This window comes from Sander lucioperca, chromosome 19 (assembly GCF_008315115.2).
Source record: "Sander lucioperca isolate FBNREF2018 chromosome 19, SLUC_FBN_1.2, whole genome shotgun sequence".
In the NCBI taxonomy this organism is placed as follows: Eukaryota; Metazoa; Chordata; class Actinopteri; order Perciformes; family Percidae; genus Sander; species Sander lucioperca.
In genome coordinates, this window is record NC_050191.1 from 17,342,671 (window position 1) to 17,558,857 (window position 216,187).

The window sequence follows — 216,187 nt, forward strand, 5'->3', positions numbered from 1 at the left end:
AACTTCAGTTTATATCATATATATCCCACAAAAGCAACCCATGTATTTATCATATTGTGTCCTGTGTGCATTCACTGTGTTAAGCATTTGTTCACTTTTGGGGGTTTAAGCTTTAGTAATATTTTGGTTAAGCTTGGGTAAGTAATTTAGTTAAATTAAGGTTAAGTTAAGGTAAGTTTTATCAGGGGATTTCTGGTTGTGTCTATACAGTCCACATTTTGTTGTGAGTGTGTGGATTTGTGTGGTATTCTAAGGTATCTGTATGTTATGCTTGATTAAGTGTTTGACCAGGTAAGGTCAGGGAGTCACACTGGGGGAGACACAAGTCTGCCGAGCAAGACACCTGGGCTTCAGCAACACAAATCATCTCTCACACACACACACACACACACACACACACACACACACACACACACACACACACACACACACACACACACACCTTTAATCAGGACTGTTTTTTAGTTTTTCAATAAATTATTAACTCCTCAGTTGCAGGTTCTCGTAAGTGACAGGCTCAAGTGCTGAATTGGTCTCTTGGTTCACACTGTTTGACGAGCAGCGCAAACACATCACACAACATTCAATTACAGATGATAAGAATTCAATTATCAAAACCTCTTTTGTTCTGATAGTCTCCGCTGTTTGTAAAGTTACGTAACCAACTCACTCGCACAAACGTTTGAATATTTCTTTGACTCTTGTAAAGCTAATATTTAAAATTCCACTCCAGGGTGTTGCTTGCCCAAATGCCAGCTATTAATTTGAGCGAAATCCTAAGGGAGTTCTGTGAGTGACTCGTTATAATGACGTTAGTGTTGCGAAGATGGCCCAATGTGCAAAATCCAAAACTGACCAATCATATTGGCCAGATATCTGACTCACAGCCTCATAGAGGATGACCCATGATATACCCACAGTGTGTGTGCAATGCATGTTGTGTGTTTTTGTGAGCTAAGTGTATTTTTAGCAGTGGAGACTCAGGGATCCCAGGACCTCTCCCTGTGATAAGCATTGGCCAAAGTCCGCAGGCTAGCAAAGGCCTGAAGAGAAAAAAGGGAACACACACGCGCATCAATGCAAAGACAGTGTTTAATATGCTAATATGGGGCTTAGTTGCAGAGAGAAAGCTGTTTGTTTGTATGTGGAGGGGCAAGTTAGGGGTAAGATTCAGGTTAGGTAAAGGTGAGGTGACATCATCAAAACAATGGATTCTGGTGTCTTTGAAGAGTTCGTGTAGAGTTCACGCAGAGAGGGTTAAAGAGGTGTCAGTCTGGCTAAAATGGGGTAAGAAGATGCAGAGTGGGATGGAAAAAGAATGAGAGAAGGATGGAGGATTGAAACGTGTGTGAACTTTTCATCAATGTCAAAAACTTTCTTCTGCTGTCAGTCAAAAGCAGGCTCCTCCTAATCTCAAAACACTTTGAGAGAAAACAAGAACACAACGAGGAAGCCAGAGGAGAAAAGGTGCCTCAATCCAGGGATGGTCGTTGCGCACATGATCGATAGCAGCAGGAATATTTTTGTTTAGACAAGGAGAGGAGGGGTGTTGGAGGAGAAAATTTTAACAAACTGGTTCCATCTGAAAAAAAGAAATTAAAAGTGGAGCGAAAAGGAGGGAATGTCAGACAGGAGGAGAACGGAGAAGCCACCAGACAGGAGGAGCAGTGGAAAACAAAAGAGGCTCCACACTCTGCTCCGTCTTATCTGTCTGAGGGTCTTATCCACCACTGGCTCTGTTAGTGTAACCCCATTTGTTCCCTCCCTCCCTTTCTCCGGCAGTTCTTCTTCCACCTCATCCCTCCATCTGCCCCCCTCCCCCTCCTGCCCCTACTGCTTTCTGTGGACCCCGTTATCAGGCCAGGGCTGACGTCAGGGGGCCCGCTGGTGCTGGGGGGCCGGAGACGGAGGTTGATAGCGCGGCAGAGGCTGCCTCCACACAGGCTGTGGGAACTATTACGGACCCTGCCCACCTTGACCCAGTGGCCCCGCACGTCCACCACGAAAACACACACAGAGGTGAGGATATATAGTTAAGTCATACAAAAGCACATACTTTTTGTGAATCTTGGGAGGGGGAGTTTATACAATTAAAAGCTTACACACTGTGGGTATTTTGTAAGCTGAGACCCTAAAAAGTGTTACATTTGACTATTTTTAGGCCAATAATATTACAATGAATGTTAAATAAATCAAGGCTTCAGTATTTCTCCTTTAGAATTTAATTTCCGCCGCTGTGAAGATTGCTATAAAACATTAACCTTCATGTTTTGATTTTTTTTTACAAAAATCATAAATGAACAGTTCATCGAATAATTCAAAGATGTATAGGGTCACTCATGACCTGAGCATAACTAAAATCCTGGCTACGGCCCTGACACTGATCTATGTGCACCTCACCAGCCAGGCGTTGCACCAGCACAGCTGGTAAAGCTTGCTCATTTATAAAAAGGGGAACAAATGCCCATCTAAATGCATACAGAACCATCTGCATGTGTGCATATTATGTTCACATCTTGCTATTAGAAGCATCTTTCATATGCATAGACTCTGCGGTCTCTTTGCGCCTAAAATAAACACAAGTATCTAATCCACAGCAGATACAAATTGTGCAGTTACAGTAATGAGCATTTTCCGATTAAAATTAAATTTTAAAAATTAAAATTCCCAACTGCTGAACATCTCAATAGAAGGATCTTCTCATCCACTTCCATAAAAATAGCATGTCTTTTCGCATCAAATATGTCCCAAGGTAGCAATGTAACTTTGTTATCTCCCATCATGTTTGTTGCAATATCGCAGCAGTGACTGACTTCCAGTGAACAAAAATAAAGTGCAAAAAGTTCAGGGAATCCCTTTATGCGTTATAAATTACACGTTTTCAACCTCACTCCTAAGAAATCAATTCCCCAAGCACCCTGATAAAACTGTATATGACAGATATTATTAGTCATGTCGTATAAAGATAAAGCTGACATTTGTCAGCCCATGTATCTCCATAAAAGACAGTGCAGCTGAAGTGCAGTTGACAGATTATGATGTCAGGGTTGGTATTAGTCCATGAGACATGAATTCACTGGAGGACAAATCAGGGAATTAATTGCCTATGACTAGGTTAAGGAGGCACTTAGCCCTGAGTGGTGGAATGGCTATTGTCATGCCAAAAAAATATCATCTGTAAAAGGTGTGTGTGTGTGTGTGTGTGTGTGTGTGTGTGTGTGTGTGTGTGTGTGTGTGTGTTGGTACGGGTCAACAGGTGCAAGTTGATCTGAGGGTAGTGAGTGGAGCGTGGAGGCCTGCAGCAGATGAGTTTGGCAAGTTTCACATCATTAGTTGCAGGTGCAGCACTCCCAATATGTGTAAACACACTCTCACACAGACACACACAGAACTCATGTCATCTAAACCTCGTTAATTATCATCCCTTAACATCAGTATACCCACTGAAACCACCCAACTCAACCCTATTCTGCCATCATCTGTGGTTTCACTCATTTACCAGAATGGGAGTGAATTGAACCATCAATCTGCCAGTTACACAGAAATATATTTCCACATTCTGTACGTGTGTCTCAGATGTTTTCGGAGATGGATCTGTCGGATGGGGAGTGGAGACACACTTATCAGTGTGTTGTCCTCGATAAGGCGGAGAAGATTTGTAACGGTTGCAGTGTGTGTCTATTGCTTTCTAACTTACTCTGACCTCTTCTCGGCCGAGCAAGTAGGAGGAAGAAAAGAGTGGCCTTGACAGAGCGAGAGGAGGGGTGAGATGTAAAATAAGAATCAGAGAAAGAAGGAGGCCGTTGTTTCTGAGTTGCTTATTTCTTCTCCTCTACCTTTCGCTGTCATTTTCTCTTACTCTCTTTGTCAGACACACACTCCCTAAATTTCACCAGTGGCTGAGGTGTCCTTGGGTGTAAATAACTATAAAAATTTAAGAGGGGAAAAAAACGAAAGGTGAACTTAAGGTGCACTCTAAAAATAGTTTTGTGCATGGGAACAAGAATAAAATGCAACTTGCTAAAGATGACACTGGCAACAGCTTGTGCTGTGGATGCTCTATGAATTCAAAATAAAGAAATTATTCGTAATATAGTGGCATTGTCAACAAGTGCACGGAAAAATATGTAGAGGACATTTTTATGAAATTGTTTTGGTTGGATCAGAACACTGAAGTCAATACACAAGTGACTAAAGATGCAGTTATTGTAGTGGTCGGTGTAAGCCATGGCACCAACAGGGCCAGTACAAGTTTGTGGCAAGTTCATTCTCAAGTTTGCTGTAGAAAGCTAAAATCAGAACCAATTGCATTATAATTGACTACTATGTCCTGAAACAACAACAAAGATGAGTGTAATGGGGTGAATAAATTGAACTACTTTACATGATATTGAATGATAACACCTTTCACTTCTTCTAATGTGTTCTTGGTGGCAATTTCCATATTAAAGCTTAAAGAGGGGCTTGATGCCAGATCTCTGTCATTCAGCACTCAGCCACGGTGTTTTTTGTTTTGCGTATCCCAGGTCAGATTCACCTAGATGCCACTTCGTATCCCAAATTTGCATTTTTCGTCTAAAGTGGCAAGGTAGCAGAGAACAGGAAACCACGTTACAGATTCTACGTCTTTGTTCTTTGCACAATAGTCAAGATGTGTATGTACGTAGCCTGCATACTATATGTGAATGTGCTTATTGGGAAGGGTGTGTTTGAACAGATTGATTAATTAACAGAGATTGTAAATGGATCATAAAGAGAAATGAAGTGGGGTTTTTTTACTTTGCATTTGATTATCAAGTCATCAATCAGACAGTAAGCATCATAAGATCAGTTTCCAGCCAACAGTGTATCGTCTCCTCACACTCTCTTTGTGGTCGGCCATGTTGCCTGTCTCGGTTGCCCGCCTCTCTGCCCTCTGGGTGACATGATAAGCACGGGCCTCATTAGTCTTTTTAATTGGTCCAGAACAGTTGTAGTGAGCCAGTCAGTGGCCTGGCCACATGCCAGGCTAAAGTAAACCAACCCAATGGAAACACTGTACAGGCCAACCAGCAGATCACAGAGTGCAACATGGAGCCTGCAAAAGGCAGCTTTTGATTTAGACTAAAACAAATGGAAAATTCATAGTATATAGCGAGGTGTTTTGCTGAAAGAATAGAAACATTTGAGCTTGTAAAATACTTCTCATGGACCTGCTTTGTTAGATTTGCAAAAATTACAGGGTGACCTCTATCTCACCCAGTAAGAGCATGCACCCCATGTAGGCTGAGGCCTTGCAGCGGCCTGGGTTCGAATCTGACCTGCAGCCCTTTGTTGCGTGTCATCCCCCATCTCTCTCTCTCCCACCTTTCCTGTCTATCCACTGTATCTCACTCTGAAATAAAGGTAATGAAATAATCTTAAAAAAAAGATGTTTTGATTTGTAAAAATCACACAAGGTGTCAATTTCTAAACACGTCTACTACTTCTCTTGTGCCCACACAACTTTGACCGATCTCAATAGTGGCAAATTATTTTTCATCAGTTTTTTTTTCTTTCCAAGATGAGTGCAAAACAGAACAACCTCTGAGTGTGACATTTAGCCTTCTGAGGCCTTTGCTTTGTTTTTGTTCTTTGTTAAAGATAAATACTACAATTTATTTTAATGGTATTTTATTGCTAATATTTTGAACTTGTTTTTACTACTTTTTACTCTTTTTTTGTTGCTTTTCTGGTACTGTGTATGTGTGAATCGTTGAGCATGTGTGTGTGTGCACTGTGGCGTCTATAGCTTGCAGGGAATCCATCAAAGCTTATCATTATAAGTAAACATGACAGAGTGGACAAAATGTCTTGTGCGCCGCCAGACCTGCTATCTAACCACAAGCCATATCTGTGATGATGGACTGATGTGGCGCTGGCTTGGACTAACCAGAGTCTGAGTGTGAGAGTGGGAGTGTATGTATGAGCGCATGCACACACACACACACACACACACACACACACACACACACACACATGCTCACACACACAAGAACACACACATCAAAAGGCGTACACATGTAAACACTCAGTAAGCACACACTCAAGTTACCTTCAACATGGCCCTTATATCTTTTGCCTCTCACTGGAATACTACCTATGCAGTACATGAAAAGTTGACTTATCACACAATCATAAATGAGCAGGCACAGTCACAATTCATATAGGAATTTATAGCTGTTATTTATTGGCCAGTGTTTGCTGGGGCTCATAGTTTCACCTATGAGACTTTTTTTTTCTTCTGAAAAGAGATGGTTACTGTACAGGACAAGCCTCTTTTTATGGCAGATGAGATCAGACGAGAGTTAAGGAGTGCTAAGGGAGATTTATTAGTGATGTTAGCTAATAGTTCATGATCTGTACTCATTATCATGGCTTCCCTAAGTGTGAGAATATAGACCTTTGTTATCACGAATTGTAGTATGTCATGGAAGGTTATAAAATTCAGAAAATGAACATATGTCTTTACACTGTTATATTTTAAGACCTTTTTTGCCCGTGATGTTTCTTGCATGTGTGCGTTGAGGTCAGCCTGTGTTCCTCTGCTTGTTACAACACCACTGATAAGCAGGGTAAACAACCATGCACTGTTTGCTCCCCTACCATGGTGTGTGTGTGTGTGTGTGTGTGTGTGTGTGTGTGTGTGTGTGTGTGTGTGTGTGTGTGTGTGTGTGCATTTGAGAGGGTGATATTGTGCTTACAGTAATGTCCATCCCACCTTCAGGTTTCCTACACCGTCTGCTCCTTCTTCAAGGTGTGGCTCCTGCACTGTCTGGACGTTTAGCTTTATAACAACGAAAGCCTGACATTGATAACCTTTCCCCTGCCATTCAGTTCCTGGGTCAAAGGTCATGGCTGCAGTGCCTCAGCTGACTTGGCAGATTGACAGTGGGTGTAGTGGCACTGGATGGTATAGGGTATGGAGCCGCTTCAAGCCATGTCTCCATCACTTTCATTCTCTCTCTGTCTTTGCTAACTTACTGGTGCAAGTGGCCAGTGTGTGTGTGTGTGTGTGTGTGTGTGTGTGTGTGTGTGTGTGTGTGTGTGTGTGTGTGTGTGTGTGTGTGTGTGTGTGTGTGTGTGCGTGTGTGTGTGTGTGTGTGTAGGGGGTCATTAACCTATAGAAGGTGGTCTTTCACTCACTCTGGACTCTCCTAGACCACCAAAGGAGTGATACATTTGTCTGCATTACATTTAAACTACTGCAGATTGCTGCGCCATACACGTTTAAAGTTCTTAGTAACATGCTGCCTGGTGTCTGTCACTTTCTTGCCAAGAGTTAGATGAAAATACCATTATCATGTCTGTATTATAGATATGAAGTTACAATCAGCAGTCAGTTACAGTAGCTTAGCTTAGCACAAAGACTGGAAAAAGGGGGAAACAGCTCTAAAGCTCACTTATGCTTTTGCTCATTTATAAAAACATGTAATAACGACAATTGTGGTTGGTTGGTGTTTTATTTTACACTTTAGCTAGCTGTTTCCACCAATCTCTATGATGAGCTAAGCTAACTAGCTTCATAGTTCCCGTATTTACAGACATGAGAGTGGTATTGTTCTTTTCATCTCAGCAAGGAAGCAAATAAGCGTATTTCCCAAAATAGCAGACCATTCCTTTAAAACATGGGGAATGTTTTAGCTAGTAAAGACCTGTAACCTAAAATCAGTTGCTAGGAAACATCTGTTAGCAACTCTGTTTTGTTGTCGTTCAGTTATTAGCATAAAGTTTAGTAATTTGATGTACGATGTGTAGTTTTTGTGAAATGTTATTCAAAAATAGTTGTTATTAAACAGCCTTTTAATCAAGTGTCATGTCAGCTGTGTCAACCATATCCCAATACCTCTTATACTCTTCACCCTAAACGCGTAATATATGAGCAAGCTGACATAATAGTACACTTCTTCTTAAGGTTCTTAAGTGGGACTCTCAATACTGATGGGAAATAACAACTCTCTCTCAAAGATTTCTTGTGCTGGTTTATTGCACAACAATCTGTCAGTATTTACGTCTTCCAATAAACACGCAGATAAAAACATTGTCAGATGGAAGATTTTCTTAAATATATCTGCATTTTCCTCACAGCTTTGGTTCATTATAATGAATTACGACTCTCATAATTCCTATCAATTATCATTTGTGTGACATATGCTTTTTCAGTGTTTAGGTTTTGCAGCTTCCTGCTGCCACGGTGTACTTGAAGTTATCAGTGCTTGTAGTCTAAGCTAGAAGGGTATGACGTCTGAGTAAAATGATTTTAAATCTCTCCAAGGCCTGTGCTGGGTCAGACCTTTGTGACCACAACAGTTTAAAAAGATACAAGCAAGATACTATTTTTACTAAGCAAAACAAGACGAACAAGAAAGAATTTTAGTTGCTGCTAATACCACTCTGTTTAAATATCTTATTTCAACACCAGACACAATTAAAATGTGATTATAACAAGTTGTGAATATAGACTAAATATGGTGTTATTAGTTGGTACATACAAAAACACATGCATCATCAGTGACACAAACACAAACATGCAGCGTGCTAAAAATGTGCTTCATCTTTTATTTTGTTCCTTTCCTCTTTCTCACTTTCTGTTCATCCTCTGCAACATAAATTTCCATGTGTGCTTTGTGTGTGTGTGTGTGTGTGCTTTGTGTGTGTGTGTGTGTGTGTGTGTGTGTGTGTGTGTGTGTGTGTGTGTGTGGCAGTAATATTAACAACAAAAAAACAGACACTGTAATGCTACCAAGCTGTTTGTGTGCCCTGATGGGACAGTACCGTAAAAATTCTAATATCAGCTGAAATGAGACTACCTTTGTACTGTTCAGATCTTATATGACAGAGAGATCAGGGATGCTATAGCTTTGATGGACTTCAACTAAGATTATATAGCCCTGTCTGAGAGCCACATCTTGAAAACATTACACAGTAAAGAGTCAAAAGTTTACTCAAGCTCATCCTTGGCTTTTTTTTTGTGCTTAAAATTCTCGGTCTGCCAAAACGTGATTTCCTTTTTTATCTTTGTGCTTTTGTGTCAGAAAATCAAGGGTAACTTTGCAACATAAAACTGGAAGAAAACATTAGAAATGAGGAAAGGGAACAAAGAGCAAGAGAGAACATTTTAAAGAAGGTGGACGGCGACATTTGGGAGGTAATCATGGCTGTCTCGTTGTTTAGTCACATGAAGGTTTTGATGGTCTTGAAGGGGGACGATGATACCCAGAACCCTGGGGTCCCTGCCAACACAAACCCTGCTTCCAACCAAACAGTCCCCCACAATCCTTTGCTCCAAGCAGGGTAGGGAGAGAAGGGGGTGGAGAGGAACATTACAGGATGGAGGAGGGACACACCGGCGCCAATGGCGATCCCTAAGACAACTTATCTCCTCTCTCACAATGATAGCGCCTGTCAAAATAGCTGCCAAGATACATAGCCAGCCAGGAACTGGTTAACTCCTGCCACGTCCAATCAGAACGCCTGCAGCCAGGGTCTCTGTCTTTCCCCACACTAGAGGGCTCTCGGGAACCAAGCTCCACAAACACACATTATCTCGGTCTCATTGCTCTCTATCTCAAGCAGCTTCAGTTCAACTAAGCTTTATTGGATAGAGTGACAGGAAATCGTCACTATATTACATCTAAATTATATTCAAATTAATGTTATACATTTGTAATGAATATTGGACTTGAAGTGGGTACGTAACTGAAGAAATTATACAAAACGTTAAAGACATTTAATTTCAACTTGAATGTTGTTATTTTGTTCTTTTAAAATAGTAAAGACAAACAAACTAGAAGTGGCCTACCATCTCAAGGTTGTATGCCTCCGTCAACCAGTCAAGTTGCAGTTTATATCCATGTCTGTCCAGACTCATAGTGAAGGCTTTAGAATTTAATAAAAAAAAATATTAAGTGTCTTTTTTGGCTAAATGGAAGTAATCACTATATTGACATGTATGATTCCAGATGATCTAGATGATCACCTGAAGCTCAATATCAATAAGCTTGTGGTGGACTATAGAGACAGGAGGCCCTCTGTCCTGGTTGTCATCCCAGGAGCAGTAGTAGTGAAGAGGGTGGACTTGGGGTCCAAATCAATAAAAAACAGGACTGGACTCACAACACTGACGCCCTCTTCAGGAAAGGACAGAGCAGACTGTTCTGCCTGAGGAGATTCAGACCCTTTAGTATGCAGCAGGCTCCTGCAGATCTTATATCAGTCTGTAGCCAGTGCTCTGTTCTTTGCAGTGGTGTGCTGGGGGGGGGGGGGGGGCAAGGCTTGGAGGTCAGCAGTCTCAACAAGCTGTTAAGGAAGGACAGTGTGGAGGAGGTGGCGGAGAGGATGACGAGAACTTTGTTTTTGCACCTTTTGGATATAAAATGTCATCACTTCATCATTTTACCCTATTACACACAGGTTTGGCATTTTGAATAATTAGCATGAGTTATGGCCAAAAACGTGTTTTGTGAGGTCACAGTACCCTTGACCTTTGACCTTTTGAAAACATCTTCTTCAACATTATGATAGATGCTTTTAATATGCAATATAGTGTATGGATAGTTCTAGTACAGGCTAGTACAAAATGCCCTCTTTCACATTTTGCAGACGTCTGTTTCTTGTACCATTTGTTGTGAACTGTCGCCTCCAAGCGGTTTAAATGATAAATAGGTCCTGTGGCAACGTCAAGTGAACGTGCATGTATCTAATACATAACTCATCCCTATCTACGCTTGGGTTCCCAACGTGCATGGGAGTCGGTACTGTCCAAGAGGTCACGAGATAATACTGAGGCGTCTCGAGATGGTGAAAAAAAAAAATAAAAAAAAAAAAAAAAATAAACACGTATTATTATTTTTCAGGCATTAGGCTAATTCATTTATTCAGGTTAAACTGTTAATAAAATCACTCAAAAATCATATCTACACTAATAGAGCATAGGCTATACACATTGTTGATAAAGCCAAAAAGGTTGAGAACCCTGCACTCGCCTGTTACAGTTTGTAACAGTGTTTGTACAGTCATCTCAACGCTTCACTAAACAATTAGCAGAGGCGTTAAAAAAACCCAAAGGTAGAATATCAAGAGACAAACATTAAAGACAATATCATCACATTTTAGGCTGTTATTTTGCAAAAAAAAAAAAAAATTAACTACAAACGTTGGTACCCCAATTGTATTAAAAAAAACTTCAACGCGGATATTTCTGGCCATTAGCCATTACAGTAAAATGGCATGCGTGCACCGTGTCGGTCAATTGGTGTATTAACAGGCTATATCACTTCTGCTGTTCGGCCAGGTAAATCACTCCATGGAGGCGTGAAGAGTATAAAGGGATTTTAGTCAGAGTGAAAAAAAAAAGCGAGTTCCCTGACCGGGAATCGAACCCGGGCCGCGGCGGTGAGAGCGCCGAATCCTAACCACTAGACCACCAGGGACTGATATAAATTCGACGACTCAGATTCTTCTTTACTATATAACATATCAATTTTACTTTACAATGTCAAAAAATATATATTCTACGGCACATGTGCTGTTGTTGTATTTTCCAATATTGTTTATGTTCGGTTATCTACACCGTGCAGTGTAATATCGACTGACAATTAAATCTTCAACCTACCTAAGCAAACTTAAGATGGCGTTAACGTTAGCTAACGGTAAAGACAAGCTACGGGTGAGCTCATGTTTTTACAGTGCACATGACACCAGAGGGCGTAGTGAAGGGGGCTTCATTTTGATATTAGCTGTTGGAGAATGCACGCAAGGTAAATTTAGCTGCCTATTTTTCTGTCAGATTTGGCGTTTAAATGCGCCGTTGTGTTTGGCGTCAGCGTTAGATCAGCTTGCATGAACTGGAATAACCTATTTTAAGAGAAGGGTCTAGTGGCTGCCTGAACCGAATAGATTATCCTTACCATATCCACCAGGTTGCTATTGTCTTGTAAACAAAGTGGCTAGCTAGCACAGTTAGCATCAGCTGTTGAATCGGTTTGAAATCTGGACCATGTTCACTGTGTCTGCTTAACATTATACCTGGCGATCGCACACATTGCTTTAACATTAGCACAACTGGATATCTGTCTTTTGTTTACTGCTGCACCTTAAGAAGAGGCTGTTCAATGGTCCGAGTCAAAAGAGGAATTCCAATTGAGCAAGCTGCTATACAAACTGAGGAATGTAGCTAGGTGCGGTAACGTTGCTTCAAATTTAGCCTTTCCTTTGTGGTAAGCTATTTAGCGTTACCTGTTATAAAGCTTTCAGGCAACAACACATGAATGAACCGCAGTTGCCTGATTTCTGTTCTTTAGGGTGTGTGACTTGCGTGTAACCGATAGTTTCATTTTCGCTCAATCCTGTAGTTACAGCTAGCTGTGAGTGTAGCCAGTCTGCATGTTTACATCAACTGGATTCCCAAGATGATGTCGCTGATAATAGACACACTGTTGTGATGAAGCATAATTACATAATAAAACGCATGTTTGCTGTGGCGACATTAACTAGTAGCAGATGTGTCTTTCCTCTGCAGCAGAGTGATGCATTTTCCTCCTGTTGGTCAGCCATTGTCAGCTGAGTGGCCTGACATGCTTATTATCAGGGTGCTTCGCCCTCTACTTAGGCTGCCGAGGCTTTTGCATTGTAGAGAGTGTTGTTGAGTGAGGCACCCGGTGAGCCTGCTAATTCCCTCGTTTATTTTCTTTGCAGGACAAGAAAGAAGTGTGAGAGGTAATCTTCCCAAGTCCCCTGGCTTGGACACACTGACTAGGCGTAGGTGTGTAAGGTGAATGTTTTAATGGATGCGCTTGACTGCATGCAGATTTAGGACCCTGGCCCGATGGAAAAGAGAGACAGGAAGCCGGGATATTTTGCCAGGTAAGGGACTCTGTGTGTTTGTTTGTTTTGAATGTGTGTCATTTGCATGTAATTCAGGTATTTTTCCTCCCACAGACACACACACAGCACTTCCAAGTACCCTCACTCTAGCATATGCTGACACACACACTAATAAATACAAAAATACATCAGCATTATAATCCACTAATTAATAAATATATATATATATATATATATATATATATATATATATATATATATATATATATATATTGCACCATACAAATATTTCATACAGATTACCATTCCTTATAGCCATGAGCAAAACACCATGTTTTTGTTTGTCTCTCTCATTAATCATTCTAATTGCTGAAGGAACAAATACTTGCTGAACATGGCTGTTCTTACACGATGCTCTGTAGTACAGCCTTGTAAAACAGTTGCAAAACAAAACGATCCACATTAAATTTGGACAGTTTCCATAAGAAAAAAACATTCCCAGTTGCTGTTTTTTTACCTTTGCAATGGCACATACGTCAAACTTTAGCTAGACATCAATCTCTATCCCTTAACTATCTGTAAGTGTTAACTCTTTTGAATGGGTTCATAGTAAACCTTGGTGAGTGGGATTTCTCAACTCTACTACGTCCAAAATTGATGACCATTTATTTAGTTTTAGTCACAGTGAGCTCAAGGAAATTGTCTAAACACCGTTTAGTGAAGTCCCCTACCTCTTCCTCAAAACCACCCAAGAATGAGTTATCAGGCTTTAGGAGCCCCACCAAGGCTGTATCATCTGCATACTTAAAAAAGGTGTAAGTGTAGACTGAAGCTCAACACTGAAGCTCAACACTTACTGTATATACAGTAGGGGTGGTGAAATTAATCATTGTATTATAATATAATATATATATAATATATAATAAATTTGAGGAGGTGGCGCGTCGTGATGCATCAGGATATCGAATCGTATCAAATCGTTGACAGGACAATCAAATTGAATAGTGAGACCAGTGAAGACACCCCTAGTATACAGTATAGGAGACAAAACGCAGCCCTGTGGGGCCCTGTATTGATAGACTTTAGGGGAGGAAATAGCTGTGTTCAATCTAACCTGCAGGGTACGATTCAGGAGAACATCATTACTTAAATTAATAATTAGAGTCTAGATATTAAGTATTTAAGTTCAATGAATGATGAGCATCGATTTGCGAGTTCTTTTATCCAAACAAACAGATATTATAATATAAATCTGTTGAAAGGAAGTGTTTTGGCTCCTGTGATATTTATATCTACAGTATGTCTCTCAGCCCAAGTATCACATGCTGGAGTCCAAAAATGTTTTCATGCATGTTGGAAATGACATTGTGGCTTTTATTGAATCATAGATCCATACTGTTAAGTGACCTGTCTGTCAGCAGATACAGCCTCCTGTCCGAATCATGCGTCAGAGTTTCTTGGCCCACGCCGATGATGTGGACTGTAAAATTGGATTTTGGCAGCATTGTGTAACCTGATAGCAGGAAGTGCGTGGAAAGAGGCTTATCACAGCTAAGGTGCATAGACTGACAAGAAATCTGCGGGTTATGAACAAAGATCAGCCCTTTCTTTCTGACGTCGAGATGAGACGTCAGAAAGAAAAGGCTCATCTTTGCCTGGCCGGTTTTAACATAAACAGTATATCATAGCGCCAAAAACATAAACATAACTTGTTAGTCTTGTTTAATGCCTAAATGTGAATTAAGGCTGAAGCGTACCCGAAACCGGAAAACAAGTTGATTTATGGATAAGCAGAAGTCGTCTGCTGAGTGTGCTGTTAATATCAGAGTTGTTGAGTGTGGGTTTGTGATAAATGATGTGAGGTAATGCAGTGTAGCCTAATGGGTATTATTCTTGATTATTATGCCTTAGGTTACTTGTTCAGGCTTTGCTGACAGCCTAGTACAAACCTGCCATTTGTCTTGGGTTTTATTGATTTGATTGGCTTATGTTGGAAATATTAATATATTATTTTGTAATGGTATCACATTTCAGTCACTCCCTAGTTATAAGGGAAGCAGTGCATTAGATTGCAATAGGATTGCAGGCTGTGAGCTGAGTCAGAGGTGGTGTTTTCCTGCAAAGGTGGCAGCTAGTGTGAGGGAGTAGCAACAGTGGAAAGGTGCAATATGAATACATCATGCAGACCTATATTTGCTGTAAAGACCTATAGCTATATTGTGCGGACAGCAAGTGAACGTGTCAGGAAGGAAAACCATCCTTATATCCCAACATAGCTACTGCTATAACATGTAGCTCTCATGCTAGTTGCGCCATATGCTGCCTCGCTTCCTGACGAATGGAGGAAAGGTCATTGTGCAACATACACATGCCAATAACAAGTACTAGCCCGTTTTTCATGTTTGATTGTTTTACAAAAGTGAAAGCCTTTACATGTAATCAGAATTGTTTGACACTAAATGAAAACAATACTCTCTAATGTTAATAAGTGAAAAATATATCAACAAACTGATCTAAATCAAGCAGTAACAAAACATAAAATAAATGCATGCACATACATCTGCAGCAAGTTTACTAAAGATTCAAAGGCACTGAACATACAGTAAGTACAATAAGACCAGGCATTAACAATAGCTGTACATTTTCTCAGAGCAGGCTGTGCACAAACACTTGTGCTTGATGCCACAAAAAGGCTCATGGCAACTCTAAAGGAGCTACAGAGATCCATGGCTGAGATAGAGAGACACTGCACATGAAGTTACGGTTGTCTTGGTGATTTCACTGGTCACAGCTTAATGGCTGTTGAGAAAACTTGCACGACATCCTGGCCGGTGTTTGCCAGAAGATATGTGGGACACTGTGTGAACTAAAGTGGGAAAATGTTCTATTTTCTGATGACACCAAAATTACTTTGTGGCTGTCGTATTAAATTATATTGTTGATGTAAGCCTACATGCACATAATGCACAATTTTCATCATGAAGCCTCGTGGTGCTAGCATCACACTTTGGGCATGCCTCTTTGCCGCAAGAACGTTTGGGGTAGATTGAGTATTGCAATACAGAAATTTCCTGAAGGAAAAGCTACTAGTCCACTAGAGAACTTATTTTCCAGCAAATCAACAGCAAACACAAACAGGAATTTGCCTAAAAACAACTAGGCTATATTAATGTTTTGGAGTCCAAGTTTATTGTTTATCGATTTTTCGGAATCTACACTAGTTGTTCCCATGGCAACATCTACTCTTCCTGGGATCCATTTTTAAATAAAATACATACAGTCAACAATGTTTGCACTTACATTTAATACAGTAAACAATAAAGTAACAACATCAACATTGCATCCGATAATAAGACTATATCAAAACTACACATATACCAAACATGAAAACAATTCGATTGACAGGTAAAACAAGAAATAAAAATAATCTCAGATCATGTAAACATCCATATTGCAAAAAAGAATCCAATGATTATTGCTACTATATGTGCCTATTGTCTTGAGGGCTGTGATTATTTATGTTATTAGTTATTTGGTGTGTGTTTTTTGTATTTTCATTTTTCACTTGATACTTACCATATTGGGCTTTCTCTGTCATTATGCCGGGAATGGATACACAGACTGAAGGTTAGAGGAGAGACAAGAAGGGCGCCAATCTTAAACTGATGGCTCGAGAGATACTCTGCCAAATGCCCCAGAGTGAAACAGACGGTTCTGTTGAGACTGTGCTGTAGACTCTTGAGTTCACTACAAGATGTGTGCTGCATCCGTTAATATGGGAGAGAGAGACCTCAGACTATGGGAGAGTCCTGAACTGTGTCTGTCTGCAGCCTTATCGACCCACTCTTGCCTTTCCATAAAGGCATTTTAACACTTAAAACGCTTCTCTTTTCGCTTTTTTTTTTATTCTTCCTTTGCCCGGGGCTTTGCAGGGCAACACTGCCCCTATCACTCAAAGCTTATGATAAATCAATTTGGTCTTTCTTAGCATACTCATATCCACACTTTAAGGTTTCAGCGGGGCTCATCTGGCTCGCACTATCCTTAAGTGCACCACTAACCCGTGGTTACACTGCACTGCAGTTTCCCCCCTTAATAAACCCCAACAGGGTCTCGAGATGCCATTACATAATTGCCCCCCTATCAATGATTAAACAGGGGGAAAGCAAAGTCTGTGAGGAAAATACAGCTGACGCAGCAAAGTAAAGAGAGAGAAAAGTTAAAGCTCAATGCAATACCTTTGAGCACAAAAGCAGAATCTGGACGACACGTCTGAATTTACAACAGAAGTTTTGATGACATTACAAACAAGCATGTGCTGCCGCTTGGAGTCAACTGCAACACTGATAAAAAAATAACAAGTTGATATTTTATTATGGAAAGGTCATCACCTTAGCATTAAAATGGGTCAACTATATGCCTGCTACATGTTCATACAAACTGTACATTGATCCCAACCAAGAAAGATTTGTCATGGTGTAAGTTTAACAAATGTGGTCAAATGGCCATTTACACTCCTGTGCTTTCTGGATTTTACTTCTATTAAATATATATGTCCATCTCCTCTGGTGTCCCATCAGGCTGAAGAGGCGGAGACAGCTCAAGCAGAGCCAGTCCGAGAAGAATGTGGCTGAGCAGAACCCGGGGATCATTTCCTGTCCAGACATCCCAAATGACAGCGACCCCAACAGGAAGAAAGACCTCCAGAGAATAACAGAAAAGCCAACTGCAGGCTCGGGTAAGACCTGTATCAAAAACTCCCAGAAGATTTGCAGTGTGTAAATACACAGACACCTCGAGAACTGGAGCTGCTCTGCTGAGACAACGTGGCGCAGAAAGACTTATCTTGTCCTACTTAGTATGATCAGACAGATTAGCTCCTCGTCATCTAGCTCAGCCTTTTACAGAGCAAACCCTCTGTTTCCTGAATGCAGGACTCTCCCATCTACAGAAGCTTTGTGACACTGCTGCGGAATTATAATTAAGTCAGAAATATTGTAGTCATAGTCCACTATTATGGCAATTAAAATCAACTTTGGTGTAATTTCTCCATTCAAAGCGGGTTTGAATGAAATTTTTTTTTTTGTTGCCCTCTGTAAATTTCCATTTTCAGATAAGCAATATGTCAACGAGTGGTATTAGTATTACTGTCAATGTTAATTATATTCTTCTGCTCTGTTATTTATTTGACTGATATGCAATACAAGGGCCCTCTGTGATGGAAACGGCCTCAGCAGTTTTAAACAGGAAGTTACATAACCTTTCATCCTGTACTGTTTTACAGTTGGCGTTTACATTTAAGGCGCTTTCCTCACAAAGTTTGAGAGTTGTTGCGAGGGTTAAATCCCAATAGAAATGCTATGATGCCTTTAAGTTCTGCTTAAAAATGACATAAAAACCTATTTATGACGGAAGCATCTTTGCCATTAATATGACTCTTCAATGTGAAAGAAAAAACTTTTTTCAGGGTTTTTGAGGATTTATTTCAAACATAGGAGAAAAATGCTGAAATACGCCAGGCATAATAATCAACTACATTGTATCGTTGGGCTATTGAACTCAGTGTGTACATTGACAATGACAAAAGTAAATGATTTTTGATGGTCAGTTTAGGCGAATTGTCTGAACAAATCTATAGCTTCATATTTGACTTAACAATAAACATAATCTAACTTGCATTTTGTCTTCAGTGTATACTACATTATGAGCATCATGCTATCATTAAAGCATAAATCATCACCAACTCCATATTGACAGTGGTAATGGACTTCAGTCATGCGTGCAGTGGGTCAGCCAGCTGTGTAAACTCTGCAGTATGTGTTTTAATAAGACCTCAACATTGTTACCTGACTGCAGCCCATCAACTCAAAATACGATGCTCTGCAGTGTAACAGACAAACATAACTCTTTAGGTTATATGCACTTTCAGCTAAAAGTCCATAGCCTGCAAGACTTCGTAGCACATCCACAGCCCAGTATAAATGCAATGAATAAGCGACAGTGTTCCCAGAAGTGACAGCACTTTTGTTTTTGATGCTCGGTACAGTCAAGAGTCTGGCTGTGTAATGCTTAGTCATGCTCTCTGTTTCCATGGAGGAGGCAGCAGTGTAATTTAGCATTCAGGGAGTGGTACGCTAATAGCTTCTGTGTTCTTGGCAAGAAGAAAATGTTGACTGTGGACCTTGTCTACTACAAGGGTCAGATTGTGCGTGAGTGTGTTTATGATAACTGCTTCAGCATGTGGGGGGGCAGTGTTTTAAGGCTGGATAATGATAGGGGACAAACAAGCACTGGTACTGACTCAAAAGGCAGTTAAGCACAGGATACTTAGAAGTCTTTGGTGGGGTATTTCTTTGCACCGCCCTCATCCAATGGGGTTTTCATTTTTACTGTTTATGGTAGAAACATACATACACATACATACATGATATATCTGTAGACCATGTATTCATTTCTTACAAGAATAATTGTTTTTTTTTATCAGTATGAGATTATTGTCCGTTTTTAATTGTCCTCAGTCTGCAAAAAAATGTTAAGTTAATTTTTTGAGCTTTTCACTTTATTAGATAGTGACAGTGGATAGACAGGAAAGGAGGGAGAGAGAGGGGATGACACGCAGCAGAGGGCCGCAGGTCGGATTTGAACCCGGGCCACTAGCCAAGGACTCAGCCTACATGGGGCGCACACTAGAGGTGTCTGCAAAAACCTTTTCTCATTTTCTGTTTCCCTTCTAGACGATGGCAGTGAAAGTAAGAATCAGTCAAAGAGGGAGAAGAAGAGGCCACCAGGGACAGTGGATTTCATCGTGAGTCAAACTAAGTGAAAACAAATCAAAATAACATTCTGACTTATTAACAGAAAAGTTATAGATTGTATTAGTTATAGATAGTATTTTCACCTGTGTGCTTTTATAAAAAATAAAAAAATGAGTTCATGTTCTTGTTACAGGTAGGACCTGATGACTCCCTCATCAGCATCGCACTCAAGTTCAACATCACCCCAAACAAACTGGTCCAGCTGAACAAGCTCTTCTCTCGCAGTGTCTACCCCGGTCAGGTGAGAACCTCGGCAGTAACACGAACCACTGCCTCACTTCCCTCATTATTCCTCCGACCGGCTAACCATCTGCTGTCCATCTTAATAAATACAGAAGCTGTTTGTCCCCGATGTGAGCCAGTCAGAAACTGACCTAAGGTCTCTGAGTTCCTCTGATCCCTCCTTTACAAATGGCGTATCAGAGAAAGCATCACATGTAAGTAGGAAGGAATTCATTATGTTGCTTAGATATACTTTATGTATATATTTTTTTCTCCTATGTCTACTAAATGTGTATTTGTGTTATTCTGATGTGTGTACATTTGTTTTCTTTGAGCTGCTGTAGCACAGGAATTTCCCCAGTGTGGGATTAATAAAGTCTATCTTATCTTAGAGTACATTGTGCAGTAGTTTACAGTAGCCATTTAGGAAACAAATGTGTTTAAAAAGGTTTTCTGTCTTCCACCAATTATGGTAGGAGTTAAGTTGTTGTTAATTAGATAATATAACAGCTTCTTTTGTGTGTTTTCAAGCTTTGTCCAAAATTGTCCATCTACACTGGCTCTCTAACTGTGAGGCAATTATGTTTAACCCTCTGAGGTCTAAGGGCATTTTCACATGTCTTCTTAAATTTACGTTTTAAGGGTATTTGCATTAAACTTATCCCCATGTGTTACATATCAAAATGTTCAGCTTTGCGTATAGGGACGCCCAATTTCTTTTCTAGAGCAACGTGTAGAGAGATAATTTGGCGCTAAAGCTGAAACGGTGATGTTAGCTTTTTGAAATTCCTCAAATCTTCTTTGAAAACAAACCTTAGCTTATGATGTGTTGTATGTTTAATTGTTTCGGTGAAATGAGTTTACCAAAGTCTTAGGTTATGTATATGATTAATCTTCCAGCATTTGACAGTCAAATGAAAAAGCTACTTTTGGACACTTTGAAAAGTGGGTAACAAATGTAAATGCTCTAGTGGCCTAAAATCTCTGAATCAGTAAAGGTGAAAGGATGAGAGCTGAAACCACACGGTGATTATACACTTCAAAACTAGCTGCACTAAACACATAACATTCAGGTCTCTGATCAGGTCCTCTTAACTTCCTTCAGGGCGGCATTTCAAACTGCATGTCAGCAAAGTCCCTCCGGCGTGAGCTCTCCCCAAACTCCGAGGACGAGAGCCCGGCAACGGTTAAATTCATCAAGATGAGCTGCAAATATTTCACCGATGGCATGGTAAGAAACCTTGAAAATGGATGCAGAAACACTTAGTTTCCTTAATTACTCTGGTAATATGAGATTAGATTTTTCCGACATTTTATATACTCAACAAAACAGTATCTATTAGCGGCTACCACTCTGGTATTTTGTATTTTGGTGTTTTCGATCCAGCTGTGGCGTTGTTGCCCCCCCCCTCCCGCTCACTGCCTGTGTTTTTTCATTGTTGCAGGGAGTGGTGGGAGGCGTGCTGATTGTCACCCCCAACAACATCATGTTTGACCCCCACAAGTCAGACCCCCTGGTGATCGAGCTCGGTTGCGAGGAGTACGGCCTGATCTGCCCCATGGAGGAGGTGGTCTCTGTGGCGCTGTATAACGACGTGTCGCGCATGAAGCTCAAAGATGCTCTGCCATCGTAAGAGCTCTGAACCGTCTCACTTTCCTAAATTTCCCTCTTTTGTAAAGGTTCTTCTTTCAGCCCTCAGCTCCGATTCCTCCTTTCTTCTTCCTCTTTCCAGTTTCCAGTTTTTCTTGTTCTTCTCAAGACTTAACCTGTACAAAAAGTCCTTTCGATTCACAGGACTTTTCACGTTTGCCTCTTTAACACATCCTTTTTTTATCAAGTACCTTTTGTTTCCACTGGATCTTGTCTAGCAGTGGGTTTATAAGACTCTCAGATTCCAGTTTTTGATTTGTTCTTCATTGATCTTTTTTTAAATTTTTGATTAATTTGCTGTTTCACATCACATGAGTTATTTTGTTTTGTCATTTTGGTCATTTATAATTTCTGTTTGGACCTTTTTTTTCTTTTTTCTCTTTTCATTTTCATCCTGGTTTGCGGTGCGGTATGTGTGATGCCCCGTGACCCCACAGAGACCTACCCCAGGATTTGTGTCCTGTGTACAGGCCTGGCGAGTGGGAGCAACTGCCGTCAGAGCGAGATCTAAACCCTTTCAGCCGCTATGAAGCTCTTGATCCAAAGCGACCAATCGTCTTGGACGACATGGAATCAACCCTCTCAGAAACCGGTAACCTCATCATGTCATCCAATGTCGACTGTAAATGGTCCTTTTTCTTAATCTTAGCAGTGAATGAAATCACTCCTAAATGGTGGTAACTCTGGGTTATGACTTTTTAGTCTTATCTGTTTTACTCTCTACAACCAGCAACTATTTGGGGGTGTTTTTTGATGGGTTTTTTTATGAATTAAAGTATCTAGTGAATTTTCAAATTCAGCTCACTGACCAAATTTGTAGTTATTTATTTCTCTTTAGACTCTTGAGCATCCACATTTGCCTTTTGCATAAGTTAAAATGTATTTTTCATATCAATTTACTGACAATTGAGGCTTAATCTTCAACAAGCTAAAACTTATTGATGCTGAGTCCAGCTTCTCAGATGTGAATATTTTTTTTTTTGTCTTCTGTGATAGATAGGAAACTGAGTGAACTCTGGGTTTCGACTGTCGGTAGAGTAATTGTGATGGCCGTTGATTGTACAAACCAAATAATTAATCCATAAACGTGATTTGAAATGAAAATGTATTAGTAGTCTTTTAAAAAAAACTGTCTTATCTTAATACCAGCGAGCACAGAGGGCGAGCAGACAGAGAAATCTCCGTCAGACGAAGGCTTCACAGAGTTGGAGCCAACTGTCAACGGGAGCATTGAAGAGGCAGAGGAGATGTCCAAAACACTCAGCACTGTCAGCAGGGACCAACAGGAACTCGGACCCAGCCGCCCAGGCCGGGCAGACTTTCAGGACAAGTCGATTCTTGGTCAAACTAAAGTAAAGCTGGATGATGAAGAGGATGAGGGCGTAGCTCAGAACAACTCTATTGAGGATAGAGAGTCAATACAATTCTCTTCAGAGACTAAAAAACAGGGTGACTCGTGTCGTAAACCAACAAACCAAGAGGAAACCAAAGATATCACACCTAAAGGGACCGGAGAGCTGCTAAATGGTGCACACGCACATTATAAAATAATCGGCGCACCAGTGGACCAAAACAGGGAATTGAGTCTGAAGGAGGCATCCGAGGTTCGTGGGGACTCGAGTCCTAAGAGACAAAGCCCAGACAGACCAGCAGGTGGGGCTGAACTCAGTGAGGAGGAGACGCGGAAGAAAAACTATGAGGCAGAAGTGAAGTCATGGCTGCTGGAGAGGGTGCAGGCTCCAATAGAAGGTAGGAATTATAAACTAGATATTAAACCCATAGGTAGATTGTCACAATTATTGTAGCTATTGGTCATTTTACATTTTAAATATTGAAAAATGTACTCTCCCTGAAGTGTCCCCAGATGTTCTCTTTGGATTTCTTAAAGCTCCTTTGTGTAGAATATCAACATTTCAGACTTTGGCGACTCCAGGTGTGGCGCTGATGGAGGCTACAATAAAATGAAACTAATCAAAATCTCTTTCTCTGTTTTTAAAAATGTTCCCATTCTCTATAGACATGCTTTCTTCATCCGAGGAGAAGAGTAAAATCCCTCCCATGTTCCTGTGCTTCAAAGTGGGAAAGCCAATGAGGAAGTCCTTTGCCACCGGGATGACCTCTAGTCCCGCCTACTCATTTGGGGGCCGGGGCAAACAGCCAGAGTACTGGTTTGCTGTGCCACAAGAAAGGTGAGACACCGATAGATGATCCATGACCCTTGTCTTGAACTACAATATGTGTAAGCTAGCAGTGTGCTTTTAATCAATTCAATATACTGTGTGTGTGTGTGTGTGTGTGTGTGTGTGTGTGTGTGTGTGTGTGTGTGTGTTCCAGGGTGGACCATCTGTACGCATTTTTCGTCCAGTGGTCTCCGCATGTGTACGGGAAGGAGGCTCGGGAGCAGGGCTTTGTTGTGGTGGAGAAAGATGAGCTGGACATGATAGACAACTTCTTCAGTGACCCTGCATCTTGCAGCTGGGAGGTAAGCTCAGTGGAAAAGCAGACAACACACTCACTTCCTTCTATTTACATCACAGAATGAACACTATAATAGTGTGTTCGCTTACAATTCTAATACAGTCATAAACAATAATGCCATGTTTTTTTTGCACTTGGCACTTTGACGTTTTGAAATGAACTTCATTTATGACTGACTGATTTCTCTTTATTGTTGACTTGCTCATTACGCTTGTTTCGTTATAAGATCATCACCATTGACGAGGCGAAGCGTAGGCAGAGTTTCAGCAGCTGTGACGGAGAATTGCCAGTGGATGCACTGCCCATGCTCAGTGATGCTAGTGATGTGCTGCAGGACACACACATTGAGAAGGTCATTTTTCATTTTAACCTGTTTCTTGCCTCTGGGCTGCGAACCGCATAAAATAATCCAGTTGCAGACAAGAAAACTTTGAGAAAGAAATATGCAGCAGACTAATCAGTACGCACCACAATCTGACAATGTGTTCGCCCTCCAGCTTGCCTGTCGCTTGCCAGCGCGTGTGCAGATTTACCCCTGGAGACTGGCCTACAGCACTGTGAAACATGGGACCAGCCTGAAGACTCTGTACAGGAGCCTGGCAGACGTGGACAGTCCTGTGTTGCTGGTCATTAAAGATATGGATAACCAGGTAGATAACTGTCTAAAGGAATGTACTGTATGTAAATGAATGGGGTTAAACCTATTTATTACCTCTACCAAGGAGGTTGTGTTGTCAGCTCGGTTTGTTGGTTTGTTTGTTTGTTTGTTTGTTTGACTGTCGGCAGAATTAGGGAAAATCTTCCGCCCGACTTTCATGACACTTAATGGAAGGGTGAAGCATTGGCCATGAAAGAACCCATTACATTTTGGAGCGGATCCAAATCACGGGGCGGATACACCAGGGTGGATTTTTACTTTCGTTAACATTGCGAGATAAGGCATTTGTGCTGCATTCATGCGGTGTCGGAATAATCGGACACATTTGTTTCAGATGATATTTCATGGCTCATCTGATCCATTTCCTTTGCTTGCTTGCTTTGCAGCGTCCATGTTGTTTCCAAATTGTGTAGTTGGAGTCTTTCTTATATTACACAGGATTAAAATTTACATGAAAATTAAAATGTCTGTGGGTGTTTCCCACTTCAGGGGTTGAATCCTTACTTTATTAGCACATTTTCTTTTGAATGCTGTCAAGGCAGCATTATTTATCCATGCACATCCTCAACCCAGTCATGAGGAGCAACATAATTGTTTTTTTTGTTTTTGTTTTTTTACATTTGGAGTTTTTAGCAGTTAGTTTATGGCCCCTGTGTGTATGATTTAAAAAAAAAAAAAAAAAAAGAAAACACTTATGTTTCAGGCTAATTTAAATGTCCCTACAGCCATACAACTTCACATGAGGGTTTTAACTACTAGTTCAAACAGTTCAAGCCTGTTTATCATTATTATTTGTTCCAAGTTTTTTCATCCTCCAACTGATTCTGACTCTCATCACAGATATTTGGGGCTTTCTCGACTCATCCCTTCAAAGTGAGCGAACACTGCTACGGCACAGGAGAGACATTCCTCTACAGCTTCTGTCCTGAGATCAAGGTTTGTATAAAGTTCATTTAAGAACTCAGTTTGGGTATTTAGTTTTATTCCACGAATGGCAATTTCAGACATTGTTTGCTGTCGATTTTTTCAGGTGTACCGCTGGACGGGGGAGAATTCTTACTTTGTGAAGGGCAATACTGATTCTCTGCAGATGGGAGGAGGAGGGTAAGTAGCAACTGACTAGCTAGTTTAATGTGTTTTTCTGTGACCAAGCACAAATGTATATCAACAGTCTAAACCCATTGTTTGCCATGATGTGGTTTTGATTTGGTTTGGTTTATTGGTTTGCACACATTCATACAAACAGTATACAGCATAAATCACAACATATGTCTTTCACATGGAAAGACAAAGAGTGTGTGCTGGAGAGGTCAGAAACCCATGGGAGGCTTAAAGTGAAACCTCACCAGGTCACTAAAACTTAATTTACAATACAAACAAAAAGTAGGACATAAAATAACTACAACTAAAATCAATATGGCGAAAATGGAATGACAAAAATAATTACAGGCTTAAACTCAATTTGGTGTAGATTAAAAAAAAACAAGGACAATAAAAGAATTAAAATATCAAAAAGGTAGGAGATTTAGATAATAAAAGACAAGTAAAGCCAAGTAAATAATTTCAATACTTGCCAGTCAGGAGGCTAGATAGCCACTGAGCACAATTTCTCTTAAGTTTTCTTCTGTAGGGCGCCCGGGTAGCTCACCTGGTAGAGTAGGGGCCCACATATAGAGGTTTACTCCTTGACGCAGGTGCCGTGGGTTCGACTAAAACCTGTGGCCCTTTGCTGCATGTAATTCCCCCTCTCTCTCCCCTTTCATGTCTTCAGCTGTCCTATAGATAAATGCCTAAAAAAAATATAGTTTACTTTTGTATACAGGTAAGTAGGATGAGCTGCATAACATCATAATGTCCACCTTTTTTTCTAACTCTCTGCCCTCTCTTCTCTTCAGTGGTCAGCTGGGTCTGTGGCTGGACGCTGAGCTGTACCGAGGCACCACCACCAAATGTGCCACCTTCAACAACCAGCCGCTCTCCGCCCAGCAGGACTTCAACATCCACAGTGTGGAGGTCTGGACCTTCGAGTAGCCCCACCTGTTTCGAGCTACAACTACATTCACTCTCCGCTCCAAACCTTCATACACCCCCAAGTCTATTACGCACTTGTATACTTGGAGGCAAACCTAGCTATCCCACAATGACACTAAATGTTCTGTGAGAGAAGCCTGTGCAGTTGTGACTGGAAACAGTCTTCTGTAGCCTTGTTTTTGAGGTGGGTTTGACCTGCAGGTAGGTTGGCCAGTTCATGTCTGGATCCTCTGCACTTCAAAGGTGGAAGTGTGAAAAAATTGCTCTCAATTCATTGGCTGCCTTAGACATCTGTCAACGCCTCCAGCTTTCCCAGCATGCAGACTGCCTTACCACCATAAGCATATGAGGAGAGAGAGAATAGGAAGGCTGCTGATGTTACTGTTGGGGTTATTCTATAATATATACATATACATATTTCAAGTGTGTATGGAAGAACAAGGTATCCCATAATGCTGTTGGTTAATTTGTGCAAAGATAATGATGAATTAGTTGATTTGGGAATGTACAGGATAATGTGCTGATGACTTTTGGAATCTTTCTTTTTTTTTTAACGATTCAATGAATTTCAAACTGAAAGGAAGATTATTTTTTTTGATCCTCCACCATTAAATGAATTTTCACAGCAGAAAATGTTGTAATTGTTTACAATGGAAGAGTTGCACTTCCTCTGAAGGCCATCTTGTTCTTATTTTTTTAGTTTTAGATGAACTGAATGAGATCGTTCCATTGCATTTCCTCACAACTACGTATGTTTTAATTCCCCCGTACAATCCAAAACAAGTGGTAAAGCCAGGTTTGCAATGACCAAATATGTTTTATTTTAATTTCACATTTGTTGTGAGCTCATCATATTTTATTTTATGTTTTAGATGTTTTATTTTTACATTCTGTTTTTCACAAAGAATGCTCAGTTGTATTATTTTTTTTTTTTAAATGGTTGTACTTAAATGTTTCTGATTGGACCCAACAAGCACTAGAACTGACTGGCTGTCAGTATTGAATTCATATCTCACATCGATCGATTTGATCTCTTTGATTATCATTTGTCGTTCTTGTTTAGAGAGCCAGTAGAAGTTTAACATGATGTCACTTTGCACTACAGGAGAGTCAGTGCTGTGTTTTGTAATTACGCATTTCTTCAATGTAAAATTGTTACTGGATGCTAGTTGATCACCACTACAAGAGGGAGGCTTCCTGTCCAACCACAGGTCAGCATCTGCTTTACTTAAAAATGGAAAAGGGACAGTCTGGGGTTTTTTTTGCAGTCTGGTATGCCACTAACTAAAAAATTCAGATCTACTAACACGGAAAAGAAACAATCATTTATATCCTGTGTATCCAACACAGGCTTATAGTGCATGAATATGCGATACTGCAAATGTCTGACATCACTGTTCTGATACCTGCCATACTATTCACTAATGTCAGTTATCGCTTCATGTGAAAATGAGCTTTGTTGTCATGTGTTGTAACTGTGAATGCTCCCTGAGTATTATTTCTCGTGAATCCAAAACTGCTGTGATATCACTGAGGATCTATTTATTGTGTTGTTATTGCAACCACATTTAAACCTAAATAAATATTAAATATATCTGGGTATGTTTTTTTGTGCATTTTTTTAAATTTCCACATTCATTTTTCAGTTTAAGCCCTTCGGTGGGATTTCATGTCCAGATTATATTTATATAATTGCTTTTATTGAACATTAGCGCTGGCCTAATTGTGTCTTGTTATTATTGTAGGACTCGTAAAAGAAGGCTGTAATTTACAAATTACGGTAAGACACCTTGACGTAATAGAAGGAACAAGAACTAGAGAAAGAAAAAAAAAAACAGGTGGAGTGACACCTCTTTGTTCATTTTCGGTGCAGCTAGTCTTCACTAAAGATGAACAAAGAGGTGTCACTCCACCTCTGTTTTTAGGCACCACAGTTTAATTTGTTAGACCTTAAATGTCTGTCCATATCTCATATTGAACTTAATCGTAGGGAAATTTGTGTGGGCCGACCCTTTAAACCATTTTTGCCTTACATGTCAATATATCCTGACTGTTACATTTCATTATTTTATATTTATTTCATTACATTTCTTCCTCTATAATAGAATTTAAACATTGTATATTTATGTTTGAAAGGCCTGTTAAAGATGCCAATTGTGTGCCTACAGTGTTTGTTGTGAGGATTTAGGAAAAAAAAGATTGAGTAATAATCTCTCTTCGCAAACATAGACGATCTTCGACACGCGTACAGCCTATCAGAGACGTTTACCAGCAGCGAGTTGAGGAGGAAACAGCTGAGACATTTCAAGACATTAAAGGAAATGTTATGGGAAATATGGCGAGAAACAAATCAGAAACTTGTATTTTCTGCTTGATAGCCAACGACCAAGACAAAGAAACTGAAGTCATTAAAAAGGTAAGATCCTTTTAAACAACGTTGTCCAACTAAATTGCTAGCATACATTATAATGTTATTACATCTTCATGTGGGTTACATAAGGAGGTCGTATTTTACCTCTTATTGAATACAATCAAACAATAAAATAGTAACGTTTTCACAAAAGGTTTAATATCTTGATTTTACTGTAGCTTTTAGCCACATTTCGTGTCTTTTATTATAGTCGATGCAGTGTTTATTTAGGTTTTATAGGCCACAGAGTTATGTAGCCTACAAAATGATAAAGATGTGATAATCAATTATGGACTTTTACAGTAGACTACAAATCAAGGTGTGATCTATGTGGCAGCTAGATAAACTTGTCAAAGTTCCTTAAAAATCCTAAAATGTAAATGATGAGACTAGGTGTGCTACACTCTTCCTCCTAGGGGCAATTGTATTCCCACACAGTAAGAGGAAATGCCTTTATGCACAAAACATGGGAAGCAGACCCACTATTTCCTACTACACACAACTGTTACAGATTGAATAGCCGTATACACATGAGTTATAATAATACTGCCTTCACTGGCCTAAAGGTCAAGTGTTTGATCTCTATATTTCCATCCCCTCCAACAGAACAAGGAGCTGGTGTGTTTTAGAGACATTGACCCTGCTGCTCCTCACCATTACCTGGTTGTACCCATACAGCACATACAGAGCTGCCTCTCACTGCACAGCGGACACATCGGCCTCGGTCAGTTACAGTGGAGAACTACAAACTAGTATAAGTGTTATGGTTTCGGTATTTTGCTTTGTTTTCCGTTCTAATTTGGATCTGGTATTTTGGTTCTATGTCTTGTCTCCTTGTGATTGTGTAATTTATGGTCTTGTTTTGTATTATGTTCTGTTTCCTGTTTTATTGTGATAGTCTGGTTTTCTGTGCTGTCTTGTCTAGTTTTACTTCCTGTGTTTTCCCACCCTTGTGATTGCCTGATGTTTCTCACCTGTTTCCCAGCCCTTGTGTCACCTGCCTCTTGTTACCTTGTTACCCTGTTTATTTAGTCTTTGTCTTCCCCCTGTCCTGTGTCAGATCATTTTGTGTTTGTTCCTGCCAGTTTGTTCGTTCCCGTTAGTATTCCCTGTGGTCTCTGTGTTCGGGTTTTGGATATCCTGTTCTCTGGTCCTCCACTTTTGTCTTTGACTCTTTTGTATGAACTTTGTTTTCTGTTAAATAAACCTTAAAGCAACAAAACGTCAGCCTGCTCTCTGCATTTAGGTCCTCTAATTCCCTGCACTACAACAATAAGTACTACAAATACCACGGAACCACTTATTGAGCTGCTACGGCTGCTGTTGCTACTTACAATACTAACTGCTTACAGTTCCTACAACTACTGTTGCTAATACTCTTACTACTACTACTACTACTACTACACCTTTATAACTACCTACAGTAGGATACCTTATATTACTAGAGATAGCACTGCTGCTGAATCTACTACAACACTGCTACTGCTACAAACTAATACACATCTACATAAACAATAACACTCATTAGTTTTCCTTCTTCAAATGCTTCAGTTTAATAAGGTGATGTTTAAGCTACCTCATGCTGTCAGTAAGTTTTATTAAGCCGGATCTTTACAAAGAAATAACTTAATCTTCTTGTATCCAACAGTTAAAAGGATGGCTGAAATGGGGAAAACTGTACTCCACGACCAAGGGGTCACTGATATGAAGGACATAAGGTAGATTAGGGCAGGTTTTGTGTGTGTGTGTGTGTGTGTGTGTGTGTGTGTGTGTGTGTGTGTGTGTGTGTGTGTGTGTGTGTGTGTGTTTGTTTGTGTGGTGTTTGTGTTTTTCTTGATCTTTAAAGCTACATTGTGTAAGAATTTCTCCCATCTAGCAGTGAAATTGTATATGACAGCCAACTGAATATTACTTTCTAGCCCCCCCCATTCCGAGCGCATTTTAACTAGGGTGACCAGACGTCCCCGGTTTCGGTGACCTGTCCCCGGCTGGAGCTGTCCCCGGAAATGTCCCCAGTTTTCACTGTGACTGACAGACCCAAAATTGGAATGAAATAGTCGTGCACCCTACACGCACAGGCTCAAGACAGCCAGAGCAAGCCTCAGAGCTCAGAGATGTTCTAGAATGCCCATTTTACAATGCTAAAATTACTGTTTATTTACATGGAGTCTGGTGGGTTTAGCGAACGCAAAAGGATCTTACTCTTTAACAGAAAGGTCGACCTCCTTAGAAATACTTTCCATAATGTTGTCAGACACTTAGAATATTAATCTGAGCCTGTCAGTGGCAAAACAGGCACTTTTATGAACGTAAAGCTGTACAATTGACGTCCTATTAACTTACATTGTAGCTTGTTTCGCCGTTGCCGACTGCAGTGATCTCGTTTAATACTGGACCAATGTCAAAGGAAAATATTTCCTCTGATACTCAGTGAGCTGTTGCAGAAACAAGCCCAGTGTGAAGCAATAAAGCAAAAGCTGTCAGATAAATGTAGTGCAGTACACATTACAACATTTCCCTCTGAGGTGTGGTGGAGTACAAGTATGAAATAGCAGCAAGGGCGATTCTAGGATCAGACCTTTAGGGGGGCTCAGACCCTAATGAGAATGTGACACGGATATAGCGCATGCAAAAGTGTTAACCCCATTGCTGTGACAAATTGCAAGAAAATTAACATTGAACTTACATGAAATGTTATCATATTTGCATTCTGCATAAATCTCTGCACACCCATTACTCTGTGAAATATCTCACAAACTCTTCACTCAACACATGTATCAGTACAACAAGTGGTCCCTGAGTAATCCGGTTTTGAAATTGCAACAAAATTTCTACATGGTCTACAACTTTATAATGTATTCTCATGTAAACTATTTATGTCAGCACAGATATTTTTTATAAATTGCTTAGCCAGTGTATTCCACCATAATGGTTATTATATTGCCAGATTCCAGACAATCCCACTTACTTATATGTATCCCACTTACAAATATGAATATATATTTCTACTGGTTTGCTTCCTAGTGACATTAATGCAAAAATATGAAGAAAAAAACTATTCCACCTGTGTGTACATGGTTAAAATTCTGAGGTGCAAAATAGCTCAGGCTACAGCACAAATATTCCCATCCATAGATATATGAATAATCTAGTCTAACCTCTGAATTTCTTTTCAAAGTGCACCAGATTGATGCATTTAAACGTTAAAATACACAAAATTTTCTTACAGGGGAGCATGCCCATGGACCCCCCCTAGGGGAGCTTGTGCCCCAGTGCAGCTCTAGGTCTAGTGACGCCCCTGGGGCAGTGTCCCGTTTTAAGTTTACAAAGATAAAAAAATTACCTGTTTTGGAGGTATTTACGCTTCTGAGCTGAAAATGTTCCCGGATTTTGTCTCAGAAATCTGGTCACCTTAATTTTAACTCCTACGGTGGCCGTATTATTCCAAGAAGTATGACTTCGTCTGTGAGTGTTCCTTCCAGTGTAATAATAGTTTTACGTTATTTTGGTACCATTTCATTGCTAATATCAGCTATCAGGTTCCCAAACATATGCAAGCTAATGTTAGTAAAGTTCAGTGCTTTCGTTATTCTGTATATTGTTCGAGATTAATAGTGTAAGGCAATGTTTACAGCGTAGGAGAGAAGCAACGGAGGTTTGTGTTTTTAATATATTTCTCTGAGCAGTATGAACAATGTCAATGAAACCGAAATTAGCTCTTAGTATCTCCATCGTTTACACGCAGCTGTTCTAGCTGTAGCTAGTCTGTGTTACAACTGCACATGACGTGAGTTGTCTGCCAGGGAAATCACGACACATATGATTACGTTTATGTTACGAGGTAGTGAAGGATTTAATTTGACCAGTTCTGGTCTGGCCCCAAAGGCCAGAGCCTCTCTGACTCCAATTTGGTCACCTCAAAGACTGCTCCTTTAAGTTCTGTGTTCGTTGAATGGTAGACCAGAAAATCAATACACAGGATTCGTTCAGTTAGTCTATAACAAATTTTAGTAAATGATATTGCAAGCAAAATACAACTTATGCATAAGGATCAGAATTCCTTCAAGACTAGCTCACCCTATCACCAACACAGTCTCTCCAGAGTCTGACCCGGGACCTCTCTCTGCCCTACTCTCTTATCCTCTTCAGGTTCCTCCTCCATGAAACTGGTCCTGGCATCCTGTTCCCGTCCGTGATATCGCGCAAGGCCATCGCAAGGCCTTCACAACTTCTACTTTCTACTTCGTTGCTAGGCAACTGAACCACATTGGACATCTTGACCCTGTGTGTCATACATCATAACTTCCTCTTGCTCCAACATGTTTTCATCAGACAAAGACTCTCCTGTGAAACAGTACACCTTACACAATAGCCTACTTCAGTTTTATGACACACAGGGTCAAGAGACCACTAACTATGACACTTCTGAGTAAAAGACACATCTAAATGGTATAATATTCCTTCAGCAGACAATCCTTTTTCATCATCGACGTGAGGAGAATGTCGTTTTAGCGTTATGCACAACCATGCTATAGTTAGCCAAGCAACTATAAAACTTAGAATTTACACAAATAGGCAGAATTACCTTTTGAGAAGAAAACAGGCAACTTGGCGTCCCTTTTTACTATCCTTGCTCCTTATGAGTTCTTTCCATCTTGGAGAAGCCACTCCAATATTAACTTTGGTCTTGTTGCTTTGCCTGTCGCGTTGTTGTTTTAATTCTCTTTTTAACTCCCTTGGTGACTCCGTTACACGTCCTAGAGAATAGGCGTGATACTCCATCTTCAACAGGCTTTCAAATCTGTCGGGAGTCGCGAGTAATCTTCTCCCCCTCCCTCCCTGGCATTCGTCACAGTGCCACTGAGTGTAAAAGCGCGAAAGGCGGAGGTCCCTCTTTGGCTAATGTATTTTAAAGATGGAGGCGCAACATGGCGGCCGTCATTCGAGCGACTCGCTCGTATGTATTCTGAATGATTCTAAATGGCAGATTCAACGCGTACGAGAATACTTTGATTAGTTGGTGGAAGTAATTACACATGAATGAACATATTTGTGAAAGAACAAAGGGGTTTTTGCTAAGAATCAACTCAAAAAATTACACAATGGAGCTTTAATGAACGAATGAAAAGTTTAAAGGAATAGTTCAACATTTTGGGAAATGATTCGGTGGAGAGTTAGATGAGAAGATCAATGTAGTGATTTCAGTCTTCTTATCTCCACCAGAAAGCGAATAAGCGTACTTCCTAAATTGTCAAACTTTTGCGTTAAAGTAATGGAAAAAGTATAATTGTTTGGAATGTGTATGATGCACCTTTAAGCTAAAAACTAACAGAAAGTGAGAATACACACTCAAAGGTTGTTATTTGCTGAAGTGTTTCATTCCCTATGGAATTTTCTAAAACTGTACTTTGACTTGTTTGTCAGTGTGCTGCTGATCATTTCATTGATGTGTTTTTCTCCGCAGGCTTGGGTTCCACCAACCTCCCTTCACTTCAGTGGATCACCTCCACCTGCATGTGCTCGCCCCCTCCAACCAAATCTCTGAGTACATGCAGTATAAGTTCATTCCAAGGACCAACAGATTTGTTACTGTGAGTGTCGAGGACTAGAAATCCCCCCTTCCACTTTCCTTACTCCTTTTCTGATTTATTCTCTTCTACTAAGAAAATTACAGTCATCCAATGGCCGTGAAATGACTGTTTTCTATAGTGATCTATAAATGTGCACTTACTGGTTATTTTGTTGCTTTCAAGTTACTGTGAATCAGACAAATGGCTCAACATCAGATGTAAATGTAGATACTGAAACACAGCATATAGTGACTTTCTCCTTTTATCGGGACAATGTGTTTGCCCTTTCTCTTTACAGGAAGAATGTCTCCAGAAGTGTCTAAAGGATAATGCTCCACCAGTCATCTCAGAGGAGTCTTTGAACCAGAATGAGCCACGTGGAAAGGATGCTTTGTGTTTCCCATGTTGGAACACTACAGCAATGGCAGCATTATAAACTGTCAAGAACCTTATCTGGAAACTGAGACAGGACAGTACATGAGATAACGAAGCAGTACTGAACTACACTAAGTGTCTCTGAAAAATGCTTCCCGGGGACAAATGAAGTGTTTTGAACTGCATTGATAAATCAATTAATTTTGAAAGGAAAGCCATAGCATTGAGATGTCACTGTAGACTGTCTGAATGTGCAGCAAACAGTTCACACTTATAAACAGGTGCATGTACTGTTTGTTGTAGGCTTTGTGTGTATGAATGTATACTCATTGACAAAGTGTGAAATGAATTCTACTTTTATGGTTAGTGATATAAGAAAACAATGGATGGACTCAATCGAACACCATGGATCCGTGTATAAGAGTTTCTGGTTGTTACAAAAGACATCCTGGAAGGTGTTCAAACACACGTTTCTCTAGGCTACTTAAATCCAAATTTACTTAAGTATTTCATTTGACGTTACTTTTTACCTCTACTCCAGATTTGGTTAATAAATTGAGTTACTAGTTACTTTGTAAATTCTGATTCTTTATACAAACTATCAATAAATAAAATATGATAAAGTATATTAGTATAGTACAGCTGTAAATGTACTTCATCTCAATTTCTGATAAAAATGTCCTAACTGTATTGTTTGCTATCACTGATATCCCTTTCCCATGTATTTAACTCTTCTCTATGAATATTATGCAAGAGTTAAACTCCCATTATGCACGTGTGTGTGTGTGTGTGTGTGTGTGTGTGTGTGTGTGTGTGTGTGTGTGTGCTTGAATGTTATTTGTCTTTGTTTTGTGTTTCTTTGTTTTGTATTATTTAGTTTTTCTATGTTAGGAAATATGTTCTAAATATATTTGTGTTGTACTTATATGTTGTTGAGGCTCCCCTTGAAAACGAGATAGTTTCATCTCAAGGGGTTAGAATTTCAAGTATCAACGCTACCTTGAAAAGGTCAATTTTCCAAGTTCTTTTTATTTCATGACAACATTTTCCCCAATGGCCCTTTTATTGCGTAATACCCATTTTCACCACAAAGTCATTATATGTCAATCAATTATGCTGCCTGCAAAGCAACAACCAAGTTGAAAAAAAATTATTGGATTATTCAGCACATGGTTAATGGTTAAAGGATAAATGATGCAATTCACAGTCCTCCAAATTACACAGTCCGTGTCGTTGAACACAATTACAGATTTCTGTTGGTTTGAATATTGTTGGAAACATTTGGGATAATGCAAGTACACAACTCACCAAAATATACAATAAAAGGTATAGTTGTTTTTAGACAATTTATTGCGGATAAGCTACATAGCCTATTAGGCCTATAGCTTTACAGTTTTTTTTTCAATTGCTTATAAGCACTATTTTGAAAACAGGGACTGGTTTTTCAAAACACTACACACAATTAGCAGAACACCTCAGACCCTTTGCAAAATTAAACACTCATGCAAAAACTATACACTAATTTAAAAAACATTTTGTTACCGTATGAAACACACGTTTCATATGACTCAATTCAGTTCGAACCAGTTACACACTGCTGTTGCTAACCTAAAACACTTTTAGCAATTCTACTTCTCAGTGATTAGAGAAAGTGCAAGTATACATTACGTTCACCAAACACTACACGAGACCAATGCTGCAGACTGAGGAAAATATAATTTATTTCTCTCCATATACCCAAATCTGTCAACATGGAGAATCCCAACAACAACATGTCCCAGTTTTCATGCTACTACAGTAGTGTGCGTAACACTGTTAGCTCAGTAAACAACAGACAAACATTAAATACTGTATCCAGTACAGGTTACAATTACAGTAAAAAAAAACAACCAACAACAAACAAGAAATAAGATCTGAAAAAAAACTGAAAATACAGTACAGAAAACACTAGACCTACCTGCTGCATTTTTATAGTGTTCTAAACCTGATTGGTGTGTCTACAATTAAGCAATCGTGTTTGCGCACCTGATGACTGTGTTTCACAGATTGGCTTATAGGTGTGGTCATTTGACAGTCAGTGCTTTAGAATTGCAAGGAAGTGACATCATGATATACTTCTGTGTCTAATGTATACAAGTGTGTTTAGTGTTTTGCAAATCACTGTGTGTATTGTTTTTGCAAAAGGTGTGAGGCTGACATTGTGCTTATAGTGGTGCTAATTGTGTAATACTTTTGATTTCAGTGTGTAAGCAATCGGAAAAAACTGTAAGTAGTTTGACGTAAGAATTTACGCGGTTCCCGTGAACGCAGCAGTGGACCGACTCGATCAGCGGCTAATTGTCCTGGCTCCTGATCGCACTACACGCCCACACGTTATCGGTATTCTGACTCTATACAAGACTTCTACACTACACAAATGGGGACTCAGGGCGCTTCTGGGAGCGAAGACTGTCCTTTTTGCCAAATAGCGAACAACCAGACTGACGCAGAAATCCTGCTAAGTGTAAGTACCGACTGTTCATTAATTAATTCACGTTTAAGTTCTGTAGAACTTATAAATCATTACACAGGAGTGCATTCTGTGTCTCTCTCTCTCTCTGTACAGGACGATGAGCTGCTTTGTTTTCGTGACATAAAACCTAGCGCCACACATCATTACCTTGTTGTTTCCAGGACGCATATCAACAACTGCAAAACTCTCCAGGGGGACGACATACCTCTAGGTGAGCGAAGGCATGACCCGCCCTACTCTGCCTCCGATTGGCTACCCTGATACCCTAACTAACCAATCTCACCGCTAGTAGCCAGTAGCTCATAACGCTATAGCGACTGCTTTAGCAAGCAATGGGCTATTGGTAGAAGTTCAATAGAGACTGATAATTTAGCAGTCTTTGATTTGATTGATTATTATGCTACAGTAAAAATCCAAGTGAGCTTTAATTACTGGTTAATATCTGTCAATGAAGCCAGAATGTGTCCTTATTTTTGGTGTGATAATGGAAACATAAAGGCAAAATCATTGTTTCTGAAGAGGTCATGGCTGCACTATAATCATATATACCAGTGACATCAGAAAGCATCCTCTCTGATTATGTACTGGGGAACAGGAATGACATGAACTCTTACCGTATGCACTCTTGTTCTCTTTAAACACAGATATAAACTTTGAAAACACACTAAAAATGTGAATATAGGACTATCCACTTATTATTTTACTCCATGTCATTTAATGCTTGGTGAAAACCAAAAGGTGTACCTGAGTCACTGCCTTTTATTGATATACATGAGTGAGATGAGTAATAATTTTACACAGCAAATATACCCCTATGTACTCTTGTTTTTTAGGCTGTATGACGGCACCATATTGATGTGATTTGTTTGTTGATAGTGGAACGGATGGAAAAAATGGGAAGGAGTATACTAGAGAAGAATAAAGTCAGCAACCTGAATGACGTCAGGTAAATCAATCTCCTGATATTACCAGAGTTGTGACTTGTGATCAACTTTTAAATTATTTTTTGTGTTGCTTTGCTTCACAGAAATAATTTAGCTTTTAATCATTTCTATGGAAACCTTTGCCGATGTGTCTGTTTTCAAACCCACATTGACTCTGTGCAGGATGGGGTTCCATGTGCCTCCATTCTCATCTGTTCCACACCTCCACCTCCACGCTCTGGCTCCAGCCAGTACGATGAACTTCAAGTCGCAGCTTCGCTACGGGCCGCAGTCGCACTGGTTCATCCCAGTGAGTGATGTCTTGGCTGCATTTATTTTGAGACTGGAGTGTGCACCCAGAATAATTGTAGACTCTGTTTTGTGTGACTTTTTTAATAATATTAATAAACTTTATTTACAGTATATAAACAAGGTTACAAAGCCCTTTACAGGAAAAAAACAGCAGATGAAAACTAAAAAACTAAACAAAAACAACACAGGGACCATGAAACACCAATGATAAAATAAAGTTGACAAAATGTAGAATGGCAAAAGTGGAATGACAAAACCAAACTAAATCTTAAATATTCATAAACGCTTTCATGAAAGAAAGCTTTAGCAGTATACCATGATTGTCTTATTTTTTAAAACAACATATAGTGGCCGGGTTGGAACAGTGGGTAGAGCAGGCGCACATATACTGAGACGTTTATGCCTCAACGCAGAGGTCCAGTGTTCGAATCTGACCTATGACGATTTCCTGCATGTCTTCTCCCTTTCTCACCTAGCTGTCCTGTGAAATTAAAGGTGGAAAAGCCCCAAAAAATAATCTTAACAACATATAATTCATAAAATGAACATTTTGGTGAATTTTGAAATTGTAAAAAGGTATAGTAAAAATACTAAAATGTCATTGTTGTCTTAAGATAATGAATATATTTAAACTTTAATTGTTAAATGGACGTTTCTTGTTTTGCTCTGTTGCAGGTCAACAAAGTTCTTTCTCAGTTGAAGACTCGCGGCGAGGTCAAATGAAGAGATACAAGAGTCTGAAGGTGCAACGGTCTTCTTTTATGTTGACAGGTTATTTATTTTCATCCCGCTTCACTGAGTGCAATTTTAAATCAGTTCTCTATCTGACTTGACATTTTTTGTGTCAATGAGTTATGATGTATATTCCTCCATGCTGTTTGGTAGTTCAGTTGTGGAGAAAAGTGGAATAAAAAGGCTCTTTTGCTTTGAGGTGGAAGCTGTAAAAGTTCAACATTTTCACAAATATGTTTTTAATAATTCATCCTAGTCCTATCAAATGTCATGTTGTGCAATGAGGAGAGAATTATTGCTTTTTGGATATATTTAAAAAAAAAAAAAAAAAAATTAAATTCAAACCTTAAAGACTCCCTCAGCTTATCCCCTGATTTGGAGGACTGAGCTCTTTCTGGACTGCTGCAGTCGACACCAGCTGCCCCCTCTCTATCTCTTTTATTTTGTCTATCTTTTTTACTTTTGTCTTTTGGATGTTGTGTGTCCTTACTGGTGTGTGTTTGTCAGTGTGCATTGGGTGTGTGTTGTTTGTCCCCATTTGGGACCTGTGCTGGGTTGGATTGCGGGTGGGTGGGGATTTTGAGGGGAAGTGACGTATCGGTTCCTCTGTGCTGTGTTTAACTTAACTTAACTTAACTGTTATGTTGTGTCACTTATTAATGTTAAAACTAAAATAAAAAAAATCAAATCATTCAAACCTTAAAGACTAACTTAAAAACTGAAAACATAGATCTTGATACAGTATGAAAATATAATATATAATCATTTAATTGTACCTTTTTACCATATTAAGTCAGTATTTTTTGGGAAATACAATCGTTTTTGTTTGTATTGTACTTGTCTGTGTATATTAGGATCTGTATTAGGATTAGGATTTGTATTAATTAAAGATTTTGAGAAGCTCCAAATAATGGGACCATCTTTGACAAAGTCTTAAAGGTTGCATTAATATTAATAACTTTAATAATCACAGGGGACAATGGCTTCTAATGTACGTCTTTATTATTCTGCCAGCACCTAATGTCTGAACAACACTGTTTGGAGGAAAAACACAGAATTTGTTATGAGAACACACACAAAATTAAATTTCAATTTGTACTCTTCCAAAACAAAGTAATCAATTAACAGTGACTCGAGATGCATTACTGGTTTTCGTAACAATGTCAGTTCTTTCTGTGAGCCACTTGATGTCACTATAGTCAATGTTTTTTTGTTTTATGGCGGTGCATCATGGGCAACATGTCATGTACCAATTGGCTTCATAAGCTGACTCTCAACCCTTTTTTATTACTTATTTAAAAATAATAAAGCAGGAAACATAAAAACATATTCTCTCTGTCATGTCAACCTGACATTATCCTGCTGCACTCGTGTTCAGTATCTTCATACAGATATATACATGTGTATTGTCCCTAAAAGGTTCTGTAAAGAATCATTGTATTATTCAGTTGTCATTATGTTTCGGTAGTGAGACTGAAAGAGGAAAACTATTCAAAGCATTGTGTCATCATGAATTTGCTAAAATGATGAAGGTGTCCAAAACTATAACATCTGTCATCAATAGCACACGTCAGTCTGGCAGAAGCTATCACACAGCATTCAGAGCAAATTACATCATTCTCTGAGACCAAGTGCCTTTTTTAAATCTCACTTACTCTAAATCTACGACAACAGCACAACCTGTTGGCATGTTATCACCCTAACATCCTGAAAGCTCTGCAATTACTTCTCCTGTATTAACAGGTGGTCTGACTGGAAAGAGACAAAAGAGGCATATATTTCTTTCTTTTTTTCTTCTGCAAAATTAAGCTCATATATAATATTAGGTAGAACAGCCTTCCATTGATCCAAGAAGGTTTGTCACAAGACGTCTGAGAAACAATATTGAAATGACAGGTTGTTCTTTAAATGTCCCACTAACCGCTGCTGACAAAAGGAAAATGAAAATAGGAATATGCAACCTATAAGCACAAAATAAAAACTAACTTGAATGACATGTTGTTAACACGGGGCCCTCAGGTAGGCTACAATAAAACATGGACCATTACATTAAGGCCCTTATGTCTTAGTGCTATTGTGCTTTGGTGGTGCATATTCATAAACAAAATTCACAAACCAAACAGTCAGTCCTCCTGCCTATAGTTTTTCTAGTGAAGCCTACACATTTGTTTCTGCTTATGTCATTAACTAGTGCCGAAGAGTTATTATGGAACCCACGCAAATTATATTTAGTTAGTTATTTTTTCTCGTAAATGTTCTGCCACCCTCCACCTGTTAAGTGAAATACAAAAAAGAAGTGATTGCATTAACGTTCTCATAAGAATCGAGACGTTTGCTACGTATCCGATAATGGATCCAGAGCATATCTCTAGGCATCAACATCGTCTATCACACAACGCCGTTCATGGTCGCTATACAAAATACATAGATACATGATAAATTACTTTTAATACAATAAGTCGTCCGTTTAAATTTTTGAGCACGTCGTGTCAGTCGGAGAAAACTGACAAAACTATCCCGGCTGGTGACGTTAAATTCTTGACATTCTACGTTGATGTGACGCCCTCGCTGCTGCGGTGTAGCCCCGCCCCTCCCACCGTCAACAACTGGATTCCAGCTATTTGTAATTTCTTCAACTAGCATTGCTAGCCTGCTAATGATTCATTGCGTTCGTAAAAAAACGAGTTAGCCAATCTGGATGTACATGTATTCGTTTTTGTTTTCTTGAAACACACTACATCGACAGCTCGTGCCGATGTGCAGTCAATGTAAGCTAAAGGACCGACGAGAGCGGAGAGATCGCCTTGCACACCGTCCTTTAGCCGCCTCTGAAACCAGCTAACAGCTAACGTTAACACCGTAGTACAGATCTCGTTAGCTGGCTGGCTGACAGCTGGTTCGGTTAGCTACGTGCCTTCAACAGTATCGTAGCTAATGTTTAGTCCCTGAAACAATGAATTGCCTCTGACATTGGTGAGTGTATTTAATGTGTTACGACTTAGCTAGTAATGTCAAGTTATTGCATGCCATTTGTTTTGAGTCGCTTCAGCGTTGCTTTGCGAGCTAACTTAACTGCCTGGCTAACCATCGGCTTGTTTGTAGCAGCAGCTGCATAGAGCCACGCCTGGTCCATTTAAATGAACGCTTGGGGCTGATAACAGATGTTATTTTACCTTACAATGTTCAGTTTTATGGCACTGAAAATAATTCCCCTGTTTTGGTTTACAGAGAGGACTGAGGCCCATTTGGTTGTCACATTGGAGTAACAAGAGACCAGAACTAGCAACGGTGGGTCTTGGTTGACTCTACGGTGGTGCCATTCAACATAAGTGGGTGAGCCGTTAGTCCACCTGCCGATGCACCCCTGGTTTTGACCTGCCAGAGCTGCCAATATGATGCCGGTAAGTGCACACAAGCCCTGCTCTCCTGGCATGAAACAATTATTTTACTCTCCCGTTTTCACCTAGCTTTTAATATTGCTCTGTGGTATTTGGGGGTCACTCGGTCATTCACAATGTGATGGCCATTTTGGGGTCACTCGGTCATTCACAATGTGATGGCCATGTGGTTCCTCAGGCTAAACAAATATAAAGGTAACAGATTAAGATAAGGAGCACAGTTTGACTCTCTGACCAACGATACACAAGTTCAAGCAAGATTAATATCTGTCCATTTGCCTTTCCCTCCATCACTCAGCTAGCCTAGAAATGAGAATCACTTCCTAGAAAGGAAAAGCTTAACTTAATCTACTACGACTTTATCTGTTGTACAGTATCTCTGCAGCCTGATTCTATAGCTGCAGAACTTACATTTTTCATGTTGATGGTTACAATGACAGTAGGAAGGGGAGATGTAAGTATGTCATAACTTGATGTGCAGGGATTGTGGTGTATATGAAGTCTATTTGCTTTTAGCACAAGTAGAATATGTTTTACAGCAAATATGTGCAGTGTTGAAGTAGAATTACACTCCTGTATATCAGAATAGGATAGGTTAACTTCACACCCTCTACTCTCTCTATGATAATAATGTGTTTGTGTTGAATAATGTTGAAACAAAACTATGGCTATATTTAAAGCAGCAGGTACAGTAGGTTATTGTTTAAGGCGCTCTGTGTTGCAAAGAATAGAATCCCTGAATGGCAACACTATAGGAGTCATGCTTTGTTGGGACCTCTTTTGTTATCTGTTGTACTGAGAATGCAGTGATGGATTGTGGGAAATGTAATTACAGCCATTTTGGCCTCCAGGGAGGGGAACGTGAACTTAGATGCAGGATAAGTTTACAGTAGGTAGGTTCAGTAAGGTGCCGTAATAAATGGAGGGGATTTTTGGCCAGGTATCTTTCTGAACGAATGTTTGTGGGTTGGAAATAAAGTATCACAGTAACCTTTTGCTTTATCGTCAACACAACTTTCAGAGAGGCTTGTGAGTTTTCAGGAGTACAAGGTAACAGAGAAGTTACTCCATATTCGCTGCTGCCATCGAGTTCTCAGGATTGACTGCGATGGTAGCCTCTGTAGACATTTGTAGCCTGTGGCACCAACAGGCTATCAGAGTCAAAGAGCCAGTAGAGCAGAGAGGCAGCCCTGCACTCGGGTCTCGCGTGACTCCGGCAGCCAATGAGACCTTGGCAGATCTAGGTCTGTGTGGCTGCGTCGACTAATGCTCTGTTGTTAAGGGGAACTTTTGAGCTGAGTAGATTGTCAAGTGGCATTAATCTCACATGGTGGAGCTGGCCAGAGCGTGACTTACAGGAAATGTAAACATTGCATCTTATTGTCGCTTTTACCAATTTTTGGAGGTATGCTGGTTTAGAATGACATCAGCCAAGCCTTCACAGCTATATCATAGAACACTCGTTATTAAGCAGTAAAATGAGTTTAATGTATGACTATTACTGTTGACCTTTTTCCTCAAACTCACTGTGTGAACGGATGGAAATGGTGACTTAATGGTTTATTTAACAACTCCCACCTGTTTAAAACAGCTAGATCTCTTTTCTTATTGGTTGAAGAAGTGTACATTATTAATTAGACGTTCCTCCTCTCATGCACATTAGTCAGCTCTCAGTCAAAGGGACACATCCTTTTTTAAACAGCACCTTAAATCTCGTAGGGACCTGATATGTTCCCATGCCTCTGTCTAGATTTATATTTTCTCGTAGTCTTTGAAAAGCAATTACATTTCCTGATACAAATATGAAATATCAAAGGAGTTTGTGCTTGATAGCTACTAAATGTACAAGCTCTACTAGATTACTCTGTAATAGCAAAGCCATTGTAGTTCTAACTTGGATTATCTAGCTTAGCTTTATTTAAATATCAATTTGGATCTAGAACATCTTGTGTGCACCAGTGTTCAAGTGCCCAGCTAAAAGAAAGATGTTTACATTTTCACATCTTATACATGTATTATACATAACAACATTATTTTTCAGTTTTCTGTCACACTAGTTTCAGTGTATTACACATCATTTCCTCATGTTTCCTTGTAGTTCCGTACCATTTTAGCCAGATGGGCAGGGTTTCGGCTGCATGAAATGTCTACATTTGTGTCTGACCAGATGGTGATTCAAAATGATGCCTTATACTGATCATAGTGTCACATTTGTTTACCTAGTTGTTCCACACATTTGGGCATTGGGTTAGAATTATTTTAATGTTCAATTAATTTTTTTGTCACAATGTGAATAGATATGTATGGAAGGTTAATACATCCTTGTATAATTGCAATGTCTTAAATTGGTGAGATTTGTGGAAGTTTTTTTCAGTTAAAGTTTAAGCTCTCAGGAAGCAATGTTCTGCTCGATCTTTCTTCTTCACTGTGGCTACTTCTTTGGGAGTAAATGAGTGATAGGATTTGTAAAAGGAAATGACAGTTTGAATAATCCTGCTGGAGATCAGGCCAGCCAAGCATCCCTCTCTCCCTCTTAGGAGTTAAATGATAAATGCCCCAATCTCCAGCTGATGCCCACTGTAGCATTATGCATCAGGCAAGAGGGATACTGTTTCTAGTCATGTACAGCTAGGCCTGTCTCAATTACTACATCATCGCCTGAATGCGATTATTTGAGCTGACCGCGATCATTTAGCATAACCGCTGGATTGGATTTCACAATCAATGGAATTTAAAGCCAATGTTACAAATGTGGCAACAAATAAAAAGTAAATTAGTTGTGTTTCCATCAGCTGGGTAAATGAAGTGTCTACCTCAGCACCAGGTACCAATGTCAGGAAAAAAACAGTCTGATGTCTGGCTGTCTGTCTTACTGCTGTTGGGCAGGCTCTTCCGTTTCAGCTCATATCAAACCACATTGGTTGCTTTCCGAAGCAAGATGATGACAGAGAGAGGTACTGATAACGTCTCTCTTGATTTCTAGCTGAGAGTCTTCCCTACAGGTGCAGCAGTGTGTTTGCCTGCTCTGGGGAAAGTTAGGCTGGAGTTGTCGCTCCCATCCAGCTTTCCTAGTTAGATCATTCAAAAAGGTTTAGATGAAAACATAAGAGCAGTAGCGTGGGGTCCTTTCAGGAATAGCTCAGTGCGTAGCGAGTGTGTGGTCGAGCGAGAGAGAGTTACGGTGGATGCCTCAGAGCAGACAGGTGTTGGTGATTGGAGGGAGGAACAGTAAAGTTGTCATGTGGTGGTAAATGTACAGTGTAGGTTTCAGTTTGCCTTTGAATAAATGCTGCAGTCTTGAACCGCTTTTTAGTTGCATTAGGTCGGCCTATACAACGGTTTTAATCCAAGCTATTTAAAATATATCTGTGCAGCAGAGCGAGAGGTGGAACATTGTTTCAGAAAACTATTTGACGCTCCTTTGCCAACGATCGCATCATTTCGATGAGCAGCCGTTGACATTAACAACATGGATTCAGGTCTAGTTGCAAAGCCAAACCCAACAGCATTGTGTGTGGCATACAATGAACAGAAAAAGATGACTAAATCGTTAATTATTTGTATGACAATTAATTGTCATCTCAGATTTCATAATCGCGACAACCCTATGTACATCCAACATAAAGTGTAAGGATGATCCTCTTCTTGCCCCTACATGATGCCCTGACCTGCTTGCGAGCCACAGTTGTAGCCAAAATATTCTCATTAGCAGGGAGTTGTTGGTGTTGCAGCCCAGGGACACTTTTCCAATAGAAGGACTTGTCGGCACCCTCCTCCACCACCCTGTGACTCCTCTCTCTCTCTCTCTCTCTCTTACTGTTTGTTTCTCTCTAGCTCTCTCTCCCCCCCTCCCTCCCTGAATTACACATACAGCAAGTGTTTTTTCCTCCCAAGTCTCCTCTGCAGCACTCTTCAAATGCACGCACTGCTGTCGGTTTCAGTGGTCCCCTCGGGATGGCGTAACAATTAAGTCTCAAGTCCTGCAAGAGCGACAGTGCTATATGATGAAGAGGTTTGTGACTATAGTGTTACGCGGCCTTGTTAGCCTCTCCAAGGAAAACCCCATTTGGGCAAAGGAGCACCACCGGCCACCAAAGAAGGAGATCAGGAGGAAACGGCGGGCGGCCAGAAGAGCCAAGACCATGGGCAGACGCAACTTAGTGAGGGCGGTTGGTATTTCTCGAGTGGTCAGTCAGCTGGATCATTGGAGTTTCTGTTTTCCATGCCGTCACTCTCTGAATGTATATTCACATGATGTGGTTGTTTCTATATATGGGAAGGTATATTTTGGAATATTTGGGGTTGGCTTTTTGTGACCAATTTAAATTAGACCCAAATTTGTGCCTTAGTTATGTTGTCTGATTGGTTAATTGTGTGTCCTGATTAATTGAAGGATTGTTTTGAGATGCTCTGAAGGATATAGGTCTGTGTCGTCATGTTCACTATTTTTCTTTCCGTACTATGTTGTGTCTTATTATGCAGCTGGTTACACTCCAATATCCTTGGGGGATTAGCAAAGTAATTATTTATCAGTAAAATGTAGACATACACAACTAGTCTCCAGCTTACATGCAACACTTTTTTTACAGTTTCTCCCCCATTTTTTTTTTTCTGTCCTTGCAATGCTCTTACAGATCAGGTCCCACAATGACATCCATTACTAGTCTGTCTGGACATTGGGTCCTAATAACACTGTAAGGAGCAACATGAAATCATAGATGGATGGATGGTCTGGATGGACAGCGTTGCCTAAGAACAAGTGCCACGGCTCCAGTACCGTTACATTATACATAGTTTCTGAATTTGCATAAATCTGAGTTCTTATGCTCATAATCATTGGAGTGAAGTCACAGAGGCTCTCAAGCGCAAGTGATTATATTGTTTCAGTTAGGCTGCTGCAGAAAATGTCAATGAATCACACAGCTGCATTATTACAAAGGGTGAGCCACTTTGTCTCTGAGAAACTCCCGGAGTAATAATCTATAGCTAGCTCGGTGACTAAACTTAGATGTTTTATGACATACACTGGCAATTATTGTACCCTGAGGCCACACGTACAGTCATTCTTAAATCAAACTTCATCGCACATTGCATTGGAGCACCTGCAAATTATTCATTTGTTAAATACCTGAATTGCAGCTGATACATTAAATATATTTTACTCCCAAAGTAAAGTGTATAGTGGGTCTGTTGTAGTCCTCGTTGGAGGTTTTGGCTCATTGATTTGGTTTCACATTGTAGACTGTGGTTTGACATTGTGAACCATAATGTATGTCGGTCTAGACAGAAAGAATAGGATAACCCTTTGGTTTCATTTTAAGTCTTGATTACGTGGCTTTCCTAGCATTATACTTGAAGTGTTTCTTGAATATCCTCCCTGTGATGTTAAACCAGCAGTGACGCATGTGTAAAAACCTTGAGAGGTTAAAAGCAAACCACTGAAATGTAGAAAATCCAGATTACCCTTTTCTACTCTGTTTACTGACAACTAGCTGAACTGGCATCTGACGTGCACAAAAGCCATGATAGGACTTTCTTTTCAAACACAGTCAACATTTTTATTTGATTTTGAAAATCTTTCCAAAGTCTTGGATTTGTTACAGATCTAGTCTCCCTTTTGGCTCTCTGCACTTTGTTTAGTGATCGCTTCACAGTCCTGTTTATCTGTAGTCCCACAAAAAGTGAGGCCTGTCACATGAAACAGGAAGGCACACCTTAACCCCCTATAGTGCTTCTGTGTCATAGCAACCACTGCAAAGCTGACAGAAGGAAAACACACAACTGTAACAGTGAATATAGAGGAGTTCATACATAGTTCAAAGAAGTCAAAGTTAATGTGGGCTGATCTAAACAAGCCAGATGGGAAACATTATCACATTAATAAAACTGAAGATCCTTCAACATAACAGTTATGGCAAAACTTCAGGGTGCATAGAGCACTTAAAAGGACATTATCCACCGCTCCACTCATCCTGTATTATGGCTTTATTCAACTGTCAAGATGTCGATTAATCTCATCACAGGATCCACATAGTTGTTTACCCAGAAAATGAGTTGTCAAATTGTGAAAATAACCCCCCCTCCCCCCCCACATTTTACATTCTAAAATCAAAGTAGATCAGTGTCTTGTATGCCCTACAGCAGTATTTAAGCCAGTGAGTCAATACTTTGCAATCACTGAATCTTCTTAGATATGTTTTTATCAGCTTGGACCATCTGGATTTGGGCATTTCTTTTTATTTATTTCTTCCAGCTCTCCTCCTTTTAGGGGTAACATTGGACATGCATTGGAAAGGAAAATCTAATTACATCCCATACACAATGTTGTAAAACAGTGAAACATGAAAAAGTCAAAGGAGGTCTTTCATATTCCACATTCCAGATAGATAATATGATGGAGAAAAAAATTACATGATATAAATGACATTCATTCTATTATTAAGTCTATAAAATGAAAAAAGAATGCCCATTACAAGTTACCGGAGCCAAATTGATCTAGTGAAATAGCTTATTTTGACAAAATATTTCTGTTTACAATGACATCCCCTTTGATTGATTAATAACCACAAGTATATGTGGCCACCATGACCATTGTGGCAACTGACATTACGACTTAAATTCCCTAAGTTGGTCAAACTACTTTAAGAGACAGAGTCAGATTTTTGCTGAGTTTGTTTATGTTAGGCAAAGATATTCTAGAAAGAAACGCCACCCCTCTGTATCAATTCAATGGTTGTGATTATTTGTACTAAAAAGCATGTTCTATTACTGTGTGGACCTCTTAACAAGGCCTGGAGTTTAATTACAGAACAATATTAATATTGGTTAAAAAAAAGAAATGTATATATACTGCTATATTATAGATTGATATATAATAGATATTTCCCCAAATGGTTCAGCCCTAGCTGTTACACAATCATTTCAGCCCTTATATTTCAGCTGAAAACACACACTATTTAGGCAGTGCCATATGAATTAGACCAAAGGTCATTTATACATTCCAGCCAGGTTTGGACGGGTAGTGTTGCACAGTCTGACAGCTGCAGGAACAAAGGAGCTCTTGCAACCCTCTGAATATCTCACATTTAAGGGGATATATTTAGGAAAGAACTGCAGTTTCCTCAGACATCCATTGACTTGACATGTCCTGAAAGTTATTTGTTGAGAACTTATAAAGATGTGTGGGATCTCTGCTTTTACTGTAACGTGAGTACAGACGGAAGCATGTGGGGGCTTGTATTGCTATGTCTTACCTCCCAGGCTGTACAGTGTATCTTCAAGGCAATGGCAGGCCCTAATCATAGTAATCAGAAAGGTGGCAGGCACAGGCATGAGTCCACCAGCAGCTCAAACTAACAGTTGGTGCTGGTGGACGGAAAAATGTAGCATCAGCAGACTGGGCTTTGTCCAACGAAAGAGTGGGTTAAGCTTCGTCCTTAAACCACAACGTTAGACAATTACATATCTTCTCACTTCTCATACATTATATCTCAAATGTCCTCATACTTTCATACAGAACACATTTTCATGTAATGCCATCTTTAAGTTGTATCTGCCAGTATGATCTGCCACTGTGTTTTTACTTTCATGATTTTTATGGTTTGTGTTTTATTCCTCTTTCAGATGATATTAACGGTGTACCTCAGCGATGGGGAACAGGCTGTGACTGAGGTGCCCATCACCCCTGAGACGACGTGCCGCGATGTTGTCGAGTTCTGCAAGGAGCCCGGCGAGAGCGGCTGCCACCTGGCTGAGGTCTGGAGAGGCAACGGTAAGAACTGGTTGAAATAGCGCTGCCTGCTACAGAGTGTAAGAGTTCAGAACGGTGAGAGCTTCTTTTCTTGTGGGAAGCAGCACTCCGTGCTCTCCCATGTTAAAGTGGGTGTCACCAGCATGAATCTGAAACTCCATTATCACTGAGCTTGACACTTGACTCACATGCACAGCGATTTAATTGTATCAAGCCGGACCTTTTAGCCTTCCTCGTTAATGTAAAAACAAGCACTTCATTAAAAGTGCAGCTGCTGAGCAGGTTCATGTATGACTACCGGAGTGGAGGAAAATCATGAAGAAGGTTTCACACAATCAAAGCGAAGGAAGGCATGTATTAACAAAATACATCAGCTATTATCAGACTACAATAATATACTTAAAGTTCAAATGTGTAGGTCAGAAAAGAGTTACGTGCTGGTACAGTCCACAACACTGTCACAACAGATTCCACTCGGTCCAAACGACCACAGTCGTGCTGACACACCCGGTGTTATCAGCATTTTTAGCTGAGGGGCCACTCCCCTGTTGAAAACAACATCCCAGCCAAGGGCTTTATTAACCCACGTTATGCAATCATGTTCGGCTGGTGCCTGACAATGCTGCTGTCTGCCCTCGAAACCTCCTAAAACCTCTCTGTCTTTGTCTCTGTCTCTTTGTCTCTCTTTGCCCACAGAGTGCCGTCCTCTTGAAATGGGAAAAAGTTTTAGCACACGTAGTTATCCATCAATCTCAGCTGTCCCAGTTTTAATGTTCTTTGATGTTCTTTGATGTTCTTTACTTGATTAGTTAATTTTGGTCATTTTAGCTGTCAGGACATGAACACCAAACACACACTTCCTCCTCCACTCCCAAGTAGGGCTGGGCGATATGGAGAAAATCAAATATCACGACCATATACCAAATACCTCGATATCGACACCGCAACGATATTGTACTGTTGACTATTGGTGCTTTCACAAAATATTTAAACAATGACATTTTTGATAAATAATCATCAATAATGTGGATATAATGACTAAGTGGGAAAAGGCAAATAATAGAACAGTTACAACAGTCTGGTAAGTTCAAAAAATGACATCACTTTACTGTAATGCAGCCTTTAAAACCAGGAAAAGACAACACTTATGCCATATTACGATATCTAAAATCTCAGACGATATCTAGTCTCATATCACGATGTCGATATAATATCGATATATTACCCAGCTCTACTCCCATGCCAGGTTTGCATCGGCCTGCAGTGCAGCAGCTGTATTGTGGGTTAGTTATTAGATATTGCAATACTACAATACATGATCAGTAGCAGCAGGAATAAAGTGGATTTGACCTTTGGACAGAGCTAGGCTGGCTGTTGGCTGTAGCTTCATATTTAACAGATAGATATGTGGTTTTGATTTAACTGTCGGCAACCAAGCGTATTTCCCAAAATATCAAACCTTTTTATTTAAACTGTGCTACTAACACCGAATTTTGCATTGAAAATACGTTTAACTAATCGTAACTTTTCTGTCTCTGTAGAGCGAGCGATTCCCTTCGAGCACATGATGTATGAACATCTGCAGAAATGGGGGCCTCGGAAACAAGAAGTCAAGTTCTTCCTCCGGCATGAAGATTCGCCAACGGAGAGCAGTGATCAAGGTGAGCACTGTCGCCGTCTCCTCTGTCTGGAGGTTTTTCTGCTCTGTGTAGTCTCTACCTGAAGGGTGGAGGGTGGAGTCGAGGGTTGTCAGGGAATTCCCGACACCGGTTCTGGCTGGCTGCTCAGCTTTGTGTGCTGCTGTCAGTCAATAGTTCTCTTTTGCAAGGTTTAATTGATGCTTGATGGGCCATGTCAAAGTAATAAATCATTGTCCCATTTACATGCACACGCACACACACTGCATTGATATTATTTTTTTGAATTTGTGTTTGGGTGGAGTATATAACCACGTATAAAACAAGGTGCAAAATGCACCTAAGCTTAAAACGTATCACTGAAAACAGCTCTGCACATGATGAGGGACTCACTGAGACAAAATAATTCCAATGTTGGAATTGAATTGAAGTCAGTGAACATGTGTAGACAAATAAAGGAAGTACACACAACGTTAACAGGCGGCAGAGAATAAATGTATTCTGACGTGATCCAGATCTGATTCATATTTGATACAAATTTGAAACTTAACTAAGAAAGTGTATTTTTGCAGCAAAGGTACCATCAAGATATCCTTTTTATTTTTACAAGTATAGCAGAAGTGGCCAGTTTTCTATCCTTGTGTGAAGTGAAGTGTTAAATCATTTACTCTCATCTTTCCATCAAGCCTTTCTTATAAAAAAAAAAAGTTTGAGTTAGGTGGCTTTAGTCAGCCGTGCTTGTCCCAGTTCTTAAATGCATCTGTCATGAGCAGTCATGTCAGTGACTTTTCAAACTACTCCTGACAATGGTTGTTGCTTTTGAATCTGCACTTGTGTGCACGCTGGTGGGTCTCTGCCCTGCCTGTGTTTGTGATGCCGACTGTTTCTTTTTGCAGGGAGTCAGCAGTCTCAGGATCAGACGAGTCGCAGAAGTGGAAACACTGGAGAGAAGCACAATGAGAACGGGGTAAGACTTAATTATTATTATCTAAATGATGTTAAATAGAAATGTACAAAACAAAGCATGTAGGCCATTATGGAACCCCTCAATTATATGTAGAATTATTATATATTATATGTTATATTAAGAGAGACAGAAAAGAAGACACAATATAAGTAATAGATTATTATCATAAAATTGACTGGGAAAATGGACACTGAACACTGTCAAGTAAGTTGTATGTTTACTGTGTGGCAGCTTTTCTGGGTTTTCATAATATGGCACAATAATGGCATGACTCCAGCCTCTAGTATTAGGTAAAAGTATAATTATCAGTGGATACATGATATTGATATTAAGCCTGTGTTTAAGAGCAACATCACAGACACAGGTTTTACAGAACTGCTCCATTTTTTACATACTGCCAGTATTTTCCTGTCAGGTGGTTCCATTATTGTGCATGTTGAGCTCTAGCTTTAGGATGAGTGTACTAGGAGATGTGAATGACTCTGATAATAGCAGCCTCTGGCGCAACCTTTCTCATAACCGACCATCTGTCCCAGATTTTTATAAAAATGTAAAGTGTTGTGGTCAAGGAATTGTAGCTAATTCAACCTTAAGGGTGGAGGGCAGTGCAGCCAAGGATAAAAGGGTTGTTGCCCTTGTTTTTGTTTAAGAAAAGAAGATTGTAGCACAAGAGCACCCAGAAGCCATTCCTGTTATTATCTTGAAAACCCACAACTTGTGACTTCTTTGCGTTGAGAAAGTATCATAAGGTAAAATATATTTTTATGGATCTAGAAATTGATAATTTTTTTTTAAGCGACTGCACTGCCATTATCGTGCTACTAACCTATAAAACCCACAGCGCCTAGCATGACAAGTGAAAACCTCTATTTTATCGTCACTATTCGTTCACCCAAAGAAGAAAACGTTATCAGTTGCATGGCCGGCTCCGCTTAACCTTCCAAGTGCCGAGGCTCAGTTGTGTCCGAGTTTCTTCCTAATATCTGATTTAGAGGATTATATCAGTCAGCCGTCTGGATGATATAACAGGCCCTAAGAGGATCATTGCTTTGGCTTTTCCACGGGCTGCTGCCCAAAGCCCAGGGGCTTTCTCTCCACCATGCAGAGCTGATCATCCTCTGAGAGGGCCGCTGCCTCGTAAAGAGCAGAGGTGCCTCAAGGGAACGCTACAACCATCACACGCATTTTCACTATTTTTTAATATCACAAGTTTAGCTTCCATAATTGATGATGACAGCTTATTGGCAGTACTGATGCATCTCTTTTCATTTGCCAAGAGCTGAAATGATTAGACAACAACAAAATGAATCTGCAACTATTTTGATAATCAATCACGCATCATTTCAGTGATTTTCTTTTTTTTTTTCTAAGCAGAGATATCAAAGAGACTCTGGTTCCAGAGGATTTGCTGCTTTTCTTTACCATCTGTGATAGCTGAATGTCTTTTGGCTTTCAGACTTCTGATGGAACAAAACAAGCAATTGGAAGACATTGCCATGGGCCCGAACTTTTTTTTTTCTTTCATTTTGGCCTACATCAATCGAGAAAATAATCAACATCAATTGAGAAAATAATCAATATCTTGAACCATAATGAAAATAATTGTTAGTTGCAGCCCTATACTTGCCCATGTCAATAAGATCTTGGGCTGCAACTAACGATTATTTGAATTATCTGTTAATCTACAGTTTATTTTCTTGATTAATTGATTGATCTTTTGGTCTGTAAAATGTTTGTCTGTGATAATAGTAAAAAATGCTGATCACAATTTCCTTAAACCCAAGATGACATCCAACCAACAGACCAAGAGCGAAAGACACTCAGTTTACTATTTGAGAAATTGACAAGATTAATTTAATATCAAAGTGGTTATCAATTAATCAAATTGAAAAATTGTTTCAGTTCTCACAAAATCTTCCCAACATTATTACATGAGTAATAATCATGAATACCTGGGTTCTTTTATTCTATAACATTATCCTCATGATCATTTTAACATGAGCCATAATCATGGATCGCTCTCCATTTCATTTACGTACAAAGCTGTTCAGTTGTTAGAGGGAGTAACGTAGTCTCCCATCAGTGGGGCCGTTTCGGGTGTTTCTCCAACTCCCTCTTCATCACTGTCTGAGGGTGTGTGTGTGTCTGTTTCTCCCTCGGGTGAATTGTCATTGATGCAGTGTTGCCTGAGTGCATTTGAGCGTGTGTGTGTGTGTGTGTGCGTGTGCGTGCGTGTGCCAGTGGCTTCCCCCGCTATCCCCATCTCATTGAGTCACCTCCCCCTTCTGAGTCTTCCCAGACACTCTTATATCTGAATGCCTTAACAAATGTCAGGTTGGAAAACACTGTGTAACAGCAACATGGGCAAATGCTGTGTCCGTCCAGAGTGTATTGAGATAATGCATGACATGTTCATTCCCAATTTGTTTCTAAAAAAACAAGCATGTTTTAATCAGACAAGATGACTCACAAAAATGCTCTTCTAATTGAGCAAGTGCATACAATATTTTTTCTTTTGCGTGTCCTTTTTATTTCATATGGACTTTTTTATATTATCTATTTATCATGTCGTAATCCATTCAATGCCTTTTACTAATCTCTTCAAAAACAAAAAAGCACTCTCACATTTCTCGCCTGTTATTGAGAAGAAAACAAACGAACACCATGACATTTCCTGCATCCGCTCCTCCTCTTTGAACTCAATTCCGGAAGGCAAAGTCTTGGAGCACTTCAGCATTTCAGTGCCGCTTGTACTGTAGTTTAGAGGACTGTATTTGCTGCTCACTCACTATGCTGTTTTATTGAAGAGTAGTCCACCAGTGTGTTGACAGTACCAACTGTTTTAGTATATTCAGACGTCAGTAGAATGCTAGTTTTGGGGACAACAGAATCAAATGTGATCGCCAGTCTTTCTTTATTCCGTGAGCTCTTGACCAACAACATGGGTGCTGATTTCTGACTGTTTATGGAGGTGAACCATTTTTTTTTTTTAACATTTCTAGCAAAGCCACTTTTACTATTACTTCTACTAGCTTGGTCTACATTATATGAACCCTATAACTGTATAGTGTTGTCTTGCTACACTTACAGGTGAAATGATTAGTTGATCAACAGAAAAGAAGAAAACGGCAACTTTTTTCATGACATGCAAGTCATTTTGCCAAGTCAAATGCTAAACATTCCCTTTTGTACAATTGTTCGGATTTGCAGCTTTTCTTTCTGTGTTAGTAAACTGAAAATCTTTTAAAGGGCGATTGTACACATCAAATTTTGTTTAGAGGTGTCGAGTACTAGTACATATGTGAAAAACGTTGTATAAATCCTTATGTTGCTCCAGGGGGTACCCAGTCGTACTCATAGCAGCTCCCACAGGGCAAAAAATAAATAAATGTTGGGTCATGCTCAGCTTTGAATCAAACAACGTTTAGTAGATGGAAGATAGAGCCTAACAATTTTTGACAGAATGTATTTATTTAAATTAGTTGTTCTTGTCACGAATCAAAACGTTCAGTGGTGTTTGAAAGAAGAGAAGCAACAACAAGCACACCCTTACTGTTTGAAGTGTTTATAAAACCTTATGTATCATCAGTCTACACATCAGTGGCTCTTGCAACATTTCAAAGGGTGTCAACATCAGGACCACAGATATCTGTGTGTTGTTGACCAATTCTCGTGTGTGTGTGTGTGTGTGTGTGTGTGTGTGTGTGTGTAAAGGTGGGGAATCAGCGTGTGGAGCTCACGCTGTCAGAGCTGCAGGAGATGGCCACGCGGCAGCAGCAGCAAATCGAGGCTCAGCAGCAGATGCTCGTCGCAAAGGTAGCGTCTTGTCTTCATTCTTTTATCTTACTATAAATCGTTACCCCTGAATATTATAATGGCCCTTTTTTTCAAACTATGCTTCTTACTACGCCTGCTGGGGAATATGAGAGGGCTCACTTTTATCTCACTATAAATCGTTACCCTGGATATTATAATGGGCCTTCATTCAAACTATGCTTCTTACTACTCCTGCTGGGGAATATTAGAGGGCTCACAGGTCCTCTACACAGTAGGCTCCCCACAAGCTGCGATATCTTCCTGCTTTTCCAGTTTAAATGTTAAATCCGAAGCACTGCCCCAGAATTATGTGGAAATTATGTCAGACAATTTGTCATTCCTTAAACCTAAATGTTGCGTTCTAATACTGGGATTACACCACAAAATATTTTTGCCTTTTGAGATGGTTACCGTGTCAGACGAGGCAGTCATTCTTGCAGTAACTTGGCTGAGAGACATGGCTGACTATCCGTTAAAGCCTGACTAATCATAGCTTGCCATCTTTCACGTGTTGCGTAATGTACAGAGGTGACCGGAAAGGTGCGGGTCAGTCTGATGTCTGTTATATCATGTAGTCTGCGCCACAGACACAGACTGGGCATTAGTTCAAGGCCAAGTAAGTTCAGTACACAGCCTCGAACCTTTCTGTTAGAGAGAAAATGGACTCCTGTTGCAGTACTCTCATCCAAAGAGTCCCATCATGACCTGAAACTGGGGCAAACAGTTATGTAACAAATGAGATGAGAAGGAAGTATGAGTCAATGTGTTAGGATTGTCCAGTTTGTCAGCAATCATAGTTCAGGTCAGTCTTGATAGGAACTCGTGCACAGACATTTAGCAGTGTTTACTCAAGCATGTAAATTATGCATGGTTTTGAACATACTACTTTTCTCAGACAAGTCATATAGGGGACCGCCCATTTCTCCGACGCTCCATTGTTCCGACCTCACAATAACCCGAAAAATTCCCTTTGGTCCAACAGCCCACTAGTCCGACGTCCCGCTGGTGGCGAAATTATGAATCCCACTATGGCCACGCCAAGACCCGCCCTACGAAGCAGCTCGATTGGTTGGGGTTAGGCATTTGACTTCGAGTGATTAAGGTTAGGATAGCCGATTGGTCAGGGGATAGGACCTGAACAAATGGAGTTATGTTACCTTGCGTAAGCATGGACGCCTGACCAATAAATGCTATTGAAGGGCGGGTCTTGGCGTGGCCATACGTCGGACTAGTGGGCTGTAGGATCAAAGGGACTTTTTCGGGTTACTGAGAGGTCAAAACAATGGAGTGTCGGAGAAATGACATGGCACCGTCATAAAAAGGAGAATTCATCTTGTAATGGAAGGAATAACAACCTCCACACAACCTAACAAGGCGTTTCGGTGCGTCTAACCACCGGGCTTGTGGTGTGCTGATCAGTCAAGATCAGTCATGCAAGATGAAGCCCATTGTAGACGCGCAGATAGAAAGACTTATTTATCGCCTTTGTTGTGGTGTCTGAAAAGTAGGCCCCCATGAAGCCCCGCAGTCATTTGGAAACCTGGGCCTGTCGTTTCCTATTTTAGGACCATAACTGGAGCAGTTCTCAGTTGGGTAGAGAGATGAAGTCATCTGACCCGTTCTTCAGCCTTCAGACAGTCTTGACACAACACAGCATTTCATTTAGTGCATACAGTAGAAAGATTTAGCCTAATTTCAGGGTATGTCTGCCACAGAGATATCTTGTAAGCTTTGGGGTGGTGCCTTGCTGGTTGTAGTATTGAGACACTGTTGGATGCAGTTTGACATCATTTTTGTACCTTCTGTCGCCTATAAAACGTTGATCTCTGTCTCGTCCTCTGAAGGAGCAACGTTTGCGTTACCTGAAGCAGCAGGAGCGGCGTCAGCAGCAAAACGTTTCAGAGAGCGAGAAGCTGCAGAGGCTGAAAGACCGCGTGGAGAGCCAGGAGGCAAAGCTCAAGAAGATCCGGGCAATGAGAGGCCAGGTGGACTACAGCAAGGTCATCAATGGTAACCTGTGTATGTATACTTTCAATGTGTACCTCATTTAGTAACTCTGTTTTTAAACACTCATGCAGTTGTATATGTTTCTGACCAGGCCACTACAAATAACTACAATTTTGGGTGTGAGGTGATGTTATTCTCTTGCTGTCAGGTACTTAAATATATTTACATCAAGAGTTGGGAAGGAAGCCTAAACCCCACAACTGGAGCTGAGAAGAAAGATTGAAGAAGAAGTCACCAAACATGTAGGTTACAAATGAGCTAATGTGGTTTCTTGATTTCTCACATCCAGCGGCAGAGATTGAGCAAGTCAGCAGCCTGTTCCAAGAGAAGCAAGCCGAGTTACAGTCTGCAGTGCTGAGGGTGGAGCAGCTCAGCCTGCAGCTGGAGGACCTGCGCAGGGGAAAGCTCAACGGCATACAGACCGCCCTGGGGGGGCAAGTAACCGGCGCTGCAGCCCTAGAACTCCGGAAACTCTACCAGGAGCTTCAGGTACTGAGTAGTAGAAACGAGTAGGGATGTCCCTATCCGCTTTTTTGGCCCCCGATCCCAACTTTTAAAATATTGAATATCTGCCGATACAGAGTCCCGATCCGATACTTGTATTTGCCTAGATAATAGAGCTGCACACCGTTTTTTTGTTTACAAAAATAACTAAGTAAACAAAGTAACTAAAAGATGCCTTCAGCTTAATACATTTAACTTAGCATTTTTGTAAAATTCACATGTAAAATCAACTTCTACTTAGAATGGTGTAGAACTTACTGACGTAAATGATCGGAGTACTGCCGATCCCCGATCAGTTAAAAAAAATCCCATATTGGCTCCGATCTGATACTTCCCGATCCGATCACAACATCCCTAGAAACAAGTGCATTATCTAGTGACCACATTTATAGCTTCCACTATGTTTACTTTAAACCTGACTACAGTTATTGCAGGATCTATTGTCTAAGAGAATCTGTATGTGTGTTTGTGCCCCGCATTTATCACCCTCAGATCCGGAACAAGTTGAACCAGGAGCAAAACAGCAAGCTGAAGCAACAAAAGGACCTTCTCAACAAACGCAACATGGAAGTGACGCTCATGGACAAGCGCATCAGTGAGCTGCGGGAACGCCTCTACAAGAAAAGAGCTGAGGCACGTCAAAAAGAAAACCTTCCCGTAAGACTAAGAGCGCTCAACACATCTCCCCATTTAGACTCTTTTTGTGAAAATGCTTTTGGCAAAAGTTGTTGCTTATGTCCCTTTGCTCCGTAAACCATCTGCAATGTGGAAATTATTTCGCCTAAGGAAATAATTTCTTGTACTTTCTCGTGAAATACTATTGAATATATTATTATTATGTACATGTCATCTACATGTTGATTATTTCGCATTCAACATTTTTAAATTGTTTCTGACTTTCCCCTCTTATAGCTGAACAGAGCCAACGGGCCTCCCTCTCCCCAGCCTGCTCCTGGTACTCTGGGCCGTGTTGCTGCTGTCGGGCCGTACATCCAGGTGCCTGTACCGGGCCGGCAGGAAGGAGGCTACACCATACCACCAGATCCACTGAAGCCTCAGGCCCTGGGCGTTAATAACACAGCCAACCAAGGCCGCACCAAGTCAGGTTGGTTGAAACCCATACAATTACAATTGCAGTGCAGATCCCCCCCCCACTGTAAAACATAACTGTAGTACTGGATACAAAGTGAAACAATATCTTTAAGTTTTGTAAAGTGAATTTCTTGTTTGTTTTTTTCTGAAGAAAGCAGGAACATGGTCATGGTCAGTTAGATACTGGATTCATTTACAGAGTAGCTTGGATACATGTAAGATGAGATAAGATTAGATAAACTTTATTGTCCCAAAGGAAATTTGCCTTGGGCAAAAAGTGCTGACAACAGCTGCATACAAACACATACATTCAATTTCAATTATTCAGTTTGCAACAGACAGTACAGTACAATACATGACAGTACATAAGCAAACAATATACTTTGGGACAAGAAAAATAAAATAGAGATTGTCCGCTTGGTTGATATAGATTGCACAGGCCCTGATATACAGTAGTAGAGTATTGCATGTGTAGTCCCAGAGGCAGAAGTCTTACACGTTTTTACAAATCTTGCATGAAAACCTTGTGACTGAAATTCCCTCCTGGGCCCCAACTGTTAGTTTCCTTCCTACCTGACTTCTCAGTTAATTCTTTGCCTGGGCTTGATTTCTGTGATTTTCCTTTCCCTTCCTCTCTAACCCCCTTCTCTTCGTGTGCTGTGTATACTGTGATTCCCTTCCTTTTCTCTCCTCCTCTCTCATGTGTCTGTGCTGTCCTGTCTTTGTCATGTCTCTGTTTCACTGGGTGCGGGGTGGGGGAAACTCTTCCTGGGGCAGACGGTGTGCGAAAGCCTCCCGGCCCTTGGAAAGTGTCTGATTTAGACATCGTTGTGGACCCAGTACCCCCGTCCCTTCCAGAATTACAACCGGGCACCGGAGCCTCCACTGGCTCTGACGGCACGTCCCGTGAGTGCACAGTGCTGCATAAGCAGAGGGATGGCACTTCCTGAACCTTCTCTCTCAATTGTCACACGGGATCCTCAGCATGCACTAAGTTTTTACTCCATACAACAGCCATATCTTTTAAATATCAAAGTCAGTTTGATTGGCAAAGAATGTAAGATGATCAAAATTGTATTCTGCTCCGATCACTCCTTGAGCCCCCTACGCTCTAGTCACCAACTGATGTTTTTATACTCCACAAAACAGATTCACTTTAAAAGTAATGGAACCAATTTTGTCCACCAGACAAATCAAAGCTTCCATGCACAGCTGGGGAATCGGAGGAGGAGATGAGCATCTGTGCCTAGTTAATGTGAAAAATGGCTGACTGATGGAAGCATCCTCGTTTGGCATTATTAATCTCTCCTGTCAGTGCAGCATTTGAGCCAGTTTTTTTTCTGAACTTGAGAGAGCACATGTTGACATTTAATTTGGAGTGTTTCCTCTGTGGATCGACGAATGACGTCAAAGTAGTGGGGTGCCATCTTGAAACACTTAGCTGCCACCTGCAGAAATTTGATGCTCTTAATCGTAGTTGACATCATATGAAGAAAGTGTCACTGCTGACCCCTGTGTGTGTTTGTACACTTCTGAGAAGGTTCAATAAGTCGAGTGCCTCTTCAATTTACACATGCAAAGCAGTCCAAGATATTTTGGGTTTTGTTCTAATTTGATAACATCCCCGGCCTGCCTAACCTTAACCTTCACACCACATTGTCACAACCAAGCTGTGAGAATCACTTTTAGTTGTCAAACACTTAACGTGCACAAGGAAATTAACTTGTACGTGTTAAAACATCATCTGATTCACTTAGCAGCTGTGTCACTCCTGATAACCTGTGAAGACCCAGATCAAGCTGTTTCCTTTTTAGTGTTAGTAGAACTGCTGCATTATTACTGTATTCACCTCTAGCAATGCTACATTGAAAGAAAATATTGGAAGCTGCTTTTTAAACAGATTTCCCAATCAACCACACTTGTATAGCTCTACTGTATTGTTTGTTTGTTTCAAAGTTACCATTGGTACTAAATAGCATATTGGACATCTGAATAGCCATAATTGGCGTTTGATACTTTTTGGGTCTACTCAGTTATTGTAATATTATACAACAACATTCCTTTACCACAACTATGTTGTTTTGTTTGTTTTCTTTTTTCCATCCTCTTTCTTTTCAACCTATCCTTGCATCCTTTTTTTCCCTCCAAGTATTCAGTTTAGTCTTGGAGACAAATGGTACTGACATTACTGGCAGTCCCTGAATTTCCTACTAAATTGCAATTTAGTTACCATTTACCAAATGTAACTAAATTAAAACACTAAATACAAGAACACAGTAGCAAAGATACTAATGCAGATACATTCATTGTCGTCATTGCAGTGAAGTGAAGGCTCAGGATTTTTATCCTATTGATCAGTGGCCCCTCTTAAAACATTTAATGTGTAATTGTTTTCTTTAAGAAGAACAGTAGGATCCTTTGTGCAAGAAATAAAACATTTAGTGATGTGCCAGACGTGTAACATTTTGAGAAAGACAGACAAACAACTGACCATAAATAGTTGAAGTGCCTTCCTGAAAAGTCAGCTGATAGAAATGTTCTATGGGAAGTGTCTTATCCTTCGGTCAATGTGTATGTATTATCAGTGTTGTAAGTAAATGGTACATTAAGCCATTTCTCTGCAGTCGTGGCAGTATATGGAATCAAGCTTTTAGCAGGAGTTTGTGATTTGATTCTCCCATTATCTTTGCTTATACATGTAAAATATGCTGAATTCAGGTCAACAAAAAGGCAACAAGGAGTGTGTTTGAATGTCTCTTTTAATGGTGTCTGGTTAATAGGATAAACTTCTCAAAATCCTGAACCCTCCATTTAACACCAATCCTAGGTCAAAATGGTACAGATATGTGTTCTATGTGTATACAATGTTACACATACTTATGTTCTTGAAATACCATCACTAATATTCCACTTTATAATTATCACACAAAGTCACACATCTCCTAATGTGAAAATGAGAAACCGTTACCGTTTAGACCTAGCTCTGGTGGACATGCTTTGTCACTACCCTGAGTTGTTAAAGAGGCCTATGCTTTTCATACCACCTCAATCATCGGGTATGGTCTTTTTTTCTCTCTTTTGCAAACCACTTACGGTGTCCTGTTTGTGCCCTAGCTAATGATACTGGTTGGCCTACTTTAGGCAAGACCACCACATCTCTAAAGCCTCCTGAGAGACGAGACTCAGGGACTGATACCCAGGGCAAGAGCCCTCCCTCAGGCTCCCCCGTCACTCCAAGTGCAGAAAAGGTTTGTCCTCTTTCTTCTAACCCGTGCATTTTGTAGTTGTTAACCTCCTGGTATAATGCAACAAACATGTTTTATGTTTGAGATTGTGCTAGAGATAAACATTACATACTGTCTTGATTAAATGTAATTCAATTTCTCTGTGCAAAATTAAAAAGAAAACTTGTATTGATGGGTGTTTGCGTGTGATTTTATGTTACTTCACAGGTGCTAGACCCCAAAATGACTGTGTCCTCTCCTGCCATATCCAAGCCACAGCCGCCTCCCTATGGCTCCCACCTCACCTCTGCAAACTCGGCCAGCTCCTTGGATCGGCGCAAGGATGTACCTCCTCCTCGCCCGCTCCCGAACCCACCAGCACCTGCTTGGCCCCGCGTCCCTGCATCCACAGGCTCATCCTCGCAGCAGATCCAGCAGCGAATCTCAGTGCCGCCAAGTCCCACCTTTCAGCCTAATGCACCGCTTTTCCCTCCTGGGCTGAGTGAGCGGCTGGATCCCCCACCAGCTGTGGCAGTGCGCCCCTTCATCCCAGACCGAGGATCACGGCCTCAGTCGCCCCGAAAGGGCCCACCTACCATGAACTCCAGCTCCATCTATCACATGTACCTCCAGCAGGCAGCGCCAAAGAGCCAGCCACTCAAGCCTGCTCTCAAAGCAGGTAAGAGCTGGGTTTGAAGAGACGGTCCAGTTTGTGAGGCCTCATATGTATGATAAAGAGAAAATGTTTTTTTTGTTTTTTTTATTGGTATTTTAATCATGCATTACGTTCTGAATTGTGATATAGTGTCTCTTTCAGCATTGTTAGATCCAATGTTGTCTTCTTAGATAATAAATAAAAATGGTAATTTGGCCCTTGAGACTTTTATAAAAAGTACAGCAGATAGTAATTTCAACATTTACCAAAAGTAAATTGTGTCAGTTAGTGCTGACGGAATTAGTCAATTCATCTTATAGACTTTTAGCCTTTTCTTTTATTCCACAGAGACCCTTCAAGGAGGGATATAGACAATTGGGCTGGGAAATATGTATATCGTATTATCGATCGTAATATAAGACTAGATATCTTCTTAAATTTTGAGTATCGTCATAGTAATCGTTTTAAAGTCTGTATTACAGTAAAGTGATGTAATTTTCTGAACTTACCAGACTGTTCTAGCTGTTCTATTATTCGCCTTTACCCACCTAATCATTATATCCACATTAGTGATGATTATTTATCTAAAATCTCCTTGTGAAAATATTTTGTGAAAGCACCAATTGTCAACCCTACAATATCGTTGAAATATCGGCATGAAGGCATTTGGTCAAGAATATCGTGATATTTGATATTCTCCATATCGCCCAGACCTAATAGCTATAGTTGCAAATAAAAATCAAAAGAGACAAGGTGGTCTGTGGCTCACAATACAGTAAAGAAGAAAACAATAAGTAAATAAACAATGTGCAAATGAATACACTGTGGTAAACATACAGAAGTTACGTCAACTCAGATCGGTAGTCCTAAATGTAAATAAACTGAAATTGTTTTAACAAAAAGGAATTGACAACAGTTTTGACTTTTAATTAATCTTGTTTATGTGTCAAGAGAAACATGCTAAACATTAGGTTGTTGCAACCTCAAATATATATATATATATATATATATATATTTTTTTTTTTTTTCCTGTTGTAAATTGAATACCTTTAGTTTTTGGACTGTGAGAAAATTTTAAGAGGTCACCTGCTGACTGTCTGACTAATCGAATAATTGAAAAAATTGACAGGTAAATGAATAATGAAATTAATGATGATGTCAATGCCCTCCCATATGTAATACCACACTCTCTGTTTGTCTCCAGTATATGGGAAGCCTGTTCTCCCCCCCAGCTCGACCCCCCCCTCGCCTCTGCCTTTCGCCCCGGCAGGAGGGGCCTTCCCATTGCTCCAAGGCCACCTCAGTGGTGAGGACACTTTGGACGGAGAATTTGATGATCACGAGTACTTCCAGCACCCAGAGCCGTTAGCGCCTCCTCCCAGTGTGGAGAACATCCCACGACCACTCAGCCCTACTAAGCTAACACCCATGGTACACTCCCCGCTGCGCTACCAAAGTGACATTGATCTTGAGGTGCTCCGCAAAAAACTGGCCAACGCTCCGAGACCGCTCAAGAAGCGCAGCTCCATCACAGAACCGGAGGGCCCCAGCGGACCCAACATCCAGAAACTGCTCTACCAGAGGTTCAACACTCTAGCAGGAGGCATAGAGGGAAATGGAGTCAGTGGATCAGGAAGTGGCAACGGTGCAGGTAATGGAACGCCATTTTATCAGCCAGCTAATCCTCCCGCATATCTGGGAGGCGACTCTGTGGCCGACACCGACAATGGCAACCTCCCCTCTGAGACGCCACTACCACCACCACCAGGGGGACAGGAGCTGGGCTCTGAGGCTCCGCCTCCATCTACTGACGCTAATGACAATGAGCCGCTGCCCTCGCCACCAGAGCTGGATCCTGCTGAAGCAGAGGAAGCAGAGGAGGACGACAACAACAACAACGTGGGAAGCTCTGAGGCGTCGTTGCCCAGCCCCGTGCTGGAGGTGACCACTCCAGAAGAGAGCGGCAAAGTGGTCTCACAGGCCCTGGTGAGACACGCATCAGCAGACTTATTATTGCAATGAAAGAGTTACATTTTCAATAAATAAAGTTGTAACGGATTTCTCTGCATCGTCACAGGAGAAGCGCACAAACCTGAAGAAGCCAAACTCTGAGCGCACTGGCCACGGCTTCAGGGTGAAGTTCAACCCTCTGGCCCTGCTGCTGGATGCCTCATTGGAGGGAGAGTTTGACCTTGTCCAGAGGATCATCTATGAGGTATGTCACGACTGTGTGAGTATACTTTTGATTTATTAGTATTTGCACACAATTCCGTACAAGCACTCATCTTTTCATCTGGGTCTTTCTTTTCTTCCAGGTGGAGAATCCTAGCACTGCCAATGACGAGGGCATCACACCCCTGCACAATGCAGTGTGCGCGGGACATCACCACATTGTCAAGTTCCTGCTGGATTTTGGTGTGAACGTCAATGCTGCAGACAGTGATGGATGGTGAGTGATGATGTCACACATTTTTAAGAAATTTCATTAAGTTTGATTTTGCTGTTGTATCCTTCCATTTATATATTATGTTTGTTTTTCCTTGTTTGCTTGAACAGGACTCCGCTTCACTGCGCCGCGTCCTGCAACAGTGTTCATCTCTGCAAGTTGTTGGTCGAGTCAGGGGCCGCCATCTTTGCCAGCACCATTAGTGATGTGGAGACTGCTGCAGATAAATGCGAGGAAATGGAAGAGGGCTACATCCAGTGCTCCCAGTTTCTATATGGTGAGAAACAACCTAGTCCAGGGTGCACAGATGTTATTCCAAAAGGACTAGTTCACTTCAAAATTTCAAAATCTCTGTCCGTCCAAGATTTATTACAGGTTGTACAAACCGAACCAAACACCTTAGCTCTGGTACTGTACAGCAACGTGGTTTAAGTTGGAAAAAGTCTTTGTGAGATGACTTTGTTTCTAAAGATATTGGTGTGATGTTGATAGTCTGTTTTTGGCCTCTTATGCAGGTGTTCAGGAGAAGTTGGGTGTAATGAACAAGGGGACCGTGTATGCTCTGTGGGATTACAAAACTCAGAACCAGGACGAGCTGGCGTTCAGCGAGGGGGACGCCATCACTATTCTGCGACGACAGGACGACAGTGAAACAGAGTGGTGGTGGGCGCGACTCGAGGACAACGAGGGCTACGTGCCCCGCAACCTGCTGGGGGTAACAACAAAATACATTATTTGTCACATGATTCCATCAGCTCCTCAGTAGGGTAGGGAAGAGCTAGACAAGTTATCATGGCTGATGCATGGCATTTCTTTTCCCATTTTCTGATTTGTTTATGCTTATTAATGAATGTAGAGCTGAAATCATGAGTAGATTAGTCGAAGGACAGAAAAGGAATTGCCAACTATTTTGATATTTTTGATAATTGGTTATAATTTTTCAAGCAAGAATACCAAACATAGACTAATAATAAGTTAAGAGCAGGCTGAAAAGCAGTGTTTTATTATTTGGTTGAAGGTTTCAAGCCTGTTTCCCCTCTGTGACCTCTGAGGAACAAAATCTGCAGATTAATCGATATTAAAAATAATCGTTGCATCCCTAAATGACCTGTTCGTTGCTATTCTCTGTTAAATGTGTTTAAGATTCTGACAAATTATCAATTACTAATATGAATACATTTTGAGTCATGGGTACACAGGGAGGTCAGTGACCAATGCACTAATGTTCATAATAACACATTAGTCATGTTAAACATTCCTCCTGTTTGTGGTTGTTTTCTTTGCAGCTCTATCCTAGGATCAAGCCTCGTCAGCGCTCCCTGGCATAGTGTCTCACTCCGCTGACCTCTGGCTAACAGCTGGACTAGTGACAAAAACCAAGAGCAGAGAACAAAGGAGCCTGGTGCTCTGTCTTCTCCCCGTGGCCATAACCTCCCCCGGCCTTGTGCTTCTCACAAAATCCTTATTCTCTGACGCAGTGGGCACCGAAATCTGATACCCATATTTACATCTACACACACATAGAAACACTCAATGAAACACAAGCACTCCAAATGCGAAAAATCTCTTAAACCACTCCATCCTGATTTGCACCCCCAACCACCACCACCTTTCAACCTATTGCTCTGTCATTGTCCCAACTTGATCTTACTCCGATTCAGTGTCAGCTCTGTATCAGACATCAACTTGAAGAATAAAACACTAACCCATGTCTCAGTATTTCTTGCAGTGGACTCTTCAGCCATGAGTTCTGTGGTGGCACTGGTTTACATGACACTGTACTGTATGTTGACTGGAAGTCATCTCTGCTGGTGAGGCGTTGCTGATTTTTGTTAGTGGAATGTACTTTGAGTTATAGGACATTAAGTATTTTTTTTAATGCCAGTTTGATCCCCTTGCACGACAGATGTGCTCTGTGTTTGATTTTGCTGTAGTCTAACCACCAAAGATGAATATAGGTTTACCCATTTTAATTCTATTACTCCCTAAGACCTTGAAGAAAGGTTGAGGAACAACAATTGATTTGCTGCTATCAGTATTGATTAATGATCTAAAGTCCTTTTTAGATATGCTCAAGGAGCAGGAAATGGATTCAGGACGGGAAAATAGAAAATGTTGTAAACCCTCAGTATTAACTACACAGGCCAGTCAAAACAAATCCAGCGTATTAAAGAAAAGGATGGATCGCATTTCATGAACATCATTGCAAGACTTGTTTTTTTTCATTCAGTGTCACCTGTTCAGAATCTAGGAGTATTGTGGATGATTCAGTTTTTTTCTGTAATGGGAGATTTCGAGATGCATCAAGCTGTGTGAAAACACTGATTGAATGAACAATCAAAATATTCACACAGAATTTGTATTTTTGTTAGCCTGATGATCACTGAAATGAACGGCTCATGCTGCAGTTTCGAAAAGATATTGGGATGGAAGTAGAATACAAACAGTATTTTTGCTTTAAACCAACCAAGGTTGCCAGATGAGAAGTTGTGTCTGCACAACATCTGTAGAGTATGTATAAAGGTTACAAATTTAAAAGATCTAAAGGTATTGCAGCAATTAGGAATTGGAAAAAAGTTTTTTTTAATAGTTCTAAATTCCACAGTGGTGAGACAGGTAAGAATCAGATCCACGGAGATCTTAATGGTGTTATTAGGTCATTTTTGCTATTTTCAAGTCATTTGCAGTATGTATAATGTTTTTAGGCATTTATAAGTTGGTTCTCACTACAGAGATTCATAGTTTTTTCTGGCAACTGACAACATGACAAGAAGACCTGCAAGCAGTGTCTCTACATGAAAAGAAGAACTTGCAAATATTTAACAAAATCCTGCACTGCACCTCAAAAAACACTGAAATCATCACTCAAACCACAATAAAAAACTTTGTTCCCCCACTAGACAAAGTTAACACTCAATATTAATAACTTATTTTTGTTCTACTAGCTGCTAAGTAGATCTCTGGGCACTTACAACGTTGCAGTTATTTTTCTGTGGCTGTGACAAACTCCACTTGAAACACTTAATCTCAGGACCAACATGGTGCTGCTGACACTGTTCCACCACTAAACTAGTGATCATATTTCTATTTTCTATATCAACAAACATCACGTTCAATTGAGCAGCAAACCAAAAAAAAAAAAAACAGGATCAGCAGTGGGCATAAATGATTGATCGATGAAGAGACGGTTATTGTGTCTGAAATGTAACATGAACACACAAATGTTCAGATTCAGTCTTTAAATTTGCTTTGGACAATCCTGAATTTGCCCAGTTCTCTTCCTCCAGCTGCCCCCCTTTCAGGTATACACCATTCCAGTAACACTAATACATGCGTTATATGTCACATTATTGAACATCTAGAGTCCAACAACTTGTTCTGACCCCTGAGTGACTGAGTGGTATGCCAGGTGTACTAATGGCCCAGGCTTTATGATAGCTTAATCTGTACATAGTGTGAGGAGATGTGTTCTATGTCTGTTTGCTGTATGGACAAGTGGGCTTTCTGTATAAACGCTGTACTCACACATTGAATTCTGTAAATGTGAACAATAAAACAGAAGCTCTGGCATGACTAATGTATTTCAGTGTCGTATCAGCAAAATAATGCAGTTTTTCATTTTATAAAATGTGTAAATATTGTTAATGTGTGAATTGTTCTCTTTTTCTAAGGTCATGAATGAAATCAAGATTTACTGAGAAGCGGCTCTATCTTAAGAAATTTGACATGAATATGGAGAAACTAAACTTAGCACAAAAAGTAATAAAAGGAAATTTGTGTTTGGTAGATTATTTCTCTGTGGTAACAATGCTTTTTGGCAATAAATATTCTACCGTTGGAAAGCCTGTTTAGTTCCCTTTCAAATGGTGCCCCATTTGTAAGGAACATGCATTTGTGGGATGAGCAGCAGTGCTGAGTATGTGGGTTGCACCCATGAAAAATTTGCTAAATCTTCTCTGCCATTGCCCTTCACCGTCAGGTCCGTTTGCGCTGGTGTCCGCAACACGTGCACTGGAACCTGAACATGTGGAGGAACATTATGTTCAGTGATGAGTCCAGATTCTGCCTACAGCAGTTGGATCGTAGGGTCAAAGTGTGGAGAAGACGCAGAGAACGCTATGCTGATTGCTGCACCGATAGAGTAACACCTTTTGGTTGAGGCAGTGTGATGGTGTGGGGCGGCATCTCCCTCACTGGAAAAACGAGGCTTGTCATCATTGGAGACGATCTCAATGCAGAGAGATGAGATTCTGCAACCAGTGGCAATCCCATATCTCCACAGTCTGAGACCGAACTCTATCCTCCAAGATGACAACACTCGCCCCCACAGGGCGGGGTTTATCAGAGACTACCTCCAGAATGTGGGAGTGGAGAGGATGGAATGGCCTGCCAGCAGTCCTGACCTCAACCTCATTGAACACTTGTGGGATCAGCTTGGGCGTGCTGTTCGTGCCAGAGTGACCAACACAACCACGTTGGCTGACTTGCAACAAATGCTGGTTGAAGAATGGGCTGCCATCCCACAGCAGTGCGTGATCAGGCTGGTGATCAGCATGAGGAGGAGGTGCCAGGCTGTTGTAGCCATGTATGGTTCTTCCACACGCTACAGGCTCCTGTTTGTGAAATGAATAAATTGTTACATTGCCAATATGTCTTGTTTCTTCAAACTTCAATCATCCAATCCACCAAACAAGTCAATGGCAGAATAAGCTGTTTGGCATTGGCAGAGAAGATTTGGCAAATTTTTCATGGACGCAACCCACATACTCAGTGCTGCTGCTCATCCCACAAATGCATGCTCCTTACAAATGGGGCACCATTTGAAAGGGAACTAAACAGGCTTTCCAACGGTATAAGATTTATTGCCAAAAAGCATTGTTAACACAGAGAAATAATCTACCAAACACAAATTTCCTTACTTTTTGTGCTAAGTTTAGTATATAGAGCTGCTGTAGGAGGTCTATTAGTCTAATTTGACTGATCTAAAGAGACAAACCTTTAAAATTCCCACATAAAGTAAAATAAGAAAATTGAAGAATTCAAAGGGGGCAGAAATTAATTTATAAGACTTTTACATATTCAAAAGTCAACATTATTTGTTAAAAGATGTGTGAATGCTATTGCTACAGAGCTCTAAATCCAGTGAATAGTGTGTAATCTGTGGGGTTTATATCAAGTCAAATTTTCACTAACCTCACTGTGGTCAGACTCATGTTCACCCAGGACGAAAATCGAATCAAATAAAAACAGGATGTGTCTTTTACGTTTTAACCCTGGGTTTTCCTGATTTTTCTGCGTGTCCAAATCAAATGTCTGATTTTCAAATAAAAAGTAACATTTAAGTTATGGTTTAAATATGAGCTGTAGTTGACAGCTCATTTATGGAGGTGAATATCCCAGAAAGAAAGATGGGTTTATTCTCCACTACATACACACTTTTGCTTCCAAGTTGCTGTATGGCCCTGTAGTAATAGAATTGGTAAATTCAGTATTTACAAAGCAAACTGTGCTCAGACAGAATGCTGTCCAGGGGGATTTACAGTGCAATTACATGTTACAGCAGACAAGTCACAAATACATAAAAATATAACTAGAAACTAAACTAAATAAAAAAAAAAAATTAAATGAGGGTGCCTGGGGATATGTGCAAATGTGTAAATGGTGCAAGACTAGCACATACTTGTATAGTGTAGTATATCTTGTAATTCTATGGAAATGTGCTTTGCTGGAATTGCACATAGATGAGCATATAGACACACAGGTACTGATACAGAGAAGTACACTACATAGATGCATAGTAAAAATGAATTAAAAAGCAAAACCACAGTTGTGATTTGAAGGTGAATAAATTCAATATTATAATGTTAAGAATCCCCAAACAGATGTATAGCAGGTTTTTACCATTCCTTAAACTCCTGTTTTTGCTCCAGCATTATGCAACTACTGTAGGAAGTGAAAGACAAATAGTTTAGGTCTATACTACTGTTTTCTCAATAAATGGGGACCTCTGGTGGCCTAATACTGAACTGTACACCAGGAAGAAGATGTGATGCAAGGTAAAACCACCAGGTGCCAAAGTAATTTCTTGGATGTCAAATGTAATGAACTACTAATATTGGCGAACACAAATCAATGTTTTTTCTCTTCCAGTTAAAAGAAATATGTCAATACAAGATTTTATAAGAAACAACATTGTTAAAATAAGAATATGGCCTCTGTCATTCCCTTAATGCTCCACCTCAACCAGATGCATCAGTATTAACATTTAAATAATATAATTGGTTGGAGTTGTTACACTGGGGGATATATCTCGGTGGCATATTAGCCATATTGGACTCCCTCCTTTAGAATTGGTTTGAAAGACACACTAAATTGTTGGAAATGTAAGACAGGGGACGGCCAATTACTTTATATCTTATGGTCCTGTGATAAGGTCCAGGAATTTAGGACCGTGATACATGATAACCTATGTCGGATTGCAGGGACCCAGGTTGCATTCCGCCCAAGATTATTTGTTCTGGGAGATGGGTCAATCCTAAACGGGATGGATAAGCACATAAGAAGCTGGGTCCAGACGATAGCCAGACAGATTATTTTAAGAGGATGGAGGAATGAATGGCTGTCGTCAACCCAAGAGTGGCTTTATGAAATGGCTAGGGTGGCAGCGTTTGAAAAAAAGTCTTATAAACAGTTTGCCAGATTAAATGTCTACACTAGAAAATGGGGAAAGCACCTGAGCTTTCTGGAGCTTTCTAAGAAGCAATGTACTGTGGAGAGACGTAGGCCTATACAATAATGCTTATTGTTTTATCACATAGGCCTATATATATATATATATATATATATATATATATATTTATTTGGTTTACAGCTGTTTATTTTGTCATTATTTTATTGTATTATTGAATAATTATGGTCGATAATTGTCTTAAGTTTTCTTTGAGTAAGTGGTGATGATGAATGAGGGTGTTCGGGAGGAGGGGGTGTGTTAATGTTGTAAATTGTGTGTTTTGTATGCTTTAAAAAAAAAATTAAATTGTTAATCATCAAAAATGTTCAGTTTAGATACTTTAAAGCTGTGGTATGCACTTTATTTTTGGCGTTGTTGGGCAACAATTCCATAACAATCTTCCACTATATTGTAATTCAAGTGGTCTGAGAGAAAACTAGATTTCCGCACCTCCTCTTGGCTCTGTATTCAGGCTCCAGAAAATCTATCCGTCATGGAGGACTTTGGTCAATCACGTCATTTCAGAGAGAGAGGGCGTTACTGTTGGCTGGTCTGTGCATGCGTTGTCCATGAGAAAGAGGAGAGAGCTGCAGGAAGAGCTCTCACTCTACTTCAAATTCAGGCGTTTTTTGCAAACCCACTGCAGCTTTATATACATTTAGCTGATAATGCTTTTAAGCAGAATATTGAATGCATAACTTTTAGTTGTAAGTATTTTTACATTGTTGTATTGATATTTTTAAAGGATTTGAGTATCAGTGGTGGAAGAATTCAGATATTTTGCTTTATATTGTCTATCTGTTTGACTGTAACTTTTGTAGCTATGGCGTTATTATGGATCCCGCATAACTTCTAGGCAAGTCCCCCCCTACGAAGCAGGCCGATTGGTTGGGGTTAGGATAGCCGATTGGTCAGGGGATAGGACCTGAACAAAGTGTGTGAATGCTATTGAAGGGTGGGTCTTGCCTAGAAGTTGCGTGGGTTCCATAATAACACATAGCTACGTCATACCCCACCAGATTCCCAGTGATTTTGTTTTTATAATCTCTGATATTTACAGAAAACTAGACTATAATATAAACCTATTGCTGCACAATCCCATAACTATCATAACCTGAATGTTTATACCTGTTTAGTCACCAGATGGAGACATTCTATACCTTTTTGGTTATAGTCATGGTTCCCTTTGATGACCAATAGCTCTCATGACAAGAGTAATACCTGCCTCATACATTTTTTTGGAAGAAAGATGATCTTGTCAATAAAATGCTTCTGGGTATCCCTGACTAAATTGGCCTAACTATAAAGAAAACTTTGCTTCCCAAATATCTTTTCAGGGCCTATGGTTTAGCAGTTGCAATGATATGACAGCCACCCTGTTTCAGGTCAGCTATGAATGTGGACTGCAACTAATTGTCTTTACTGATTCATCTTTTGCTTTTTTTTAATTTGATTTGCTTTATTATAAAGTCTCCACTTCAGTTGATTAGAACAACAAATCATGTTGGGAAAACTACAAGAAAATAATAGATAAATAAGATACCTAACTACCTCCACTCAAAGATACAACTGTAAAGCATTTCAGCTTTTGTCACATGCATTTTAAATATGACTGGTATTTCTAAGGTTTCTGTGAAGAGCGTTGTTGACATCCTACACTACAATATCCATGAAGCACCGGACTCACAGAGGATCTCGCATGCGCATTAACTGCTCTAGTGAACCGATGACATCACGAGCAGCCCGGACCAACCAGTCTGCTGAATTATCTCCGTGCCGTCTGGACTCTGTGTTTTTCTGTTGCTTCACTTTTCTGGTTACCTGATGAATTTGTGGACACGGTTACTAAGAAAAATGTTCAACGTGACGAGGTAAGGGCGATGTCGTTAGGACACTTTCGACAATAACGGAAACAAATACCAGCGTGAATTAGCCACACCGGGCCGTTTGGTTGCTTTGTTGGTGCTGACCTCCGTACCGGTGTGGTCATTCAATACAACAGTCATCATTGACGTTAGTGGCGAGTTTACGGAAGCTCTTTTGTTGAAGCTTCCACTTCTGGGACCTAAACCCAGTGACCAGACACGAGTCAATAGACAGGAGTCGGGTGACATTTGCATCTCTTTTGCAATTTGTTTTTGTTTTGTCTGTGGGGGAAGCTGACCTGTCCACACAGGAACCTAACGTACTTCCAACGGCTGCCACTTTAGCCAAAAACCCCAATTAAGCTATCTAGAACCGACAGTCCATACTGGGTCCGGGGACCTCCAGGGTCCCTGAGGATCATCCGGGGTCCCCCAGAGTGAGGGAAAGTTGAAAAGTCAGTACATTCACTAGCCTAGATGTGAAAGGTGTGTATGGATCACTGGGATCAATGTCTCAGAGATTTATGTAGGGGGTCAGGTAATAGCCTCACTATTTTTTTGTATCTTTTGGGGATCTTCTTTACACTGATTACACAATGGTGGTTAATGTTGGGATGGTAACGTTATTAATTGTTAGACCCAGTATCTGTAAAAAAAAAAATTAGGTCCATCAATGTCAATATTTGAAAGTTTAAAAAAATCATCCAATAATGATATAGGTTGATAATAGTGTATGTGTGTGTAATATATATATATATACTTTTTAAAAAAAATTTTTTTAACAAAAACAAGTGACCAAGGTGTGGGACATTGTATAGTTGAAAAATAAACTTGTCAGTGGTTTTGAGTTGATAAAGGTAATATTGTCCAGTATATCTGCTGCCAGGGCTGATTTATTAGTGAGTCTGTAATCTGTGGGCACACAGGACCACAAATGCTTCATAACCTCTAATTTGGCTTTACAGATTTTTTTAGTTTTGATTTGAGCTGTCAAATATGCTAAGATAGAAACAAATCTGCACTTAACCTAAAACAAAGTGTGATTATATCGATATTCAGGGTTGATCATCTCTTGACATCGCTTCCAACTACCATTGTCAATCGTGATTGATACATTGAGTTCACATACAGTTGGTGGTACAACTCAGAACAGGTGAAGTGTCATTTTTCTTGATAAAAAAGACCGGTCTGTGGAGCTTTCAGACAAATGATACTTCACCTGTTCTGAGTTAATATTCGTATTTATCGTTTTGCTGAGAAGTGAAATGACTCACTAAACCATGACGTTACAGGTAAGTCAAAGAGCACAACATAGATATTATAACACTGCATAATCATTCTAGTGGTAGGCTTATTCCCAGTTAGGCACTTATCAGAAAAGGCTTGCATTCCTGAGAATTAAAATGCTCTAAATCATTTGAGGGGCCTGTACGTGCTCGTAATGGGCCGCTGCCTTGTGAAAGGGCTTACTGCTGTGGTGTGATGTTTTCACTGTAAACATGGGAGAAGCCTTACGTGATGTACCATGCTGTTATTTTGTCCACAGTGTTAATGCTCAGACAGGGAGTTGGCTGGTTACAGATCAGCATCGACAGACACTGACAGATGAACCGTCTTGTTTTTCTGAATAGGTTCACATTGCAGATGGTTAGTTTTGATAATACATTTACCTCATTTTTTAAGCTTTGTTTATGTTTAATATGAACATCCGATATTTTAACATTATAGACATGAAATATGAAAATATGGGAAATATGGGAAAGCATAATAGGCCCCCTTTAAAGTATAAACCCATTTGATGCTGTTCATAATAACAAAGCCTGTCCTGACATGTATCAGTATTCAAGTGAATTTGATTTATATAGCCCAATATATCAAAGCACAACTTTGTCTCCGAGGGCTTTACATTAATATTACTTATTTATTGTGCATTCGATTTTTATTGGTGAACTCCCACATCAGCCCATTTTGGCAGTCAGTGTGTTCATCTGACTGTTAACCTAAAGTCCTTATTATGTCTTCTTGCCTGACAGATCTGCAAACACAATAGGCATTGCATGTTCCTTGACAAGCTTGTTTGTTGCTCTGTGTTAGGTCAGCGTATTAGTTGCTGCTATGCCAGTCACCTTTTAACAATCATACGCCCATTAAGTCATGCATTATGGCGTTGACGCTACACCAGCACGGCCTTCGGCCGCCTTGTTTTGTTGGCACTGGTCGTTTGTTGATGTTTCATGTCATCCTCCAGTTGTCACAGACACCAACACTCTCTGTGCTGCTGTCGAAAACTGACTGCAGCATTGTGACTCAGTTTCAGTTGGCACTGGTGGAGAACCGGAAGACACATTGGTCAGTTGTACTGTATCTGTTGTGGTATAAGATGCTCTGTCCTTACATTTCCTCAGTGGTGACCATTGTGAGCTTTAATGATGTTGAAGAAAGTGAATACATTATTATTAAATGAATGACATCCCATCAGGATTTGTCGGTTAATGGCAATCGAAAACAGATGCAGCTAGCTTTAAGAGCCTTAGCAGGTATTCGAACTGAAAATTGGCAAAGTCTTCCATTAAGTTCTTGCTCTACACAGCAAAGCACCAGCACCAAAGTTGCCAGTCCATAAACAGTGGCAGTGTATTGTACCTGCTCTCCTGTCACAAACAGTGCTGAAGCTCTCTCGGGGAACTGGGTTAATGAACTGAGTGTTATATTTCACAGGACTGGCAGTGCGGCGGCGGGGCTCCCTGGTTGGCTCATATTAAGCACTACAGATTGAAAGAGTAAATCACCATCACCATTTTTTCAATGGTGGATGTCATTAAGGAGGGGCTGCCTGTAACACAGCTGAGCCCCTAAGACCACCATATGTCAGCATGGTTTCTGGATGTTGTGGTGGCATTAATGTACAGAGGCAGGTGTTGAACCACAGCCGTGATGACTGTTTTCCCCATGAGAATAATGAAAATGTACATCCTTATTTAAGATGTCAGTTGTTATATCGGCTTTCTTTTTAGCATCCTGGGCCATATTAGGGATATAAAAATGTTGTTACTGTAAATCATCCACTGTGGAAAGCTGTTTAACTATTTCACATGCATTAGATGTTTGTTAATGCCCATTATTACTGAGGTGAAGCATTTAGTAGACATTAAGTAAAAGAATAGTTATAATATTGACTCATGCTGCATGTGTCACATCTTATTTTACTTTCTGTACTCGCTCCAGGGCTTGGACGATATGACAATGTACTGTATACTGTGAGACGGTATACATTTGTCTACTGTCATTGATTTTGCCATACTATTTATACGTTGGTATCTATACCTTTGAATATCGTTTTGGGTGTGAACAAGTGCTTAATGGTTTACATTTTAGATAATTTTTCCCTAATTGTGATGATATAGCCTACCTTATTTGCCAGGTATTGAACTCCAATCCAATCCAATCCAACTTTATTTATAAAGCACCTTAAAAACAACACTGTTGACCAAAGTGCTGAACACAGTCTATAAATAAACAATAACATACAACAGAGGCACAACACAAAATAATAAAACAATAAAAGAAATGCAATAATACAAAACTCAAAGTCAACCCTCAAACTGAGTTAAAAGCCAAAGAAAATAAAAGAGTTTTAAGACGAGATTTAAAAACAGGAAGTGGACTGCAATATAATTACATGTACCGTGGCAGAGGATTTTATCACCACACCACATTAGGGCCCCATCTAACAATAGTTTTTAATTTAGATTAATCTGCTGATTCTTCTTTCAATCAATTATTTGGTTTACGTTTACAGAATGTCCAAAAAGAATGACATTTTCCAAATCCTTACAATTCAGAATCTGAAACCACTGAATGTTTGGGGTTGTAAAAAATGACCTAAATGATTGATTGTCAAAAAAAGTTGCTGATTATCTTTCCGTGGATTGACCACTTGTTTCACTTTACACAATACACAGTAATGGAGTTCAAGAGGAGAGTAGTCTGTCTAGCAATTATTTTATTTTTTGTTATAGATTAAATGTTGCTTTAGATATCAGAATAAGTCAGTTTCAGCAGCCAATGCATCAGAGCTAGAGCAGCCATTTTCAGTTGGACTCGTTCAGTGATGTTTATTGATGAATTGATCTAAAAAAAAGTCCTTGAATTGTTTGGGAGAAAGGTTCCTCCAGATCAGTATCGTTTCCTGCTGGTGTCAGAGCGTCATGTTCTCCGATCCAGCTCTCTCTGTATGATGTGTAGTGGATCCTGTGGGATAAACTGTGGACCTGCAGCACTCTGCTGGCCCGCTGCAACAATAGGCCTGTATGACTGTTTGAATGTGCCATTCTTTTGTGCAGTGTGCTTCACTTGGGCCAGACAATAGATTCATTTAGCATCCCTTCTCTATCGCGGCCTGCTCTGTCACCATGGCACCCCTGCCACAGCCACACCCTGCCCCCAGTCTGGCCGGCTTTGCACTTGTCCTCGCTGTTGGGACAGCTGGGCTTAGACAGCCGTTGTTGGCCACACCCAAGACCCAACCTCACATTTTAAGGATTGTTGCTTTGTGGCCGAGCTGGACCACCTCTCAGCTTCACAATTTTCATTCTAAAAAGTTGAGTATATATTACAAACCAAAGGCTCCTCTAACCCCTAACCTTGAGCTTGATGGAGACCAGAAGAGAATCTGGGGTTTCCTGCAGTGTTTTAAAGCAGGAAAAAAATCTCTAACATAAAAATGAATACAGTTTTTGTAATATAAAAAATAAACCTTTAGGGAGAAAGAACATATTTGCTTTTTCTCAAAGGGAAAGCATCATATGTTTCAGTGTAGCTATTGTTGTCATCCACGAACTAATTTGATTATGAGAAGAGAATGAGATACGTTAGAATGTGGGTGACCCCCCTTGGCTGAACAGTTTTTCTGAGAGAAACCATCAGTCAAAGCTCTTCATGTGAAAATGTTTCTATTAGAACTCTACATCTTGGAAGAATGTGAAAAACTGACATCATTTTGGATTAAAGCACAACCCTAACCGCTAACCCTATGTTACAGCTTTTAAAATAAGTTAGTGCTAAATGCTTGACATTGAGTGCATCTTTTACAGTCTGCCATATGATACAATTTTTGAAGCAAACATAACATAGTCATTCTTTTATGTCATAACACAACAAAACATTTAAGCTGGCCGATGAGTTTAGATACCCACCCAATGAATGCACACTTGTCCCCTCCCAAGACCACTGACTCTTGACCTTCCTGATTGTTCGGAGGTGAAAGGGTAGTGCACCCTGTTTCCAGCTCAGCCACTCAGGGGTGGCAGATTTTTAATTAATGGGCTTAAGGTTGACAGCTTTCAGACCCGTTGGTTAGTAATTGATCCTTTACTGCAAGTCATTCACTCTTTCCCCAATTGTTATTAGCAATAAAACTGCATCACAGCTACTAGATGATGTGAACTGGGTCTATAATGGAAACCGATGGGAAAAACACTCACAATCACTGCAGATGCTTTGCCCATTCTAATAAATACGATTATAACATCTGAAGAGCCTATTGTCACTGTTAAGAGTCCAGCCCACTCACTGTTGTTGCAGCACAGACTGATCTTCACAGCGCAGGCTCCCTCCAGAGAAACAAGCCTTGATCTGCAGTCTTATGGTTCTATAACTAGAACTGGGTGACCTACGAAATTATATTTTGGGCCAATCTGAACTTGTTGCAGTTTTACCCTCGACAGCACAGTACAAGCTGTGCTACTTCTGATGCCTGCAGAGATACTGGTTTTTGTAGACTATTTAAAAAGGTAAAGAGTTTTAATGTGTAAAATACAACACCTAGTCTTACAACAAATTGTAATTATAGTATGATATCTGTAATGGATAGGTAACCTAATCCCAGAATGATTTGAATATTACTTTTAAATGTGAGGTTGCATTACATTTAACGTATATTAGATTCTATATGTTTACCCTTAGTCTTCAGAAGTCACGTCTCATCCACACATCCAGGTGTTATTTATTAGCTGTGATATAAGCAAGAAACCACCAGCGCTTTCTTTATTATTACTTATCCTGTAGACAGTACAACAGTAAATCTATTCTATGAAAAATGGTTTACTTTAGGAGATACATAAGACCACATTACAGAATAGGCCTAAGTGAGATCTCCTCTAAATATATGTTAACATAAGACAGTGTTTATGCGCATACTGAGCTGTAATTTTCACCCAAAGATAAAAAGATGAAGTCCTCTAACTGCTCCCAGCTCAACACAGTTATGATGAGCTCTAATAATTCAGTTTTGGGAAATAGTCTTCCCTTGTTGTTGTTATTTGGAGTGATAATTGTCTCAGGCTGTTACAGTATGACACATGACAGAGGCTATATTTATACATGCTTGCTTGGATTTGTTGCTGACTGAAGTCTTTTAATCGCTTAATGTTTTTCAGCTTGTGTAGTTTTTTAATTAATAGCCCTGCTTTGCTTTTCCTGCTCAAGAGTGGCGTTCAGTTTTAGTTAACAAAGTTAGATAGTGACTGTTCTCTTGCCAGACAGAGAATTGAAGCAAACCTCAGATTATCATGACAATGAGCTTTAAAACTAATCACTTGTGTGCCTTAGCCGCAAGATGTGGAAAGAGTGTAGCCCTGCTGTGGTTCAAACAAAGGGAGCATGTGGGTCCTGTACGTGTGTGGGGGAGTCCCATAACCGAGATGTTGGTTTGGGAGGATGGGAGGGGGTTTTATGGGCCAAGTGGGATTCATGTTTCAATCCTTGCTGGCCTCCATCCCCTTTGTCTAGGTCACATTATTCATGTTAATTCCCAAAGCAGAGATGCTGGAAATAAGATTTTTTTTTTTATGAGTTTGCAGTTTGGGTGGGCCTATGAGCTCTCTATCTTGTTTTTGTTGTTGTTGCAGGAGAGGTTCCAGCTGGTTGGATGCCAGAATTTTGTCTAACAGCAAATTCTGTGCAGTCATCAATTCAGGCTGCTGCTTGTAGTTATGGTAATAACAGCTCAACCACTGAAAGCGTGTTCAACATATCAAAGAAAACCTTATCACGCTCACGCACCAATACTGCTTTGTTACGTAACAGCATTTCAACCGTTAAATACTAGAGGTCAGAAGATTTCCTGTATGTTGTCTCTCATCAGGGCATGTTTATCAACAGGATTCATCACAGAAGATGACTGTGACAATAAAGCTTGCTCAATGCCAGACAAAGCTCAACTCCAACGTGATGACCTTACTAATCCCACTTTTTGAATTTCAAGCTTTAAGGGTACATATTAATGCTTTAAAAATACTCAGTGGACAATTTAAGAAATTACATGTGTATTGGCAGAATATGCAGTGCATCCTCTTAAAATCCTTTCTTCGATGCCAACATGTTTCTCCCTCACACACAAACCAAACCAAAACATGTCTAACAGGCCTTGAAACAGCAGACAGATATCAGATTCAGCAGCAGACTGTGCCAGAGCACGGCATGCTTTATCCTGCTCTTAACATGCCGCCCCTACCTTCCAGAAAGCACGCTCAAGTTCTGACAAGTTGTAGCAGCAAAAGAGCAAAGCCAGAAAAAAATATGTTTAGGCTATTATCTTTTATCTTTCTTTCATTAATGAATTGATGCAACTTTATCAATTCAAAAGTTCATAAGTTGGCAAAAGTTTAATCCTTTTGGACCTGATCATCAATGGATTTACCTTGCTTTGCCTTGATTTATTGTATTTTATTTCAGGTTTATTTATCAGGAATAATGCACACTAATAATACATAAAAGTCAAATGTGTCAGAATTAGCCTGGAGGCTATTTTACGTCCGCTGTCCCTGGACAGGTGGTAAGAGGTCGCCCTAAAATGAGATAAAACGATTAAGCTATCAATAATACATACAGATTTGGCCCTATACAATAAAAGTTGATTATACTAACTAATGCTAAAAGACAACAACATTAAAAACAAGAACAGTTGGGTAAGATCAACACAAATACACACACAGCTGAACTGTCACACACAGGGCAGATAGCATGGACATACATTGCTGGGACATTAACAAGCAACATATTTGCCTCTCTATAGTCAATAGTGAAGCAGACACACAGGCAGAGCACAAAAAACACAGACAGAGCAGGAGAGACACGATGGCAGGAAGTTTTAGTGCATAAACTAATGTTGACAGTGCTGACTACTTGTTAGCCACTTCTTTAAGTTAAGTTTAAAAGAGGCATACGTTTTAAAATTTCCAATGTGACTTGGGATAGAGTTCCACCCACGAGTAGCCCTAACTGAGATAATCCTCTGCATAATATATGGAAATAAATGCACTATTACATGCATTATTAGTTTGTCTCTCTTTCTCTTTGTTGTTTGTATGTCTCCTACACTGAGCTGCTGTTGGTGTCTTCACCATGGTAATGTAATTTCCTGTTAACTTAGTTGGCGTCTCTGGAACCGGTAATGTTAGTCATGCACATTGTTATTGAATTTGTAGAAATTGTGATTGTTTAAAATAGCACCCTTGTTTCTTTTGTCCTTTTTGTTGTGAAACACATTGTGACTTCTTACAAATAACATTCATGAAAGTAATGCATGCATCCCAGCCTGGTTATAAACTGAAACTGCTATCGTCATTCTTTCCTGATGCAGTATATCCACAGGTAGAAAAGGTTTTCCACAGTAGCCACCTTCTTTCCTCCTGTTTTCCTGGGCAGAGTTTTAGGCTGCTGCTACGACGAGCAGGTTCCCACAGTATAACGTATCTGTGTGATAACATTACTGTAGAAAAGCCGTCAAAACAGCCATGCAGTCAGACGAAACCAGCTGCGTCAACAGCTAAATGTTCCTCAGGAGTGATTGTATTACAGCTTTTAGTAGCGACCATTGTTCACGTCCATATTTCTTTCTTTTCTCACAGTAATGTAACTTGTTATACTTTTTTTTTTTACCAGTTTTATGATTTTGAGGTGACAACTGGTCCACCTTTCAGTGCTCCCTTAAAGTGTCATTTGGGGGGTTGTTTTACAATTGTATCTATCAGTCTGTTTTTAGGGGAATTACAGAGATATCAGCAGTGTACTGCTATCCTGAACACAGTGTTGTTTGTGTCCCAGCAGTTTGCCTTGCACAGTTGCTAGCTAAAAAGGCCACAGGGCAGAGGCTGTCAGGTCAATCCTGTTAAACAGCAGGTGTCCTTGTTAACGTCCCCAAACATCCTTTTTCTGCTGTTTAGTTTAGTTTTTCATTGCACCGCCCAGCTCTTGGTTTTATGGTTCCCAGCTGATTTTCCTAGCTTTAATATTTTTGGCTCGTCTGGTCTCAGGTTATTTTTCTCTGCTGAGATTAAGACACACTCTGAGATAAGCAGCTTGTAGCTCAGCCATGCAAGATGGCCGCGTACTGTATGCTATCATACTTTTCCTCTACATCAGACAGTCAGTCAGTCATGCGTCCGGCTGGACAAAAGCCAGTCTCACTTCCGTGTTGGCGGTCACAGATAAGGGCCGAGACCTCAGACCTTTTCATGTGGATTTAGTCTGGTGAGCTAATTCTCAGAGCATCCACGTGTGGCATTAGCTAATAGCCATGTTTTGAAGCTGTCTTCACCCTTGGAGCAGATTGGATACTGATTGGATTATGTTGGATTAACATTACTCTATTTGATTTGTTTGTTTGTTTTTATGTTACCTCCACTGTAATACTGAGTGCATTATGCTCCCTCCTCTTCCTTATCTCTCTGCTGAAAGCATTAACCACTGATTTCTCTGTGCAGTGAGCTTGGCCTACATCTGGAGGGATCAACAAGTTAAGCCACAGCCTTTTAACCCTCAAATTCTGTCACTCCGTTACGAGCACGTTCACTTCAGCTGCAGCAATTCCCTTCATAATGCTTTTGCAGCAGTGCCTTCCACTTCTTCTGAGTAGGTCTTGTATCTTTGCATCCCTAAACTCTCCAGGTTTTACTTTGTATAACAAAGATACTTTAAAAGTTGAGCATCATACATTTGTTTCAGTACATATCTACTTTAAATGTGAGATTAGTGGCTGTTTGAGGGGTGACCAACAGTCCTTGTTCATATCCTCGTTCTTATTAGACAACGGAACAAAGAAACTACGAACGTTAATAAGTTTGATAAAGCTTAGATTTCAAAGGATAATCAGGCTATGAAAAAATATCTTACTAGCTTTTTCTAGTGCTTACATTCCATTTTCAACTTCATCCACTGAGGAAGAACATGAGATGGGTTGAACGCTTCGGAAAAGCTAGTTGGTGGACCTTGAGTTAAGAATTGTTTGTTGGAGACAAGATAATCAGACTTATTATGGTTTATAAATAGATATGGACTGAAATGTGAAAGGAGGCCATACAAATGTTAAACTTTGAAAAAAACCCATATGCTTCATTATGTTTTTATTGCTATATGTTTTTATTGGACTACAGGAAACAGAGTCTCACTCTTTCTGATTATGTGAGATAAGAGAAAACATCATGTGGGTACTCCAGCCATGACGTATGAATTGAGAAAGCCCATTACTACCCTTAGGTTAATGTTATTTTCTCCACCACAAGCTGGAGTTTGCCACATCTATCCTCTTTGAAAAACACTTTCTTCTTTTGCAGTTTTCTTTCAGAAATGCGGCTCCTTTTATCTCAGCGTCTAAACTGTAACGTGTTGTATCTGTGTTTGGAGTTGCTTGGCTGCGTTCTAGAGATTAGTGGATGCAGAAAGTTGTGCAGCTCCTTCTGGAATGGACCTTTCTATTCCAGGGGGTAATGACAAGCTTTCCAGAGGGTGGGTAGACACTAGTAGGACCTTATTCAATCCTGCCATTTAATTTGTAAATGTTAGGGTCTTCTGCAAGGGAAGGGCTGCATGGGTGGAATTTATGGATATGGCCCCACCCTGAATGAAACATATGTACGGTGTAGCCCTGTTCCCCTCCACCACATGATACAAGCCATAATATAACGTTCCCACTTCACACATTCCTTGGCAGCATTCTGAGAAGTCAGTCATGATTCTGCTGAGAATATACTTATCATTAGCATGTAGCAGAAATGTATGTCTTCACCCCATGTTTCACACTGTAAGCAGAATGGGTAACATTTCAACAAAGTCCTTTTATGTCCTATATTACCAGAGAAACTCGTCAACAGGCTCGTAATCACAGCTGAACTTTTCAGGGTCATCTACAATCTGCAGCCAATCAGATTTCCATGCTTCTTTCTTTTTAACCCTTTCATTACAAATTGATTTCCAAGCTTCAGCAGCTTTCAACTTTCAACTTTTTCTTGTCTGTCAAACATGGTGTCCCAAAAGCAATATTTGGAGAGTAGGTGCATCAATCATTGGATTTGATGGCAAGTGATTTTGATTCTGTTTATGTTTATGCCTTATTGCATTGTGCCATATATGTTATGTTTTGTTTATCTTGATTGCCTACTAGGTCAAAAAATAGACTATTGGCTGTTGAAAATTTAGAAAAAAAGGGTAAAGTTGAGTTTTGTCTGCCCTTACATGCTTAATAATTAACAGAAAGTGCAGTAAAAAGAGGAGGTTCACACAAACACCATTTTTTTAGGCTTGAGTTTCTGTTGTTCTGAGTTGTAATAGAGTCTGTTTTGTAGCTTCTTCTTACCTTCAAATATGAAGATGCCAAAGGCTCACGTAGTGCCTTACACATGCATCTTAAATTGGCGGAAACAAGGAGGTTAAACATCACAGTGAGTGGACACATATGAGACACAGTAAACTCTCTCTTCTTAACTTGGAGGAGAGACTTTGGTCATTGTCAGTTCCTGGAGACTTGGCACAGATACAACTCGGAGTGATGCAAACAAAGAGGCACAAAACATCTTACTTTAAATCCTCCAACACAACACAGATAGGCACGACAATGCCATTGTCTATGAAACTGTCATCATCCACAGTGTCCCATTTCCTGTTGTATGTACCTGGTGCCCTTGAGGGCACCAAAACATCAGTCCTGGCTTGTATTGACACGGATGGTCCATCCCACCAGAACAGAAGCCCTCCATGAGAACAGGACCTGTCTGTTATTCCAGCTGCATGCCATTCTTTATAGAGGCAGCTACCCAGGACTGTACAGCTTCCACTGTTATCCACTCATGACTGCACCGGCGCGGCTCGCCACTGATGTCTGCAACACCAGTCCTGTAGAGATAAACCGTTTCTCAAAAGCCCAGTTTTTTTGGGTCAAACTACAGTGCAGTCTCAGATATGGCAATTAAAATCAAAGCAGAATGTTGCAATGCTTTAAAAGATTGCATTATATCAGCTAGCATGACATATGACTTGGAAGTGGTCCAGAAATCTTAAAGCTGCAGGCAACTTTACACGTTGGCAGCGAGAGGCAGCTGTTTGAAAACTTTGACGTTTTAGTAACCCCAAAATCATGTAAAGTGACCATAATTGTCCATAATCCTTAATGGAAAGTGGTTGGTTTGTGCTGTTTTATGTTTAACAGATGAAGACGAAGCAGCATTTCTAATGCTGAGGAGTGCTCACTCACAGCTGTTAAGAAAAGAGTCTGAATTTTGCTTTACGGTTTGATGTGTGATTTCCTTTTGGCAGAGAGTCGTCCAAGTCCAGAATGTTCTTGGCTAGTAGTGTAAATCCATAGTCTCAGTGACAGTCTCAGTTACACAGCATTTGATTTTCTACTGTGTTTCTGCCACATTTTGTGATTATGCTGATTGGACAAAGCTGTGTTATATAACAAAATATTCAACAAAAGCACTATGACGTCTTGTTACCGTGATACCCATCACTAACGCTTGACTCACTTCTAAAGAACAGGAAGTTAGTGCCGGATAGGTAACACTTATTCTGTCAACACCTGCACAGAAACCTGTGGGGCCTGAATCAGGTAGATGACTTCTGTTCTCTTATGAGAACATGTCTGATGTTCTCACCTCCTGTAACAAGGACAAAGTAGTAGGTGGTTTGGATGTTATAGCCTCAAGAATGATCTTAGAGTTGAATGAACACCCCTCTCATGTAGTTACAATACTCTAACAGTATGGGTAGGGATGTTCCGATCCTGATCCGAGTCCTTTAAAGTGCTCATATTATGATTTTTGGCTTTTCCCCTTTCCTTTATTGTGTTATATATCTTTTTGTGCACATTATAGGTTTACAAAGTGAAAAAGCCCAAAGTCCACCCCAAAGGGACTTACCATCTCCAACAGAAAACACTGTTCACAAACTGCTCCAAACAGCTCTATTGTAGTCCAGCCTTTACTTCCGCGACGAACGTGCGTCACTTTGTAACCCATGTTATAATGCTCGCCTAGCTGCTAGCGTGGCAAGCCCTCATACTCTGCAACTGACAAGCTAGCAGTGCTTACTGCACATGTGCGACTCCTAACAAAGATGGAACAGAAGTGGGATGCCTCACTCTGTAGCTAAAACAGAGAGCTAAACACACAGGGTGAAAAGAGGAGCTGCAGCAATGTGCAGTACAACAAAAATATGGTGTTTTCTGAAAATTAAACCACATAAACCTATTCTGGTACAACCTCTAAATACAATTATGAACCTGAAAATGAGCATAATATGAGCACTTTAATACTGGGTATTTGCTGGTACCAACAACATTTACCTAAAAATAATGAGAAATAACAACTGTAGCCTTCTAACTTTTACCTAATTTTTCACAAGCGACTGGATCCAAATACTAATTCAAAACTATTAAGTTGATAAGCTTAAATTATTGATATGATACGATTGAAAGTTTAACTGGAAGAATGCGACTCCTGAAACTGATGTGATATGATTAGCTTGAGAGACGTTGTATCCCACTATTAGAGCTGTGGGGACAATAAAAACACTTAGTCCACCTGCAGTTGTACAGTGGTGTTACAGAGTGATGCTTCTTTATACCTCATAAACAATCTTTGGTTGAGTATAGAAGCCGGCTTGCAGAGAGCACACAAACCCGTCAACAACAAGTTTAATTTTGTCCTGCCATCAACTCACTCACAAAAGGAACGTTAAAGTAGACGGTTCATATGACCCACTGCCGCTGACATTTGTTGTTTTTGAGTTTTCACAAAAAACTTTAAGAGAAAAGAAAGAATAGAAAGTCTGTTGATGTCAAAATTAACCACAGCATTTTAGCAGTTGCTGTATTAATGGGGGTTTTCTGTCGGGACAATCATTTTTGGTGACTTCACTTAATTTACTTTGAAAACTCGCATGTAATAAAGGACCAGACTGAAATAGGTCTTATTATATTGGTGGTTCTTGTAAAAAAAAAAAAAAAAATCTTGCCGCAAAAGGCCAATTTACCCTCATTCTGTACATTTTTGATGAGCATCCTCCACAGAAACTTCCTTAAACATTTTCATTTCCAAAATAATATCACTATGTTGCAATGTAGGGATGTTTATGGATGCCGGATGTTGTGAGTCAGTAATTAGCTGAGGTGCAGGAGTGGTGCTTGTGCTGTAAATCATGTGGGAGTGTCTGGAATTGTTTAGATTAAAATCCTCTGGATATTTTGTCAGTTGTGTCATCATTGCCAGACTGTTTAGATGGAATACGGTATGTGCAGTGCTTTAAGTTGCTTGGGCTAGATGTGTTTTTATTATACACAGGTGTTTCTGGGAAGTAGCTAAACTCCTGTTTTCTTTCTTAATTTATGTTTTTGACATTTCTTCAGTAGCCTTGTCACACTTTCACTGGCTTGTATCTCTCTCCCTCCCACACCCACATTTACGCCACACACGCTTTGCACCTTAGCTTTATTTCCCTCCTGCAGCTCTCCAAACAAGCCCTTTCCAAACAAATCCTAAACAAGTTGTCCAAAGCCGGTGTAGGGGGGAGGGGGGGAGCTGGGCGGTGGCCACGGCTCGGCTGCATCCTATTAGGACTGGGAGTGTTGAAAAGGGGTGTGGCCTGGAGCCAGTAACATCTGTGCCTGTCCCCTCTGCCCCCACAGCCTTCTGCAGAGAAAGGCAGAGTGAAGAAGGTTAGGGAGGGAGTGGATACGCCGAGGAGAAGTTCTTGCCGGCCAGCTGGCTGTTTGCAAGATCTCCCAACAGCAGCTCATGCTATACGGCGAGTTTATCCCTTGTTTGCCCCCCATCAGAGAAAAACTGCCTCCCTCTAACTGGGATTTTCCTCTGTGCTGATTTTGACAGCCTCTGGGATTCATTGCTTATTAACGACGGCTTTGAAAACCTGCGTGGATTACATACCTTGCGCAGGCAATGCTCTGCTGCATGTTGTGTTTTTCTGTCGACAGTGCAGAAAGCTGGATGCTGCAGTGAGTTGAGGATATAAAGGGAATGCAACAGAGGCAAGCTCACTCCTGGACAGGGTAAGACCAGCTCAATGAATCTGCCCATTCCACCCTGTAATCAAATGAGTGCAGGGAAAATGGGTGCAGGAGCCGAAGCCGGCTGCTAATTGGAATGTGTGTGTGGACTGCATGTGACCAGTAGATTGTCTGAGGCTATCAGTGTCTCTGCATGTTTATCTGTGTGTGTGTGTGTGTGTGTGTGTGTGTGTGTGTGGACTGCATGTGACCGATAGTCTGAGGCTATCAGTGTCTGTGGATGAGGGGAGTTAGGGCTGCTGGTTTGCTTTATCGCTCCCCATGATACAGGCTGGATTCCTCTCCCCAAGACGTAGGTGATTGTGTCATGTCTTATTAAGAGGTGTTGGTGCGGAAAAATGGTGTTGTCCTAGTAACCGGGGGGGAGGGGAGGATGACGGGGTGCTCGGACCAGGCCCCGGGGCTGATTTCGTGGTGAGAGAGTTGTCCTGTATATGTGGGGAATGCCCCCTAATGACAAGGCTGGTCTGGAGATAGGGTGAGGTGGTGGTAGAAATATGTGTTCATGCACAGAGGCTACAGGCTGCTACCTCCCACCAGCTTCCCTCTGTGGTTTGGCGAATGGAGCCTGTTATCAGTGTTGAGTTTGTGAGACAGAGAGAGAGAGAGCGAGAGGATGGCATACTTTTTTCCATGGGGGGCGGAGTGCAGATAATCAGGTCAATGAAAAGGAAAGTCACCTTGAGCAGAGAGTGGTCTTCTCATTCACCACGCTCATTTCCTGTTGCTGCTCATCCTTCTCAGGTTCCACTTCCTCAGCTTCTCTCGAGAGGCTATGAATACTCTACATCGTATGTAAATACTATACAGACTGATGTATTACAAAGGATTGACAGCTCGTCTTTGTAGCTCTGCAGGATTTCAGTGCCTCTGAGTGACTGCAAGCTAGATTTTGCCCTGTAATCCTTAATGGTTTTGTTATTTGTTTTTGTCCGCTGAATTAGAGAGACAATCCTATTTCTCCCCTATAAACATCCTGAGCAGATTAAAAAGGAGGGTAATGTGCGATGGAAAGGGCTTACATTAAATCACCCACCCACCCAGCTTGCAACGGTCACCCACCGCTCCAGTTACCATAGCAACTGAGGAAGAGGTATGGCTTTTTACAGGCTGCAGCTCAGGGTATCCTAGAAGAGGTTATAACGTTCTCCACGCCCCATTATTGATGATCTGAGAGGTTATCGGTTTTACTGCTCAGAAATAGATTTGTGACTTATATTGGACTGTGCCCAGCTGTGGTGCACATGATAATGTTTACTGTTCCTTCTGCCACATGGATGGAGATCATGGTGACCGCTGTTGGTGCTTTATGATGTTTTCAGTCGCTTAAAGTCCACATACGCATCCATGTCGCATATTTATCCACTAGTCCATTACTTTGAATTCTTTCAACTTCTCTGCTTGCTTGCTAACTAGTTTTCACACACTCTCTATTGCAGCATATGGTGTTCATGTGTTACTGCTGACTCAAAATGTGGATACATTGTTTTAAATGAAATTATAATTTAATTTTTCCACTTGAGCTGTTTTTCCATGCAACACCTGGCAAGTGCAGAAGTACTTCCTGGGTTATAAGTAACACTGGTTGAGAATTGCTGCTCTCGTTGAATTTGCATTTAACTGCAAATACAAAAAAAAAATATGATTACTAAAGTATGCTGTGTATGGTTATAATGTGATGGATGTAAAGGTCCAGACTCCAGACACACCAAACCAACATCAAAGAACTAGCGGCAATGAAGGAAGACTGTTAGGCCTGACGTCGCCCGTGTCTTTGGCCAAAAAAAATGGACGGACGGATGCTCACCCAGGAGTCCCTACAGGGAGCGGTGCAACAGTTACTGTATTAGGGGTCCACTCTCAATACACTACACAGTGTGTACATAACACACTACTAATAAATATGTCCTGCAGATCTCAAGAGCTCACATTTAACACTACACTTCCTTGGGTCCTCAGCAAAACACCCGCCAAGTGTGAAGTCGATAGGATGAACGGTTGCCGAGAAATACATACATGACATTTATGTCAGTATGACAGTTAGAAGACATTGCAGTACACTTGTTGTTGGAGCTGCACATGCGGAACATTCCAAACATAGTGGATAGAAATCCGAATGGCAATGCAAATGATTATAGCTGAGAAAAACAACCTTGTAATTTATAACCCAAACTTGAACCTGCATTACAAACACAGATCATAAAAGTTAAGCTGCTGTTGTGAAATAGGCAAGTTATTTTTTTTTCAAATGTCAACAACTATGCTTTTTGTTAAACTTTGCCTTTTTTCAAATTTTTACAATAATGAAACGGCATGATACGGGCTACTCATGTGCTATTTTTAAACCACACTGTTCTTTTTCAGTGTTTTGGATCATGGCTAACAAACTAAACCCAGATGACTAAGCTAAAACCCTGGCAATGATATTGTCGCAAGTTTGAGTAGTTTCCTTCTTTGCCCCGAGTCTAACCTCCACTTGAAGGGTTGACCCGAGGAAGAATGCTAACATGTTAAGAGTGGGGGGTTGGAGAGTCTTGTCTGCAGAACGAGTTTGACAACCTTGCCTGCGGAAAGAGCAGCAGCCTTTAACCTGCTTTTTAGTCTCTGTCCTCCCTACATTTCAGCTGCACACTCCCCAATCCTAAATGTACATTTTTTGTTTTGTGCTATTAATCATGCATGTAAGGGGAGGTAGCACTGAATTACATTTTAAGGCGTGGGACAGAAAATTGAAAAAAAAAGAGTTATTTTTCCATCTAATCTGTCACCATAGGCAATGAAGATGAATAATCCTCACAAATTAATTTGGGAGACTATACAGATTAGTTTAAAGCATCCAGTATCTCTACAGATCAGACATATGGTTTCTAATTCTGTGCAAAACGTGCTACTGTAACACACTGCTCATGAAAGTGTTAAAGTTAAAACAAACACACACTGGGTCTGCCAGTAAATTGACTTGTAAAAAGCTAAAGGGTACCACACATTAGATTCACCAGTGATTGAATCCCTCCCTGGCAACAAAACCACTTAGCTGACAAACATTTGCTCATCAGCACTGGGTTTGCACAACCCTTGCTTTGGTCATGAATTAATGTTGAGGAATGACCACAGTAAGTTAGTCAGCTTGCACTGATCACAGCCTTTCTCTTCCATTTCTGTTTGGTGATCATTTTTGACCAGATTAACCTTCACTGTTGAGAACAGGCGTGGCTAGAGATACAAAGACTGTTCTTGAACTAATCTGAGTCATCATCACAGACTGCCTGAAACTTGTGAAAACCACAAGTGCTTAATGAGGAAGGATGTGGAAAACAATTAGATTACCTCTATGCCGCATGTCTAATAGAGTTCCCTGCTTTCATTTCTAACAGGTACTGCAGTGTTAGTTTGTTGGTAACAATACACAATAGTACTAGCTTTATGGTGTACCAATAAATGTATTGTTGAATATAACCGTTGAGATACTGGCCTACAACAGTACACAGAGAGAGTTTAGATGTTTGTTTTGTGGCACCAACACGTATGAAACCCAAAGGCATTCAATGTAAAATTATACAAAACAGACAAAATCAGCAAATCTTTGAGAAGCTGGAACCAGAAAGTTTGACTTTTTTCTTAATAAATTACTTAAATGACTAATCAGCTTTTAGTTGGTTCTTTACTAGAAAATACTATAAAGTAACTTCAGATTTGATTAAGTTTAGGTAGTTCTCATTTCAGGTTTTTAGCTTATTGTTTATTTGTTTAATTCCACAGACAATAATAATATTGTTTTAGCAAACATGCAGTAGAAACACTGCAGCAGTGCCCTGTTCCAAATCAAGACATATCGATTTGCCCATTGACGTACTGTATGTATACTGTATATCATAAAAACTGGAAAAACTATCACACCAAAAAACTCGCATTACATTCCAGCATATAAATGTTTTGCACAACAGTCACAGCTCACAGCAACTTTGTCACAATCTACTGTCGGTACTTCAAAGTCCAACAAGATGTGAACCTTTTGAACCCGCAGCCATAGACAAGAGACGTTTAGTGTAAAAAAATGTATCAGCTGTCTCTGTGCTGTTCTCCCTTCCCTGTGCTCTCTTTGTTTGTTAATCCTGTAATATGAGAGCCACTTCAGCACTACTCCCTCAGCCATGTGACATTAATGCTCCAGAGGTAATGCCGTTGTCATATCTAGCCAAACAATCCTGTAACATAAATGCACATGAGCACACAGGCATCGGAGCTGAACAGCTCTGCTGCTGTAACACTGCTGCTTTCACACTTAGGACAGTTTTGGCGGTTCTCTGTTGTCTCACTGATTGTTTTTAATCTCCTCTTAACCTGCCAGTCAGCATTTCTATCATGGCCCATTTATTTTCTGATGTGTGTCCAAGTCTGCGTGTGTTTACTCATTATGCACTTGGGGCACCATTAAGTAATTGGCAGGGCGAGGGTTATGTACGCTATCCAGCTGTGCAAGACAGTTGGGCTCCACTGTGCCATTTGTACCATAGCTAAACCAGAGAAAATGTTAAACATGCATCATATTCAACCTAAAAAATAATTGCCAAATAGCTGCTGGTTTTCAGAAATAACATTAGTCAGTTTACTATTAGTTAGCAGTAACTAATGTTGGCTTTAAGCAAAAACAAGAGGGAGATATGAGTTTTTCTTTATTGGGAAAAAGCTTAGCAGTTCATGTTCTGTAGCTGCACTGAGAGATGGAGATACTTGTGAGACTGTTGTTACTATTGAGCATTTTGTGGATAAGTCAACACCGTTTTCAGTTTCACAGGTTAAGCAATCGCTTTGTGTTCAAACACTGTGTTGCTGATTGATTTTCAGCAGGGCAGCTCCAGGCTGAATGGACTACCACCAGCCTTCACTGTGTGACTCCTGAGCCTTTTGTTTGCAGCTGTCCAAATTGATCCAAAATAAATGACCAAATGTAGTGCACAACAGTCATGGGGGTTTCCAAAAGTCCATAAACCTCCTTGAAGCTCACTGCAATCCTCAAACCATGAACTGTCTCTCCAGTGGCTCTTTTTAATAAAAGTACGCTTTTATTTTGCCATTGTGAGAAACACTGTATTTCAATGTAGTAGAATAGTATTGAGATGGCACTCCCTACCATGTCGAGCTGCTTTGCATTGAAAATCCTGCGGTGAGATGATTATCAAATTGCAAGTCTGATCCATCCCAAATCCTAAATCAGAAAAGAAGATTAAACTTCTGTGCACCAAATGCCTTTGTGGTCCGTCTATAACACAGCTGCAGCTATACTCTGTATAACACAAGCAGTCAGTTAACAGCGTTTACATTTTTTTGTCATTACAGCTAATCCTGGAACAACACATGGCATTTATTTTTTAAAGATTCTTTTTTGGGGCTTTTCCGCCTTTAATTTGACAGGACAGCTATGTGAGAAAGGGGGGAGAGAGAGGGGGAAGACATGCAGGAAATCGTCACAAGTCGGATTCGAACCCTGGACCTCTGCGTTGAGGCATAAACGTCTCAGTATATGTGCGCCTGCTCTATCCACTGAGGCAACCTAGCCACAACACATGGCATTTTGGGGGGTTTTGTGTAGCTGTTATGTCGAACGAATGATTAAAAGCATAAATGAATGTGTGCTGTCTTGCGTTAGAGAAATGGCATATTGTAAGGATGATATTAACAGTAACGTGACACTTAGTGATTCCATTATCCGTCACAAATGTATTTTTCATTCCCTGGCTGCACAGAAAGGTCAGAGGTCAGGGTCAGAACAATGTCCCTGGAGCAGGGAGGGAGTCTTAGTCTCACTCAAGGACTTTTTAAAAAGGTAGATTTTTTCTAATTAGCGCTTGAGCCAAAGAGAGATGTACTGTATCTCTTTTCAAATCACCCCAAGGTGAAGCAACCCTGCTGCCTAGTATTGATTTTCATTACAGCTTTTAATACTCACATTCTCATTCAAGGTTTCCTTCGTTACCTTTAGCTGTAGAGCTACTTTGCTCGATTAGAAACTAGTAGATTTGTTCTGGTGTGACCTGTCCCAACCAACATTGGTGCTGCTGATGATTCAGGCAGCCATAGCAGCTGTAGCATCAAAAATTAAAAGTACATCTCATTGCCAGAAACTGCTGATAGATGCCAGCTGGTGCCGAAGAAGGTATTTCACACATCTGCTTTCAATACACAACTGTCCACTGTGTTCTCTCTCCAAGGTTGGATTCCTGCTCCAAGTGAGACACATTTTGGCTTATTAGCATCAGCTTTAAGTTAACCTGTCGGTATTTTTGGATTATACACAAAGCCACCTATTTATGACAGCAGTTGTTTTATGACTACATAATTAATATTAGATTGCATGTTTTTATTCGGATTTGGTTTGGTTAAGAAACAGATTTCTTGTTTTAATTTTAATTTCCTTCATGTTTGGCAGTAATCAGTACTTAGTTTTTAATATAACTAAGTACTGATTAAGTGATGATTATTTGTTTCTAAGTCTTTGGATACCAACACAGGAGGGCCACTGTGACGGTACATTTTTGGGCAGCTAAGATTATGTACTCTATAGGAGTGCTGTGGCACTGTTAGATTGGCTTTTGTACGAGCGATCCAAGCAGGACTAGAGAAATCAAACATACATTATTTTCACTACACAGTTAACCATCAATGTTGATGCCGTTGAGCAAATAATATAAATCTTGAAGTAAGCTTGAACAGTGGAGGAGGCTGAAATAAGGAATAAAATTGATGGAACAGAGAAAAGAAGAAAAATGAAGACAGCTGTATTTAGTGTCAGATCATCTTAGAATGTTCTTCATTCCTCTTCGCACATGTTTAGTAACGTGAGCGTTTCTCTGTGTTTAGCTTAAGATGCTCTTCTCTGCTTCTGCCTTTTCTCTGGCGGACCTGACACTTCTGCAGGTTTAGCGGAGAGGTCTTTTGCGGGCACAATGCACGGGCTCACACTCACTTTACAAACACTGGGATTCTTTTTACAGTCTGAACTCACGCCAGGTCAGCCGCCAAACCACATGGTCACGAAAACAACAAGGCTATCCAAGGATAGAAATGTCCTACAGATAAAGAAAGAAAGTGTTTGTGTGGATTTGGGTGGGCAGGTTTAATTATTGGATGTGTATGAATGAAGGAGTACAAAGGAATCTTCCTCGTGCTGTAAGCAGCAGCCTACAAAAGTCATGTTTGTCCAGTACAGTTCAAGAGTTGATTTATGTCAGTATAAACAGCATTCTTCTTGATTATATGGAAAGTGCAGCTGTTACATGGCATTATCATCCTCTTGCAGACTGTTAACATTTCAAACATGCCTACTATAAGGATAATTCCTGGAAATAAATTCTGCTAACTTTTACTGCTTGGACAGCTAAGGGTCAGTTTGACTGGGTGAGTTACATGCTTGTTGGGGTTTTGAAGTAAAGTTTCTTCTTACTTAGTGCAGGTGACAGTTGAAGGTGTTGTTGTATGGCTGTTGTTCAGGGTCACAAAGCTCACCTGGCTATGACAGGAATGTCCGCTTGTTCTAACAGGCCTCTGTTATGTTGGGAACCTTGACCGTCTGACTGACAACATCAGGGGGCTAATGTCAGAGCACTCAGGTCTCACAGGTTAACAATTACAGCACTAACTCTCACAAACTTGTACCAGTGTCACAGTCTGCATGTTTAAACCTTAAACACTGCCCCTCTTTGTGTTCTGCCACTTTGTACCCTCCCCACATGGCCGAGCCGTGGCACATCCGCAGGTTCCTGCAGCTGGATGGGGACCAGCGCTGTCCCACTCTGGCACACAAGTTTATACAAAGTTTACGGTTCGCTTTAGCTAATGGAAAATAATGGCAGTTTTGTGGACTAATATGGTCAAAGAGGGCTTTGAGTTGCTTCTTCCCTTCATGCTAGAATAGATGGTGACCGTGAAGCCAAGCAGCTGCTGCTGAGGCCTCTGGTAGTCTATTTGGAAAAGTCAAGGATGTGTCAAAATAAATACACTATTCAGTGTGTTAGTAAGGGTGAGCCACTGTGTATTTTATCCCACATGTGATGGCCTCAGGCACCTTGTCTGTGTAGTACACTATAAGCTTATATACAGGTGTATATATATATATATATATATATATATATATATATATATATATATATATATATATATATATATATATTTGGAGTATTATCAGAAAAGAGTGGATTTTCTAGTTATGAAATACAGTTGGCTGTTGTTAGCTTTGTTTGACAGTTTGCCCAATTATAACTAGTTTGTTGGCCACCAAGAGACACAAGTGGTAATTTGGACTAATGTCCTGTGTGTCTGATGAAGTGGTCATTGCAACAAATCAATATCAGTACAGTTTTCCTTGAAACAAAATATGATATTGTTACATGGTATCTTATCATTGAGTTTTGCTTGTTTTGTTTTTGTTGTCATCAGCGTATTAATGAGACATATATAAAAACCGTTAAAACACATTTAAGGGTGAAATATAAACCATAATACGACAGATTTTCTGGTGGTTGGAAAAAGTCTCTGACAGCTTAAGCTGCTGTTCCAAATTTGAAAAACACAGCTGCTGGATAGCAGATGAACCAAAAAAGTGACTAAAATGGGACAGTGATGGCCTCAGGCTTTATTTATGTTGACCAAAATATGGACTTCTTATTGACTCTACTTACACAAAGTTGCCACAGGAAATGTCCTCACTTTCCCTTTTGGAAGAGATAACTTTAGCTGTCCTCTGTCGCCTCAGCCCACTGGGCATAGTGATCTTAATCTTCGTTTACAGTGAAGTACGTGACCCGACCAGGTTAAATTTGGACTGCATCACACTGCATACGATGCATTCTGTCTGGGCGAAACCTCTGACTTATAGGAAAATACAGGGAAAGGTCAAGTAAAGTTGGTTATGTTCAGCGGGCTGCCGGTCACCAAGAAAAGATGTCCAGAAATTCCTGCAGGTCAGCACAGCCTCTGTGGTTATGATACTTGGCATCACACCGCTTGGCACAGCAGGGAGGAAGACTGTGGAGCTGTTTTTGTGACATGCTGACGGTGGTGTCCTCATGGATATCTGGTCAACACGTCTTTATTTGCCAGACAGCGGAGAGGTCTTGTGCACTTTATTCCATTATTCCTGCTTGGAGTTGAGCCAGCAGGTCTATGAGCACACACTGCAGCTGTTTCCATTCTTACTCTGTGTTTGTGTGAATTAGTGGTTTGTTACAAATCAAACTTGTTTATATTTTCAGTAGTGAGACTCGAGGTCTGTCTTGTCTCAAGATTCCGTTTTTAGCTTTAGCAACAGAGTAAACTGTCACTCTCAATAGCTGTAACCAGAGAACCAAAGGCTCCACGTACAGTTAATCTGATCCCAGGTCAGAATACCCTCCGAAGAGAAGACATAAGGGCTGTAACATTAAACAAGACTAATAGTCTAGCACTGTCAGGCTGTACTTTAGCACAGAGGTAATTTGAGCTAAATCCTAAAGCTAGCATGACAACATGCTCTTGGTGACAATGCTGACATGCAGATGTTTAGTAGGTATAATTTTTCCAATGCTCACCATCTTAGTTCAAGACGTGTTAGCATGAAAACATTTGCTAATTAGCGCCAAACCGCTATTCCCATAAGATGTTTTTGGGCACATTAAATCTTCATCTGGCACAGAACTTTCTGTAATGTGCTCAACCCTCCTCACCAATGCTGTTCATTTATGGCAGCTGATCTCTATGTAGCCTATTTTTATCTGCAATATAGAGGCAGGGCAGATGGGGCAGTAGTCCAACGGGATTGCAGATGTTTTCTACGTTACTGGTGAAAATGCAGCTGCCGGAGACCAAACCAAGTGTTAATCATGCCTACAAAGTCGGAGAGCCTTGAAGGAATAGTCTATTGTTGACGGTTATCAGGATGATTGAGGCAGTGTATGTTTGATTTTGACGTGGACTCCACATGTTGTAAATCTCACCTGTCATTTGAACAACATGCTGTCCGACATAACACCTTATGACTCGTCTCAGGGTCGATAAGAAAGCCTGTTTTTGCTCTTTACCCACGATGACCAAGTCTTTTAAACCACAAAAGGCCTCACACACCTCTCACCATGGTCATTGTAAACACTCCCCCTCTAATCATTCGTCTTTCGAGGAAAGCCGATGCTGAATAGGAAGGAAGGGGAGATGAAAAGAGCTGAATACACTAATCCTGGCAAATTATGGTCTCCATTTCAAACATCACACTCTCACGGGACCCTTTGTTTAAAGGATATAATGAAATCTTTCAGTGTTTGCCCTCATTGATACGGTGCATATTTAACCATTACCAGGGACAGAGGGTAATTTAGTTACTGTGGAAAACTCATAGCCTTCATAGATTTTGTGTCGTCCAGCTGCTAATAAGAAACAGTTCAACTAATGTCAACATGTCCAAGCCAGTTTGTCCTTAGAGTGTTGTTGTGGGGCTTCGTATTTCATCCAAGGGAGCAGAAAGTATTAATCTTTGTATATTAAAATATGCATTTCTTAGTTCTTGTGGACCGTATTATCTTCTATTGTCCATCTGACTCTGAGAAAACCAGTTGAAAAGGCACAAACTTAAGTTCTCCTTCTCCCCGTCCACAGTACTCTCTGACAGGCCGGACTCTGAGGTAGAGGAGGCTGTAAAGAGGCCCTGAAGGAGCCTCCCACCCTCCCTGCCTGACCAGCCGGACGTATCGGACAGCCATGGCTCCTCGGAAACGTGGCGGCGGCGGCCGTGGTGGCCTCTCCTTCATCTTCTGCTGTTTTAACAGCAGCGATCACCCAGAGATCACCTACAGGCTCAGGGAGGACTTTGCCCTGCAGGCCATGGAGCCGGCTCTGCCGATGCCAGGATATGATGAGCTGGATGGCATGTTCTCCGAGTTGGTGGTAAGGCTTTATTCTGCTTTTTTTGTTGTTGAGAAAATTTAAACCAGAGTAATTGTAAGACTTCAAAAGAAGCATTTAATTCATGTTTTAGGAAATACATTTAGATTTTTGATTCAAAGGATAAAACTGTTGTTATTTTATATTTTACTTGTATTATTACATTATACTTAATGTCAGCAAATCCCTTTTGCATGAAGACTGCATATTCCCCAGTGCCTTAGACCTTCATTATTGTCCTAAACACATAAATGAGCACCATCATTGTACTGGGTGACTTGTTTTTATTACCATAATTATGACCACTGTACTTTATTTTTAATAATCCCACATATACCATTGTGCTGCTGTGAATACTCACTAGAGTACCAAATGTTTAATCCGCAGCTGAAAATAGTCCCCAACAAATGCACTACTACTTTTTGGGTAGTATTTGCCAAAAACTACAGTGCCCAGCTGGAAAATTATTTAGCCCTAAGATTTGTGGGTCTTTTTTTAAAGGTTTAGATTACGATTTAAATAGAGACAAGCAAGAGACATGAGAATTCAAATATTTGTGTTTGTACAATGCATGTTTAACATCTAGCATAACAGACACTTCAAAAAAATTTAAACAGATGAAGATGTCTTTAAAATATAATCTTACCTCATTGTTTACTGTCTGTTACATTTTGAGACATTCCCAAACAAACTGTCACTTCCTCCCAGTTTACACTATCTTGTGAGTAATGGGGCCAGGCTGCTCTGTCTTATTGTCACTTCTAATTTGTCGTGCTCCCCTCTCTCTCCTGTCCCATTTTCCTCTCCTGTGGTTGCCACAGTAATCTAAGCATGACATTTTTGCACATCAATAGACATCATTCAGGAACTCCTAATGTCTCAGCCTCCTCCATCTGCTAATTGCTTGTTTTTATCTCCCACCCTTTATGAAGACATAATTGAGTAAGCTGAGTGTGACGACAAGGAGGCTTTCAGTTGCTCTGTTTACCAAAAGAAATCAGCCACGTGCTTTTCTTTTCGCCCAGTATTAGCCACCATGTGTGTGTATAATCTGAACGGGCTTGCTGGAAATAAGACACGTTGTGAAATAGGTCGGGGCCATCTGCTCTATTACGATCATTTAAACCTGACCTTTGAACTTGAGATTAATTGCGAAAAGTTTTCCAAAAACATGTAAGTCAAGAGAGATAAAGCCACTCTCACTCAAACAAAACATTAACAGCTAATATGTTCCAGCATAAAACGCATAGCCACTATAAAACATACATTTAAATGAGTTGCCTTTTTACCCTATTTAAAATGTAATAGTAGTGTAACTATTTCAATTACTTTATCAAAGTAATGTAACTTATTACATTTACTTACTTTTTTGATTACTTTTGAAATTTCTGATGAATGTTTTTTCAACTGATAATAACAATTTTCAGATGTTTAAACCTGGCAGTGTTAACCTTACAGCAGTAATGTTATTCAACATATAGCTTTGCTTTTTACAGAAAATATTCAGACGTAAACCCCAATGTAATCATGAACATTTTCATAGGTAACTGTAATTTAATATTTTCCCAGTTACTGTAACGGATTACAGTTACCTTTTATTTTGTAATAAAATTACGTAACGCTGTTACATTTAACTAGTTACATGTAACTAGTTACGCTTCAACACTGTGTTCATTAGATCAATCAATAGTCCACACAACCATTTTAGGACATTTGATCACTGCACATATTGATTCCCAGGGTTTGATGGCTTTAGCAGAGAACATCCCGAAGACCATTCCCATGAAGAGTAGTCGCCATACAACATTTAGCAATCAATCTGTTGGGTAAATCCTATTGGTAAGCCACATTAACTTAATCTCCATTTGTTGCTTAAATTGCAACTAAAAAAGAATAAACCTGGGTGGTGCACACTACTTACTATATTGTCTCCTGGTACTAAATTGCTTAAAAGCCCTCTCATGACTTTTATCCCTTTTTTCACATGAAGCTCATTAAAGCAGAATTGCCTTAAGACTTGACTAATGTGGATTATCACATGAAACAGCACTGAAAACCGATAACTTTCAGCACAATTTACCATTAACTGTGTCTCTATGCTGTGATGTAAAATGCTGATATATAAACCCCAAGTAAAATTTCTATTTTATGCTCAAATTAAAACTTGCTGATTTGTTTTAATTGCGTTTTAGACGATCTCAGTGTGTTGAAATGCTCTCTAGTATTTAGTCTTCCCAGCAGCACCCTTTGTGTGCCTCTGTGAAATATCTTACATTATACACTATGACGCATGTTGTCTGCAGATGTTTGTTACCACATGTCCAGCAGTCAGACCACGCCTTATTTCCCCCCCATTACTCACACATCTAAAGCTTGCAAGACGTGATTTGATTAAGAGTCATATTGATTTTGATGGTGAGAGCACCCAGTGATACAGTATCTAACTGTTCATGAAGAGATTTAGCACAAACTGATCTTTATCTGAGAGCAACTACTTCTGGCACATGTTTTTGTTTTGGGGGAAAACAGAATTGATTGATTTATGTGGGGGCGGCCTCTAGCTCACCCAGTAAGAGCGTTCGCCCCACGTTGGCCGAGTCCTGCAGCGGCGCAGGGTTCGAATCTGACCTGCTGCCCTTTGCTGCGTGTCATCCCCCATCTCTCTCCCCCTTTCATGTTTATCCACTTTCAAAAATAAAGGGAAAAGCCCCAAAAAATAATCTAAAAAAAGAATTGATTTATGTGGATATTTCAAAGTTTGCAGCATGCTGTTTTGATAGCTTGTCTGTCCTCTGCTCCATGGTACTCTGGGAGCTGTGTGTTTGATGCTCTCTTTCTAGACATTGAATATTATCTTCTCCATTTAAAATTTCTTCCTCTCCCTATGAACCTTCCTCAGCAACTTTTCTTAACCTTTTCTGCTTTTTTTGTCCCCACTTTGCAGGACGAGCTCGACCTTTCAGAGAAACACAGGGAAGCCATGTTCGCTCTGCCTGCAGAGAAGAAATGGCAAATCTACTGCAGCAAAAAGAAGGTAAAAGACTCTCACTGTGCATCATGTCAAATATCAGCCTCCACAAGCTTGCTGCCGACTGGCTGCCTCTGCTGAATAATATCTGCAGATATCCTGCCAAGTTTGTGTAATCGCCTCCCTCGTTGATTTGTTGATGACTGAAGCTGTGAGTTGTCTAAAAACACAGACCGCAAAACCTTGTATCACTGTATTCCTCTGCACACACCAGCCATGAGCGTGTTGTCTGCATAGTGTATCTGCGGATCGCAGGTTTTCATCTTTAATGTCAGGTGTATACAATTGCCTATAAAATGAAAATGCACACATTTAGTAGCAAACTGTCAAACTAAACTGCCTATAATGTACTGTAATGGAGGACATGCTATTATTAAACATATAATACGCAGAGAAATACCCAAACATTTCAAACACACCACTCCAGTACCACCAAGAGTACTTTCTAATGAATTTATTCCCCAGTCTGTTATGTATATCTTCAATTACAGTCACTTTCCTCTATAATATATATATATATATATATATAAGTTGTATATAAAAATAGTGATGTGTAGAGGGAGTAAAACAAATCCAGCTTGTTCTGCTAGATTATCTACTAACAGAGAAAGCAGTGTCAGGAATTATAAAGTACTGAAACATATTGCAAGACTGAATGCAAAATAAGTTTCTAGTGACTCCAAAGAGTGTAGTTTCTCCCAGACTATAAGCTCCTTGTCTCATTGTTCGATTGTCACCCCTGATTTAAAGGGAGGATTTTTTAATCATGCCGTTTCTCCTTTTAAATAATACACCTGTCCCATCAAAGCATTTGTGTAGCCACAACATACTCTACCACTCTGTGACAGTGTCATATTCCATTATGTCTTTTCTTCTTGATAAAAGGACTGTCAGCTGTTCCTCCTTTGCCTGTATATTAATTCCTCTCCTGCATGCAGGACAACACAGACTTCCGGACTAGTTTAAATCAACTCGAGCTGAGCTTTCCAGCCACCACTGCCCTCGCATTTTTACAGCAGTGTTTCTCAAGGCCATAGCATGTAGGTATGAGTGTGTAGGATATCCTGTCCTGACTAATATGCAGACAGGGCATACTTTTCCTACATCCGGTTACAAACTGGAGGTGAGGAGTGTTAGGATTTAGTATGATGGATGGATAGTTATCTAACTCTCAGGATGAAAGCAAATAAGCATATTTCCCAAAATGTTAAACTGTACCCTTAAAGATCCATGTGCCGACAACTCATTATAATGCCGAATGTTTGATTCAATAAATATGATAAGAGGCCGAAGAGGCTACATCACGATAAATGATTCCTTTCTGACGGTAAAGTATTGATGCACTCATGACTTTGGCTGTACACAGTGTTCACTGGCCAGCAGCAACAAGGCGAGAGAGGGTAATGGAAATGGAAACAGCACGGTGTATGCTCCCGTTTCTACTGTGTCCCAATTAGTGGCCTCATTAGGAGTTGTCTCGGGGCCCAAAGTAGCCTCATAAGGCATTTTGAAAATAACCCCCACATGTTGGTGCTCTGCCTTTTGTTCAGCTTTCTAGAGCTCATGCAGGGTTGTTTCAGTGTTTGTGTGAAGGTGGAAACACATATTTATGTGCAGCATCGACCTGCAGAATGGGGGGAGGAAGGAGTGACAGAAAGGCATCAATATTGCTGACTCGGCAGCAGGCTCTGGCCCTGACCCAGACAGATACAAACTCATCTGAGCTCAGAGAGGAAGTGAGTGTGTGTGTGTGTGTGTGTGTGTGTGTGTGTGTGTGTGTGTGTGTGTGTGTGTGTGTGTGTGTGCACAAGAGGCAAAGGAAGCGGTCGGTTGTCCAAGGCAAACAGGAAGGCTTCACTTCCATAGGTGCAGCTTTTGTGGGTCTGGCAGGAGGGATGATAAAGAGGAAGGTGGGGTCATTACCAGGGCGCTCTGAGCCTGTGAGCGATGAGGGCACTCTTTTTCGGCAGTGGTTTTTTGGCTTCAGAAGTCGGACCGGGCCAGGAGGAGATAAGTCAGTCACAGCAGCAAAGCTGTAGCTGTTTGATTTGGCCAGGCACCTGAGCCGATGAAATCATGCTGCACAGAATCAATCTTCTTCCTCCTTCTTGACAGCTCTCTTCCAGGCTACATCATCTGCCAACACACAGATTTACTGATCTGGTTGTTAGCAGAGATTTTGCGGTTAGGACTCAAATTTCCACCCCCCCCCCCCCCCCCCTTTCATTTGTGAGAGAGCTGTAACTTAACTTCTCTTTAAAGCAGACTCTAAATAACTGAGATTGATTCCTGTTTCTTAATGTGCCTTTGATCTTTACTTTCTCAAATGTGAAAAAAATAAACTTTTAAACCCCACTTTTCTCTCTCATCATGACCCTAAATAAACTGGAGACATGTCATGGTTTGAAGAGTGCTGACTTCCGAAGTGAAAGATGAACTCTTTAAGATGCAAAAGGAAGTGGTCCCACCTCTGCGTCTGATCCACTCATGGACTGAACTTCTTCCAGCCCCCAACTGGTCAAGCTGGCACCGGACCTGAGTGGAACAGCAGGATCAGACCTTCCCCGTCTCTGCACGATCCCTGCAGACCAGCCAAGGCTTGCAGTTTCTGTCAGAACAGCCAAGTCTCTGCAGGCCGCTTTATTAACTGACGCCCAATTAGTTTCTCATGGTCACAGCCCGCTTGCGCTTAATGGAGCAAGAGTTAAAATGAAAGCCGGGGGCCCTTTTATGTACAAGCCAAGTTCATGGTCAACTCATTTTCTCCTCAGTGTTTTTCCCTTGAGTTAAAAATTAAATCATCTAAGAAATGTCTCGCAGTTATTTAATTTTTTCCACTTGTAATACAAACGTGCCTGTCAGGAGATTAATCCCAGCATAAATCAAGCCATGTCCTTAATCCACAGTTTTAACATTCATTTGCTAATCTCAAGATTTTCTCAAGCAGCTGTGCTCTCTTTTCTGCACTTCTCACCAGCTCCTGAAACTCAGTGAAGCTCTTGATGATAAAATGGGCTGGATATTTGTGTCGCCCTACTTTAAGTTCCGGCTCTATTCTTTGGCTTTTGGCTATTTTTCCCCAGACCTTCTGTTCCCCATGTGCTTGTTGTTGTTTGTATGTTTCATGTCTTTCAAAGCCGATTGATCTGAAAAATAATTAAATTGGAGTTCTCTAAATGGTTTACAGTTGGACTTTGATGTATTCAAACATGTCACATAAACCAAATAACAACTTGTCCTGTCAAATATTTTCCTTTAAGACCACGTTCTTATGTAACAACTTTAAATACCAATCGCTCCAAGTTACTATTCATAAACCAATCTTTTTTTGATTAACTTATCTCATGTTCTTTTTTTCCCTTATTATTAAAGCATAACTCTCGCCAAAATGCAACCTAGGGTCTTTTTGTGAATGTACCCGAATAAAACGTTCGTTTAAAAGCATATTTAGGACGGAAGCGTCACTTTTAAGATTTACCGTATTTTCGTTTTTCGGTCAAATGGCCTTTTAAATGGGAGTAATAGGGGCACTTTTATGCTAGCCTCAAAATAGCTGTTTTTAAAACACTAAGAAGGCTCGATGCAACATGAAACTTTGCTCGAAGTATGACCAGGGTCTCTACACATGAACTTGAGCATTGAGAACATTGTTTGTGTACCCAGAGTTTACTGAAAAGAGAGGTTTTGAACAACTTACCATAGCTCTTGTTGTTTCTGGCTGCTGCCACCTCGGCAGTCAAAACGAGTATATCAATATAAACGAGTATATCAATATCAAAACAAGTAACCACGGATTTAGTATATCCCTTGTGCACCGGTGTAGTTAAGGTGTAGAGCCTCTGGTGATACTTCGAGCAAAGTTTCATGTTGTGTTGAGCCTTCTTAGTGTTTTAAAAATAGCTATTTTGAGACTAGCATAAAAGTGCCCCTATTACTCCCATTCAAAAGCCCATTTGACCGAAAAACTAAAATACGGTACATCTTAATGGCGCTTCCGTCCTAAATATGCTTTTAAACGAAAGTTTGACTTGGGTACATTCATAAAAAGACCTTAGGTTGCATTTTGGCGAGAGTTATGCTTTAAAATCAATTCCTACGTGGATCACTGCACATCATCATTCATTCTCTATGATTCTCTTTTTTTCAGGAACAAGAAGAAAATAAAAGTGCAACTAGTTGGCCAGAATACTACATTGATCAGCTCAATTCAATGGCAGCTGTAAGTAATAACATGAACTGCATTTATTCTTTAGCATATGAAAATAGTCCTGGAAGAAGGACCCGTCCTCTGTTGCTTTTCCTGAGGTTTCCTGATCTGATTTAAGGGTCCAAGACTTTAAACCCCACAGACAGATCTGTAATTCTGGGCTCTATAAATAAAACTTTCAACTAGTAGTAGTAGTAGTAGTAGTTGTAGTAGTAGTAGTAGTAGTAGTAGTAGTAGTAGTAGTAAGCCAACAAATAGCATCCTTTTTAAATATTAAAGGATTTTCTTTTAAATTCTCTGGGAATACATTTTCTGTGTGGCCTGTATATCTCTGGAAATCCAGGTTAGCTTTACTATGGCAGTGAATTATCCTTCAGACTCAGATCTTCATGTTGTTTAATATTTTGTCCAACAGAGAACGACGCTCCTCGCTCTGGAGAAAGAAGATGAGGAAGAGAGGAACAAAACCATTGAAAGCTTGAAGACGGCTTTAAGGACACAACCTATGAGGTGGATGGATACTTTCCTCTTCTCACTCTTTCCCGTCGTTTTTTTTTTTTTTTTTTTATCTCCTCCTTGTCCTTTACATAAAATGTCATCCATCATCACATCTCCTTTCTTTTAACCTCCTCTCACCTTGTCTGTCAATCTTTTCAGTTCCTCACAGCAGTATGTAAATGACTCCTTTAAGAAGCAAACACCCATAAAGGTCACTGCAGTGTTGGATTTTTTTCATTGATGTGAATGTGCATTAAAGCCTTTCCATTTCGGGAACCTGAGCTTTTCACTGTACTTTAAAACCAGATGCTATGAGTTATTTATTACATTTACTAAAAGTAATTTAGGTATAGCATGAGGTAATGGAGAGTCGACACACATTTAGGTATTTGGTATGTGATACTACAGCTTTACTCCGGTACATATAAAAGTGGTCTTCCCAGAGGCACTGCAATCAAGTACTCACTGACCTAAGATGATATCTCTGTTCCTGCTCTCCTCTCAGGTTTGTGACCCGTTTTATCGACCTGGACGGCCTGACGTGTATCCTAAACTTCCTGAAGACCATGGACTATGAGACCACAGAGTCGCAAATCCACACGTCTCTGATTGGCTGCATCAAAGCTCTAATGAACAACTCGCAGGGCCGCGCCCACGTCCTCTCTCACTCCGAGAGCATCAACATCATCGCTCAGAGCCTGGCCACGGAGAACATTAAGACTAAGGTGGCGGTGTTAGAGATTATGGGCGCCGTGTGTCTGGTGCCCGGTGGACACAAAAAAATCCTGGAGGCCATGCTGCACTACCAACGGTTTGCTTGTGAGAGAACGCGATTTCAGGTGGGTGGGAGCAAGTCGAGTGCACAGTTCTGTTGTAGATAGATAAAGTCATTTAAAAGCAACGTTGTGTGAAGATACTAACACCTGTGATTACCTGTCATCCCGCAGACGCTTATAAACGATCTGGACCGGAGTACAGGGCGATACAGAGATGAGGTCAACCTGAAAACAGCCATCATGTCCTTTATAAACGCTGTGCTGAGTCAAGGCGCTGGAGAGGTGAATTATATACATCAGACAGCTTTTATGTTTCCTTTGCCACTATGTCATCATGTCCCTCGACCACTCACTCTAGAGACTCTTTAAAACATTGTTTGCATCCTTTTTTCTGCTAATTTATGATTTTTTTTCCAAATACAGACAAGTTTGGAATTCCGTATCCACCTACGATATGAGTTCCTCATGTTGGGGATCCAACCTGTGATCGATAAGCTACGCTCTCATGAAAACTCTACATTAGACAGGTGAGTTGGAACAGAAAATAAATGTACTGTCTCTAGATTTGAAGGAATGCGCCAGCTCCACAGTGGTGCTAATCAGTGTTTATTGATCAGAAGCTGAACAACATGAAATCAAAGAAAAAAAGCATTCATTTGGAAGAGTTAGATTAAGAAAACATTTTTCTGAATTTACACATCCATAAAACATTTTAGTCATGCTTAAAAAATAGCTGATTCTTACACAGAAAACAGTAAAAACAGTATTTTATCACTACTTTCCAGAGAGATCTTGCTAAGTAAAACTTGAAGTATATAAGTGCATCACGTTTGCAGGCTGCCTCTCTAATCCTGTCTTTTTCCTCTCACACTCTCAGGCATTTAGACTACTTTGAGATGCTGCGGAATGAGGATGAGCTGGCTTTGTCAAAACGGTTTGAGTCGGTACGGAGAAGAAAAAGACTAACTTCCTGACATTATTCTTACATTATTTGTGAATGTAAAATATTTAGCAGGAGATATTCACAGGGCTGTTTCACTTCTTCTCCTCCAGGTACATATAGACACTAAAAGTGCCACCCAAGTTTTTGATCTCATCCGCAAGAAGATGAACCACACTGATGCACACCCGCACTTTATGTCTGTCCTGCATCACTGTCTCCTCATGCCACGTGAGTTTCTTTCATAATTTATTACGGGGCTGCAAACTATAAAATGTTTGGACAAATACTGTCACACAAGTTACAGTCCAAAATCTTTTGTGCTGTAAAATGTGGTTAAAAGCTGGTGAGTTCCTGGAGAAAAAAATATATATATTATGGCATGCTGTTTAGGAAATTATTATACATTAATGTAAAGTTTGAATATATTGAATGAAAGTCTGAATATATTGAATGAATGTCTGAATATATTGAATGAACCTTGAATATATTGAATGAAAGTCTGGATATATTGAATGAAAGTCTGAATATATTGAATGAATGTCTGAATATATGCATATGCATGTACAGGCCAAAACACTGGTAACGGTAACCGTATCCAGTACCGTTCTCCCAATGAAGAAGTTAATTCACTTTTTCATCATGGAAGATCGAATGAAAGGAACCTCTCTGGTCAGGCAGGTCCCTTTCATCAGGCTAACGTCAACACACCTTTCATCAAATATATTCAGACTTTCATTCAATATATTCAGATTTCCATTCAATATATTCAAACTTCACATATGTATAATCATTTCCTAAATGGCATGCCATATATAATATATATATATATATATATAGCAGGGGCAGCAGGGTCTCCAGGAGAGTCTGGTACAGCCTGACTCTGGACAGTAAAACTGAGTTCCCATTAGCACTAGCTTCATATCGAAACGTTCACGTGCACTCAAAACAGTGCAGTTTAGCTGGCTTATTAGCACCAGCCGCATGTGTAAATAGTAGCCGCTGTGGATGAGAGCGCAGTTGACTGCTGGAAGTCAAAGACATTTTGGCGCTGGTGATTTTCCTTTAGCGCTGTCTAAAACCTCTTGGTAGGCACCAAAAATCCTCTATGCAAGAAAAAACCCTGAAAAATAATGAGGCTCCAAACAAAGTAGTAGTATTACTCCCACAAAATACACAGTGCATCGGTACCTTCTGGTTTCTGACCAGAAAGATAAGGATGTTGACTTTGTCAAGATTAATCAGTCCAGAAATTGGATAAGCACATTCCAAGCCAAACTGAATGCTCTACTTACTCAAAGGAGACTGTTGTTGTCTTGAAAACAAAGAGCCACCAAACGGCCGCAGTATCCTTTTTCTTTGATGCTTCCCTTCCCTTCTAAGTGGCTTTTTAATGACACCCCCCCTCCCCCAGTCACTTTCCTAAAGCATTTACAGTATAATTAACACTTCAGCTGCAAAAACGAGTGTTGCGATCATACACAAGAGTTAATAAAGTGCAAGCCTGTGATGGTACTCAAATAGAAAGGGGAATTAAGATAATATCACTGAATATGATGCGATGCATTGAGCATTTTTATCCTGGTAAAGAGCAATAACAGGATGCCTTCCCATAGTAATGCATCTATGTGTGTTTAAAAGGTTTTCAAGCTAAATAACAACACAACAGCAAACTTGTTGTGCTCTCTTTGGTTTCTCAGTTATGAGCAGTAACAAGCTCATTTTGGAAATCAGTCCTTTGTTTCATCATAATCAAACAGCCACTGTGGATCCAACTTCAGCCTGTAATTTCTGAGACACTAATGGAGATACAAATCCTAATGGCTGAGGCCAGCAGGCTAATGGGAAACTATTCCTTCCTCTCTCCTCAGACAAGAGAAGTGGTAACACGGTGCAGTACTGGCTGCTGCTGGATCGGATCGTCCAGCAGATTGTCTTGCAGAACGACAAAGGTCACGACCCCGACGTCACACCACTGGAGAACTTTAACGTGAAGAACGTTGTCCGGATGTGAGTACTCTGATTTCCTCTGAAACAGACTGAATGAGTACATGGAACAGATGACTCGGCTGCCAGACTGAAGAATGTAGAACAATGTTGTGTTTGATGAGAAATGAGAAAAGGCGCATGCTCAACAGTGTTGGCTCAAAAATAGCTTCCCTTTGTAAGATTAGAGAAAACAATGAATGGAGTTGTTCACTGTATTTAATTATTATTCATTACGTGTCAACCTCTCTGCAGGCTGGTCAATGAAAATGAGGTCAAACAGTGGAAAGAGCAGGCAGAGAAAATGAGAAAAGGTTTGTAAGACCATGCATTACTTACCTGAAATAGAATACGTTTGTTAATTAAAATCATGTTTTTAGTAAACTCCGTATGATGAACATATGGCTGCGACTTCCCATCACAGAGCACCACGAGCTGCAGCAGCGGTTTGACAAGAAGGAGCGTGAATGCGATGCAAAGACTCAGGAGAAAGAGGACATGATGCAGACGCTCAACAAGATGAAAGAGAAGCTGGAAAAGGAGAGCACAGAGCACAAGAATGTCAAACAGCAAGTGGCCGAACTCACCGTCCGACTGCATGAACTTAGCACCGTACGTTGTCCTATATGTTCCCTGGGTCACTTTATAATAAAACCAGATTGAATATTATGTTGGATATTGACATCCAGGGATGGTTCAGGGCAAGTTCACATAAGAGGCAAAACAAACTGTGTATAATCATCCCACACAGTGCCCTAGATTAAAAAGCAGAATGCAAAAATAGAAACCATTTAACACTTTTATCTCATTGAATATTGGTTTGTTCCTTTAGGTTGTTGCTTGCCTGAAATTGCAACACTTTTGACTTACCCTTTATTATTATTGGTATGTCACCAGAGTAGTAGTTAACCAGTCCCGTCAATGTAATGATGATGAAATATGTATGAAGACATTTTTATATATAAGGAGTTCAAGAAAGGAACTAATAAGCAACTACCTAACAAAAAGTAATGCATTAAAAAACATGCTGCACAAAAATGTATTGTTATAAGTACTCGACCCACAAGCACTGGTATTCTAGGACAATGGTTCCTACCTTTTTTGGTTAATGACCCCTTGAAATGACCCGTAGTCACAGGTTAGGCCTTTCACTTGAAGGATTTTTAGAAGCTTTTAGAATGGAATGTATGCAGTATTTTTACCCAATCCCCCTTCTAGGACACAAATGAAGTTAAAGTTTTTATAAGAAACAATAATTAGAAATGTTATTTTTTTTCCACATCCCTTTAATCATCTTCTGACCCTTTTGGTTTATGTCCCAGGACATAAAGAAGGGATTTGTACAGAAGCAAACAATATTTCATTATTTTATATTATTATTCTACATGACAAGTACTCTCCTGTCCAGTGTTATCTGTAATATTATTTAAAATCTCCCTGTTGTTTTACTGTCCTTGAAGAGACAGGCAGCTGTCGTTCCTGGAGGTCCTCCCCTCCCCCCCGGTCCCCCTGGTGGTCCTCTGCCTCCCCCACCCCTGCCAGCTTTTGGTGGTATGTGCCCACCTCCCCCACCGCCTCCTGGGGGCATGATGCCTCCTCCACCTCCCCCACCGCCTCCTCCAGGTGGACCCCAACCTCCTCCCGGACGACCACCCGTCGGAGGCATCCCTCCCCCCCCAGGAGCACCCCTAGGACCATCTCTGAAGAGGAAGAACATTCCCCAGCCAGCCAATGCGCTCAAGTCCTTCAACTGGGCGAAGTTAGCTGAGGTGAGAATAGTGGAGACACAGAAAGACCTGACAATATAATAATATATTGATGTTTATTTTTAGAAAATTAGATATAAATATGTGATTGTCCTCTGCTCAGAATAAACTGGAGGGCACTGTGTGGATGGAGGTGGACGATGCCAAGGTTTTCAAAATCCTGGATCTGGAGGACATTGAAAAGACCTTCTCAGCCTATCAGAGACAGCAGGTACTGAGGACGATGCAACCCATCTCTCCCTTTCTGAATTTAGACTTGGCTTGTGTTGAGATTTTTTACATTTCTCCTGTTTTGCAACTTTTGATTTCTCAAGCAAAGTTGGAGAAGGGCAGAGGTCAGATAATTTACAACAAGAACAAGTCAGCCTGAAGTAAAAAAAAAAAAAAAAAGTAAAAGGGAGAAATTGCCAGATTAATTTGGGGGTTTTATTAGATGCAAAACTTTCTTTCTTGAATCATCTACATCTTTTGCTATATTTGGTTGTGGTTTTGATCATTTTGCCATATGTGATTGACAATGCATGAGTGAGCTGCTGACAATCGGCTATTTTTTTCTTCTTGTGACTGCAGTTAATTTAGTTATAAGATATTTATTATCGGTAGTGCTTTATTAGTTGAACAGAAGAGAATGAGCATGTCTTTCTACAGTTCAATAAGCATGTCCAACACACATAATGAGATTTTTTTTTTTTAATTGAAAATGAATTGACTGGAAGGATCTCTCCACACAAACACAGAGACGCCATGTTCAGTAAATTCAGATCCGCAGTGTCGGCCTTATTAGTTTAAACAGAAACATGACAGGTTGATTTTCTTATGTGCACAGCATGTGAACTATAAGCACGTATTGATCAACTGAACACCCCACTCATGTCTCTCTGCTGCTCACTTCATTACTGACGGCTCTATCATCCAAGTGCTGAATGAGCCTTGATTCATTTGCCGTTTGTTTTTTATGGGCTGCAATCACGTAACTGCTGCTTTACTTATTCTAATGAGTGCTGACATCTTTCCTGCTTCTTGCCTGCATTTTAGGACTTCTTTATGATCAATAACAGCAAACAGGTGAGTGCATTTACAGTACAGTAGATTTACAGTCTGGAATTTGTGTCGCTCCTCATGAATTCAATCAGACTTTATTTATGTTATACGTCATGTCCTATGAAACTTCTTACTTAATGTGTGTCCAACAGAATATATACGACCTGTCAGACTGTTGACTCTTTATTTGTGTGTCATGTTTGCATGTACTCATGTATGCGTAGACCTCCGTGTGACTGGATTATCAGCTCTTGTTTGGGATTGTAGGGCATGTGTCGTCTCCGTTGTTGTGTGTCTGTGAGTGACTGTAACTAAGGTTGATTCGTGCATGTTAAAACAGCCTGTTGCACTCTAACCTCTTTATCACTTTGCTCACAGAAAGAGGCAGAAGACGACACGCTGAGCTCTAAAAAAGTCAAGGAGCTGTCAGTAATTGATGGCCGTCGAGCTCAAAACTGCAACATCCTGCTCTCGCGGTACGTTTGTGTCAGCATCATAACACTTTATAAAACATTACTGACACACATTTTTTTTTTTAATTTAAATTTGAGGATACACCACCTCAAGGAGGACTTAAAAACTTAGACATTAAGAGACTAGGAAAAACTAAACAGAACCATAATGTATAATCATATACTGTATAATACTATAATAGCAAAAAAAGCCACGGATAATCAAACAGGGCTCTCCCACAAACCACATCCACTACAGTCCATCTTTATTACACGCATCATCTACAAAAAGAATTAACAACTGCCAGACCAGAAAAAATTATGTCAATATTACTAAACTACACAAGGTAGAGAAAGAAATACAGATGACAAAAAAAATCAAAAACGAGCAAAGATGTCTTGAAGTGGATCTGACGGGGCTTTTTATTTAACAGCTCATCTCTCATTTTCTTTAGAAATGATAGGCACAAAAAAGGTGTTAAGCATGTCTAAGTGAGTATCGTGATTTAAATGTAACTAAAAGCTGTCTCAAATATGAAGGATAGCTAAAGTAATGCATTTACAAATCTGCTTTGTGCTGCAGGCTGAAGCTTTCAAATGAGGAGATGAAGAGAGCCATTCTAACCATGGACGAACAGGAGGACCTTCCCAAAGACATGCTGGAGCAGGTACGCCATCAGCAGCAAGTACTGACGGATCAATCCAATGTGCTCTCATTTAGTGATTGCACTTTGACTGCTTACTAAAAACAGCAGCAGAGTAAGTCCATGCCTGTCAGCAGCACCTTCAGCATTTAGCTATGTTTTCATAGCTATTGCTAAACGTGTGCAAGGTAACAAACATCGGCATGTGCTACAACTCTGATAACGCTATATTTTGATGAGGAAAGATTTTCTTGAGTTTGCAGTGGAAAGAGACAGTGAGATGCAAAAGTATGACAGCAGAGATTTAGCCCTATTTAGTTACCAGTGTATGACAAATACACTTTAATAGACAAACCCTTCCTCTGTATTTAACAGAAACGAATACAGGTGAAAGTTTGAAATGTAAATGAAAGAGTTTTTTATGTTTTGTTCCATCAGCTGCTGAAGTTTGTCCCAGAGAAGAGTGATGTGGATCTTCTGGAGGAGCACAAACATGAGCTCGACCGAATGGCAAAACCGGACCGCTTCCTCTATGAGATGAGCAGGTACTTTACAGTTTTTCTTTCTCATCTGATACCTTTTTTAATTCTGTATTTAACATATATACTGATATAATACTGACCTCTGTCCTGACAGCTTCAGCTCTGTGCAGCACTCTGCAGATCAGATCTGCCGACAAACAATAGCCATTGTTTCCTCTGAGTCAGGGTAGATAAGCGAAATGACACATGGGTTTCTACTTCGTTGGAAACAATAGCTGAATGTGTGAATCACTATTTCTTCATTGTGTTGGTGAATAAATGGAGTCTGTAATGTAATAACAGTAATGTCATAAGTCCTGTTGGATAGAAGGAACAAACTCAGTCACTAACTGCAGAAATACATGAAGACCTGCTAAAGAACAGAAACTAAAGCAACTGACGCTCCTACAGTTTAGAAACAATAGAAACGTATTTGTGTTAGTTAAATGCAGAATTATACAGTCAGTTTTTTTGTTTTGTTTTGAATAATTTACTGCAGTTTGACGGTTTTTGTCATTGGAGTTTTCTCAGAGTACAGAATGGTTTGGAGGGCAGATGTCACTGTGGTATTCATTAGCTGCAGAGTCAGTGGTTTATAAGCTGAAATGAAAAACTTCCAAAAATAAGCTTCATTACCACAACTTTATATGTGCCATTTAGTGAGCACACAGCCGGTTTGCTTTATTTTGCTTAAGCACAATGTCCATGTTTGTGGCTTTTGTCTCAATTGTTGGATTTCCCTGTTTATAATTTATTGTTTTAGTCTATTTTTGTTCTCCTCTTACATGCATTTTCCATCCTGTCCAGAATAAACCACTACCAGCAGAGGCTGCAGTCTTTATACTTCAAAAAGAAGTTTGCAGAGAGGATAGCTGAGCTCAAACCCAAAGTTGAAGGTGGGAAAAGTTTCATACTTTCATACACCAGTGACATTAACTCAAACATTTTTATTTAACATTTATTTTTTTATAAAGAACTGAAAATTTCTACCATGGAAAGCCATCTAGGTTAAGTAAGAAAAGTATTCTTCATTGAAGCATCTCTGTAGTCATCTCTGATGCATCTCAAAATTCCAATGTTTTGTATTTCTACCTTTTTATATTTGTCAAGCTACCTAGGTTTAAAAATCAGACCGATACCTCTAATGACCTAAAAACGTGTATTTTCTTTTGTTTTCCTGTCTCAGCTCTGACCCGGGCATCTAAGGAGGTTTTACACAGCAGGAACCTGAAGCAGCTGCTGGAGGTGGTGCTGGCTTTTGGAAACTACATGAACAAGGGTCAGAGGGGGAACGCTTACGGCTTCAAGGTGTCTTCCCTTAACAAGATTGCTGATACCAAATCCAGTATCGACAAGTAAGAACTTTTTTCAATTGTAATTTCAAAACCTGAAGGCGGTAAAAAAAAAAAAAAGGAGAACGGCATGAAATATATAGAAATCACAGCTGGAACAGGGAATGTGATATAGTTGAAAGTCCGTATGGTCATTTATATCTGAATGCACTTAATAAAAGCAATATATTGCACATTTGACACGTTCACTCTCCTTGAAGGTTGGTCCGCCTCAGTGTGCCTGTATGTCTCTGTTTGCAGAAACATCACTCTCCTGCACTACCTGATCACCATCCTGGAGAAGAAATACCCCAAAGTCCTGATGTTCCAGGAGGACCTGCAGAGTCTCTCAGAGGCGGCCAAAGTCAAGTAGGTGGAGCTGTGGAGAACCTGCTGCATGACTTACGGGGCATTCAGACCAAAAAAAAACCATCCCATTTGTTTGGCGTCCTGTTGTGTTCTTAAACGCCCCTACAAGGCACAAGTACACTTTATATTTTACAATTTTTGTAAACTGTTTTCCGTCAGATAATTTATAGATCTCAATGTTTCCGACCGCACTTGAAGGCAGCTTTATTTCACAGCGTTTTGTTGTGTCTTCCCCCTGCGGCACCCCCCGCCGCAGCCTAAACGCAATACCCCCGTTCAAAATGAATGGAAAGACCTGTGTTTTTGCCTGACCGTCTGACGGACAACGCAGGCTGTCTGAACACGGCCTTACTCTCTTGTTTGCTTTCCATTTTGTATGAAACCATCCCTTTTCTTCCTTTTTTTGCAGCATGACTGAGCTGGAAAAAGATATAGGCAACCTGCGCAGCGGCTTGAAAAGTGTGGAGAGTGTGAGTCACAAAGATCTATGACATAATGCATGCTTATGTATTGGTCCTGCTGTTACACAATGTTTAGTGCAGGTCTAGTGTCCTTTCATTTTTACTTCAATTTCCTCTCCTGGATAACATTCACTCGTAGGAGCTGGAATACCAGAAGAAGCGACCGCAGGAGTTGGGCGACAAGTTTGTGTCGGTGGTGAGTCAGTTCATCACTGTGGCCAGCTTCAGCTTCTCTGACGTGGAGGACTCTCTCACCGAGGCCAAGGAACTGGTACGTCATGGCGGCTGAAAACTTGTGCGTTTAAGCAGACCGCGCAGCACCACTGTCACTTGTAGACACCGAAAGCTTACATTCCATTTCCTCTGGGCGCAGCTGTTTCTACGTGCCTCACTGACATCATCAGTCACCTTTGTAGGAAAGCTAACAGCAGGAGTGAAGTGTTTCAGCTTCCTGGCGCAGCACCTCTGACACTTTATTGGTCCGCTTGCTCGTTGCCATGTGTGCAGGTCAAGAGAGAAAACCAGGAACAGGCGGAGGGTATTATTTTACACAATTATGTTGGACCTATTTTAATTCATGAATGTTTTTATCAAAAGAAACTTACTGTTACATTTTAGTGCGGGTGGCCCTTATGGAAATTAGAAGCCAACCGAATGAGCCCTTCCTTATCGCTAGTGTGTAGTACAAAAGCAAGAGGAAACAAACCTGGATGTTGCAGCCATTTCAAAAATGGGCTTTTTACTACCAGAAACCTGAGCATATTCACCTTTCTAGGGAGTGCTTGACACCCTGAAATTAAATTTATGAGTCTGTCCACATTTAGTGCAGAGTTTTTTATCTCAAGCATGGTTTTTCACCCATAGTGCTGTGCTACATTGACCCACTGGTCACATGGCAACCATTAGTTTCTGTAAATCATTTATGGTGTCCCACACTGGTCCTCTGTGTTCATGATTGGGAACCAGAGAACATGCTGACCCTTTAAACAGCTCCGTGCATCTGCTTTGTGTGTCTCAGTGCATATAATAAAACCATTGCAGAAAACCAAGATGTAAAGAAAAAGTGACATTTTAGGCATTTTTTATAACAGAAATCATGTCCCATTGTGAGGAAGGAAAAAAACGTATCACATCTGAATGCACTGCAGATTAATAAACTATTAATTTGACTGATTACAAATAATTTAAGTAGGTTAAATGCATCTTTGCCCCGCCTGATAGAGTTTGCGTGTCATGGACAGATCTCTACACATCTTACATGTTCTCAGCATGATCGCACATCTGGATGTTCTCTTTTTTAACTTACTGTGAAAAACACTAAACTAACACGTTGCCTTAATTTGGGCTCTGGCTCCAGTCTCTGGCCTGAGCTGTAATCAGTAGCCGGTCAGATCTGGGTTAACACGGGCTTCAAAGCCCAAATACTGGTACCCTGCTCTTATTTCAAAGAGCTCCTGTAAAACCGTCAAAGACGGAGTAAAACATGGTTCTACTGTGTCCTGCTGTAAATCTAATCCCTGTGTGCCCCCTTCTCTTTGGTCCCACAGTTCCTGAGGGCAGTAAAGCACTTCGGTGAGGACGCCGGTAAGATGCAGCCAGATGAGTTCTTTGGCATCTTTGACCAGTTCCTGCAGTCGTTCGCTGAGGCTCAGCAGGAGAACGAGAACATTCGGAAACGCAAAGAGGAGGAGGAGCGCAGGTCCAAAATGGAAGCTCAGGTGTGTGATCGTTCCCTGTTTCCATATGATTCTTGACAAAAACAACCACAGTTATGAAACACCTATAGTATTTAACTATGACATATAATCTAAAGTATTATAGGAAAAAAAATCAATCTTCCTTTCACAAATGAAAAGTAGTTTTGCTGCACTAGTCTTTACATGTACAAAGTCTTGCTTTAAAGAAATAGTTTGACATTTTGGGATATATATATATATATATATATATATATATATATATATATATATATATGCGCGCAATAGTTAATGAATTCAGAGGGAATAATTTTTTTAATACAATAACTTTTTGTTTCTGTGTCACCAGCTGAAAGAGCAGAGGGAGAAGGAGCGAAAGGCCCGGAAAGCGAAGGCCAACGGGGAGGACGACGGCGGCGAGTTTGACGACTTGGTGTCAGCGCTGCGATCAGGCGAGGTCTTCGACAAGGACTTGTCCAAGATGAAACGCAACCGCAAGCGCATCAACAGCCAGACCACCGACGCAAGCAGAGAGCGACCGGTCACAAAGCTCAACTTCTAAGCGGGGTTGAGGTCACTCGTCTGGCTCGCCCACCTCCTGCTCATCATTAGTTTCCCTCTGGGTCGAACTGACATGAACATTCCTCTGCACCCTCCTCCGTTCCCACCCAGCTCGGCCTTGCATCATCGCTGCAATGCACATCCACACAACACGTTCAGACCTTTCATCCTGATATTTTGATGTTAAACGGAGCAGATGCCAAAGGTTGTTCCTAACGACTAAATCAGATAATTCCCGCTGGAGGATCAGTTTGGTCAAATGAAATGTTAAAAAAAAAAAGTTGTGCAAGAGCAGGATGTTTTCTTCGCTGGAGGAAAGTTTCCAGGTCTAAGAGATGCTCATGCTTGTTTGATAGGAAGCGTTCTGTGCTGTTTTTGTACGTAAGAATCTATGCACAGAGTGAAACGTGCAGCCAGCAGGCTGCTTTAGGGCTTGATGCTCGATCCAAACAGGAAGACGATTCCATTAAAAACACAAGGGGCCATTTTGTACGGACTGATTTCATAGATTGAGAGGGGCTGCTTTCAGTTGTCGAGAGAGAGATCATTTTTTGGAGAAAGACTGAATCTGAACTTCCTCTTAACGCTGCTGTTTTCCTGCAGCCAGAACCATCACAGGACTGAGACACTGCGTTGTTAGACAGACGTGGTTTTGACGGCAAGTGACGCAGCTGAGAAGTTTCTTTTCTATTCATCATTATTGACGTGCAGCATTTATATATCTGATCACTGTATGTTTTATTTGAACTTTTTCCTGTTAAGAGCTGGCCTTAACTCTGTTGTTTTAATTGTTGAGTGGGTACTCTCTAAGGCCTGGGCCTAGTCTGCAATTTCTCAACAAGTGTGGACACTCGTGTCATAGATTACATATATCTATATATACGGTTGCGTGCTTGTTACACATGCACATATAAAGTCATAATTACTATGCTAAATGCCATTAAAACAATACCCAGTGGATGCAATAAACGTGCTTTTCCTGTCTGAAGGGAGTGCCCTCCTTTACATTTCTATTGAATAGATAAAATATGTTTTCTGTACACTAGCTGGATTTACACTGCAAAAACAAAAGAAAAAAAACCCTGATTTTAAACTCTGATCCACATGTGATGTTTTCATTGTTGTAGAAAACATCACATGTGGACGTGATCCCTTTGATTGTAATTTGTCCTCAGCTGTGTGAATCCATCCAGTGTCAAACACCTCCATTGGACTTTTTATAATTTAAATATTGCCTTCCATTGTACAATGACCTGATGATAATAAATGGGAGAAAACAGTTATGAGTTTTTGTATTCGGCTAATTAGCACATGCACTTGAATTAATTCTTATTCAGCCTTTACCTTGGGTCAAATAGGAATAAGTGGACATAGAAAAAAGGATGGAAGATTTTTTTTTTTCTTAACCCTCCTGTTGTCCTCGGGTCGAATTTGACCCATTTTCAAAAAGTTTATCAGAAATTTGGGTTTCTTTAAATCAAATTGTCGACAGAAATAACGTGGATGGTTCCATACAATTCTCTTCACAAGTAAAACAAATGATCAGTTCAATACTTTCATTAAATAGTTATTGTTTTTTTTCTTTTCAATTTTATAGCATTTTAAGAAAAAGAAAAAAAAAAACAATAAAAGAACATTGAAAAAAGTGACAAAAATGTCAGGAAAAGCTTCAAAAACATTGGGGAAAGCAAGAAAAAAAAAATTGACCCAGAAAAACAAAATGTTGCATTGTCGACAGGAAGACAACACAAGGGTTAAATGTTTAACTTCAAAAGGCTCCGATGGCTCCATCTAGTGGTCGGTAGCTGCTACTGAGCACACTGCCTGACCTACACCACCCTCCTAAGTTTAATACAAATCCAAATTACTTTTTAAACCATTTAAGTCCTCATGAATGGTGGATAATTTCACCCACCATGAAATCTAAACAAAATAGTACATTTATTAATTTAATACTACACTGCGTTGCAAAGGAAAAGTCACAGGCAGTGAACAGCAGCGTACATTTGTCTGTTTCTAACCTTATGAGTCAGTGGTTGGGCACAGGCCATAATTACACAGGAAAACCAACAGAAAATGTTGATACAATCTCTTTAACACAGTTTGTTACATATCCAATACTCTTCTTGGAGAGCTTAGGGATTTTCTATAGTTTTTTAAGCTACAAACGCACTTTATAACTAATGTTTAAAGTACTTTTTATGTACAACCATATTTAATACCACAACCTGTAATTGAGGCTCACTTCAGGAGAAAACCATGTGTCAGCTTGTCATCTGGCTCCTGCACAAAGCGTGAAACTCCGGTGTAAAAAGCTCTGCCGGCAACTTCCACCACGACAGCCTTGAAGTCTCCACACTTGGTCTCCTGAACAGAAACACAAAAAAGAATCACAAACATGTCTCTGTGAACAGAAGTTTGTAAGTAGTCTTTTTTTGAAACAGATAAACTGTTGTTTTGCCACAGTAGCAGAATCCCAATAACAAAAGTAAAAAAAAGGATCATGTTACCAGAGTGACTTAGGGCAGAGGGGCGCACAAGGGCACTGAAGAAAACTGGTACCTCAACAGCTTTCCCTGTGAACTGGGACTCAGTGGCTCCACTCTGAAATGTCCTGGTCTGGTTCAGCTGGATGAGACCTTTGTGATACTGGAGAGCCACTCGGGCTGTAACACCAGAACCAGTGGGGCTCCGGTCCACCTGAGAACACGTTTAAACCATGTCAAGCCAGGTTTCAGATAGCTCTCCTCCTCAAAGTGTCAAATGACAAGGTGTCCGTAAAGTACCTGTGCTTCGGCAAACACACAGATATTGGCGGTGGGATCGGAGGAGTAATTATCTTTGCCGTCTGTGAGGATGGTGCCATAGAGGAAGGCCAGATCATCACTGGTTGGGTGGTGCAACTTCACCTAGGAGAGAATAACCTAAAAAATGTGAAATCAACATAGGTATGTGGACAGCCCCTTTTACATATATAGATTTCTGTCTTGGGCTATTTCAGATGTTTTCTCCCAGTTTGGTTATGGAAGAACTAAACTGCACAAAGCCCCAACCTCAATCCCACTGAAAGAACTAACACTGACTGCAATCCAAGCCTCATCACCCAAAATAATTTCTTACAAAAACAATTTAAAAACAACATATACAAGCCTTTTAACAGAAATGTAAGACGAATGCAAATTTGAAAAATGGGAAAAAGCTTCACCAGACAAACTGCCTATATTGTAAAGACAGGGGTGTCCAATCCTAAATAATGCTCTTTATTCCACTTTCTTCATACTGTGTGCCTTCCACAATACCATAATGATAGATGTTATTGTATTCATCAGTGGCACATTGTGTATTAGAAAAAAAAAATCTGCATCTGCACTGAGAATACTATGTGTAGTAATTTAACACAATAAACTTCTTACCTGACATTTGACAGCATTGGTCACTGCTGTGGCTGCATCTACCAGATCTCGAGTCCTGGACTTGGTCACATCGAGGCCAAACCTCTGGGCGTCTACAAAAGCGTAGAAGGCTCCTCCATAGCTGATGTCAACCGTCACTTCACCAAACCTTTCCACCGACACCGTCACATCTGGTGAAAAGGAATTTAGTAAATCCTGCAGAATCGAAAAACACCTGAAAACAGTCTGGTTTCTTCAGGGTGAGTGTCCTACCTGTAGCAAATGCAAACGCTGGCACACTGAGAAACCTCACTCCTCCTGTTTTACCATCAGAGTACTCGACAAACGCCTTCACCAGACCACAGGGACAGTGGATGTTCACTTGAGTCTCTGGTGACTGTGGTTCTTTCACCAGTTTGTAGTCCACAGCGAAGCGCCCCAGTGCGATGACTGCGTGTCCACACATGGTGCTGTACCCCTCGTTGTGCATGAACAGCACCCCCAGATCCGCCTCAGGTACCTCGCTGTCCACAACCAGGGCTCCGTACATGTCGTAGTGTCCCCGCGGCTCGTACATCAGCACCCTCCTGAGGTGATCCAGATGTTCCCGGACATAACGACGTTTGGACAGCACACTGTCACCTTTGACCTCTGGGTAGCCGCTGTGGATGATCCGTAAAGGCTCTCCACCTGTGTGCATGTCAACCACTGAGAGCTCCTCTCCCTCATGAGGTGGAAGCTGCAGTTCCATCTCGGTGCTGATTTAAAAAAAATAATAATAAACAGTTCTTTTACATCATTTTTGTATTGACAAGGCTCATTAGTGTAGATTATTTGCAAACTATGTCTTCTCACAGCTTTCCAGATTTAGGGACATACATTCAGTTGCCAGTTTATTAGGTACACCTAGCTCAAACTAATGCAGCCAAATACAACAGTCCTGCAATGAATCCTACTTTCATGAAGGTTATAAAGAGCGGTGTGATAATGTACAAAAAAAAGACATTTCCGAACAATGTGCAGCTTTTGGCCGGCCCAGCTAGGATTTGTCCATTGTAAGATCTTAATTGAGGGTTTTTTTATAACTTTATTTAAAGGAACAAGTCATGACATAAACTATGGTGATGTCTTCTAAAAAAACAACAGCGTTTTAACAGCTTTCTTATTCTTTTAAGAGGAAACTATATAATGGTTCGAGGTGATGGGTCAATCCGATTTAAGGTGGTGCAGTGGATTTCAAGGGGGGGGGAAGAGATAAATGGCTATAACTGCTAGCTTAGCTCGTCTGAGAAGACGCCCTTTTTGCTTCTCGTGTGGACGGGTTACCTGGTCAAAAACAGGCTTTCATGATCTCAAGCATCTTTTTGAGAGGATTACCAAACATGAAAGCAGTAGGACAACGCGGTATAATTGGAGCAAATAGCTACTGACAGCAAATGGAGGAAAACAGGTAAGTGCTCAGTCGGATGATCACCGGTGTTAAAACCGGTGTGTGAAATGTGAAATAGCGCTATATGTCAAATTGTTAAATGGTGTAATTGTCTTGTTTTGCATATGTGCAAAGTAGTTGTTATCCCATCAGTTTTTTCCCACTGGTGTTTGATTTCATCAATAACACAAAAAAGAACTCACAAAAAATAAAGTTTGTATTGTTGCCTATTAGATTTGTAGATGGTGTTTTGCCAGTATTGTAATCAAATTGTACATCTCACGTTGATGGTTTTTAATCACCATAATTGATGAAACATAATATCAGTTACGAATTGGACGAGGGAAACATGATTTTGAAGAGAACTTCATCTCCACACACGTTCAATCGGTTTAACCTGGATTATTACGAAACCAATTATCATAAAGATTGTTTTTTAAAAGTTGGGCTTTAATAGAAGTGAATGGGAAACGACGCGAATATTTGTAAGCCGGAATATGTGACCATGCTCTCCAGTAAAATGCTGCAAAAGGCCAGCGCTCATTGAATTAGTACAACTTTTATATTGTACAGCAATTATATTTACCTGGTTTAGATATTCTCTGTACTATGGGCCAAACTTCTGCAGAACCATAGACAGTATGTTAAGAACAAGTCTTTTTGGTTTTTGTTCTGCGCATGCGTGTTTCAGTTTGAAAAGACACTAAATTAAGTCATTAGTGCCACCTGGTGTTCTGGAGGGCTGCATACTGTATATGCATTAATTCGAATGCCAGGCTTTGTTTGCAGACATTGAAAAATATTGATAAGCTACTATTAACATATCAGCACTGATGATGAGGAAAACACTCAATGGATAGGAAGAACTTTCTTAATTTTGAAAATGTGAAGACATCCGCTATGCATAATGTTGTTCCCTGTGCCCTCTCCCCATGTTTCCTTTCTGTCTTTACTGTTAAACAAAAATAATCTATGAAGAAAAGAAGTAACTTAATAATGAAACTGATTGCAACCACTTTTCACGTTCACAAATACTGCTTTGACTCACTGGATCAACAAAAACACAGTTTGCAATGCTTTAGATTCACATTAAAGCCTCTGAACACCCATAAAGGTGTTTTCAGTTATTCTGGCTGATTAGACTCTTTTCAGGTTGAAGGTGGGCTGGAGCTTTGATGGGAACTTATTAGGTCACAAATTCTTTCTACCAATAAGGATGACAAAGGTGTCATTTGTCCCGCCCTAACAGGTGCAACAACATTAACAGTGGTTCAGGAAGATGTCAATCACTCAGTCTAACCACACCCACACAGTCCTGGAAAAGGTCCAATCAGCCACATTAACTATAAACACCTGTGTGGGTGTTCTGGGCCTAATTCTACGTTCCAGACACAATTTTTAGCCCGTAAGTTACGACTTCAAGTCACGACTCACGACTTGGTAGCGTTCCAGGCAAAGTCACGACAAACCCTTCTTAGCTAGCGGCTACCTTACGTTGACGTTAGCTAGCGCTAGCTGATACTAGCGATTTCTAGTCTGCGACATATTTTGGGCTTCATTTAATAAACATAACCTGTAGTAGTACACAATTGTATGTGTATTGTTTTGATTACAATGTGCGGAATTACTTTACGTTGCCTATTTATGTCTATTCATTTCTCACTGTTAATCACCGGCGTCTGTACAACATCAACAGGGGTCGACATTGTTGTTTATGTGTGTGTGACGTCAGAAACTGTAACTGGGAGTACAACGATCTGGTACGAGTTCACGGGTAGTAGCTAAGTTACGGGTTTGACTGCCGTTCCAGGGCACTTTCATGGGTAGAAGGTTGTAAAAACATGGGTTACGGGTTGCCTGGAACGCAGCATAAGACTTACTTTTGTTGCATAACAGAGGAGACTAAACACCAGATGGCGAGCAGGAATCAGTTTTCATTATTCATTTCACTGTTGACAGGTTCCCTGTATGCATGCAATGTCATTTATGCATCTTATTTAAAATAGATGCACTGAATCAACTAATAGCTACATGCTTACATCCTCACAGTTCATACTGACATGATTCGCAGTCCCACAGAATATTAGAAAACATCATGAACTAAAACTGTAACCATGCTGTTTGTTAATGTACATTATGCTTATCCAAACAGAATGAAGAAATGCAAATATTTGCAACACCATGTACCGTTCTGGTTCTTTTAGAGTTACATAGCGATGTGTACAATAACCCATCATTTAAAATCTTCTGTGATCCAAAAACATGATTTGCATAACTATATAATCTTACAAGTAGACAAAGATAAAAATTCATTCATACTGAAATAAATACTGAAATTCAACATTAGAGCAAATACACCTGAGCAAGATGTATAGTTACAGGAGGGAATGTACAGTAAGTAATTTCATGTCGAAATATTCCCATCTTGTTTTAGGAAAATAAATATTTTAAAAGAAAATTGAGATAATGATAATTAACAACAAAAAATATATTATTAAACCACCATTATTGCATTCCTATTTCACATACAAGGGAATAAAGCTAAAACACAATTTAAATAGTTTCTAAACAGTTCATAAAAAGAATGCATAGTGCAGTGACAGATTCAAATGAGAAAATCCACCCATTATCCTCCAAAAAGGGGTATAACATAAACAGGGTTATCATTTCTATTATAAAACATGTGCGCAAAAACAGTAAAGATTTTTGATTATGTCTCATCAAAACAATCCTGAATGAGGCTTTATTATTGTAAGGCACATATTATTACCTGACAATAACTAAAGGGAGACATGTATTTAACATACATGGTGCATGTGGAAATGTTGCTCCAGTCTGTTCAGATGAGAAAAGTCTGAGATGAGTCTGCTCTCTAACATACTGTATGAGCAAGTCAAAGTTGTTTAAATTATTATGAAAGTTATGGCAGGTGAACCCTCTCACTTTTATCCCTTTGGTCAAGTGTTCTGCCAAAAACTGTAAATTAATATTCAGAAAAAAAGATAATGAAAATGACAGCTCTACAAAAAGGCCTAAACTCAAAATATGTTACGTAAAAAAACAAAAAAAAAATCTTTTATCAGGCTCAGATGTTTCAACAAAAGCCTTCATCAGAGTATCCGATACGTAGCTCTACACTGTTTATAATGCTTCTAAAATGTACTAATTTCCTAGCAGTAACAGCACAAAAGGTGTTTTTTAATTGTTTGTTCAATAATTGTTTGTGTTTGGCATTCTCAAATATAGTATACAAAGGATCTTCAAAGTGCCTCATAAGTCAAAGACTATTAGAAAAATCCCTGGGTTTTGTAGTGCTTAGATAACAATAAGTAGGGGTTTCTGCATGCAACCAGGTTGTGGGTTTTAAAATCAGTAAATTCAAAAAGGCCCATCGTCTGGTTTCGGTGTGACCAGCTTGGAGGCAGCGACTGAGTCTTGATTTCTCACTCTGGCCTTCGGGGAAGAAGTCGGTGGCAGAGAGAGTCTTCTTTTTATCGACAGGAGCCTGAGGATCTCGTTTACCTGAGACTCAAGGACCGACAGGCGGCCGCTCAGATTCTGAATGTCTCCCTTCAGCTCCAGCTTGGCCTCAAGCAGAGTGGCTTGAAGGAGCGTTTGTTCAGACAACGGCTGAACAAACGACTGTTTGAGGGAGTCCACCCCGAGACTTTGCTCAAATGGGTTTCTCTCCATCGGGCTCTTCTCCATCGGGCTTCTTTCAAAGGAGCTTCTTGAATCTCCGGCTCGGTCGATGCGTAGATCGCTCTTTGTGATACCACTGTCACAGGAGTCAGTTTTGTGCATGGCGCTTTCGTCACCTGCCTCTCCAGCACCGTTGCCCCCCTCTGTGCTCCCCGTCTCTCCACTTTCCTCCGAATCCTGGTTCTTATTAGCGGCTGCCAACTGTTCTGAGGACTGGGATTCTTTCGGCCACTCTTCTGCTGTCTGTGGCTCCTTTTCTGGCTCGACAGCAGGAGGCGGCGGTGAAGCAGAAGCGGCGCTTCTAAACTTTGCCCAGCCTCGAGCACCTCTGCTGCTGGTAACGCCACCTACAGCTCCCACTCCACCCGCACCACTGCTCTGTACAGGGCTGTTGACCCTCTGACAAAGCTGGCTCTCTGCACAAGGCCTTGCTATAGACTCCCCAGGCTCTTGTGTGCAGCTTTGCTCTGACGTCTCAGTGTGGACAAATGCTTGTGGAGGTGCAGCCATGCTGCAGCCGCTGCCTGCATTCCCTCCTCCTGTGCACGGTGCATTATTCTGCACCGTGGAGCTGTACTCCTGCTGCTGAGAAGATACAGACTGACACTGCGTGTACGAGTTTGAGTCTGAGTGATGGTGGCGCTGCGGCTCCACCTGCACACAGTTATGATCAAAGTAAGTGTGAGACTCTCCCTGTGTTTGAGCGTCTCTCTGCTGTCTGAACCTCTGGAACAGCTTGCGGACTGGGTGGTCTTCAGGAATGGAGAGAGTCACCTCGTTCCTCTGGCGTTCCTGCTCCTTCTTCACATCTGCAATCTTTCTGAAGATTACCTGCAAGAGGGAGAATCTGTGCATGAGGAAAGTGCTGTGGGATATTTACACGAGGCCACATTTCTACTTGGATGAAACAGAATGTACAATGCATGCTTTAAAGCAACCATCCAGACCTACTATGTATGTTGAAATACAAGACTTGAAAGCAGCTATGCATGAGGGAAATTGTTAATGGAGCAGTAATGAAGTAATGGAGCGATATCTCGGCCCTGAGAGTTTCTCAATTCCTCCAAAGAAAGAAGGTTGATGTAACTTCTACTTCTACTACTTTAATCTATAATGTTGAATAAACCGTGATAGAACTATAAATTCAATACAACATATTTAAAAAATGATATCAACATTTAACTCATCTGTTGGTTCGTCTGACACTAACTATCTTAGAATTTAAGTTTAAAGCCACAGTGTGAGAGAAAACCTCTATTATTGAAGGTTTCTCAGTCTAATCTTGATTCAGTTGCCCATGGCCAATTATCCCAAAAAGCTCTAGGGCATTTTTATGGTAAAAAAGAAACCTATTTAAACAAATCAGCTTCCCAAAATGCAACAAAAAAAAATCTGAAAGGTTAAAAATGTAGCTGTATAACACATAAAAAAAAATAAAAAAGCAAATGCACTTGAGTAATTATTTTCAGACACTGCTTGTATGAATTTTAACAACTTTAGCTTGTGTCCGTGTGCGGTTTAGATGCACATGCATGCAGGTAGACCAAGCACATAGTGTAACAGTAAAAGGGGCAGAGAGTAAATCTTAAACCTATGCAGTATAAACAGTTTCTAAAGCTGCTCAAATGAATAATATATGGCTTTGTTTTCATTGAATGCATTTTAAGTACAAGCCATAAATCTTTTAACGTGTAGCCACAATTTGCTTTAAAATTGTTTAGATTTAGAGCTGCTTCACTAACTGTATGATTTCAGCATTATTACATACAGTAAAACCTCTTATAATTGGAGCTGCAACTAACTAGAAGAGTCAGAGAGGACATTTAAAGAACATTAGTTACTTAAAAACATTATATATTCATTATAAACCTGCATGTTTCTGTAAACACACTGTAAAGGTACTGTATGACTGTTTGCTTTGTTAACTTGAGGCACAGTTCTAATTCTGAACTTTTCTAGATACACAGATTATATAAGTAAATATAAGTCTGTTAAATTCCTTTTTATAAATTTTAATTGATAACTATCGACTGTACCTCAGAAGCATTTCTATTTCATACAAGGCAGTCCTGAACAAAGAGCACAACGCACCACGTGTACCAGTTTGACTTTAAAGACAATATTCATTAAGAATGTATGTGATGTTCATCCCATAGGGTAACATTACAGCGATATATGAGCAACTTACTATCAAGACTGGAAAGTAATGGCTCTCAATACCTTAATGATATGTGTATCCTGGAGAAGGTCTATCAAATATTAATTAGTCTTAGTTTGTACTCAGAGAATAACTATTTATGTGAAGCTTCTGAAATGTTATTGTTGCATGTGCAGAGTTATCTAAAGGTGTTGGGTTTGTAATTTTAGGAGTAAGGACAGAAGATGAAAAACTTTATTAAGATACAATTTCCCTTTGTTATACTTAAGTAGCTTAACATTTTGTCATTCCACACTGTATGACAGTATCCTATGTTCTGTATCAAGTTGTTGCAAGTCTTTATTGAAGCTTTATGATGTTTACACTGAGGGAAATATTAATGTTTTTTTTTATGGCTGCACGATTGATCTAATATATGTACCCAAATTTCAGCAGGACATATCTGGCATGTTAGTGAAAATAAAGTTCTGTGTTTGGCCGCACAGCATGAGTTAGTAATGACTGACCCAGTGGCAGGCCACCACATGTAAACAATATATAACTGCAGAGCACCTCTGTAGTCCAGGGGTTTAAGGTGCTGATCAGGTAATGCAGCGGGGACAATTTTTCATGTTACACCTTCTACTCTGTAACAAATGTATTAAAATGCCCTAACAAATATTTACAAAAGTCTTTCTTTGGTTTACTTGTTTTAACCTTAAAGGAGCAGTGTGGTGTGATTTAGGGGGATATGTTTTCAGAAATCGAATATAATATTCATAATTATGTTTGTATTGGTGTATAGTCATCTGAAACTTAGAATCATTGTTTTTCGGTAGCTTAGAATGAGCCCGTCATATCTACATAGGGAGCGGCTCCTCTTACACGGAGTCCGCCATGTTGCACCACCATGTTTGTACAGAAGTATAGAACGGACAAACCAAACACCGGATCTAGAGAGGGCCTTTTGCGTTTTTACGTTACCTGAAGGCCACCATAGGTTTTACCAAAGAATTTCTAATATGAGAAGAAGTTCCACTCTGTCGTTACTTCCGGCTTCTGAACTGGTTGCAGTTCCACCAGAGTTCCATATAGGGGGCGCTCACAGGCCAGTGCAGAATGAATGGGACTCTATGGAGCTATACCCCTCAAAATCCACTTTTCTCAGGATATAATTTTTTGTCTAGTAATTCGAATGTTGCATTTGAAAGGGGAGGCTAAGAAAATACACACTGCTGGGTGTTAGATTTTTTTAAAGTGGCTTTTTTGTTCTAAAAAGCCTTTTAAAATGTCAATGACGTCATACACATATACGGCCAGAGATTCTGCTTTACGGCAAGCTCTGAGTCGCTTCCTTTTTTCTCTCGAGGCATCGACAACACAGCTGACAGGTCAGGCTCTCCCTGTCAATACACGTGCTACAAAGAGGTTTGTTAATGTTTTAAAGACCACGCCGAAATATTCACTCTGACATTCTGGTTCTGCTTCGGATGTCGTCAAGCGGGATCTCGATCGTAATCAGTCCTTCACTGACCAATCAGCATTCATTAGCAGAATGCTAGCGTGTTATGGGCAACAACGACTCAACCTGTAACAAATTGAAAGGGCATAAGTACTCGTTCATTCAACTTTTGACCTATAATCCATGTTGAACTTGCAAAAACTACAATCAAATCTGAGATTTCTCAACGACAATCAGGCGAAAGAGACAAATTTAGCCGTCTAGCTCCATAGGGTCCCATTCATTTTGCACTGGACCGTGATCACCCCCAGTGGAACTCTGGTGGAACTGCAACCAAAGTAGGTACAATGGGGCTTAATAGGGAGTGGAACGGCTTTCCGTAGACGGGCTTTGGTTTTACTACACACTTGGCAGGTGAGGTGTGAGGGCAGGGGTATTCAGTTGGCTGCAGTCTGCAACCTCGTTGCTAGATGACACTAAATCCTACACACTGCTCCTTAAAGAAACCAATAGCCTATACTTGACACTGAAAACTCACTGGAAAGAAAGAACGACAGCTATATTTTCCATTAAGAGTCAATTTTACCCGTTTTCGTAGATTGCATGTGAGAATGAGGTTGCGGGAGAACGTGTTGGCGAACGCTGTGTAAAACTCCAGAACCCTCATCAGTGCGTCTCTCCTGATGACGTGCAGATCGCAGTAAGTCAAAGCTCGAACATTTGCACAAGACCGGGCCGGCGTGGTCTCTTTCCAGAACACGTCTCCAAACACATCACCTTTACCTGGATGGAGCCAGACATGATCACTGTGTTTATAAAACCAGCAGAAAGTGTGTTGAATTCTTCGACATTAACATCTCATGGCACATTTTCTCTTTAAGGGGACATAATAGTCAACAGGAATTGTGGAAATGGAGTGTACAAAGAGCTTTCAGTGAAAGAGAAAACTTATAACAGGAATAAATAGGCTGAGGAAAATGTTCACTGCTGGATCACTGTGACCTTGCTCTAGATTGATCTACACAGATAAAACGTGACCCGGTTTATTACATAGTATTGCGTTAGATTACCTAGTATTGCAATGACCTCGTCATCCTGGATAACTTCTAGTGAACCGGAGACGACAAAGCAGAGGGTGTCGACGCTCTCTCCGATATGGAAGATGAGGTCTCCAGGTGCACAGTGTGTCGTCTGAAACTCCACAGCTAGAGAGCGCAGACAGCCGTCGCTCGCCAGACGGAACGCCGGGTGGTCGTTAAACACCTGCCGGTTGAGGTGGACGCAGATGTCCGCTCGCATGTCTTTAGGACAAATTGATAGAACCTGAGAGAGATGGTGGTGAGAAATCGGAGCATTTAATATGTCATTAAGGAAACCTGCATTAGCTATATCATATATACTCATTTGTGGTAAACGTTTTCCAAAGCAGTCCAGCCAAAAGTAATAAGTAAGTCATTTTAAAAAGGTAAAAATATGCCCTTATCCATGGGTAGGATGTGGTATAAAAATTACTCAAGACTTGAGTCTTAAGTGGAGGGTTAAACACAGCAAACCTTTGATAAATATGGGCTTATACATTATAAAATATACACCGACACACACTTGCCTTCCTCGGGGTGTTTTTCCTTAATTCATTAATCTGCTGGTACTTAGCGCTCTCAGTGATCTGCTGTGACCTTTGAGGCTTATTATTGTCCACAGCGGGTCTACCTGTCAACCCTGCCCATACATTTTTTATGATACTGTTTAAAATGATAGCATTCTTTCTTTTTGACAGCCAGCAACAGAGCTTTGTATCAGTTTAACTTTGGACTTAAAAGCACATACGTGCACTACAAACTGTATCTAATCAGTACACTGTGATAACAATACACTATTCCCACTTAACATTTTAATTACAGTATATATTCGGTACATTATGAGTATAAGGTGTAAGAGCATTTCAGAGTTTACCAAGAGATAAGATGTCATGAACTCCTACTACTAGCAATTACAATAATACCTTATCTGTGTCAATGCCCTTAGACATGGCCCAGGTGGAGACGATGAAGTCCATGACCCTCTCACTCAGACCTTTGGGAATCTGATAAAGCTGCAGGAAGTCGCGCACGTTGTTGAGCATTTCATGGTAGCGGTTTGTGTTGGTGTACATCTGCTGGAAGATGGTGGTGACATTTCCAAAGATGGTTGCATACAACAGCGCTAAAAAAAAAGATTAAGAGTTGAGTCTTCAGGTACCTGGGCAAAAACTAAGCAGCCTTACAATGGACCGACATGCAGGGCAGATTCATTTAACAACATAAGAAGAAACAATATGTTTTATTTCAGGAGTTCGGTTCACATGGAGGTCTGAAATGTTTTCAGGTCAAAAAATGTATCCAATTTATTTGTATTCCATACAGTATTCAAGTATTTCACCTAAATCTGGGTTTAATTATTGTGCCAATTAATGGATTATTACACATAGTATTCTTAATGGATTAAATGCATGTTTTAAGGAGGTTTAAGGGGGTGAAAAAACCTTAACTTTTATCTTATTTATTTTTCAATTGTGGTGCAAATTATGTAGTTCACCCTGAACATGGAGATAATCAATTTAGGGATGTTAAGGGAAATTAAGGGATGGTTTTCCTGTTTTTAGGAACAGTTTTAAGAGGTTTTTACTCCTTAAACTATGTATATAACCAATAAAAAAATACCCTAATTACAAACTATTATCTATTCATTTTTCTCTCAAAATCCCATTACAGATAGCTCAGTTACATCATTATTAATGGGTAAATCAATTGATTTGTAATCCTGTAAAGCCCAACACATGAAATAATTATCAAAAAAATTACAACTTTTTAAAAGGCTGGTGTTTTTACCTTTTGACAGAAGAAGAAAAATAGTATGCACTTTCAATTTGCATATATGATTTCCTGTTAAGGTCATTGAGTGGTGGATTGAGCGTTTATAATTCATAATGCACATTTCCCGAGTAAGAGTTCTGTGCTGTAGTGACCTCAAAGAGTCAGTCAGCATCTCGAATCGTGAGGTTTTACCCACTCAAGAGGAAAGAGTCGTCTCCAGTCGCCACAGCATGATCAGAGAGGTTAGGATACATATCTAACGTGATGGCTCATTGTCCTTTTTACTACACTCAAGCCTGCAGGCAAACTCTCTCTTTCTTCATCTACTCTCACATAATTACTGTATCTGTAGCTGGAGATTTATCGGCTGTAATTGAAGCCGACACTTCAGTGTGACTGAGTGATCTTAGTGATCGAAACGCTACCAGAATACTGGGCGTTTAGTTTCGGAAGTACAGACCTTGAAGCGTGGCTGTCAGTTTGTGTTTCCCTCACTATTTTTATTGCATCACTTTACATGCTGTTTTAGAGGAGTGGGCCAAAGGTTAGTGAAGGAAGGCGAGTCGTGACAGAGGAACTGTAAGCAAAGGCTGACAGTGGAAGCAGTGACCCTGAAGGTGAAGCTATTACTGTAACTGCAGTGTGATGAAAATAATACAGACCCCTGCATAAAAATAGATTTCTATTTTTATAAAGAGGTTCAAAGATATTTAAATGAGGCATGGTTTATCTTTAGATATAATAATGTCACGTAATCAAATCACTTTTTAAAGTGAATAGACTCATTTTTGTGAATGAAACATTCGGGGTAGATGAGATTAGGTTTATTTAATGTTCACCACTCCCTAAATTACCGGTAGTTTTAATGTAAAGTTAGAAATATGACACTGAACGACAGCGTAGACGCCTATAGTGTTATACAACATGCTGAGGTCTATAGTACTGCATCACTTGTGAGTTCATGTCACGCAAGTCTTTACATAATAAGCTTGATCTTGATCCAATTTAAAGTTGTATCTCATCCAAAACTGCCAGTCCCCCAGATCTTAAATCAAAACCATAAAATGTACAGAATGTAAAAAATACTGCATCATGGTTGGTTGAGATAATGGCTTTCACTTGGACTCACCGTCACAGTTAGTTTACTGCATGAAAATAGTTATGTGTCCCTAGTATTTTTCATTAAGCTTCAGTAACAAAGACATGTATTCCTTGAGTTTAAACAAATTATTTAAATCCTAAAAGGGTTAACGATAATTTAAGTATGAGTGAATCAACACAAAGACGATGCTTTTTTGCTGATAGAGGTAAGTGATGGCCAATCTTCAGACAGACCCCCATTGAGCAGGCTGTGATGGGCGCTGAACATGTCACTTTTTATTATCGACAAAGCCGAGTCCTAAACGCTCCACAGTGGTTCAAACACCGAGGCTGTAGCTAAATGTGAATTACACAACCAGAGTCAAGAGGGAGCGTAAACTACTGAATACTGACGAGGGTGAAGAATTATTTATGTATATGAAATTCTTTGTTATAAGATTTAAAATGACACATATGTGCATATGTCAATATGTGATTTATATGCTGTTTTGTGTTGTTGCCTTTAGTTGATTCTGATAACAAAGCATGCAAACTACATCAAGTCAAGATCCAAATTATACAACATACATACAACATAGGGCTGCAACTAAAGATTATTTTATTTTCGATTCATCTGTCGAATATATTCTTGATTAATCGATTAGTTGTTTGGTCTATAAAATGTCAGAAACTGGTGAAAAATGTCCATGAGTGTTTCCAAAAGCCCAAGATGACGTCCTTAAATGTCTTGATTTGTCCATAACTCAAAGATATTTAGTTTACTGTCATAGAGTAAAGAAACTAGAAAATATTGTCATTTAGAGCTGTAATCAGACAATTTTTTCAAAAACCTTTCTTAAAGAAACTACTCATCACCGATTAATCGGTTATCAAAATAGTTGCAGATTAATTTATCAATCGATTAATCAATGCAGCTCTAATACAACAATGTTGATCTCCACTTTACGACAAATCAGCTATGTGTGATCAAACTGAGGCTTAAACTGTACTTAGCATTTATGCAGAAACCTGTACATCTACACCATATGTTACTTTACTGGCAGACAACCAGCCGGGCTGTGGAGCACATTAGTATCTAGCATGCAAGTAAATTCATCCAGATTGTTTCAACTCATGCAAGGTTGTACTGACATTATTATGAATGGATGAATGCATGAACAGAATGGAAACAGCATCAAAGGATGCATGTATTGTCTGCTGTAGAGTGATGGGGAACACAAGTGATATTACATTTAGACAAGTAAGTGGCTTGTGCCAATAGAAATTGGTCACCTTTTTCTAGTGAAGAGAAAGCGCACAATCATGAGTCTGATGCAACCTTTTTTAATTTTGTTTCAGCACACATTTCCTTCATACTGTACACCACTGAAACAAAAGTGGAGCTGCTGTGCGTTTGTCCCCTGCTCAGATTTATTTGGACTGTCATGGTCGTACTTTATGTCCATTGAAGAAAAAAAATAACAGTGGTCACTTTGATTTAAGCTGTTTTGAAAAGCTTTGTCTTAATTTCCCTGACAAATTGCCCACTTGCAATTTACAAATTCAGGGTTTGTGTTATTTGTCAGAGGCTTGGAAGATGATTGGAGAGGCCTTGTGTTAATCAGGAGCTGTTTAAATGTGTGTGTTCGTGTTATAGAAAGAGCTTGTGTGTATCTGTATTAGACGGCTGTGTGACTCCATTTACTGCTCCATTAACCACCACTCGTACCAAGAACAGTAATAATAGGATATTATTTATGTAATATTAGAATTGTTGTTTTCTAACGTGTGATTCAGAAAAGATCACAACTCTGAAATAAAATACTTCTTGAGATTTTATAAAATGTTTGGAACACAGTGCTTAATGTAGGAAAGGGAGTAAGTACTTACAGCCCACCATCATCATAGCCACGGAGAAAATCTTCTCTCCATCTGTGGCCGGAGCGATGTTGCCAAATCCGATGGTGGTGAGACTCGTCATGGTGAAGTAGAGGGAAGAAATGTACAGCGTGTCCTTGTTGGGCCCCCCCTCCCACTGTCCTGTACCACTGGCGTTGTAGCGGTAAGGAGTCCCGATGCTCAGAGCCAACTGGTAGAGCCAGCTGTCTGTCTTAATGGTGTTGGTTGTCTCATCGATGACCTCGTAGTCCCCGATGCTGTACCAGATGCAGGCCAGCCAGTGGGCCACCAGACCGAAGACGCACACCAGCAGAACCAGGACGGCTGCTCCGTACTCCAGGTAGTGGTCCAACTTCCGGGCCACCCGGCCCAACCTGAGCAGGCGGATCACCTTCAGGGAGCTGAACAGGCTGCTGAGACCCTACAATGAGAGACAGGAGGAAGATATGAGTCAAACTAAGCAGCAAGTACTTTGATGATCATTTAAGCCACAAAAATGTACTTGTTCCACATTTTTAAATGTGAATATTTTCGGAGTTCTTCTATAATTATGAACTTAATAGCTTTGGGGATTAGACTGTTGGCCGGACAAAACAAGCAATTTGAATAGGTCAACAAGTGCAAATGAGAATGTTGTACAAACTTGGTTGTACAAAGCCACCAATAAAAATGCAAGCCTTTATATCTACGTTCCGCTCCACTATGTTCACCAACTAGTGCCTAAGCGACTCTCTTAACATTACATGTAGTCATTTGATCCATTGTCAATATGAAAAACTGTTGATAGCAGCTTTAAAAGAAAATAACATGGATTTCCTTACTGGGAGTACATGATCTTCTGCTCGTGTGGTATTTCTGTGGAAAATTGAAGACTCACGGAGATGGCTTGATCGAGAAGCAGATGTGATGACATCCTTCATAGAAACAGTCAATCAGAAATGTTTTGATATTTATATGCAGTGTTAAGTACAAACCCATCTGCCATTTTAGCAATACAATTAATACAAATTCCCTCACCTCATCTACATGTTCAAAAGCGTTAATGATGTCGTAGGGCAGACAGGACAACAGGTCAATGACGAACCACGTCTTCAGGTAATTCATTCGTATGAGCTTTGCGTCTGAAATGACCTCCCCAGCGGGACCCACAAAGGTGGTGTGGAAGTTAAGCACAATGTCAATCAGGAAGACCACGTCCACGATGCTGTCCACCACCAGCCAAGCCAAATTGTTCTGCTTTGTCTTAAAGGAGACGTTATAGGGCACCATGATGGCGGTGTAGAATGTCAAGATGAGGATGATCCAGTCCCAGGTGGTCTTGAAGGTGCAGTAGTGGAGGATGATGTGTGGAGGGGTCTTGGGGGCTTCCTGTTTGTACTGAGGGAGGATGTCCGATCCCAGCTGGAGAGCCTTTCATTCAGAGGGAATATTTAACATCATGAGTACAGAGAGAGTCACATGTTAAGTGCCTCAAGGAACAGTTGTGGAACCTTATCTTTATAAATGTCTGTAAATTGCTGAACAATTTCAGGGTGAAATTTTCCTTTAATGGGAATTTAAAGACTAGATCTTTTATCTTTAAGGCACTTTCTTAATTTAACTTAAGCTATTTTTAAGTACATAGCATTGGAAAACAAACAAATCTTTTAGACCTGGACGCTGCTCACCTCAGCCAGTCTGGAGGGCCGTTGGCTGACCTCAGTCTTGCTCAGCGGTGCTAACTGCTGCACCACGTTGCGATTGTTGGTCAGTGCCCGCGTCAGTCTGGCCAACTTCGTCCATCCTGCTCCGAGACAAAGACAGACAATTTCATGCAGGCAGGCAACACAAATACGAATGTTCACACAAAATTTACCAGATTTTAATTTTACAAACAATGCAGAACTGTCACTTTTTAATATCGCCAATAGCAATATCCTATATAGTGGGAAATAATTTCTTTACTCCAGCATCAACAATCATACAGGCAGGTTTACAAGATACCTTTAGTTTAGAGAGAAGTAATTTTTCCAATCTCTAAAATTGTGCTTGAATGCATCATCTTGGAAGACTTTAACTGCATTTCTATGCAATAAGGAAGAAATGGCACCTGGGATGTATGCTGAGTAGGACTTGATGGTGTTTAAATCATCACTGTAAAAGCAGTCACATTTTGTCAACTGGCTGGGGACTGATTTATGCGTTTTATTCCCTCTGTGTCTAATCAGTATTTTCATACATTTACTATCCCCATGTGGTCTGAGTGTCCTCTGTTTCTGCTGTATGTAAAAGTCTTAGTGGCACACTTAATCCTCAGGGACATGGCACCCACAGAGACCAGTGTTCACTGACCCGCACACACAACACCTGGACAGTTGTATGTTACATACCATGAAACAAATGTCTGTTTAGTCACAGCCATGTGTGCTCAAGATTTTCGGCTGCGCTGCACCCACCATGGTCTCACTGGGTAAAATTGAGCTTTGATAATAATGGCTAGACCTTAATGAGACATTCACTTGACAATAATGTGATCTTAATTTGATGTAAATGTGCTAACCCTTTTCAGTGTGTGGAAAAAATCAAATCAAACAAAAAGCTCCTCCAACATCCCGACTCCACTGAAATACTGAATGCAGTCCAGTTGAAACTATTTGGTCTACATACAAGAACATGAACTGTCTAACCTTTAGTTGCTTCATCTTCAATCGGCTGTTTAAAGAGCGTAATGTCTCTGAAGGTACAGAGGAAAAGCACCACCTTGTTGTTCTCATTTCTGATTGGAGCTACCTGCATGTAGAGCCATATCGGTGTTCCTGTAGAAAACAATTCAAATGATAGTTTTAAGAGAGCACAAATGGAAATAAACAAATGGGACAAAGGGGAGTAAATGTCATCATGCATTATTAATATTAGTATTAATAAAAACATAGGGCTCAATAGGAATACTCACTATTCTTTGTATAGAGCAGCACCTCATAGAAATTGGACTCATAGTTATCAAAGGTCTGTCTGATTTTTTCTATAGTCTTCTTATCAGTCAGGTCACCATACATGAAACTGCAAGGTAAGGGAGAAAGAATACCAAGAAGCAAAAAGGAAGTGTGTTGTTAGCTGATCATGGGGAAAGAAGGGCAGAGGATTGGATACTTTTTCTTCGTTAAATCTATATTGTAGTTGCTGCAAATCATTGGTCACATTGACAACTGAAAGATCATTGTAGATCATAGTATTTTATTCATGGTTATCTGTTTGTCCAAATTTACCACTTCCATGATTAGTTGACCTTTCCAAGATATATATTTCTTATGTATATAATGATCAGGTCAGATTTTTGGGTACCTTTTCCACAACAAGTGGAAATTGGCTGTTGGGGCGAAATCTGGCTCATTTACAGTTTTTTAATCAATGAACACGGTCCCTGTCAAACAAACTAAAATGATATATCACTGCTCACCATATAAAGATATATTGGAGGTGCTGGAGCTGAGATTCAATATGAAAAAGAAAAGGCATCTACACACTCCGATCTGTGCAATATTCACTTATGGATGCAAGCCCTCGGACAGGCCATTATACAACAAAAGGCATCTTACTTGCACGTGCTACTCCTGTGCATGACTTCAGCTCTGTGGTATCCAGACAGCTTGCAGAATCCATCATTGCTGTAAACGACAGGCCACTCCAAGATCTGAGCATTTCCCAACAGGAAACTGGTTTCTGCAACAAAATACAGCAGTCTGATACAAAACTAGTCAATACTAACAACAGGCCTGCAGACTAAAGTGCACCTGTTGATCAACCTTTTGAGGGTTTTTATCAGTAAAAGCTGGGGCATCCTTACAATCATCACCACAACTGGAGTTATGCAACGTCTTTGAAACTCAACTGATTTTTCCAATAACAAAAACCCTGATATTTTGATGTTTTTTATTTTATTTACAGTGTCCTATAAATGCTGCTGACCAGTGTCATGAATTAGAGAAAACCTTAGTGTAAACAGTGTGTAAGTCTGTACCTGAAATATTGCAATTTTACCACTACTAACATTCTTTAAATAACCATAATGGAAACAGAATCAATAATACTGAAAGCTGAAGAAAACAGTGGTAATCAGACGAGTCACTGGGCAGAAATAGTTGTTGATAAAATGTTTATGTTCCACCCTTAATGTTAATTAAATATAGATGAGGAGCTGTAAAGTTCTCCAGCTTCACAGCAGTTTGGACAGAGCTGCCATCTCAAGAGAAAAGACTGAGCACATTTTGTCCAATCTACAGGCAGCATTGAAACTGACAAACTTAAAGCATTATGTTTATCTTGAACTTAACGCTTGGGTTTTTCTTATAATGAATGCATCTACTCTGCAGCCATTTGCAGTGTTTCAGGGTCTGAGAGAATCAGATCTGTCTAAAATATACTACAGATGTGAGACATTTAATTCATGTTGCATTTCATCTGTACTTGTAATAAACCCTCAGCCTCACTCTCATTGGGAAGCTATGTCAATCCAAAAAGGATTTTTCAATAACAGTATTACCTTTCTGAAATGTAAACAACAAAGATCACTGCAAAACGATACACTAATTAGGTGTAGGCAATAAAATACCATAAAGTGCAACTGAGTTACCATAAACAGAAATCACATTATACATCCCCTAAAAGAAAATCAAAAGGGCCTTTGTAAGAATGAGAATGCACGTTTGTTATCTTACTTTTGATGCTCATATGAGTGTTGAAATTTCAAAAAATCAATACGCCAAAAATTCACCATGCAGCACTTTTGGGTTTCAGGTAAAATAAATACACATTGTCTGGCTGGCCATCTGTATTGTATTGATCTGCTGTATTATTATTTATTTAGTCATGTATTGTGTCATGCACATACATACAAGTGCCCAGCCCACACAGGCTTATAAAACACCAAAAGAATCAGCCAGATAAAAAGATTCCCTTCCTAAAACACAGCTCAAGTTTTTTTATAATCATTGATCTAAAACAGAAGAATTTATCAGAAAAAATATAGTTTTTATTAGAAAGAGTAGCCCTTAAATTATCATATAATGAGCTATAAAAGCTTAAATGGCCTTGGACAGACCAGTAAACCTGCCTGTTTCTCTAGCTAATGATAGGAGTATGCATGTCTTCAGGGGTATCAGAATAGACTATTATACTGACTTTAGTTTATTAATCTAGGGAATTGGGATATGAGGCGTATTGCATAATTCATCAGTATGCATATTAATTGTAGTTGTAAAAAGTGAAAAATTACAAGAAAGTGTCAGTTGCTGCTGCTTCCCATTAAATAAAATAGAAATAACATTGCAGGTTTACTTCAGCGTCCCATGCAGCCCTGTGCGGTACCTTGATTGACATGCCAGATCAACATCTATTAATTCTGTTTTTTCCTTTCAGAACAAGACTCACCACTGGAGCGCCGGACAATATTTTCCAGAAAAGTGTTCTGCGGAGCCACCAGACCTCTCTTGCCCCCATGCATTATGAGGGTTCCGGACAGAGACCCAGAGCTGCTCGGTGGTCGTGCTGATGTCAAATACCCCCCTCAGCTTTCTGCCCGACTAGAGCGTGGACCACATCAGTCAAGTTAACTAGAAGGATAAGAGGCACTTCCGGACTGAGGTTTAAAAAAATAAATGCCTCATTGCCGAATGTGGCGTTTTTTTCAGTGTAATTGGCTACAAATTGAAGACTAACGTGGAATCTGAGGTAAATGGTAATTATTATCCACCAAACTGTCATTTTCATATCACATTCACAGCCACGGCGGTTAGGGTCGCAGGATAAACGTAGTCACAATAGCCTACATGTATGCTGTAGCAGATAACTTATTTACCCGCTAAATAAAGATCAGTCAGGTAGCCTATATCTTGTACAAATATTACGTAAGAGTCACGTCAGCCTTTATCATAAAAAAAAAAAACAACAAAAAAACGCATGAAAGTTTAAGCTTTGATTTTGAAAGGAAAGTCCGCCGTTTTCCGGTGTTATTCTGGTATCTTTGTGTTACGGTTTCTCAGACCTGCAGGCTACTCTGACCTGGAATTTTTATTATATTTTTGTATGAACTTACATTTTGTTTTTGATTTTGATATGGTTAATTATTTGGAGATGTATTTGTGTGTATTATGTTAATGAGATGGTGTAGGCCTACAATTTTTGTTTCTTTTCACTATCCATAACTAGGCTAATAATAATGTCACAAACACTTTTCAGGTAGGACTACATAAAAAAAAAAACATTTTATGTAGGCTACCTGAGAAATGTTTAGAATTATGTTTGAAAATATGTGTTAATATAGTTTTAATCTTTGGTATCTGTAATTTAAAAAATTAGAATTAATTAATTAATTAATTAGAGTATTGCAGCTTGATGCTGTCACACAATGTCAACAAGACATTTTCACCTGGCTATACCCAATGTTTAGATCTGTTGTGGTATTTATGCAAATTAGCACATACGTAATTAGATTATGCACCGTTTGCCCATGTTGTCAAACAATTTCAAAAAACTTGTAATACATTTTTTTGTTTTTCTTGATGTAAATAATCAACTCAGTAATTTTCATGGTGATAGCTAAAGGTTAGCATGTTTACCCTATTCACATGAGAAAAAGAATGAATAGGCGTATGAATAGGCTATATTTGGGTCTTTTTTTGAAACTTTCCCCTAATGGGATTCTTCTGGGCTTTTTTTCCTTACTCAGGACATATTGAGGATACAAAATCAGTTGAGTTTGCTTCTGTTGCAATTTGGCCTACCTTTTTTCATAAAATGACTGGACTATAAGGAGAATGGAGTAAATTACAAGTGAAATCGAACGTTACTAAAAACCACTACTCAAGTACGGTACTTAAGTACAATGTTGCGGTAGCTTGATTAGGCTTTTTTAATTGTATGCTACTTTAACTACTCCACTACATTTCAAAGATAAATATTGTACTTTTATATTTCAATACATTCATGTGACACCAACAGTTAGACTTTGTGGATGAAGGTGTTACGTACTAAACATTTTACAGTGCCTGAATTGGACCAATAGGTGCCAGTATCCTAATTCAGCAGTTGCATAACGTGATCATTGCATGTGTCTTGGATGTATTTATATTTATACGTAGGCTACATCTTTTAAGGGTGACCCCCAATAGGCGACTATTCAATCTAAGGAGCCTGATTCGACTACTAATCTCACAGTTGAATCATCCCATTATCTGAAAATGTGGTTATGAAACAAAGGATCATTCCATTCGGCCTACATGGGGATGCTGAATGTCTGATTTTACATACAGTTCCTTGTTTTTTTTTTTAATAAATCTTTTTTTTTTTTTTACTTTTAATACTACTACTTTAAGTAGGCTACATTTTCCTGATGATACTTACATACTTTTACTTGAATAACATTTTTAATGCAGGACTTTTACTTACAAATACTTGAGTATTTTTACAGTGTGGTAGGTCTATTAGTACTTTTACTTAAGTAAAGTCTCTGAATACTTCTTCCACCAATGCAATTACCTTTTTGCAACATTGGATTGTTTTTTTGTGTAATGTGTAATTGATCACAACTCCAGCAGGGGTGGTAGACTTGAACATTTTGGATATTGGTTGACTAACCAAACATTAAGTCAAACGAAGAAGAAAACGAACAGAAGAAGAGTGGGAATAATAACAACGACGTAGTTAGGAGTTATCACTGACCAGTAGTCCAAATCATATGGTCCAAATGGTCGGTGGCCGTAAGAAATAACGTTATACCGTGAAGTAATGGTTATCTGTTACGGACTTTGGATGCTTCCGTCCACGACGGTGTACAAGGTCTGTGTTCTGTCTGCAGATACCAGGTAGGCTAATAGACAAGGGTAACGTTAGCTGCTTCGTGCTGTTAGCTAAGTCGCTGTTATTTCATTTCGTTAAGAGGAATGCAACGGCCACCGAGCTTCACTCTTTAGGCTCACTCAATGAACATGAACTCTATTTTTACGGCGGAAAAGTGTTGTGCATTTTAAACGAACAGTTATTTTAAGTCATGGCAAACGACTATGTAAGGAAGTTTATACAGATGTGTAATTATCTCCAAGACCCCCGCCATGTAGCGAGGTTTCAAAATGTTTGCGGCGTTAAAGGGACATTTCCGGGTAAACTGGTCAAGCCGGACAGTGGAGATTCGGAGCCGGACTGCCCCGGACTGAAGAAGAGGGTGCAACAAAGGCGACCAAGCGCGGACGTTTGTGTTGGGAATGGAGCAGCCGGGGATGCGACCGCGCCACTTTTTAACAGGATGCAGGGTGACGTTTCCGTCAGGCCTGATGGTCCATCAGCAGCTGCTAATGTCGACCCAGACGCCGCCAGAGCAAAACCCCTCCGGAAAAACTCCCTGACCGGAGATGTGGGTCAAGAGTTCCTGATCCACAACAAGTTTCTGTTCTACCTGTTCACGTTTGGGACTGAGCTTGGCAACGAGATGTTCTTCATCGTATTCTTCCCCTTCCTCTTCTGGAACGTCGACGCCCTGGTCAGCCGGAGACTCATCATAGTCTGGGCCTGGAACCTGTTCGTGGGGCAGTCCACCAAAGATATGGTCCGCTGGTCCCGGCCGGCCTCCCCTCCTGTGGTGAAGGTGGAGGTCTTCTACAACTCCGAGTACAGCATGCCGTCCACGCACGCTATGACAGGGACAGCCATACCCTTCTGTGTCTTCATGCTGACCTACGGACGATGGCAGGTGAGCATCCTTTTAAACACACCCAACGTCTCAAATACAGATGAAAACAAAGTATTTAAATGCAGTTGCCGCAGACAAAAGATGTGCAGTTTATGTAGAAATGTACAGCTTGAGTGCAGAAGGCTGAATTACCAACAGGGCAAAGAAGTCAACTGCCACAGGATATGAACGTGTTTTGATAACACACAGGGAAGGTTGCAAGGCGCACCAGTCCCAAGACGTCCAAGTGCCACATAGTTTTTTTCTTCTTCACATCCTATACATTTCAGTGTATTGTTTCTTCAGGTAAATTTGGAAAAAAAGACCAGAGTTCAAGAAACACACAAGGCATCTGACCTAATAAAATATATAAAGCTCCACATGACATTTTTCTCCACGGCCCCCCCAGTGTCAAGGAGGGTCAGTCAGTGGATAAGTCTGGCCACAGAAATGCAAAACCACAGACTGCCTATAAATCACTGTTAATCTTTGCTGCCTAGTCTCGTATGAAGACAACAAACATTCCTCTGTTAAAGAATACAATAGGTCATCAAAAAATGACAGGATGTGTCAGAGGGGTACAGGTGATGAGTGAAAAGGTAGCTTTGATAAAAGACTCACTGTTTTACATTGTGTGAGACAGATGGGGGACTAGTAAATGTGTATGTGTAGGGGAAGTGGAAGTATCAAATCAAGTTTCAGTAAACATTTGGATCTAAAGTATCAATGAGCACTACAGCAAGGTAATTTAACAAAGTAAGACAGTCAGGGATGAGAGAACACACATTCTCCTGTGACTGAGTGTTCTGGTTAAGATGGGGCACAGGGGGTTGGGAGGGTTTCTTTACTGCTGCGGAGTTAAGAGAGAAAAGAGTGTAGTATCAGTCCGGTCAGAGAGCTCAAAGAAATCAAACTTTTCACCTACTGATAAGCTGTCGCTAATTAATGTTAAATCCATGTGTAACTTGATGGCAAGCCAAAATGAAAATTGGCTGATGTCGTGTTCGTGTATCGTCTGCACTCTCTGCTGTAAGATCTGTCATGAGGCAAGAACCTCCACTCCAATGTTTTGAGTTGTCGTCATTAATAACTTTAGTTATGCTATCGAACCCTAAGTGCAAGCCTCTATGCTGTTTGAAAAGTGATTAATTAATGACACACAATGCATTCCTGTCCTTTTGTTAGGTCCCATGCACATCCTGTATTTCAGAGTTTTTTAGTAATCTCTTAGTTAAATCAGCCTGTCCCTGCAGTGCATATTGTATACTGCATGTTTAATGTTATTTCGCAACAACTTTTAACTTTTATCAGGTTAAAAAAGAAATGTAAGCGTAGAGCCCTGCCAAGGGGTCACCACCAGGAAAGAAGAGCTGAGAAACTCATACTCCTTTTTGTTGTTGTTGTACACCTGCATAAAAGCTTAAAACTGAGTTTAACCAGTTTACTGAACTGCCTAAACTCTTTTGGTGTCCGGTTCCCTGATGTGGAAGGTCAAGGAACTGAAACATTTCAGAGAAAGAGGTTAAAAAGGTTACAAAAGACCATAAACCGCTTCCAGGGCAGGAGGAAAATTCAAAGTGTTAGCTTAGCATGTTAGCATGCTGATATTAGCATTAAGCTCAAAGCACCACAGTGCTTAACTACAACCTCACAGAGCTGCTAGCATGGCTGTAGGTTCTTGTTTGACCTATGCAGAGGTCACTGTGATACTGAAATACTGCAGTATTTCCACTGACGGGGAACTGTTCAGGAGACTTAATGTAAATCTAGCCTGTTGCCATTAACGCCCTGCTAGGGACAGTGGTACTGTAGCTTCTTCTACTGTATTGTCTGGTCATAGTCAACAGGATGTTGAGAAAAATATAGTCCTGCAAAATGAGTCCATGGGCCTTTGTATCAGAAAACTACTGTATTTTTGTATTTTTTTTGACGGCTCATCGTCACCCACCTTTCTAATATCAAGGTTAATGTAATGCCATGTCTTTATGCTCTCTCACTCTCTCCTAGTACCCCTTTCTCTTTGGCTTTTGTGTGGCCCTTAGCTGGAGCGTCCTGGTCTGTGTAAGCAGAGTCTACATGGGGATGCATTCTATTCTGGTCGGTATATTAAATAATTAATGTGAAGTAAATAATGCCTTGCTGAAAAACTGTAAGAGTTAACTTGATAATGTAGACTGACGCTGCCTCACCTGGACAATTTGCCTCCACTGACACCTGTAGTCCCAGCTGAGAATGGTTACTCAATGAGCTCTACCTTATCTGGGTTAAAAAATATATTCTGTTCAAATCACCTGCATATTTTCATTTCTGTAAGTGGACAGATTGCTTCTTTTTTACACGTTAACTTAAATAAATAACATTAATATGCATGACAAAAACGCATGCCCCTTTTTTAATAACATACACAGAAAGTTAAGATGTCTGATTTGTGAGAATATAAAGCCAAGCCAATAAACAAATCAAAGCCAGTAGATAAGGTTAGATTAGATTTGGTGTCCAGGCAACCGAGGTTAGTAGATATTGTTTATGTTCTGTAGTACAACAATAGTAACGCCTGTTTATCAGTCAGCAGCTCTCCTGATTTTTGTTTATTTTGATTATGTAGAAAGTGATGCTGAAAGAGCTCAGACTTTGTGTGCATTGCTTGCAGTATGTTGGCACTGATGTAAAGAATGTCAGAATATATTTTTGATTTTAACTTCTCTTGTTAATTCTGCCGTTAAAACTTTACCAATTATATTATTAATGTGCTTTATAAGACTGTAGGTATATCAAGCAAGTAATTTTTATAGTGCAAATGTGAGTAAAACATATCGGCTTTCATAGCGAATATGCCAGGTTTGTGATGATTTATGTCCCTGTGTTGCAGGAGGTAATCACTGGCTTCCTGTACAGCCTTCTTATTCTAGCCTTTTTCCAGCCAATTTTGGACAAGATCGACAGCTTCTACATGATGGACCACTTTGCTCCACTCGTGATTATCGTGTCACATGTGAGCCTGGGACTTGTGGCTTTCTCTCTGGATTCCTGGAGCACCTCTCGGGGCGACACAGCTCAGGCTCTAGGCACCGCGGCAGGAGCTGCTATTGCTACCCATGTGAACTATCAGTTTGGGCTGCTGCTGGATCCACCACTTTCCTCACTTCCTCTAACTTTACCACCAATCAGCACTAGCTTGGTGGTTGTCTCCATGCTGCGCTTCCTCATCGGAGTCGCTGTCATCCTTGTCACGAGAATGATTATGAAAGCAGTGACAATTCCGTTTTTATGTCGATTGTTCGGGCTGCCTTCAGGTGATGTAAGAGGGGCGAGGCAGCACATGAAAGTAGAGCTACCTTATCGTTACATTGTCTACAGTGTTGTTGGTTTTAGTTGTGTCTGTGTGGGGCCTCTCCTCTTTAGGATCCTAAACCTCACCTGAGTGTTGTGTGCAAACTGTCCTTTACTGCTGACATGTTCATTTGGTAAAGGCACTTAGAAACATGCTGCTTGTTTTGACACAAATAAAGGTTGTGTTTCTGCATAACAGAAACTAATTTAAAGGCTAAATGTGGTGATATTCTATATTTATTGTGCTGTCAATATTCCTATGTACCATAGAGCTCCATATTTGTCCAAAATGTATTTAAAAACCACCAAATACAGTATTTACCTCTGTTTAAATGTAAACAGCCCAGCTGTTTAGGTACATTTTTTGCTTTAAAAAAAATAAAAATAAAACAAGGTAAATATTTGTGCCCCTTTTTTTAAAGATCATCTTAGATTACATCTTCAGCAGGAGCCAATGGGCTTCTGAGCCAAGATCCATAGATTAGAGGAAGTTGGAAAGTATTGAGAGACTTAATTATTGTTGTTTTTGGCCTTTTCTTAGGATTTATTGACTATAACAACAATATAGAACATCACCAGCCTTATCCTTCAAGATCCACCTGTGGTTGACAAATTTAAGTGTTGTGTGGAGCTTTGCAAATACATCTACCAGATGTACTGTAATGATGCTTGCATTCATTAATGAGGAACATTGTATGTTTCCATTTCAAATAACATGTTATTGGAGAATTCCATGCTTTAAGAAAAAAACCAAACCATGAATCGGTAATGTGTGAAGTCACGTGTCTTATCATTTGTTGCCATACCTAAATCATATCCGCCTGGAAACTGTAAAATACTGTAGGTATTTGAGGTAGCAGGTGTTGGGGTAGTTACATGATCTCTATTTAAATTTGGAAGACTGGAAGAGCAGGCCCTTGTATCATTAAGATTTTTCTACATTATCATAGTCAGCATTATCTCATCGCCTTCTTTTTGCTTGTTTCAAAAACATTTGTAATTTTGCTCCCAAGTGTAAGTTGAGTGTTCTGAATAATCATTTAAAGCATATAATTAAAATTAAAATTTTACATTAAAATAGAACAGTGTGTCTGCTTTTGAGTTCTGTGGATATGGATGTTATATGATCTCATTTTCATTGGCAGCGGTCAGCTTGCTCGCATGAGATTTTCTTCTTTTAACAAATCATAGCTTAATTTGACATAAATAGTACATTAATAGGTTTTAAAGACTGGTGTAACATTGAAAGTTGCATGTGTGTGTCAAGTACTGCAAAAACCCAGAATAACTGCATTTTTGTTTGGTCAATACTAAGAGAAGGCATGCAGTCTAGGCGGTGTATATGTGTTTTACTCCCTGCATCAGACTAGCACGTTGGGTTCATGTTTAACCTTTGAGCAACATAGATAAGATTTTAGATCTTCATCTGGTTTGTAACCCAAGCGTACATTCAGCCTAATCATTGGTGTTCTCGTGCTGTTTTTATAAATTGAACTTTGATGGCTGTTTTTGGTATCTAAATCTAAAGAATTCACAAAGGTCAGCACATGACCTGACTCAGTGCAGTCTTTTGTGGATATACACTTAGCAACCGATGAAAGATTTAAGCTGTTAATGTCAGTATTTCAAGTAAGTAATACTTGACAAAAATTTAACCAATATGACTATAATTGTTATATATATACATAAATAATTAATGTTTTCACAATGGATACATTTAATTTTTTCTCTTAATTTTAATACAATTGTAATTTTATTATGAGGTATTATCCAAGCACTGTTTTCAAGCCGTGTATCTCTAAACTCTAAGCTCAGCCACCCACAACCATTAATAGCTTCCTTTTACAGTATATCCCCATGCCTACTTTTTTTTTTCTTTCTTTTTTAGGTTTAGGTTGTCCAGATGTGGCTCCATTACCTTAGAAATAGTGGTCACAGAAACAGACTACAAACACTTTTATTATAAATGTATTAATATCTTGTAACGGTATTTCCAGAGAGATAGTAGGCTAATATTTTTTTGCAGCTTTTCAGGCATACATCTATTGTATGTTACTCATGGTTTTGCATTAAACTTGTAAAAAACAGAAGTGAGTTTATATCTATGTGTATGAGCGAAGATGGCATTTATTCTTCCAGATTGACCCTGGTATAAACATCTAATGAACCTTTTATTTTGAAAAGTCGGAGTACATTACACCGGAAGTCCGGGGTTTTTCTTTTACCTACCAAAACATCCACCTTAGTGAGTGTATTGTGAAGTACTTAAGCAAGGTAATGGTCTGTGAGACGACGCTAAAGTAAGGCAACAGTTAAGCTAATTAATGCAGCCGTGATAAGTACGAAGGGGGAAGTTGTTTTGTAGAAATGTGTTTGTTATTCCCCGTTGTAAGTTAACCGTTTTTCTCTTTAGCTGCTTTAACGTTTGCTGTTGTTAACGTTAACATTAGTCTAAAGTTAGCTTGTCCGAAAAACGTAACGTTATGGGAAGTTTTATTTGGTAAAAATAATAGTCTCCTGCCGCCAGTACAGATGCCTCGTTTGGAAAAGTCAAATGGCAGAGGGACAAAAAGGTAAGCCTGACTCCAAGGTGTATTGTTATTGATTGCACACCTCAGACAGTAACGTCAGTTACAACAAACAAGTGGAAATACACCATAACGTACAACACTGTATTGGCAGTTCAGTTTAAATGTTTGTGCAAGAAGTAACGTTAGTGGTGTAAGGAACATTGCAAAGTAATGCAAGAATTTCATCATAACAAGAACCTCACAGTTCACGCATGTGGCCACAGGATATAAGAGATTCATATGTTGCAAATTTTTTTTTAAATTTAATTATTTTTTTATCTCGTGCTGTGCACACTTTAGACTAAAGCTAGACTGGAAGTTTGTTCAGAGGTTCTGCAGCATCCAGAAGGTCCTGTTCCCATCATGGACCAGTCAAAGTGCTCTGATGTTTGGGACGCTGCTTGCTGTCACTCTTACAGGTAACTGCAAGAGTCACAAAAGCTATTTGTGCAAGACGAGAAGGGCTAGAGCCAAATGGGGAAATAAATTGTCACAACCATATCCAGCTAGCTATTGAATGAGGTGATGATGATGCAAATTAAATGAAATGTCTCTTGCACGAAGCCTCATCAAGAGACACATTCACTCCCTGTTGGCAGGGTGCAAAATTAACTTTTATTGTCCACCAGTCAAATTGATAGTGAATGTTCAAATTTTACCAGCCAAACAATAGATTACAATTTGTTTTTTTGGCTGGTGAATGAAGCAAATCTTCCAGCCACTTGCATGTTTCACCAGCATTTGGCTGGTGGATGGTGCTAATGTTGTACCCTGCCTGTCGGACAATGCCTTTTGTGACATTGTAAAACTACATTTCAGATAATACTAGACGGCATACTCTGTTTCATTTTTTTCCTGCTGACCTTTAACTCATTGTTTTACGAGTCTCTCTTGTCCCAACAATGTGCTAACTCATCTTATTTTCTGCCATCAGAGCAGCTGATCATTTACCAAGTGGGTGTCCTCCCTAGCCACTTCTACAATGTGCTGGCAGACACAGATTACCCAGGCTTCAGGAGTCTGGTGGGCACAGCTATGGTGCTCATCTTGCTCAACTCCACAGTAAGTTCAAAAAAATGTGGGGGATGACACAAAATGACCTACATACTGATACTAGTAACCAAAATATCCCCAAAGTACCAAAAGAGTTCCCCCTCTATAGGTATTTTTGCTGGGCATTGGAATTTGGTCTTTTAACAGTTCTTAGTCTTCATGCATGTGCTTACTCAGCTGTACTACTCTCTTATCATTTTCCTTTATGCTCAGCACTGCTGATTGGTCTGCAGACCTAGGAGATTGATAAAAGTGTCAATACTTTTATATACTTATTTACAAAGGTTAATCAAACAGATTTCAGATTTTTTATGAATTAACTCCACATTATTGATAAAAAGCTTTATTTGTTATCAAGCCATCTTTTAGAAAAATCTTAATTTGCTGCATGTGCTTTTTCTGTTTGTATGTATATTGTTTGTTATGAGCAGGAACCTATTTCTAAATATATAAGCATAGGTTTATTTATTAGCCGGATATTACACAACAACTAGGAAGTTAACTTTGTTGTTGTGCAGAGCAGTGGCAAGGTAACAGTCTTACTACCATTATTTATTGTATGTGATTAGAGTACATTACTGTTATCATAATTGGGACAAATCCTATGTTCCCAACATTGTACATTATATGCCTAGTTAAATATTTTGATGTGGGCGGAGACTAAATAAAGAATCAGGTACATTGTTTCCTATATTTTATTGTATGACATGATGTATGATTTTGGATTGCTGTCATAATAGACAGTGTCAACTTTACAGGTCAAGTCAGGGTAGCCTGACATGTTCATTTTACAGCCTACACACACATGTGATACTTGGATTATGAACCTGGGAAATTGCAAACACTTTTACAATATTGAGTGCATTCTAAGAAAACTGATTTTCTTCATACAGTTTATGTTCCCACGTTACTTTTTAAATTAAACGGTGGTAGCAGGCCTCTTCCCAAATATGAGATATCATATGACATTAACTCTTGTTAGTGTAATAGAGATAGTCATACAGTTACCGTTTTTGTCTCTGTGTTACTTTACTCTTTTAATAAACACTTTATCTCTGTGTTCCTTTCTCCCTCTCCCAGTTGAAAAGTATCGACCAGTACATTTGCAATCAGATGTATGTAAGCTGGAGGAGGACGCTAACTGAGAGCCTTCATACGTCCTACTTCCAGGGCCGAGTCTATTACACTCTCAATGTACTCCGAGAGGATATAGACAACCCGTAAGCTTGAATGGTTTTCCTCTTTGTATATCTAATGCTTTTTTAAAGAATGTAGACATAAACTCAATTTCAATTCATCAACATTTATCAACAGATCTATCATTTGAATGTTTTTATGTAAAGATCACATGGCTATTAGAATATTAAACATCATCATAAAGAGACATCATTTAATTGGTTTGTTTTTTCTTTGTGTTCCTTTCTGTGTAACTTTCAGAGACCAGCGAATCAGTCAGGACGCAGAGAGGTTGTGTAAGCAGATGAGCACCATGGCTAGTCGTTTGATTGTATCACCGTTCACACTGGCTTACTACACCTACCACTGCTTTCATAGGTGAGTTTGCACTATAGAGTACTGCAGCAACTGTAATATATCACACTCTTTAACACATAATACCTGCCTACTGTGAAATTGAAGCATCATCGTTACTACAGCCACAAGCCAATATTTGTGCTTTAGAGAGGCACATTTCCATAAAAAAGACGAAGAGAAAAAATTAGTAAGTTGCCAAAAATAAAGACTTCCCTTTTTATATATCATTTTTATCCATTCCGTGTGCTCTTTGTCTGTGGTTTGGAAAGAGACCATAAAGTCCACCTGTTGTCAGTGACTTGTAAAAGCTCTAAAGGTCTACTGCAACTCTAAACTTATTTTAATGGAGCCTAAAAAATGTTGCACTCTAACTGCAGGGAAATGACACTATAACTTGTATTTCTTTGAGTATTATCTTTTGTATGCTTTGTGTTTAATTTGATTAAAGCTGATCCTGTTTTAATGTATTTTCCTTCTCATTGTCTTTGCTACATTGTTTTGAAGCCTTATGTAAAACACTCGGAATTGCTTTTGGCTTTTAAAAAGAGGATATTCGTAAAGTTGCCTTGCTTTGCAGCACTGGTTGGATCGGTCCTGTAAGTATCTTTGGCTACTTTGTTGTTGGGACCATTGCCAATAAAATCCTCATGGGGCCGATTGTGTCGACTCTGTTTGAGCAAGAAAAACTGGAGGGAGACTTCAGGTAAGTTCAGTATTAAGTAGGTTAGTATGTAAGTGTATCAAGTGACAAATAATATGTGTGGACAGACAAGCAGAACAGGATTGTCTTAAAAGTGTGTTCCCTGAACTTCAACAGGTATTTTGCCAGCTTTATTTAATGCAAATCCTTTCAGTGTTTGTTAAGAGGAAGCATCTGTGGACTTTGGCCCAGTGCCTTTTGCTTAGAAGGAAATAACACAGGATATGCGTCAGCTATGAGAGAGGAATTGTAATCTGTCCCAAGTTAAAACAATCACATTTTGTGCTGACCAGGGAACAGTTAAATTTAAAATATATAAAACATCTTAAATTGTGTTGCTTGAAAGTAAAAACATTTTTTTTCCAGTAATATGTATTTGTATCTTCAGATTCAAGCACATGCAGATCCGTGTCAATGCAGAGTCTGCAGCTTTTTACAGGTGAGGCACAAACATGATTTGTATACCAGGGTAAGCCTGTACGTTTTCATGAAATGGAAACAGATTTTCCAGAAAGTTTAGACAATCATGATTGTATAACTTGCATAGAAACTGTACTTTGTGTACTTTTCTGTGATTAAAAAAACTGTACCTGGCACTATCTGAATTGTTCTCACGCACCAAATCACAACGATCACGCAGTTAAAGCAGGTTTGAAAAATATGCTGCTGTCTGTGTTTTTAGAGCCGGTAAAGTGGAGCACATGAGGACCGACCGCAGACTGCAGGCTCTGTTACAAACTCAGAAGAGTCTAATAAACAAAGAGCTCTGGCTTTACAGTGAGAACACCCTACACACCCTCACTCACTGACTTATATCTTTCATTGATTGCTTTGATTAAACTTGTTAACCTCTGACCTCTCCTCTCTCAGTCGGGGTAAACACCTTTGACTACGTTGGAGGTTTCCTTAGCTACATTATAATTGCCATCCCCATCTTTACTGGTATCTATGATGGTCTCACTCCTGGTGAGCTCAGTGCACTCATCAGTAAGGTAAGCATGTGTTCTTTTCCTCTCCCTATTTCTCAGAATGTGTAGTTCTTAAAGCAACACTAAATAACTTTTCCCACTTCGGTCCCCCTACAGGTTGGAAGCGGAATTGTCCATTACATTACATTGTCCAGTTCATTCGAACTAAAGATCCGTTACCCGATCTGGCAAACTTGCATAATGTCATGTAATGGACATTTCCGCTTCCAACCTGTAGGGGGTCCGAAGCGGTAAAAGTTATTTAGTGTTGCTTTAAAGGAACACGCTGACTTATTGGGACTTTAGCTTATTCACTGTATCCCCCAGAGTTAGATAAGTCCATACATACCCTTCTCATCTCCGTGCGTGTTGTAACTCTGTCTGACGCCCCCACCGCTAGCCTAGTTTAGCACAGATCCTGGAGGTAACTGGCTCCAACTAGCCTACTGCTCCCAATAAGTGACAAAATAACACCCACATTTTCCTATTTACATGTTGTGATTTGTATAGTCACAGGGTGTACAAATAACTAGGTCACATGAGACACAGCCATCTCCTCACTTACTGGGAGCAGGAGGCTAGTTGGAGCCGGTTACCTCCAGGATCTGTGCTAGCGGTGGGGGCGTCAGACAGAGTTACAACACGCACGGAGATGAGAAGGGTATGTATGGTCTTATCTAACTCTGGAGGATATGGTGAATAAGCTAAAGTCCCAATAAGTCGGCGTGTTCCTTTTAAGAAATGCATCTTTCTTCACACACACGTACAAAAATATGAACCTTTAAAAATGTAGCCAGAAAGGGGAAAAAAAACAATCAATATGTCATCAATTGTGAATGTTGCTCCCATTCCCATTTTCTATCAACGTTATCAATCTTTATTTGTCCTCAGCAACACATAAACACATCATATAAATGCAATGTAGACATGAGTGAAAAAAGAGTACACTAGTTTAAACAATTCAAATTTTAAATAAAAATTGAAATAATAAAATATTTAAAATGAATTGCTCCTGTTACCATTTCCTCACAGAGTTTAGCTGAGAGACAGCAGAGGGTGTGAAAGGTTTGCCATTACAGAATATATGTAGCTGGCTGAATATGAATGTTTGGCTATTTAACCACTAGGTGGCAGCAAAAGCTTTCTCCTGATAAAACATTCATTCTGAGCTTGAATGCCGGTTGTAAGAAGTATTGCTGTGGCTTCAGAGCTGTCTCAACCACATGTAGCACATTTTAGTATTATCAGCCAGTATTTAATTCTTTAAAAAGATGTCTCTTTTCAATCCTGTCGGTCAATGTGCCTCGTTGTTCCTGCCTTTTTGTTCTGGGTTCAAACACTGTTATTTTAATAATCTTGTCTCTTATTTACTCTTTGGTTCTCCCTCTCCTTGTTCATATTCAGAATGCCTTTGTGTGCATCTACTTGATAAATGGCTTCACGCAGCTAATAGACCTGTCAACCACTCTGTCAGATGTGGCTGGATACACCCACAGGTATCACACTGCATACTTAAATTCACTTCCTGGAAGACAGATGATGACAGCAGTGTTTGTGCATGCCATCCACTTTTCTATCACTGTGTGTGTGTGGGTGTGGGTGTGTGTCTGGGTGTGTGGGTGTGTGTCTGGGTGTGTGTGGTCAGGATTGGGGAGCTGAGGGAGGTGATGGATGACATCCTACGTAAGCAGTGTGACTATGACCCGGCATCAGGGGAAAGCTATGACTTTGACAGGTTTGTTTGAGCACTTTTATATTAATCTACATAAATATGTTGCAACAAAGTGCAGTTAAAGATGTAAATATGTTAAGAGAGTGCACATATTGCTAAAATCAGATCAGATTAAAAAACAAGACAAATACAGAGCAAAAGAAGATGACAAATATGAAGTGCTTGTAGCTTGTGCTGTGCTTGTTTCTCCACACAGTGACTTCAACGTCCACGCAGGCCCTGTGGACACTGCCTTCATCCTGGACCATCTTTCATACAAATCTCCTTACTCAGATGAGCTGCTGGTGGAGGATTTGAGTCTGAAAATCAGCCAGGGAACACATCTACTGGTGGTGGGGAACACAGGCACCGGCAAGACGTCACTACTGAGGGTCCTCAACCGACTCTGGGAGGCACACAGCGGTGAGAGAGCAATGAGACTGTTATGGCAGGAAGGGCTTAATAAAAGGGTGTGGGGGCTCTTGAGTGCTGACCAGTTAAGGTTGGAATAATAATCCCTGACTGGAATAGTTGTATGTATTTAGAAATATGATTTGAGGAAGATTTTCAAGAGCTGGACACAAGACACATACCAATAATTGACAAATGTATAAATTATTATTATAGTTTTGTTACTTGAAGCTTATGAGAAGAAATTGTTTATACATATTCTATAGTTAAAAGTATTTGGAGACCCTCAGTGTTGTTGGCACTTTACACTTTATATTATATGTACTATAGCATATTTTTACTTTGAAGTACACAATATGTGGTCATGTTCTCTTCCCTGTTTTGATTAGTTAAATACAAATGTGTATCACAGCCTATACCTTAAAACAGTAAATGACTCAGGAATATGTCTGAAAATAGCCCCTGGACATAATGGCCCCAGATTTGAGGCATATTATAGAGCATAGGGATACAAAACTCCTAATGCAAGTTTTGTTTCTAGAGATCCTGGATCTGTGTTTATGGCGAGATAAGAGGAGAGAAATCTATATGTGATCTAGTTTGTTTTCTGTACAGCTTAGGAGACGGGCAGAGGGAAGCACCGCTTTTGTTTTGTTATTCATACTGTATTATTATTATTATTTTTTTTTTTTTTTACAATAAAAATATTAGATATCCACCCACATTAGTAGCTTTTTGACATTGTCTGTCTCTGTCCATTTTGTATTTCTTTTCCTCAGGTTTTGTCCAGATGACCACATGTTTCGGGCCCAGAGGAACCCTCTTTCTGCCACAGAAACCTTACCTGACTGATGGCACACTGCGTGAACAGGTCGCTCTCTCTTCTGTTTTTTTTTTCTTTAAGGGTTGTTTCTCTATGGAACCTGTAACTTGTCAAAATAATACATATATGTGTATAGATCCAATGGTTGTTGCAAGTTTACCAATAGAATTAACTGGAACTCTCTTCCCCAACAGGTGATCTACCCACTGAAGGATATTTACCCTGCATCAGGTATCAGATGTCACTCTGGCTAAACTGTATATTAAACTGTTTAACGGTGCAGCACTCAAAGACTATAGATGTTAATTAATTTAATCACAGTTGGTTGTTGTAGCAAAAAAAACCTAATTGAATATTAAAGTCATACTATGTAACTTTTCCCTCTTCGGTCCCTCTACAGGTTGTCTCATTACAACCTGTAGGGGGACCGAAGAGGGAAAAGTTACATAGTATGCCTTTAAATGAAAGCACATAAGTGCATATGTTTAATACACTAAAAGCCAATGTTTCCTGACAGCAATATGTTGTTTGATTAAAGCAGCTCATTAGGAATACATTAATACAGTAGATCAGTGTAAGATGGTGAATGTGTGTAGGTGCAATATGTATATTTATATCAATCTAAACTTGGCTCTTGGTTTTCCCTTGTAACTTTGTGTTGATGCTGCTGCCTGCATTGACTTACAATAATTAGTCATCTGTGTTAGTGATATTCACGTGAGCGTGCTTTCTTCAGGGTCAGTGGATGATGACAGAATTATACAATTCCTGGAACTAGCAGGAGTGGTGAGTTTATCCTACAGTATATTCCTTTAAACTAAAATCTTCAGTTATCCTAAATTGTTTATTCACCTTGAATATTTCACCAGTTCATTTTTGAATATACACTCATCCTGAATCAAACTATCTGTGCTCCAGTCCAGTCTCCTAAAGCGGACAGGTGGGCTGGATGAAAAGGTGGACTGGAGCTGGTAAGACAAAATACAAGAGGAAAAACCAATGACACGTGTGTCCAAACTTCTTAAAATGTGCCACAAAATGATGCAGACTCTGAACTAGTTTTTCTTTGCAGGTATGATGTTCTGTCTCCAGGTGAAATGCAGCGTCTCTGCTTTGCACGACTCTTCTACCTGCAGCCCAAATATGCAGGTATGTTCTGGATTTCTGTAATCTATTCATGGAAGCATCTAAGAAATCAAAACTTTTAGTGATTCTGACAGCTTCAGAGGAGCTAACCTCACCTACTGTCTTTGATGCAACACCAAATTTAGGGTTTTAAATGTAAAACATTTGCATGTTTTCATCCTGTCATCTGTGTTAGAGGTGACCGTGACTGGAGCTTTCTCAAACATTTCTTTGTTGCAGTGTTGGATGAGGCCACCAGTGCTCTGACGGAGGAGGCAGAAGCACAGCTGTACAGAACCTGTAAACAGCTCGGCATGACTTTGGTCAGTCTGGGACACCGCAGCAGCCTGGAGAAGGTAGACTGAACACACGTGTATCCTGACCGCTATATACCCAATCCTGCTAAATGCTAGGAAAATTAATAATCAATTATATCCAACATTACTCCATCCTCAAAGTTAAGCTGGTGCTTTTTTGTCAGTCCATGATTATTTGGTTTCAATATGTCAATTTTCTTACATTTTAGCACTTGCCTCCGCTTACTTTGTTCTCAAATTTGTCTAAATCTAGGATATTAACTCGTCTTTTTATTTCTCAGTACCATGACGTCCAGTTGAAACTGTGTGGAGGAGGCCTGTGGGAGTTGACCAAGTTAAAAGGAGGAAGTGGGAGTCTCAGAGAAGAAGCCACATGACTGGAGAGTCATCTCTTTGAAATCCTGGACATGCATGATGCATCAGTGTGGGAGACAGGGATAGAAAACACTTCTGAATTTCTGAGTTAGTAACACTCAAGTGCTCTTCAACAAGGTACTTTAAAACCCAGAACATCTGTACTCATCCAGTTTGTATGTATTCATGGACATTGAGGCAGAGCTCAGCTAAAATGTTCTGGACCCAAAGACTTTGCCAAAGGAACTGTTTGGCTCTGTAACTGTAAATTCATCTATCATGACAACAAATCAGGAGAGGAAAAAAAAGACACTCTAGACTCAGTAAGTCTTAAGTGCCTTTACATTTGTTTATTGTATTGTGTTTACAATCATTACATTGGGAATATTGGTTCCAATTTTGTAATAAATGCAATGTTCTCAGCTCTTTGTAACTAGTGCTGTCAAACCATTAAAATATTTAATCGCGATTAATCACATTAATGTCAGTTAACTCGCAATTAATCGCACATTTTTATCTATTCTAAATGTCCCTAGATTTCTTTTTGTCCAATTTTTTTTTTTCTCATTTTAATGCTCTTATCAACATGGAAAAGTGGATCGCCTTGCTTTGTGCTTTTGTCGCCTGGCTTTGACGAGGGGGCGGAGAATTCGCATCAGCTGTGTGCTTGGCCATCAAGTGGTATTTCAGACTGGACGTGCTGCGATGATAGCTCAGTTCACAATGACAAAACACACAGATCACTCTGGTCTTGTCAATGGAACCATTTGGCAACTTTTTAAAAGTAAACTTTCCATTCAGAATCTTATTGGCATCCATTTCTGCGTCTCGCGCTCGCCATCCACTCAAAACGTAACGTTAGCCTACTACTCTTTGGCCGGCTCGCAAGCCCAAACAAGTGTGTGCGGCGTGCCTGTTGTTTTGTTTCCGGTCTAGCTAGATCCGGTGTGGTGTTGTAGTTTTTCTAACGTTACTAGTTGCAACAGCATGTGAAAAAAACTACAAAGTTTGCTAGGCCAAAAAGAACGTTAATCTCGCCATAAAAAAATGTACGCCGTTAAAATGGGTTTGCGTTAACGCCATTAATAACGCGTTTAAATGACAGCACTATTTGTAACACCTATTAAGAGCATAGTACATCTGTGGTTCATACATAGTTTTAAAGAGTTGTTTACCTTATTTCATAAAAATGTCATATGTACAATAAAGACAAAGAATATTTGGCTTTAAAATCAAGTTTGATGGCACACGTCTGGTTAAGTGAAATGGAGTGTAACGTGCAAGCATCACTTTCATATTCCTTTTTCAGATGTTTTCAGAAAACACATGATCATGGTTGTTGTTTACTACAGAGCTCACGGTGGCCTTGGATGATCTCTTCAACTGCTGCAGGGTCATCCAGCGTGCTGAGGTCACCCAACCCGTTCAAGTCTTGCTCCACCACTTTCCGCAGCACCCGGCGCATTATCTTACCTGAGCGGGTCTTCGGCAGCCGATGGACAAACTGTGAGAATGACATAATGTGACTAAGTAAAATTTAGTCTTAAATGTCTCTTTGCAATTTAAAGTCAGTGAGACAGAATTACCTGGATGAAGTCTGGACAGGCGTACTTGGCGATCTTTTTAGATACCATGTTGTTTAGCTGCCGAGACAGTTCCTCCTCTTGAGCGTTCACACCCTTTTTTAGCACCACAAAGGCATACACACCTGAGGACACAGAGGAGTCTTTACTATGATGGACATTCTTAGCGGGAAACATTTTTTGACTCTTAACACTGGAAAAAGGTTTCTTGCTAACCTTGTCCTTTGATGTTATGTGGGTATCCTATGATAGCAGACTCAGCCACTGCAGAGTATTGATTCTGTTATGGAAATCACATTCAGGATCATCTGAAATATGTAACTGCTAAAAACCATAAATGTCTCTTTGGTTAAACACTGGAGAAAGTACCTGAATTGGCACTTTTAATGAAACTGAAAATATTTTAACCCTGCTCAAAGATGTCAACTTTTGTTCTTCTATTTTTTCAGCCATGCTAAAAACATGGTTTTAGGGATGCCAATGTTGGTCAAGAATAAAATATCTTAATTAATACTGGATAGATTGCCATGAAAACCAATGCAGACATTCATAGCATTAGCATGCTAATAAGCTAAAGTTAGTATGATCTTCTAGACAAACATTAGTATGTTACCATTATACAAATGTATATGAATGGAATGTTCAAAGACATTAAAATAACTTGTTAATCATGGATTGACCTTACCACCACATCCTCTATCTCTGCCGTCCCAATCCTGTGACCGCATACGTTGATGACATCATCAAGGCGCCCAGTGATCTGGTAATACCCCTCCTTAGAGCGATAGGCACCATCGCCAGTAAAGAAGTAACCTATTGGCACAGAGAGAGAGATGTTGAGACTATGTTTTTGTTTTCACCAAAAAAAACCTAAGGAATTGAGAAACACTATAAAAATAGAGACAGTTTTTATCTTCAACCCATCGTACTGTACCAGGATAAGGCTGACAGTAGGTCTCAGTAAATCTCTGGTGGTCGTTATGAATGGTTCGGGCCATACCAGGCCAAGGCTGAGCTATACACAGAGCTCCAGATGTGTCGTTGGAAGTCAGCACTTTTCCCTGAAAATAAAAAAAACAACAACTGATAAATGTAAACGCAAGAACAAAATGGCTGAGTAATAAGTCATAAGACAAGCCCATTGTGCATGTCATTTCCAGCATTAAAGTGACTATATGTAACTTTTTGATGTTTCTGAAGCTCTGTAATTTACAATGGTCTTAAATTACCTGTAACAGCAAACAAGACTAACAGTGAAAAGAACGCTATTTTTATATAGTTTTTAGTCACAGAATGATTTGCGGCAGGTAGTTGGCGCTACAGTAACACATTCTGGTGGGTCACAGATTTCTTTGTAACACTGGAAAAGCCTGTGTTGACGTATCCAGCCAGCTTAGCCACCTAAAAGGACTCAGGAGATTTCTTTATATAGGCCTTTGTATTTTAATGTTATTTTAGAAGTTATCTGTTGTAGTTATGGCTAATACTGGGGCTGGACCATCACAGAAAAGAAGGAAATTAAACAAAGAACAACTAAAAGGGAAAGTGAAAGACAACGGACGATAATGCGAGTCAACTTCGGTCGGCTTTTAACAGATGGAGACGATTATGGGATTGCAAATGATTCAAAACCCACCCTGAATTGGCCCTCAGGTATGTAATATGTCTATTTAATTCATGAAATAACTTTACAATGCGCAATGTGTTTGTACGTCAGTAACCTACATTAAATTACGTCCCCTTTCCATTTAGCGTGAACGTTTCTATTCCTTTTGGTCCGTGTTTGCGTTGGCCTACCATTTTCTTTTCAAATACGCTATATTAATCTAAGTTATTATGTTGGTTGCTACAACAAACTCTTAATGCTGTGGCTTGTGAGACAGTGACAGTGATACCCGGTTTAGCTCACGATACATCCAAAGTAGGCTACCGTATGCAACACTTAAAATGCAAGGCTGCATCTGTAACGTATTCTCTTATTGTAAATGAATGATTTTCTGTCTGAACAAAACATTCATAGCGACTATATGACCTCCCCTTAACGCTAACTCGGTAATACAGCACCGTAAAGAAAGACCTTTATGACAGCAGGTGTGGTAAAAACACTACCACTTTTGTAAAAAGCGGCCGCTAGAATCAACACAAACTGAAAGTTGCATATAGCCACTGTAAATGGTCAGTGAGACCGGTGATTAATCTAACAAGTACAAGACAAACAAAATGTACTGAATATTGCTCAAAACAATCGCGGAAAACAAGCCAATTAGAGGAGAGGAGAGAGATGAGCTCAAAGACACCACTCCAACTGTCTGCACAATCTGGATTTCAAAAGCAACTGCAAAAGCCACAAAGTAGTACGACAGATTTTTAATGGGGAGTTTGGCACGCACACTGGGTGTAAAGGGTGGGAGCAGGGTGGGTATCAAAAGTGACACAGCTGGTGACTTATTATATTATATTTTATAATCCTAATCTGACCCTCACTCTGGCCTGTTCCCAGCCATCCAACATTTTCAGGGACGACACGCACACACACACACACACACAAAATACCTCAGTGTCCATGAGCACGGGCTCAATGCCAAAGAAAGGTCTCATAGCCATTCCTGGGACAATCTCTGCGTCTGGTTCTGATGGCCTTGGGGTGATGCAGATGCCACCTGTCTCTGAGAACACAGAGCCAAACAAGGCAGATTATAAATCTGCTGTTATTCTATTTACAAAATAAATAGAATTTAAAAAAACAAACAAAAAACACTTCTGACTTCCCTACTCTGTCTGTGGCCTTGAGCCTATTGGTTCCTCCTGAAGATGTACATCTTAAATAAAAAAAATAAAAAACATGTCAGAAGAATTGGTATATCAGGAATACGGATTGAGAGTTACCTGAGTGGAAATACAAAACTGCAAATCACTATTTTTTAAAAGCAATGAAGATGCGTCTAAGCAAAGACTAAAAAGTAAAATGAAAGGGACAGGAGAAAAATATAAATGACAGAGCCAGCTAACAGTTTGTAAATCTAGCATAAGCCCTTCTCATTGCTACAGATGTAGATTACATACATACTAACTAAATTAAATTAGGTTTGCATGGACCTCAGGGACCCTGGTAATCCGCTTGTTGGTGTTGGTGGCAACAGTGGCGGAAACAGCAGAAGGCAACAGTTATAAAGTAGGACACAACAGATGATCCCACAATAGCATTAGCAACTGAAATCTTGTTCAAATCAACCGTTTACTGCCATACTATACTATGACTGACTTTATGGCAAACTATACTATGACGTTTTATGACTTTGTATGACATAATACACTGACTTTTTTCAACATACTTTTACAATGACTTATGAATTTTTTTGACAAACTATACTATGACTTTTTTTAACCTTTTTTTCCCCATACTATACGTACCGCACTATGACTTTTTTCAACATACTATACTATGACATTTTTCAACATGCTATACTATGACTTTTTCAACATACTGTACTATGACTTTTTATAACAATTTTCGACATACTACTGTATACTGACTTTTTTCGAAATACTATAGTATGACTGTGATTTTTTTCGACATACTATACTATGACTTTTTGGGATATTTTTCCACATACTATACTATGACTTTTTGACATACTATGACTTTTTTCCACTTTTTTCAACATACTATACTATGACTTTTTTCCACACGACTTTTTTCGACATACTATGACTTTTTTTCGACATACTATATTTTGACTTTTTTTGACATACTATACTATGACTTTTTTCCACATGCTATACTATGACTTTTTCAAATTTTTCCACATACTTACTATGCTTTTTTTCAACATACTATACTATTACTTTTTTCAACATACTGTACTATGATTTATTTTCCACTTTTTTGTCATGCTATGACTGACTTTTTTCGACATACTGACTTTTTTCGACATACTATACTAGGACTTTTTCCACACACTATACTATGACATTTTTCGACATACTATACCGACTTTTCCACTTTTTTTCGACATACTATACTATGACTTTTTTTCTCTTTTTTCCACATACTATACTATGACTTTTTTCCACATACTATACTATGACTTTTTTCGACATGCTATACTATGACTTTTGACATAGTATACTATGACTTTTTTCGACATACGACTTTTTTTCTCTTTTTTCGACATACTATATTTTGACTTTTTTCCCAAATTTTTCGACATGCTATATTACGACTTTTTTTCGACATACTATACCGACTTTTCCACTTTTTTTCGACATACTATACTATGACTTTTTTTCTCTTTTTTCCACATACTATACTATGACTTTTTTCCACATGCTATACTATGACTTTTTTCCACACACTATGACTTTTTTCGACATACTATGACTTTTTTTTGACATACTATACTATGACTTTTTTCCACATACTATACTGTGACTTTTTTCGACATACTATACTGTGACTTTTTTCCACATACTATACTGTGACTTTTTTCCACATACTATACTGTGACTTTTTTCCACATACTATACTATGACTTTTTCAAATTTTTCCACATACTTACTATGCTTTTTTTCCACATGCTATACTACGACTTTTTTTCCACATACTATACTATTACTTTTTTCAACATACTGTACTATGATTTATTTTCCACTTTTGACATGCTATGACTGACTTTTTTCGACATACTGACTTTTTTCGACATACTATACCGACTTTTCCACTTTTTTTCGACATACTATACTGACTTTTTTTCTCTTTTTTCAAGATACTATACTATGACTTTTTTCCACATACTATACTATGACTTTTTTCGACATACTATGACTTTTTTCGACATGCTATACTATGACTTTTGACATAGTATACTATGACTTTTTTCGACATACGACTTTTTTTCTCTTTTTTCGACATACTATACTTTGACTTTTTTCGACACACTATGACTTTTTTCGACATACTGACTTTTTTTCGACATACTATACTGTGACTTTTTTCCACATGCTATACTATGACTTTTTCAATTTTTTCCACATACTATGCTTTTTTTCAACATACTATACTATGACTTCTTTCCACATACTATACTGTGACTTTTTTCGACATACTATACTGTGACTTTTTTCCACATACTATACTGTGACTTTTTTCCACATACTATACTATGACTTTTTTCGACATACTATACTGTGACTTTTTTCCACATACTATACTATGACTTTTTTCAACATACTATACTATGACTTTTTTCAACATACTATACTATGACTTTTTTCAACATACTATACTATGACTTTTTTCAACATACTATACTGTGACTTTTTTCCACATGCTATACTATTACTTTTTTCAACATACTGTACTATGATTTATTTTCCACTTTTTTGACATGCTATACTATGACTGACTTTTTTCGACATATTATAACTTTTTTCGACATACTATACAGACTTTTTTTTCGACATACTATACCAGGGGTGGCGAACCTGTGGCTCTTGAGCCGTATGCGGCTCTTTGCCTGCTCCTGTGAGGCTCTTACTGTGTGGCTGGGGGCTGTGTCATTGGTTGATTGTTGTTTTTAACTTTTATGAAACATACAGTATTTCAGATAAGTAAAAAAAAAAAAAAAAACACATTTGAATGCATCTGCCAATACTGCCAATACATTTGCCAATAATTTTAAAATGAAAAATAATGCAGCAGAGTTTTGAGGACAGATTCTGCAACCTGAGGAAAAACAGCGGCCACAGATCACCTTCCTCGTTAACCCTTTCACTGCTGAATCCGATTGTTTGAAAGCCCCTTTAGTGACAAATGAGTGAGAGAGTTCCTTCAAGTGGCCACAACCGAGTTCAAGCAAGACCTGAAAAGGATTGTGGATAACAAAGACTGTCAGGTTTCCCACGGAGTCAATCTAAGTGAGAAAAAAAACTATGAAAACTGCTATGTATTATGACTGTCATTAGATCTGGAAGACACTGTTGCTGTTGTAGTGTGGACGTGCATGTGTTGTGTGGCTTTTTGCTATGGTGCGTTTTTTTTTGTGGCTCTTTATACCTAACTGGTTGGCCACCCCTGTACTATACTGACTTTTTTTCCACTTTTTTCTACATATTATACTATGACTTTTTTCCACATACTATATTTTGACTTTTTTTCGACATACTATACTGACTTTTTTTTCCACTTTTTTCGACATACTATACTGACTTTTTTCAACACACTTTATATACTATGATTTGTTTGACTTTTATCGACATACTATACTATGACAATTTCATGCCTTGTCACAACATACTATACTATGATTTTTTTAAAGACTTTTCGACATACTATACTGTCTTTTTTCAACATACTGTATTATGACTTTATGATCTTTTACGACATCCTTTACTGACTTTTGTCTTTTTTCAACATACTATGCTATGACTTTTTATCACATACTATACTATTACTTTTTTATCACTTTTCAACATACTATGACTATGCTTTTTTTCGACATACTATACTATGACTTCTTTCTGACTTTTTTCGACATACTATACTATGACTTCTTTCTGACTTTTTTCGACATCCTATACTGACTGTGATTTTTTTCGACATGCTATACTATGACTTTTTTTCAAATTTTTTTCGACATACTATACGATGACTTTTTTCGACATACTATGACTTTTTTCCACATGCTATACTATGACTTTTTTCGACATACTATACTGACTTTTTTTCCACTTTTTTCGACATACTATACTATGACTTTTTTCCCACTTTTTTCCACATACTTTACTATGACTTTTTTCACATGCTATACTATGACTTTTTTCGACATACTATACTGACTTTTTTCGACATACTATACTATGACTTTTTTTCCACTTTTTTCGACATACTATACTATGACTTTTTTTCCACATGCTATACTATGACTTTTTTCGACATATTATACTGACTTTTTTCCACTTTTTTCGACATACTATACTATGCCTTTTTTCGACATACTATACTATGACTTTTTCCCACATGCTATACTATGACTTTTTTCGACATACTATATTTTGACTTTTTTTCCACTTTTTTCGACATACTATACAATGACTTTTTTCGACATACTATACTATGACTTTTTTCCACATGCTATACTATGACTTTTTTTCAAATTTTTCGACATACTTTACTATGCTTTTTTTCGACATACTATATTTTGACTTTTTTTCCACTTTTTTCGACATATTATACTGACTTTTTTTCCACTTTTTTCGACATACTATACTATGACTTTTTCCCACATGCTATACTATGACTTTTTTCGACATACTATATTTTGACTTTTTTTCGACATACTATACAATGACTTTTTTTCACATGCTATACTATGACTTTTTTCGACATATTATACTGACTTTTTTCCACTTTTTTTGACATACTATACTATGACTTTTTTCCACATGCTATACTGTGACTTTTTTCGACATATTATACTGACTTTTTTCCACTTTTTTCGACCTACTATACTATGACTTTTTTCCACATGCTATACTATGACTTTTTTCGACATACTACACTGACTTTTTTTCCACTTTTTTCGACATACTATACTATGACTTTTTTTCCACATGCTATACTATGACTTTTTTCGACATATTATACTGACTTTTTTCCACTTTTTTCGACATACTATACTATGACTTTTTCCACATGCTATACTATGACTTTTTTCGACATATTATACTGACTTTTTTCGACATACTATACTATGACTTTTTTCCACATGCTATACTATGACTTTTTTCGACATACTATACTGACTTCTTTTCCACTTTTTTCGACATCCTATACTATGACTTTTTGTGATTTTTTTTCGACATACTATACTATGATTTTTCCACGTTTTTCCTTATACTATGACTTTTTTCGCCATTTTTCGACATACTATACTAGGACTTTTTTCCACATACTATACTATGAGTTTAGGATTTTTTCTACATACTACACTGACTTTTTAGTGAATTTTTCAACATACTACACTATAACTTCTTTTGACATACTATACTATGACTTTTTTCAACATGCTATACTATGACTTTTTTATGGTTTTTTCGACATACTATATTATGACTTTTTATAACATAGTATACTATGTCTTTTTCGACATACTACATTATCACTTTTTAGGACTTTCTTCGACATACTAAACTATGACTGACTTTTTTGACATACTATGACATTCTTTCATACTATACTATGACATTTTTTGAAATACTATACTTTTATGACATGCTATACAATGATTTTTTTTTTGATCAATCAATAATATTTGTCACATATACAATTCCAGTGAAATGTTATCTCCTCAGCTTTTTCAACTTGTGCATGATTCATCATAAAGCAGAATGTGGCTGTCAGATTGGCACACAGAAAAAGAGTCTCCCAGACGAATGGCAACGCCACTCAAGGATCCAGCCAAGTCTCAGCGAAAGGACACCACAGCTCCAAAAATCCTGCTGGAAACCAACAGAGGCCATCCAGCTCACCATTCCATGCCTGCACACTGGCCACAGAATGCCAGAGTCGGAAGAAGACTGGAAATTTGTTTTCCCTGATCCTGATGAGAAACTCATAGCCACATGCCATTACCGTCCAACGTCAACCACATAAAGCACAACTAATATTTGGAAGAAAGACAATTCAACATATGTTTTGCAGAGCTGTAGAGAGGTGACTAATGTGCTTCAGTTTTACTTTTTGTTGGTTTGTGTATCCTGTACTCTTTCCAGGTTAAATGGAAGAGATGTCATAGCCCAGTATCGAGCAGTTTGGCGACATCCGGAAGATGCTCCGGGATGCATTTTCTTCAAAAGTTTACAATTTATGTATACTTTGTCATATGAATTGTCTATACTATCATTCCATTATGTTGGCTATACTGTACACTGGCCATTTGTTTCCTGTCTGTCCACCCTGGAAGAGGGATCCCTCATCAGTTTCTCTTCCTGAGGTTTCTTCCGTTTTTCCCCATTAAAGTTTTTTTTGTGGAGTTTCTCCCTTATCTGTAGTGATTCTGAAAAAAAAAAGATAGTATGACTTTTTTGTGACGTCACAAAAAAGTCATACTAAGTATGTTGAAAAAAGTCACAAAAAAAAAATCATAGTATAGCATTATTGAAAGTCATAAAAAAATCATAGTACAGTATGTCGTAAAAAGTCATAATAAAGTAATAGTATGTTGAAAAAAAGTCTTAAAAATGTCAGAATGATGTCGAAAAAGGCAAAAAAAATCATAGAATAGTATGTCGAAAAAAGTCATAGTATAGCATGTCGAAAAGAGTAAAAATGTCATAGTATAGTATGTCGTAAAGTCATAGTATAGTATGTTGAAAAAAGTCAAACATTCATATATGTTGAAAAAAGTATAGTATATATAGTATAGTATGTCGTAACAATTAATAAAAAAATCAGAATAGTATGCGTAAAAAGTCAAAAATCATGTTGAAAAAAGTCTGAATAGTATGTCAAAAAAGTCATAGTATAGTATGTCGAAAAAAGGCATAAAAAAATCATAGAATAGTACGTCGAAAAAAGTCATAGTATAGCATGTCGAAAATAGTAAAAAAAGTCATAGTATAGTATGTCGTAAAGTCATAGTATAGTATGTCGTAACAATTAATAAAAAAATCATAAATCATGTATAAAGTCATAAAAATCATATGTTGAAAAAAGTCTGAATAGTATGTCAAAAAGTCATACAAATTCATATATGTTGAAAAAACTCATAGTATAGTATGTCAAACTCATAGTATAGTATGTCGTAATAATTAATAAAAAAATCATAAATCATGTATAAAGTCATAAAAATCATATGTTGAAAAAAGTCGGAATAGTATGTTGAAAAGAGTCATAATTTAGTATGTCGTAACAAATCCTAAAAAAAAAAATAGTGTAGTATGTTGGAAAGTCATAAAAAAGTTATAGCATAGTATGTGGAAAAAAACTCATAGTTATAGTATGTGTCGAAAAAATAAACGTCATAGTACAGTGTGTCGTAAACAGTCATAAAAAAAATCAGTATAGTATGTTTAAAAAAGTCATAGTATGTCAAAAAAGTAATAGTATGTCGAAAAAAAAGTCATTGTATAGAATGTCGTAAAGTCATAAATGTCAGTCATATATGTCGTAAAAAGTCATGTTATAGTATGTCGAAAAAAGTCAGTGTAGTGTGTCGAAAAAGTCATAGTATAGTATGTCAAAAAGTCAGTATAGTATGTCAAAAAAGTCATAGTATAGTATGTCAAAAAAGTCATAGTCGAAAAAAACAAGTCTCTGTATAGAATGTCGTAAAGTCATAAAAATCATGTCGAAAAAAGTCAACTGTAGTTAAAAGTACAGTAAACAGTAAACTAAAAGTATAGTATGTCGTAACAATTAATAAAAACTCTAACAAAGTCATAAAAATCATAGTATTGTATGTCGAAAAGAGTCAAAAAAGGTCATAGTATAGTATGTTGTAACAAGTCATAAAAAAAGTCATAGTATAGTATGTCGTAAAAAGTCATAGTATAGCATGTCGAAAAAAGTCATAAAAAAGTCAGTATAGTATGTCGAAAAAAGTAATCAAAAAGCCATAGTATAGTATGTCGAAAAGAGTCAAAAAAGGTCATAGTATAGTGTGTCAAAAAAAGTCATAGTATGTCGAAATAAACAAAGTCATTGTATAGAATGTTGTAAAGTCATACAAAATCATATATGTCGAAAAAAAGTCATAGTATAGTATGTCGAAAACAGTCAAAAAAACTCATAGTATAGTATGTCGTAAAACGTCATGTTATAGTATGGCTAAAAAAGTCAGTGTAGTGTGTCCAAAAAGTCATATAGTATGGTGTAAAAAGTCATAAAAAATCATATATGTTGAAAAAACTATATAGTAAACTAAAAGTATAGTATGTTGTAACAATTAATAAAAAAAAATAAAAACTCAGTGTAGTATGTCGTAAAAAGTCATAAAGATCATGTGGAAAAAGTAATTTAATATTATGTCGAAAAAAGTCATCGTATAGTATGTCGAAAAGAGTCAAAAAAGTCATAGTATAGTATTTTGAAAAAAAGTCATAAAAAAAGTCATAGTATAGTAAGTCATGAAAAGGCATAGTATAGTATGTCGAGAAAAGTCAAAAAATCATAGTATAGTATGTCGTAAAAAGTCATAGTATAGCATGTCGAAAAAAGTCAGTATGGTATGTCGAAAAGAGTCAAAAAAGGTCATAGTATTGTGTGTCAAAAAAAGTCAGTATAGTATTTCAAAAACTAAAATTAACAGTCATTAAAAATCATTGTATAGTGTGTCATAAAAAAGTCATAGTATAATATGTCAGACACGTTATAGTATGTCGAAAACAGTCAAAAAAGTTATAGTATTGTACGTCATAAAAAGTCATAGTATAGTATGTCGTAAATTAATTGTGTCGTCAAAAGTCATAAAAATCATATGTTGAAAAAGTCAGAATAGTATGTCGAAAAGAGTCAATAATGTATGTCGTAACAAATTATAAAAAAGCCATAATATAGTAGGTTGAAAAAAGTAAAGAAAACCTAGTATATAAAGTATGTCGAAAAAAAGTCATATTATAGTTAGTCAAAAAAAAAATAGTATAGTATGTTGTAAAAAGTCTTAGTCATTAGTATTTTTTTTTTTTCATTCATAGTATAGTATGTCGAAAACAGTCGTAAATAAATCGTAGTATAGTATGTCAAAAAAGTGATGAAAGTCATTATAGTATGTTGAAAAAAGTCAGTATTATTGTACTAAAGATTCCTATTTTTATCTTATTTTGACAATTTCTACACTTACCTCACTTCCTGTACCTCACTTCCTTTCCTCCCCTGTCTTCACAACTGATTGGCTTTTGTTTCCACCCTAATTACCTGATTGAGTTCACCTGGTCACTCCTTATTTAAAGACTGCACTCCCACCCAGTCAGTCTTTTCTACACCTTCACATGGGGCAGCAGCTGGTAAGATGAGTTTTACTTTGCACCTTATTTCTTGATAACGTGTCTATTTGAATGACAGCTTTAATTTATCTAATTACTTTATGATGAACATGTCAGAGTATTGACTGTGTTAAGTTCTAATTTCTATTTGTTTCTTCCCAGATTCTCCAACCCATGTGTCTGTTCTGTTCTGTTATCCATTATCATTTACCTCACCACCTTTGTGAATAAACCTTCATTGAATGGACTGAACTTCTCTGTGGCTTTTCCTATGCATTCTGACCGATGTCCCATGACTATGGCAATCAACCTCTAAAACTGAACCCTCCTTAACAATTATGTAAAAAAGTCATAGTATAGTATGTCGTATCAATTCATAAAAGTCAGTTATGTATGTCAAGAAAAGTAAAAGGATTAGTATATAAAGTATGCCAATAAAGTTAAACAGTACGTTGAAAAGTCATGCTGTAGTATGTCGAAAAAAAGACATAGTATGTCGAAGAAGTCGGTATAGTATGTCGAAAAAAGTCAGCGTAGTATGTTAGAAAGTCATATTATGTCAAAAAATTGAAAAGGTCATAGTATATATAGTATGTTGTAAAGTCATAAAAAATCATGTCAAAAAGGCATCGTATGTCAAAGTCATAGTATGTTGGAAAAAAGATAAAGTCGTAGTATAGTACATCGAAAAGTCATTGTATAGTAATGTCGAAAAAGTCAGTATAGTATGATGAAAAGATTTAAAAAGTCAAGTATAGTAGGTAAAAAAACAAAATCAAGTGTGTATATATAGTACGTTGTAAAAAGTAAAAAAAATCATGTGAAAAAGTCATAGTATAGAATGTTGAAAAAAGTCAAAAATCATGGTATATTTGATGAAAAACATCAATGTTTCAATTTCAATAGCTTGTATTTAATACATTACTCAGCTCCTGCGTCAAATTGCGCCGAAAACAGTCAAAAAAAAAAAAATGGGTGTAGTATGTCGAATGAAGTTATGAAAGTCATAGTATGTTGAAAAAAAGTCAAACAAATCATAGTATAGTATGTCGAAAAAGGCATTGTATATTATGTTGAAAAAAGTCAAAAATCATGGTATATAAAGTATGAAGAAAAAAAGTCATAGTACAGTTCGTCGAAAAAAGTAATAGTGTAGTATTTCAAAAAAAGTCATAGTATAGTATTTCGTAAAAAGTCTTTGTATAGCATGTCGAAAAAAGTAAATAGTCAGTATATATAGAAATCATAAAAAGTCATAGAATAGTATGTTGAAAAAAGTCAGTGTAGTATGTGGAAAAAAATAAAAAAGTCATAGTATAGTATGTCAAAAAAGTCATAGTATGTCGAAAAAAGTCAGTGTAGTATGTCGAAACGTCACAGAAAAGTCATAGTACAGTATGTCGAACACAGTCATAAAAAATCTAAGTATATTATGTCGTAACAAGTCATAGTATAGCATATCGACAAAAGTCATAAAAGTTATATGGTGTGTCAAAAAAAGTCATATGATAGTAGGCCATAAAATGTCAATAATATATAATAGTATAGTATGTCATTAAAAAATCATAAAAAGTCAAAAATCTTGTAAAACTTCATAGATATAGGATAGTCAGGTATGTCATAAAAGCCATAGTATAGTATGTCATACAAATTATATTAAAAAAAACTCGTAGTAAAGTATGTCATAAAAATTTCAAAAAAAGTCATAGTATAGTATATCATAAACATTTCATAAACAATTTATAGTATGTCATAAAAAAAGTAACATTTTTTTTCTTTTTTACGACATCCTGTGTCCTCTTAGCTCGATTAGTTTTTTGCCCCGAACTGCTCCTTCCAGGCAGCGCTGCGACCGCTGCCTCAAAGGCACCTAACCCTAACCTTAACCATAACCAGTGCCTAATCCTAGTGCCTTCCAGGCAGCGCTGCCTGGAAGGAGCCGTTGGGGGCAAAAAACACCGATAAACGTCCTCTTACCTCTCTAGTCCTGATGATCCAACATGCGGATCAAAATCAAATTTTCTCTCTAAACAGGCTACTCGCTCCCAGATCAACCAAATGGCATTCATGAATAATGCCACTTAGTCTTAATTGGAAACACTGGTCCAGGAAAATAACATAATATAATCCTTTTTACTGAAGTAGGGTATTTGGGTCATATCTGTGTCTGTAATACTCAAGCTCATGATGCTCGGATGTTTAATTATCATCCATTAATTATAGATTTCTGCCATGTGTATGGCAATTAATGTAGCTTAACTCCATTTGGTCATTACTTAATCTAATTTGGAGGGACAGAGGTTGAAACGGTGTCAGTCGGGTCCTGTGTTCATCCGCAAAATTAATTTTATTAGCAAAATCAGCTGATTACAAACATTTCATTATATCCCATCATAAGCTACTTTAGTAGTTGTTTTTTGGAGTGACATCAGGTGTTATCTATAGATGGACACATTTGTTGTGTCACACCCAGTGCAATTACTGTAATTATACTGTCACTGTAAAGTATTAGTCAGTAAGGTATACAGTATATAGTTTCTATATATGATCACCATAATCCATTCTGTGACGTGGCTCTTTGGCAGCTACGGTCATAACATCTGCTCTTTGCGGTCACAATGTAACCAAACTTCAACTGCGTTATGTGAGCATTTTCAAAAACAAAAGCAGCGATGAAATTATTGCCAGCTGCATTTCTGTACATGGTGTTAATGTTGACTGTTACTATAATTCAAATTGTTTTTGTGATTAACAATTTTTTAATTTATTTTTTAAACAGCATACAGAACATAAAATTCGCAACATGAACTGGCTATTATTAAACTAGTCTGGACCCAGCTTCTTATGTGCTTATCCATCCCACTTATTGACCCATCATCCAAAACAAATAATCTTGGGCGGAATGAAACCTGGGTCCCTGCAATCCGACATAGGTTATCATGTATCCTGGTCCAAATTTCCTGGACCTTATCACAGGACCATGGGATATGAAGTAATTGGCCGTCCTCTGTCTTACATTTCCAACAATTTAGTGTGTCTTTCAGACCAATTCTAAACAATCTGGAGGGAGTCCAATAGAAGTGATGCATAATCTTGAACTGAATGAGGAGCACCCTCATATCACGTGAAATACGTTTTATTTCGTATTCGTATTTATTGTGGGACAGATTCTGTCCCACTCTTCATCATCCAGTGTTATACTCAGATCCCTTTCCCCTCTTCATCATCCAGTGTTATACTCAGATCCCTTTCCCCATGTCTTTTTGAGGGCTGACCAGGCTCTATTCCCCAGGTTCTGCATAAGCATAGAATAATACCCAGAAGCCTCATGACCTTTTCCATATTTCAACAACACCTTATCTAAACATTCTGGTGCCTTCGGGGCTAAAGAACTGGATCCAAAAATCCCCACTAACAGATGGCGAAGTTTTAAATAGCTAAAAAATGGAGACCTATGTATTCCAAATTGCTGTACCACATCCTCAATGGATTTCTATATGCCACCGAGATACAGATCCCCCAGTGTGACAATTGCCTTTTCCAATCAATCCCTCCAAAAAAGAGGAGATCTACCAATACATAACTCAAGATTTTGCCAAATACTTGATGAAGTATTTAGATAAGGATCCAGTTCAAACAGCCGGGCCACTTTGGTCCAAACGACATTTAAGTGAGAGATTATCAGATGTGTTTTTGCCTCACCATACAGTTTGACAGACAGGGTTTGTAAGGGTGATAATGGGAGCAAGAACTGCTCAATACAATCCCAGGGTGGGGCTCTCTTAGGAGGAAGTGACCAGTGGGCCAGATGCCAACATCTTTGGTAGACCCAAACCTCCTCTATCAATCGGTCTTTTTTCCAGAGCATGTTGAGCTCTCTCTCGCTAGCGGCAGGATTGTCAACTTCGTTCATTTTGATGACCAGGCTAGAGAGTTTTGACTCCATCAAAACGATGGAGCAGCAAATTTCCTTCAGACCTTCTAGCTCAGCGGAGATTTTCTCTAGTGCTGCAAATATTTTATCAATATTGGCCGGCGTCATGTCATTAGCCTGTTGCTTTTCTGCTACGAACACAGCAGCAGCGCCATCTTGGCCCTTTACAGCGGCATCTCCACCGCGGAGCATATTCTGCTTAATATCGCCACCGGCCGTTAACTTTTTAGTTTAACATTTTCGGCATCCACAAGGTTTCTCGTCCCGGCTGAGCACAAATTTCTCTACACTGACCAGAGCTCACCCCTCACCCCACTAGTTCGCCATTAGGTCACGTGACACTCCATTTTAAAAAAAGGTTGAAGTTGAGATTTAGTTTGAGCCTCTGCTCCCGACATCAGATATTCTACTCTGAGAGAGAAACATCTGTTTTGATTCAGGAGCCCAGTTTTTGTGTGTGTGTGTGTGTGTGTGTGTGTGTGTGTGTGTGTGTGTGTGTGTGTGTGTGTGTGTGTGTGTGTGTGTGTGTGTGTGTGTGTGTGTGTGTGTGTGTGTGTGTGTGTGAAAGACAGCTTGTTCTGTACATGTACACACCCACGTACTGTAGTATTGTGTATGTGTGTGCACACAACCACAGTTGTGTTATGTAAGACTGTTATTGTTAGACTGCTTTCCCCTTTAAGACTGACTGACCGGCCGTTACAGTGCCTGCAGACGTGGCTGTGTTCAAGGAAGAGTTTGTGAACTTAACTGCTCTTACAAGCAATGAAATGTACAGCATGAGACAAAACCAAGTTCAATTTAAGCACAATAAATTTGATAATATAGATCAAATTAGATTCAAATTGACTCGCAATTTTCTGGTTAAAGGGATTTGTATTTGACAAATGACCCAACTGATATGACCGTGGTAAACCATAAGACGGAGAGAGTGGTTTGATTGTGACCGTGTTGACAAGCAATAGCTTATAAATCCCACACTTCAGTGTACAGTAGTCCCAGTTACCTGTTTGCCACCAGGTGTCCACCACAGGGCAGCGTCCGTCCCCAACCACTCTGTGGTACCACTCCCACGCTTCAGTGTTGATGGGCTCACCCACTGCACGCAGACAAGGAAATGTCAATCAAACATGTAGATATTGTTTTAACAAGTGTTTAAAAAAAAAAAAAAAGATGCCTGTGTTTGTACAGAGGAGGAATTACATTCTTTATGTTAAGCTTTGTGCTTTCACCCATACGTTTCATGATTCTACCGAACGGGTGGTGTGTGTGTGTGTGTGTGTGTGTGTGTGTGTGTGTGTGTGTGTGTGTGTGTGTGTGTGTGTGTGTGTGTGCACGCGCGTATACAGTATATGATCTCCTGGCATGCTGGGCTTTGCTATGGCATGTTTACATACCAGCCAGGCTTGACTTTCCAATATATTTTCAGTATGTAACACGTGTGTGTGCTTATAGAACGGAATCTGTATAGTGACTCTACAGAAGACAGCACAAACAATGTGAACCATCAGCACAAATCTTTACATTTGTTTGTACACATACTGTATTTGATGTGGTGTCATCTGGTTTACATGACAGGTTGACTTGGATAAATGAACTTGATGCATGCTAACTCATCAAAGTAAAAATGGACATTGTATGACAAACAAAAAGTCACTACAAAGTCAGACTACAGCTGTGCTAGTGAGTGTGATGTAATTACATCCAGGGTTTACATCTGTTAACCATCACCGCTCAAAAACAATACAATGCACTGTGAGGGATGCTGCACTTAAATACCTATCTGACATCAGCTTTTTTTATTTTAAAATAATATTATCACATGCATAGAAACATCCATTTAACTTCTAGAGAAAAAAAATCATTTTCCTCCCTCCTTTTATTTTTTACAATCTGGGTCCTATCTGTGGCCATAATTACAATTATTGTAACATTTTGCTGATCAATATCCATCCCAACCCAATTATGTAAACCAAATTATTTTGAAATAAGAGCCAGATGTGTCCATTTCATACTATACAGGTATACTGTAAATACTACAATCCATTGCATTAAAAAGCTGTGTTCATGCATAGCTGTGGTAAGAACGGTAGGTTGAAACTGAACTGTGAAGTAGTTTTTTTATATATATATATATATATATATATATAGTTGCAGATGTTTACAATGCAGTTTGGGAAATTATTTTTAAATTAATAAAAAAATTAATTAATAAAAAAAATTAATTCAAAATTCAAATTTGTTTTTACATTCAAATGTGCAGATTATCTGGTTAAATTGTTGCGTTACTTGTTGGACTCTAAATCTCTTAACGTTACCGTAAAATGTAACTAAAACGGACATCACTACACAAATGAGAACCAGGTAAAAACAAAATATTCCTTTTATGGTGAGGATGGTTGTGCACATAATAGTGTTTCTAAGTAAAATGTCTGGCCTACCAGAGCCGAGAGTTTTGAGTGTTGAGCGGTCGTATTTGTGTACCCACTGGTCTCCGTACTTGAGCAGCAGGCGGAGCGCTGTGGGAGCCCCGTAAAACTGGTTTATCTTAAGTCTCTGAACCATCTCCCAGTACCTTCCTGTGAACAACAAAACATGTCAAAGTTAGCATGGTCCAAAGAGATATTCTACAATGTGTTAAAAAGATACTGAAACTCTGAATCAGGAATTAGGGTAAAGCAGTGAGAAATAAAGACTAACTACAAAGTGTGTTTAATCCTTATTAGTGTTCTTGTTTCTCATTGAAAATAACTTGGTGTGTGTGCTGACACACATGATGACTGTGTCCTGACTCCTGCATATAGAAGTCCTAATTTTAGTGTGGAAGGTATGGCCAAGTTCAACTGCAAACAGTTATTCATAGACAAAGACACGAGAATGCAGAGCTCTTGACAAAGGACAGGAATACTTACTGTAGAGGACTTCTGCCAACATACTTTACACAGACCCATAATATTCTATATTAACATAATCATAGAAATGTCATCATAATGACACAATTAGAACTAATAAAAATCTTAGGTCAACATGTGACAGATTGGAAGGTTAACTGTGCAAATGGAGGTATATTGAATTTTTGTCATGTAAGAGTTTTCTTGGATAACCAGTCTGATACATTCATACATTTGCTGACGTTCAATCGTACCTGGGTCGGGGTAAATGGGAGTGCTTTCAAACAGGACAGTGGTTCCCCCGTTGGCCAGAGGCCCGTAGACACTGTAACTGTGTCCTGTTATCCAACCAATATCTGCCACACAGCCGAACACATCTCCATCAGAGTAGTTGAAGACATACTGGTGATGAGAGGGAAACATTGATGGAATGATTGGATAAAAACAAAACCATTTACAGAATAATACTCTTAAGAACATTTGCTTAAAATAATGGTTCACAGATTGAGAGACACTATTGTTTTGCCTATTATACTGCTAAATACCCGTTATTTATCTAATATATCGCTCAAACTCACCACTTTACATAAATAGATCATGCTAAAACAGACTACACTATGCTTTGATGAGGCTGAGATTTCCTCTAAAGATGCTCACTGGATTTGTGATCACATTTTGGCTGTCCCAAGGTGTAAATGAGTAGCTACAGACTGCATGATAAGAAATTGCTCTACACAATGCAGGTGCAGGTCGTGGTTGATGTTTACTTTGTGTGTGAGTGCAGCATACAGCAGGTATCCAGCCTGAGTGTGCACGAGTCCTTTGGGCTTCCCTGTGCTGCCTGATGTATAAAGCAGGAACAAGACGTCCTCACTGTCCATGGCAGCAGGCTCACACACCAAATCCTCCTTCTGCATCTCCTGTATGACATAATGACTTTAAAGGACTTTTTCTTAAAAGTCAGACTTAGTAAGCACAGCAGAGTAATAGTATATAGAGTATGGTATATTAGAGCAATACATTTTTTATGATGTTAGAAAAGAACATTTTAAAAGGCATGTAAGGATTAAGACTAGTGCTGAAACGATTAGCTGACAGGACAGCCTCACCACAAAGTCCATTTAGCAGCTGTTCTGGAGCTTTCAATCATATCACAGGATCTTGCTCAGCAGATGGAGATTGCCCACATGTCATAAAAGTGTACATGTTAAAATGTCCATTTTTCTTCTGCTGAGGAATATCGTGTGATAGGACTGAAGAAAGCTGAAAGAACAGCTACTAATGGAGCTGTCAACTTCCACCTAGAATGAACTTTCAATTTCAAAGATCAGTTAGTAGACTCAAAATGAACCAACAATTTTGATTATTCATTTTTAAAGTCAACATTTTTTAAATCTTGTTTTTATGCAGGGACAGTGCAGTCTTCTGCTGTTGGCATTCATATTTTAATCAAGTTCTGATTGACTTTCTGCTCTCTCACCTCCTCCATGACGATGTCCCTGGCTGTCATAGCAACCGGATTCTCTGTTCTCATGGCAACGAACACCTGCTGTACTGTCGGGCAGCTCTGAAGTGCCGTATCCACCGCCTTTTTCAGCTCGGTGACCTTACCCCCTCTGACGCCCTGGTTCACCGTGATGACGGTGCTGGACTGGGCTGAAAATGTGGTGTATGCATTGGTGGAAGAGGTATTCAGATCCTTTACTTGAGTAAAAGCACCAATACCACACTGTAAAAATACTCTGTTACAAGTAAAAGTCCTGCATTGAAAATGTTACTTGAGTAAAAGTATGTAAGTATCTTCAGGAAAATGTACTTTAAAAGTAAAATTACTCAATGCAGAAAAATCCTCACATTTTAGAAACTGGAAATGATCAAAACAGTTCTGTCAATCAAGTGTTTCATTGGCTAATCATTTCACCTGTACTTGTAGGCCATTACATTGTTGGGTAGTTTAATTTATAATAAAACATCGTACTTTATAAACTACATGTGTTTTAATGTGTTTTAATATGTAAAGTAACTAAAGCTGTCAGATTAATGTAGTGGAGTAAAAAGTACAATATATTTCTCTTTGAAATCTAGTGGAGTAGTTCAGTAGAAAGTGGCATGAAAAGAAAAGGCTCAAGTAAAGTACAAGTACCTCAAATTTGTACTTAAGTAGTACTTGAGTAAATGTACTTAGTTACATTCCACCACTGGGTGTATGTAAATATAAATAGAAACTTAAACTTAAAAATCTGTAATACTGTAGCTGAGGAAATACTAACGTAAAAATAACTAATTTAACTAAATGTATTTCTGACAGAAATTCAACCTTACTGTATTGGATGCTATCATGAAACCACCAAACACAAAATGTCTTAAACATGTTGGGCCCCCTAAGAGAAATATCGGGCTCTTTAGCTGCTAAATGCTACGTTATGTTCACCAGCTATACCACTATATCGTTAACTTTGCTTGAATGTTTGGTGCTGATATTTTTTTACAGGCTTTAAAACCAAAACATTGAGCTGGTCACACTGTCTCACCGTCTCTGATTCGCTCTGCGAGCGCCTCGGCACTGAACCCCGCAAACACCACATTGTGTGCTGCACCGATACGGGCACAGGCCAACATGGACGCCACAGCCAGAGGGCATGGAGGCATGTAGATGGTGACACAGTCCCCTTTCCTCACGCCACGCCGCCTTAACATGTTGCCCAGGCGACATGTCATCTCCAGTAACTGCCTGTAAACAGATAGCAATGAAGCCACATGAGGCGAATAAACACACACACACACACACACACACACACACACACACACACACACACACACACACACACACACCCAGCCTACATAATTAAGATCCAACCTGCTGACCTGTAGGTGATCTTGACCTCTGACCCCGGTTCATCTCTCTCCCAGATCAGGGCCACCCGCTCAGGACAAGTGTGCACGTGGCGGTCCAAACAGTTCACTACACGTGAACATAAAAGAAACCGGATACACATAGAAAGAAATAGAGAATGTCACATTATCTGACTGCTACATTAGCGTGGTGCGTTCAAGATATTCTTTGGATGCTGATAGAGATATAATGATGCCTTCGCCGTCTCTTTAGGCCTACGTGTTTTATTTAGAAGTGTTCCTCAAAAAGTAGCATGGGAAACTGCGACTTGACTGCATCGATTCGTTTATTCTAACGACAAAATATCTATATCTATATGTCTATAAATAAAATTACTGGTCATATGCTATATGACATGTAAAGACAATCTTACCGGACACATTCAGCTTTCCTCCTTCAAACCACTTGATTTCCCCCCGGCTCAGGTCACAGTCCTGGGTCGTGTGGAAAGGACTGATCCAGTTCAGTCTCTGACGCGCCGCAGCGGCCCAGAAGCTCGCGCTGTTGGAGACGGAGAACTCCTGCAGCGCTGAGTGGCCGCACACGCCTTCAAAGCCCGCAGCCTCGGGCATAAACGCTGGCACGTTACACCTCCATCGACCCAAAACATGGAAATAAGATTTGAAGACACGACGACTGAAAGAAACGACGTACTTTGAAGCGCATCCGCAAGACAGCCACATAATGACAGTAGCCTATTCTGTGCTATCCGAAAGTATGTTTGCAAAGCATTAGCTAGAGTTTTTACACACTTTTGCAAGTTATTGTGCTCAAGTTGAAAACTTGGAAACTCCGGAGAGGAAGGGCTAGAGGAGTGATGCGTTAAAGGGCGGTACAAACCCATGTGCCGACGCTTTCGGAAAGAACAGTAGCTGGATTTCAGCATCAATTGCAAAAGAAAAGTTTCTTTTTACGCAACATGCAGGATTTCGTTGTTTAAATATCCCTTCCAGGCATGTGTTAATTCATAAAAAATACAGTTTTGAATAATAACTTGTCTGATGTGTTTGTTTCCACAAAAGAGTTTGATTAACCTTTAAAAACATTTTTAGTTTTAATAAGCCTACAACTAGGCTACTCCTTGTCCCTCGATTAAATCCAGAATTTATGAATATGCAAATATTTTTCATTTCAAACGTTTAGGCTGCTGGACACAAGATGGTTTTCCAAACTAGATGTGATGTCAAAAAGTCATGCTCATAAGTATAAGTCTTAAACTAAGATTTAGAGTGAGCACAGAGAAACTTCTAGTGTCAACCTCTATACATCATTCTGCACATTGAAGCTCAAACATCCAAGTGAAGAAACAAACTTTAAATATCAGTAACTTTTAATTAGGCCAGAGTTACATTTATACAGTTACATGTATACATAGACAAACACAGATAATGTAAACTGTACATAACAGTACAGTGTTATCTATTGGACAATATTTTCAGTATGTATATCACAAATGTTGCAACATTTGAAGGAAAACAAAAGATTTAGGCTTGTAATCTTTTCACGGGACTTGATACCAACTGTATGTTTTTTAGTCACCCAACTAAAATTAATCATTCATCACAGGGAGGTCCCATTCATCTCATTAGCACCTCTAGAGCAGGTATATTCAATTTCTTGCTTGAGATGCTTGTTGAAAGGAGACTTACTTCCAAAAACATCTTTATTCTTGCTGTTGCATAAAAGTATAGCTGCCATGTCACAGAACTAGTTAACAATCTATTTTAAAGAAAATAAATATATATATTTTTTTAACACAGCTCCATATCAGAACATCTGCAGTAAATGTTACGAAAACATTTCCATGTTTAAGCCTTCTTCATTCTCCTACAGAAGGTGACATGAAAAGGTGTTGTGTAGTTTGCTGTACAAATATTTCAGTGAGGAAGAAATAATCTCATTGGTTTAGTTAATACATCACAATCATTGGAGCCAAAGAAGCTTCAGTTACCTTGACAGGTAAGCTCAAGTGGATAAAGAAAATAATGTCTAATTCATTTATCTATGACTATGATATTTGATCTGTGGGTTTGATCAACAGTATGAAGTTCAGACTCCACGTGCACCGAGGTTCAACTCAACCAATGAAACTTCTGCCTCTGAATTCTGAAAACTCCACTCTGCAGGTATTTTCACCATCAGTCTGTATCCTGCAGCTTCTTTCAGTCACTCTTCTCCACATCTGCTGTTCCCCGCTCCATCACATTGTCCTCAGCTTCCTCTTTATGTGTTACGTGGTCGTTTGTTTTGTCGGAAACTGTCCCCAGCACCATAGCGCTGTGTTCCTGCGCCTTAGCTCGCAGCGCAGCAATACTGTTCTCCCTCAGTTCCTCTTTAGAAATGGATGCGTTAGTAATGTCTTTCATCCGTTTCTCCGTCTGTTCCTGCATCACTTTGTCCACTGGTTTCTCCTGTGTTGTTGTTGTTGTTGGTGGTGGTGTCAGGCTGCAGGGTTTTCCAGGGGAGGTGTGTGTGGTTTCAACTGACTTCTTGTGCATACCTGAATGGAGAGGACATTCATTTCAGTTAAGGTTTGCGGAGGAGGGCTAGATAACTTGTTTTAGTGTTTCCTGGTGTAGTTTAATAAATTGACACCAATTTAAAAATGACAAATTACACAGACTTTTCCTCACAAGAATTGCATTTTGTATGCACTGAGGTGTCTGACATTGAAAGAGAATGGTGATAGATTAGTGGATAGAACTTATTCAATTAGAGCGACCTAATTGATTAACTAATCAATTGACATGAGGCGAGAGAGGCCATTTGGTCTAATCTGTCCTGATTAAGTAGGATTATCACTGTATTGACATGCTGACACTTTTATTTATATTTTTATTGGCTCCTAACATGAGCCAGGCTTAGCTCACACTTCCTGTTAGAATACATGATTATCCCTATTTTCAAACACTATGAGACAACCTAATATAGCTGGGTTTCTTTGGACCTACAGCTAAAGCTTTTATTCTGGGACTAAAATATGGGCCAAGAGTGACTATGTATAGAATTAACAAAACAACAAACACATTTTATGTGTATCAGACATAAAGGTCTGGATGAGACAGCTTTTAAAAGTACCCCACCATGTGGGCTTTGTCAGCCAACTTTGCAAAGTGGATTTTCCCTAAATGAGCCTCAATATTGAAATTAAAAAAGGTGGACTATCTATGACTCAAGATCAATAAAGGACATTTTTTCACAGCACTTTGACTTGCCATGGTAGGAAAAACATAGGTGTTATCACATTAACAATTGTATAATCAAGTTTCCCAGTAAGCCCTGGCAGTGTGACAGTGAGCATGAACAATACTAGGACCCTGAAACAGCTAAATGGAATTCAACCATCAGTCATTTCACTATTTACATTCACATTTTTATTAATGTAAGAAATAGAAAACAAATGCCCAACTAAAATGCACCCAGATGACATACGTACACATAACAAATAATATTTACCTAATAACCACGGAGCGTAGGATTCTGTGACGCCCTCCTTGGCTGACTTGAGGATGGACTCGGGCAGTGGGATGGAGTGACGGACCATAGCTCCGTAGAGGCCGTACTCCGCCATCACGCTGCTGCGACCCCAACACTTCTCCCTTTTCCTCCACTTGGCCCTGCGGTTCTGAAACCATACCTGCGACATGGGAGTCAGATCAAAAATTAGATTACGTTTACTTGAACTTGGCAAACTACTGTAATGCATGCAATTTTATTCTCTGTAGTCTGGGCCAATCATCTATTATCTTATTATCTATCCATGAACATTTACGATTGTGACTGGGCCAAAACATGACTCAGCCTCCAAACTCTGCCTCCATTCAATAATAAAATGTTTTGTTTATTGTTTTGTATCAAGTTTGACAATAAGACTCACATACATTCACATTCATCTGCTGAAGGGAGAAAGTTGCGATCACCTTCTCTAAATCTCAGTTTACAATGTGTTTGTACCAGGATGAAAACCTCCAGTGCACACACACTGAAAATGTACTCTTGAGTAAAGTATTGACATCTTGTGTTTAAGGAATTAAATGAACAATATTTAAATATTCATAGATAGATTCTGGAGTTTTCAATGAAGGAGGAGGAGATGTAATTTCATTTTTTTTAACACGGTAATTTAACTTTTTTTGTGGAAAACTGTATCAGAAAAAATATGATTTAAAAACAGATTATTTTCACGTCTTAAAAACTGCTGTATCGAAGCAGGAGTCTTTTATTTAATGTAACAGGAGATAAATATCAGTGGGACAATGACATCTGCTGGAGGCTTTTAACAAAAAAAATGTTTTAATAGAGAAGACTCAAATTAGTGTGCTTGCGCAGATATCTCATCCATCTCATCCATTATAGACAAAAATGCAAATGTGCTGCAAAATAGGTTTAGAACACAAGTCCTGAAATTCAGTGTTTAATATTTAATATTATTTCCTCATTGCTTAATTTAAAGAATATGTTGTCTTCTGTCTGTGTGTCCTTCCAGCTCCTCAAGTGCCTAAATTGATTTCCGCCAAGTCGGACCGCATAGTGCCTCAGCAAGCATGTGAATATGAATGAGGAAAACAGGAAAAAAAACAAGCATGCTAAAATGGCAGAGGAGGCAGGATGAGATTGTGAAGCGTGCGTGTGTGTGTGCGTGCGTGTGTGTGTGTGTGTGTGTGTGTGTGTGTGTGTGTGTGTGTGTGTGTGTGTGTGTGTGTGTGTTTCACAGACCTGGAATTAAAAACGATCAAAGCCGAGCCTGGAAAGCTATTCAGGTAGATCTGATGATAACCTCCATCTCATAAAAAGATGGGTCTCAGATGAGCAATCATGCTTTCTGACAGCAACGGTGTGAGTGTGCATGGCAGTGTGTGTGCATGTGTCTTCACTTGTGTGTGTGAAGTGCTTCCTGAGAGAGGTGACCCCGGGGGCGAAGAGGCTGATTGAAAAATAAGTTAATTTCCAGGGCCGATCGATGGGAGACAGGCGCTCAAATATCACGGGAAATTAAAATGCTCATAGCAGCCAGGCAGAGCCCTCTGCTCAGCCGCTGACCTGTGCTAATTCATTTCTATGTAGTTATCATTTCATCTCAGGGCTGCGGCCCGTCTCTCGCAGGGAGAGAGGTGCTAAGTTCTCCTCAATTAACTAATTACACTGAGAGGCTGAATTGGCTGCTAATGTGAAAGCAGAAGGCATTGTGAGGATGAGGATGATGGAGTAGCTGATTGGGGGCTCTACCTGAATTTTTCCTTTGCTTTCTTCATCACGTTGTAACCTGAATCTGTGGCAAGCACCATGAATGCAAGGAATTTTAACTTTGAGTTAAAAGAAGCTATCATTGCAGGAAATATCTGGATAATTTAACTGAATAACAGACTTTATTTTGTATTTTTTTTCAAGGGTTTTTTGTCGTATCGCCCCCCCTTAAGGCAAGATGATTAAAGCATATTCAGGTTTTGGAATTTAAGATCACAACCAACACATTTCTGAATACTGCAGAGGCATCAATACACAACAACACACCTGTATTCTGTCTTCTGGTAGCTCAGTCTTCATGGAGAGCATTTCTCTGGCGTAAACATCTGGATAGTGGGCTTCATTAAAAGCTTTCTCCAGCTCCTCCAGCTGATAGGAAGTGAAAATGGTTCTGCAGACAAAAAAAGGGAAATATAAGAATACATTTATACATATGGATTCCTTCATAAATTCACAATTTTGCATTCATTCAATTTTGTTCAATCTAAAATCCGTCTACTGAAATGGAAAAAATGGAAAAAATAAATCAAGATCTTATAAAATGAGAAACGGTCAGTTTTATTTTATTTTAACTCTTGAATAACTAGAATTAGCAAGTAAGAAATTGGAACAACAGAGGACAATTGCAATTAATTAACCAAAGGTATAGAGTCAAATCATAAAAATCATAAATACACCAAAGAAAACAGCTATTCCTACCGAAACATCTAGCAACAATGTTTTTTTTTTTTTTAAGACAGCAGAGGAATGATTTTATGAAGGCTTTTTCTATAAAAAAAAAAAAAAAAAGTAGGACAATACCAGATTACATCTAGGCTAATGCAATTTTATGAGCATCAAACACACAACATGTTTTACAGGATTCACTGATGACAAGTAGCCTAGATTGATATTACTCTATAAAAAAAGGCCTAAAATTAATATATGCCCGACCGTAACATCAGTCTAAATGAAATAAATTATACAGCGTTCGATTATCTTTTTAATTTTTTTATTTCACCTGTGTCGTCTTTTCTTTCGTTTCTTGCTCTGACTCATTGATGATTTAGAGAACTTCTGATCACCGGAGGAGAGACTCATGTCATCAGAATCTGTAAGGAAACAACAGCAATAATAATAATAATAATAATAATAATAATAACTACTGCATTGGATAATGCATGAAAGATGCAGGCATTATTGCTGGTCGTTAGATGTATATAATAATAATATAATAATATAGCCTACCTCTTAAAAAAAAAAGACTAAATTAAGTTTAAAGAATTCGTTTTAGCAAGGCCTCTACACATCTTTTTCAATAGGCCCATTTAGAAAACAAGAGCATTCTTTTTTTCTCAGTGAAATTAACTTCCAATCTCTCTCCATCATTATCACTGGATCACAGGGCGAGGAGACTTTGACGCGTAAACTCTTTTTGTGCAAGAAATGTCTGCTATCCTCAATTTGAGCTCGTTCACAATAAATGCATGAGACAAGCGTGTGCTGTTTTTAAAAAAACTGCAACGACTATTCTAATAATTGCATCAGAAACACAGTAGGTTATGCGTTATAGAGTTTACAGGACTTTATGTCAAACACTCACCGGAGCTGGCGGAGTGCTGCGCCTCCATCTTTGGGTCCATGTGCGCCGCTCTGTGCAGCGGATGCAGGTGCACATTCTGCGCCTCTGCCAGCACCTCCAGAAAAGCAGGCTGGCTGTAAAACGAGTGTATTCCCTCTGGTCCCAGCAAACCCACACCGACCCCAAGACCCCCGTGTCCGAGGGCCGACCTGGCTGCCAGGACGTGCGCACTGTGCGGCAGAGCCTCCAGCGGCCGCCTCGGTGCCGCCGGCGGCTCCTTGTTGAGGCCGAGCAGCTCCTGGATCCCAAAGCCAGTGCGCCGGTGCACCGTGGGAGCCATCTTCCAGACTGGCTGCTGGGATCCCCCGTGGTTCAAGCTGGTTTGTGAGGCTGATTTCTGTCTATTCACAGTGTCTGAGAGCACAACTCCCTCCTTCCCTGTCATGGCGGTGAGATTTCACTTTTTGTTTTCCACTCCCTCAAAATAAAAGCCAGTCCCTGATGCAATCAGCTCTGTGATTCTCCTTCTTTATCTCTCTGCCCTCCTCTCTGCTGCGCTTTTTATCCAACAGGCAACAGGCGGCAGCCAATCACAAGAGGGGGGAGACTCCACACTGAAGTTTGCATGAGCCCCATGAATCTTTAGATAATACAAGTTCTGGCAGTTAGGCTAAATGTGACAAAATATCTGTCCTATAGATTTTTTGACAAGAAATTGCTCGGTGGGTGGATTGTCTGACAAATACAAAGTGGAATCATCTCCTCCAGCTGGTGACCGCAGAACAATGAATAAGCCCATTTTCCTGAGAGCATGCTTTTGTTTTCTACAGAAGAAGCCTAATCTTCAGTTTGATACCATAATGTCAGTTCAGCGCATATAGCCTACATCGGAAACACTAAGAGCTTATAGGCTGTTTTCTTGCTGACTTGGTGAGTGTTTTGGTCCTGACTCTAACAAAAGAGAGAGGAAATGAGTGTTTAAAAGTTATGTATATGAACATTATGCCTACATATACAATTCATCAGCGAAATCCATGTCGAGGAAAATCAGCTTCATTTGCAGCACGTATAAGTCCTCATTCAAACAGTGGCGTCACTGTTGAAATACTGACGAACCAGCTTTTTGGACCAAATAGGCCTACCGAAAACAGAAAAATATATAATTCATAAATATTTCGACTACATCTGTTGCTTTGCTAGATAAAACACATTTTTAATCCTATAAGCTTAATATATTATTTCAACCTATATAATTTCAATGATGTAGGTAGAATGTAGGCTATGTTCTACTTCATAATGTTAAATAAGACAAACAAGACTAATCATTTTTAATTTCTGCCATAAAAAATTAAGTTTGATACCATTCACCCAAATAAATCTGTTATGACACATGACAACAAAATGTATAATTTAAAAGATGAGCAATCGGATTACCTTAGTGCAGTTCATTAACTGCAATCGATCTTTATAAGTCAGCTTTCTATATTTTAACATTTTCCAATAAATATGCCAATAACGAGGCTACTCGTCAACTAAAAAACATAAACACAGGTCACATTCAATCAGGACCAAAATAGGATTTTCAGTGGTCAAAAAAAAATAACTCTCATAAACTCACATTAGCCAAGTTCTCTATCAGTTAATGAATCAATTCAGCTTCTAATTAGGAGGACCACACACTGATTGATCCGTTACTAGACTCAGCTCTCTCCCTAACGTCCCATATAACCCACACTGTAATTTGCATATTCTAATTAGGTTTGCGCATTAAACGTTTTGTCTTTGTGGAAATCTGAGCATCTGTTGATAGATTATTAAGCGTTTTTTATTCTCTGACGGGTCACATGATAAAGAATACAATATCCCAGTTGAGGATATTTAGGGCACACCAGGGTGGCAATTAGACATGAGACAAACAGAGGAGCAAATGCCATAGCTCGATACAACAACTGATTTATTTACCTCCTGAGTTCTTTTTGAGGTCTGATATCAAACACAAAAAGCTGCGACACAAACTGAAAAGTTACACAATGTTTCAGCGCAAAAATCTGAGTCAAAGTAAGAGCAAAGACATTTCGGATGTCAGGGGAAATCATCCGCAGCTTCTCTCCAAACTCATTTATCACCGTATTTAAACCTCAGCTCGAATTCAAACCCACTGAAATGTGAAATGAAGTGAAAATACTCTCATTTTCTGTTTCCACAAACCTAATCCTCTTTAATCAACTGTTATTCAATTATTTGAATTTGGACTTTCAATCGTTCGGAGATAATGTGCGGCACACTTTTGGACATCTGGACAGATAATTACGCAGAGGAGAGTTTATGGAGATGAGTGGACGCGCGCGATGGAAGCGCAGATACAGTCTTGTCAATGGGACATGTGGTGATGAATAAATAGGTGGTTCCGGCGGGACTGTTTGGCAGCCGTGCATCAGGCTGTCAGTGACGGTCAAACCCACAATAGATTTAGTGCTGGTTTGTAATCTCACATGTGATCATGAGATGCGGCTTCAGCCTTCGTCATGATGAGGCTCCTTGTTGCGCTGTGTTTCACTGCGCCGCATCTCCCTGCAGGACAAGAGACTGGAGCCTAGGCCTACATTTAAGTGGGATAAGATACACTTAAAAAAGCTGTAGCCTATTATATAAGCCTATATGCTATGGCTATATAAAAAAAGAAATAGATTCTGTCACTATTAAATATCATTTAGTTTAGGACATTGCTTTAGTGAATTATTAAGCATTTATTTGCCTGAGTCAGTGTGAAACTGTGGATTCAAACATTAACTGTGATGGGGAAAAAAATCACTTATTTGATGTGTTCCAAAAAATAAAAATGATTAGGCCTACCGGTTGTATGCCTCCGCCAGTCAATTTGCAGTTTATATTCATGTCTTTCCAGACTCATATATGTAGTGAAGACTTTGAAGGAAATTTAATAAAAAGGTATTAAGTGCATTTTCTTTGTGAAATGGAAGTTATCACTATATTAACATGAATGATTCCAGTGAATAATTTCCAGTGGGAAACATGCTGTCCTCACTTAAAGACTATTTTTTACAGAGGACTGAAAGAGAGCTTTGTCACATGGTGCAACAATAATCACCCGAAGCTCAATATCAGCAAAACCAATGGGCCTGTGGTGGAGGAAAAGCATAGAAAGACAGTAGACAATGCTTCACATGTTGCTGCAAAGAAGCTACAAATTTAAAAACGTGCATGCTTCACACACATGTTCAACCCGGGCAGCACAGAAAATCTATACAATCTCCACAGTTTCAAGGTGGGCACCCAAGATTAGTGTCACAATCTCCCCTTCTGTTATGGCGTTGAATAATGGCCAGAAAAGTGTTTTTGCAGAACATTATGATGTCACAGTGAAGTCGACCTGTGACCTTTCTGGTGTAAAATGTCACGATTTCACCATTTTATCCTATAGATTTGTGAGATCAAATTTGTGTAAACATATTATAATCAGCTATGGCCAAAAAGGTTTTATGTGAGGTCACAGCGACCTTGACCGTTGACCACCAAAATCTAATCGGTTCATCCTTGAGTCCAAGTGGATGTTTGTGCCAAATTTAAGGAAATTCCCTCAAGGTGTTTCTGAGATATTGCATTCACGAGAATGGGACGGATGGACTCCGGTATGGACCCCTGGGCCCGCACTCAGAATGCCCGGGAGCAAATAATAGAACAGTTACAACAGTCTGGTAAGTTCAGAAAATGACATCACTTTACTGTAATGCAGCCTTTAAAACCAGGGAAAGACAACACTACGGTATTACGATACCAAAATCTAAGACAATATCTAGTCTCATATCACGATATTGATATAATATCGATATATTGCCCAGCTCTAGCCTATGCACCCATGGTGTTCCAAGCTGTCCGTGTGCGTCCATTCTGGAGTATAATTGAGCCTTCACATTATTATATGCCTGCCGACACAGCAGACTTCTACATGTGTACATACTGCTGCAATACTTTGGAATCATGGCTTTATAGTTTGTATGGGGGTTTCTTAAGGCTACATTGTTGTATTTCTTAATTAGCCAGTACTAAAAGATTCACTGAAATTAAAAACATCTTTTTCAAGAGTGTCCTGGCCTTTATATTTTTTTTTATTTGGGGGTGGCAGTAGCTCTCCATTTGTGCATGAATAGGTCCTGAGCATGTGTGTGTGTGTATTTCAGGCCTGTGTGTAGTGATTTCTAACAAACAGAGTGTAAATTGTAATTTCCCCACTGGGGATCAATAAACAGTATAAATTAAATTATTTCATTTATTTCATATTGTGGCTACATTGGATTAGCCTACTGACTGTCATGAAGATAATCTAACCTCATAGCCTCTCACCTTCTACTACCCCACTCTGAAATTCCACTGCTAATAACCCTAACCTAACCCAGTTTTTCCAGGTGTTTACAGGAACAAGTGTGGCCTAATCATATTTTGCAGTGCTTAACATTTCTTCAACTACTTGGTTCTGTAATAACTAATCACAGTTAAAACCAGAGTTGAAATGTAATGAACATCTTGGGTAACAATATCTGGGTGAAGTAAAGCCTAGGCTCAGGGACGCGCACAGACATTTGGAGGAGCTATTGCTCTAATCTGGAAACAACGTATAACCTTCTTATATACAGTCTATGCGTATAACCTAGCAAGAGCCCAAACCATCACATCCCTGAGCCTCTCTCTTCTCTACAGAACGCACACTAATGTTACGGACGTAACGTAGCTACGTTTAGCCTGCTGCTGCCAACATCTGGCCAACATAGGCTGTCATTAGCTTTGGTTGATAACGTAGCATTTTACGTTACTATAAGGCAATGTTGCGCGACGTGATACAAACGTTACAAGCTGAAGCTGCACTTTAGTCAAAGCTCAAGTGGATTTTTGTGGTTAGCTACTATTCACAGGGCATTTGTCATAATCTCCATAACTTTAAAACTCACGTGAAAGTAGAAGGGCTTGGCGTTCACGTGTTGTCTTCCCTTCAACCTTGAAAAAAACACTTTTTTCCCGACGTTTTTGACGTCTTTCTTTCACAGTTTGTTTTTGCTTTTTCCAACGTTTTAAATTTTAAAATTTTTCTTCTACACATTTTCAGCGCTTATTTCTACGTCCCATATTTTCTGATATAAAACAAAAATTTAAAATGGGTCAATGTGACCCGAAGTCAACACAAGGGTTAAATCACGTGACTGGGGGCAGAGGGCTGAGGGCAAGATTGAATGATATAGCGATTTAATTTGATTTAACTTTAGTAATGATGGCGTATTATCGTATCGCAGCCACAACAGCAAAAAAATAAAAATAAAAAGAAAGAAAGTTTAGTTAAGCTCTTCCACCAGAGGGGCAGCTAAGCCAATCAGGGCAAATGGGCTGTTGCCTGGGCAACAATAGCCCGTACCTGTGCACGTCCCTGCCAGAGGCTATTTGTCAATAGGTCAAATCCACCTCTGAGGTGGGATACAAATGATCCCGAATTCTGGCATCAAATTGATCCAGATTTCTGCCTTAAAATTTGAAATACCCAAATACCCATTTTGTCCAGATTAAAGGTAGGATTGGATCACCAAATCCAAATATTCTGCATCAGAAATCTTTGGATCTGCTTTGAAATACCCACTTTTTAGATCAGAATTTAATCCAATCCAACCAATATAATCCTGTAAAATCATTTTTGAAATGCTGGCCCCTGTACTTATTTTAAAGCAGGGATTAGTACACAGGTAGGCAGTCAAAAAAAACAGGCAGATGTATCTGAAGGTAGGTCTGAAAAAACACTATGAATATACAATGCTGGAATGCTAACCCAAACAATGAAGATGACGAGGCACAGACAAAGGGAGACACAGACTAACTACACAAGGGAGAAAAGGGAGGGACAGTTGAAATCAGGGCAGGGTCGGGAATCGTACAGGCGGACAACACACAAGGGCAGGAAGTGAACGTTAAAAACGATTATAACGATTATAAACAAAATAGGATTTTTCCTCGAGGTCAATGAGGGTGATTTTATGTACCTCAGTAGTGGGTGCAATTTGCAACCCACCTGCCAATTTTTGTGAGTTTTGGTTTTACGGTTTTTGCTGCACTAACGGACCACTAATAAAATGATGTTGTTAAAAACCAGAGAATGAAAATGAGTGGAGTAAAGCGACTTAAATTACCTTCGCATCTCATGAGAAGCTATTAGAGAGACATTTCATTAGAGGTGAATGAAGAGATCAATGCCACACCAACAGCTATGCTAATGGGGTTTCTACATCACACACACACACACACACACACACACACACACACACACACACACACATAATGCATATGAATCAAATCCTCCAGGATGCAGCTAGAAACACATTTTTGCATCCTACGAAGCATCCCATCTCAACGCTTCTGAACACAACAGCTTCTTAAAACCTCCTTAACCTCCTTAGGTTCATCTCTATCCTATTGCAGAACTCGTCACTTAACACAAAGCGAGAGGAAGCACAAATAAAATAAAAAGTTTAAAATAGTTGACATGAATGTACTGGCTGGCTACAATAATGACTAACATCGGCATGATCCAACTTAAACAGCAAGTTGTAATTTGGGTTGAAATAAACGATGCCAATTTAAGGACAGGTTATGAGACAGTGTCATGTGGAAGGCATGGTTCTCTGTGAGCATTTGTATCATCCTTTGCTATATTTAATACATGTAGCATGACTGAATCATGCCACTCATTTGGTATTATTTAATCACTCTGTGTATCATAAGCCATTTGGTTCTATAAAGCACCAAAATCAACCTTATCTACCTGGTTATAAGACATTGATTAAATCTATAGGGAAAAAGTCCATATACAATAAAATAGTTGATTCAAACAGACAATATTGTGAATACTGAGATGTTAACGGTGCAGATTGCACTATACTGACTAAAACCTTCTGTCACTGACATCAATACACACTCAATTTGAACCATAAAAAAAAGAATTTGTTACAAAAGTGATAAGACTGAAGCTCTATTAATGTGGTGAACACAACAAACAGTCACACTGCTGTTTAGATACCTGTCTGTACACAAGTGCTGCAAAGAAACACAATAAAGAAAGAAAACACAAGTTGACACCATGATGATTCAAATGACTGAAGGAGACTTCATGGAAATAAGTAGGCTATACTCCAAAAGAGTCTTTGTCCACATTTACTTTCTATCAAATGTAAAAATGATCTACCATAGAACATATCACTCATTAAAATTCATTCATCTCTTCAATAAAAACATATTTGAGCTTCAGTGATGAGTTTCATTCTGAACCAGCTCTTTCTGTCTGATCCATCTTTCTCTTTGTCTGAGGCTCCAGAAATGGCTCTTCTAATCTAGCTAATTGCTGTTTCCCAGAGCTCGGCATTTAAGAAAAAAAGCTGGGTCACCAAACAGCCGTTGATCAAAACATCCTATTAAGGTGAAGAAACAAAAGGCTCTCACAATCCGAACAATGTGCCACTGGTGATTCAACAGTTTGCTCTGTGGGTACAAAGCATTAATTAGGGCAATAACTTCATGCCATTGCCGTTCTATAGTCTCCATTTCTGTATGAGTGCATCTATTTAAGCTCTAAAGTTTGTTGGGGACTCTGACTTGCCGAGTGTGCCACATTCCCCTGTTCTGTGTGCAGATGTGTTATTGGCGTAATGAGGAAAATACTTTGGGAGACGTGAGAGAGAGGGCCCCCGGAACCCCAAAACTTTCCTGACAAAATAATATTCCTCATTGTGGTTACTCGTAAACGAGAATTGACATAATTACTTGGGCCCATTTCTTGTCTAATTAGCACACTTCCACAGTGGACAGGGACTAGCAGTTGGGCAGGGGAAGGGAATCGGACAGGCATGGCAGTAGCAACACAAAAAGGGGCCTCTGCTTTCAGCGTAATTAGGTGAGACAATGCCCCTGACTGTTTTGAGCTATGGCGGCGGCTCAGAGCTGGGGCCGAGCAGGCGAGCAGACGCCCCGTGAGCTACATCTCCCCGAGACCCTAATAAGCCCCTAATTGTCTTTTTTTGATTCACATGAGCAGCACCAGCAGACATGAAGACAACATATTATTGATCGCCCGCAGAAGGCATTTTTTCCTCGTCCTGCAGGATGGAAGAGATTTGAGTTGACTCACTCAGGACCTTTACTGTTGGCCCTCAAACTCCAGAGAACTTGTGTTAACATCCTGTGACAGCGTCCCAAACCTGGAGAGCTGCCACCATGTTCAAAACCAAGATGCAAGAGCTGCTAGGTTTCTTTACAGAAACAGTTTTCAATGACGGCATCTCAGATGGTTCTGTGTAACAAACTATCTGGCTCGTCAGGTTATAAAGAAACATGAAGTGCATCAGAAATTATTCATATTTTCTGCTAGTTTATTGGATGGAGAAAATAATCTTACAATCTTGGATTACCCTTGATATCTGTGTGCAATTATTTTGGGTAAATAATCAGCTGAATATAGTCAATTTTGAATACACAAGGCAAGACTTAATAATGCTAAAGCCTGGCAGTCCTTCTCTTTGTACATAATACACTTTATATTTGAAGAGAACTGAAAGCAAATACTATTATTAAAGATAATAATGTACTTCTTTATGTTTGTTATCTGTCTCTTTTTCTTGATAACATTTCTAACTGAAAGGACACAGAGAGCACAGACCTCCGCCAAGGCCATGCCCAATCACACAATTTTAACAAAAGTAAAATTAATTTTTGTATCCACTCTGTGATTTGGTTCTCCTCCAAAATATAATGGGTTCTTTCTTTGCCAAGTCAGCGTTTGAATATGCAAATAGCTACAGAATGAAGAATTAAACTTGTTTGTTACTTATTTTGAATAATTTGTTTGTCTTAGCCAACTGGATGTATTATTATTATTATTGTTATCAGATTCACTTTCTTTTTTCTTGCAGATTAAGAAAACTTTGAATCACAAGCAGCTGGACTCTACAGACTGCATTTCAACACTGAGCCTGTTAAACCAAACACACACACGGTTCCATATGTTTGAGGCCACTTCTAATGGCAGGTGGTAACCAGAAGACTCAATATTTCATAATTCCTCTCTCTCTAACATCCCCTGCAGTCAAGGCCTCTCCGCTCAGAGGAACATCAATCCGATGTGCCCTCACTCCTTTAATTAGCTGTCAATTAGTGCAAATGAATCAACTCTTCGCCTAATTAAGCAATGCCACCAGGCAGCTCCCATATACAGGCCATTGTGTGAGCAGCATGAGAAAACCACAGCTAGCAAACTCGCTTTGGATCAGGAGTGCAACTTAACGATCACTGACACACTGTGTTCAGGGAGCTGTGTGTGTGTGTGTGTGTGTGTGTGTGTGTGTGTGTGTGTGTGTGTGTGTGTGTGTGTGTGTGTGTGTGTGCGTGTGTGGACAGAGTGTAAGGAAGGGTAATGGCAATGCTTAATTATTTTCCTAAATCATATTCTTTGAGGCAAACGCACAGAACTAAAAACACACTCTGACACGAGCACTTAACTCTCCATTTAGGCCTTTAAATGTTTCTGATCTTCTAATCCTCCAAATATCTCTTATAGTTTCATGTCTGATTCAGATGGCTGCTCTGAGGATTTATGACCAGCTTGTCCTTTACTGAGAAGACTTACTTTCACCAAACATGTCACTCATGGCTGCTGCCGTGCCCAGTGATTTAAAAATCCTGGAAGTACATGAATGTCACTGTATTTGGTGATGCATTTCAAAAAGGTGAGGTTTAATTTCCAGATTATTTTCTTTTTTTTAATTCAAATGTCGTTTTCTAGAATATTTGTTCTCCCAGTGACATGAATAATCAAAAGCTTTAGGTTATTAGCTGTGACCTTCCACCAGTCAGCCAACTTTGTCCTCCACATGAAAAGGTTATTTTTGACACTGAACAGAGTTGAGATTCTATTTTCCTATTTTCTAGGACTTCTCTGAGATTCATACCCTGTGTTTACAGCCTCAGACTTCAGTGATGATGTTGTCATGCAGTCCACATACTTAATTTACAGTCGGAGTGGAAATGTAATCTCTGCAAACATCTGTTCACTTCTGACTCTCAAGACAAGAGCCACTTTTTTATTCTTAAAAGCGATATTTTTGAATAAATGTTGGCATCACCTTTGATTTAAGTCATCAGCACTTCTGAGTTCAGAGGACATTGAATTTAGCTTCTACATTTTGACTTTATACAGTAAATCTTCAAGGTTGCTTCATTACTAAGAGCACACTTATAACCACAAACTAAGATCTCATTTTCACTCAAAGGGGACAACCTATTTTACACTCACACACAACAGGATGAATATTGATGAATGAATCTGTTAAGTGGGCTACTAATTAAACAATCTGCACCTTATTGTGGCTCTTTCTTTGTATCAAGAGCATGAGCTGCATGTGACCTGACGGTTAGTGCAGTGATAAATCAATTAGTCAAACATTAAGTCAAAAACATATCAAATGTTTATCTTGGGATGGCTGCAGAGCCGTAGCCAGAGGTTTTTAAATACTGAGGTCATGAGGCAAAGTCCAACCAAGACACCGGAAAGAAAGTGTTCCAAATCTTTTGATTATTTAGATTTTTCATTTATTAAATAATTAATTAACCAACTCAAAATGAATTAACTCAAAATAAATGCCTGTGTTTTTCCTTTAATTAGATTACATAATTATTGACAGGAAACTTCCTAGGAGATGATTAGGGAAATTAAAGATCCATAAAATGCAATGTTTGTTTACCTGCATAGAGGTCTAAATGCTGGTTAATTGGTTTGACTCCTAATTCATTAAAAGGTTTCGGAAAACAGAATTTTTTTTAACTTTTCATATGTATTTCCTAATATATGGATTTTTGGTTTTAGGTGCACGCCTGGCCTTTTATTTATTAACTAAAGGGTTAGGCAGGCTCCTGAGCTAGCGTCCTCTTCTAGTGTCTGTTAGTTTGGGTGTTAGTGTTGCTGCCGCTGCAGTATGTCTTTCATGTGTTGTCTGAAGTTACCTGTCGGTCTGGGATCTCTTTTGTTATTTGTCATGTGCATGGGTGACCAAACAAGTTCCCCCTCTGGGAATAATTAAAGTGGTCTAATCTAATCTATTTTATTTCACATATTTGTATTGAGCCAAAGAAGACTATATATACTTGTAGTGTAGTGTTATGTCAATGCTCATTTCCATTCATATGAAAGAATTATAAAATGATATTCATGTACGTTCACAGATATAAAGCAGATTATATAAAACAAAAAGGATTGTATGTTGAGATTGGAACAGTATCAAAAAATAAGCAAAACATCTTCAAAATATAGAAAATAAATAATTAAATTGAATAAAAAATTGACAAAGATTAAATTACTAAATAAGAGATGCATAAAATAAATCTAAATCTTAGAACATAGCTCAGATAAGGCAGTCTAGGAACATGTATTTCCTTTCTTTAATCTAATCTCTTTTTAAAGCAGTTACCAAGCCCTCTCCACACTGCCAGGAATAATTAAATCCTTTATTTATTAGGTTAGCCTAAAAGTAGTCCATATATATTGAGTCTAGAAAATACTGAAAATACTGAAAATTACTTACAAGGTTGCTAAAACCCCCACATGTGCCCCCAAAATACAAAGCTTCAATAATGTGCATGCTGCTGCTGGTTCACTCAAACACCGTGATGTTAGGATGCTTTGTGTCATGAAGAAGCAAACTCATTTTCAGGCATGTGAACAGTTCAGCCATGTTGCCTCCCTCCCTCCAGCAGCCACTCCAGACCATTACAGGCTGTAATTGTTATTTAATGGATTAAACATTCATCCTTCCTGTGCAAACCCCCAGAGGGCCGGATGACAGCCTCACCATGTTCACACAGCTAAACACCCCCCCCGCCACACACACCCGTCGACGCTCATTTGACTGCAGTGTTTGTGCTTAAAATTCAATTACCCACTTATTGATAGCTCTCTGGGGTGCTAAAGAAGTGGACACGGTGCTGGTGGAGGTGTGGATGATTTCCCAGGAGGCCTCAGTCTCCTCCACACATCTCCAGCTGGATCTATTTCATGGCTTTACTCATCAGCGGCAGACGCAGATGAAGCAGGAGCAGCCGTCATACACCTGCACACACCAGCGCACGCAGAGACACACACACACACACACACACACACACACACACACACACACACACACACACACACATTTCACTGAAATTTGAAATAAAAATACAATTAAGTAAAATACAATAATTAAATCAAATATTCCCACAATTGACCAAACTCAAACCAAGATTACATTGTATGAAGAAAGGGCATAACTACACTTTAAATTTCAGGGCTTCAACTGAGAATTACTTTTAATATCAATTAATCTATTATTCAATTGATCAATTTAGTCCATACAATGTCAGAAAATAATGAAAAAGTGCCCAATACAATTTCCTAGAGCTCAAAGTGATGTCTTTACTGTAGAATGTTTCAGTCCAAAACCCAAATATTTTTAATTTAAAATAACATAAAACAGAAAAAAGGGTGACACACTCAGACCACAGCTTTAATTCTAAATAAATTAGAATCCGTTGGTTATTATTATCCACAGTTGATTATTAATGTTATCTCCCCTGCTCTGATAATAAGTGTAAAATTCAAAAGCAAATCCATATCCACCTGCTGTCTCCAAACATTAATAAGGAAAAACAGGTTTGTTTCATCGCTTTAGGTGCAACAAATCAGCACTTGACTCTGCACTAAAAGCCACAGGTAGCCCCACAGGTTAGCCACGCGTCTGAAAGTCCCCTGAGGCCTCCAGGGGCCCCACAGGAACACTCGGCTTGCTGCTGGCCTCATTCCCCCGCTAATTACAGCACTCATCTCTGCTCTCCCATGAGACGCCACCACTCTGATGACAAGACGCTGCACAGTTTGGAGCTCTGCATCACCGGGCAACAGCTGGGGCTGCACGTCAATACCCAGAGGGGCAGGGGGGGTAATGATGTGGTGTGTGTATGTTGGGGGAAGCATGCAGGGATGATTTTGTTGATATTTTGCAGATGACTCCCAAACTCTGATCTAGTAATTGCTACTCAATCTATTGATTTTGATTTGCTTTGACTCTGAAACTTAAACCATAGCACAATAACATGTAGTCTTAGAGGTTAGATATACAACATCATATAATCCAACATGAGTTCTGATTAGAAAAGATGAATCTTGTTGTCCTTTCATGTGACAGGGTCAGACTACAGCTTACATGTCCCTAAGGATGACACTGGATCGATGAGCTCTGTACATACTGTACTCCTCTCAGGGTGATTGCACTGACTGTTCATTAGCAGGACGCTGGGCTTTAATGGCCTGCACACTTCTGTCGGCCGTAAATCTCCCAAGACTCCACCCAGGTTTGCACCCCTGTCTTATCAAGGGCTGTGAAGAATGAAGTCAGTGTGATGAAAAAATGAATGAGATTTATCTGCCTCTCTCCTCCTCGCATCCTCCTCTTCAACACACCAGGACGAGCTTGTAAGCACAGGAAAATGACAAGTGGGATCTCGCCATGACACACCCGTAAATGTGATGAAGCCACTGGATGTGTTTGAGATGCTAATGAGCCTGCTGGCCACACACAGTAACATCAGTGTGTCTCTCTGTCACATCTAAATGTGGTTAGTGTGAGTAAGGTGAGGACTGAAAGCAAAGACTCAAACTCAGATAAAAGTGAGGTTTACTTTGTCTGTTCAAGCCAGAAGGAAGCAACAGACAGCTGGCGAATGCAAAAAAACCCAAAAGGAAAGAGGCAGAAGAGAACATGTGGCTGTAGCACAAAGACATGAAGCTAAACTGACAATAAGGCAGCTAACTATTCTTTGTGGGCAGGTATGTATACTGTTTGTTGAGAGGCTGATTAAGGGGAATAAGGGGATATTACTGGACCTGGAGGAAATATCAGCAGTGGTGGAAGAAGTACTCAGATCTTTTACTAAAGTAAAAGTAGCAACACTACAGTGTAAGAATACTCTGTTACAAGTAAAAGTCCAATTCAAAATGTTACAAGTATTAACATCAAAATATACTTATAATACCAAAAGTAAAAGTACTCATTATGCAGAATGGCCATTAAAGAGATTAATATATATATATTTTTATATATGCATTTTAGGCCTTTATTTCCACAGGACAGATGAAGTCATGAAAGGGGAGAGAGAAGGCAGCAACGGGCTGCAGTCGAACCCGCGGCCGCTGCGTTGAGGAGTAAACCTCTATATACCCATATGTGCGCCTGCTCTACCAACTGAGCTAACCGGGCCACACATCATGTTCATATTTTAAGCAATATTTTGTATTAATTATCTGAATCTGCAAAGTAACTAAATGTATTACATAAATGTATGTGGTGGAGTAAAAAGTACAATATTCCCTTCTAAAATGTAGTGGAGTGAAAGTATAAAGTAGCATACACTGGGAAATACTTGAGTAAAGAACAAGTACCGCAAAATTGTACTTAGTTACATTCCACCCCTAAAGAATGGTGACTGTAGTGACTGTAATGGCAGGACATATTGGAACTGGAAGGCATGGATAATGAAAGGAAAAATACAGAAATATACATCCTAAACGATGGCTGTTTGACTGAAAGCACCTTTTTGCCAGGATGGTGACTTTTCTCCCCTATGAGTTGCTGCATAGCAATATGACATTTTTTCTTTTTCAGGAAACAACAAGAGCAACCTTAAACCTTGACTTCTCATCTTACTCCTCCTTTCATAGTATACATGTACTGTAGTAGTATTAGTAATGATAGTTGCTGTTCTGGCACTTTTAAGCACAGCAGTTACCAAATGTAACTAAATATCTTTTCCATTTATCTGTGGAAATTGAAAAATACAAAAATGCCATCATTGCTCAGTACTTGGAGGTTGCAGCGTTGCAGAATCCTTAATAAATATCTCAATTTAATATCTGATATGACATCAGGAAAGATGCCAAGGATGAGAGTGCTGGATTCCAGTCAGATGACGTTCTCTTTGGATGTTTTACTAAAAACTAGGCAGTCACAGACACAACCTATTCAACACAACTCGGATGAATCATTGCGATTATCTATTATAAACTGAGACCAGATATGTTACACTGCTGGTTGCAGTTCTAGGTCTTAATCTTTTCAGAGGGGCTAATTTACAGAAAATGTTGTTTGACAGTTGGATGATGTCATGGTCTGACCAGCGAGTGTGGGGCAGTGGAGAGTGAAGACATGTTGCTGCGTCCCATTCATTCTGACCTTTTTTTTTTCCTGCAGTTCCAGGTCAAGAAATTTAGGTCAGAGAACAATGCACTCTCTCTCTCTAGCGGGGTGCCAGAACCCCTCTCATGCTCCCCTCTGACCCTCATCCCAAGCCTTCACATCCAACCACTCAACACAACGTTACATTTGGCAGACACACCAAAACTCCCTGTGGATTTTAGTTGGGAGACCGGTTTCATACCTTTGAATAAAGCAGGATGGGGAGTCACCTTGTGGTTAGATACTACAATTACACATCTATCTCTATGGACTTTGAGGTCATGTTCTTGTCCTTATTTTTTGCGGGAATTCAGGGTTTTTAAAAGGAAAGTTACATTCCACGATTTGAAAAGAGAACACATAATGAATACTTTATAGAGTGGTTCAAGTATTTCTAACAAGGCATATTGAAATGTTCCATTTTTTAGGTCAATAAAAATACAAATTTCAGATTCTCCGCTAGAATTGAATTCCTGACAATCTAAATAAGGCTTTGAAATGGTATTAATCTACCCTTCATATTGGTAGATAAAATGTACAAAAAATGTAGTTAAAAATATGAAATGTGAAAAATCCAGGTGTGTCTTTGTATGAATTATTTTGATTACATTTTCAGTACATCATCTGTCAACATTATAAAAAAAATACTTAATAAAATGAGTTGTACGTAGGCAGTTTTTTAATGATAGCAAGCCTGGAAACTATAGGCGTGTTTGAAGCTAATGTACTTATTATTGATTCTTGCTATTCTGGGTTTGTACCTTCATGTTTGAATGTACTTGGTGACTTGGAAGTCGCTTTGGATAAAAGCGTCAGCTAAATGAAATGTAAATGTAATGTTAGACGAACACTTAATTTGGCTCCTCTACTTACTGTAAAGTTTCAGGCTTAAAAGGGTTACTGCATGATCAAAAACTAGAGTACGCCAATATTATACCCAAGTAAAACTGTTACTTTAAGGAAACTTTAGTTTTGCAGCCTGAGAATACAGCTTATTATCAAATATAAATAGGCTATATACAACCACCTTCCTCACTATAGCCTTCTACTAGATTTAACCAGAAACAAAAACAAAACTCAGACAATTAAACAAAAATAACCAACAATAAATAACAACTGGACACCGCGGCGGGTGCAACCAGCAATAATAAACGTCTTATGGCAGCAGAATAAAGCATCACCAAGGCAGACAACATGGACATGTATAACTAATATAAACTCCACCAGCTGCAGCCACATGTTACATCTATCACAATAGTGTGTTGTTGTACTCACCTACAGCATGTGAAGGCATCTTGTGAGTCTTGAGCACCATGAAGTCCTCCTTAATCTGCTCATAGTTCAAGGTCCCTCCTCGTTCACTCTCAAAGCATAATTTAACCAGTCCACTCAGTCCCAGTATAACAAGTAAACTCAGTAATATAACCAGTCCACTCAGCCTCTCTGTCCCAGTATAACAAGTAAACACAGTAATATAACCAGTCCACTCAGCCTCTCAGTCCCAGTATAACAAGTAAACTCAGTAATATAACCAGTCCACTCAGCCTCTCTGTCCCAGTATAACAAGTAATCTCAGTAATTTAACCAGTCCACTCAGCCTCTCTGTCCCAGTATAACCAGTAATCTCAGTAATTTAACCAGTCCACTCAGCCTCTCTGGTCCCACTACGTTCCTCAGTTTTCAAACATTTTGAGCTCAATGAGGCTCTGCAGTCACTAACAGCAAAAAGGCCTCACACACCTCACTAAATAGAAAAGTTCCTCAGTAAATGCAGAAGTCACCGCTGTAGGAGTGCACAATGAGCATTTTAGCATTTAGCATGTTAGACCCAGAATGCACCTGTTGTAATGTTCCTAATGTAGTGTGTGTTTGATTTGGGTTGCTTAGCTACCTGCTGTTCATTAAACCAGTGACTAACAAAGGTTACAACTTGTTTTTTTAAATCTATGCCAAGGTACAATATTGCTAACCTTAACCATGACCATAACCCATAATAACGTTTTATTGCTTGTTGTAAACCACTGTGTACTAACTGGATCAGTATCATCCACTGCAGCTCAAGTAATGGGATCGTTCCTGTGAATAGATGCTGTAGTACAGCCTGATAATTACAGTGGAACTCTTTAGCTTCAGCAGCTTCATCAGTGCTTCTTTATCATCTTATTCACATCATGAAAACTTTCACAAACCAGCTGGTTTGCTGCTCTGTGTGTCCTATACTGCCTTCACCTGAAGGACACCTGCATGTACATCAACCACATGATACATTTCTCAGCCTTAAAGCTTTTAATTGTATATAATGGGGGTTTCATTCATCCGCTTTGTTCTGACTGACCATTTTATTTCATATAAAGTGCGTTTATATGTGCTCTAATATCCTGATTTTGAGTCCTATTTTATAGTCTATGGTCTTAACCTAGTGCGTAGTGTCTTTCTCCCCCATGAGGAATTCTAAGTAATGACAACACCGTTGATTGTTACATGACACAAGCCTTCCATAATCACCCACGCGCCCCCACCCCTCCTCCACACAGTTGCTAGTAACCAAGGAGGGGAGGATAAAAAAAAACATGATGGACTTTTCATAAGAGGTAATTATCTTCAATCGAGCTTCTGCGCGCGAAAGTCGCCGGACGACACCATGTTCTAAACATAGCCATCCTGAGAAATACAGAGTTTTGTGAAGCTGATAGTCTTAAATAGCTTTGTATCAACTCATTTGGCAATGGCTTGAATGTAACGGACGTTCAATAATCTAAAAAAAGCTGCGCACTAAAGCTCTAATCATATTCGGGATACGGCTTTACATGGAATATAAAAAAAACTGGTTATTCATATCACTGTATAGTTGTGGAATGTAGCGAAGTTGTAGAGGAAAAATACACAAATATTTGACTACGTTTGCAGTAATTTACTGGCTACTAGTTGCATTACTTTTTACAGCAAGTTACTGTGAGACTTTTATAGTCGCTTATGCCTTCAAATCACTGTGATATAGCAGTATGTTGCCAAGTCATCAAAAGAAACACAAATGATGCATTAATCATTATTTAATTTATTTGTTAAATACACCGGTTAAAGTTCGTGGTCTTCTGGGTGGTAAAGTTCACTCATCAGTCGGTAGATGTATGATGGTGCATGTCCTCCAATGTTAGAAATGAACAGTGTGATGAGCTCAGGTGGGACATAGTCAAACACTGGACAGTGCACGTTCACCTTTGAGAGAATCTCCCCTGAAATACAAATTGTAAACTGTGAATTCCTCAGAAAATGAACCAAAAGAGGAACATTTATTATAAAGGGTTAAAAGCGGATGCTCTAAACATGAAGACTTAGTTGAATGGCTGTTAGCAAGCATTTTGTGAGAATGTCAGAGTTACCTTCAGTGAAAGGAAGCACCTCATGTGGAGAGACAAACTTATGGAAGGTATCCTCTTCGTTTGGAAACTAGTGACACAAAATGGTTCACCGTCATTTTGCCGTCAGCAGAAATTACAGACATCTGGCAAACTAGAGAGTCTTCCTACCTGAGGCGAGAGCTTGAACATTGGAGCACAAACAATCAGCGGTGTTGAGTGGTGCTTGGCTGCAAGAGCCAGAGTGTGTGTCCCATTAACGGCCCTCAGACCTCCGTTCGCCAGAACGGTCTGTGTACCAATGATGACCTGAAAAGAGATCACCACACAGGTTAACCCACGTGCTCTGACATGACTGTTTCAAAGTCTTCTCTGGTTTTAATTACCTTATTTACACGAGACATGACTGCAAATATGGCAGCGTCTGCGATCACAGTTGTTTCGATGCCGGCTTTTGAGAGACTAGTTGCCATCTCATGTCCCTGATGGGAGGTGAATAAATAAGATAAAAATGATAACAATCTTTAATCTCAGAAACAAATTGTCTTGTTTTTCCTACAAAAACAATTCTTGTATCTTGTGTCTTTCCTACCTGGCAGAAAGGGGCACACTCTGCCACGATGACATGGAACTTGCGTTTGCGTGCAGCGTCTTTGAGGAAGGCCTCCACGGTGCGAGAGCGGCCAATAGTCATGATGACCTCATTAGAGTGAATGTGCTCCAGGGCCTGCATTGCAATGTTGTCAGTTGTTCCCTCTGAAAAGTGAAGTGGTGAAGGGAGAAACAGTTACATTTTTTTTTTTTTTTATCTCACAGAATAAATACAGACTTCACTTCAGTGTAATGAATACCAGCTGATAGATAAATGACCTGCTTCGTAAAACCTACCCAGCTCGGTCAGCAACTCATTGATGGCCTCGATGACGTTTGCTTTGAGGGTGGCGAAATGCTGTCTGAAGTTCTCCTCGCTGAGTCCTCCAGAGGTCAGCAGCTTGTGGAGAGATTCCTGCTGGTCTGTCTCTTCACTGCTGCCTCGAGATCTGCAAGAAAACAACAAGAGCGAACAAGCTCATAGAAAGAGGAACTGTGCCAACTCAGCCATTTTTGCAGAAACACTACATTCATTTTCATAGATATTATTTAACTTAGAAGGTGCAAGACAAGGAGATGTAATGAACAAACAATACAAGCACTACAGCAAATACACAAATATACAATGACGTGAAAAGGAAACACCAGGTCACGAAAGACACATTGAAGGTACCACATTTGGGTCTGCATTTTCCTACTCTCGCATTGCCAGACCTTCCTCCACAGCGCTGCGGAGGAGGGTCTGGCGAGTCCACACAGCATTCCGGGATGGGAGAAAAACGTGCTCTACTTTATTGGCATTTCTTTAAACCAATCACAATCGTCTTGGGCGGCGCTAAGCTACGTACAGAGCAACGGCGCCTCTGCAAAATAGCCTCGGGAAGGAAAGTCTTTTGGTGGAATGTGTACGTTCAAAGGTTGTTTTAATCGTGCAACAGAAAACTCAGATTGGACAGATAGTCTAGCTAGCTGTCTGGATTTACCCTGCAGAGATCTGAGGAGGAGTTAACTGCTTACATTATATAAAGAAAAACATTTTTTGCATGTATTGTTGGGTTTACTTTTAAAACAGGGCTTTATTTTGTTAAATCTACTCTTATGAAAATATTATTTAGATTGGTTCATGGCATAGTCATGAAGACCAAACAACACATTCAAAAGATTATTCAAACCAAGAAAGGATGTAACCATAATAAAAGAAAAAATGCCTGATCAACAATAATGGACACTGCTTTGTTTCCATAACTTAACAGCATCTGCTCACACGACTTTCCAGCGTATGCCTTCTATGTGCAATTATTCCAGATCAGCATACATAAAGTTCATGGGCTATGTCAGTGCAGATAATCAAACTACTTTAATCTATAACCTTTCCAGTGTAGTGACTGGTCTCAACCGCAGTCGCTCTGTTTAGTCCTCACCTGGCATATTCCTCTCTGACGATCTTCAACACCCGTCTAATCATGTTACCAACTGTGGTCTCTGATGGCTGGGCGGCAGTTATTCTCCTCCCCTCTTTACGGATTATTTCCATCAGATCGCCTGAAACAGAACATTCGAGTGAAAATAAGATATCTGTAAATGCTTAAGCATTCATCCTTAACATGAATGGAGAGTGTAACACAGATGCATCTTTCTGTACAGTTTACTCATTGCTTTTAATTTGTAATAAAGAAACACTTTATGGTACTCTGTATTCTCATTCACAGGCACTGTCGTCAGCAGTTTCACTTTGCACATTTATTCCATCTATATGCACATATAAGGTTTCCTCTGCACATATATATTCTATTATGTATGCACATCATGTAACGTTATACTATAGAGATTTATTTTACTGTGTACAACAGTAGGCTATATTGGGCACAAAGTACCCTTTGAGATTAATAAAGCTCTATTTTTGAGTGACTTGTCTCACATAGAAACCAAAACTACTTGCTTGCTCAGTTGTTAATTTTATTAGAAACTCGTTTCCTTTAACAAAACCTTCTCTATCTGTGAAATTCATTTACTAGAACTATTAAACTATTAGCTACGTTACTCACTTCTGACAGCTGTAGTAGCAGTTACAACAGGTTTGACAAACTGTTCAGCTACAAAGCTACCTTTACTGCTGTAATGTCTGAGTTAGCTAAACTTTAAATTAACGTAACAAACACAGTGGCATTAAGCACCTGCGCTGCTCCACCGAGCCTGGGCTGTGATTCTGCGGAGCAGGGCTGTCGTCTCTCGGGCTGTCTCCGCCGAACCCCGCAGCGGTCCCGTCCCGCTCCCTCCACGCTTCAGGTCGGACAGAAACGCTTCAATTCTCTCCGTCAGGTCTGTTTCTTTGTCTGGGCCCGGCATAGTTGTTAGATTAACGACTTGCTGTCAGTTTAGCTACAGACTTACCAACTACCATGCAAATGTTTGACGAGGAAGTACTTCAGGAGTACATCCGGGTGATTATGACTGCGCTTTCATTTGATTGGTGGACCGCTTCACGGGATCTATTGCATCAATTCTGTGGTGTGTTACTGTTAGCAACTGTGAACTTGACAGTTTTTAAGTGTTTTATGGGCGCCATAGACTACCTAAGCTTCTGTTCAGTCACCAAAAAGTATGCCGTTGCGTTGGTGTGCGTCACTGAAATTACTAGATAAACATTTTTAGCCTACATAGTATAAACTCATTGTAAATTTAAAGTGTGTCAAGGGTTAGGGTAACGTTACTCAGTACTTTTAAACACGAGGAAAACAAAACATACAATCAACAAACATGCAACGCCTAAACTCAAACTTGACTTCAGAACTAACTAATTAATTAACTTATCCTTCTTCCCTAATTTTTAGCCAGATAGATGGCAATCTCGGCATGGCAGCTATTTCATGGATTGCCATGACATTTTGTACAGACATTAATTGTCCACGGTTCAGCCTACTGACTTTGGTGATCCTCTGACTTTTCCTATAGCGCCACCATGGTTGACATTTTTGGTTTTGAGTGAAACTTCAATCCAATCCAATTTTAAATTGGATGTATTCCCATGAATTCTGGTCATACAGTCATGTTCCCCAAAGGACAAATTGAATATTTCCTCTTGAGCCATCATTTGGTCAACAATACTATTTGTCCAATACTTTGGTTTATGATCAAATGCATGC

General features: G+C 39.5%; 12 protein-coding genes, 1 long non-coding RNA gene and 1 other non-coding gene across 41 annotated transcripts; 8 read left to right on the forward strand and 6 right to left on the reverse strand.

Annotated features, from left to right (window-relative positions):
- Nucleotides 1-11,378: 11,378 nt before the first annotated feature.
- On the reverse strand, nt 11,379-11,450 carry trnae-cuc. The gene has a single exon. It is a non-coding gene; the product is annotated as a tRNA-Glu (tRNA).
- A 196-nt stretch (nt 11,451-11,646) lies between these two features.
- On the forward strand, nt 11,647-28,297 carry LOC116066203 (nuclear receptor coactivator 7). 4 transcript variants are annotated; one of them, XM_035995448.1, is made up of 17 exons: nt 11,647-11,777; nt 12,715-12,882; nt 17,424-17,581; nt 19,578-19,648; nt 19,792-19,899; nt 19,994-20,095; nt 20,986-21,111; nt 21,326-21,510; nt 21,969-22,123; nt 22,681-23,280; nt 23,549-23,720; nt 23,866-24,013; nt 24,236-24,361; nt 24,507-24,659; nt 25,508-25,603; nt 25,698-25,771; nt 26,563-28,297. In XM_035995448.1, exons 2-17 carry the CDS (start codon nt 12,845-12,847, stop codon nt 26,696-26,698), a joined length of 2,448 nt encoding a protein of 815 aa, XP_035851341.1. In that variant the 5' UTR covers nt 11,647-11,777; nt 12,715-12,844; the 3' UTR covers nt 26,699-28,297. The 4 variants fall into 4 exon arrangements, with proteins under 4 accessions (XP_035851341.1, XP_035851343.1, XP_035851342.1 ...); XM_035995450.1 differs by having other exon boundaries at nt 22,002-22,123; XM_035995449.1 differs by lacking the exon at nt 11,647-11,777 and adding an exon at nt 11,865-12,236.
- A 634-nt stretch (nt 28,298-28,931) lies between these two features.
- Nucleotides 28,932-35,679, forward strand: LOC116066011 (histidine triad nucleotide-binding protein 3-like). The gene is made up of 5 exons (XM_031321730.2): nt 28,932-29,114; nt 29,715-29,832; nt 30,757-30,826; nt 34,573-34,699; nt 34,977-35,679. The coding sequence occupies exons 1-5, from the start codon at nt 29,025-29,027 to the stop codon at nt 35,112-35,114; spliced, it is 543 nt and encodes a 180-aa protein (XP_031177590.1). The 5' UTR covers nt 28,932-29,024; the 3' UTR covers nt 35,115-35,679.
- A 1,619-nt stretch (nt 35,680-37,298) lies between these two features.
- Nucleotides 37,299-40,099, forward strand: LOC116066012 (histidine triad nucleotide-binding protein 3-like). Of its 2 annotated transcripts, XM_031321731.2 has the most exons (5): nt 37,312-37,556; nt 37,659-37,776; nt 38,442-38,511; nt 38,672-38,798; nt 39,476-39,709. In XM_031321731.2, the coding sequence occupies exons 1-5, from the start codon at nt 37,470-37,472 to the stop codon at nt 39,521-39,523; spliced, it is 450 nt and encodes a 149-aa protein (XP_031177591.1). In that variant the 5' UTR covers nt 37,312-37,469; the 3' UTR covers nt 39,524-39,709. The 2 variants fall into 2 exon arrangements, with proteins under 2 accessions (XP_031177592.1, XP_031177591.1); XM_031321732.2 differs by lacking the exons at nt 38,442-38,511; nt 38,672-38,798 and having other exon boundaries at nt 37,299-37,556; nt 39,476-40,099.
- A 2,002-nt stretch (nt 40,100-42,101) lies between these two features.
- ppp1r13bb (protein phosphatase 1, regulatory subunit 13Bb) lies at nt 42,102-70,669 on the forward strand. 13 transcript variants are annotated; one of them, XM_031321722.2, is made up of 19 exons: nt 42,102-42,505; nt 42,761-42,933; nt 50,554-50,701; nt 52,222-52,341; nt 53,214-53,284; nt 56,999-57,100; nt 58,945-59,119; nt 59,397-59,596; nt 60,104-60,268; nt 60,524-60,716; nt 61,481-61,609; nt 63,818-63,951; nt 64,156-64,606; nt 65,787-66,568; nt 66,660-66,812; nt 66,898-67,031; nt 67,139-67,305; nt 67,544-67,743; nt 68,315-70,669. In XM_031321722.2, exons 2-19 carry the CDS (start codon nt 42,925-42,927, stop codon nt 68,354-68,356), a joined length of 3,375 nt encoding a protein of 1,124 aa, XP_031177582.1. In that variant the 5' UTR covers nt 42,102-42,505; nt 42,761-42,924; the 3' UTR covers nt 68,357-70,669. The 13 variants fall into 13 exon arrangements, with proteins under 13 accessions (XP_031177582.1, XP_035851028.1, XP_035851033.1 ...); XM_035995135.1 differs by lacking the exons at nt 42,102-42,505; nt 42,761-42,933 and adding an exon at nt 46,839-47,099 and having other exon boundaries at nt 60,104-60,244; XM_035995140.1 differs by lacking the exons at nt 42,102-42,505; nt 42,761-42,933 and adding an exon at nt 46,839-46,942.
- Nucleotides 70,670-75,454: 4,785 nt separating this feature from the next.
- Nucleotides 75,455-123,442, forward strand: LOC116066060 (disheveled-associated activator of morphogenesis 1-like). Of its 4 annotated transcripts, none has more exons than XM_031321824.2 (26): nt 75,455-75,629; nt 101,602-101,889; nt 104,831-104,920; nt 109,062-109,133; nt 109,537-109,631; nt 110,125-110,458; nt 110,567-110,677; nt 110,819-110,922; nt 111,273-111,339; nt 111,449-111,566; nt 113,207-113,345; nt 113,577-113,635; nt 113,746-113,933; nt 114,782-115,090; nt 115,191-115,298; nt 116,123-116,152; nt 116,507-116,604; nt 117,164-117,248; nt 117,663-117,769; nt 118,553-118,641; nt 118,932-119,100; nt 119,338-119,445; nt 119,855-119,915; nt 120,046-120,177; nt 121,454-121,624; nt 121,950-123,442. In XM_031321824.2, the coding sequence occupies exons 2-26, from the start codon at nt 101,704-101,706 to the stop codon at nt 122,160-122,162; spliced, it is 3,243 nt and encodes a 1,080-aa protein (XP_031177684.1). In that variant the 5' UTR covers nt 75,455-75,629; nt 101,602-101,703; the 3' UTR covers nt 122,163-123,442. The 4 variants fall into 4 exon arrangements, with proteins under 4 accessions (XP_031177684.1, XP_031177687.1, XP_031177686.1 ...); XM_031321827.2 differs by lacking the exon at nt 75,455-75,629 and adding an exon at nt 90,576-90,701; XM_031321826.2 differs by lacking the exon at nt 75,455-75,629 and adding an exon at nt 90,577-90,963.
- Nucleotides 123,443-124,157: 715 nt separating this feature from the next.
- LOC116066328 (trans-L-3-hydroxyproline dehydratase) lies at nt 124,158-127,691 on the reverse strand. 3 transcript variants are annotated; one of them, XM_035995762.1, is made up of 6 exons: nt 127,569-127,691; nt 125,827-126,304; nt 125,575-125,744; nt 124,948-125,070; nt 124,672-124,861; nt 124,158-124,528 (listed from the first exon to the last, which is right to left on the reverse strand). In XM_035995762.1, exons 2-6 carry the CDS (start codon nt 126,302-126,304, stop codon nt 124,434-124,436), a joined length of 1,056 nt encoding a protein of 351 aa, XP_035851655.1. In that variant the 5' UTR covers nt 127,569-127,691; the 3' UTR covers nt 124,158-124,433. The 3 variants fall into 3 exon arrangements, with proteins under 3 accessions (XP_035851655.1, XP_035851654.1, XP_031178189.1); XM_035995761.1 differs by having other exon boundaries at nt 125,827-126,311; nt 127,569-127,685; XM_031322329.2 differs by having other exon boundaries at nt 124,724-124,861; nt 125,827-126,311; nt 127,569-127,682.
- On the forward strand, nt 126,830-146,022 carry LOC118493915. Its single transcript, XR_004895967.1, has 2 exons — nt 126,830-127,003; nt 145,509-146,022. It is a non-coding gene; the product is annotated as an uncharacterized LOC118493915 (long non-coding RNA).
- Nucleotides 128,755-145,632, reverse strand: LOC116066327 (potassium voltage-gated channel subfamily H member 5-like). Its single transcript, XM_031322328.2, has 12 exons — nt 145,521-145,632; nt 143,690-143,813; nt 143,047-143,153; nt 142,781-142,909; nt 141,782-141,897; nt 141,132-141,524; nt 140,936-141,028; nt 140,106-140,535; nt 136,286-136,485; nt 135,354-135,606; nt 134,870-135,066; nt 128,755-131,515 (listed from the first exon to the last, which is right to left on the reverse strand). The coding sequence occupies exons 1-12, from the start codon at nt 145,591-145,593 to the stop codon at nt 130,361-130,363; spliced, it is 3,270 nt and encodes a 1,089-aa protein (XP_031178188.1). The 5' UTR covers nt 145,594-145,632; the 3' UTR covers nt 128,755-130,360.
- Nucleotides 146,023-147,820: 1,798 nt separating the features above from the next.
- LOC116065956 (sphingosine-1-phosphate phosphatase 1-like) lies at nt 147,821-152,915 on the forward strand. Of its 2 annotated transcripts, XM_031321632.2 has the most exons (3): nt 147,821-148,833; nt 150,820-150,909; nt 151,682-152,915. In XM_031321632.2, exons 1-3 carry the CDS (start codon nt 148,138-148,140, stop codon nt 152,231-152,233), a joined length of 1,338 nt encoding a protein of 445 aa, XP_031177492.1. In that variant the 5' UTR covers nt 147,821-148,137; the 3' UTR covers nt 152,234-152,915. The 2 variants fall into 2 exon arrangements, with proteins under 2 accessions (XP_031177492.1, XP_031177493.1); XM_031321633.2 differs by lacking the exon at nt 150,820-150,909.
- A 1,421-nt stretch (nt 152,916-154,336) lies between these two features.
- abcd4 (ATP-binding cassette, sub-family D (ALD), member 4) lies at nt 154,337-165,308 on the forward strand. Of its 3 annotated transcripts, XM_031321629.2 has the most exons (21): nt 154,337-154,416; nt 154,675-154,715; nt 155,013-155,131; nt 155,647-155,774; nt 156,846-156,985; nt 157,203-157,319; nt 157,876-158,001; nt 158,387-158,437; nt 158,681-158,775; nt 158,869-158,990; nt 160,371-160,462; nt 160,612-160,701; nt 160,895-161,100; nt 161,868-161,959; nt 162,106-162,142; nt 162,648-162,697; nt 162,830-162,882; nt 162,984-163,060; nt 163,277-163,392; nt 163,635-164,136; nt 164,813-164,930. In XM_031321629.2, exons 2-20 carry the CDS (start codon nt 154,675-154,677, stop codon nt 163,728-163,730), a joined length of 1,848 nt encoding a protein of 615 aa, XP_031177489.1. In that variant the 5' UTR covers nt 154,337-154,416; the 3' UTR covers nt 163,731-164,136; nt 164,813-164,930. The 3 variants fall into 3 exon arrangements, with proteins under 3 accessions (XP_031177489.1, XP_031177490.1, XP_031177491.1); XM_031321630.2 differs by lacking the exons at nt 154,337-154,416; nt 164,813-164,930 and adding an exon at nt 165,060-165,308 and having other exon boundaries at nt 154,604-154,715; nt 163,635-163,845; XM_031321631.2 differs by lacking the exon at nt 154,337-154,416 and having other exon boundaries at nt 154,657-154,715; nt 155,652-155,774.
- On the reverse strand, nt 164,945-187,825 carry LOC116065953 (acetyl-coenzyme A synthetase 2-like, mitochondrial). Of its 3 annotated transcripts, XM_031321627.2 has the most exons (15): nt 187,745-187,825; nt 187,364-187,714; nt 186,963-187,059; nt 186,629-186,828; nt 185,578-185,753; nt 184,865-185,017; nt 184,352-184,499; nt 183,648-183,785; nt 182,213-182,305; nt 167,844-167,956; nt 166,225-166,351; nt 165,976-166,103; nt 165,507-165,570; nt 165,294-165,415; nt 164,945-165,211 (listed from the first exon to the last, which is right to left on the reverse strand). In XM_031321627.2, the coding sequence occupies exons 2-15, from the start codon at nt 187,671-187,673 to the stop codon at nt 165,038-165,040; spliced, it is 2,043 nt and encodes a 680-aa protein (XP_031177487.2). In that variant the 5' UTR covers nt 187,674-187,714; nt 187,745-187,825; the 3' UTR covers nt 164,945-165,037. The 3 variants fall into 3 exon arrangements, with proteins under 3 accessions (XP_031177487.2, XP_035851653.1, XP_031177488.2); XM_035995760.1 differs by having other exon boundaries at nt 187,364-187,791; XM_031321628.2 differs by lacking the exon at nt 184,865-185,017 and having other exon boundaries at nt 187,364-187,791.
- A 475-nt stretch (nt 187,826-188,300) lies between these two features.
- Nucleotides 188,301-194,352, reverse strand: LOC116066482 (visual system homeobox 2-like). Of its 2 annotated transcripts, XR_004895941.1 has the most exons (6): nt 193,817-194,352; nt 193,235-193,325; nt 192,502-192,625; nt 190,447-190,627; nt 189,043-189,490; nt 188,301-189,007 (listed from the first exon to the last, which is right to left on the reverse strand). XR_004895941.1 is itself a non-coding variant. In XM_031322583.2 (5 exons), exons 1-5 carry the CDS (start codon nt 194,238-194,240, stop codon nt 189,153-189,155), a joined length of 1,158 nt encoding a protein of 385 aa, XP_031178443.1. In that variant the 5' UTR covers nt 194,241-194,352; the 3' UTR covers nt 188,301-189,152. The 2 variants fall into 2 exon arrangements, 1 of the variants encoding a protein (XP_031178443.1); XM_031322583.2 differs by having other exon boundaries at nt 188,301-189,490.
- A 17,784-nt stretch (nt 194,353-212,136) lies between these two features.
- Nucleotides 212,137-215,524, reverse strand: eif2b2 (eukaryotic translation initiation factor 2B, subunit 2 beta). The gene is made up of 8 exons (XM_031322432.2): nt 215,219-215,524; nt 214,466-214,586; nt 213,342-213,493; nt 213,046-213,209; nt 212,840-212,935; nt 212,625-212,762; nt 212,478-212,544; nt 212,137-212,330 (listed from the first exon to the last, which is right to left on the reverse strand). The coding sequence occupies exons 1-8, from the start codon at nt 215,388-215,390 to the stop codon at nt 212,173-212,175; spliced, it is 1,068 nt and encodes a 355-aa protein (XP_031178292.1). The 5' UTR covers nt 215,391-215,524; the 3' UTR covers nt 212,137-212,172.
- Between the last annotated feature and the right edge of the window lie 663 nt (nt 215,525-216,187).

Bases quoted from the DNA above. Each gene is read 5' to 3' on its own strand.
- LOC116066328 (XM_035995762.1), bottom strand. From the start codon at position 126,304: ATGGAACTGCAGCTTCCACCTCATGAGGGAGAGGAGCTCTCAGTGGTT. The intron at 125,745-125,826 runs GTAGGACACTCA...CCTTTTCACCAG, and splicing joins AGCGTTTGCATTTGCTACAG to ATGTGACGGTGTCGGTGGAA. The intron at 124,862-124,947 runs GTACTTTACGGA...ACGTGTTCTCAG, and splicing joins GTGTGTTTGCCGAAGCACAG to GTGGACCGGAGCCCCACTGG.
- LOC116066011 (XM_031321730.2), top strand. From the start codon at position 29,025: ATGGGAAATATGGCGAGAAACAAATCAGAAACTTGTATTTTCTGCTTG. The intron at 29,115-29,714 runs GTAAGATCCTTT...CCCCTCCAACAG, and splicing joins AAACTGAAGTCATTAAAAAG to AACAAGGAGCTGGTGTGTTT. The intron at 30,827-34,572 runs GTAGATTAGGGC...TTTTCTCCGCAG, and splicing joins ACTGATATGAAGGACATAAG to GCTTGGGTTCCACCAACCTC.
- LOC116066203 (XM_035995448.1), top strand. From the start codon at position 12,845: ATGGAAAAGAGAGACAGGAAGCCGGGATATTTTGCCAG. The intron at 12,883-17,423 runs GTAAGGGACTCT...GTGTCCCATCAG, and splicing joins AAGCCGGGATATTTTGCCAG to GCTGAAGAGGCGGAGACAGC. The intron at 25,604-25,697 runs GTTTGTATAAAG...CGATTTTTTCAG, and splicing joins GCTTCTGTCCTGAGATCAAG to GTGTACCGCTGGACGGGGGA.
- LOC116066327 (XM_031322328.2), bottom strand. From the start codon at position 145,593: ATGCATGGGGGCAAGAGAGGTCTGGTGGCTCCGCAGAACACTTTTCTG. The intron at 142,910-143,046 runs GTGAGTATTCCT...TGTTTTCTACAG, and splicing joins GCTGCTCTATACAAAGAATA to GAACACCGATATGGCTCTAC. The intron at 140,536-140,935 runs GTAAGGAAATCC...CTCTCATTGTAG, and splicing joins CAGAAGATCATGTACTCCCA to GGTCTCAGCAGCCTGTTCAG.
- LOC116065956 (XM_031321632.2), top strand. From the start codon at position 148,138: ATGGCAAACGACTATGTAAGGAAGTTTATACAGATGTGTAATTATCTC. The intron at 148,834-150,819 runs GTGAGCATCCTT...ACTCTCTCCTAG, and splicing joins TGACCTACGGACGATGGCAG to TACCCCTTTCTCTTTGGCTT. The intron at 150,910-151,681 runs GTCGGTATATTA...CCTGTGTTGCAG, and splicing joins TGGGGATGCATTCTATTCTG to GAGGTAATCACTGGCTTCCT.
- abcd4 (XM_031321629.2), top strand. From the start codon at position 154,675: ATGCCTCGTTTGGAAAAGTCAAATGGCAGAGGGACAAAAAG. The intron at 160,463-160,611 runs GTATCACACTGC...GTGTGTGGTCAG, and splicing joins GTGGCTGGATACACCCACAG to GATTGGGGAGCTGAGGGAGG. The intron at 163,061-163,276 runs GTATGTTCTGGA...TCTTTGTTGCAG, and splicing joins CCTGCAGCCCAAATATGCAG to TGTTGGATGAGGCCACCAGT.
- eif2b2 (XM_031322432.2), bottom strand. From the start codon at position 215,390: ATGCCGGGCCCAGACAAAGAAACAGACCTGACGGAGAGAATTGAAGCG. The intron at 213,494-214,465 runs GTGAGGACTAAA...GTTTTCTTGCAG, and splicing joins GTCAGAGAGGAATATGCCAG to ATCTCGAGGCAGCAGTGAAG. The intron at 212,763-212,839 runs GTAATTAAAACC...ATCTCTTTTCAG, and splicing joins TCATGTCTCGTGTAAATAAG to GTCATCATTGGTACACAGAC.
- LOC116065953 (XM_031321627.2), bottom strand. From the start codon at position 187,673: ATGTGGCTGTCTTGCGGATGCGCTTCAAAGTACGTCGTTTCTTTCAGT. The intron at 185,754-186,628 runs GTGAGACAGTGT...CCACATTTTCAG, and splicing joins CGCAGAGCGAATCAGAGACG to CCCAGTCCAGCACCGTCATC. The intron at 165,416-165,506 runs GTTAGCAAGAAA...CTGTGTCCTCAG, and splicing joins ACATAACATCAAAGGACAAG to GTGTGTATGCCTTTGTGGTG.
- ppp1r13bb (XM_035995132.1), top strand. From the start codon at position 46,932: ATGATGAAGAGGTTTGTGACTATAGTGTTACGCGGCCTTGTTAGCCTC. The intron at 47,100-50,553 runs GTTGGTATTTCT...TTCCTCTTTCAG, and splicing joins GACGCAACTTAGTGAGGGCG to ATGATATTAACGGTGTACCT. The intron at 64,607-65,786 runs GTAAGAGCTGGG...GTTTGTCTCCAG, and splicing joins CAAGCCTGCTCTCAAAGCAG to TATATGGGAAGCCTGTTCTC.
- LOC116066482 (XM_031322583.2), bottom strand. From the start codon at position 194,240: ATGACAGGGAAGGAGGGAGTTGTGCTCTCAGACACTGTGAATAGACAG. The intron at 192,626-193,234 runs GTGAAATAAAAA...TTTTGTCTGCAG, and splicing joins CGAAAGAAAAGACGACACAG to AACCATTTTCACTTCCTATC. The intron at 189,491-190,446 runs GTAAATATTATT...CTCTCCATTCAG, and splicing joins CTACGCTCCGTGGTTATTAG to GTATGCACAAGAAGTCAGTT.
- LOC116066012 (XM_031321731.2), top strand. From the start codon at position 37,470: ATGGGGACTCAGGGCGCTTCTGGGAGCGAAGACTGTCCTTTTTGCCAA. The intron at 38,512-38,671 runs GTAAATCAATCT...GACTCTGTGCAG, and splicing joins AGCAACCTGAATGACGTCAG to GATGGGGTTCCATGTGCCTC. The intron at 38,799-39,475 runs GTGAGTGATGTC...GCTCTGTTGCAG, and splicing joins AGTCGCACTGGTTCATCCCA to GTCAACAAAGTTCTTTCTCA.
- LOC116066060 (XM_031321824.2), top strand. From the start codon at position 101,704: ATGGCTCCTCGGAAACGTGGCGGCGGCGGCCGTGGTGGCCTCTCCTTC. The intron at 109,134-109,536 runs GTAAGTAATAAC...TTTGTCCAACAG, and splicing joins AGCTCAATTCAATGGCAGCT to AGAACGACGCTCCTCGCTCT. The intron at 113,934-114,781 runs GTACGTTGTCCT...CTGTCCTTGAAG, and splicing joins GACTGCATGAACTTAGCACC to AGACAGGCAGCTGTCGTTCC.